The 255,922-nt window shown below is 45.0% G+C and overlaps 1 protein-coding gene and 1 long non-coding RNA gene across 6 annotated transcripts; one reads left to right on the forward strand and one right to left on the reverse strand.

Moving 5' to 3' along the window:
- Positions 1-15,145: 15,145 nt before the first annotated feature.
- On the reverse strand, positions 15,146-26,965 carry LOC117363448. Of its 3 annotated transcripts, XR_004540058.1 has the most exons (5): positions 26,785-26,965; positions 23,253-23,435; positions 20,493-20,604; positions 16,520-16,763; positions 15,172-15,227 (listed from the first exon to the last, which is right to left on the reverse strand). It is a non-coding gene; the product is annotated as an uncharacterized LOC117363448 (long non-coding RNA). The 3 variants fall into 3 exon arrangements; XR_004540057.1 differs by having other exon boundaries at positions 15,146-16,763; positions 26,785-26,961; XR_004540059.1 differs by lacking the exon at positions 20,493-20,604 and having other exon boundaries at positions 15,146-16,763; positions 26,785-26,958.
- Positions 26,608-239,195, forward strand: TTLL12 (tubulin tyrosine ligase like 12). 3 transcript variants are annotated; one of them, XM_033951183.1, is made up of 14 exons: positions 26,608-26,820; positions 69,950-70,116; positions 96,547-96,745; positions 109,555-109,714; positions 111,138-111,271; positions 137,093-137,169; positions 141,307-141,423; positions 161,576-161,770; positions 181,087-181,198; positions 198,426-198,577; positions 198,822-198,903; positions 207,636-207,704; positions 231,661-231,799; positions 237,555-239,195. In XM_033951183.1, exons 1-14 carry the CDS (start codon positions 26,659-26,661, stop codon positions 237,704-237,706), a joined length of 1,917 nt encoding a protein of 638 aa, XP_033807074.1. In that variant the 5' UTR covers positions 26,608-26,658; the 3' UTR covers positions 237,707-239,195. The 3 variants fall into 3 exon arrangements, with proteins under 3 accessions (XP_033807074.1, XP_033807075.1, XP_033807076.1); XM_033951184.1 differs by lacking the exon at positions 26,608-26,820 and adding an exon at positions 26,939-27,037; XM_033951185.1 differs by lacking the exon at positions 26,608-26,820 and adding an exon at positions 27,467-27,717.
- The last annotated feature ends 16,727 nt before the right edge of the window (positions 239,196-255,922 follow it).

The following is a 255,922-nucleotide window of genomic DNA, read 5'->3' on the forward strand; positions in this document are numbered from 1 at the left end:
TTATAAGAGACCAATAAAGATCTTAAAACATTTTATATGTCACCTTGTTCTTATTTTGAAAAGGAATGCCAGAGCCCATTCAGCAGTACCTCCTGAACCCTATCTCCCTTCTACTCTGTCCACTAAACTGAAGATGGCAGAAAGAGAACCACACAGGACACCTATAAACCAATGTAAACCTGATTTTATAAAAATATTAAAAGTTTTTATAAAACTATTTTAAAATAAACTATATACAATTAAACACAAACAGGGAAAGAGAAAGCAGGTGTCCCCCAAGAGCAGCTTGAGCTACCTCAGGAGGTTGGAAAAAGGGCAGTCATGGAGAGAATTCTGGCACGTGGATGGACCATGCCCTTGCTCCCCAGTCTGGAGTCTGAGGGCATGCTCCACCCTATCTAGGCGTTCCCTCCATGACTGCATCTCCTGGCTCAATGTCACCATGACCTCTTCTAGCGCCCTCAACCTCTCCAAAACGCTGTTTCCAGGGGCAGAGGCATCTATCTGCTGCTGAAGTAGCTGCCCCTACCCCTGGATCCCTCTGTGTTGGAGAGGTTGAGGGAAGAGGCCAGCCTCCTCCTGAGGCTGGTCATGCTGCTCTGGGAGGGGACAGAGAGGGAAGGGGGTGGGATGGGGTATGGACCCGGAAGGGTAGGAGGGGTGGAGGAAGGGTTTGTGCGGGCCCCTGGCCCTTGGCCCTCTCCCAGGCCATGTCCTGGGCCTCGGCCATGTCCCAGGCCATGTCCTGGGTCTCTGCCTCGGCCTTCTCCCGGGCCATGTCCTCTGCCCTCTCCCAGGCCTCTGCCCTCTCCCGGGCCATGTCCTGGGGCCTCTGCCTCGGCCGCTGTCTCCTCAGCTTCCATCTCCTCATCCTCCTCATGGCCAGCTCCTGGACCTTAAGGGGGTGCCTGCGCTGCAGCTGCTTCAGCTAGACAAGAAGGAAATGATAGTCAGGTAGGTAAATTACAATTTTAAACATGACATTCTTTACTGCTTTTTTTCCTTCAAATGTTAATAAAAATAAAAAGCATCAAGCTCCTAGAAGGCACATTATTAACATTTGCGTGACGTCAACACACCCTGCTGCTAGCCCTACTTGTGCCAAACCAGTGCCTATTTGTAGGGAATGAAAAAGAATTTAGTCTTGCCAGCTGACGATAGCAAACAGTGCAGCACAAGTTCAAAGTTCTACTAGATTTCCCTATTATTCCTTGTGCACATTTGGCCAGGACAAAACTCACTTTTATCATACAGCAGAGCAGGCTGACAAACAGAGGGTTGGGAGGAGGGGCTGGCCAAGTCCGGTCATCAAGATCTACTGCCATACAAGGTTTTCAGGATATCCACAATGAACATGCATGAGAGAGATTTGCATACCAAGAAGGCAGTGTGAGGAATAAGACAACTCCAAACGATCAGAGGCTGAACCTTTTCACATGATTTCATGATAAAGTTATCTCTACTGTTCTCTCAGAATGGTTTACAAAGCATTTTCCCCTATCTACTCATTACTTACCAGCCTGAGCAGCAAGCTCTTCCCGCACTCCTGCAGGAAGGCCTGCTCCTGTCTTCAGAGAAGCCAGCCACGTTTGCGTAGATCTTCCATCTGAATAATGGAGAAAGAGAGAAAGAAAGTAGAGGGAGGGATAGGATGAGTGTCATATCGCAGTGTGACATAATAATCTTACTTATGTCTTGACCTCTATATCACAGAAAAATGGATTACAAGATACGCTGGCCTCCAATGATAATAGGATAGGGTCAAAGCCCCTTCCCCTCCTGCCGCACGCACCCCCCCCCCATACCAGTGTGATGGTCCTAGGTGCAGGTTGGGTATTGTTGCTTAGGACAGAGAAGGACAGGTGGGTGTGTCCTGGCCACAATGCTGCTGCCTGGGCTGTAGGGATTTGCAGTGGAGAAAAATCCCCCCCATGCATCCAGAACCTACATTAATAAATTAAAGTTTGTAGGCCATTATGCCAACCATTTAAATGAATTTATTCAGGTATTCAGGCAATTTTTCTTGTCCTGGTGGGCTGACAATCTATGTAACACAGCTGTGGCAATTAAATGGGTTGGCCAGGGTGAGGAGCAGTTATGAACTTGCAATCTCAGGGTGCTGAGGATGTAGCTTTCACAACTCTGCCATTATCTCCTTAGACCTGCAGGATGCCAAAGAAAAATTGCAGGGCAAACATTTTTATATTTTACTTTCTTTAGGCAAAGTTGATTTCAATATGTTTCCATTACAAATTACATGTTTGGTGGCACTTGCATGTGGTACAAAGATTAAAAGCAGCACATTGTGAATGAGGATCTATGATGAAGAAATTGAGTTTCTAAGCTCAAATCTCAGTCCTGCTTCTTTGGGAAGGGTTCATAAAATTAATTATTTGATACAGGTTTATGTAAAAAAAAAAATCTTATTACATTATTATTTGTGATAAGCTGACTATGAATACTTACATCCCTAGGAAAGGAGGCCAGCCTGGTGAGGCGGTGCCAGGAGGCTCTTTATTGCAGGTAAGTCCTTTTCCTGCCTGCAATTTTAAAGAAATGGTTTTCCTTCTGCAGGAACAGGCTTGCAAGGAGCCTCGAGTCCTCAGTGCCGAAGTTTGGGTTCTTTCTGGCAGCCATGCTTTCTAAATGAATTGCGTTGTAAAAATCGGCGATTCTATGACGTCACAACGTTAAAACGTGATTACATCATTTCGCACCGCTTGGGCGTGCTTGTGGGTCCGCCATGGTGCTTTTCGAACACCATTATTATATACAAAAAGACGCCTAAACCGAACAGTAATAAAAACATAAATGCTATTATTTAGTAGCTCATTCTATAGCACAACGGTTAGAATGAAGGTTAGCATGTAACCTGATGTGAGGAAGCTGTTAAAATGGGTGAGTGTGGGATTTGAACTGGTGAGCTGAAGAGGCTAGACAAGATGCAAAGAGGTGCTTTAACTTGGTGAGCCATAAATGGCTTCTTTCAGTAAGTGGAGAGGTTTCTTACCATGAGAGCTTAGGATGTCCTAGCCATGGCAAAATCTATATAAATATGCCTGTAAACTACACAATGCTGATGAAAAACAGCAAAATCCACCATATATACTCCTATGAGAGCTAACAGGAAGCTGTTAGGAAGTTGTTAAAATTAGTGAAGGTGAGCGTGGGATTTGAACCTATGAGCTGGAGAGAATAGAGGAGGTACATTAACTGGTGAGCTAGAAATGCTTTCTTTGTGGCGACTGTGATATCATTCCTAAGCAGATGATACATAAGCATATCAGTAGGCTATGATATGACAGGGGAGTTAGAGAAACCTGTGTGGAAGGTGGTGTAGCTCAATGTGTAAAAGCTGTGTGCTGCTCTTGCAGGTGCACCTTGATGATCTCACAATGAGGTCAGCATTTTGGAACTGCACAGCTCCATTTTCAATGAACTAGAAGCTACATTCAGATCTGTTATGTGTTTTATTCTGTTTTTAAGCTTTGCCAAAAGAAGTTATGGGCTTTCTTTGCTTTGAAGAATGAGCTGAATGGAGCAATGTTTAGTGAGACAGGAGGTGTTTCTTGGAGCAAGAAACCTGTGATTTTCATGTGCTGTAATTAGCTTATAACATTGCTTCTTTAGCCAGGAAATGAGAATAAAATCCCTGACCTGTGTTTAGAAGATCACTTTCTAAACTTCCAAAATCTGCCTAAATCCCATTCAGAGAAATGTCTATCTAAAGCTCAACGGATGACCTACAGGGCTGCCTAAATAGCATCTATCCGCCTAACGTCTTTCTGAAGCCCAAACCATGTCTATCTATAGCTCAAAAAATGATCAAACAGCTATTCCTTATAGTGTACCTAATTTTACAATTACTCTGCTGCTTCCTATGTAGTACACAGGTTAAAGTTATATCCTTCTACACTGATATTCCTAGTTCAACTCCCAGTCAGTACCTCTCACTGGAAATAAAATATTATAAATTTCCTTTTAAAGATGGCATACTGTGTTACTTTTTTTGTTTTTATTATGTTAAAGCTTACAATCCTGTAATAATGAAGAAAAAGAATATGACAGGGCAGTGAGATCCACCTTGTGTTTTCTCCTAGCAGAATTAACTACCTATACGGAACAGTATAATAGAACCAGAATTGCTATTATTGTATGGCTGATTGTGTAGCACAGCGGATTAGAATGAAGGTTAGTGTGTAAGCATGTCACATTTTTTCAAGATTCACACTGATGTTCCCAGTTCATCTCCCACTGAAAATAATATATTATAAATATCCTTTAAAAGATGTATACTGTGCTTTTATTATGTTAAAGCTTACAATCTTGAAATAATGGAAAAGAATCAGTAAAAAACACATTTTTTCATATAACTAAATACATTGTAGGGACGTCTATCTGGCATCTACAAGTGGAAAAAAATTGTATTATTGGAGACACGTAGTGGACGCCTAGGGAATACCTAAGTGACGCTCAGCGCGACTTGTGCGGCGAGGACGTCTAAAGCACGCCTAAGCTTAGACACAGTTTGCAGAATCGGGACCTTAGAGTTCAATAATGTCCCAATAAGACAATGGTATCGAGACACCGAGTATCATATTAATTTTCCCCCATATTAATTTCCAAAAATTGAGTATCAATGGACAATAGAATAACAAATGATCCAGTGTCCCTACTTCAAGATGACAATGCCAGCACATATTAGACTTTGAACTATCTAACTTTTGTAAACAAACTGGGGTCCAAAAAATTCTATATAACAAAAGAACCAAGTTTGTCTCATAGATGCTGACACTGTACATTCATCCTCCAAGTTCAAATCCATGGGCATTGTATGGCAGAAATATGCTGCTTTGTTTCTATACTCCAAATATCTTTTAAGCTTGTTTTAGGGTTTTTTTTGCCAAATATTCAGATATTAATTTGTAACATTTAGCGGCCTGATGCCCTTGAAAATCTGTCTGGAAGCATAGACCTGGCAAGCTATACCGAGTTTTTAAGTTGTGCCAATCAGGGAACCCTTTATGAATGGCCTGTTTCAACTGCAACCATTTATACCCTTGAGACTTTGATATGCCAAATGATTGTTGCAATTGTAATAAATTTACCATTTTCCCATTTGAAATCACATCATCTAGAGTATGTATGCCTGCAACCATTGTTTCCAGAGGATTTTAGATTCGCCGATTTTTATCTTGGAGTTTAACCATAGGGATTGACATGTAGATTGTTGTATTGGAATAGGAGTTAAGGTATTTATACATTTTAATGTAGTCCAGGTGGAATGAAGAATAATATTGTCCTTGTATATTCTAGGAAGCTTGATACTAGAGAATGACACGGTGACGGTTTACCCGCGGCCACCGCATTTAAGCCGCGGGTCACCGCCGAAAACGGGGAAGAAAAATAGCAGTCGCTGCGGTGACGGGGACAAGGCCATTCACCGACCGCGGAAACGGTGAACAGGTTTGTCCCCGCGGGCCAATGTACCCCCTTCTAGGAACCGCTATTTCACCGTGCTCCTCATTTGTCATTTCAACCCTTCCTGCCAATCGCAGCAGAAGGGTACCCAACCCCTCCTGCCGGTCCTCCCAATGGCCTCCCCTAAGATTGCCGGCAGGAGGGTACCCAACCCCTCCTGCTGGACCCCCCCCCAACGAACCCTCCCACCCCGGAACCCCCTTAGTCTTACTTTTCAAGTTGGACCGGACAGCTCCTCGCTCGTCTGGCCAGCAGGCCTGCCTCCGTCCAAATGAGGCGGGCCCGCCCCTCCCCTCCCCTCCCCTGCCTCCCAATGGCCTCCCCTAAGATCGCCGGCAGGAGGGTACCCAACCCCTCCTGCTGGACCCCCCCCCAACGAACCCTCCCACCCCGGAACCCCCTTAGTCTTACTTTTCAAGTTGGACCGGACAGCTCCTCGCTCGTCTGGCCAGCAGGCCTGCCTCCGTCCAAATGAGGCGGGCCCGCCCCTCCCCTCCCCTCCCTAACCCACAGGATCCTAGGGCCTGATTGGCCCAAGCACCTAAGGCCCCTCCTATAGCGGGAGTGGCTTTAGGTGCCTAGACCAATCAGGCTCTAGGATCCTGTGGGTTGGGCAGGGTAGGGGCGGGCCCGCCTCATTTGGACGGAGGCAGGCCTGCTGGCCAGACGAGCGAGGAGCTGTCCGGTGCAACTTGAAAAGTAAGACTAAGGGGGTTCCGGGGTGGGAGGGTTCGTTGGGGGGGGGTCCAGCAGGAGGGGTTGGGTACCCTCCTGCCGGCGATCTTAGGGGAGGCCATTGGGAGGCAGGGGAGGGGAGGGGAGGGGAGGGGAGGGGCGGGCCCGCCTCATTTGGACGGAGGCAGGCCTGCTGGCCAGACGAGCGAGGAGCTGTCCGGTCCAACTTGAAAAGTAAGACTAAGGGGGTTCCGGGGTGGGAGGGTTCGTTGGGGGGGGGGTCCAGCAGGAGGGGTTGGGTGCCCTCCTGCCGTGATCGCTGGGGGGAGGGGAGACTTGCAGCCGTAGCCGCGGTCACTATGCTAATCACGGCAGCATTTAAAGTACATGTCGTGTTTGTTTTTGCATTGCTAGCCCCAGGGGTGGTGGAAGATTAGTGATTGAAAAACTGTATGAAAAATAACTATTTTAAATTTAGTGATCAAAATGTGTCAGTTTTGAGAATTTTTATTAATTAATTTTTTCTCTGCGTGTTTTGTTTTTGTATAGTTATTAACTAATATTTAACTAAGTTTTAAAGTTTTAAAGAATGTTTCCTTTATACGTAAATAAAGAAAAGTGAATGGGATTGCAGTGGCGGTGACGGGGCGGTGAATGGGGTGGCAGTGGCGGTGACGGGGCGGTGAAGAGGATGGTGAGACGGGGACGGGGCGGTGACGGGGTTGGTGAGACGGGGACGGGGCGGTGACGGGGATGGTGAGACGGGGACGGGGCGGTGACGGGGACCAATTTTTTCACCGTGTCATTCTCTACTTGATACTCAAAATATGGCTAATATGTAATGGGGCCAAAAGATGACTTTCCAATATCAACCAATCTGGCAGATTCTCCATGAGTTCAGGAAGGATCCAATACATACCCCAATGCAAAATAAAGACTTGATGATGCCTATAAAAATTTGGAAAATTTACCCCTCCTACCAATTGTGATTTTTGCAAAGATACTAAGGCTATTCTCGCAGTTTTACCCAGCCAAAGAAATTTTGTAAGACTCCCATTTAGGGATCCTTTTACAAAGGTGTGCTAGCAGTTTTAGTGCGCGCGCTAGCCGCTACCGCCTCCTTTTAAGCAGGCGGTAATTTTTCAGCTACTGTGTGCTAATCTGGTGCGTGTGCTAAAAACGCTAGCACACCTTTGTAAAAGGAGCCCTTAGTTTTTTTTATAAAAGGAACTCTGAAAATAAACTGGCAACATACTCATTTGGTAACAGACCACAGGCAAGATCATCATTTTGATGGTCTGGACTCTCCCCCACCACGAAACATGTAATGGATTCCAATGCTCACACATTTCTTTGACTTCCAACAATAAAAACTTTTCATTTACTGTCATTGTGTCTTCCAATGTTTTTTGAATTATTATACCCAGATATTTTATTTCCGCTTCCTTCTACAGGAATGGGAATGGATCAAATAAATCTTTTACACAATGTACATTTAATGGAAAAACCTCTGATTTGCTCCAATTTATTTTATAACTAGAGAATTTGCCAAATCGATCAATCAATTCCAGTAAATGAGGAATAGTTAATTCAGGATTCTTCAAATGAAGCAAAATATCATCTGCATAAGCCGAAACTTTATAATCTCGACCTGCATATGGAATTCCCTGTATCTTCTTTGCCTGCTGAATGGCCAACAACAAGGGTTCCAAAACAATATCAAAAAGCAAAGGAGATAAGGGACATCCTTGTCTAACTCCCCTTTTCAAACAAAAGCGCTCTGAGAATGTATTATTAATATATAATCTGGCAGAAGGGGAACTGTACAAGGTTTGAATCATTTGAATAAATTTGGATCCTATTCCAATCCATTGCTTGGTACATAAAAGTTCATTCTACTCGATCAAAGGCCTTCTCTGCATCCAAAGAAACAGAGAAGGCTGGATTGTCTATTGTTTTTGCTAAATTTAGCATATGAAATGCCAATCTGGTGTTATTTGCAGAATGTCTTTTGAGCAACAAAACCTGTTTGGTGCATTCCAATCATATAAGGGAGAGCCTTAGCTAACCTCATAGAAATATAGAAAAATGACGGCAGATAAGGGCCATAGCCCATCAAGTCTGCCCACTCTACTGACCTACCCCCATAGTCTGTTCTACTAGAGATCCTGCTCCTAATGACCCATCCTAACTCTACCCTCTTAGGGACCCCACATGGGCATCCCATTTACTCTTAAAATCTGGCACGCTGTTGGCCTCGATTACCTGTACCAGAAGATCGTAGAGATAATCGAGCCAACAGTTTAGCTAGAATTTTTCCATCCACATTAATTAAAGAAATAGGCCTGTAGTTTGAAACCAACATAGGATCTTTATTTGGCTTTGGCAAAAATATTGTTAAAGCCTCCGCCATAGTACCTGATATATGACCCTTCGTCAATTGTGATTGATATAATTTAAAGAGATGAGGTAACAGTATATTTTGAAAAGATTTGAAAAACTCCACTATATATCCATCACCACCTGGAAAGGATCCAGCTCTAAGAGACTTCAATGCAGTCTAGAGTTCTGTATATGATATAGGCGCCTCAGATTTTTCCTTTATATGCTCTGGAATTTTTAGCCCTTTAATTAAATTTAAAATTCTCTTCCTTTCTTCTCTTTATTTGAATATAGCTTAGAAGAATATAAAGCTTTATAATACTCCAAATATTGATTTAAAACATCTGCAATATGGGTATAAATTTTACCTTTTTCATCTTTAATGGCCGCAATCTTTACTCTTCTCTGCTTTGAGATAATTAGCCAATAATCTTCCCGCTTTATTCGAGTTTCCATAATACACAGCTTGCTGAGAAAACAAATCTTTCCTAGCCAATTGTGAGGAAATCCCATTATATTTATATTTAGCTTTCAACAGGGCAGTCAAAGTATCTTGTTTCCATTTCAAAGCCAATTGCGACTCTAAAGTCAAAATAGTTTGTTCCAAATTGGAAAATTCTAATCCAAGTAATTTCCTAATGTGCGCCGAATATGAAATAATCTGCCCTTTTACAGTAGCCTTAAAAGCATCCCACAGAGTTTCCAAAGAGATTTCTTCTGAGGTTTTGAATTGAAAATATTCATTCATTTTTATTTGAATTTCCTCAAGAACGTTTGAATCTGTAAGGTCTATTAGAATCTTCTTCAGTGAACTGAAATTCTATCCAAATTCCAGCATGATCCGACAAAAGGATCGGATCTATGCTGGCCTTTGTAACCTGTTGAATTAAATGATCTGAAACAAAAAATAATCAGTTCTTGGAAATGATTTGTGAACTTGAGAGCAAAACGTAAATTTTCGAGCATTAAAATGAAAAATCTGCCACATGTATGTATAAGATTATCCAGACCTAATGATTTTAATTATCTACTCGGTTGTTTATCCATAATTGGATCCATGACAGCATTGAAATCTCCAGCTACGATTAAATTAGTCATATCCAGTGACAGAATTGTTTGTTGGAGTTTTTTAAAGAAATCCGCCTGATTAGTGTTAGGTGTGTAAATATTAAGAAGTATCAGGGTATCTTTTCCTGAAGTCATATTAATATAGAGCCATCTACCCATTGGATCAGCCCAAAAGTTATCAAATTTAGCAGAGATTTTCTTATTAATCAGGATTGCCACTCCTGCTTTTTCCCTATTGCCAGAGCAAAAAAATAATGTTTTATCCAACCCCCCTCCAATTTGGCTGCCTCCACTGCTGATAGATGAGTTTATTGTATAAAATAAATATCTGCTTGCTGGCTTTTCAGGAAATTAAGAACCTTTTTCCTTTTGATGGGGTGATTGAATCCATTGACATTTAGTGAAAAGTTTTTTAGAACCATCCTAACTGAAAATGAAATATCTGAAAATTACCACCTTCCATTATGTAATTACAATTATCTATTTAAAAAAATTATACCTTCTACATAAATCCAGGACTCCATCACTCAATATAATTCATGGTTAAACTTGGACACATATCAAGAGATCCATAGTCCTCCCCCCCCCGCCATCCAATGCATCATCTCACTATAATCAAACTCATTAATCAATTATGCCTTGCAAAATATTTATAATTATTGAATTATTATTGCCCCTTTAAATAAGAATAAGTGTATAAGTTAAATATAATATTGATCAAATCCAGTTAAAACCATCCCTAAAGTTTATCAAAATCTTAGGGCTCCTTTTATCAAGGCGTGCTACGGGGATTAGCGCAGACATTTCATCACGCACTAACCCCAGCGGCAGCCTAAAATCATAATGCCTCGTCAATGGAGGCGTTAGGCACTAGCACGGCAGGTGGTATTCCGCGCATTATACCGCTACCGTGCCTTTGTAAAAGGACCCCTTAGTCTAAAAGATTTACTGATATAATCATGTAACCATAAAATGAAATATATTAATTACAAGTTGAAAACAATAACATATTTAAGAAAAGATTAAACCTTCAGAATAAAGTGATCACTAACTTAAAAGTATATGGGAACTACTAAAATTATTCCAAACCCCATAGAAGTATATTAAGCCCCTACTGCTATTAATATAGATATATGGACAATATAACTACCATTGAAAAATAAAGTTAAAATATCAAATGATAAATTATAATCAGCAATCTATTGGTTTATCTATTGTAAACCATATTCAGTCCATATCATATATAACTAAGGGAAAAAAACAGTTTTGGCTCCTTCTACAAAGGTGCATTAGGGCCTTAACACATGGAATAGTGCGCGCTAGCCACTACTGCCTCCTCTTGAGCAGGCGGTAGTTTTTCGGCTAGCATGCACTAATCCGGTGCATGCACTAAAAATGCTAACGCACCTTTGTAAAAGGAGCCTTTAATTTAAGAATCTAATTTCAGAACATAAGAATTGCTGCTGCTGGATCAGACCAGTGGTCCATCGTATCCAGCAGTTCGCTCATGTGGCGGCCCTCTGGTCAAAGACCAGCGCCCTGAAACTAGCCCTACTTGCGTGCATTTTGGTTCAGCAGGAACTTGTCTAACTTTGTCTTGAATCCCTGGAGGGTGTTTTCCCCTATGACAGACTCCGAAAGAGCGTTCCAGTTTTCTACCACTCTCTGGGTGAAGAAGAACTTCCTTACGTTCGTACGGAATCTATCCCCTTTCAATTTTAGAGTGTACTCTCGTTCTCCCTACCTTGGAGAGGGTGAACAAACTGTCCTTATCTACCAAGTCTATTCCCTTCAGTACTTTGAATGTTTCAATCATGTCCCCTCTCAATCTCCTCTGTTTGAGGAAGAAAAGGCCCAGTTTCTCTAATCTTTCACTGAACGGCAACTCCTCCAACCCCTTAACCATTTTAGTCGCTCTTCTCTGGATCCTTTCAAGTAGTACCGTGTCCTTCTTCATGTACGGCGACCAGTGCTGGACACAGTACTCTAGGTGAGGGCGCACCATGGCCTGGTAAAGCGGCATGATAACCTTCTCTGATCTGTTCATGATTCCCTTATCATTACTAGCATTCTGTTCGCCCTTTTCTCCACCGCTGCGCGGACGGCTTCATCGACTTGTCAATCAGAACTCCCAAGTCTCTTTCTTGGGAGGTCTCTCCAAGTACCGCCCCGGACATCCTGTATTCGTGCATGAGATTTTTGTTACCGACATGCATCACTTTATACTTATCCACGTTGAACCTCATTTGCCATGTCAATGCCCATATCTCCAGCTTGATTATGTCACGTTGCAGATCTTTGCAATCCCCCTGTGTCTTCACTACTCTGAATAACTTCGTATCGTCCGCAAATTTAATCACCTCACTCATCGAACCAATGTCCAGATCATTTATAAAGATGTTGAAGAGCACGGGTCCAAGCACCGAGCCCTGCGGCACCCCACTAATGACGCTCTTCCAGTCCGAGTATTGTCCATTTACCCCCCACTCTCTGTTTCCTATGCTCCAGCCAGTTTTTAACCCAAGATTCCTTACTACAAATCAAGACATAACTTTATTGCAAATGATAAATATATAAGAGAATATATCTTCTAGCTTAAGCATAAATCATAGTAATAATAAGATTATCTTAATCTTGAGCACAAAACTAAAAACATTAATTTGCTTTTTGTTCCCTACAAAGAGAACAATACAACTGATATCAATAAAACCACATTAAGTTGAAGACATTAATAGTCAAACCAATATTTTCCTATTCTTATGTCATTATATTTAAATATAGAACTTATTCCAAGAAACCCTATCAATCTCTGAAGCAATCAATACCATATAATAAGTTTTTATTGCTATAAGAATACAACAAACCATCAATAGAACTGAGGACATTAATTTGGTAAATATAGATTCCTCAATTCTGAAACTCAAATAATAAAAAATTAAAAGACATACAACATAATAATCAAAAGTCAATACCATAGATTAACATGTATGTGAATAAAATTTATATTAGCACACCCATTAATAGATTTAAAGTATCATCGAAATAAAATTCATAAAAGACTAATTTAGGGCCTGTTTTACAAAGCCGCGCTAGCGGCTGCAGTGTGGTAATGGCCACGAAGCCCATAGCGCGGCTTTGTAAAACAGGCCCTTAATTTATGTATATTTTTTTAAAACCCATTTAATAGAACACTAAAATTTTATAGTTTGCAGAGAAAAAGAGTCAATGCATCTAGAATTCCATACCATAGCCCTTTATACTTGGCAAAACTTTTCAATTGCTACCTAAAATTAAATCTTAAAAATGAAATAACTTATGTCACTATAATAACGACAAATAACACTAAAACGCTAACTTAATTCATTCTGTCTGGCTTCTATTACCATTTTATACATATATATATATTAAGCATAAAGTGAAAAACTGCTTTAAAAAGAATTTTATTTTTCTGTTTTCCTACGCCTCCTCATCACCAAAATTTTAACATTTCCCTACAATATATTTATTATGTTCATAGTTCAACAGATTTTCTGTCAAAGAAGTCTCTCTTTTCCCAAGGTGATGTTCTATGTATTATGTGTGAAGCTGCTGTCTTTTCTTAGCTGTAATATCACTTATGAATTTACTTCTTTAGCACTTGATGCCTAAGGGCTCCTTTTACAAAGGTGCGCTAGCGTTTTTAGCGCACGAACAAGATTAGCACGTGCTAGCTGAAAATTTACCACCTGCTTAAAAGGAGACGGTATTTTAGCGCATGCTAAAACCACTAGCACACCTTTGTAAAAGGAGCCCTAAGTGACAAGCTGAAGATCCGCTATTAAATATCTACTGATTGCAGACTTAGGCAGAATGATAACTAAATATCAATCCTGCTATTTACTATGTTCCTGTGCTGTTTCCTTAAGAGGCTTTTCACCTGGCTGACTGCAATCTCTGTCACTAGATATCAAGAGATCCATATAACCTCTTCTTAATAATATTTAAAGTAACTCTGATAGGGAACTTCTTTAAAGCTCCCTTTTCCTAGAACATTGTAAGGGAACTTGTAAACTAATAAAATTATAACTTATCTGTTTTGTATAACTTGAATATTTTCCAACTGTCAGAATCCAAGTGCCATCTGTCTTCTGTCAACTGTATGCACCACAGCTTTGTGACTTCAAGACATTGAACTTTGTTGTTGGTTTATGAATTCCTGGAGTAAAGTAGGATCATGGAAATGAGTCATTTTATTATTATAAGTAATTCTCATCATTGCTGGGTACAATAAACCATATTGTGCACCCATATCTCTCACCTGTGCTCGAAGTTGTAAAAACTGTTTCCTTAGCAATGCTGTCTTAGCAAAAACTGGAGGAAATACAATTCTTCCCTCTTGCCATTTCACTGTTTTTGCCGCCTCAATAATTTCCATTGTTTGTTGATCTTAAAACCTAAGAATAAATAAATATAATTGGTCTTGGACCTTGCTGGTTACTGGGGACACGAGAGGGAACTCGATGAGCTCTCAATTTCAAACGGGTACGTGAACTGTAATGAGAGGATTTCTGGAACAAACTTTGTCAAAAAAATCAATAGGATTTTTCCCTTCAACTCCTTCAGGCAATCCTAATAGACGGATATTGCTCCGTCTGCTTCTGTTATTAGCCTCCTCAAGCTCCCTGGCAAGCTGTGCAACAATTTTATGATCAGCTTGACACTGCATTAGAGTCTCTTTAGCCCCAGACACCCGTTGCTCAAGTTGCTCTGTTCAAGAGTTACAGATTGTTAATTGTTGTGTTAAATTAGTAATTTCCGTTTGCACTCCACTGAGTTTTGTAGAATTGTCTTTTAAGATTTCTTTAATTGTCTGCAAGTCCGATATCACTTGATCTAACAGATCGGCCAAATCTTTTGGTAACGGGACTTTTGACGGTGTGGGAGGGTCTAGTTTAGCCCTCTTAGCTGTTCCTGCTACTACAAAAGCAGTATCCAAACAAGTTGTCTTCCTGAAGACATAATTGCTCTTTCAAAGTGATCCATTTTCAAAATTGAAGCAATACAAAATCAAATCAGGCTTTTTAAATAGTATTCAATGCAGGGTTAGGGAGAGCACTGAGACTATGTGGCCATCTCACAACATGGCCAAGCTCTGCCCCCTAATTAAAATAATTCCTTAATAATTGTGTCTTATAGGCACTCAATGTAGTTTTTAATCCAAAACCCCCTAATATAATTTCACCTATCCATGTTTCAGCTACAAAGCCTGCATCAAGAGTCCTTAAAAGAATCAACTTAACAGATGGTCAAAGTGTACAAGGCCGATGTGAAAAGTGTCTGAAGTATAATTTTCAGCTTGAAGGTCTAGTCTTCTCTGCACCTTTATGGAGAGGATGTTGGGTGCATGGAATGCGCTCCCAAGAGAGGTAGTGGAGAGGAAAACGATGACAGAGTTCAAAAAAGCGTGGGATGAACACAGAGGATCTTGAATCAGAAAAAATTAAGGCCAATACTGGGCAGACTTCCACGGTCTATATCCGTATATGGCTGTTTGGTTGAAGATGAGTTGGGGAGGGCTTTGATGGCTAGGATGGTTTAGATGGGCTGGAGTGAGCTTTGATGGACACTTCAGTAGATGGAACCTATGCAGAGAATCAGACACAGCTTTAGGTTCTGGCCCAGCAATAGCTAAGAAGGAAAATTTAAATTAAGTCAGTAATTTAAAGAATGGGTAGGGTTGGACAGACTGGATGGACCATTTGGGTCTTTATCTGCCGTCATCTACTATGTTACTATCTACTATGTCCAACACACACAAGTCTATATGAGACAAAAATTCATAACACAACCACACTCTCAAAACGTTTTGCAGCACAGCAAACACACATACCATGTAAATGCTACGGAATGAATCACAAATAGTCTCCCAAAACACTGAATGGAAACAGCACAGGGATTAGCTAGCAATTGGTGAACAGGCTTAATATTGTGAAAATTATCACTAGGTAGGAAAAAGCCTCATATCCCCTCCTCCAACCCAACAATATGTTAAAATTGCAAATAAACAGGAGGCTTTATAGGGGTAAATGTAATAACTGACATAAAAAACCTCCTCTATAATATTTCACAAACAAAAAGCCTTGTGCAATGCAATCAATCCCTGAGTTGCCCACAATGTACTGGGAGACTTGAAAGAAATTTAACAACTAGTGCTTAAATGTTCTCATTAGGACAGTGCTAGTTGTATCGAGAAGAAATATCCCACTTCGACGATGGCCAGCATTTCGCTTCAAAAAAGCTGCCTCAGGACGTACAGGTAATGAAACTCTTAGTGAAGCTCCGAGTCAAAAAACATGGCGGCTTCTCAGACGTTTTGAGAGTGTGGTTGTGTTGTGAATTTTTGTCTCATATAGACTTGTGTGTGTTGGACTATCTACTATGTAACATAAAGGTTGTGATGAGGGCTCTTTGTGCCACAGCTTGATATGAGGGCCCCAACTTTGGAGCTGTCATTATTATAATATACTGTAAAGGCAAAGATTTTACATTACTACCTTTACCTGAAACAAACTTCTCAAGAGAAGGGTATTTACAAAATTAAAAATATATATTTTTCTCAAACATTAAATATCAAAATTCAAAGGAGAAGCATCTTGCAACAAATAATAGAATATAACGTAGAAAAATATTGTCCAAAAGATTTTAAGTCAGTGCCAACAGAACAAAACAATTGCAACAACTGGAGAGCAATTACAACTAAAACAGCTTCCTCACACTAAACACACTATTTACATATTTACACACTATTTACTTATTTGGGAGGAGAGGGGAATATGGATAGGCAAAGGGTGCTGCCTAGCAGCGATGTCACCACATTGACCAGCTCACAAACTGCCATAAACCTCCCACTGATGGAGGCCTTCAATTCCCACACCTCTGTTACCAGCTTCCTGGCAACGGAACACTGGCCTTGAGGACCACAAGAGGCTGGATGTGGTGACTGCTGGGGTCCCCTTGCCTCTGCTTCAGATTGTGAAGAGGAAGATGATTCAGAGACAGGGGCATCCTTTTCCTCCCTCAGTGGCTGCTGTAGCGGTGGTGGCACTGCTCCTGGTGCCTGGGCCTTGAGCTTGTCTGCCCACCATGCTTCACTGCTGCCTCTTCTCAACCTGCATCCTCTGTGGACAAATCAGAGACAAAAAAGTAAGCTTCTGGATATGACATAGTGCCTTTCTGTGCTGTAAGCAAAGCTGATTAATATTAATTTCTTTTAAACAGGTACCTTCTCTATCCCTACTGTCCTCACAATCTCTTTTGGTGGTGCCAGAGCCAATGCAAGGTTAAGCAACTTAGCCAGGATCACAAGGTTCCACAGAGGGAACTGAACCCTCATGATTCACAGCCCAGTTCACTAACCACTAGTCCACTCCCCAACTCACAAATGCTATGTAGGAACAGTCAGAGCGCGCACATAGGGTTGGGGCCAGTACACAGATCTAGGAAATTGGCAAATACCTATGTCATATACAGTATAAATATATGCAATTTATCCCTACACACATAACACCATTGTCACAATCTTTGCTGCCAATAGCCTGACCCTGAGGGAGAGGAACAGGAGACCCCGGAGCAGGCATTGGGAGGAGCTACTGCCCCAGCTGGAATGCTGGGTCGAAAGATCGCTGAAGGAAAAGGAGGATCAGCAACTACCCCATCCGTGACACTAGAGATACTCCTGGAGGCTATCAAGAAAGTGGATGTGAAGGTGAAGAAAACTGCCTCAGATATGGAGGTATTGGTATAAAAAATGGATACTTCTTCAGATAGTTTGGTTAAAGTTAAGAAAGAATGCATGGATAAAATACAAACTGAGTCAGCCTCCTTGAAAAACTCAATTATCACTATAATTAAAGAACAAAATTTTGCAGCTCGTAAAATAGAAATGATAGAGAACTTTAATAGAAGATTGAACTTGAGAGTGCTAAACTGCCCAAGGATACCGGCAATATCACCAATTGAGATTTTCAAAAAATTTCTTATAGAATGCTTGAATTTTCACAAGACCAGATCCCACCTATAAACAAAGCATATTTTTTACCTGTTTCAAAAAGAAATTCTGATATACCTAGGAGTGAGAACTTGGTCTCTGACAAAGACTTGCAAAATCTTATGGCAATATTAGAGGAGTCATTCATGGATGTTAAAGAAAGAGCAACTTTAATTGTTAACTTTATCTTCGAACAAGATCTTAACTCTGTTATGAAGTTATTCTTTAAAAAGTCTGGAATGCTCTTCTGTGGTCAACGTTTATGGTTATATCACAATGTAACTAGAATAACCCAGGAAAGGCGAAAAATGTTTTTGGGAATGAGAGAACAGACAAGCTAGGTGCTACTTTTTTGTTAGCCTATCTATGCAAATGTGTTATCAAGTTTATGGGTTTAAAATATATGTTTTTCACACCAAACCATCGACGATCCTTTTTAGATCTCAAGGGTTTATCTAGTGGTGGGAGTGTAGCTCAAAGGAATAATGCCGGGTTGTAGCGTTTAGGTCTTTTCTTTGTATTTTACTGCAATCTTACTCCCTATTTCTTTTTTTTTTTTTTTTTTAAACGTATGTTTATTGACAGCGAGAAAAATACACCACTACTCCCTATTTCTTTATTTCTCTCCTCCTCCTAATTGAGGTCTAAGGAAGAGTTAAGTTTCATAATAATTTCTATTTTAAATGTTATAATGCTTTATGATGTTATTCTTGTTGAAACATGATTTTGTATTTCTATATACTTGTAAAGTTTATACTTGTAAAGTATGATAAATTTAATAAAAATAAAAATAAATAAATAAATTGGCCCAGTTGCCTTAGGCCCCTCATGCCCATATTTGAGGGGGTGGGATGGGGTGTCAGGGGGTGCCGTCTTCGGCAGGAGAGATTGGGCATCTCTCCTGCCGGTATTCGCGACACTTCGGGGGGGGGAATCGCGATCGCGGCAGAGGGTGGGCAGGTTGCTGGGGCTGCTGAGCTGATCATGGCAGCTGCGATCAGCTCAGTGGTCCCTATTTGGAACTTATACCTGTTTTGACTTGGTCTAAGTCAAAACGTATAAATTCCGACCAGGCAACCTCGTTAAACTTTTGGCTATACTTGCTTTACAGCTAAGTCTACGTCGGCCCACCTCCCGCCCTTTCCCCTCATTCAAAAACGCCTCTTTTCGCTCTAAACGTTTAGCAGAGGGTAGGAGTGCAGGGCCACTACTCGGATTGGAGAAAGGTTACGAGTGGTGTTCCGCAGGGGTCGGTGCTTGGACCGCTGCTATTCAATGTATTTATAAATGATCTAGAAATGGGGACGAAGAGTGAATTAATAAAATTTGCAGATAACACCAAGCTATTCAATGGGGCTAGGACTAAAGAGGACTGCGAAGATTTACAAAGGGACCTAAACAAACTTGGGGAGTGGGTGACGAGATGGCAGATGAAGTTCAATGTAGAGAAATGCAAAGTCTTACACGTAGGAAACAGAAACTTGAGGTACAACTACACAATGTTATTGAGTGAGAGTTCCCAAGAAAGGGACTTGGGGGTAATAGTAGACATGACAATGAAGCCATCGGAATAATGCGCAGCGGCTGCTAAAAAAGCAAATAGAATGCTAGGAATAATCAAGGGTATTACAAGCAGAACAAAAGAAGTTATCCTGCCGTTGTATCGGGCGATGGTGCGCCCGCATCTGGAGTACTGCGTCCAATATTGGTCGCCGTACCTAAAGAAGGATATGGCGATACTCGAGAGGGTTCAGAAGAGAGCGATGCGTTTGATAAAAGGTATGGAAAACCTTTCATACGCTGAAAGATTAGAGAAACTTGGGCTTTTTTCACTGGAGAAGCAGAGACTTAGAGGGGATATGATAGAGACTTATAAGATCACGAAGGACATAGAGAAAGTGGAGAGGGACAGATTCTTCAAACTTTCAATAACTATAAGAACGAGAGGGCATTATGAAAAATTAAAAGGAGACAGATTCAGAACTAATGCTAGGCAGTTCTTCTTCACCCAACGGGTGGTGGATGCCTGGAACGCACTTCCAGAGGGAGTGATAAGACAGGGTACGGTATTGGAGTTCAAGAAGGGATTGGACAATTTTCTGAAGGAAAAGGGGATAGAAAGATATAGATAGAAGGCTAGTATACAGGTCCGCGTGAGCGGACTGCTGGGCATGATGGACCTCAGGTCTGACCCAGCAGAGGCACGGCTTATTTTCTTATGAGGCAGGGGAAAGGCCCATAGTATGTACAATCTTTAGTTAGCCCATCCTGCCTGTCTGCTCATTGGGTAGAGCAGTACAGTTCACAAACTCTCAAATTCTTCACACCTACTTCCTATCTCTCCACCCCTTATTCTTCAGACCCTGACCATATTTACAGCTGCCCATATTTGGGCACTGTTCCCTCCTTTCACATACCCACCCCTCATGTGAAATGCTAGACCATCTTTTTAAACAATAGTCCTTATGGTTAATTCTGCTGACACCTCTTGATACAATGTTCACTTGACTGTAGGCATTGTATTCAATGTCTCAGGAATGCCCCCCCTCCCACCTTTTGAGTCAGCAATACTTCTTACTGTCATATGCACACAATGTTAGATAAACTCCTTCTGGAATTTTACCATTTAGTTTTTCATTACCACTTTATTAATATATTTTCTATAATATTATGACTCCCTGCCTTATTAGAATTATATGTATTAATAATATCTTTATAGTTTCTCTGTAGTTATTTGACCACACCTGATTAGATGTATTATATGCAAATTTTATACCCTTTAAGTGTTTACCCCCTTTGTATTATTCTGCAACAATTAACACCATTAGAAAATATTAGTATTTTCGTTTCTCACAGTCACCTGCATTCAGGACAAAAGAGGAGGGAAAATGTTAGAAAAGAACACAAATCTGTTGCACGTTGTCCACTTCCACAGGTGTGTCCTGCCTCATCCTCCAATGCTGCTGACGGCCCTGTGGTAAAAGGAAAAAACTGTGGTCAATGATCAAAAGCTTTGTTTGCGATAGTAAGATGGTGTCACCGACCAGCCATCCCCCTCAGATCTCTCCCCTCTGGAGCCAGTCAAAGATGCCCAGGTATGCCAGAATGTAGGCATCATGGCAGGATCCAGGGAAATTCACACACACATCTGTGATTTCCAAGGAGGCATGTTCTTGGAAAGATAGGCACGCCAGTTACGAAATGGCTTCTCCATCTGAACAGGTGGTCTGAGTGTGGACAAGAGGACATGAAATGAAGCTAAGGGGGGGCAAGTTCAGGACTAATATCAGGAAGTTCTGCTTCACACAGAGAGTGGTTGACATCTGGAATACTCTCCCAGGGGAGATTATTGCAGAATCGACAGTCCTAGGCTTCAAGGGCAAACTAGATGCATATCTCCTTGAGAGAGGCATATAGAGATATGGTTGGCTATAGGGTAAGCCATGTGTATACCTGGCAGGGCCTCCGCGTGTGCGGATCGCCGGACTTGATGGACCGAAGGTCTGATCCGGAGATGGCGCTTCTTATGTTCTTACATGTGTGCAGCTGATTGTACCCAGAACAGAGGGGAAGTGGGCCAGCTTATAAAAACCCCACATTGTGTGGTGCTGGTCTGCTTCATTCATGGGGAAATAATCGTACATGGAAATAAGTCTCAGAAATATGTCCAGAAAGTGGCTAATGATACGTAATGCAGATGGCTGGCTAATGCCAGCTGGTGCTCCCATAGTCTTTGGAATGTTTATTTATTCAATTTTCTATACCGTTCTCCCAGGGGAGCTCAGAACAGTTTTACATGCATTTATTCAAGTACTCAAGCATGTTTCCCTGTCTGTCCCGGTGGGCTCACAATCTATCTAATGTACCTAGGGCAATGGGGGGATTAAGTGACTTTCCCAGGGTCACAAGGAGAAACGTGGGTTTAATCCCACAATCTCAGAGTGCTGAGGCTGTAGCTTTAACCACTGTGCCACACTCTCCTCCAGTAGCCAAAAAAGCAAGGGCAGTGATTCCTCGTACATTAACTAGAAGGGTTTATCCCCTGAAAGTGGTGGGCTCCAGCAATTGCTCACACAGATGAACTATGGTCTCCCAATTAAAGCAATCCAGAAAATAATCTGCCAGGGGGCGATGAAACTCGAGCATGTAGCTGTCCTGAAGAACCTCCAGGACCCAATGGTCCAAGGTGATGGCCTGCTATTCTGCCCGAAAAGTAGAGAGCCATCCTCCAACTCATATCGAAGTGGCAAGAGGCCTGGCATCAAGATATCACCACTGGATGGCTCCCCATTGATGGCTAGCGCCGGGAACTACTAAACCTCTGCTTTGTAGACTGGGAGGATCACTGCCCAGAGAAGCCGCCAAAGTACTTCCAAAGTATACTGTATATATTGTAAGTCTGCTTTATGAGGAAGACACTGACCATTTTAATAGCTGTCTTCTGGACTAACCCCCATCCAGCTTATATCCTTTTGAAGATGTGGTCTCCAGAACTGTAAATAGTACTTTAAATGAAGTCTCACCAGATTCTTATACAGAGGTTTATCGTTGGCCCGGGTGGTATTAGCTCCAACACTCATAGAATTCCTATGGGCGTGGGAGATAATATTGCCACAGCTTGGTGATAAAAAAGTCTAACATGGCTTTGTAAAAGGGAGGGACAGTTTAGAAACTCACTTTATTTTGGACTGTCAATAGTAGCAAATTCCCCAAATGAGACACCTGAATAACACACTTAAGAGATTGTTTGCAGTTATTATATCAAGTGGGCAAGATTTAAATTAATGCATTTATAGGATTTGAAGAGCATTTCATTCATCTGTTTAAGGGCTGCAATGGAGGACTTTGGGAGGCACATGAGGTCCTAGTACCGTGCTTTGGAGATCACTGAACTATCACATCCTTTTTCCTGCTGGCCATTTCTCTCCCTTTGCATCCAAACATCCTTCTGGCTTTTGCCATTGCCTTTTCCACCTATTCAGCCACCTTAATATCATTAGATTCGATAATCCCTAAATCCTGTTCTTTTGTGCACAGCAGTATTTCAGCCCTATAATGTATTGTTTTCTTAGGTTTTTACAACCCAAATTGCAGGGCCCTGAATTTTTTAGCATTACATTTTAGCTGCTAAATTTTTGACCATTCTTCAAACTACTCTATATCTTTCCTCGTCTTATTCACATCTTCCAGGATGTTTACCCTCGTGCAGATTTTGGTATCATCTGCAAAGGGGCAAACTCTTCCAAGTAGCCCTTCCATAATATCGCTTATGAAAATATTAAAAATCACAGAATCAGGGACCAACCCCTGTAATTCACCACTGCCAACAGCCCTATATGCAGAATAATCTTCATTTACTACTACTCTGACACCTCCCATTCTCTAACCCAGTCAATTACTTTAGGGCCCATATCATTAGCTTTCAGTTTATGTAAAAAAAAAAAAAAAAAGGTCACCTCTGTGGAACTGTGTCAAAGGCTTTTCTGAAATCTAAGTATATTGCATCCAGTGCTGATCCAACTCTATGGTTACCCTATCAAAGAAACATTAAAGGTATACATTTTCAACAAGATATCTAACAGCAAAAGTAAGTATATGCTTTTCAGCCTGCACAACTAACCTTGCCTACAAGACTCTGAACTCTTGCTCCGTTCATTTTTCAGTGCTGTTTGGTCATCGATGGAAAATTATCAACTGAATCTCCATAGACACGGAACACAACATCCTCTTCATGAGTTGTATAATCAGAATATTATCTTTATGACACCATTAATTCTTTGCTCCTTGTTTTCAGTTGAATAAGCTGCAAAAAATAAAAAATATTTTAATGTGTAAAAGAAATATAGCATGCATGGAGTTGTCCACAAGCTGAGTCTCACATTTCTTGCAGCAGTAACATAGTAAATGACAGCAGACACATACCTACATTATCCATCCAGTCTGCCCAATAAGGTGGCCAAAGCCTTGGGAAAATATATGTTGCAGCTCAGTGCATGAGAATTGTTCTATCCCCTTATCATTTAGGTCACCATTCTTTGTACGTTTTCTAATTCTGTTACGGTATATCTGTTTTGAGATGCTGCAACACAGGCGCTCGGTGACTTGACTGTTTGAGCAGGCTAGTTTACTAAGTTTATTAAATTCAAATTATTCAAATTATTATTAGGTTTATTATTTGATTTGATTGCTTATCAAATTCCTAAACAGGAGGTGCCAAGTCCAATTCTCTCTCTTTCTCCCTCCCCAGGTCCAATTCTCTCTTCCTCACTCCCTAGCCCTAGGTCCAATGGCTGAAACATTAGTTCTACTTGACCAGATGTAGCAAGACCCAGAAAACTGCAACAATTATGTTTCTTGATTTTCTTGCCTCCTCAATATGATCCCCAAAAAGATCATCACTTATACATAGAATGTTGGAGAGGTGATCTTGGACTGAAGTATCCAAATCAGAGATCCAGGGCCAAGTTTGGCTGCACATTGCAATGGACACTGCAGAAATTTGTGAGGCGACATCAAAGGCATCAAAATTTGACCTGATCATATATTTTCTGGTCTCCAGCAGACTTTTAACTAGATGTCGAAAAAGTTTATGCTGGTCTGATAGTAGGTGCTGCTCAAAATTTAGCAATTGTTTTATTAAAGACTTTAAATAGAAGGCCATGTAGAAATTTTAATTCAATATTGTTAGCAAGCATTGATACTTGAAAGACATGCCTGCCAAACTTGTCCAGGATTCTATCTTCTCTGCTCGGTGGTGTGCTGGCATATGTGCAAGAGCTATTAGCATGCTTCAGGGCTGTCTCAACTACTAGAAATTGGTGTTGAAGCTAAGGTTTGTCAAACCCTGAGCAAGTCTAGTCTATAGAGAGAGTATAATCTACGAGGAGCTACTGGGACAGTTAGAGGTGTTTCCCAGTTTTTAAACAAGGCTTCCTTCATGAGCTAATGAAGCGGGACCTTGATGTAGTTTTTAGGTCATTACTCCTAGTCTAAGGCACAGGTGTCAAAGTCAATCCTCAAGGGCCACAATCCAGTCGGGTTTTCAGGATTTCCCCAGTGAATATGCATGAGATCTATTAGCATACAATGAAAGCACTGCATGCAAATAGATCTCATGCACATTCATTGGGGAAATCCTGAAAACCTGACTGGATTGCAGCCCTCGAGGACCGACTTTGACACCCCTGGTCTAAGGCAGTGTATCACAAACTGTGCAGCAGCTCAAAGATGCTGGTGAGAAGAGGCACCGATGCCCGCTGACTGCTTATAGGATGTGCCTCTCGTGGCAAGAGGCACGTCTTTAAGGCAGTCAGCCGGCGCCTTTCCTCCTCCAACGCCCAACCTCTACCAACGTAGTAATAGCAGGTTTTGCACATTGTGCCAAAGCTAGTGCATCTCCTGACTTTCCATGGTTTAAAAGTAATCCTGTGGAAAAGAGGATTAAAGCTCACCAGGAAGGTTTCCCCGGTTCACAGGCAGTCGGGGCAGACTATCCTAATACAGGTCCTGCTAGTTCCAGTCCCTGGCAGGATATATTTGTCCTTTCTAAAGGGAAAGCTAATAAAAACCAAGAAGAAAAAACCCTTTCAACCTTCTCTTAAGAAACAACCCTATTTACCTGGAAGCAAACTGCAGCTTGGCCAAAGGGGGAATTTTTGCCCATGTTGATTCCATGCAGGTTTGGGCAGGACTCCCATCAATGTAAGGCAGAGCTTCAGACAGAAGAGGGAGGTGAATGGAAGCAGAAGGAGCGGTTACTACCCTATAGTACAGGGGTAGGGAATTCCAGTCCTCGAGGGCCATAATCCAGTCAAGTTTTCAGGATTTCCCCAATGAATATGCATGAGATCTATTTGCATGCACTGTTTTCAATGCATATTCATTGGAGAAATCCTGAAAACTTGACTGGATTACTGTCCTCGAGAACCGAAGTTCCCCACCCCTACTATAGTAGGACCCAGCCCAAATTGAAGCCTGATGTGGAGATGTTAGAGCTGGGAGAACCTGATCAGTTAACGCCATCAGAACTGCCAGCCCATGAGGAATACATGGAAGTTTCTGATGACCTACCTTTTGAAGGTAATGAAGTATAAGTTCCCTAGTGTGTATAGTTTGAATCCAGAAAAAGGAGGGCAGTTTGAGACATTGAAAGCAATGGAAGTAAAATCCAGACGTCTCAATCTATCCTCCTTAATGCCAATGCTTTCAATGGAAGTAAAACCTGGATGTCTTAATCTATCCTCCTTTTTCTGGAGGATAACCCTAGGCATATCATTCCAAGTGTGGACTTCGCGGAGCTAAACCCACACGTCCTTAAAAATCTGAGGTCCGTGCCACTTTTAGTCTCAGCATAGGTTATGGCTCTGACGGACCCTAATGCTTTTCCCTCCCTATGTTGAGACTAAAAGTGGCACGGACCTCAGGGCAAAAGGTTTGTCACGTTTAGTCTCAGCATAGGGAGGGGAAAGCATTAGGATTTGTCAGAACTAAATTGTCATAGAGGTCTATCAGAGCCATAATCGATGCTGAGACTAAAACTGGCACGGACCTCAGATTTTAAGGACGTGCGGGTTTAGATGTGCAAGGTCCGCATTTTACCCCTTCCCGTGATCATGTTGCACCTTCTGTTGTAACCCACCCTGGAAGGATTTGGCGGGCTATAAGCCCACAAGCAACATAATATACAGTATGTTCTCCAGCACAAATGTCAACTGATAAGAATCAAAGCCTACAACTAACATACTATTATAGGATATTAAGTTCAGATACCAGAATTAGCCAAAATGTATGCTTCCTGAGCTGATTAAACATGGTAGTTTGAACATTTTGTGTTCTTTGCGCGCACTTTAGCCACTGCGATTAAAACACGGTTGCGCTTCGACTTTTTACTGATAACTCAAAACAAAATGTACATAGGAACTGGGTAAAACCCGGGAAGTAACAGATCCACCATATATAAGTTAGAAACCACACCACCAAGGGACAACAGAGGTGGGGATGCGTCGCCTTTAAGGCAGACTCCCGGCATGCACCAGGAGCGGGCGCCGAGTCTGGACCCATCAGCGAAAAGCATGGCGCAAGAGGAGGAAGCCTTTCTCAAGTTTACGCAGTTGTATTCACCGGCGCTGACCTCTTCGGGGGTCCCTGCTCACCTCTGGAAAAGTCTGCACGAAAAACTAAACAATGAGGTGGGTGTACTAGCGCAGTTTGGTAGGCGGATTGTGCGCCTTCCACTTCTGCAACTCTTCTTCCTCCCTCTCCCCGGTGTAGGTGTTGGTGCTGCAGTTAGAAACCTTGCAAATAAGTTGCGCTTTGCTGATTATGGAGTCGCACGCCCACCTTGCGCATGCGAAGAGGGACCTTTACGTGCACGCGCGGACATCAGATGCCCACCCTGCACGCCAGGTACTGCGCGTGCCGTAGATATTTTGGGACTGGATGGGGGAAGAAAAAGTACTGTACTGTATTCGCTTTCATCGCACAGGCCCCTGTAGAAAAAAAATAGTCTCGTGTACTATATAGGGAGTACAAAAAGCATCACGTACTGATAAAATGAAAGGATTCTCCTCATTTGTAAGGTTGCCAGATTTTTTTTCTTGTAAATCTGAAATGCATGGGCGGAGTCGGGTGGGGTTGGGCAGGGTGGGGCGGGGTTTCCCATTGCAGTTTTCCACCATAAAAATTACAGTATACTGTAATCTTCGCTTCTCTTACACACACCTTCCACTTAAGTTATTTCCATCCCCTTTTTCTTCTGCTCTTACAGTAAACTCTACATCTTTTTCTCACCCCTTTCAATTCATCCATCTCCATTTCCATTTCTTTCTCTTTCCCTTTCTAGTCCAGCTATATCCAACTCGCTCTTCCTGTCCATCTCTCTCTCTCTCTTTTGCCCTGTCCTTCCGGTCCACCTATCTCCACCTTTCCTGCAGCGCATTTGGGAATTTAGATAATTTTTTTTTTTTCCATGGAGCACATGAAAAAGTTTATGGGACGCAGCAAGGAGAACAAGAAGGTGCAACAATACACTGTGATCAGACAGGGGAATTTCAGAAGGAAATAGGACAGATATTGATGCATAGAAGGTGAGTTGGAGTTTGGAATTAAAGCATCTTAAAAGAAGTGGGCTTGGAGTCTGGATTTGAATACTGCCAGAGATGGAGCCTGATGTATTGAGTCAGGCAGTTTGTTCAGCAAGGTAGAAGGAACGGAGTCTAGAATTGGCTGTACAGGAGAAGGGTACAGATAAGAGAGACTTATCTGATGAGTTGAGTGCCTGGGCTGGAGTGTGGGGAGAGATGAAAGATACTGAGAAGCTGTGGAGTGAATACACTTGTAGGTCAGTAAGAGGAATTTGAACGGTATGGAAACAGGGAGCCCATGAAGGAGAGGGATAATGTAGGAATAGCGACATTGAGAGAACATGAGACTTGCAGCAGAGTTCTGAACAGATTGAAGGGGAGAGATGGTTTAGCGCAGGGATGTCCAATCTGTGGCCCCGTGAAGTATTTTGTGTGGCCCTGGTTGAGGGCAATGGAGTTTTTTCTTCTGCTGCCCCCGGGTGTTTACCGTCTTGCCTGCTCCCTCCTCTGTCTTGCTGAAGCATTTACACATTTGTGTGGCCCCAGAAACATTTTTTTCAGCCAATGCGGCCCAGGGAAGCCAAAAGGTGGACACCCCTGGTTTAGCGGAAGGCCATTGAGAAGCAGGTTGCAGTAGTCTAGGTCAGAGTTTCTCAACTTCTTCAAGCCAAGTACCCCCCAAGTCTTAACAAATATCAACTGAGTACCGCTGCTCAGGCTCCACCCAGACCCATCCCCATAATAATAGTACTAATTGTAATGCAGGTTCTTCCATTTTTCATATACACACAATATAATCTTATTAATACATAATGGTAACCACAAAATTAAAAAAAAAAACCAAAGCACACTGTACGTAGAGAAAATGTTATTTATATTGGTGGGGAGGGGGTTTCAAAGAGGTCAAGGCAGATGACTTTAAAATAAGCAATGTCACCTCAGTAACTATAGAAAAATAGACAAATATAGTGCAAAATATAGACAGCAGATATAAATTCTCAAAACTGACACATTTCGATCACTAAATTGAAAATATAATCATTTTTCCTAGTTGCACTTTCTTCTGACTGCATCCAATATTTCTTTCTCTCTGCCTCCTGCATGCTTCCTCTCCTCCAGACTTCATTCCCTTCACCCAACCAACATCTCTCTCTGTTTCTTCCATGAGCCTCTCTCTTCCCCCTCCCTCTCTCTCTCTCTCTCCCATGCTGCAAAGGGAGGGGGGAAAGAGAGAGGGTGCATCTCTCCCATTCCCTCTACTGCAATATCCAAAATTTCTCCCTCACTCATCCCCAGGATCGTGTGCAACATTTTTCACCACTGCCCACCAGCCCCATGCCCATTTCTCTTGATGTAATTTTTGGGAGCATAACTATGAAATGTGTAGAGAAATTTCAACCAAACTTGGTATACATATCACTTACTATCTGGGAAAAAAATACTGTGGAGTGAGAAGGGGGTGACATGTAAAAATTATCGAAAACGACATATATTACTGTCTAACTCATAGTTTTTGGGCTCGCTGAGATGAATACTGACACTCCCAAAGCTATTTAAGTCCAAGTTTAGCCCCATAGAGAAGGCCATTCTTGCTACTAAAAATGAAGATGTCCACGAAATAAACAATCAAATACTTCCCATTTTACCAGGTGTAATCACTGAATACAATCTATGAATACCGGAAGTTTGGGATAAATAAATATTTGGGCAATGCCGAGTGATCAGCTAGTAAAATAATAATAAAATTTTTTTTTTAAAGTTTGGCCTTGTCAAGAGAAAGTCAGTACTTAAGGATGGGAAAAATGTCATTATTAGAATTCAAATGTATCTTTAAAAAGAAAACATTTAAAAGATCCTTTAAATTTATCAATATTTTTTTCCTCTCTTAAGAAAGCTGGTAGTGGAGCTGTTACCGAAAATGATGTATTACGGCGAGTATTAATAATGTTCAATGAGGGGACTGTCAATAAATTTTAAGAGGTTCTAAGAGAACGAGTTAAAGTGTGCAGAATGAGAAGTTTGTCAATGAAACTGGGGGCATTTGTGTTTTGGACTTTGAAAGTTAGTAATGCTATTTTGTATGTAATTCTATGAGCCATAGGAAGCCAGTGAGCTTTTTTCAGAAGAGGGTGATGCGACCGTATTTTCTGGAGTTGGTAATAATCTTAATAACGGCATTCTGTATTATTTGAAGGCTTCATAACTCTTTCAGTGTAATACCCTTGTATAAGGAATTGCAATAGTCCAATTTTCAAATTATAAGGGAGTGAACCAGTATATTTAATGACGTGTGGTCTAGGCAGCTTACGAAGGAGTGGATCATTCTCAGTTTGGAAAAACCAGTTTTTAACTACAGTGTTGATTTGTTCACGATAATTCAAGTTTTGGTCAGTTATGACTCCTAATATTTTCACTTATGGAACCATTGCAAATGCGGAGTTATCAATACAGATTGGAGAACATAGAGAAATACTGGCTTTCTATGGAAAGAGAAGAGTTTTTGTTTTGGGGATGCTCGGTGCCAACATGTTTTTGTTTAACCACTTGCTTATGCTGCCTAATTTCTGATTGATATTTTCAATTTCAAAGTGTTTGTTGGGTCTAGCGGATGAAGAAGCTGAATGTCGTCAGCATAAGAAAATGCGGTAAAGCCTATAGGTTGGCACAGTGTCAATAGATTCCTGGAGGATTCCATGCTTGTTTATAAAAGTTTCAAATGATTAATTGTTAAACTCCACTTTGGAAGTGCAGTTGGAAAAATAAGATCTAAACCAGTTAAGTATCTGATCATTGAAGCTTACAGAAGATAGCCAGTTTAGTAAGAGTTGGTGGTCTATAGCAGTGGTCCCAACCCTTTCCTGGAGGACCACCAGGCCAGTCTGGTTTTTGGGATAGCCCTAATGAATATGCATGAGAGAGTTTTGCATATAATGGAGGTGACAGGCATGCAAATCTGCCTCATGCATATTCATTAGGGCTATCCCAAAAACCCAACTGGCCTGGTGGTCCTCCAGGACAGGGTTGGGGACCACTGGTCTATAATATTGAAAGTGGCTGTTAAGTCGAGAGATATGAGTATGATGGATTGATGAGGATCCAGATAGTATAGGATAGTAGTTGTAAGGCCGAAAAAAGAGTGGGAGGTTGGTTCATTAATACACCTTTGTTGCAAGTTCATGCTAATAATTGTTCTGTTTCATGTGAAACAAGAGGTACATTCTGTGCCCTGGGGGAATTGTGCACATTACAAAATTTGGGCATAATTTCCCCAAGAATAAGAATACTAGGGAAAGTGGTGGTTGTTGGTATCTATTTCATAAACAACCTTTTTGGTCTGGAGAAACACATCAGAAACATATTTATATTTCAGCTTCACATTGTGGTTGTGGAAACATTTCTTTTTAAATGGGCATGGAAGGGATGAACAAACACCCCATGAACTGTAGCCTGAGTACTTCTGTCTCCAGTGCCGTGTTTGCCATGTGCCTGAAATATGTCTCCTGGAGGAAGAACAGCTTTGAATTCAATAAATACACATGCCCTTGTGAATTCTCATTGGTTTATGTTTACTGGATGAAGAGCAGCTTTGCGTTCAAGGCCACTAAATACACATAACTATGTGGTGGTCTCATTGGTTTTTGTTTTGTTTTTGTTCTTTAAGGTTCCCTCTTTCCCTCTGAAAATTGTTAAACTCATGAGTCATTCCCCATCACTTGCAAAGTTGATTCAATTCATAATAGCAGCTGCATTGTCGGTGTTGGACACACCTTTACCCTAAGGCTGTGAGTCGGTATATAATCTCTGGATTTCATCCTGTTATTCAAAATTAGAAGTTGTTAGCTGAACCTCCACCCCTCCAGTTACAGTTTAAAAAGGAGAACCATTTTGACAAAAATATTTATCCCAGGACAAGCAGGCAAGATATTCTCATATGTGGGTGACGTCATCTACGGAGCCCCGATGCGGAAGCATTTTCAAGCAAACTTGATTGAAGATTTAAGTTTGCTCTGCTGCTCCACGCATGCGTGCCTTCCTGCTCCACTAGGGGGTGCATCCCCTCGTGGTCTCCAGTTCAAAATTTTCCGCTGAGCCTAGAAGTCGTGTTTTTCAGGCTCTGCCCCAACTGCCTTCTAGCACCGTGATTTTTTCTTGTTTTTTCACGATTAAGTCGCTGTGCGCAAATTCTTTACCTTTTAACTTGATTCCTGCTTTGTTTTTGAACGACCCGGAGGCTTCCGGGTCCCCGTGGCCGCGTGGCTGATCGAGCCGCGGCTACTTTCGATTTAATGTCCCGGCCTTTGACCGGCTTTAAAAAGTGCACCTGGTGTGAGCGGCTTCTTTCCCTCACAGACCCGCATCGCCGGTGCATTCTCTGCCTGGGGGCGGCTCATCCAACCGACTCCTGCCCCCAGTGCGCTACTTTCCAGAACCGGGCCCTGCGTCGAAGAAAAGCCCGCATGGCGGACCTCTTCACCCCCGGACCAACCCTCCACCTCGGCCTCGAGGTCGGCCCCGGTCTCGGCCCCGGCCTTGACCTCGGCCCCGGATACCTCGGCATCGCCTCGAGACTCGACTCCGAAGTCCTCGGGACAACAGAAAGCCTCGGCCCCGGGTAAGTCCCCTCTTCCCTCTTCAGGTTCCGTAACATCGAAGAAGCCAGCCTCGGGGACAACGTCGACGCATGGCGCAAACCCCATGCTTACAGCCCCAGCTAAGCCCTCCAAGCCTTCGGGCTGTGCCTCCACCACACGGGAATACTCTGATACGAGGTCGCCCCCGGTGGAGTGCACCGAGGCAGGGGACATGCCTTCGATGCTGTCCGTGCCCGTCTTCCAGGACCTACTCCGAGCGATGATCACGTCGGAACTGTCCGCTGCAATGGCCCAGTTTCAATCGGCCTCGACCTCGACCCCGAATGTGCCAGACCAGCCTGAGCCTCGCATCGAGCAACCTCGAGGAAAGGTGCGCAAACTTCGCCGCATCCCATCCTCCTTGGACTCCTCGCCGAGGCGCCCGAGACGTTCTCCCTCCGCAGACCGCCGAGGGGCAAAACGTCGGGCTAAAACGACAGAAACCTCGAACCGCCGTACCTCCAAGAAGGCCCGAGGTTCACCAACTCTACGAGGCCGTTCCCTCACACCTCGTACGGGACCACTAAGGGTGGCTGAGTTATCACTCTCCAACCCTCGCATCCTCCGAACTCCCCCTCGGACCGGGACCCCGACCCGAGGTCGCAGGTATTCTCCGAGGGAGTCCGGATCGAGGTCACCGATTCGACATCGATCGGTACCCCGAACCCCAGCATCGTCTCCGAGGGGCTCCTCGAGACGCCGAAGATCGACAACCCCGGAGCACTCTCACAGTGCTTCCCCGATCTCGGAGCATGGATCGGAGCAGGAACCTCGATACTCGAGGGAAGCCTCCCCATCCTTCTCCACCCGACGAAGGTCTCGTTCACCGACCCCGCACGGGGCCCCGGGAACATCTCGCCCATCCTTCACTCGCTTTGTCCAGGACATGGGCCACGCCTTGGACTTAGACCTCCAGTCTGACTCCAGATACTCTAAGGAGTACCTGGCGGAGCTGGATATGCCATCACTGCCCAGAGAGTCCCTTCGCTTACCACCTAACCCGGTACTCCAACAGGCCTTCTTCAGGAACCTGGAGACCCCCTACATGGTCACAGCCGTACCCTCCAAAATGGAGGCCAAGTACCGCACAGTACCCTACCCGGGATTCGAGCAACCACAGCTCTCCCACCAATCGCTGCTAGTAGAATCCTCCTTGAAAAAGGTTCACCCATCCCGGGTCTCAGCAGCGGTCCCCCCAGGCTGAGAGGGCCGAACCCTAGACAAGTTCGGCAGGAGACTATACCAAAACGCAATGATGGCCTCTAGGGTGCAAAGCTACACTTTCACCTTCACATCCTACCTCAAAAACCTCATTGGACTATTGAGAGCCTTTGAGACTGACCTACCGGCCTCCCGGCAAGGAACGTTCGGCCTGCTTTTAGAGTCCCTCTCCAACCTGCGCCTTCATCTATTCCACGCGGCCTACGATGGCTTCGAACTCTCCTCCAGAGAGGCAGCCTTTGCTATCGCCATGCGCCGACTAGCTTGGCTGCGCCTGGTCGACATGGACCCCAACTTACAGGACCGGTTGGCTAACCTCCCCTGCGTGGGAAAAGAACTGTTCGATGACACTATCGAGGCGGCTACAAAACGCTTCTCCGAACATGAACGCTCGTTTGCCTCCCTTGTCCGACAAAAGCCCAAACCGCCCACGTCCAGGCCGTATAGGGCCCCTCCGCGCCGCTACCCACAAAAGTCCACCCCTGTCTTCTCGCGGCTCCCACCCAGGCGCCCGCAAGCCCACCACTGGGCCATGCCCAAATCCCAACCGCCTGTGACCACCAAACCATCCCCGTCCTTTTGACGGGACACGCGGAAGGGGGCGGGCCCCCTCCGCCATAGTCACAGGCCTCCTTCCCATCGGAGGGCGGCTCAAAGCCTTTTACCCTCACTGGGAGCAAACCACGTCGGACGCATGGGTCCTTGGCGTGATCTCATCAGGGTACTCTCTCAACTTTCGGACCATTCCTCCAGACAACCCCCCAAGGAATTGCCCTCCCAACCGGACTCAGCTATCCCTACTCCTCTCCGAAGCTCGAGACCTGCTTCGCCTGAGAGCAGTGGAGGAGGTTCCCCCCGACCAACGGGGGAAGGACTTCTACTCCCGTTACTTCCTGGTACCGAAAAAAACGGGGGACCTACGCCCAATACTAGACTTGAGACGCCTCAACAAATTTCTGGTACGGGAAAAATTTTGGATGCTCTCCCTACCGACACTCTACCCTCTGATCGACGAGGGCAACTGGCTCTGCTCCCTCGATCTCAAGGAGGCGTACACACATGTCCCAGTGCACCCCGCTCACCGCAAGTTCTTGCGTTTTCAGGTAGGGGACTGGCACCTACAATACCGAGTCCTCCCCTTCGGCCTTGCATCATCACCTCGGGTCTTCACCAAGTGCCTCGTGGTGGTCGCAGCAACCTTACGCTCCCAGGGCCTCCAGGTATTCCCCTACCTAGACGACTGGCTAATCAAAGCCCCGTCCAGGGAAGGGGTTATCTCAGCGACCCCACAAACTATTACCTACCTACAAAGTCTGGGGTTCGAAATAAACTTCCCAAAATCCCAACTACGCCCCTCGCAGTCCCTACAGTTCATCGGGGCCACGCTGGACACGGTTCGCCTCCGTTCCTTCCTCCCCCCTCCGCGCCTAGAGGCGTTAGTAAGTCTGAGTCGAAGGATCTCCCTGCTGACCTCGGTATCAGCTCGACAGATGATGACTCTCCTGGGCCACATGGCCTCCACCGTCCATGTCACACCCTTCGCCCGCCTCCATCTGAGAATCCCTCAATGGACCCTGGCATCTCAATGGCGTCAAGACCGGGACCCAATCGACCATCCCGTGACAGTGACTCCTTCATTGCAACGATCGCTCCGCTGGTGGGCCGACTCTTCAAATCTTTCCAAAGGTTTGCTCTTCCTCACCCCACCCCACAGCAAGGTACTCACCACCGACTTGTCGGAGTACGCTTGGGGAGCCCATCTGGACGGCCTACGCACCCAAGGGATGTGGTCAGCACAAGACCGTCGCTGCCACATCAACGTGCTAGAGCTTCGGGCCATCTATCTCGCAGCCGTAGCCTTTCAACATCTGCTCCACGACCGAGTGGTTCTCATCCGAACCGACAACCAGGTAGCGATGTACTACGTAAACAAACAGGGGGGGGACAGGGTCTTGGTCCCTTTGTCGGGAAGCCCTGCGCCTCTGGAAATGGGCAATCTCCAACAACACCTTCCTTCGAGCGGTGTACATACAAGGAGAACAAAACTGTCTGGCGGACAGACTCAGCCGCCTCCTCCAGCCACACGAGTGGTCACTACACTCTCAGACCCTACGATGGGTGTTCGAACGGTGGGGGACGCCTCAAATAGATCTGTTCGCATCCCCTCACAACCACAAGTTGCCTCTCTTCTGCTCCCGGATATACTCCCCGGACCGGCTCGATGCCGACGCCTTCCTCCTCGACTGGGAGGGAAGGTTCCTGTACTCGTTCCCGCCGTTTCCTCTGATACTGCGGACGCTTGTCCACCTGAAAACAGTACAAGCCATCCTGATCCTGATTGCCCCTCGCTGGCCACGCCAGCCGTGGTTTTCCCTTCTACTTCAACTCAGTGTCAGAGATCCACTGCCTCTGCCTCTGTTTCCCTCTCTACTATCACAGGGTCAGGGTTCACTGTTACATCCCAATCTTCAATCTCTTCATCTGAATGCTTGGTTTCTCTCCCCCTGACTGCTCTCCCCGTGTCTCAATCAGTCAAGGAGATATTGGAGGCCTCTAGAAAAACCTCGACGAGAACCTGCTACTCCCAAAGTGGACCAGATTCTCAACCTGGTGCTCCTCCCACAGCCAGGACCCGGTGTCGGTCCCCGTCCCTCTGGTCCTTGACTATTTACCGTATTTTCGCGGATATAACGCGCACCTGTGTAAAACGCGCACAGGGGTATAGCGCGCAGAAATCACGATGATATGTACCAAAACTTTTCTATACCGCGCTCCGGCATATAACGCGCATGATGCCCGACGCTCCTTTCGCCCGCCCTGACTTTCCGTGCGCTGTCCCGACTCTCCGTTCACCCCCCCTGACTTCCGTGCACTGCCCTGACTTTCCGTGCGCTGTCCTGACTCTCCGTTCACCCCCCCTGACTTCCGTGCACTGCCCTGACTTTCCGTGCGCTGTCCTGACTCTCCGTTCACCCCCCCTGACTTTCCGTGCACTGTCCCCCCTTGAAGTCCTGTCCCCCCTTGAAGGTCTGTCCCCATCCTGAAAGCCTGATGCCCCCCCCCTGACGTCCGATACATCCCCCCCCCCCCCGGCAGGACCACTCGCACCCTCACCCCGAAGGACCGCCGACTCCCCAACAATATCGGGCCAGGAGGGAGCCCAAACCCTCCTGGCCACGGCGACCCCCTAACCCCACCCCGCACTACATTACGGGCAGGAGGGATCCCAGGCCCTCCTGCCCTCGACGCAAACCCCCCCCCCCCAATGACCGCCCCCCCCCCCCCAAGAACCTCCGCCCGTCCCCCAGCCGACCCGCGACCCCCCTGGCCGACCCCCACGACACCCCCACCCGCCTTCCCCGTACCTTTGTGTAGTTGGGCCAGAAGGGAGCCCAAACCCTCCTGGCCACGGCGACCCCCCAACCCCACCCCGCACTACATTACGGGCAGGAGGGATCCCAGGCCCTCCTGCCCTCGACGCAAACCCCCCCCCCCCCCCCAACGACCGCCCCCCCCAAGAACCTCCGCCCGTCCCCCAGCCGACCCGCGACCCCCCTGGCCGACCCCCACGACCCCCTCACCCCCCTTCCCCGTACCTTTGGAAGTTGGCCGGACAGACGGGAGCCAAACCCGCCTGTCCGGCAGGCAGCCAACGAAGGAATGAGGCCGGATTGGCCCATCCGTCCTAAAGCTCCGCCTACTGGTGGGGCCTAAGGCGCGTGGGCCAATCAGAATAGGCCCTGGAGCCTTAGGTCCCACCTGGGGGCGCGGCCTGAGGTACATGGGCCAAACCCGACCATGTGTCTCAGGCCGCGCCCCCAGGTGGGACCTAAGGCTCCAGGGCCTATTCTGATTGGCCCACGCGCCTTAGGCCCCACCACCCCCCTCTCAAACCTCCCCCGGTGGTTTGGGACCTTAACGTGGTTCTGGCTCAACTAATGAAACCTCCATTTGAGCCCCTAGACAAATGCCATCCAAAATTCCTCACTTGGAAGGTAATTTTCCTACTCGCGCTCACGTCCGCCCGGCGGGTTAGTGAGCTACAAGCTCTGGTAGCGGACCCACCCTTCACGGTATTCCATCACGACAAGGTGGTACTCCGCACCCATCCAAAGTTCTTACCTAAAGTAGTGTCTGATTTCCATCTCAATCAGTCCATTGTCTTACCTGTGTTTTTCCCCAAGCCCCACTCTCACCCCGGAGAAGTGGCGCTCCACACTCTTGACTGCAAGAGAGCGTTGGCCTTTTACCTCCAACGCACTCAGTCACACCGGAAAGTCCCACAACTGTTTTTGTCCTTCGACCCAAACCGGTTAGGTCACCCAGTTTCCAAACGCACCTTGTCCAACTGGTTGGCCGATTGCATCTCCTTTTGCTACGCTCAGGCTGGTCTCGCGCTGCATGGTCGAGTAACGGGACACAAAGTCCGAGCGATGGCAGCCTCCGTAGCGTTCCTCAGGTCCACACCTATTGAGGAAATCTGCAAGGCTGCCACGTGGTCTTCGGTTCATACCTTCACCTCCCACTACTGTCTGGACTCATTGTCCAGAAGCGATGGCCGGTTCGGCCAATCGGTACTGCGAAATCTATTTGCTTAAATTGCCAACTTCCCTCCATCCCTTTTCAGTTAGCTTGGAGGTCACCCACATGTGAGAATATCATGCCTGCTTGTCCTGGGATAAAGCACAGTTACTTACCGTAACAGGTGTTATCCAGGGACAGCAGGCATATATTCTCACAACCCACCCACCTCCCCGAGGTTGGCTTCTTGGCTAGTTAAGTGAACTGGAGACCACGAGGGGATGCACCCCCTAGTGGAGCAGGAAGGCACGCATGCGTGGAGCAGCAGAGCAAACTTAAATCTTCAATCAAGTTTGCTTGAAAATGCTTCCGCATCGGGGCTCCGTAGATGACGTCACCCACATGTGAGAATATATGCCTGCTGTCCCTGGATAACACCTGTTACGGTAAGTAACTGTGCTTTTTGAACTGGGGCATATCAAAATATACTTGATACTTCATAACTTTTTCTTCTTGGTTTTAACTTGTATTGGTAGCATGATCCCAGTCAGAGATCTTCATTGTTTGACAAGTTCTATTGACATTGAGCCCTACTACATCAGTGGACCTAAGAAAGCATCTAGGAAACCGTTAATGCTAAAGAAAAAAAAACCTCTGATGGTTTTGTTTCTTGTAAGTGTAGCCTCTCTCTAGCTGCTAAGGGAACCCAGATTAGATCATTTTAATTCTTGGCCTATTGATAAGGCTAGATTTTCTGTTTGGTCTGTTGGTGTATAACTTAGCATATTAGTTCTAAACAGTTCTGGAATGTTTCCATACAAGAATTGATGGCAGATCATTACTGTTTTATATTGTATTCTGAAGGCAACTGGTAGCCAATGCAATTGCTGTAGATATGGCAAAATGTGGTCATATTTAGACAGTCCCATAATCTGTCTTGCCGCTGCATTTTGTATAACCTGCAATGCCCTATTCCTTGCTTTTGTTGTTCCAAGGAACTGGGCATTACAATAATCAAGTCTCGACAGAACCATAGCCTGAACTACAGTACGAAAATCATATGGTGCAAGCATTGGTTTCAATTGATGTAACAAATGCATTTGTGCAAAACATACTTGTACAGTCTTAATTACTTGCAACTTAATTGTGAGGCCGGAATCAAGCCTAACACCTAAGATATTCATAAACTCATGTACAGGAAGAAAATCAGCAATGACTTTCATTTCTTTAGGCCACTGTTGATCCTGTTTTCCTGCAAACATTATTTCGGTTTTATCTACATTTAATTTCAAACCTTGATCTCCCATCCACTCCTCAATTTTGCACATATATTGACTCGGAGATTTTTCAAAATTTTTATCAAATTTACCCACTGGAAAAAAAAATGATATCTGCACATATTTGATATTCAACTCCTAGGGATTCAAAAAGTTTGCCTATAGCGCCGAGCCCTGTGGTTCCTGACGATTGGAGGGTGGCCAATGTTAACGTCGATTTTTAAGAAGAGTTCCAGGGGAGATCTGAGAAATTACAGACCAATAAGCCTGACTTCAGTGCCGGGCAAAATGGTGGAAATAATTATAAAAAATAAAATTGTGGAACACGTAGACAAACATGATTTAATGAGACAGAGTCAGCAATATTTCAGTTGAAGTTGCTTGTGGGTTTTTCTTTACATCTTAAATCCTTATTGAAAAAATGGAGTCACTTAACTTATATCCTTGTATCCTACAGCGACACAACCGTTTCACATTTAAATGCTTCTTTAGGGATAAGTTAATACGAGTTTTATAGAATTGTAAACAATCCTTCTGTGTTGCGTTCTCAATCTTGAAGTTGGCAGCTTAAAATTCACACTGGCGCTCAGAGGTAAGTTAAGTGACTCCATTTTTTTAAAAAATAAGGATTTAAGTATCTGTTAATTGAAAAGTTGCATATTTATTGAGATTATACAAGGTTTTTTTGGACTGATGATAATATTCATACCCTATCAAAGGTACAAACCAGTTAGTAGTATCTGGATGTTTGAAGTCCTTTTTCCGTGTTTTTTAAATGATTAACACACATTGAGGAATCACGCTACACTTTTTCATATCTAATTGCTCTGTTTAAGTGAGCAATTTTTCTCTTTCATACATTTAGGTGTTCTGCTTACCCTTCATTGCCATCTCAACCTGTGTCTGTCAACATGAATGTAAATATTACCAGCCCAAACATTCAAGGGTATGTAAACGTTGATTAGGACAATCTGTTCAGTTATTATAATTACTAAAGGACACACACAATTCTGTGATGATAAATAGCTTCACCAGACCAATATTCCTAAATTAAAGACTGGTGTTTTGCGGGATCACTCGTATTTTCCGGAAATGGTACAAATCTTACAAATTCTGCCAGGGATATGTAAATTTATGAGCACAATTTTATGCCATAGACCAATGGTCTCAAACTCAAACCCTTTGCGGGGCCACATTTTGGATTTGTAGGTACTTGGAGAGCCGCAGAAAAAATAGTTAATGTCTTATTAAAGAAATGACAATTTTGCATGAGGTTAAACTCTTTATAGTTTATAAAACTTTCCTTTAACAGTTAAAAGGAAAGATATATAAACTATAAAGAGTTTTACCTCATGCAAAATTGTCAATTATCCCAGGACAAGCAGGCATGATATTCTCACATGTGGGTGACGTCATCTACAGAGCCCCGATGTGGAAGCATTTTCAAGCAAACTTGATTGAAGATTTAAGTTTGCTCTGCTGCTCCACGCATGCGTGCCTTCTGCTCCACTAGGGGGTGCATCCCCTCGTGGTCTCCAGTTCAAAATTTTCCACTGAACCTAGAAGTCGTGTTTTTTTCAGGCTCTGCCCCAACTGCCTTCGAGCACCGCGATTTTTCTTGTTTTTTCATCGTTTAAGTCGCTGTGCGCGAAAGTTTTTTCTTCTTCAACTTGATTCCTGCTTCATTTGACCGACCCGGAAGCTTCCGGGTCCCCGTGGCAGCGTGGCTACTCGAGCCACGGCCACTTTCGATTCTATGTCCCGGCCTTTGACCGGCTTTAAAAAGTGCACCCGGTGCGAGCGGCTTCTTTCCATCACAGACCCGCATCGCCGGTGCATCCTCTGCCTGGGGGCCGCTCATCCAACCGACTCATGCCCCCAGTGCGCTACTTTCCAGAACCGGGCCCTCCGTCGAAGGAAAGCCCGCATGGCGGATCTCTTCGCCCCAGACCAACCCTCTACCTCGGCCCCGAATACCTCGGCATCGCCTCGAGACTCGACTCCCCAAGTCCTCGGGACAACAGAAAGCCTCGGCTCCGGGTAAGTCCCCTCTTCCCTCTTCAGGTTCTGTACCAACAAAGAAACCAACCTCAGGGACACCGGCGACGCATGGCGGAAGTCCCATGCTTACAGCCCCGACGAAGCCCTCCAAGCCTTCGGGCCGTGCCTCCACCACACGGGAATACTCTGATACGAGGTCGCCCCCGGTGGAGTGCACCGAGGCAGGGGACATGCCTTCGATGCTGTCCGTGCCCGTCTTCCAGGACCTACTCCGAGCGATGATCTCGTCGGAGCTGTCCGCTGCAATGGCCCATCTACAACCGGCCTCTGCCTCGACCCCGCATGTGCCAGACCAGCCTGAGCCTCACGTCGAGCCACCTCGGGGAAAAGTGCGCAAACTTCGCCGCATATCATCCTCCTCGGACTCCTCGCCGAGTCACCCGAGGCGCTCTCCCTCCACAGACCGCCACAGGGCAAAACGTCGGGCTAAACCGACAGAAACCTCGAACCGCCGTACCTCTAAGAAGGCCCGGGGTTCCCCCACTCTACGAGGCCGTTCACCTACACCTCGTACGGGACCGCTGAGGGTGACAGAGTTATCACTCTCCAACCCACACATCCTCCGAACTCCCCCTCGGACCGGGGCTCCGATCCGAGGTCTCGGGCTTTCACCGAGGGAGTCCGGGTCGAGGTCACCGATTCGACATCGATCGGTACCCCGAACCCCGGCATCGTCTCCGAGGGGCTCCTCGAGACGTCGGAGATCCACGACCCCGGAACACTTTCACAGTGCTTCCCTGATCTCGGAGCTTGGATCGGAGCAGGAACCTCGCTACTCGAGAGAAGCCTCCCCTTCCTTCTCCACCTGACGAAGGTCTCGTTCACCGACCCCGCACGGGGCCTCGGGAACATCCCGACCATCCTTCTCACGCTTTGTCCAGGACATGGGCCACGCTTTGAATTTAGACCTCCAGTCCGACTCCAGATACTCTAAAGAGTACCTAGCGGAACTGGATATGCCATCACTGCCCAGAGAGTCCCTTCGCTTACCGCCTAACCCGGTACTCCAACAGGCTCTCTTCAGGAACCTGGAGACCCCCTATATGGTCACAGCCGTGCCCTCCAAAATGGAGGCCAAGTACCGTACAGTACCCTTCCCGGGATTTGAACAACCACAGCTCTCCCACCAGTCGCTGTTAGTAGAATCCTCCTTAAAAAAGGCTCACCCCTCCCGGGTCTCAGCGGCGGTCCCCCCAGGCCGAGAAGGCCGAACCCTAGACAAGTTCGGCAGGAGACTATATCAAAATGCGATGATGGCCTCTAGGGTACAAAGCTACACTTTCACCTTCACATCCTACCTCAAACACCTCATTGGACTACTGAGAGCCTTTGAGACTGACCTACCGGCCTCCCGCCAAGGAGCGTTTAGCCTGCTATTGGAATCCCTCTCCAACCTGCACCTCCATCTATTCCACGCGGCCTACGATGGTTTCGAACTCTCCTCCAGAGAGGCAGCCTTTGCTATCGCCATGCGCCGACTAGCTTGGCTACGCCTGGTCGACATGGACCCCAACTTACAGGACCGGTTGGCTAACCTCCCCTGCGTGGGAAAAGAATTGTTCGATGACAATATCGAGGCAGCTACAAAACGCCTCTCCGAACACGAACGCTCGTTTGCCTCCCTCGTCCGACAAAAACCCAAACCGCCCGCGTCCAGGCCATATAGGGCCCCTCCGCTCCGCTACCCACAAAAATCCACTCCTGCCTTCTCGCGGCCTCCACCCAGGCGTCCGCAAGCCCACCACCGGGCCATGCCCAAGTCCCAACCGCCTGCGATTACCAAACCATCTCCGTCCTTTTGACGGGATACGCGGAAGGGGGCGGGCCCCCTCCGCCATAGTCCCAGGCCTCCTTCCCATCGGGGGTCGCCTAAAAGCCTTTTACCCTCGCTGGGAACAAATCACGTCGGACGCATGGGTCCTTGGCGTGATCTCATCAGGATACTCTCTCAACTTTCGGGCCATTCCTCCGGACAACCCCCCAAGGAATTGCCCTCCGAACCGGACGCAGCTACCCCTACTCCTCTCCGAAGCTCGAGACCTGCTTCGCCTGAGAGCAGTGGAGGAGGTTCCCCCCGACCAACGGGGGAAGGACTTCTACTCCCGTTACTTCCTGGTACCGAAGAAAACGGGAGACCTACGCCCAATACTAGACTTGAGACGCCTCAACAAATTTCTGGTACGGGAAAAATTTCGGATGCTTTCCCTACCTACCCTCTACCCCCTGATCGACGAGGGCGACTGGCTCTGCTCCCTCGATCTGAAGGAGGCGTACACACATGTCCCAGTGCACCCCGCCCACCGCAAGTTCTTGCGTTTTCAGGTAGGGGGCTGGCACCTACAATACCGTGTCCTCCCTTTCGGCCTAGCATCGTCACCTCGGGTCTTCACCAAGTGCCTCGTGGTGGTCGCAGCAACCTTACGCTCCCAGGGCCTCCAGGTATTCCCCTACCTGGACGACTGGCTAATCAAAGCCCCGTCCAGGGAAGGGGTTATCTCAGCGACCCAACAGACTATTACCTACCTACAAAGTCTGGGGTTCGAAATAAACTTCCCAAAATCCCAACTACGCCCCTCCCAGTCCCTACAGTTCATCGGGGCCATGCTGGACACGGTTCGCCTCCGTTCCTTCCTCCCCCCTCCGCGTCTAGAGGCGTTAGTAAGTCTGAGTCGAAGTTTTTCCCTGCTGACCTCGGTATCAGCTCGGCAGATGATGACTCTTCTGGGCCACATGGCCTCCACCGTCCACGTCACACCCTTCGCCCGCCTCCATTTGAGAATTCCTCAATGGACCCTGGCCTCTCAATGGCGTCAAGACCGGGACCCGATCGACCGCACCGTGATAGTGACGCCTTCTTTGCAACGATCGCTCCGCTGGTGGGCCGACTCTTCAAATCTTTCCAAAGGTTTGCTCTTCCTCACCCCACCCCACAGCAAGATACTCACCACGGACTCGACGGAGTACGCTTGGGGAGCCCATCTGGGCGGCCTACGCACTCAAGGGATGTGGTCAGCAGAAGACCGTCGCTGCCACATCAACGTGCTAGAGCTTCGGGCCATCTATCTCGCAGCTGTAGCTTTTCAACATCTGCTCCACGACCGAGTAGTTCTCATCCGAACCGACAACCAGGTAGCAATGTACTACGTAAACAAACAAGGGGGAACAGGGTCTTGGTCCCTTTGCCAGGAAGCCCTGCGCCTCTGGAAATGGGCAATCTCCAACAACACCTTCCTTCGAGCGGTGTACATACAAGGAGAACAAAACTGTCTGGCGGACAGACTCAGCCGCCTCCTCCAGCCACACGAGTGGTCACTGCACTCTCAAATCCTACGACAGGTGTTCGAAAAGTGGGGGACACCTCAAATAGATCTATTCGCATCCCCCCACAACCACAAGCTGCCTCTCTTCTGCTCCTGGATGTACTTCCCGGACCGGCTCGAGGCCGACGCCTTCCTCCTCGACTGGGAGGGAAGGTTCCTGTACGCGTTCCGCCGTTTCCTCTGATACTGCGGACGCTTGTCCACCTGAAAACAGTACAAGTCACCCTGATCCTGATTGCTCCTCGCTGGCCACGCCAGCCTTGGTTTTCCCTTCTACTTCAACTCAGTGTCAGAGATCCACTGCCTCTGCCTCTGTTTCCCTCTCTACTATCACAGGGTCAGGGTTCGCTGTTACATCCCAATCTTCAATCTCTTCATCTGAATGCTTGGTTCCTCTCCCCCTGACTGCTCTCCCCGTGTCTCGATCAGTCAAGGAGATATTGGAGGCCTCTAGAAAGGCCTCGACGAGAACCTGCTACTCCCAAAAGTGGACCAGATTCTCAACCTGGTGCTCCTCCCACAGCCAGGACCCGGTGTCGATCCCCGTCCCTCTGGTTCTTGACTATTTGCTTCAATTATCTCATTCCGGCCTAAAGACCAACTCCATCCGAGTACACCTCAGTGCGATTGCGGCCTTTCATCAGCCCCTGGAAGGGAAAGCCCTCTTGCTCCATCCCTTAGTCTCTCGCTTCATGAAGGGTCTTCTGAATGTCCACCCTCCTTTCAAACCTCCCCCGGTGGTTTGGGACCTTAACGTGATTCTGGCTCAACTAATGAAACCTCCATTTGAGCCCCTAGACAAATGCCATCCAAAATTCCTCACTTGGAAGGTGATTTTCCTGCTCGCGCTCACTTCCGCCCGGCGGGTTAGTGAGTTACAAGCTCTGGTAGCGGACCCACCCTTCACGGTATTCCATCACGACAAGGTGGTACTCTGCACCCATCCAAAGTTCTTGCCTAAAGTAGTGTCTGATTTTCACCTCAATCAGTCCATTGTCTTGCCTGTGTTTTTCCCCAAGCCCCACTCTCACCCCGGAGAAGTGGCGCTCCATACTCTTGACTGTAAGAGAGCGTTGGCCTTTTACCTCCAACGCACTCAGTCACACCAGAAAGTCTCACAATTGTTTTTGTCCTTCGACTCAAACCGGTTAGGTCACCCAGTCTCCAAGCGCACCTTGTCCAACTGGCTGGCCGACTGCATCTCCTTCTGCTACGCTCAGGCTGGTCTCACGGTGCATGGTCGAGTAACGGGACACAAGGTCCGAGCGATGGCAGCCTCCGTAGCGTTCCTCAGGTCCACACCTATTGAGGAAATCTGCAAAGCTGCCACGTGGTCTTCGGTTCATACCTTCACCTCCCACTACTGTCTGGACTCACTGTCCATGAGCGATGGCCGGTTTGGCCATTCGGTTTTGCGAAATCTATTTGCTTAAATTGCCAACTTCCCTCCATCCCTTTTCAGTTAGCTTGGAGGTCACCCACATGTGAGAATATCATGCCTGCTTGTCCTGGGATAAAGCACAGTTACTTACCGTAACAGGTGTTATCCAGGGACAGCAGGCATATATTCTCACAACCCGCCCACCTCCCCGAGGTTGGCTTCTTTGCTAGTTAAGTGAACTGGAGACCACAAGGGGATGCACCCCCTAGTGGAGCAGGAAGGCACGCATGCGTGGAGCAGCAGAGCAAACTTAAATCTTCAATCAAGTTTGCTTGAAAATGCTTCCGCATCGGGGCTCTGTAGATGACTTCACCCACATGTGAGAATATATGCCTGCTGTCCCTGGATAACACCTGTTACGGTAAGTAACTGTGCTTTCTTTAATAAGACATTAACTATTTTTTCTGCGGCCCTTCCAAGTGCTCTATTTTTTCTGCAGCCCTCACATTTAAAGTTTAATATCTTTTCTTTCTCAAAACTGGCACATTTCAATCACTAAATTGAAAATAAAATCATTTTCCTACCTTTGTTTGGTAATTTCATCAGTCTCCGACTATGAATCCAATATTTCTTCTCTTCTTTCAGCCTCCTGTATGCTTCCTCTCCTCCAGACCTCATTCCCTCCCCCACCTTTGTATTTCTTTCTCTATGTCTGTCTTTCTTTGATTCCGTGTCCCATTTTTTGCTTTGTTTCTGGCTCCCTGTCCTCCCCTTCTTTCTTTCTTCCTTCCTTCCTGCTGTCCCCCACGCCACTGCCGCCGGGGAATAGGCTGCTGCCGCCATCGGGAACAGGCCGAGATCTCCCTCTTTCTCTTCTCCATGGGGCCAACCAACTCTCGCCGCCCGACGTCAATTCTAACGTCGGAAAGGATGTTCCCGACAGCCAGGCAGCGATTGGCTAGCCAGAACGTCCTCTCGACGTCAGAATTGACGTTGGGCGGCGAGAGTTGGGCGGCCCCGAAGAGAAGCAGGGAGATCAAATAACACAGTGCCGGCCTGAGAAGGGAAGGGAAGCAGGTTGGGCACCACTGCTCTAGACGAGCCGCACTCTAGGGAGAACAGTGGACCCCCCCCCTTGGTACGCCACTGGAGCAGCAGCGTGTCTGGCTGGCTCTTCTGTGGATAGCGCTAGAAGCCGCCAACCCACGGCTTTGAACGTATCGAGCCGGCCAGACACGCTGCTATTCCAAAAGGAAGATAATGATCCAGTCCAGACCGCGGGCCGCAAATAAAATCTGAAGAGCCACATGTTTGAGACCGCTGCCATAGACTGTCATATCTGCCTTCTCTCACTTTTCTTCCAAAGTATATACAGTATACTGAAATCTCTAAGTCTGACCCCCATGCTTTATGATTAATAATAATAATAATAATAATAATAGTTTATTCTTATATACCGCCATACCCATGCGAGTTCAAGGCGGTTTACATCGAGTTACGTTAGGGTCTGCATAGACAGGCAGATTTACAATTATTTGTCAGAATTACAGATTTGTTATTAGAATTACAGAGTAGCAGAGTTTCATTTATTTATCAGCTTTATTTGAACTAGACAGAGGATGAGGAAGGTGGGGAAAAAAAAGGGGGAAGGCCTCGTACGGGGGGCCAGATTGGGGGAGGGGGGGAGATATTGTCAGGGGGGGGAACAATTCGGGTCTTGTTTGCGGAATAGGTAGGTTTTAAGTGATTTTCTGAACCCGAGGTAAGTGGGGGCCTCTAGTATCATTTGTGCTAGCCATGGGTTCAGCTTGGCTGCTTGGAAGGCGAAAGTTCTGTCAAGGAATCTTTTGAAGTGACAAAGTTTGGGTGAGGGGAAGGCGAACAGCTGAATACGACGGGATTTCTTGTTGGTGCGGTAGAGGTTGAAGTGAGGGTTGATGTAACTTGGTGAGGAACCATTTACCACTGACCATTTTAGTAGCCACCCTCTGGACTGATTCCATGCTGTGAAGGTGTGGTCTTCGGAATTGTATTCAATAATCTAAATGAGGTCTCACTAGAGACTTATACCGAGGTATTATGTTTCCTCTTTCCTATTGGCCTTTCCAGTTCCTAGGCACCCAGCATCCTTCTAGCTTTCACCCATAGGAGCCAACTTTTACAAATTATTGGGGGTGTTAAACCCAATGGAAATAACCACTTCCTGGACACAGTCAATGAGTTTGTTCAATATTGGGGGTGCTCAAGCACCCACAGTACCCACATAGCTGGCTTCTATGCTTTTGCCAATGCCTTTTCTACCTGTTTCTACATGTTAAGACTATCATATATAATTATACCCAAGCCCTGCTTCTCTTTCATACACAAATGTTGTTCACCCCTTAAACTGTACTGTTCCCTTGGATTTTACAGCCTAAGATCTGTATTTTTTAACATTAAATCTTAGCTGCCAAATTCTGGACTATTCTTTAAGCTTTACTTGTTTCCTCCTCATGCTATTGCAGATTTTCATAACATCCACAAAGAGGCAAACCTTAACCGGATAGCTCTTATGCAAGCAATATTGCTAACCAAAAAGTTAAAGAACTGGTCTAAGAACCAAATCTTACAGCACACGACTGGTAATATCTCTTTCATCAGAGTGAGTTCCATTTACCACTACATTCTGCCTTCCTCTGGACCAGTTCCTAACACAGTCAGTCACTTCAATGCCCATACTGAGGTGACTCAGTTTATTTATGAGTCATCTGCGGAACTATCAAAGGCTTTGCTAAAATCCAAGAGAACCACATCTTGTCCTCTCCCTTGATCCAATTTTCTGGTCACCCAGTCAAAGTAATTAATTAAATTTGTCTGACAAGACCGACCTCTAGTGAAAACCATGCTTCCTTGGGTCCTGTAATCTATTTGTGACCATCTTTGGGTAAAGGTGACTAAAGTCACTAGAAACAGGTTTTAGTGAATTCTGGTAGAGGAAACATTTTGTAAAACAACATTCCAAAATCCATCCCATTAATTTGGAAAACAAAAGTTTCTGAAGTTCAAATGTGTAATGTTTTTAGACTGGCCAATTTTTAATGTCCTGGGTCCATAAGCATTCTCAACATTTTGGAAACATTACTTCAGTTACCTTCTGCTAGAGATAGTCAGATTTTAATGGTAATAGTCAGAATTTAATGGAAGTTCATTAGGCAATAACTTAATTCTTTGCATACATGGGACAACAAGGGGAAAAAAGATTTGCAGTATGTTCATCTCAATAAATCTGTTTTCTACTCTGGCATTTTCATTTTTTCCACACTTCCCCTTTGGAACACAGTGCAATTTATATTTCCTTAGCAACAACAGCAGATGAATCCAGAGACCAGTGGGATAGCACACATCTACCAGCAGATGGAGATAGAGAAACTGATTAACAGGTGGTCCTATTGGCTGGCACTTGACCTGTATCCTCAGTATCTTCCAGCAGGTGATGGTCGCTATTCATCTAGCTCCTGTATTTTGGCTGTGACTGGAAAATTAATTTTCTTCTGTTGAGAATTTTTTCTTCAGGTAGACAGGGGTGACTGGCTAGCTAGCGGTGCCAGCACTTTCTAGGCTACAACTACCAGTCTTTACAAATTGTCTTAGCCTTTGAGGTGAGAGAACTTTTCATTTACTGTATTCAGAGTTTTAACAGTTTTCTGGGTTAAGTGAACTTTCTGCCAGTATTTTCTGTCTACCGCGGGTTAGTTTGTTTTATTCAGTTTCTGTAGCTGTCGGTGTTACAGTTTATTAGAATAGTGGCAGAGGTAGTTAAAAGATGTTCACGCTGTGGGAAGCGTAGAACATCATTGGGCCTCTGGACCGCTGGTTGCAAGGACGCTTGTGGGAATGAAGTTTCTCTGGAGACGAGCAGCTCTGTTCTTTCCCGTGCATTCAAAGCGTGGCTCAGCTCTCTTTCACTCGCAGCTGAGTCCGCTGCGCTTTCCTGCATGTCAGAGGCTCAGCAACGTTCAGCGCCAGTCATTGCTTCAGCATCGCTAACGGCTGCAGTTTCTTAGCAGGACAGGGCTCAGCAGTTGCCAGCAGAGGTAATTCAAGGGGCATTTTCACCGGAATTGGTTATGATAATGCATAAAATATTTCTTTTGCATAGCTCTCAGCCAGCACCTCAAAGGGATTTAAATAAGAACATAAGAACATAAGCAGTGCCTCTGCCGGATCAGACCACAGGTCCATCTTGCCCAGCAGTCCGCTCCCGCGGCGGCCAAAAACAGGTCAAGGCCTGTCTGAATCATCAGAAGGGGCTCCCTTGCCACCTTGGTTTCCCATTTAAGTTCTGCCCTCCTATCGAAGTCCTAGCCCTCTGGTCTTGCACATGTATGACCAGGTTGGTTTACTCAGTACCCCACGATCCCTCTATCCCTCAGGAATCCATCCAATCCCTGCTTGAATCCCTGTACCGTACTCTGCCTGATCACTTCCTCCGGTAGCGCATTCCAAGTGTCCACGACCCTTTGGGTGAAAAAAAAACTTCCTTGCATTTGTTTTGAACCTGTCTCCCTTCAGTTTCTCAGAATGCCCCCTCGTATTTGCTGTCCCCTTCAGTCTGAAGAATCTGTCCCTATCCACCCTCTCTATGCCCCTCATGATCTTGAAGGTCTCTATCATATCTCCCCTGAGTCTCCTTTTCTCCAGAGAGAAGAGCCCCAGCCTATCCAGCCTCTCGGCGTATGAGCAGTGTTCCAGCCCTTTTACCATTTTCGTTGCTCTCCTTTGGACTCTCTCAAGTACCGCCATGTCCTTCTTGAGGTGCGGCGACCAATACTGAACGCAGTATTCCAGATGCGGACGCACCATCGCTCGATACAATGGCATGATGACTTCCCGTGTTCTGGTTGTTATGCCCTTCTTTATGATGCCCAGCATCCTGTTGGCTTTTTTCGAGGCTGCTGCGCACTGTGCAGATGGCTTCAGTGATGCATCCACCAGCACACCCAAGTCTCTCTCGAGTCTGCTGTCTCCCAACAATACCCCCCCCAATTTGTAGTTGAACAACGGGTTCTTTTTCCCTATATGCATGACCTTGCATTTGTCCACGTTGAAGCGCATTTGCCATTTGTTTGCCCAGTCTTCCAGCTTGTCCAGGTCCCTTTGTAGGTCCTCACACTCCTCCCTGGTCCTAACTCTGCCGCACAGTTTGGTATCGTCTGCGAATTTTATAACCTCACACTTTGCCTCCTTTTCCAGGTCATTGATGAATATGTTAAAGAGTAAAGGCCCCAGCACTGATCCCTGTGGCACACCGCTTGTGACTCCCCGCCAGTCAGAATATTGGCCCTTTACTCCAACCCTCTGCAGTCTACCCGACAGCCAGTGCTTGATCCATCTGTGCACATCCCCTCCCACCCCGTGGCTCCACAGTTTCTTAAGTAGCCTTTCATGTGGCACCTTGTCGAAAGCCTTTTGAAAGTCGAGGTAAATGATGTCTATGGGCTCCCCATTGTCCATCCGACTGCTTATTCCCTCAAAGAAGTACAGAAGGTTCGTTAGGCACGACCTTCCCTTACAGAATCCGTGCTGGCTTGTTCTCAGTAGGCCATTCCTCTCGATGTGCTCGCAAATGCCGTCCTTGATCATAGCTTCCACCATCTTCCCTATTATTGAAGTCAGGCTCACCGGCCTGTAGTTCCCGGGGTCACCCCTCGATCCCTTCTTGAAGATCGGTGTGACATTTGCCAATTTCCAGTCCTCTGGCACCTCACCAGTTTTCAAGGATAGGTTGCAAACATGTTGGATTGTGCCCGCTATTTCCTGTCTTAGTTCTTTCAGCACCCTTGGGTGGATCCCGTCCGGGCCCGGTGATTTGCCGCATTTTAACCTGTCTATCTGTTTGAGAACATCCTCCCTACTTACCTCTATGTACTCTAATTTTTCAGCCTGTTCCCCACTCATGAGCTCCTCTGAGTCCGGTATATTAGATGTGTCTTCGCTCGTGAAAACTCATAATTTTGCCCTACTTACAGCCAGTAGACCATTAAATAGAGTCTCAGGCAGCAAAAAGGCACAGAGTGGCGCCAACGAATGGAGGAGACCCTCTATCAGATTCCACTTCATCCCTGGCTCTGCCACACGCTATGAAGGAGGGAGCACTGGCAGATTTGCAGTAGAGGAAGCGCTAGCTGGGGAAGTAGATGATCCCACTGCACTTCGTCTATTCCAGAAGAAAGAGCTGTCATCTTTCATTTCTAAGGCACTGTAAGCTCTAAATATCTCTCAGGTTGCTCTGCAGGTAGCAGGGTCGGATAACCCGCTTATGGCGGGCATGAGAAAACCACTTAAAACATTTCCAGTTCATGAAGCAATACAGGAACTTATTTCGGCCCAATGGGACACGCCAGAGGCAGGTCTCAAAGTGGCTAAAGCCATACGCCAGTTGTGCCCATTGGCACAGGAGGAGTTAGACAAGTTTAAGCTCCCGAGGGTGGACACCTTAGTGGCCGCAGTTACTACAAAGACGACACTACCGGTTGAGGGAGATGTAGCGCTGAAAGACTTTCAGGATAGAAAGATTAAATATTCTCTTAAGCTTTCTTTTGAAGTTTCGGCACTTGCATTGCAAGTAGCGGTCTACAGTTCTTAGGCTGCATGCGCATGTCTACAATGGGAATAAAAAATGGTGGATAAATGGGGGAGACGGAACTTTCTGTTCCATCTGAATTTGCAGATATGGAAACAGGACTAGCTTATCTAGTGAACGCCTTATATTGTTTGCGCTTCTGCAAAACAAATCCCTCGGTAGTTTCTCGCAGATCTTTGTGGCTTTGGAATTGGGCGGCGGATGCGGCTTCCAAACTTCGCCTAGTACGCCTTCCTTTTAAGGGTCATCTTTTCTTTGGTGAAGAGTTGGACAAGTTGGTAAAAGATTTAGGGGATTCCAAAATGCAGAGGTTGCCAGAAGATAAACCTAAGACACCTTTGAAGGCGATGTCTACCAGACCTCGCTTCCAAGATGATAGGAAATACAGACCCAGGAAGCAGTCATTTACGCCAGCTTACGGTTCTTCCTATAATTCTAGGTCCAGATTTTCACAAAAGAATTCCTTTTGTCCTACAAAACACCCAACTGCTCAACCAGCCTTACATAATTCCCAATGACGGGGTAGCGGCGCACTCCATCGTGGCTATAGGGGATCGATTGTCTTCCTTTCTGGCGGAATTGGCCAGGGTAATGTCTGATCAATGGGTATTGGATATTATTTGAGAAGGTTACAAATTAGAATTTTCCTCTCCCATCGCAGATTCTTTCTTGGTATCCCCGTGCACAGGGGCGACCAAGAGAGAATCAGTGCAGCTCACCCTTCAAGTTCTTCTGGATCTCGGGGCTGTAGTTCCAGTTCCTCCGGAGCAAAGGGGTCAGGGAAGATATTCCATTTATTTCATAGTGCCCAAGAAGGGGGGTTGTGTCAGACCAGTACTGGATCTCAAGCGGATCAACCAGTTTCTCAATGTCAGACATTTCTGTATGGAAACTGTGCAATCAATCAGTCCATTGCAATGGTTCAACCGGGCGAGTTTCATACGGCACTTGATCTCAAAAAAGTGTACTTGCATATTCCCATATGGTTCCCAAATCAGAAGTATCTTCGCTTTGCCGTCCTCGGACAGCATTGTCAGTTTTGAGCAATGCCGTTTGGCCTAGCCATGGCTCCACGGACATTTTCAAAGGTGATCGTAGTAGTGGTGGCATTTCTTTGCAAAGAGGGGATTTGAGTACATCCTTACTTGGACAAATGGTTGATCCGAGCATCTTCCAGACAGGAAAGTTTATCAGTAACCCAAAGGGTGATCTCCCTTCAATCTTTAGGGTGGGTCATCAACTTTCCAAAGAGCTTTCTTACCCTATCTCAATCATTGGAGCATCTGGGGGTGAAATTTGACATGATGGTGGGGAAGGTGTTTCTACCCAAAGACCAGGGAGAGAAGCTGCAGTCTCAAGTTCACCTACTTCTCCAGTCACCCAGACTGAGAGTGTGGGATTATGTACAAGTTCTAGGATCAATGGTGGCGGCTCTGGAAGCGGTGCCCTGGGCTCGCTTTCATATGAGACCACTGCAGCAGTCACTTCTCTCCCGATGGTCCCCGGTGTCTCAGGATTACAAACGTTGTCTACTGTGGACTCCTCAAGCATCGCTAAGCATGAATTGGTGGCTCAGCGACATCTATCTGTTCAAAGGAATGCCTCTTGCAACACCAGACTGGATCACAGTTATCACGGATGCCAGTCTGATGGGATGGGGGGCTCAGTGCCTTCAGTCATCAGTGCAGGGAGTCTGGTCTCCAGATGAGGCTCAATGGTCGATCAATCTTCTAGAGTTGAGAGCGATCAGACTAACGCTTCAGGCATTATAACCCAAGATTCAGGACCGACGGACAAGGATCTTTTTGGACAGTGTCACGGCAGTGGCATATATCAACAGGAAGGGAGGTACATGAAGTCCTCGGTTAGCCAGCGAGGTAATGGTTATGCTTCAATTGGCAGAAATTCATCTTCCTCTTCTCTCGGCGGCACACATTGTGGGATAAGTAAATGTTCACGCAGACTTCCTCAGCAGAAATCTTCTAGATCCCGGAGAATGTGAACTCTCCTCGCAGATGTTCGACTTAATCCAAGTTTCAAGTTTTATTTTGGTTTGATGAATCGCTTATTTAATTTACTAAGTGAAATACAACTTTAATAAAAAGTATAGGTATGCGATTAAATATACCATTTAATTTTTAAAATAATAGGTTAGACTGACGGACTTACAGACTAATAGAAACATAAGGTAAGAAAGGGCAGAACTACAATTCAATCTTTTAGAAAAAAGAAGAGAACATGAATGGAAAGAACATCAGGGAGGGGAGAGTGAAAACTGAGGAAAAGCTAAAATAAACTTTGAACATAATTAAAGATTGAAAGCATCTTTAAAAAGAAAACTCTAAGTTACTTTTAAAATGACTCAAATCATTTTCCTCTCTTATATGTTGAGGCAAGGTATTCCATAGTTGCAGAGCCATTACTGAGAATATATCATGTCGACGAGTTCCAATAACTTTCAAGGAAGGGACTGCTATAAGTTTTTGATTAGTGGACCGAAGGGAACACGACATATTGTGAGGGATAAGTAATTTATTAATGAATTGAGGTTCATTAGTAGACAAAGTTTTAAATACTAAAAGTAAGATTTTAAAAGTAATGCCAGTGGGATTTGATCAAAAAGGGAGTGACATGATCATATAGTTCAGAGATGGGGTATCCCGGAGTTAGATCTCATGGCCTCGTCTCAAAATGCGAAGCTTCCTTTGTCTTTCAGCAGGCGCAGAGAGCGGGAGTCAGAGGGGGTAAATGCATTGGCTCTTCCTTGACCTTCAGGTTGTCTCCTTTATGTGTTTCCCCCTTGGCCTATGATCAGCCGGTGTTGCATCCCATAGCTCGCTTTCAGGGCATGGTGATCCTAGTAGCTGCGGATGGGCCGCACCAACCGTGCTATGCAGATCTCATGGGTCTTTCGACAGGCAAAATGTTGAGATTTCCACTTCCAGTGACTCAGGATTTACTCACCCAGGGTCCAATCAACATGGAAAATCTGTCCAACTTTGGATTTACGGCCTCGGCCTAGCTCTTGATAGATCGCGATTCAGACAAGGGATATTCCGAGTAAGTTATTTCGACTCTTCGTCAAGCAAAGAAGAGATCTATGTCTGCGTCGTATGCTAGAGTCTGGAGAGTTTTCAAGTCCTGGTGTGCTGCTCAGGGTATTTCCCCCTTTTAGGCTTCTCTATTTCACATTCTTTCTTTTATACTGGAGGGCGTAGCCAAAGGGGTCGGCGTACAATTCTCTTAAAGTTCAAGTGGCGGCATTTGCTTGTTACAGAGATCGCGTGGCTCGCTCTTCCCTTGCTTCTCAACCTGATTTAGTTCAAGTTTCTCAAAGGTGTACAACATATTCGTCCACATTTTAAGAAACTGTCCAGAGTGGAGTCTTAAGGTAGTGAGTTACAAAAGGCCCCATTTGAACCTTTAGCCAATGCGACTCTAAAGGATGTGATGTTGAAAGCAGTATTTCTTGTGGCAATGGCTTCAGTCCGGCGGGTTTCAGAGTTGCAGAGATCCTTTTTTGCGAATTTAGTATCAGGGGTGTCAGTTCGGACCGTACCATCATTTCTTCTAAAGGTGATATAAACTTTTCATGTCAACCAGTCTCTCTTCCTTCCTGCTTTCTGAGAAGAGGATTGGGGAGAGCACTTCTCTTCATTACATTTACTGGATGACACAACAAAGGTATGGCAGCATCTAAAGCTTCCCTCGCTTGATAGGTCTAAGAGACTATTATTTCCACATATTTGATAGCAGGGAAGTGGTTGCCGGAAGAACTTTATGTTCATTCAACCAGAGCGATGGCTACTTCCTGGGCTGAGTCCAGAGGTTTTTCCTTGGAGGAGATTTATCAAGCGGCTACTTGAGGATTGCTTTGCTACATCCCACTGGTTTCTGGATTCATCTGCTGCTGTTGCTAAGGAAGGAAAAATTATGTCCTTACTTGTTAATTTTCTTTCCTTTAGATGCAGCAGATGAATCCAGAGCCCCACCCTTTCTGGATATTGTCTGTCTGTTTATATTATACAAGTTTCAGAAGTTTTGTTATTGTTGGTAGTTGTATTCTGTATTATTACCTTGGACATTTGTTATTGGAAATACATTTTTTACATGCTCAACATATTGATAGTTCCGGATGCTTGGGCAAGGAGCCATACTGAGGATACAGGTCATGTGCCAGCCAATAGGACCATCTGTTAATCAGTTTCTCTATCTCTACCTGCTGGTAGATGTGTGCTATCCCACTGGTCTCTGGATTCATCTGCTGCGCCTAAAGGAAAGAAAATTAACAGGTAAGGACATAATTTTTCCTTGTAGTCTAAATCAGTTTATCACAGGCAAAGCTTAGAGCATGGTGTTTTGGTCTTGCTTATCAGAACAACACACAGAGCAAGCACAGATAGAAGAAGGATGAGTGGAATAACTTACTTGTGGTCTTACCCTTGAGTAGCTGAAGACATTTTTTTAAAATGAGAAAGCAAAATAACTTTACTATACACCTGAAAGAAATAGAATGTAACTTTTATAAATGTTTTCTTACATATCAGAGATCGTCTACTGTAGTTATTGAAAAACTAAGTATTCAGTCCATTCATTGTACTGTTACTAACTTATCAATCATACTTGGTAGGTGAAAGATAGACAGTTCTTAGATGGCCTGTGGCCTTTATATTGTGTAATCCTAACAATCAGTCCTGTGATCAAAGCAAGACTTATTTTTTGTCATTGCTGTTTTGGCATCCCAATTCTTGGGAGTAGGGTCTGTGCTTTTTCACAGCTGTGCAGCTGGGGAGGTTCTCAGGAGCAGCCAGGGGGCCTTGAGCAGAAGAGAAATGTGGGCTGCCTCAGTAGTTATTTTGAGAGAGGACCAAACAGACTTTCGAAAGAATAGTTCTCCTGGCTGGCAAAGGACTGCTTAGCCAACAAAGGTATGGCTCTGGATTCATCTGCTGCATCTAACAGGTAAGGACATAATTTTTCCTTCCTTAGCAACAGCAGCAGCTGAATCCAGAGACCAGTGGGATGTAGCAAGGCAATCCTCAATCTGGGTGGGAAGCAAATGCCGCCTCCACAATGACCGAAGCACCAAAAGCATGCGCTGCCACATCCAAGGGGTAACGCTAGAGAAAGTATTTCTAGAGGACCAAGTAGCCGCTTGACAAATCTCCAAGGAAAAACCTCTGGACTCAGCCTAGGAAGTAGCCATTGCTCTGGTTGAATGAGCATGAAGTTCTTTCGGCAACCACTTCCCTGCTTAGCCAGCTATCCACCAATAGCCGTCCATCTCTCGCTGAATATTTGGATCACCAGCTAGCCCAGTGACATAGTCAGTCACCACCGACATTCATCTGGCCAACTAAGACACGCAGACAAATGGATCCGTCTAAAAAGCAGATCTGTTTTTGGCTGTTTAGACCTTAACTAGCCAGCCAATGAATATCAGTTGGCCAGCTAAGTCTGTGGCTACGAACTTTAAACTGGAAATTGAATGCAGGTGGCTTGATATGGCCCCAACATTGAATTTCCAGGATTGTTGTGCGAGGTAGCCGGGCTGTCTTCCACAGGCTGAATATTGGGGCTACTGTCTTAAGACTTCTTTAATAATTTCTGTCGATAATGAACTTGGACTACAAAATTAAAAAAAAAATTAGTTTGTCACAGTCTAAAAATAATCTCTTTAGTTCTTTAATGGAATAAATCAGCTCTGTTGACCTTTAGCTTAAAATTCCAACAGACAGAGCAATACTGAGTCTGCAAAGCACAGTCACACAGACTCTATATCCGACTTTAAAACCAGTTCCAGCAGAAATAAATGCTTCAGGAGGAACCAAGATGGAATCAGCCAGATATGGTGCGGCTTTGTGTCTTGCTAGTATTATTGATTTTTCTTTAGGTAACTTTACCCTTTTTGATCGTTATAGCTCCAAAGAACAAGGGTTTGCTGAGAAGTTCATGCTCCCCCCACTCTGGGATTGAGAATGGCAGCAGTGCACAATGCAGTGGAGGGGCAGCAATTGGGATGGATGAAGGGAGCCTTGGATGCTCTCTCTTGTACCTCCACTGAAGCTGTTGGCAGTACTGTAGAAATCTTATGAAGGATATGTTCCATCTCAGACATATTTGGGTGACCAGAGGATTTACAGTACCCAGAGGATAAGTAACTAAATCTCTGATAGATGTCCAAGGGAAGGGTTGCATGGTAATCAAGTCCTCCATTATTAACTTTGGATTCTGTTTGGAAGGCTTTAATCCATGGCTAGTAAGTTGGAGATCCAGACAAATCATCAAGAGAACAAGTTTAACTCCCTTGCCTAAAAGGTACTACTACACTATTGCTGCTTATTTCTATAACACCATTACACATATTCAGTACTATACAAAAACACATAAAAGGCCGTCCTTGCTCAGTAGAGCTTACAGATTATTTAAGACAGACAAAACAGAACGAATAATGGAATATGGCATCCCATAAAGCATGGGTTTTGAACAGGGAAATAAGGGGTTAAGAGCTGCCTCTTAAAGGTAGACTTATAGCCTGGAAGGAGCAAGATATCTGGGTCATAGCAAGCTGCTCTGTATACAACCAGTATAGCTGCAGAGGGCACAAGGGGATTGCCAGAATCATAGCCTGTCCATTGCATATTTCTGGCTCAGGATTCTCTTGCATAACATACCAACTTGGAAAGTCTGTTTCGAGCGTACGGCATAGAAAGATGAAGGAACAGAGTAGAATTGGCTGTGGAGAAAGGTACAGATAAATGACTTACAGTTAGATGCACTAAAGTCAGTGATGGTCGCTAAACCTGTTTTCACAGCAAAAGCTTTTTACCTCTGTTATGCTATGTCTATACCAGTGGTCTCAAACCCGCGGCCCGCCAAGTACTATTTTGAGGCCCTCAGTATGTTTATCATAATCACAAAAGTAAAATAAAACAGCTATAAATCACATTATTACATTATTATTAAGACATCCAAAAGGAGAGATTTATAAATTACAAAGAGTTTTACCTTATGTAAAATTTTCATTTCCTTAATAAGACATTAACTATTTTTGCCGAGGCTCTCCAAGAATTTATAAATCCAAAATGTGGTCCTCCAAAGGGTTTAAGTTTGAGACCACTGGTCTATACTGTAAATGCTGCAATTTAAATCACCCTATGTCCGCCAAGTCTGTATTTTCCACTAAAGTTTGTCCTGTTTATACTGTGAATGTACTCTTATAACCCAGTCTGGGCTCCTTTGGAAGGACGGGCTAAATGAATGAATAAATAAATCGCTTTTACTGACCCATTTCACAAAACGACCCACTGTGTATTTTTCCTCTCGATCGCCCATTTTCCAATCTGGCCATGCAAATTAGCTAAAACCCATGCAAAGTAGCCAAGTGATTGATGCACTAACATCGCTTGGATATTCGCTAAAACCAGTTTTTTTATAAATTGGAAAAACCAACAGGTCTGCCTGGGGTTTTTTTGTTTTGTTTTTTTTCCAATGGCACAGAAATTTTGTATGTGTTACACATGTAAAATATCTGTCCCATTAAAAAAAGAAAAAGGCCCCCCACCACCGATGATGACCCTCCCCTAAGACATGTGATAAACGCGGCACGAGAGAAAATGCAGGAGGGATGCCCACTCCCTCATGCCACACAGAACACCTCTTCCCCCCGAACCCTAAAAATGGCAGGAGGGATGTCTACTCCCTCCTACCATTGGATGCCTCCATAAGGCCCCAGAGCCTCCCCCGTACCTTTTTTAAAAAGTTGGAAGCAGGAAGCCTGCTCTGAGGCTCCTGCTTCAGTCCCACCAGTCCTAAATGATGGGCTTTCCGCTCCCCGGTGCATCATGTGATGCATGGGGAGGGGCCAAAGGCCTTGATTGGACAAGCCCCTTGGGAGGGGCCTTAGGCATCTTTAACCAGTCGGGGCTTTAGGTTCCTTCCTCAGTATACTGGATACAGAGTGAGGTACCTAAGGCCTGATTGGTTCAGATGCTTAAGGCCCCTCCGAAGGAGTGGGGCATAGGCGTCTGAGCCAATCAAGGCCTTTGGCCCCTCCCCTTGTATCACATGATACACCGGGGAGGGGAAGGCCTGTCATTTAGGACTGGCAGGCCTGAGGTGGAGCCTCAGAGCGGGCTTCCTGCTTCTGACTTTTTAAAAAGGTACTGGGGAGGTTTGGGAGGGAGGACATCTGGTGGCAGGAGGAAGTGGACATCCCTCCTGCCATTTTTTTTTTCATTCGGGGGGCAGTGGCTCAGGGGTTCCTGGTGCGGGGGGGGGAGCATCCCTCCTGCCTAATTTTGGGGAAGGGGGAGTTCAGTGGCGCGGGGGGGGGGCATGGTGCAGGGGTGTTCTGTGTGCAATTAAAAAAAAAAAAAGAAGCCTTAACAGCAGTAAGGGGAGGCTGCTTCCCCTGTCACTGCCATTAGGGCTCTGCTCATGGTTCAATTGCTCACTGAGCGATTGATCTGTTGGGTTTGCATGCAAATGATTTGCATGCAAATTTGATAGTGCATTGATTGCTCCTGGAGAATCGGCCAGAGAATTGGCCAACAGCAAACCAGTTGGTATCTTTAGTGCATCCAGATCTTACCTGATGTATGGAATTCACAGGGAAGGATTTAGGGAGGAGTCGGTAAGATATGTTTGAACTGTATACAGAAATGAATGGGAAGGGTGTAGGGAGAGCTAAGGGAAGGAATCAGTAAGATATGTTTGAACTGTATACAGAAATGAATGGGAAGGGTGTAGGGAGAGCTAAGGGAAGGAATCGGTAAGAGATGTTTGAACTGTATACACAAACAGATGGGGAGCTAATGAAGTGAAGAGACTTGAGGAGAGGATTATATGAATGTAGTGACAGTGGTGAAAGATAAGTCATGATTTTGAACATATTTAAGGAGAGAAACTTGGTGGGAGACCTGTGTAGATCAGTTGCTGTAATCTAAACAGACAGTGATGAGAATGTGGATAAAGGTTTTGGTAGTGTGTGTGGAAAAGGAGCAAACTTTGGTGGTGATAGAGAGAAAAGGCTGGAAGAGCGTAATCAGTGGGGTGCTGCAGGGCTCAGTGCTTGGACCCGTGCTCTTCAACATCTTTATAAATGATCTGGACATTGGTACGACGAGTGAGGTGATTAAATTTGCGGAAGATACAAAGTTATTCAGAGTAGTGAAGACGCAGGGGGATTGCGAAGATCTGCAACGTGACATAATCAGGCTCGAGGAATGGGCATCAACATGGCAGATGAGGTTCATCGTGGATAAGTGTAAAGTGATGCATGTAGGTAACAAAAATCTCATTCACGAATACAGGATGTCCGGGGCAGTACTTGGAGAGATCTCCTAGGAAATTCTGGGACAAGTCGATGAAGCCATCCGCGCAATGTGCGGCTGTGGCGAAAACGGTGAACAGAATGCTAGGAATTATAAAGAAGGGGATCACGAACAGATTGGAGAAGGCTATCATGCTGCTGTACGGGGCCATGGTGCGCCCTCAACTGGAGTACTACGTCCAGTACTGGTCACCGTACTTGAAGAAGGACACGGTACTACTCGAAAGGGTCCAGAGAACAGCGACTAAGATGGGTAAGAGGCTGGAGGAGTTGCCGTACAGTGAAAGATTAGAGAAACTGGGCCTCTTCTTCCCTCGAACAGAGGAGATTGAGAGGGGACATGATCGAAACATTCAAGGTACTGAAGGGAATAGACTTAGTAGTTAAGGGCAGGTTGTTCACCCTCTCCAAGGTAGGGAGAATGAGAGGGCACCCTCTAAAATTGAAATGGGATAGATTCCATACGAACATAAGGAAGTTCTTCTTCACCCAGAGAGTGGTAGAAAATTGGAACGCTCTTCCGGAGTCTGTCATAGGGGAAAACACCCTCCAGGGATTCAAGACAAAGTTAGACAAGTTTCTGCTGAACCAGAATGTACGCAGGTAGGGCTAGTGTCAGTTAAGGCGCTGTTCTTTGACCAGAGGGCCGCCATATGAGAGGACTTCTGGACACGATGGACCATGGGTCTGACCCAGCAGTGGCAATTCTTATGTTCTTACATTATGTATAGAAAAAGAGGAAATAGCGTGAGCTGAGAAGACGGGGATAATTAAGTGCTATCCACAGTAGTGGAGAATGGGAGAAGAGGAGAGGTAGGTTTAGAGGTAAAGATGATAAGCTCAGTCTTGGCCATTCTCAATTTCATATGATGGAAAATCTAGGCAACATCAGGCAAGCAAATTGAGATTTCTCTGTCATCAGCAGACGAATACAGATGCATGTGTTAAGTTCATCTATCAGTAGGCTGTAAGTAATCATCTTGAATGGCATGCTTCTTACTTCTCCAATATATTCTGTCTCCAGCAGGCGGATAGATGGTTTTATCCATTCTCCTGAATTCATTTAAAAGGCAAGCTGCCATTGTAATGTTCTACCTTGGTTGTAGCCTGGGGAGTTTAGGCTTCTTGGGTGCCATGGGGATATACTTGGGGGAGTCATGTCAATACCCTTTCCCCTCCTTGCTATTTCTACCCCCATCAGCCTATCAGGCTCCCTCCTCACAAAAAAAAGAGAAGACAATGACAAAATACAGAAAACTGTAAACCAAATTACCTGATTTCAGTCTTAAAGGCAGACTGGCATGGACAGGTTTCTGAGATCCTTTTCCTTGCCCTGTTTATACCCTATGCTTTGAAGAGTGGGATTTTTTGTCAGTTTGGAGTTTTTCTGGTTGGTCTCACTCACCATCTTCAGTGTGGTATTATCTTGGGACACACAACTCTCTCTGAATTAGATTCCTGATACTGGCTCAACAGCCTTCTACTAGCCCTAGGACCCATCACTGCCCTCTAATTGGGCCCAGAGTGCCTCTTGTGCATACATGCACTGGTGTGTTCACTTCAATGTTCCATAGTTTAGCACTGTATCCGCCCCTGCCATCAGTAGCACTTTTGTAACCTTGGAGACCCAAACCCAATTGATAATTTTTTATTTCATCTTCTTGCAAACGTTTCTCAAAATGTCAGTGGTCTTACCCAAGCTATGTTCATTGTCTCTAACATTTTGGAAGGGTATCCAGTGGTTTTGTCAAAGACTTTAAACTTCTTACACATGGCAGATCCTACTAAAATTAAGTCCAAATACAACGGAAATTTGATGAGGCTATAGCATTTGAGCCACCAGAGTTGCTGACATCTGTTTAAACTGAGTTAGTGTAAGACATGGTTTCTTAACTTTTTTTTTGGTTCCTGCACTCCTTTCCTAATCCATCAGGCTCATAATCAAAAATCAGATGTCCAAAAAGCATCTTAAATCAGCATTGGACGTCCTAATTACCAGGACATCCAAGTGCTGATAATAATTCAGCCATGCTTCAAGGTTGTTGGCACAAGATTTATAACACACGTGAGGTGCCCAAACCTTGTCTTGATCTCCAGTTTTGCAGCCAAAATAGAGTTCATAGGCTTTCCCTATGAGTAGAGTCATATTTCTCTTATGAGACTTAACTGTATACTACCCACAGTGGTAACAGAAGACGTCAGGGTGGTTCGCACACTTTCTTGTCATTATACTATACATTATACTAACAAAACAACAAAAATGTTTCAAAAGCAACAACTTGCTAACTAAGAAGCAATCAACAATTTGATCTCAACTGATACAAAATCAACAATTTGATCTCAACTGTGCTGATGAAGCTTGAAAATTGCTGATGATGCAATACAGCGCATTGCTGCTGATGCAATAGGCCTACAGAGCACTGCATATTCCAGAAGTAGGGAATTACAGGCCGGTAAGTCTGACTTCTGTGGTAAGCAAATTAATGGAAACACTTTTAAAATAGAGAATGGTCAAGTTTCTGGAATCCTGTGGATTCCAGAACTGGAGGCAGCATGGATTCACTAGAGGTAGGTCTTATCAGACAAATCTAATCAATTTTTTTGACTGGGTGACCAGAGAATTGGATAGAGGATGTGCGCTAGATGTGGTGTATTTAGATTTTAGCAAAGCCTTTGACAGTGTTCCACACAGACGTCTAATAAATAAACTGAGTGCCCTTGGGATGGGTCCCAAGGTGACGGGCTGGGTCAAAAACTGGTTGAGTTGAAGGCGACAGAGAGTAGTGATCAATGGAGATAGCTCTGAGAAAAGAGATGTTACCAGTGGTGTGCCTCAAGGTTCTGTTCTTGGGCCTGTTCTTTTTTTATAACATTTTTATAAATGATATTGCTTAAGGGTTGTCGGGTAAGATTTGCCTCTTTGCAGATGATACAAAAATCTGCAATAGAATAGACACGCCGGATGGAGTAAATAACATGAAGAAAGACCTGGCAAAGCTTGAAGAATGGTTTGACATTTGGCAGCTAAAATTTAATGCTAAGAAATGCAATGTCATGCATTTGGGCTGCAAAAACCTGAGGGAACGGTACAGATTAGGGAGTGAAGAGCTTATGTGCACGACAGAAGAGCGGGACATGGGTGTGATTTTATGTGATGATCTTAAGGTGACCAAACAGGTTGAAAAGGGGACGGCGAAAGTTGAAAGAATGCTAGGTTGCATAGGAGGTATGGCTAATAGGAAAAAGGAGATATTGATGCCCCTGTATAAGGCTTTGGTGAGACCTCTTTTAGAATATTGTGTACAATTCTGGAGGCCGCACTTTCAAAAAAAATATAAAAAGGATGGAGTCGGTCCAGAGGAAGGCTACTGAAATTGTATGTGGTCTTCATCATAAGGCATATGGGGACCGACTTAAAGATCTCAATCTGTATACTTTGGAGGAAAGGCGGGAGAGGGGAGATATGATAGAGACGTTTAAATACCTACGTAATGTAAATGCGCATGAGTCGATTCTCTAATTTGAAAGGAAACTCTGCAATGAGAGGGCATAGGACAAAGTTAAGAGGTGATAGGCTCCAGAGTAATCTAAGGAAATACTTTTTTACAGAAAGGTTGGTGGATGCATAGAACAGTCTCCGAGAAGAGGTGGTGGAGACGGAGACTGTATTTGAATTCAAAAGGGCCTGGGATAGGCTTGTGGGATCTCTTGGAGAGAGAAAGAGATAATGGTTACTGTGAATGGGCAGATTAGATGGGCCATTTGGCCTTTATCTGCTATTATGTTTCTATGCTGGCCCTACCCACATCCAAATGATCAGGTTTAGGACATTTTCAACCTAGATGTTTTTCTGATTGAAATAGGGTGTAAAGTTAGACATTCTAGCGGCCTAGACATCCCAGTAGTCAAAACGTCTAAGTAGATAATTTAAAAAAAAATATATATATATATATATAATTTGGACATCCAGCAGTTTGCCATTCTAAAATGGACATTTTTGTACCTCCAGGTTTGAATGTTCAGTTGGCAACGTCCAAGTTGGATTTAGATGGATTTTTTTATTTTTTAAATGTCCATATGTCCACTAGTGACTTCTGACAGCTACATATATTGCTGTTAGCCCCTAATAGTTCTAACTGCTAACATGTCACTAAAATTACCGTAGTATTACTACTACTACTGCTGCTGCTGCTACTACTACTACTACTACATAAAAAGGGTGGAGGAATAGCGCTGTACGTAAAAGACTCCATACCCTCAACCAGGATGGAAACAACAGTACAGGCGGATGGCTTGGAATCACTATGGGTTAAGCTACAGGGAGGAACTGGGGCAGACATTAAAATGGGTCTGTACTACCGCCCACCAGGACAACCTGAAGAAATCGACCAGGACCTGGAGGCAGAACTGAGGCAGGTATGCAGAAGCGGAAAGGTGATGGTGATGGGGGACTTCAACTATCCAGGGATAGACTGGAGTATTGGGCACTCAAACTGCGCAAGGGAGACCAAATTCCTAGAGGTCATGAGGGACTGCTTCATGGAGCAACTGGTCAAGGAACCAACACGGGGTGACGCCACTCTTGACCTAATCTTCAACGGACTAGAGGGGCCAGCAAAGGAGGTGACAGTATTAGCCCCGCTAGGTAACAGTGATCACAACACGATCCAGTGCAGGCTAGAAATTGGATCATCAAAGGGGAAAAGAACCACAACGACAGCACTCAACTTCAAAAAAGGAAATTATGATGCCATGAGGGAAATGGTGGGAAAAAAACTCAAAGGTAACATAGGGAAGATGGATTCCGTAGAAAAAGCCTGGACCTTACTCAAGGGAACTGTGCACGAAGCGCAAAACCTGTGCATCCCCAAGTTCAGGAAAGGGTGCAAAAAAAATAGAACAAAAAACCCAGTGTGGATAACAAATGCAGTGAAGAAGGCGATAAGCGACAAGAAAGCATCGTTCAGAAAATGGAAAAAAGACAAAACAGAGGAGAACCAAAAAGTGCACAAAGAACACCAGAAGGAGTGTCACCGAGCGGTTAGAAAAGCAAAAAGAGAATATGAAGAGAGACTGGCAGAGGAAGCAACAAACTTCAAGTCGTTCTTCAGATACGTCAAGGGGAAGCAACCGGCAAGAGAAGAAGTGGGACCATTGGATGATGGAGACAGGAAGGGAGTGGTAAAGGAAGAGAAAGAAATAGCTGACAGGTTAAATGAGTTCTTCACGTCAGTTTTCACGAGGGAAGATATAACCAACATCCCAGAACCTGAAGAGAGCGTAAAAGGAGACCAAGATGTAAAACTGGTCAATTTAGAGGTAAGCCAAGAAGATGTACTCAAGCAGATAGACAGACTAAAGAGTGACAAATCTCCAGGTCCGGACGGCATTCACCCAAGGGTACTCAAGGAACTAAAAAACGAAATAGCGGAGCCACTTCGACAAATATACAGCCTATCCTTAAAAACCGGAGAGATCCCGAAGGACTGGAAAATAGCAAATGTCACGCCCATCTTCAAGAAGGGCTCAAGGGGAGACCCAGGAAACTACAGGCCAGTGAGCCTGACCTCAGTCCCAGGAAAGATGATGGAGGCACTGATTAAGGACAGCATCTGTGAACACATCGAAAACAATGAGCAGCTAAAACCGAGTCAGCATGGCTTCTGCAAGGGTAGGTCATGCCTCACAAACTTATTGCACTTCTTCGAGGGGGTAAACAGCCAGGTGGATAAAGGGGAATCTATAGACATCATTTACCTTGACTTCCAAAAAGCCTTCGACAAGGTACCACACGAAAGGCTGCTTAAGAAGATATGGAACCACGGGGTACAAGGGGTGATCCACCGATGGATCAAAAACTGGCTGGCGAACAGGGAACAGAGGGTTGGCGTAAAGGGCCATTACTCAGACTGGAAAGGGGTCATGAGCGGAGTTCCGCAGGGGTCGGTGCTGGGACCGCTCCTGTTCAATATCTACATAAACGACCTAGAGGCGGGAACCAAGTGTGAGGTTATTAAATTTGCAGATGACACCAAACTATACAGCAGGGCTCAAACCAGGGGAGACTGCGAAAATCTCCAAAAGGATCTAACGCAGCTGGAAAAGTGGGCCGAAAAATGGCAAATGAGCTTCAACATAGGGAAATGCAAGGTCATGCACGTGGGGAAAAAGAACCCGATGTTCACATACAGAATGGGGGGAACACCGCTAGGGGTCAGTAACCTGGAGAGAGACCTGGGAGTGATGGTAGACGCAACACTGAAGGCATCAGCGCAGTGCGCTACAGCCTCAAAGAAAGCTAACAGAATGTTGGGTATCATTAAGAAGGGTATTACGACCAGGACGAAGGAAGTCATCATGCCGCTGTATCGTGCAATGGTGCGGCCGCATCTGGAGTACTGTGTCCAGTACTGGTCGCCGTACCTCAAGAAGGACATGGCAGTACTTGAGGGAGTACAGAGAAGAGCAACTAAACTGATAAAGGGAATGGAAAATCTCCCATATACCGACAGGTTGAAGCAGTTGGGACTTTTCTCACTGGAAAAGCGGAGACTTAGAGGAGACATGATAGAAACCTTCAAGATCCTGAAGGGCATAGAAAAAGTAGACAGGGACAGATTTTTCAAATTAAGGACCACCACAAGTACAAGGGGGCACTCGGAGAAATTGAAAGGGGACAGGTTTAGAACAAACGCTAGGAAGTTCTTTTTCACTCAGAGGGTGGTGGATACATGGAACGTGCTTCCAGAGGCTGTTGTAGACAAGAAAACATTAAATGGTTTCAAAGAAAGTTTGGATAGATTCCTAGAAGAAAAAGGGATTGAAGGGTATAGATAGGTATAGACCACTACTCAGGCAATGGGCCTGATGGGCCGCCGCGGGAGCGGACCGCTGGGCAGGATGGACCTATGGTCTGCCTCAGCGGAGGCAACTTCTTATGTTCTTATGTACTATCAATTATTTCTATAGCGCTACCAGATGGGGCAGCAGAATGAACACACTTGTAGGTCAGCAATAAGATCTTGAACTGTATGTGATGGCAAATAGGGAGCCAGTGAAGTAACTTAAGGAGAGGGGGTGACATGAGTGTAGCGAGGTTGGTAGAAGATGAGTCGCACAGCAGAGTTTTGCACAGATTGCAAGGGGGAGAGGCGACACTGAGAGATACCAGTTAGGCGTAGATTGCAGTAATCTAAGCGTGAGGTTACGGGAGCTTGAACAAGGTAGTGAGCTCAGAGAGGAAGGGGCAAATTTTGGTGATATTGAAGAGATAGAAGCGACAGATCTTAGCAGCTTGTTGGATATACGTAGAAAATGAGAGGTCAGAATCGAAGAAGTATTAACTGCATTCACTCTGTCTAAAAAATTTCACAAAATTGCCTTGGATTGTAAAAAGCTTTCTCTATACCCCTTGGATTGGGGGTGTGGGGAGGGGGGAGGTACAGGCACCACTGGTTTAAGAAACCATGGTGTAAGATATAAGGAGAGGGTAGATTAATAACAGATTGATTAGAATTTTCTGCTTAACCATGTACATGCAAATAGTTTTAAAGCTAACTTACTAAACCAGAAGTATAAAATTCTCTACCTTTTCACTTTAAGGCAGTAATTCTTAACTCTCTCCTTGGGGACCCCCAGCCAGTCAGATTTTCAGGATATTCACAACAAATATCTTATGAATTTTTGTCATTTTGAACTGTGAAATCTCATTAGCACATGCTTGGGAACCACTGCTTTTAAGGCACATAACCAACCTATTTATGTGTGTGCCTTGTAGCAAAGCAGCTTACATTATCTTTTAAAATTAGCTGAGTTTTCAGATAGCTCTGGTACTTTTTCAATAAAATATTTCTACCTTTTATCTTAGGTGTTTGATGCTGGTGAAACTTTTGGGATAATGCAAGTAGAGGAGGTAGAAGATGAGGAGACTGAAAATATGCAAGAGGAAACAAAAAAGCCAAATCCTAGCCAGGAGCCCATTTACAAAGTTATTGTGACCCAAGAAAATGGGCTTCAAGCTTCTAATCCTCAAAGGTATGTGATGGTTCAAGAAACTAATGCCAAAGTCAAGCTGGCACTCATTACCAATATTTTGCCAATCTGAAACACATGATTGAGGAAGATGTTTTAAAACAAATTAACCTTAATATTTTTCCCATAAGCTAACTTAATACAGGCAACCAGACTTTTAGCACTGATTCTGTTGTATGTCACAGTTACCTGGTCTGGTTGGTTGATTCTTCTTGATATTAGGTTCTCCTTATGATCCTCTAAGGCAGACATGTCAAACTCTGGCCCGCGGACCAAATCTGGCCCGCGTTGTGCTCAGAATTGGCCTGCAAGACATTTTAAACTTTATAGTAAATCTGGCCCACCGGCATGAATCGCTGCCGCCGCTGCTGCTCTTCATTCGTGTCCGCCTTCACCTGGTCTCCTCTTCAAAGCAGCCTGCTGAGGATCGCCGGCCAGCTATAGCGAACCTCGCAGGCCGCTCTCCACCTCGGTAGCACGTTCCCTCTGACGTGATCCTGTATGTCAGAGGAGGGGTGGGATCACGTTAGAGGGAACGTGCTACCGAGGTGGAGAGCGTCCAGCGATCCTCAGCAGGCTGCTTTGAAGAGGAGACCAGGTGAAGGCAGACGCGAATGAAGAGCAGCAGCGGTTCGTGCCAATGGGCCAGAAGAGACCAGGAATTCGGGATGGAAGGAAGATAGGAATGGTGGGCCTATTCTGAAGATGAAACCGGGAAGAAGAAGGGGGAGAACATACAGGCCTTCAGGACAGGGACGGGCCCTGGTGTAGAAGTACCTGAAGAGTGAGAAGAAGGGGTCCAGATGTGCATATGCCGGACTGAGTAGAGGGTAGGGTAGGGAAGAAATAAAACAGAGGAGAGGGAGAGAGGGAAGGAACAGAAAGAGAAAGAAGTTGGTCAAAAAGGGATGGTGTGGAGGGGGGATAGAGATATTGGATAGGAGGGTAGTTGGGAAGAGAAACGGAGAGATGGTAGACCCTGGAGTGGTGGGGAAGGAGGGAGAGATGTTTGATGAAAAGGTAGTTGAGAAAAGGACAGATGGTGGATCTGGGGATGGTGGGGTCCATTGCTGCAGCAGCGGATATGGACATGAAATAAAGGAAAGATGCCAGACTTCCAGTGGAGGGAAGGGAAACAGAAGGGGAGGATAGAGATGGAAGATGGATGGTTAGCACGGAGAAAGAAGAAAATGACAAATGGGCAGGAGACCCTGGCAAGTGAGTTATCAGAAGACAACCAGAGCCTGGGACCAACAAAATGTAACCACAAAACAGAAAATAAAATTATTTTTTCTACAATATTTATTTTGTTTACACTACAGAGCTGGTGTGAGGTTGGAGATGTTGTAACCCTATACTTCTACTAAGATTAAGCCTTAGTCACTTAGGGGCCCTTTTATTAAGGTGCGCATTTAGCACGTGCTAAATCGGTTAGCGTACCTTAATTAAATGACCCCTAATTATCTAATTATAATTCGGCCCGCGGCTTAGTCTTTTTTTCAGATTTTGGCACCTTATGTTATTGAGTTTGACACCCCTGCTCTAAGGAGACTATCTTGGCTTACCATTGTAGAGGGAAAAATAAAGAGGAAATCTGTTGAACAAGTATTAACATGTTCAAAACAAAAATTGTTGCATACCTCATAGAATTTAATGCTTATGAAGCATCACAAACAGCACAGTAATGTAAAGTTTTGTGTTTTTTTATTTATTTCTACTAAATAAGTGGGGAAAGCATGTGGGTCATGGTTCACAGAATTCTTTACAATCTCTGTGTGGTGTTAGTAGGGAAAGAAGATGGGGTTTGATAAACCACCTTTCTATGGTTACAATCAAAATTGTTTACATATTATATACAGGTAATGGAAGGTTAAGTAACTTGCTCAGGGAGCTTCAGTAAGAATTGAATCCCATTCCCCGGGTTCTCAGGCCACTTCACTACCCATTAGGCTACTCCTCCACTTGGGTGGGTAGGAATATGCGTATGATAGTTTTGAGCCTTTATCATTTCTTTCCAATAGTCCATTGGATTGGAGATGCAAATTTAAAACCAAGTTATGATTTGCCTAGCAATTAGAGTTCCTGTCTGCAGAATTTGCTGCCATTGCCTCCAACATAAAAAATTATTGGGGATCACCTTCTGGACTGGATGTCTGACTCAGTCTCTCCCTGTAATGTGCAATAAATAACTCAATTATCAACCACTATAAGGTACATATTTGTCACTTCCTTGTATATTAAACTTCCACAGCACTCGTGTCTTCCAAATCATCTACATTGGATATCCCTTTTGCAGTGCACTCGGCGTCTAAATATTCAATGCAAACCGCCACACTAGAAAAGGCTATCGTGGCTGTGCTTCCTCCTGAACAAGTGGATAAATAACCCACCCCCACCCTTTTACAAAAGTACAGAAGAAGATTTTAGCGCCAGCCGCCACATTGAATACTCTGTGCTGCTCTGGCGCTCATTGGAACTCTATTACTGGGTGACAGGTCAAAAGCGCGCACCGACAAAGGCGCGCCAAGACAACTGAGCGCAAGGTGGAAGCCCGCGCCGAAGAAAAACAGTGTTTTAAGGGGCTCCGACGGGGGGGGGTGTTGGTGGGGAAACCCCCCCCCCACTTTACTGAATACAGATCGCGCTGGCGTTGTGGGGGGTTTGGGGGGTTGTAACTCCCCACATTATACTGAAAACTTCACTTTTTCCCTAAAAAATAGGGGAAAAGTTAAGTTTCCAGTATAATGAAGGGGGTTACAACCCCCCAAACCCCGTACAACGCCAGTGCGATCTGTATTCAGTAAAGTGGGAGGGTTCCCCACCAACACCCTCCGTCGGAGCCCCTTAAAACACTGTTTTTCTTCGGTGCGGGCTTCCGCCTTGTGCTCAGTTGTCTTGGCGCGCACTTTTGACTATGAACCCTGTGACTGTTGGAGCAGCATGTCGGCTGGTGCTAAAAACCCTTTCTGCGCTTTTGTTAAAGGGGGGGGAGGGATAAAAGCATTAAAAGAACTAATGCAACTCAATCTTAATAATACAGGCAGTAACCTGGTTAAGAATGAGTTAAATTTTTAAAGCTGTTCTTAATTCGGATTTGTATGTACTTGTGGATTTTTAAGATTCTTGCTTCTTACCTCTGCTCCTAGCTGACAAAAGGGCCACCTGTCCCTGTCAGTGTTTCATCTAAGGTACAGCATGCACAACAACACACTGTTCTTAATGTGGCCATGCATCATGCCTGAATCTGCTACAGGACAAATGTAAGACTCTATGTCACTGGAAATACTGCTCAGTGAAATCACAAGAAGCTGAGACTACGTTCTTAAGAACGAGTCATACTTCAGTCGGGCGTCTGTAACTTGGGGACTATCTGTACCACAGAAATTAAAACTATTTCAATCAGGCCTTACAAATTTTACAAATCTATACTGTTCAATGGTACCAAAATTTTGTTTATATCTGACATTTTAAAAAAATACTGCAAAAAAAAAACAAACAAAAAACCCCCGCAAGATTTTTTTGGGAATTATGTCCTAGGATGAAAGCACGTAGAGCACAATATGGGCTTTTGAACCCTGCAAAAATGAGTTACACTCCACAATGTCACAAAAAATATGATGATCCTTTGCTCTTACTGAAATTCATTGAAGGCCATTCAGCTACTGTGTCCTAATTTATGCTGACCTGGTGCTTCTATATAGTTACATGTGATTGATTAAACATAAAAACATTGGGACATTGCTGTGAACAAGGCTGCCCTGGAACTTCATTCAATAAGATAAGTTGCTCTGCATTTCATATTCTGCTCTTTTCACTGGTTTTCAGCATTATATCTGCTTAATTTCTCTTCTCCCTGTTTCTTACTAAAAAAAAATATAAAAAAGCACAAAAAAATAAACCCTTCTCTTTCCTCTGTTAAATCTTGTTTCCTCTTCCTCTTCATAGGAAAAAGGGTAAGACTTTGTTAACTCTAATTAAATCCTGGTGCCTGTGGCTCAGGGTGACTAAAGTAGGGAAAATCCTGTTATAAATCCTGTGTTTTAGGGTAGCACTGATAGAACCTGCATTTTTGTTTAAAATACTGTGTTTTAGGTGGTATAGAGCCTTTATTTCTGTCTTACTAGTATTCAGCCATTGTTTTCTGCTGATTAGGTGGAGAAGGGAGGGGCTCTGTTTTACTTCTAAGGTTAATTGCATTATCTTTGGGACATTGCTGTGAACAAGGCTGCCCTGGAACTTCAATAAGATAAGTTGCTCTGCATTTCATATTCTGCTCTTTTCACTGGTTTTCAGCATTATATCTGCTTAATTTCTCTTCTCATTCCTGTTTCTTACTAAAAAAAAAAAAAAGCACAAAAAAATAAACGCTTCTCTTTCCTCTGTTAAATCTTATTTCCTCTTTTCCTTTCCCTTCATAGGAATAAGGGTAAGACTTATAGTCCCACCAACCCCAGGGACCACTATTCATATATAGAGACCCATATAATCAGGACTTCACAACTAATCAAGATGACCTTTATTCTATGCAATCACTGTGGTGCTTTAATTCCAAGACATACTATTTGGAGGCTTAAGGCTTGCCCCATCTGTCTTCAACTTGCCAGTATTAAGGAGGAGCTCTGCAAACTTAAACAGGAATTGAATACAATTAAAGCAGCTTCCATCACTCCACAAAATCATACCAACTTACCACCTCTACCTCAAAGAATAAAACAGCCAAGGAATAAATGGGTCACAGTAGGCTCATGAAGATTGCGACATGTAACACAGAAACATCCACATTCACTAATATTACCTCTACAGAATTCCTTCGCTCCACTAGTGCACTGCGATACTCAAGAAAACAGAAGGGAGGTGGGACTGGAACCAATGAAGGTAACTCAAGAGAACAAGCACACCCTAAGTACAAATAAAAAAGCCAAAAACAGAAAACTATTACTGTTGGGGGATTCCATCATCAGAGGCATTAACCTTGGAACACAGGGCGAGGAGACCAAAATAGTGAAATGTCTTCCAGGATCCTCAACTACCAGGAGTTCCAGGCAAATACTGACTATAATTAAGGAAGAAACTGGGAACAAATGACCTGGCCAACAACTCCACACTTGCAGCATAGAAAGCTTTTCGGGAGCTTGGTGAGGGCATGAAACCTTTTGTAAAGACTTTAGCTTTTTCTGAAATACTGCCTGCATATGGAAAGGGAGAGCAAAGAACGAAAAACACAGAGGACTTTAATAGATAGCTCAGAGCCTGGTGTCATCAAGAAGGCTTCAGGTACATAGGAGGATGGGGAAATACATGGAAGGACAAGAAGCTATATTGCACTGATGGGCTACATATTACTACAGCAGGAAAAAGAAACCTTGCAGAGAAATTTAGACAATATTTTTCTAGGCATTTAAACTAGAAGGTTGGGGTGGTGTATGTACGAAGGACAATTATAGAGACCACCCCCGGCAAAAGAAAAGATGTGATAGTAGTAAAGGCTGCAACATAAGCAATATCAGCAACTCATTTCTTAGTATTGCAACGGAAAGTGAAACGACACAAAAATCCATACGAAAAAGGAGATTATCGCTGAAAAATAGCTGGAAAGCGATGACCACAAATGCTCGCAGTCTAAGCAACAAAGTTCATGATCTGCAAGCCCTGATGTTAGAGGCAGATCTAGATATTGTTGCTATCACAGAGACATGGTTCAGTGAATCACATGGATGGGATGCAAACATACCGGGATATAATCTTTTTAGGAAGGACAGAGATGGTGATAAAGGTGGAGGAGTATCTCTCTATGTAAAGATCGATATCCAAGCGACCGAAATGCAAGGGACCTGGGGAGAGGAAGATATGGATTGCTCTGAAAAGAGAAGATGGAACTTCTATCTACATGGATGTAGTCTACAGACCTCCGACTCAATCGCAGCAAATTGATAAGGATCTGATTGTGGATATCCAAAAGTTTGGAAGGAAAGAGGAGGTTCTGCTGTTGGGAGATTTCAACCTGCCGGATGCGGACTGGAATGTTCCGTCTGCGAAATCAGAAAGAAGTAGGGAGATTGTGGATGCCTTTCAAGAGGTTCTGCTCAGACAAATGGTGACGGAACCCACAAGGGAAAAAGCGATATTGGATCTGGTCCTCACAAATGGAGAGAGTATCTCTAATGTTCGAGTGGGTGCTCACCTGGGAAGTAACGATCATCAAACGGTTTGGTTTGATATAACGGCTAAAGTGGAGAGCGGCCGCACGATACTTAAAGTCCTAGATTTCAAACGTACGGACTTTAATGCAATGGGAAAGAACCTGAAGAAAGAGCTGTTAGGATGGGAGGACATAAGAGAAGTGGAAAGACAGTGGTCTAAGCTGAAAGGAGCGATAAAAATGGCTACGGACCTTTATGTGAAGAAAATCAATAAAAACAAGAGAAAAAGGAAGCCGATATGGTTCTCCAACCTAGTGGCTGAGAAAATAAAGGCGAAAGAGTTGACGTTCATGAAATATAAAAAAGCTCAAGAAGAGGAGAGCAGAAAGGACTACAGGGTGAAACTGAAAGAAGCCAAGAGAGAGATACGTTTGGCGAAGGCACAGGCGGAAGAACAAATGGCTAAAAATGTAAAAAAGGGAGATACAAATTTTTTCAGATATATTAGTGAAAGGAGGAAGATAAAAAATGGAATTGCTAGGCTAAAAGATGCTGGGAACAAATATGTGGAGAGTGATGAGGAGAAAGCAAATGTGCTAAACAAATACTTCTGTTCTGTGTTCACAGAAGAAAATCCTGGAGAAGGACCGAGATTGTCTGGCAAAGTTACACGAGAAAATGGAGTAGATTCTGCACCGTTCACGGAGGAGGGTGTTTTTGAGCAACTTGAAAAACTGAAGGTGGACAAAGCGATGGGACCAGACGGGATCCATCCCAGGATACTAAGGGAGCTCAGAGAGGTTCTGGCGAGTCCTATTAAAGACTTGTTCAACAAATCTCTGGAGACGGGAGTGATTCCTGGGGATTGGAGGAGAGCGGATGTGGTCCCTATTCATAAAAGTGGTCACAGGGATGAAGCAGGAAACTACAGGCCGGTGAGCCTCACTTCAGTTGTTGGAAAAATAATGGAAGTGTTGCTGAAAGAAAGGATAGTGTACTTCCTTGAATCACAGGATCCGAGGCAACATGGCTTTACAAAAGGTAAATCGTGCCAAACGAACCTGATTGAATTTTTTGATTGGGTGACCAGAGAGCTGGATCGAGGACATATGCTAGATGTAATTTACTTGGATTTCAGCAAAGCCTTTGATACAGTTCCTCATAGGAGGCTGTTGAACAAACTTGAAGGGCTGAAGTTAGGACCCAAAGTGGTGAACTGGTTCAGAAACTGGCTGTCGGACAGACGCCAGAGGGTGGTGGTTAATGGAAGTCGCTCGAAGGAAGGAAAGGTGACTAGTGGAGTCCCTCAGGGTTCGGTGCTGGGGCCAATCCTGTTCAATATGTTTGTGAGTAACATTGCTGAAGGGTTAGAAGGAAAAGTGTGCCTTTTTGCAGATGATACCAAGATTTGTAACAGAGTAGACACCGAAGAGGGAGTGGAAAATATGAAAAAGGATCTGCAAAAGTTAGAGGAATGGTCTAATGCCTGGCAACTAAAATTCAATGCAAAGAAATGCAGAGTAATGCATTTGGGGATTAATAATAGGAAGGAACCATATATGCTGGGAGGAGAGAAGCTGATATGCACGGACGGGGAGAGGGACCTTGGGGTTATAGTGTCCAAAGATCTAAAGGCGAAAAAACAGTGTGACAAGGCAGTGGCTGCTGCCAGAAGGATGCTGGGCTGTATAAAGAGAGGCGTAGTCAGTAGAAGGAAGAAGGTGTTGATGCCCCTGTACAGGTCATTGGTGAGGCCCCACTTGGAGTATTGTGTTCAGTTTTAGAGACCGTATCTGACGAAAGACGTAAGAAGACTTGAGGGGTCCAGAGGAGGGCGACGAAAATGATAGGAGGCTTGCGCCAGAAGACGTATGAGGAGAGACTGGAAGCCCTGAATATGTATACCCTAGAGGAAAGGAGAGACAGGGGAGATATGATTCAGACGTTCAAATACTTGAAGGGTATTAACGTAGAACAAAATCTTTTCCAGAGAAAGGAAAATGGTAAAACCAGAGGACATAATTTGAGGTTGAAGGGTGGTAGATTCAGGGGCAATGTTAGGAAATTCTACTTTACGGAGAGGGTAGTGGATGCCTGGAATGCGCTCCCGAGAGAGGTGGTGGAGAGTAAAACTGTGACTGAGTTCAAAGAAGCGTGGGATGAACACAGAAGATTTAGAATCAGAAAATAATATTAAATATTGAACTAGGCCAGTTACTGGGCAGACTTGCACGGTCTGTGTATGGCCGTTTGGTGGAGGATGGGCAGGGGAGGGCTTCAATGGATGGGAGGGTGTAAATGGGCTGGAGTAAGTCTTAACAGAGATTTTGGCAGTTGGAACCCAAGCACAGTACCGGGTAAAGCTTTGGATTCTTGCCCAGAAATAGCTAAGAAGAAAAAATTAAAAAAAAAAAAATTTAAATTGAATCAGGTTGGGCAGACTGGATGGACTGGATGGAGTTTCAAGGAGGACATATAAACATTGAAAAAAATCGGGGATAGAGGTAAACCCTGGGGGACTCCGCAGAGCGGTTTCCAAGGGGAGGATGAGGTACCATTCATGTTAACGGAGTAGGAGCGGGAACGTAAGAATTTTGAGAACCAATCTAGGACTGTGGAATTTATGCCAATTTCGGAGAGTTGGAGGATGAGTATGTCATGGTGGACAATGTCGAAAGCTGCAGAGAGGTCGAATTGAAGAAGGACAGCGAACTTGTTGCAGGAATGGAGTTGTTGGACCTTTGAGATCAAAGAGGCTAAGAGCGATTCAGTGCTGTAGTTGGGTCTGAATCCATGTTGGTAGGGAAGGAGAATGGAGAATCTCTCAAGATAGGATGAGAGTTGGGTGGCTATGATAGATTCCAGCATTTTGGTCAGGAGAGGAATGTTGGCTATTGGGCGATAACTGGAAGGAGTGGAGGGGTCCAGATCAGCTTTTTTCAAGAGAGGGGATAAGGAGATGCGTCCCATTTCTGTCGAAAATAGGCCTGAGAGAAGGGCGGAGTTTAAGAGTTTGGTGAGAGATGAGATGGCCTGAGCTGGAATGTTCTCGTATAAGTAGGAGGGGAACGGATCTAAGGTGCAGTTGCAAGATTTTAACTTGAGGCAGAGTTTAGAGACTTGGAGTTAGAAACGGGCTCAAAGGCGGTCCAGGATCTATCGGCTGGGATATGGTTGGCCTCGGTTAGATTCGGTGTGGAGGTAGTGAGCACCAGAGAGTTGTAGGCGGGGGTTGGGGGAAAGGAGCATCGTAAGGTAGTCACTTTCTCATTGAAGAATTTTGCAAGATCGTTAGCAGATGGAGAGGAGGGGAGTGAGGAGGAATCGTGTTTAGAGGATATGGAACGCCAAATATTGAACAAAGTGTTACTTTGGTTGTTGGAGCTGCAGATTTTGTTGCCGTAGTAGTTCTTCCTTGATTTTTTTAATTCAGTGTTGTAGAACTTAATGGAAGTCCTCCAGGACTGTCTATCAGTGGGGGATTTGGATTTTTTCCATTTTCGTTCTAGTGTTCGACATTTCTGCTTTAGTTGGCTGTGGAGGGGAAGGTACCAGGGGGCCTTGCGGGTGTAGGAGACCGTTTTGGTGGATAGTGGTGCAAGGGAGTGGTAGGTGGTCTCAGAGAGGGTGATCCAATTGTGCCAGTTGGATTCAGGGTTTGGAGGGTTGTGGATGGTGGGAGTTATTTTTTTCCGGAAGGTGATAGGATTGGGAGAATGAGGGGGGGGGGGTTCGAGGTGGGACATGAAGATGGGGAGGCAGAAAGTCCCTAGGAAGTGGTCGGACCAGGGGACGGGGTCCCAGCGAGTGTCGTCGATCGAAGTTTTGTGTTCGGAGAGGTCGATGAAGCTGATGATGTCTAATGCATGTCCTTTTCATGGGCTGGGGAAGGAGCCGGGGGGGGAAGCCTAAAGAGGTGAGGAAGTTGATGAGATCAGATGCATCCTTGTTGGTAGTATCGTTTAAGTGAAGATTAATATCCCCAATGATTAGTAATCTTTGAAATCTGAGGAAGACGTTTGTAATGGTCTCAAGGATGAGGTCAGAGGATTTGTTCCAGGGGGATGAAGGTGGGCGGTATAAAAGCAGGATACCTAATGGGTGCGGGTGGAGCTCGTCATTGACAGAGGCTAGCATGTATTCTAGGGAAGCCTGGCTACCCTTATCAAGAAGTTGGACGTCGAAGAATGATTTATGGAGGAGTGCAAGACCACCTCCTTTCCGGTTAATTCTGGGGGAGAAGAGGCCTTGGTAACCGTGGGAGCAGAGTTCATTTTGAGAGAAGAAGTCGTCTTTTGCGATCCAAGTTTCGGTGATGAATAAGAAACCGGGATTGAGATCTTCAAGAAGATCCTTCAGAATTTGGGTTTTGTTGCATGCGGATCTGGCGTTACAGTATAGAGATGGGACTGGGGTGAGAGAGTCTGAGGTGGGGTTGGGGGGGTTGGCAGGGTGAATGGGCTTTAGGGAGGCGTGATTGATTCTTCGGACTAGAATGTTCGGTAGAAAACAAGCCAATCATTCTCTTTAACATCTATACACCAAATGGAGATGACCCTGACTTTTTCAACTCTATTAACATATCCAGTTGCAACTCCATTATCATCCCACACTGTATTTGGTGGAGATTTAAACTTCCTGCTAGATCTATTCTAGCTAGATAATCCTACTGCATACCAACTAAACTCATGTCCCAATCCACTTGTGACAGAGTCCAGTCCAGACTTACCCAGAGCACTGCCCACATGCACTCAAAACAGCACACATAAACAACCACTGTAAAAAAGGTAAAACCACAAGAAAGCTTTTAATTTTTTTAGAGACCAGAGTCTGTTTCCTCACAGACTCGGGAGAGGCACAAACAATTGCTTAGTTTTCATAGTCTTAAGTCACTTCCACATTTATTTTCATTATGGGCTTGGTTTCCCCTGCTTCAGTAGAGACCATTTACCCTTGGAGGTTCTTGTACATATCCCAAACCTTTCCAAGGCTCCCTCAGCCTACAGCTAGGAAAGGGGAAATCTCTCCCCGGGACTCCTTCCTTCCTCAGACTTTCTCTCTCATGGGGACCTCTCCCCAGTGATTCTCCTCTGTGTAGATAAACACCTCCTTCCTGAACCCCGCTCCCTGACTCAGCAGGGTTACCTTGTTAAGGTAGCTCAGCACTGAACTGTAAAGCCCAGTGCAGTTTGGGACATGTATTCTGCTCAATCTTTGGGTGGCAGCCCCTGCTGTATGGAGGTTAAATTTGAGCATTAGCGGAAGATAACCCTTAACTCTTTCACACTGCTCTAACATCACTTATGCAATTGAACAGTTGGACAGACTGCTGGTGTCTACTAAATCTAACGACTATACCTTCTATGGTGATGGGACAATCGCGCCGACAATCAAGCGCTGACAATTCGGCGCAAGACACGGGAAAATTTAGTTTTAAAGAGCTCCGACGGGGTGTGTGGGAGGGGTACTATTCGTGCTGCCGTTGGGGGTGTGTGGTGGGTGCAACCCCCCAATTATAGAGAAAACTGAACTTTTCCCCCCAAAAATAGGATAAAGTTCCGTTTTCTCTATAATGGAGGGTTCCAAACCCCCCCCCAACAGCAGCGCGAACACTATGCAGTAAAGTGGGGGGGTTCCCCACTCACACCCCACTTTGGAGCTCTTTAAAACTAAGTTTTCCTGCAGTGCGCTGGTGTCTTGCGCTGAATTGTTTGCCCTCCATTGTTGGCGCGCTGGTGTCTCGCGCGCGACTGACTATGAACCACCTTCTATTCATCAACTCATCACTCTTCTAGATTAGATTTTTCATGACCTCCAAAGACTTAATTCCAATGCTTCAGAGGGCTAAAATTCATGAAATATTAATCTATGATCATACTGCAATCTCCTGTACACTGAACTGGACTGAGGAAGTCATTTTCTAGAATCTGGAGATTAAACACCAACTTACTTCAGGATCCCAGTTTCCTGTTGCATATTACATACGACAGCCTCAGAAGATTTTTTTTCTCTCAAAATACAAACTCCTGCATTTCCTTCTCTACAGTCTGAGAATTTTATAAAACATTGCTCCATGGTGAAGTTATAAGTTTCTTCTCCTTTCAAATAAAAAAATACTTCCAGTACAATAGGTAAGACATTCTAGACCAGGGGTGCCCACATGTTTTTTTGGCTTGCAAGCTACTTTTAAAATGACCAAATCATCTACCAACAATAAAATTTCAAGAAACACAAAGCACACTGTACGCAGAGAAAATGTTAATTATCATTTGTATTTGGGTTTTGTTGTTTGTTTTTTCAGAGGTCAAGGCAGATGACTTTAAAATATGCAATGTCACTTCAGTAACAACTATACAAAAATAGACAAATATACCCCATCCCCTTTTACTAAACCGCAATAGAAGATTTTAGCGCAGGGAGCTGTGCTGAATGCCCCTCACAGCTCCCAACGCTCATAGGCTACCTTCGCTAAAAACCACTATCGCGGTTTAGTAAAAGGGAGTCATAGTGCAAAATATAGAAAGCGGATATAAATTCTCAAAACGGACACATTTTAATCACTAAATTGAAAATAAAATCATTTTTCCTACCTTTTTGTCTGGTGATTTCATAATTCTCTAGTTGCACTTCCTTCTATATATCCAATATTTCTTTCTGTCTCTTTCTTTCTCTCTCCCCCTGCCCCCTCTTTATTTCTGTCTTTCCTTAGCAACAGCAGCAGATGAATCCAGAGACCAATGGGATACTCTGCCTCAAACTAAAAACTTGCAAGTGCACCTTGGATCCTTTCCCTTCCTATCTATTCGAGAATATCTGTACACAGGCCATCGCTTCCCTCACCGAACTTATAAACTCTGCCCTAACATCGGGCCTTTTCTCCTCCGACATGGGACATATTTCATTGACCCCTCTACTGAAAAAGGCCGACCTTGACCCCTCCATACCATCAAATTACCGTCCAATAGCAAATATCCCTCCCCCATCCAAGTTATTAGAATCCATCATATCAACTCAACTCTCATCCTACCTAGAAAGATTCTCTATTCTCCTACCCCACCAATTCGGCTTCAGACACAACTTCAGCACCGAATCCCTTCTGGCCTCACTAATCTCTAAGGTGCAACAACTCCATTCTCGCAACAAATTCGCTGTTCTCCTACAATTCGACCTCTCTGCAGCTTTCGACGTCGTCCACCACGATATCCTAATCTTCCAACTCTCCGAAATAGGCATAAGCTCCACAGTCCTAGATTGGTTCTCGAAATTCCTACGCTTCCGCTCCTACACGGTTAACACAAACGGTACCTCATTCCCCCCCTGGAAGCCGAAATGTGGAGTCCCGCAAGGCTCACCCCTTTCTCCTATCTTCTTCAACATCTACATGTCCTCTCTGAAACTCCTTCATCTATCCCCCCTAGAAACTCTCTACTCCTACGCTGATGACATCCTCATCCTCCTCCAGACCGACTCGAACCTCTCTAACCTTGCTGAGAACATATCCACATGTATAACGAATCTCCAATCCTGGGCCCAATCTGTACAAATGAAACTGAATGAGTCCAAAACAAAACTACTTTGGCTTGGCCCAACATTATATCATTTACCCACCTCCATCCCACTACCTTCCGACCCCACTCTTCAGCTTGAGTTTTCAAGCAAAGTCCTAGGCATCGTCATAGACTCCTCTCTCTCCTTCAATGATCACCTCAACTCCTTGGTAAAAAAATGCTTCTTTAGTCTTCATATATTGAGGAAAGTGAGATCCTGCTTTCATCATTCTCACTTCGCCGTCCTCATTCAATCCACCATCCTCTCTAGACTGGACTACTGCAATTCCATCTATATAAGCCTAACTAAGAAAAACCTCCATAGACTTCAGCTAATTCAGAACGCCGCGGCTAAGCTTATTTTCGCAAAAGGCAAGTTCGATCACGTCTCCCCACTCCTCTCCAAGCTTCACTGGCTCCCAGTATACTCCAGAGTCCTCTTTAAATGTGCCTGCTTAGCCTTCAAGATCCTACATGGCGTCCTTCCTCCCGTTATCCCACTCTTTTGGAATTCCTCAAACCCACACTCCACCAGACCCTCCCAAAAACTGAAACTATCATTCCCCTCTATAAACGGTATATCCCGCGCAGGAAAACTTGGAACATCCCTCCCCTTTAGAACCACAGAACTCTGGAACAACCTCTCATCCCCGCTCAGAAATTCAAGCTCCTTCCAATCCTTCTGCAAACACTTGAAAACTTGGCTCTTTTCAAAAATCTAATCACCTCCCATTCTCTAGTATCCTGTCCCTCTCTATCTTCTCAGTCCCTCTCCTATATCCTTTCATTGTAGTTCCTTTCCTCTTAACTCTGTAAACCATGCCGAGCTCTGCGCTTGCGGAGATGGCGCGGTATACAAACCTAAGGTTTAGTTTAGTTTAGTTTAGCACACATCTACCAGCAGGTGGAGATAGAGAAACTGATTGACAGGTGGTCCTATTGGCTGGCACTCCTCCTATATCTCCAGTATGCTCTATCTCCCAGCAGGTGATGGTCGCTATTCAACTAGCTCCTGGATTCTGGCAGTGACTGGATAACTATTTTCTCCTGTTGAGGTTTTCCTCTTCAGTGAGACAGGGGTGTCTGGCTGAACGGTGCCGGCTTTAGGAGTTACACCTGGACCCACCCAGGTCCCTGCCTCACCCTCCCTCCAGTGATAGAGGGTTTGCCTTGGTCTCTCATTTCTTCTTTCCCTTAAAAAAAGAAAAGTATTTGTTTGATAAATTATTTATACACTGCACATATCCCAAACAGTCCATAATGGTGTACAAAAGACCAAGACCCAAATACAAAACATTCAGGAAAAGCACAGTTAAAAACAAGCATTTAACATAAAAGTCCTTCCCAAAATTAAAAGCTCTTCAAACTTATGGATATAACGAGTCCAAAACAGCAGCAGATTTATTTTACCAGTGTTAAGTTTCAACTTGAACATAGTAGTCCACTACTCCATCTTCATAAAATAGTGAAATCTGTGGAAATTCACCGTCGGATATTAACTCAGTATGGACATAGCACCATGAGTGGGTAAAAAGGTTTAAAGCGGGAAGAACATGCATAACCGACAAGGCCATTCTGGTTGCCCATCAGCATCATGCACACAAGAGCACATTGACAGGCCTGATGCCTTGATTAGAGAAGACCGACGGATAACGGTTCTCTGCAGGAATCCGGAAGCTTGTTGAATGATACAACAAATGCGTTGTCTTGCATGGGTACTATGTGGAAAAGTGATATGTTCAGTTGCTCACAGTTAACCATTAAATATATATTGCCTTTTTGATTTACCCTCTTAGAATATGGAGGTTATTGTCTAAACTGAGCACTGATAAATACATCTAGTGAAGGGGACATCAGAGCACAAATCGGTATCTATAACAAAGAAGCACCCTACTTCAGTCCACATTTACTCTGGTTTCTGTCATTCATATCCAAACAATGCAGCAATGGAAAAAAGTTCAGCAGGGCCCTGTACAAGATACTATATGCAGGGCCGGTTTTAGATATGCTGGGGCCGAGGGCAGAAATTAAGGAGAGGGCCCCTGACCTATCTCCTCTCTGCACCACTTCCCCCTCACCCCCCCTGATATCCCCACCTCCCATTACTACTACACATAAAACAACTTTAAATTACTTCTTTACATACAAAGCACAGACAGACTTTTACCAAAGGATCACAAATAGAAATTGAACTGGGAACCCCAAGAAATTAAACTCAGCAAGTATTACAACACTGGAGAAATAAAACCAGATTTGAACTTCTTTCTGTACAGAACACACAGGGATCCCAGGCCCAGGTCCACCAAAAATTAGCCATTTCCCTTCCTGTGGCTGGTGAGGATCCCCAAACCCTGCCAGTTGAAGACCATCTCCAGTCTGGAGGCAGTAATCTCCAAGCTCTGCAACTAGTGGTAGTGTTTCTGAGCTGCCACCAGCTGCAGAACTTGAAGTGTAAAGAAAAAGAGAACATGTAAGGGAGAAGAACAATAGGAAGGGAAACAGGTATTAAGATTCCTTCTAAATACTGGGTAGTCCTTAAAAGGACAATTAGGAGTCAAACGCGTCGAGAAAGAGAAATGTCTTTAGTTTTGACTTAGTCTGTAAGTATAAGTTTTTTGCATAGGTAGTTTGGAATACTGTTCCAAAGAGAAGGGGCGCTAACAGAAAAGATTGAGGTCCTTAATGTATTTCCCTCTTTCCATTGTGTCTGCCTACAGCTTGTCACTTCTTTCCCTCACCCCTTCCAATATCTAACTCTATCCTCTTACCTCAATCCAGCATGTGCCCTTTTTTCTCTCTCCTCCCCTCATCTGCTCATCACTTCCAACCAGTGTCTGCTCCCCTCTCTCACCCCCCACTTCCTTCCAGTGTCTGCTCCCCTTTCTCACCCCCTACTTCCTTCCAGCGTTTGCTCCCCTCTCTTACTCCCTCCCACTTCCATCCAGCGTCTTCCCCGTTTCTCTCACTCCCTCCCACTTCCTTCCAGCGTTTGCTCCCCTCTCTTACTCCCTCCCACTTCCATCCAGCGTCTTCCCCCGTTTCTCTCACTCCCTCCCACTTCCATCCAGCGTCTTCCCCCGTCTCTCTCACTCCCTCCCACTTCCATCCAGCGTCTTCCCCCGTCTCTCTCACTCCCTCCCACTTCCATCCAGCGTCTTCCCCCGTCTCTTTCTCCCCTCACCACTTCCATTCTGCGTCTGCTCCCCTCTCTTTTCTCCACAAAATAAACCTAAAGCACCACTCAACATCTTCTCTCAGAGGAGGCCTGGTGCAGCAGCCATTCTAACTAGTTGCACGCAGTTGCCCCAAAGCTTCTCCTCTGACACAACTTCCTGTTTCCAATGGATCGCATCAGAGAAGAAGCTTCTGGACAGCTGCGTGCTGCGTCAGGGCCCCTCTGCAAAAGAAGACTGGTTTGGAAAAGCATAGCATAGGTGAGAGGAAGGAAGGGAGATGCCCAGACCACGGGGCCCCCTGGAGTTGTGAGATCTAGGGCAGCTGCCCTTTTTTGCCCTCCCCTAATGCCGGCCCTGACTATATAGAATGCTTATCTGAAATAAGGATCTTCTGTCAATGCCCTGGTCCAGCAAATGTTATTTAAACATCCAAGAAAACATGGACTGATGAATGAAGTAGATACTGTTGCTCTGGTTTCCTTCACTATCCTTATTTCTTAGTACTGGATTGGACAGTAGATGTGCAATATGATAAGAGACATTTAAATACCTCCACAAGAGGAGAGTCTCAACTGAAAGCAAGCTATGGATTAAGGTGAAAGGGGATAGATTCATGAGTAACCTGAGGAAATACTTCTCATGGAAAGAGTTCTGAAGACGAAGCCTCTGCGTTACCTGAATTCAAGAAAGCTTAGGACAACTGCAGAGCATCTCTAAGGGATATGGATGGATAAGATATATGGTCTTAATTTGCACTCACTTTTCTCTTCATTCACATCAATTTCTCATCCTCTCCCTTCTGACAACCTATGATCTCTTTCCCCTTCCCACCCAGGCTTCCCTCTCCTATCCCTACTTACACTTCCCACCCCAGACTCAAAGCTAGCAAGTCAAAAGGCACTTTTCAGGCTCTTCCAAAGAGCAAGAAAAATTCAAGTGCAAGTTCCCACCTGCCTTAAAGATTCCAGTTTGTCTTACAGTCCCCTCAAAACAAACAATGCTTCTCCACCTGGGTTCAAACCTGTGCTAATTCAGTCCAAGAAGGCAGGCATTGAGAGAGTGCATGAGAGCAGTGTTGGATGTATAGAATGATCTCTCAGCAGGAAGTAGAAACTTGTAACATGCACAATCTCAAGCTGTGTGGGAGCTGGGCTGAGAGGTGCAGCACCACAAAAAACTCAATAGTAATTCATTCCACAAGAAAAAAACCACAGAATTTTCATTGGCTGGAGTACCATGGACCAATCACAAACGACCTCAAGAGTCCCTGAGGTCATTTGTGATTGGGCCTGTTGTACTGCAGCAGAACCAATGAAAGAAAATCGGGAAGTTTGTCAGCGCTGCAGTGTAGAGAGGAGAACTGATATACGGGTAGCAAAACCTACCCAAAACTAGCCCAGTTTCACCAAAAAAGAGCCCAGAAAACCCACCACCCACCCAAGCCCTTTATTTTCTGCTATTGGGTTTAAAAATTAACCGCCCAACAGGCAACACTGCTCTCGGTACTTGGATACTGACTGTAGAGGGCGCTAAATTGGTCTGTGAAGTACACTGGAGGCAGAGTGAAAAATCTGGAGTGGATGCCTTCTGCAGCATGCAAGTAAGGGGAAATAACCTTCCTTAGCAAAGCAGCAGATGAATCCAGAGACCAATGGGATAGCTCACATCTACCAGCAGGTGGAGATAGAGAAACTGATTAACAGGTGTACTTATTTGCTGGCACTCCTCCTGTCTCATCAGTATTCTCTATTAGAGAATGACACGGTGGCGGTTTACCCGCGGCCACCGCATTTTAGCCGCGGGTCACCCGCCGAAAACGGGGAAGAAAACTAGCAGTCGCTGCGGCGACGGGGACAAGGCCATTCACCGCCCGCGGGGCGGTGAATGGTCTTGTCTCCGCAGTGAGGTATCAAGGATCGCGCGGTCCCCGCAGCCACCGCCCGCCCGCCCGTAGCATTTAGCCAGTTCCCTCCCTCCACCTCACCTTAAATTTCGAGTTTTCCGGCTTCCTTTTTTCCGAGCCGCACATGTTCAAAAATCCGTGCACGCGCGGCTGCGCGAGTCAATCAATCTTCTCCTCTGACGCAACCGGAAACAGGAAGTTGCAGGAGAGGAGAAGTTTGATTGACTCGCGCAGCCGCGCGTGCACGGATTTTTGAACACGTGCGACTCGGAAAAAAGGAAGCCGGAAAACTCGAAATTTAAGGTGAGGTGGAGGGAGGGAGCTGGCTAAATGCACGGCTTTTTGAACGCGTGCGGCTAGGGAAAAAGGAAGCCGGCAAACTCGGAACGAATATAAGGTGAGGTGGAGGGAGGGTGGGGGCTGCTGGACCATTCTTCATTACTTTGCCATACTAATTCCATTCTATGTTAGGTGCCACGGACTCAGATTCGAGTCCTAGCGATGATGAGTTAAAGATCCCAAAAGAAGCCAACTTCTAAATCCAGTGGTTAGAGCTACACTACACTCCTTGTGACCCTAGGCAAGTCACTTAATCCCTATTGCTTCTGACACAATGGGCAGTTCCAAAGACCAAGACTGGCCAGTGTCAAAGACAGGATGCTGAGCTTGATAGACCCTTAGTCTCCACTGTTTTTAGTGATCAACAAAGTTCTATGTTTCTATAATCACCCTAATTCTGTTATCATTGGACTAGATATTCAAAATGATTTAAATGGCCAGGACAGGCTCCTGGCTGTTCAAATCATCTGTCCAGGGCTAACCAGGCATTTTCAATCTTCATGTTCAGCCCAAATGGTGTCACACAATTCAGCAAAAATACCCAATGTTGTTCCTCATAATTTAAATATTGCTCATAGAAGGAACAACATTGGGTATTTTTGCAAATGGAAGTTGGAGGGTTAATTCCCTTGAAACAGCCAATTGAGTGAAACATGAATTCATGCTGGGACACAAGATAGGTTGAATTTGTTTTGAATTTAAAAAGAAAAATGATCAATGAAGAATACTATAATGGCAAGAAAATATAATGATAAAACAGCAACTAATTTTGCCTATTTTTATATATTAAAAAAGTACTACATAAGGTGAATGTCCATATTGCTGTCTGTTGTTCTGCTGAGCACTGGTATTGAAACAGCGAAATGCATTTATTGCATACTTGTCCTCTGTCGGAAACATTATGGTGGTATATTAGTTGTGTTAATAAAAAATTATAAACAAAGCCCTGCCAACTGTTCTAGTTCAGCAGCAGGAACTTTGATTTATAAGAATGGAATACGCTAAATATTAGAGTACTAAGGCTTATATGGATGCTGCGGGGACGGTGACGGGGCGGTGAATGGGATGGCAGTGGCGGTGACGGGGCGGTGAAAGGGATGGCAGTGACGGTGACGGGGCGGTGAATGGAATGGCGGTGACGGGGCGGTGCAGAGGATGGTGGGCGGTGACGGGGACAGATTTTTTCCCCGTGTCATTCTCTATTCTCTATCTCCAAGCAGGTGGAAGTCGCTATTCAACTAGCTCCTGGATTCTGGCTGTGACTGGAACTTTATTACCTCCTGTTGAGGTTTTCTCTTCAGTGAGACTGCCATTCTGTTTCTCCTGTTGAGATTTTTTCTCTTCAGTGAGACAGGGGTGTCCGGCTAAACAGTGCCAGCTTTAGAGGTTACACTTGGGCCCCCCCTTGTCCCTGCCTCACCCTCCCTCCGATGATAGAGGGTCTGCCTTTGTCCCTAATTTTTCTTCTTTCCCTTAAAAAAATAAAAAATAAAAAGGGACTTCCAGCTAATGTTTTGCCCTGCTAGTACTAAGCATTTGCCAGCACTACTAACAAGGTGGTGAGTATATGTTTATTTCACTTTGTATTGGAACTGCGGGGCTGTTTTGTGCCGGTATGAACGCTGGTGGTTCCCCGTAGAGTATTTCTGCCCTACTAGTGCTGAGCAACTGGCTCTCCTTACAAGGTTGTGAGTATATGTTTAACTCTTCTTGTATTTGACCGGCGAGTGCTGTTTTGTGCTGGGGTGAGCTCGGTTGTTTCACTGTTAAGTGGTTCTTCTGGCTAGTACTTTTCTTTTGTTAGCCGCTGTTTTCTTGTGGGGAAATGTTTGGTTTTCTCCGGAGTGGCTTCGGTGCAGGGCTATGCTTGGTTAAGGGAGCCGGTGCCTTCCCACGTGGTAGAAGCACACGCTTCTTTCTTTCCCTGGCAATAAGAGCTGCAGTGGTTGTGAGTCTCTAGGGCTGTTCCTCCTCAGCGTTACAAGCAGCCAGTGGGGGGGGGGGGGCCATATTTGCACGGCTCCCAGTGTGGCCGCGGGGAGGTGAGATCGGCTCCGGGTGTGTTCTTCGGTCACTGTCCGGGAGCCGGGTCTTTCCTGAGTGCGAACGGCGTATGCTTGTTCTCCAATGCTGTTGAGTTCATGCGCTGGCCTTTGTTTCTTTTCCTCCCCACGGTGTATTTTCAGATATTTCGGCCATGGCTAGGTGTCTGTTTCATATCGGGGCTCCGGGTCTGTGTTGCAGAGCGGTTCTGGGAGCCGACAGATTTTGGCGCGTAGCTTCCCGCGCTTGGGTCTCCTCTGAAAGCAGCGATGCCACTGTGTGTTCGGGGAGCGTTTTTATACTGCTGACTTTTCAGCATGTTCCTGGGCTTATCCGGTTCGGGGTCCGGTCCATTGAGGCTGTTAGGGCAGCTTTGACCCTTGGGGCAGTGCTCAAGTTTTCTGTGTGTTTGTGTGTATTCCACTAGCTTCATTTGCTGATAGGCTGCTAGTTTTCTTGGGCCGGTCCTGGTATGTCTCTAGGGACTTACAGTAGAAGTTTCTGCTGTGTGTGGCCGCCAACACTCAGTTTTTTTTTTTTCTATGTCGTGGGTGATCGGTAGGCACAGTGAAGTGCCCGGAGAGTTCCCATGTTTCTTACAGGGCGTTTCTTGTCTCTCTCAGGGTCCCTGAAGGGTGGAGGAGCTATGTATGTTAGAGGTTTCATTGATCTTTCTTCCTCTGTACAGCGCTGCATCGGTCTGGTAGCGCTATAAAACTCCTTCTTCACCATGTGAGGGGTCTCTCTTGGGGCTGGTTGGCTCTTCCCTTCTTCCTGGGGGTTTGGGTGTCTCTGAGGTCTGTTGGTTGTTAAGGCTTATCACATGGAGGTCGCTTTATACTCCTGGTGCGTACTAGGCAGCCCTCCGATCTCACCGCAAGGTCTATGGGGCTGATGATGGCTAGGGGCCAGCTTCCTCTTCTTCCACATGCTTAGGGTGTCCTACGCTCTATGCCTGTTGCCTCGCCCCTGATTCTGCTCATGACACATGCTAGATGGCACCCCGACCAGACAGGGCTATTCAGCTCATTCTCACCAGGAGCCAGTTGCTGTTGGCATTATCCCGGCAGCTCTCATTAACGATGGGAGCTTTGTCTATACCTGTTACTGTTAGTCTGCTGTTTTCCACGGGACGGTGGATGCAGCATCTTGATTGAGTCTCGTGGGTATTCACTTTGGAGGCCTTACATATTTCGCTCACGTTACGGTGAGTTTGTACTGTGTTCATGATGCCAATATACTCCTCTTTGCATTGCGTCAAACTTGAGTTTTCCTTGAAGAGTTTCTTTCTTCTTCTTCAAGTTCTCATCCGGATGTTCCCTGACCTTCTGCACTGCATTCTGAGGGGCTCTTAGCTTCTTCCTGAGTCTCTTCAGGCTTTTTCTGGAGGGGGATGACACTATAATGTTTGCTCAGGGGGCTGTGGATGTTTGTTTTTCGGGATGCTTGCAACTTTGCATCTTCCTCAGGTTTCCGGTTCGTTCTTGGAGGCTCAATGCTTTGTGTTTCACTATGTGTTACATTTTCCCTGTGTATTGAATTTTCCCTCAGAACTAGGTTGGCTTGCCTCTCTTGGAGCTGTGCTTTTGGTTTTGGCATAGGACATTTCGCCTCCCCCAGGCTTTTCTATCCTTTTTGCAAAGATGGGCAGTGGTACCGTTGTGGCACTGCCAGCACTGCCGGGCGATTCGCTTACTTCCTTTTGGACGGCATGCTTAATTCGGCCGTCTTCCAGTCGGGCCCTTTGACTGGCACAAAACGGGTTGTTTCTGTGCCTCAGTGCTTTGGGCCGTGAATCGTCGAATTTACGCAGCACTCTTTTCTCCGGTGATAATTTTGGGTTTATCAGGAAGTTGTTGGTATTCATATAGGAAAGACATGTGTTTCTTCCCACGGACTAGGGTGATGGGGCCCAGTCTCAGGTTTGTTTTCATCTTCGATATCCGTGACCAAAGGTATGGGTTTCGGTACAGGTTCTGGGAGCCAGGTTACTGACGCCTCTGGAAACTTCGGATTGCTTTCCCGTTATACTGCTCCAGCAGTCGCTTTTATTCCAGTGGTTCCCGGTATCTCGGAGCTCCCGTTATTTGGTATGGTTCTCAAGCATTGCTCAGTGTGATTTTTTCTTTTCATATGCATGCCTCGGTCTTTGCTGGACTGGCTTCTGGTCCCCAGACATTCCGACCTGGCGGGTTTGGGGGGGCTCAGTGTCCGCCATCCTCAGATCCACCAGTCTGGTCTTGAGAGGCGACTCGATACTTGTTTAGTATTCTGCTCTGGAGCATGGTCAGGCTACCTTTCTGGGGCTTCGGCCATTCTTCCGGTATTCCGCTGAAGCTCCTTTTAGTCAGTATTGTGATGGTGGTTTTTCTCGACAGCCTGGGCTGTAGGTGAGATACTCCATAGCGGGTTACGTCAGGGTCCTACTTCCTGGGTGGACCCTCATCTGACTCTTCAGTTGGCAGCTCATTTTCCGGGTCAGGAAATGGGTTTCTTTAGGCTTCTCTCCGTGTAATCTGAGCATGGCTCATGTTTTGTATGTGATGGTGTACTGCACTGTGTACGCTCTAGCAAGTGTACAGGTTAGTCATAGTGAGATCTTCTCCATTCTGGATATTGTGAGTTTTAACTCAGGCGTTCCGGCTATTTGTATGGAAGTGAGTTCTCCTTGACCTAGACCTCATGGCCTCGTCTCTCAATTCTAAGCTTCCTAGCTTCTTCAGCAGGCCCAGGGAGTGGGAGTTAGAGGGGGTGGCTGCATGGCTCCTTTCTCGCCTCTGCCTCCTCTTTTTCAGTGTTTTCCGCTGGCTGATGTTGGCTTGGTTTCGCCATTTCGAGCTCGCTTTCTGGGCACAGTATTTGTAGACTCTCTGGATTGGCGGCACCATCGTTACGATGCGGATTTGATGAGTCTTTCGACAGCTGGACTAGGAAGTTTCCTGGCGTCTCCGGCTTTGCCCGCCTAGGGTCCGATCCACATGGATATTTGTACTACTTTAGTATTACAACCTAGTTTTTTGGTTAAGCTTGGCTGACGTGTACGGGTTATGCGAAGATGGTTGTTTCTTCTCTTATCCAGGTGCTACGGACATCTCCTGTGGCTTCTGCTTCCTGTTGGAGGGTTTTTTCCTTTCTTGGGCGCTTCTTCACGTTTGAACCACTCCAGAGTTCCTTTTTTGACACAAGTGTATTGCCAAGGGCTTAGCGTTCAATTCCCTTCAGCTTCTGGAGCCTTTCTTAGCTTGTTACAAGGACTGGGTAGATTGCTCTTCATTTCCTTCTCAGCTTTATATAGTTCAGTCCCTAAACAGAGTGCGGGATGTTCAGGCACCTCATGGAGAGCACGATTTGGAGTACATTCCTCACGTATTTCTTCGCAGTTTACCGAAGGCTTTATTTCCTCCTTGTCTTTTGGGGATTCCAAAGGGCGGTGCCGTTGAACAGGGTGTTCTTGTGGCCATGGCTTCAGCTCTGCAATCTTCTATGTGGCAGACCTTGTTCAACGGGTATTCCTATTTCTGATTTCCAAAATATGGGGTATCAGTTCGGCTGGTACCACTATTTCTTTCTAGGAGGGTGTCATCCTTTCTTTTCCGTCAGGCTCGCTTTTTCCTTCCTTCTTCCTGGGAGGGGATATTGGGAGCAGTGCTTTTATTCACTGCAATTTTTGATACGTATGTCGAGTTCTCCGCGAGCTCGGTTCTATCAACTGTTAGTTGTTTATATCTCCTTTTGATATTCTTCAAGGGACGCCTCAGGCGTATGGCGGTGTCCGATGCCTACTTCGCTCATTAGGTCCAGGAGGACATTCTTTATGTTTGCCTACTGGCGGGGGAGCGGGTGGCGATTGAACTTCATGACCATTCCGCTGGAGCGATGGCTGCTTCTTGGGCTCGGCCCAGAGGGTTTTTGCCTTGGAGGAGATTTGTCTCACGGCTAACTGGTCTTCCGAGAGTACCTTCTCTCCGCGTCTCTGCATGGATGTGCAGGCACATGCGATAGGGGTTTTTTGATGCTTCGGTCGTTGCGAAGGCGGCGTTTGCTTCCCACCCAGATTAAGGATTGCTTTGCTACATCCCATTGGTCTCTGGATTCATCTGCTGCTTTGCTAAGGAAGGTAAAATTATGTTCTTACCTGTTAATTTTCTTTCCTTTAGAAGCAGCAGATGAATCCAGAGCCCCACCCTTTCTGGTATTTGGTTGTCGGTTTTTTTCGTGTGCGACTTTTAGTGATTGGGTGTTGTTAATGATTGTATTCTGTATCATTGCTGTTCGCGATGTGTTCTGGGAAAGAAGTTTTTTACATGCTATACCTATTGATGGTTAAATGTGCTTGGGCAAGGAGCTATACTGATGAGACAGGAGGAGTGCCAGCAAATAAGTACACCTGTTAATCAGTTTCTCTATCTCCACCTGCTGGTAGATGTGAGCTATCCCATTGGTCTCTGGATTCATCTGCTGCTTCTAAAGGAAAGAAAATTAACAGGTAAGAACATAATTTTACCATATTGTCTAGAATGTTTCACCTATCTACTGGAAAAGAGCTTACCAGGGTAAGTACATTTATATTTCAAGATGGATCAACTAGAGAAGGAAATTAAATCAATGGAATCCCTACTATACTCCAAATTTGATCAGCAGATATTCCAAAAACTACAGAAGCTTAAACTCTAACATAATGACCTTCTCTCTAATGTAGTGTCTGCTATTACTTTTTAAACAAAGTGCAAGATGCTATTCTGAAGTAAACAAGGCTGGTAGATTACTGCCCTGACCACTCCTCCAGATATGCCCCTTTCAGCTCTGGGCGCGCTGCGGCTTTCAGAGGCATAAGAAGTCTCACTACACATCCAGAAAGTTGGTTTGATTATTGGTGCTTGGACATCCTGTCTATTAGAATGTTCAAGTGCCGACTTGGGCAGTTTGTTTTTTTTAAGACATTTTAAGGTTTTGATTATGAGCCCTTAATATCTATACTAGGTTGGTTAAATAAAATACTCCAAGATCCCATGGAATATCACAGACCCATCATTGAATTCTGTTTTGCACACACTTTCAATGGGCCAAAGCTTATACAGAGGCCCACTATAAGCAAGAATTTATATTCTTCCAGTCTGGACTCCCCATCCCCTGCTCTTGGCTGGAATATAAGACGATCAACAGGTTTCTTTTGTTGTTGCATTTTGGTTTGATTTTGTGTATGTTTTAAAATCAATAAAAACAAAGTATTTCTATTGCACAGGCCTTGCTGAATTATATTTCTTTTTTTGTGTTTATTTGTAAAGCATTTTCCTGATTGATCATGCCTGGACATTTCGTGTGGAACATGCTCGGGAGCAGCTACAACAGGTTCCTGGTCTTCTGCACAGAATGGGAAACCTCATGGGAATTGAATTTCATGGGGAGGTTCCAGATGAAGGTGTTGTTGAAGAGGTGTTGAAGGAAATGTGGAAATACTGCCAAACATATCAGCTGGCTCAGGGGGTAATAATATAAAGCAATCTAATATACTAACTGAAGAGTAAATATTCAAACTACATGGTGTGTGATAAACTCCATGCCAAAGTAATCAAAGCAAAACCACATAAGTAGTTTTTTTATTATTATTGCTTAAGGAAAAATGCCCAACATACTTGATTGTGTGCAGGTGTATTCTTTTATTTTTTTCTGTCAATATACATGTATAGTTTTGATGATTGAAAACTATATGCTGTTTCGCTCCTAACTTAAATCCCACCTCTGAAATGTGCAGGGTGGACAATAAAAAATAAGGAAAGGTGGGGGGGGAATAAAACTACATTGTATCCAAAGTAGGGCTTTAATTGCCCTCTGAACAAAAAAAAATATTTCTAGTAATCAACCCATTGGGCATCATATAACAGCACAAGCATGTTCTGCCTCATCAGTAAATTGTAAAATGCATGTGATCATAGTAGGAGAAAGTGTTTATCCTTTGTCCACCAGACCAGTTCAGAACAAATGATGGAAACACATAAGAGTGGTGGTCTGTGCTTGATAAAAGGCAATATGCAGGCACTTGCTCATCAGTATTCTGTGACTCCAGCAGATGGTGAAAGGCATTCCATGTAGCAGAAAGGACTGGGCTGGTGACAGATCTTGGGTTCAGCTGGAGACTTAATCACCCAGTTGAGAATTTGCAGTCTGTAGATTGTTCATGCTCTTCCTAGGGATGGTTGCACTTTTGGGTAAAATCTGGAGGAGTCAGTGTGCCTCTCCAATCCAGGCTGACCTTATAGGGGTTTGATCCTTGGCTTCCTCCCCTCCAGTTGTCTTAAGTGAACGTCATACATTTCTCCTTTTTTTTTTAAGTTTCAAGGTAGAAGGGGATCCTGGGATTCAGCTGTGGCAGTGAGAGATAGCAGCAGGAGAAAGCTCTGTTAGCCACTCACTCTTTGCTTTCCTTGCCTTGGGAGATACAGCATTAGTGGTGATGCTATCAGTGGCCCCTTCAACAAAGAGTTCTACTTTTGGAACAACATTTAAAAGGGGGAGTTTGGTTTTCAGAAGCAGCATGAAGAAGTTCATTCTCCACTCTGTCTTGCTCCCCTCCCTCCAATGCAAATTGTGCCAGAAGTGGTGCAGGAAGGATTGGCTAAGGCAGCTCATGGCACTGGATAAGATGCACGTGAGGAAGGTTTTTCCAAATAGTGGTGGCTCAGCAAGGTACATTATCAGCACTATGAATTCAGAGTTGATAAAAATGTACCAACTCAAACTTCAGCTTTACAATAAAATCTTACAACAGAATATATGGTAAATTTATCATTTAGATAGATAGATATTTGTCATCCATCTACCTGTATCTCAGGTTTGCTGCACCAACTCCACAGCCCTGCACAGTATTATTCCCTGTGGGATGCGGATGGAAGCACCTTCAGAATGCACCAAATGGAGTAGCAAACTACAAGGGAGCTTTGAGATCATTATCTAGCACAGCTCTCATGCCGGACTTCAGAATAATCTTTTGTTAAATGAGGTGGCTGATTCTTCAGGTTCTCAGGGTCCCGGAGTATGAGTAAAGCATAGGAGAGGCAGTCGTTTTGTCACTTCAGAGCCTTAGAGTGACAGCTCTCTACCTCTTCTTCAACTCTGGCTCCAGAGAATGCCTGAGGTGGACACATGTTACCGCCACAGTGATGCAGAGAGGAAGCACTTAACCCAAACTTGTTTTACTGTTACATAAACAATGCAATGAATACCAGCTTCTATATAAATATTCACTATGAACTTAAATTCTTAAAAAGATTTATAAATATTTATAATTATCTAGTAATTATATAAAAAGTCTTATCTCTTGCATGCGAGCCACACTGAGATCCTAACGGGACCATCATAACACTTTTGTGTCCCTTATTTTATATATATATATATATAAATATGAATATGTATATATATACATATACATACTGATCTACTGTTGTATGGCCATCACACTAGTGCTTACAAATTTATCATAAGTTGTTAAAACGATTGAAAAACATAATGCACATATCTTAGAGGATGGTCTGTTCTTGTGGCTCTGCAGGCTGGTTTTTCAAATAATCTGTGAATTTTGCTTGATGTGGTTTTCCTGCCCAGAGGATATTTAACCCCAGAACCAGATTTAGGCTTGTAAGCGAATTGTTAAGGGATCACTTGTGCAGGGGTTACTCACAGAGTTCCTGGTCGCAAGGAACCAGTGCATGGGGAACAGAAAATGTATATGGTGTTTTATCCCAGGACAAGCAGACATGATATTCTCACATGTGGGTGACGTCATCTACGGAGCCCCGATGCGGACAGCTTTTTCAAGCAAACTTGATTGAAGATTTAAGTTTGCTCTGCTGCTCCACGCATGCGTGCCTTCCTGCTCCACTAGAGGGCGCATCCCCTCCTCGTGGTCTCCAGTTCAAATTTTTCCGCTGAGCCTAGAAGTCGTGTTTTTTTAGGCTCTGCCCCAACTGCCTTCTAGCACCGCGATTTTTTCTTGTTTTTCTCGATCAAGTCGCTATGCGCGTTTTTTTCTTGTTAATTACTGTTCCTGCTACGTTTTGATCGACCCGGAGGCTTCCGGGTCCCAGCGGCCGCGTGGCTACTCGAGCAGCGGCCAGTTTCGATTTCTATGTCCCGGCCTTTGACCGGCTTTAAAAAGTGCACCCGGTGCGAGCGGCAAGCTCACCATCGGGTTCCGCCCAAGTCCCAGCCGCCTGCGACTGCCAAACCATCCCCGTTCTTTTGACGGGATATGCGGTTGGGGGCTGGCCCCCTCCGCCACAGTACCGGGCCTCCTACCCATTGGGGGTCACCTCAGAGCCTATTACCCTCGCTGGGAACAAGTCACGTCGGACGCATGGGTCCTTGGCGTGATCTCATCAGGTTACTCTCAACTTTCGGGTACTTCCTCCAGACAGCCCTCCAAAGGTGTGCCCTCCCAACCGAAATCAGCTGCCCCTCCTTCTCTCAGAAGCTCGAGACCTGCTTCGCCTACGGGCAGTGGAGGTGGTTCCCCCCGACCAACAGGGGAAAGGGTTCTACTCCCGTTACTTCCTGGTACCGAAGAAGATGGGAGACCTGCGCCCAATTCTAGACTTGAGACGACTCAACAAATTTCTGGTGCGGGAAAAGTTCCAGATGCTTTCCCTACCGATTCTCTATCCCCTGATCGATGAGGGCGATTGGCTCTGCTCCCTCGATCTGAAGGAAGCCTACACACATGTTCCAGTGCACCCCGCTCACCGCAAGTTCCTGCGCTTTCAGGTGGGGGACCTGCACCTACAATACCGAGTCCTCCCCTTCGGCCTGGCATCATCACCTCCGGTCTTCACAAAGTACCTCGTGGTGGTCGCAGCTGCCTTACGCTCTCAGGGTTTCCAGGTATTCCCCTACCTGGACGACTGGCTGATCAAAGCCCCGTCCAGGGAGGGGGTTATCTCAGCGACCCGACAAACTATTATTTACCTTCAGGGTCTGGGGTTCGAGGTAAACTTCCCAAAATCCCAGCTGCGCCCCTCTCAGTCCTTACAGTTCATCGGGACCGTGCTAGATACGGTTCGCCTCCGCTCCTTCCTCCCCCCCTCCTCGTCAAGAGGCGTTAGTAAGTCTGAGTCGAAGGATTTCGGGGCTGACTTGGGTATCAGCCCGGCAGATGATGACTCTTCTGGGCCACATGGCCTCTACCGTCCACGTCATACCCTTCGCTCGTCTCCACCTGAGGATCCCTCAATGGACCCTGGCCTCTCAATGACGTCAGGACCGGGACCCAATCGACCGTCCCGTGACAGTGACTCCTTCCTTGCAACGATCGCTCCGCTGGTGGGCCGACTCTTCAAATCTTTCCAAAGGTTTGCTTTTTCTCGCCCCTCCACACAGCAAGGTACTCACCACGGACTCGTCAGAGTACGCTTGGGGAGCTCACCTGGATGGCCTACGCACTCAGGGGATGTGGTCAACAGAGGGCCGCCGCTGACACATCAACGTGCTGGAACTTCGGGCCATCTATCTCGCCGCTGTGGCTTTTCAACATCTGCTCCACGACCGGGTGGTTCTCGTCCGAACCGACAATCAGGTGGCAATGTACTACGTAAACAAGCAAGGGGGTACGGGGTCTTGGTCCCTCTGTCGGGAAGCCCTGCGCCTCTGGAAGTGGGCGATCTCCAACAACATCTTCCTTCGAGCGGTGTACATACAAGGAGAACGGAACTGTCTGGCGGACAGACTCAGCTGCCTCCTCCAGCCACACGAGTGATCACTGCACTCTCAAACCTTGCGACAGGTGTTCGAAAAGTGGGGGACTCCGCAGATAGATCTGTTCGCCTCCCCCCTCAATCACAAACTCCCTCACTTCTGCTCCCGGATGAACTCCCCGGACCGCCTCGAGGCCGACGCCTTCCTCCTAGATTGGGAGGGAAGGATTCTGTACGCTTTCACGCCTTTTCCTCTGATTCTTCGGACGCTGGTCCATCTCAAATCGGTACGAGCCATGCTGATCTTGATCGCCCCTCGGTGGCCACGCCAGCCTTGGTTCTCCCTCCTACTTCAACTCAGTACCAGAGATCCGCTGCCTCTGCCTCTGTTTCCCTCTCTGCTATCGCAGAGCCAGGGTTCGTTGTTACATCCCAATCTTCAATCTCTTCATCTGAATGCTTGGTTTCTCTCCCCCTGACTTCTCTCCCTGTGTCGCAATCAGTCAAGGAGATATTGGAAGCCTCAAGGAAGGCCTCGACTAGAACCTGCTATTCCCAAAAGTGGACCAGATTCTCGTCCTGGTGCTCCTCACACAGCCAGGACCCGGTGTCGGTCCCCATCTCTTTGGTCCTGGAGTATTTGCTTCATCTATCTCACTCCGGCCTGAAGACCAACTCCATCCGAGTACATCTTAGTGCGATTGCTGCCTTTCATCAGCCCCTGGAAGGGAAAGCCCTTTCACTCCATCCCTTAGTTTCTCGTTTCATGAAGGGCCTCTTGAATGTCCACCCCCCTCTCAAACCTCCCCCGGTGGTTTGGGACCTTAATGTAGTTCTGGCTCAACTCATGAAACCTCCATTTGAGCCGTTAGACAAATGCCATCTGAAATTTCTAACTTGGAAGGTGATTTTCCTGCTCGCACTCACTTCCACTCGGCGGGTTAGTGAGCTACAGGCTCTGGTGGCGGACCCGCCTTTCACTGTATTCCATCATGACAAGGTGGTCCTCCGCACTCATCCTAAGTTCTTGCCTAAAATGGTCTCTGATTTTCATCTCAACCAGTCCATTGTTTTGCCAGTGTTTTTTCCCAAGCCCCACTCTCACCCCGGATAGGTGGCGCTCCACACGCTTGACTGTAAGAGAGCGTTGGCCTTTTACCTACAACGCACCCAGTCTCATCGGACGGTTCCACAATTGTTTTTGTCCTTCGACCCTAATCGGTTGGGCCACCCAGTTTCCAAGCGCACCTTGTCCAACTGGTTAGCTGCTTGTATTTCTTTTTGCTACGCTCAGGCTCGTCTCGCGCTGCATGGTCGAGTAACGGGACATAAAGTCCGAGCGATGGCAGCCTCCGTAGCCTTCCTCCAGTCCACACCCATTGAGGAAATCTGCAAGGCTGCCACATGGTCTTCGGTTCATACTTTCACCTCCCACTACTGCCTGGATACATTGTCCAGGAGCGATGGCCAGTTCGGCCAATCGGTATTGCGTAATCTATTTGCTTAAATTGCCAACTTCCCTCCACCCCTTTTCAGTTAGCTTGGAGGTCACCCACATGTGAGAATATCATGCCTGCTTGTCCTGGGATAAAGCACAGTTACTTACCGTAACAGGTGTTATCCAGGGACAGCAGGCATATATTCTCACAACCCGCCCGCCTCCCCGAGGTTGGCTTCTTTGCTGGTTAGGTGAACTGGAGACCACGAGGAGGGGATGCAGGAAGGCACGCATGCGTGGAGCAGCAGAGCAAACTTAAATCTTCAATCAAGTTTGCTTGAAAAAGCTGTCCGCATCGGGGCTCCGTAGATGACGTCACCCACATGTGAGAATATATGTCTGCTGTCCCTGGATAACACCTGTTACAGTAAGTAACTGTGCTATATGTAGGACTCTGGACTACGTTCCCCAGATCTAAGTTCTAACTCTGCACAGCCCAGTCCTAATAAGCAATGATCCAGGCTGTGTATTATAAAAATAGAATCTTTTATTTACAATACAGTTTAGTGTAAATACATGAGTGACTCAGAATTATATACAGGATTCTAAAACTTGGGAGAATAAAAGGCACATATTCTTATCTATCAAGTTGTTAGAAGAAAACACACCAGTCCTCGCTAAGCCCAAAGATAGGCAGCAAATACTATCCCTTAGTAATAACAGAGATGGTTTACCTTTTGGTAACGAGATCTCCTGGAGAAGTGGCATACAGCTGGAGGCAGGCAGTTTATGAGATCAAGATCACTGTAGATGACATCCTTCAAGTTTGATGTCACACTAGTTGAAGTCCTAATGTACAGCCTTGCTTTTGTAATATGGGGAAGGCTTTGCCAGTCTCACTATTTTGCAATACAGTGTTCTGGAAGGTTTAGGAAAGTCCCTGATCTTAGCCCCAAAAAGTTTACATCATCTTTGTAGGGCACTGTGTATGACCATTTCTCCAGCAGTTCCGCCACAGTGCCGGAAATGTGATTATTTTTCAAGATTCATGCACGTTGCATCAGCTCGGTAGTTCAGTCATGTAGGTGAAAGTTTGCCTCTATTGCAATTTGCCCTTGATGAATAAAACTTGATGCATCTCTCTCTCCCTCTCTCCTTCCAGCTGCCTGAGATGCAAGCAATCCACAGTATTTCCTGTGTGTTAAGCCGCAGGAGACTAGTAGCCATACTGTTATTTACTGTCCAGAACACACATTCTCACAGGCTTCTGCTTCAAGGCTGGGATTATATGTAGGTTTTCAGTTTCAGGTAGTGACTCTTATTTTGGTCCCATGGGCTCAAGTTTCCTATGTTTCCCCTGCAATTGTCACTACTGAATCATTGGTTAGTGCAGTACCACAGTTAAAAGATGTGCCTTCTCTGGACTTTGAAAACTAAAGCCAGTTATGAGGTGGTGGCTGCAATTTATTGAAGAATGTGTAACTGGAATCTGAGAAATAAAAGAGGCTCTCAGGGAAGACAAGGCCATAGTGGAGAGATTAAATGAATTATTTGCCTTGGTCTTCACCGAAGAAGATGTGGGGAAGTTACCAGTGCCAGAAATGGTATTCAATTCTGATGAATCAGAGAAACTCAAACAAATTTGACCATGTCACTCCTCTGCTAAAATCTGATCACTGGCTACCAATTCCACACCGTATCATTTATAAAATAGCACTTCTCTCCTTTAAATCTCTATACACTAAAGAGCCGGCCTTTATTCATAAACTTCTTATCCCGCATGAACTGACACGAGTCCTAAGGTCCTCCTTGCAGTACCTTCTCCATATACATCATTGAAAATTATTGGCTTACGTCGGGCTACTTCCTTCGCAGTTACAGCTCCTATGATATGGAACTCCTTACCTCTATATATCAGGTCGGAGAAAAACTTAGCCAAATTTAAAGGAAATTTAAAGACTTACCTTTTCCTGGATACATATGACTTCTAAATAGATCTCGAACATAGCCAGAGTTGCTCGATAATCCTGACTGCTTCCTTTCCCTTTTGTGGTTTATCTTTTTTGTTCTCTTTACTTTTAATTTGTAGTTCTCCCAACTTTCCTAATGTTTTTGCCAGTCAAGTGTTGTTAAGTGAATATTTGTCAATTTCATCGCCCTCTTTTTAATATAACTTGTAAAACTCTTAGAAATCTTGATTTGCGTTTAATCAAAATTTTAATAAACTTGAAACTTGATGTAATGGGTCGAGTTTGACAAATTAAACAGTAGCAAATCACCTGAACCGGACGGTATACATCCAAGAGTGCTGATAGAATTGAAAAATGAACTTGTAGGGCTGCTGTTAAGTACTGGAAGACTGGAGGGTGGCCAACATGATGCAGATTTTTAAAGAGGATTCCAGAGGTGATCGGGAAGTTATAGACCGGTGAGTCTGAGGTCAATGCCGGGCAAAATGGTAGAGACTACCATAAAGAACAAAATGACAGAACATATAAGTAAGCATGGATTAATGAGAGAAAGCCAGCATGGAATTAGTAGAGGGAAATCTTGCCTCACCAATCTACTGCATTTCTTTGAATGAATATATGGATAAATATGAATGAATGAATATGTGGATAAAGGTGAGCTGGTTGATATCATGCATTTGGATTCTCAAAAGGCATTTGACAAAGTACCTCATGAGACTTCTGTGATAATTAGAGAGTCATGTGATAGGAAGTAATGTCCTATTATGGATTAAGAACTGGTTGAAAGACAGAAAACAGAGAGTAGGTTTAAATGGTCAATATTCTCAATGGGGTCTATGGTGGAACCGCTGCATTTTTTAAACATATCTATCATTGATCTAGAAATGGAAATAACTAATGAGATAATTAAATTTGATGATGACTCAAACTTGTTCAAAATTGTTAAATCACAAGAGGATTGTGAAAAATTGCAAGAGGACCTTGGGAGACTGGGCTTCAAAATGGCAGATGACTCATTTGGGAAGGAGGAATCCAAGCTATAGCAATGTGATGCAGGGTCCACATTAGGAGTCACTGCCCAGGAAAAAGATCCAAGTGTCATTGTTGAGGATACGTTGAAATCGACAGCTCAGTGTGTGGCGTCAGCTAAGAAAGCAAATAGAATGTAGGAATTATCGGGAAAGATGAAAATGTTATAATGCCTTTGTATCACTCTATGGTACGGTCGAACCTCGTATACTGTGTGAAATTCTGGTTGCCATATCTCAAAAAAAGATATAGCAGAATTAGAAAAGGTACAGAGAAGGGTGACAAAAATGATAAAAGGAATGGGCCAACTTCCCTATGAGGAAAGGCTAAAGTGGCTAGTGCTCTTCAGCTTGGAGAAGAGACAGCTCAGGATAATATGACAGGTTTACAGCTACAAAATACTGAGTGGAGTGAAAAAGGTAGATGTGAACTGCTTGTTTACTCTTTCCATAAATACTAGGACTAGGGGGCATGCAATGAAGCTACTAAATAGTAGATTTAAAACAGATCGGAGAAAATATTTCTTTACACAGCGTGTAATTAAACTCTGTAATTCATTGCCTGAGAATGTGGTAAAATCAGTTAGCTTAGCAAGAAGTCCATAGGCCATTGTTGAGATGGCTTGGGGAAATCCATTGCTTATTCGTAGGTTAAGCAGCATAAAATGTTGTTTTTGGTTTGTTTGTTTTTTTACTACTTGGGATCTGGCTAGGTACTTGGGACCTGAGTTTGATCTGTCCCAGTATGGCAATTCTTGTTTCTAAACTCTCTACCAATTCCTCAAAGGCCCCCTCCCCCCTCCATCACACAGTATACGAGGTTCAACCGTACCATAGAGTGATACAAAGGCATTATAACATTTTCATCTTTCCCGATAATTCCTACATTCTATTTGCTTTCTTAGCTGACGCCACACACTGAGCTGTCGGTTTCAACGTATCCTCAACAAAGGCCTCATCCAAGGCAAGGCAAATGATGGGATGTATCAGTAGAAGCTTCATCAGCCGCAAACCTGAAGTCATAATGCCACTATACAGAACCATGGTGAGACCTCATCTGGAATACTGTGTGCAATTCTGGAGGCCACATTACCATAAAGATGTGCTTAGAGTTGAGTCGGTTTATCGGATGGCCACTAGGATGATCTCCGGGCTTAAGGGTCTCTCGTACGAAGAAAGACTAAACAAATTGCAGCTCTACACTCTAGAGAAATGCAGGGAAAGGGGGGACATGATTGAGACATTTAAATACATCACAGGACGTGTCGAGGACATATTCTTTCCCAAAGGACCCTCGGTCACAAGGGGGCAACTGCTCAAACTCAGAGGAGGGAAATTTAATGGTGACACCAGGAAGTATTTCTTCACAGAAAGGGTAGTAGATCACTGGAACAAGCTTCCAATGCAGGTGATCAAGGCCACCAGCGTGCTTGACTTTAAGAATAAATGGGACATACACGTGGGATTCCTACGAGGGTAGAGTTAAGGAAATAGGTCATTTTAATGGGGTGGGTCAGAAGAGTGGGCAGACTTGATGGGCTATAGCCCTTTTCTGCCGTCATCTTTCTATGTTTCTAATCAGGGTTCCCCCACTCCCCAGAATGCTTCCCTCACCATCTAGATCACATGTGTCAAACACAAGGCCTGCGAGATGAATCCAGCCCGCCTGGCCTTTTTATCTGGCCCGCAGCAATGCTCTCGAACTTCCCCTTCTCAGAGTCCAGCGTGTCCTCCCTCCCGTGCCAATCTGACGTCACTGTCATGCTGGAAAGTCTGCTGGCTTTGACTTTGATTTGGCAATGTTGTTTATGGCTCCCCCTCCTGCCTTTCATCCGCTGCGATCCACCCGGGCAGAAACAGGAAGTTGTGCGTCATTGGAGACAGACCGCGGCAGGCAAAAAGCAGGAGGAGGAGCTATGTACAACATTCCTGAATCACTGAGGCTGGCAGATTCCTCGGTTTGGTGGTGACATCGGACCGACGCCGGAGGGAAAGACACGCCGGGCTGTGAGGAGAGAGGGACCAGCACTGGAGGGAAAGGCATGCTGAGCTGTAAAGAGAGAGGGACCGGCGCTGGAGGGAAAGGCAAGCTGGGCTGTGAGGAGAGTGAGATGAGGGAAGAGAGGTTGGACCTGGGGTAGTGTGGAGGAAGAGGGAAAAAGATACTTGAAAGGAGAACCGTTGGGAAGAGAAAGGGAGAAATGGTGGACCTGGGAGGAGGGAGGGAGGCAGGCAGACATAGGGAGAGATGGGATGGGGGGCACTAGGGAAGAGAAAGGGAGAGAAGTTGAATCTGGAGATGGAAGGGAGGGAAAAATGTTAGGCTTAGGGGTAGAAGGGATAGAGAGATGCAGCATCTCTCTTTCCCCCCCCCCCCTTCCATCTCATTGTTCAGCATCAAGGGGGGGGGGAAGAAGAACAGCAGAAAAGAGAGGGAGCAAAATATTGGACCAAGAGGAGAGAGGAGGAGAGATAGAAGGAAATAGGAGGCTGGGAAGGGACTGAGATGGGAAATGGGAGAGCTACAGAATAAGAGAAGATGGAAAATTGATAGGTAGCTGAAAATTTGAAAAGGATGAGAAAGAGGGCAAGATTTGAGTGGACAGAGGCAGAAATGTAAAAAGGAGAAAAGTTGAAAAGGAAAAAAATCAATATGTTGGAGATGGAGACTGGAGCAAGAGAGGAGGAAAAAAAAGGACAGCAGACACTGGAAAGAGAATTAGAAGATAGACAAAATCAGAAGCAAAATGGCCAGACAACAAAAGGTAGAAAAAATAATTTTATTTTCTATTTTGTGATTACAATATGTCAAATTTGAAATGTGTATCCTGCCAGAGCTGGTATTAGACAGCAAGCGTGAACTTGGACCTAAAAGAGAGGAAAAGTCTTTTTTTTATTTATTTTGTAGCTGGTGTGGGGTTGGAGAGGTTGTATCCCTATACTTCTACTAAGATTAACCCCCTCTTTTGCTGGCGCACAGTGTGGGTTTTGGTGCCAGCGGCAATGATTGATCAGACGCTCACAGAAGTCCTGTTCACGTTAGAGCCACCACCGGCGCTGGGGTCCACACTGTGCGTCAGCAAAGGAGGGGGTAAGTATCTTTAAAAAAATCCGGCCCACGACATAGCATGTGTTTTAGATTTTGGCCTCTTATGTGATTTGAGTTTGACACCCCTGATCTAGATAGACCCCCCTCGGGCCTACCTGATGTCTCTGGTGGTCTGTGAAGGCAGGTGTCAAAGCTATTTGCTCCTACCTCTTATGGCTTCCCTGAAAAAATGGCTACCATCTGTTTGATTACCGCATCCTGTTGCGAGAGGTTGCTGCAAACATTTTTTTTTTTTCAGGGAAGCCACAAGGGGCAGAACAAGTAGCCTTTGCCCCTGCCCTGAAAATCCTCCAGGGACATTATGTAGGCTGGGGGATCTTTTTTATTTTTTTAATGTAAAACAAGTTATATGGATGCAGGCCAATATTCAGTGCCAGCAGCTGCATAACCCCGAGTTCCTGCTAGATGCCACCCTCTGTACCACCCCTGACCTGCCCCTATTTTTTCATTGTGGTGGTCAAAACAGATCAGCCAAAGTGAAGTAACCAAAAATCAGTTTATTGTTCCTGAGAGACAATTCACTTAGAAAGACCCAATATAGGCCTTGTTTCACATATTCAAGGGCTGCATCAGAGGATTAGCAAAACTATAAAATAACAGAATACAATCAATAAAATTGTGATTTCAAACCAGTATAAACGTATAAAATAAGTTTGTTAAAGAGTGGGTAGACTAAAAGGAAACATTTAGAATCTAGATGTTTCCTTTTAGTCTACCCGCTCTTTAAAAATCTTCTTTTATATGATTATATTGGTTTTAGACCATCACCATGGCGGCATAAAGCAGTGTATAAATTATACAACTAAATTATCAATAGAAATCCATGTAAAAAGAAAATGTAATATAAAAAAAACAATAGCATAGAATGTACATATAATGAAATACACTTTGGGTGTATTAAAACAAATCTGTACAAGTCATCAATAGCAAACAATTGACTAACAAAGATAGTTATTTGCATTATACCAGTACCTTATAGTCAATTCTAGATTACACTGTCTGTGCTTGATACCTCTTTCTTCTTTGTATATGTTATTCTAACAGGTTATCTGCTCTTTACTTTAGACTGCAGAGGAAAAAGTTCCAGTGTGGTATATAATGGATGAGTTTGGATCCCGAATTCAACATTCTGATGAACCTACATTTGGAACAGCCCCCTTCTTTTATATGCATCAGGAAATTGCTTACACTCTTCTCTGGCCCCTTCAAAATCTTGAAAATGGAGGTATGCATTCTTCAGGATTTCTTATAAAAAAGTTCATATTTCAGGAATAAAACTGACATATTTTCTCTCCTTTGAGTAGAGCTGTCTAGTATCCTCAGTCATAAATAATTCTCTCTCCATGCCAAATTCACCAGACTAATTTTTCTTTAACTCAATTTTTGTAGGCCATTGACAAATGAAGTAGACAAAAAAGGCAACCAAATATAAGAAACACTAACCTTTTATAATTAATGTAAAGATGTAGACAGCAGTCCAGCAGTGCAGTGGTAGTTTCCTGCTCTTTTGCATCATGTCACATATATGACTTGCTATGGGGGAGAAGGGAAAGATTGTAATTAGCTGGTTTAAAGATATTATCTTAAACTAATACAATTAACTGAATCAATTTGCATCATGATATAGACCAGTGTTCTTCAACAGCTGGTCCATGGACCGGTGCCGGTCTGCAGAAATTTCCTGCCGGCCCACAGGACCGGCACGTGCATCGGGCCCCAGACAGTGCTCTTCAGCCTCTGGTCCGCAGTGCGATCAATGCGGCGTTGTCTTCGGGTCGGCTCTCTCTTCCTCAGTGCTGCAGTGTCCAAATCCGTGGGCAGAGGCTCCTACGTGCGTCCTGCGCCTGAACCGGAAGCCTTCTCTCTGACGTCGCAATGTCAGAGGGAAGGCTTCCAGATGAGGTGTGGGACGCTGCCCACAGCTTTGTGCACTGAGGAAGAGGGAACCGGCCTGAAGATAACACCGGGGGGTAGGCCAGAAGGTAAGGCACAGCATGGAGGGAGGGAGACAATAAGGGTAGGGGGAATTACTTTATTTTTTAATTTAGTGATTGATTTACATCTGCTGTCTGTTCAGGAAGAAATGCATTTGTTTCTTTTCCTCTGGAGTTCTACTGCATGCAGAGTCTTGCATCTTAGGTTTTGTTTGTATATATTAGTACTTTTAGTTTTTGGGCCCATTTTTGCATGGGGTTATTTGTTTTCTGGTAGGAATAAATATTGAGAAGCATACAATGTGCTTTGTGTAGTTTAATTTTGTGGTTATCCATTATGTGTTGTTAATACGATTATATTGTGTGTGTGTGTGTATATGAAAAAAATGGTATTACAATTAGTACTATTATGGGGGCGGGGTCTGGGGCAGATATTGGGTGGAGTTGGGCAGGGTCTGGCCCACAACTTAGCCCAGTGTTCTTCAACTGCCGGTCTGCAGACTGGTGCCGGTCCACAAAATAATTATTTTATTTCTGCCGGTCCATAGGTGTCAAAAGGTTGAAGAACACTGATATAAACAGTATTGAATATCTTAGTTCATAATAGAAAAATTGGGGTGGAAAGCCAGGTGTCCTTTAGCCATTGGTCTTGTGATTCTGAGGTAATATATGTAATCTTTGTAAAAATAAAAAATGGGTTTTCTGTATTGCTAGATGAAGTAACACGTGACTTTACCTATGGAGTATCTGATCCTTTAATCAGAAAGTGTGTGTTGTTACCTTGGAAGCCAGCTGATCTAACCAGCATCATTTGCCATGTGCCTGAGCCATCTGAAAGTCATTACCAGGTACACATTTAATATACTTCTCATTTTTTGTTTTATTTTTTGATCATATTCATAGATCTAAAAGGTGGGATTTGATGTTCTTCATTTAATTAAAAATAATATAAAATGAAAGATCAAATATTTTACCTTATGGGACAACTAGATGGGGAATGCAATTTATTTTTTTTCAATTGTTGGGGTTTAAAAGTAGATAATAGAAGATTTGAAAATAGTATATAAATTGAAGGTAAGACACAGCATATGCAGAGGAAGGAACTACCTGAACATAGCTAAAATTATTTTTTTTTAAATAGTAGCAAAACCATCAGCAATACAGTGTACAATAGGCATAAATTTGGCTATGTTTTGTTGGATGACTGCATTAAGGGCAGTAGAAAAGTCAAATTTATAAATGCAACTCTTAATAGATAGCAAAAAAAAGAGGCAACTAGGGGAAAAATGGAATAAAGAAAATGTTTAGGGACCTTTGCAGTAATAGTGTAATGCAAGATACGCTAAAGCATCCTGTGGAGCTGGCATTTGCATGCAATAAACACGTGGTATTTAATGTAATTTTTTGAGGAGGCTTGTCAGAGGCAAAGAGAATGTGGAAGCAGTATCCAACTAGCGTGTGTACATAGGAGACCGCTAACTGGTTAACACAGAAGGCAGTAAGGGCTCATGCATTAATTTAAAAAAAAAAAAATGGCTACATGCTAATGGTATCAACAAGTAATAAATTAAAAAATCATTGTAAGATATATGTTTAGCTTCCCCAAAACCAGTCCACATCACATCATACCGTCTTGAACTGAATAGGTATGATGGGATATAAATAAAGCTATTATTATTATTATTATTATTACATATGTTAAAAATTTTCTCCAGATTTTATAGGACCATCAGAGGTGAGATTCTCAAAGCAATATCAATGAGAATAATATTTCACCAAAATTCTGCATCAGTCCGTTTCTTCCACTTAAATATCTAGAACTTGTCCTCAACAATTCATATATTCTTATTACTTATATTTCTCAGTATTTCTTAATTGTAGAACTTAAAAGTTCAAATCACTTAACTTAATTAGTATCGGGGGGATTCTAACATGCCGACATGAATTCATGTTTCGCCCAGAAAGTTTTTGTTAGTTTAATTAAAAAGACTCCTATACATGAAAAATCTTTCCACAATCTCACCTTCACTCTTAGCATTTTTAGCACATACTTAATTCAATTCAAATTATGGCCGTGGCGTTTTTCATTCATACTGATGTCATCATGTAATCAATTCAGCCAGTCTCTTATCAGCTTAGACCATCATCTACTCTATCTCTTTATTAAGACCGCATGGTTCCATTGAGTTCATTTTAAAAATCCAGAATTGTTCTCTATAGTAGAGATTGACATGGGGACAAATTTGTCCCCGTCCACAAAGGACCTCAATTTCCCTGTCCCCATGAGTTTCGTCACTGTTCCTATCCTATCCCTGCCCCTGCCCCATTTCTGTAAGCTCTGCCTTAACCGCACAAGCCTCGAACACTTAAGATTTTAAAGTGTTTGAGGCTTGTGCTGATGGATGGCTTTCAGGAAAGGGGAAGGGATAGGAAAAGGATGGGATGGGAAAATGAGTTCCCACAGGGACGGGGAAAAATTTGTCCCTGTGTCATTTTCTACTCTATAATCTAATTTCTTCTGAATATTAAAAAGGTTCAGATCCCAATACTACCTCACACACATACTCTGTCGTCTCTGGTACCGATGTATCGGGGGGGAGGGGGGGGCATCTCATTAGAAAGAAAAGAACACACATGCAGTTGCATGGCCAAAGAAATGTCCCATTTATTCAGAGTATTGCATACATATTTATAGCATTTCACATGGGTCAGTTTTTTCAGCATATGACTGTAGGAAAGACCATATTTGGTAACAGGATACATAAAAGCAACTAGAAAGAGGTAGCAAACATAAGGGGGGAATAGTGGGAAGTTTCTATTATAGCATATAATACTGTCTTGTCTAAGGTCTAGCAATGTTTCTTTTTTAACAAATGTTTTTTATCAAAACAAGTCAACTACAGAACAAAATGGGAACACAGAGCTCAGAACACAAAAAGAAAAGACCTTGTAGTTTCTTGGCAAAATGAAAACTGTTTAAGCAGTTCCTTTTTTTTTTATATGCTACACAAGCAGGAATAGAAAAATTTACAAAGAATATATGTGCCCCTTCAATCCCCTCTTACGTCATGAAAATGACATAAGTGCACAGCATGAGCTTGGAGGGAGAGATATTCTAGATAAGTCCTACGATATATATTTCAATAAGAAGGTGTTTAACCCATCCTTGCATCCAGCTAAAGTATTGGTCCCAAGGATTAAATAACCCAGAATTACGTTTGAGCTCAGCAAAGAGGTCCTCCAATTTAAGGCGGGAGATAACACATGAACAGGTGAAAAACAACATAAGCAATGAGAATACAAATAATGAGAGAAATATAAGTAATCCAAACAACATTGGCTGAAGAAAAGCGATCATATCAGTCCTTATTACCGATCATTGCACTGGTTGCCAGTGGAGGCACGAGTAATGTTTAAATTTCAAAGCAGCTCCTGATTGGATAATGCCTGATTTAGTGCGGGAAGAGGCGGTCGGAGCATACAGCGAGTGATTTCCTGCACTCGCCGGTGCTCCGGCTGCTCTCTCCTGCCTCTCTCGCTGCCCTCTCCTTGTCGGCAGTTTGCGGTCAGAAAATACCGCGAATGACCGGGACCGCGAACCGCTGACTGCGAACGACCGGGGGAACGCTGTACTATTAGAAACTGTTTTTCTTTCTTATGTTCCAAAGCTGTAGTTCAAGTATTTTTATTAATTTTCTAAAACAGATAAACAAAGTGTACAGTTATTAAATAAAACATAAAACAAATCAAATATGCAAATCATACATGTTTTATGTATAAAATATATATAACTGATATATAAGACTAACACACGCATTATCAGTAAATGTTATGTCTGTCTGCATACAAGCATATAAGAGGACTTCCAACAAACATCACTTAATAATTATGTTAAGAGAAGATAATCAGTGTACATAAGAACATAAGAAGCGCCATCTCCGGAACAGACCCTAGGTCCATCAAGTCCGGCGGCGCCATCTCCGGAACAGACCCTAGGTCCATCAAGTCCGGCGATCCGCACACGCGGATGCCCCGCCAGGTGTACCCTGGCATAGTTTTAGTCCCCATATCGCTCTAAGCATCTCGTAAAGAGAAGTGCATCTAGCTTACCCTTACCCATGTCACTTCATACCTCTCATAAGGAGATGTACATCTAACTTACCCTTAAATCCTAGAACAGTGGATTCCGCAATTACCTCTTCTGGGAGAGCATTCCAGGTGTCCACCACTCGTTGCATGAAGCAGAACTTCCTGATATTTGTCTTGAACTTGTCCCCCCTTAGCTTCAGCTCATGTCCTCTTGTCCGTGCCACATTGGACATTGTAAATAACGTTTTTTCCTGCTCTATTTTGTCGATTCCTTTCAGTATTTTGAATGTCTCGATCATATCCCCTCGCAGTCTCCTTTTCTCAAGGGAGAACAACCCCAGTCTCTTAAGTCTTTCTCGTAATCCAGGTTCTCCATACCTTTCACCAGCTTTGTTGCTCGTCTCTGCAACCTCTCTAGCAGTTTGATATCCTTCTTTAGATAAGGAGACCAATGCTGGACGCAGTATTCCAAGTGTGGTCTGACCATCGCTCTATAAAGCGGCATTATGACTTTCTCCAATCTACTCGTGATTCCCTTCTTTATCATGCCTAGCATTCTATTTGCATTCTCGCTGCCGCCGCACATTGCACTGACGGCTTCAGTGTCCTGTCGATTAATACTCCCAGGTCCTTTTCCTGTTCAGATTTTCCCAGAGTTGTACCTGACATACTATACTTGTATTCCTTATTTTTTCTGTCTAAATGCATAACTGCGTTTATCCCAGGACAAGCAGGCATGATATTCTCACATGTGGGTGACGTCATCTACGGAGCCCCAATGCGGACAGCTTTTTCAAGCAAACTTGATTGAAGATTTAAGTTTGCTCTGCTGCTCCACGCATGCGTGCCTTCCTGCTACACTAGAGGGCGCATCCCCTCCTCGTGGTCTCCAGTTCAAATTTTTCCGCTGAGCCTAGAAGTCGTGTTTTTTCAGGCTCTGCCCCAACTGCCTTCTAGCACCGCGATTTTTTCTTGGTTTTCTCGATCAAGTCGCTGTGCGCGTTTTTTTCTTGTTAATTACTGTTCCTGCTTCGTTTTGACCGACCCGGAGGCTTCCGGGTCCCAGCGGCCGCGTGGCTACTCGAGCCACGGCCAGTTTCGATTTCTATGTCCCGGCCTTTGACCGGCTTTAAAAAGTGCACCCGGTGCGAGCGGCTTCTCTCCATCACAGACCCGCATCGCCGGTGCATCCTCTGCCTGGGGGGCCACCCATCCCACCGATTCTTGCCCCCAGACCGCTACTTTTCAGAACCGGGCCCTCCATCGAAGAAAAGCCCGCATGGCGGATCTCTTCCCGCCGACCAACCCTCTATCTCGGCCTCGAGGTTGGCCCCGGCCTTGACCTCGGCCCCGATTACCTCGGCACCGCCTCGAGAATCAACCCCGAAGTCCTCGGGCCAGCAGAAAGCCTCGGCTCCGGGTAAGTCTCCTCTTCCTTCTTCAGGTTCCGCACCAGCGAAGAAGCCAGCCTCTGGGACACCGGCGACGCATGGCGGAAGCCCCATGCTTTCAGCCCCGGCGAAGTCCTCCAAGCCTTCGGGCCGTGCCTCCACCACACGGGAATACTCTGATACGAGGTCGCCCCCGGTGGAGTGCACCGAGGCAGCGGACATGCCTTCGATGCTGTCCGTGCCCGTTTTCCAGGACCTGCTCCGAGTGATGATCTCGTCGGAGCTGTCCGCTGCGCTGGCCCACCTACAACCGGCCCCGACCTCGACCCCGTGTGTGCCGGAGCAGCCTGAGCCTCGCGTCGAGCCCCCTCGGGGGAAAGCGCGCAAGCTTCGCCGCATCCCATCCTTCTCGGATTCCTCGCCGAGGCGTTCTCCCTCCACGGACCGCCGCGGGGCAAAGCGTCGCGCTAAAACGACAGAAACCTCGAACCGCCGTACCTCTAAGAAGGCCCGGAGTTCTCCCGCACTACTAGGCCGTTCACCTACGCCTCGTACAGGACCGCTGAAGGTGGCTGAGTTATCACTCTCCAACCCTCACATCTTCCTAACTCCCCCTCGGACTGGGGCTCCGATCCGAGGTTCCAGGCTTTCGCCGAGGGAGTCCGGGTCGAGGTCACCGATTCGACATCGATCGGTACCCCACACCCCGGCATCGTCTCCGAGGGGCTTCTCGAGACGACGTATGTCCTCGACCCCGGAACGCTTCCACAGTGCTTCCCCGATCTCGGAGCGCGGGTCGGAGCATGAACCTCGATACTCGAGAGAAGCCTCCCCGTCCTTCTCCGCCCGACGGAGGTCCCATTCACCGTCCCCTCACGGGGGCCCGGGAACGTCCCGTCCCTCCTTCACTCGCTTTATCCAGGACATGGGCCACGCTTTGGACTTATACCTCCAGTCCGACTCAAGATACTCTAAAGAGTACCTGGCGGAGCTGGATATGCCGTCACTGCCCAGAGAGTCCCTTCGCTTACCGCCCAACCCGGTACTCCAACAGGCCTTCTTCAGGAATCTGGAGACGCCCTATATGGTTACGGCTGTCCCCTCCAAAATGGAGTCAAGTACCGTACAGTGCCCTACCCGGGGTTTGAACAACTTCAGCTCTCCCACCAGTCGCTGTTGGTAGAATCTTCCTTGAAAAAGGCTCACCCCTCCCGGGTCTCAGCGGCGGTCCCCCCAGGTCGGGAAGGTCGAACCCTTGACAAGTTCGGCAGGAGACTGTATCAGAATTCTATGATGGCCTCTAGGGTACAAAGCTACACTTTCACCTTCACGTCCTACTTGAAACATCTCATTGGACTGATGGGAGCCTTTGCGACTGACCTATCGGCCTCCCGCCAAGGAGCCTTTGGCTGCTCCTGGAGGTTTTCTCCAACCTACGCCTCCATTTGTTCCACGCGGCCTATGATGGCTTTGAACTTTCCTCCAGAGTGGCAGCCTTCGCTATCGCCACGTGCCGCCTAACTTGGCTACGCCTCGTTGACATGGACCCCAATTTACAGGACCGGTTGGCTAACCTCCCCTGTGTGGGCAAAGAACTTTTTGATGACACTATCGAGGCAGCTACGAAACGCCTTTCGGAACACGAACGCTCGTTTGCCTCCCTCGTCCGGCAAAAGCCTAAACTGCCAGCTTCCAGGCCGTTCAGGGCCCCTCCTCGCCGCTACACTTAAAAATCTACCCCTGCTATATCGCGGCCTCCACCACGACGTCCGAAAGCTCACAATCGGGCTCCGCCCAAGTCCCAGCCGCCTGCGACTGCCAAACCATCCCCGTCCTTTTGACGGGATATGTGGTTGGGGGCTGGCCCCCTCCGCCACAGTACCGGGCCTCCTACCCATCGGGGGTCGCCTCAGAGCCTATTACCCTCGCTGGGAACAAGTCACGTCGGACGCATGGGTCCTTGGTGTGATCTCATCAGGTTACTCTCTCAACTTTCGGGTACTTCCTCCAGACAGCCCTCCAAAGGTGTGCCCTCCCAACCGAAATCAGCTGCCCCTCCTTCTCTCAGAAGCTAGAGACCTGCTTCGCCTACGGGCAGTGGAGGTGGTTCCCCCCGACCAACAGGGGAAAGGGTTCTACTCCCGTTACTTCCTGGTACCGAAGAAGATGGGAGACCTGCGCCCAATTGTAGACTTGAGACGACTCAACAAATTTCTGGTGCGGGAAAAGTTTCAGATGCTTTCCCTACCGATTCTCTATCCCCTGATCGATGAGGGCGATTGGCTCTGCTCCCTCGATCTGAAGGAAGCCTACACACATGTTCCAGTGCACCCCGCTCACCGCAAGTTCCTGCGCTTTCAGGTGCGGGACCTGCACCTACAATACCGAGTCCTCCCTTTCGGCCTGGCATCATCACCTCGGGTCTTCACAAAGTGCCTCGTGGTGATCGCAGCTGCCTTACGCTCTCAGGGTTTCCAGGTATTCCCCTACCTGGACGACTGGCTGATCAAAGCCCCGTCCAGGGAGGGGGTTATCTCAGCGACCCGACAAACTATTATTTACCTTCAGGGTCTGGGGTTCGAGGTAAACTTCCCAAAATCCCAGCTGCGCCCCTCTCAGTCCTTACAGTTCATCGGGGCCGTGCTGGATACGGTTCGCCTCCGCTCCTTCCTCCCCCCTCCTCGTCAAGAGGCGTTAGTAAGTCTGAGTCGAAACATTTTGGGGCTGACTTCGGTATCAACCCGGCAGATGATGACTCTTCTGGGCCACATGGCCTCTACCGTCCACGTCATACCCTTCGCCCGTCTCCACCTGAGGATCCCTCAATGGACCCTGGCCTCTCAATGACGTCAGGACCGGGACCCAATCGACCATCCCGTGACAGTGACTCCTTCCTTGCAACGATCGCTCCGCTGGTGGGCTGACTCTTCAAATCTTTCCAAAGGTTTGCTTTTTCTCGCCCCTCCACGCAGCAAGGTACTCACCACGGACTCGTCGGAGTATGCTTGGGGAGCTCACTTGGATGGCCTATGCACTCAGGGGATGTGGTCAACAGAGAACCGCCACTGCCACATCAACGTGCTGGAACTTCGGGCCATCTATCTCGCCGCTGTGGCTTTTCAACATCTGCTCCACGACCGGGTGGTTCTCGTCCGAACCGACAATCAGGTGGCAATGTACTACGTAAACAAGCAAGGGGGGACGGGGTCTTGGTCCCTCTGTCGGGAAGCCCTACGTCTCTGGAAGTGGGCGATCTCCAACAACATCTTCCTTCGAGCGGTGTACATACAAGGAGAACGGAACTGTCTGGCGGACAGACTCAGCCGCCTCCTCCAGCCACACGAGTGGTCACTGCACTCTCAAACCTTGCGACAGGTGTTCGAAAAGTGGGGGACTCCGCAGATAGATCTGTTCGCCTCCCCCCTCAATCACAAACTCCCTCACTTCTGCTCCCGGATGTACTCCCCGGACCGCCTCGAGGCCGACGCCTTCCTCCTAGATTGGGAGGGAAGGTTTCTGTACGCGTTTCCGCCTTTTCCTCTGATTCTTCGGACGCTGGTCCATCTCAAATCGGTACGAGCCACGCTGATCTTGATCGCCCCTCGGTGGCCACGCCAGCCTTGGTTCTCCCTCCTACTTCAACTCAGTACCAGAGATCCGCTGCCTCTGCCTCTGTTTCCCTCTCTGCTATCGCAGAGCCAGGGTTCGCTGTTGCATCCCAATCTTCAATCTCTTCATCTGAATGCTTGGTTTCTCTCCCCCTGACTTCTCTCCCTGTGTCGCAATCAGTCAAGGAGATTTTGGAAGCCTCAAGGAGGGCCTCGACTAGAACCTGCTATTCCCAAAAGTGGACCAGATTCTCGTCCTGGTGCTCCTCACACAGCCAGGACCTGTTGTCGGTCCCCGTCTCTTTGGTCCTGGAGTATTTGCTTCATCTATCTCACTCCGGCCTGAAGACCAACTCCATCCGAGTACATCTTAGTGCGATTGCTGCCTTTCATCAGCCCCTGGAAGGGAAAGCCCTTTCACTCCATCCCTTAGTTTCTCATTTCATGAAGGGCCTCTTGAATGTCCACCCCCCTCTCAAACCTCCCCCGGTGGTTTGGGACCTTAATGTAGTTCTGGCTCAACTCATGAAACCTCCATTTGAGCCGTTAGACAAATGCCATCTGAAATTTCTCACTTGGAAGGTGATTTTCCTGCTCGCACTTACTTCCGCTCGGCGGGTTAGTGAGCTACAGGCTCTGGTGGCAGACTCGCCTTTCACTGTATTCCATCATGACAAGGTGGTCCTCCGCACTCATCCTAAGTTCTTGCCTAAAATGGTCTCTGATTTTCATCTCAACCAGTCCATTGTTTTGCCAGTGTTTTTTCTCAAGCCCCACTCTCACCCCGGAGAGGTGGCGCTCCACACGCTTGACTGTAAGAGAGCGTTGGCTTTTTACCTCCAACGTACCCAGTCTCATCGGACAGTTCCACAATTGTTTTTGTCCTTCGACCCTAATCGGTTGGGCCGCCCAGTTTCCAAGCGCACCTTGTCCAACTGGTTAGCTGCTTGTATTTCTTTTTGCTACGCTCAGGCTGGTCTCGCGCTGCATGGTCGAGTAACGGGACATAAAGTCCGAGCGATGGTAGCCTCCGTAGCTTTCCTCCGGTCCACACATATTGAGGAAATCTGCAAGGCTGCCACGTGGTCCTCGGTTCATACTTTCACCTCACACTACTGCCTGGATACATTGTCCAGGAGCGATGGCCGGTTTGGCCAATCGGTACTGCGTAATCTGTTCTCTTAAATTGCCAACTTCCCTCCACCCCTTTTCAGTTAGCTTGGAGGTCACCCACATGTGAGAATATCATGCCTGCTTGTCCTGGGATAAAGCACAGTTACTTACCGTAACAGGTGTTATCCAGGGACAGCAGGCATATATTCTCACAACCCGCCCGCCTCCCCAAGGTTAGCTACATTACTGGTTAGGTGAACTGGAGACCACGAGGAGGGGATGCGCCCTCTAGTGGAGCAGGAAGGCACGCATGCGTGGAGCAGCAGAGCAAACTTAAATCTTCAATCAAGTTTGCTTGAAAAAGCTGTCCGCATCCGTAGATGACGTCACCCACATGTGAGAATATATGCCTGCTGTCCCTGGATAACACCTGTTATGGTAAGTAACTGTGCTTTTTCCACATTAGACTTCATCTGCCATTTATCTGCCCAATTCTCCAATCGGCTCAAGTCACTCTGGAATTCCTCACTGTCCTTCTGCGATTTGATGACCCGGCATAGCTTTGTGTCATCTGCAAACTTGATGATCTCACTGGATTATCCATCCTCTAGGTCAGTGTTTTTCAACCTTTTTACACCTATGGACCGGCAGAAATAAAAGAATTATTCTGTGGACCGGCATCGGTCCGTGGACCGGCGGTTGAAGAACACGGGGCTAAGTTGTGGGCCAGACCCCACCCATCTCTACCCAATCTCCACCCCAGACCCTGTCCCCATAATAGTACCTATTGCACCTTGCACGTCCCGTGCCTCATCTGGAAGCCTTCCCTCTGACGTTGCAACGTCAGAGAGAAGGCTTCCAGTTCAGGCGCAGGATGCCGGTAGGAGCCACTGCCCGTGGCTTTGTGCACTGAATCAGTTAGAAAGAGGGAGCTGGCTCGAAGATAACGCCACATCGATCACACCGTGGACCGGCGATTGAAGAACACTGTTTTAGGCCTGATGCACATGGTGGCCCTGTGGACCGGCAGGAAATTTCTGTGGACCGGCACTGGTCCATGGATCGGTGGTTGAAGAACACTGCTCTAGGTCATTGATGAAGATATTAAATAAGATGGGCCCAAGTACTGAGCCCTGGGGCACACCACTAGTCACATTTTCCCAGTCCGAGAACTTCCCATTTATGCCCACTCTCTGCCTTCTGTTCTCCAGCCATTTGCCTATCTATCTTAGTATATCTCCTTCTATTCCATGGCCCTGCAGTTTTCTGAGGAGTCTTGCATGTGGAACTTTGTCGAACGCTTTCTAAAAATCCAAGTATATAATATCCACCGGTTCTCCATTATCAATTTGTCTGTTCACTGTCTCAAAAAATTGAAGTAGGTTCGTCAAGCATGACTTCCCTTTCCTGAATCCATGTTGGCTGGCTTTCATCAGGTCATGTGTGTCTAGGTACTGGGTTATGCTATCCTTGATCAGCGCCTCAACCATCTTCCCAGGGACCGACATGAGACTCACAGGTCTATAGTTGTCCGGTACTCCTCTTGATCCTTTTTTGAATATCGGCGCGACATTCGCTATCTTCCAGTCGTCTGGTATCTACCCTGTTTTGATTGATAGGTTGGCAAGTTTTTGGAATAGTTCTCCGATTTCCACTTTTAGCTCTTTCAAGCTCTTGGATGAATTCCATCCAGTCCAGGGGATTTGTCGCTTTTGAGTTTGTCGATCTGGCGGTAGATCTGGTTCAAGTCCACGTCTACTGTGGTAAGGCTGTCCTCTGTTACTCCTTTGAACACTTTCACTGCTTCTGGAATTGTTGCAGTGTACCTGAAGAAGGGCTTGAAGTTTTTGGCCTCCTGCGCTATTTTCTCCTCATAGTCCTTTTTGGCATCCCTCACTGCTCTGTAACACTTCTTCTGATCGCCCTTGTGTTTGTTCCAAGTTTCGATTGTTTTCGTGCGTTTCCATGCTTTGAAGGAGTCCTTCTTTTCTTTTATGGCTTCCTTCACCTCTTTAGAAAGCCACGCCGGCTCTCTTTTGCCTTTGGTTTTCTTTGCTTTGGATATCCGCGGAATGTAGAGGATTTGTACTTCCGTGATAGTATTTTTCAGAAGAGACCATGCCTGTTCTACCGTTTTGACTTTGCCCATTTTTTTCTTGATCCGTTGTTTCACCATGGCTCTCATGCTATCCCCTTTTGAAGTTTAAAGTTGTAGTTGAGGTTTTGGTAATTCTCCCCTTCCCGACATCGAGTTTGAAGTTGATCATGTTGTGATCGCTCGTCCCCAGCGGGACCATGACTTCTACTTCCTTTGCTGGCCCCGTAATTCCGTTTAAGACCAAGTCCAAGGTGACGTTTCCTCTTGTCGGCTCTCCCACCAATTGTTCCAGGAAGCAGTCCCCTAGCACTTCCAGGAACATTGCCTCCTTGCCACAATTTGAATTTCACAGGTTCCAGTCTATTCCTGGAAAATTGAAATCCCCCAAGATTATGACATTACCTGTCTTACATTCGTGTTTAATTTCCTCTATCATTTCCACTTGTCCTGGCGGTCGATAGTAAAAGCCAATCTATGTGTCAGCACCGTTGTGTCTGGGAATCTTTATCCAGAGGGATTCCAGCTTCTCTTTCTTTTCTGTCATAGTCTCTCTCACAGATTCTATTTCTTCACGAACATATAGGGCAATACCTCCACCTTTCTGCCCCACTCTATCTCTTCTGTACAGTTTGTATCCCTGAAGTACTGTATCCCATACTATATGATCTAAAATACTGATTGTCAGTAGTCTAAATTACAATAAGATTGGACCGGACTCCAAATTTTAAGGAATGATCTAGTGCAGGAGGAGACAATTCCGGTCCTCGAGAGCCATAGGCAGGTCAGGTTTTCAGGATATCCACAATGAATATGTATGAGATGGATTTGCATGCACTGCCTCCTTGAGATGCAAATCTCTCTCATGCATATTTATTGTGGAGATCCTGAAAACCAGACCTGCCTTTGGCTCTCGAGGACCAGAATTGCTTACCCCTGATCTAGTGGAATGATGTTTTTCTGCTATTACACTTTCAGTAATATAAACTGTATTCCACCATACTATAAATTCTACCTTAGACATATTCTTCCAGCAGTGCAAGATGTTTTGGATAGCCAGAAACAGTAGAATATTAAACAAGCGAGTGTTGGGCTCCATTAAGGATTTTGAGACCTTGTTGTCCAGCAAAATAATTTTGAAATTTAACGGTTCATGGATCTTCAGTATGGAGGAAATGGTGCTCCAAACTCTCTGCCAGTATATTGTAAGCAGAGAGCATTGTTAAATCATGTGGGGTAGTGTACCCACTGATTTCTCACAGAACCAACATAGATTAGAGGCTTTATGTGAAAATTTAGCAATCTTCCCCGGTGTCTAGTGAGCCCGATGCAAGAAAAACTATATTGACTGAAGGATTGAAGGCTTTCCTTTTTAATGGTTGAGAAAATATGTATCGGATATGTTTACCTTTTCTTTAACTAGCAAAACAAAAACAGCTGGCTTACAACCACTGAAGAAACAATGATAGAAAAATATTATTGGTTAGGGGGGCAATCATTAACCACAATTACAAAAAAACTCAACGAACACCAAACCAACACAAGGTTGCTACAGCAGTTCTCTTATGGAGTTCAGCCCCACTAACCAGTAATATTTTTCTATCATTATTACCGGTATTTCAGTGGTTTTAAGCCTGCTGTTTTTGTTTTGCTAGTGAACTGCTTCATTGAAGCTGGTCCCTGATATTTTAGTTGCCCTTTTTCTTTAAAACATCTGTATCCTGTTTGTCACTCAAAGATCCTCTCCTTTTTATGTTTACTGATTTTCCTTGAATAGAACTGATTAATTACCTCATCTGTAGTTTCAGAGCTACAAATGTAATCATTTGTACTACCAGATTTGGGGAGATTTTGAAGCAGTTAGATGCCTCTGCTAGTCTCCCACATTCTTTAGATATCATTATGTGACTCTAAAACAAAAAAAATACAACACACAAAAAAGGGAATCCAAATACACAGCAAAAAACAATAACACCCACAAAGAAGTGTAACGCCTGCAGAACTAGGACAAATACGTCTTTATTTCAAATGAAAGACCCGACACGGCCAGTGTTTCAGCTCTTGGCCTGGCTCAGGGGTCTTTTTAATTATCGTGCAATTTTCTTTTACAGAATCGCTCATCCCAATTGCATGATAATTAAAAAGACCCAAGAGCTGAAACACTGGCCATGTCGGGTCTTTCATTTGAAATAAAGAAGTATTTGTCCCAGTTCTGCAGGCATTTACACTTTTTTGTGGGTCTAAAACAACAAGACCATCTTCATTGACCACTTGTAGACTGTATTTTGTTTTCCAGAATCAACTTTAATCAAATGATTCCCAGATACCAGACTTGGAACTCCTTTCAAAACCTAATTCTTAGATCCCAAACCCCTCTTCTGCTACATCCCTTCCGGATTCTATATGCTAGGTGTTCAATCCCTTCCCACAATCCAGGAGTTGCAGAGGATCAAACACTTTTTCTGAGCATGTGCTCCTCCTATCTTAGAAAGTGAGTTAGAGCCCCCCTACAGTTTCAATTTCTTCAAGCAATCTCTGCAGAAGTCTTTTGAATTGCTCTTCTTTTTTGCTTAAAGTTCATCTTTTTTGATGGAGAAAAGGATGCAGTCCCACGAGTCCGGACTGCTGCTTCATGGAGAAACTTTGCTGGATCTGTGGAGCCAGCCTGCCATGTGCCACCATTCTTTGACTCGGGGTCCATTCCCCTTAGAATTTGCTTGTCTACTGACCTTGTCAGGGGTTTAAACGCAGGCTGTATGCATCCTGAGCGAAAATACCCCAGGTTTCATGGCGCAGGCTGCATTTCTCGCCCCCGGTCGCATGGAGAGGATCCATGGGTGCAGAGGTTACAGTCGGTATCCAGCCAACTGGCAGTCCGAAGATCTTCCCGTCTGGTCAATTTTGAGCATAAAATTATTTTCTTCATTCAGCTGCTGTGTGAAAATGCTGACAGGCAAGGCAATTCAGTGACTGAGTAAACCTCCATTATTTCCTATGGGAACTTCAGGGGTGGTTTGTAAAACATGTTTAAACTCAGTTTTCACAGTTTTGAAGGGTAGGATTCAGGTCCCCCACCTCCCCAGACCTCAAATCACTACTGTATTTTTTATTTTTAGTATTTTGTTTATTTTTGCCATTTTTGGTGCGAATTTGCTGACTGTGGCAAATTTTTATCAATCCTTTTTTTTTTTTTTTTAAATCAAAGTTTTCTTTCTGCCTCAAAACCCCCCTCGATTTGATTAAATATCATTTTGGGATGGACTCCCCAGTCCCTAATCTGTCAAATGTGTGCCTTGATGGTGCCTGATCTGCGAGTGTATACTGCGTGCCACAGTACGCTGGGGGAGAGGACGGGAGCTTCAGGCTTCACCTCTTTCAGGTCCTACAGGGCTGGGGAGCCGGCCTCGGTCTGTGATTTCGGGGAAATATCTCACCCAGAGGCCGTTCTGGAGTCTGGGGACTCTTTTGGCGCAGTGTAAATGCCTCAGCAGGGCCCTGCAGGGCACATGGTGTGAATTATCACCAAACTTTTTTTCGGCTCCTCTGGAAGGTGTATTCTTTGAACCCAGCTCATTGGACGCAGCCGGCGGACATGTCAGTTTCTTCTAAACCAGTTTTGCCAGTGGCAGAGGTCCCTTTTTAGGCACCCTCTCGTCCGGCTATGGCTGAGCTTGATTGCATTGTGCCATACAGATATGATATGCTGTTTTTGTCTCCTGACACTGCTTTTATTTTGGATCCAGCTGATACCTTTGCTGGGACTGGTCAACACGGTTGACCTGAGAGTTTGGATTTGGATGAAGACCCCTCTATCAGCAGGCCTTTTCAGCATGGCTTTGTCTACCATTTTATTGCTGGGGGTCTGCAAGAGAAAAAAAAACCCAACTTTTTTTTCATCCCATCCAGGTTACAGGAAAATAGGATGCCCAGGCTGCTTTTTCCAGCTCTCTCAAGATATATCTAAACTTTCTCCGCTGGCTCCTGCTTTCAGCAGTTTTGAGCATCCTAAGGTGGATTCCACTATGGTGCAGGATACCCGGCACATGGACCACCCTAGTGTTGGAGGAATAGTGTTTAAGGACTCCCAGGATTGCACAGTGGTGGTTTTATTTATTTATTTTTTTAAACCCACGTTTTTGAAGTGGCTTCTTCAGGTTTCCAGGCTGCGGCATCCTCCTTTGTGGTGCATGCCTGTCATGCAAGATTGTGCAGGGTGCCCTCTGCGGAAATGGAGGTCTGTCCCTAGCTAGTGCTAGATGATGTGAATTACGTGCCGGAAGCCCTTTCTGATCTCATTCGAATTATTACCGCTTATGCAGTGTTTGCGTGCCAGCCTCTTTGGTTCTGTCCTTGGGCTGGCGATGCTGCCTCCAAGGCAGACTTCCTTTCAAAGGTCAGCTTCTTTTTGGAGCAAGATTTTTGGGGAGGGGACAGTAGTAATTTTCGCCCCTCACACTGTTTTTGTCAGAGATCCTTGGGCTTTTCCTTCCAGAAATATTCCTAGGGATATAGTCCCTATGACAATTCTTCCATTCCTGCCATCCGGATCTCGGGCAACTACTGCTCCAAAAACAGCCCTACAGAGGGCCTCCTTGCTCAGTTTTACTAGAAGTGGATTTGCTTGTCCTTGGATAAATGGGTGCTGGACAGCATTTGGTGAGGAGCACAAGATTGATTTGTTTTGCCTGCCTCTGGCTTTTTTTTGGTAGGTCAGCCAGACAAGGAGTCAAGGTTCTGCATTACTTTGCAACATCTTTCAGACATCCGAGCACTAGAACCCATTACTGAACACAAATCGGTCTTTGGCAGATGCTCTTTATACATCATCATGCCAAAGTACGGCTCAGAAGCCTGGAGGCCTGTTCTGGATCTCAAGTTGGTCACGCGCTTCCTTTGGATTCCTTATTTCTCAATGGAAACTGTGCTGCTGTCTTTTCTGGAGAGTTCTAGCGTTGTTGGATATTCTAATATTTCCAGAGTCCATGATGTTCTGCAACAGCTTTTCCAGTCCACGGCTCTTCACTTTGGGCTTGCAACAGCTCCCCACACTTTCATCAAAGTGATGGTTCTTGTAACAGTTTTTCTTCGCAGGCAGGGTGTCCAGGTCCATCCTTTCTTGGACGACTAGTTGATCTGGGTTCCATCTTGACACAAGTGCGCTCATACGGTGGAGACGGTGCTCTCTCTGCTACAGAGCTTGGTGTTGGATTGTCAACTTCAAACAGAGCCACTTGATGCCATCTCAGACCTTTGAGTAACTGGGCCTTCTCTTCAACACCAAGGAGAGAATGGAAAACATGAAAAAGGATCTGAAAAAGTTAGAGGCATGGTGTAATATCTGGCAACTAAAATTCAATGCAAAGAAATGCAGAGTAATGCATTTGGGGATTAGTAATCAGAAGGAGCCATATGTGCTGGGAGGTGAGAGGCTGATATGCACGGATGGGGAGAGGGACCTTAGGGTGATAGTGTCCAAAGATTTAAAGGCAAAGAAACAGTGTGACAAGGCGGTGGCTGTTGCCAGAAGGATGCTAGGTTGTATAAAGAGAGGTGTGACCAGTAGAAGAAAGAAGATGTTGATGCTCCTTTACAGGGCATTGGTGTATTGGAGACCGTATCTGGCAAAGGACATAAGAAGGCTTGAAGCGGTCCAGAGGAGGATGACTAAAATGGTAGGAGGTTTGTGCCAAAAGATGTATGAGGAGAGACTGGAAGCCCTGAATATGTATACCCTAGAGAAAATGAGGGACACGGAAGATATGATTGACATTCAAATACTTGAAAGGTATTAATGTAGAACAAAATCTTTTCCCGAGAAAGGAAAATGGTAAAACCAGAGGACATGATTTGAAGTTGAGTGGTGGTAGACTCAAGAGTAATGTAAGAAAATTCTTCTTTATGGAGAGGGTAGTTGATGCCTGGCATGTGCTCATGAGGGAGGTGGTGGAGAGGAAGAGAGTGACAGATTTCACAAAGCATGGGATGAACACAGAGGATCTCGAATCAGAAAATAATGGTATATATTGAAGAACTAAGGCCAGTACTGGGCAGAATTGCAAGATCTGTGTCCATATATGGCTGTTTGGATGATGCTGGGCTGGGGAAGGCTTTGACAGCTGAGATGGTGTAGATGGGCTAGAATGAGCTTTGATGGAGAATTCAATAGATGGAACCTAAGCACAGTACCAAGCAGAGCTTTGGGTCCTGGACCCGAGAGAATGGTCCCTCTTGCAGAAAGCATTTTCATATGATCGTACAGCGCTGGGGTTGGCCCCAGATGGACTTGATGGTGTCAGTAGATAACTTGAGGGTCAGGTGCTTCTTCAGTCATCGAACAGAGCATGGAAACTTAGGTCTGGACACCTTCATTCATCCCTGGCTACCTCATGAGTTCCTTTATGTCCCCTCCGTGGCCTCCGGTTGGGTCATCCACCGGATAGCGATGTATCCCAGCTTTATGATTCGAGTTGCTCCGGACTGGCCTAGTTGTCTATGGTTTGTAAATCTCGCCAGTCTTCAGCGGAACAGGAAGCTCAACCCCCTCTCCTTGGCAACCTTCTTGGTTACGGTCTGGTACCCATGGAGAATCTACAGCACTTTGGTATTCCAGTATGGCTCTTGAACTCTCCGCTTTGCTGAAGTGCGGTTCTTCAGATTTAGTCCTCTTGACGCTTTTGCAGTCGCTGAAACCCTCTACTATGGCTTCTTATGTCGAAGACTTTCCATTAGTGGTGTGCTAAGCACTATTAAATCCATTAAATAGGGAGCCTGAGAGGGCTCACATTTCGGTAGCCCTGGCTTTTCTTCCGGTGGGCCTAGAGAAGGGTTTAACAGTGGCTTCTCTTAAAGTTTAGGTTGCAAGCCTTTCATGCTACAGAGCATACAGAAGCTCTAATTCGCTTACTGCTCTTCCAGATGTGACCAAATTTATGAGAGGGGCACTTTGTGGCCTTCCTTTCCCTTCATGGAATCTTACCATACTCCGATAAACTTTTAAATGAATACTTCTGCTCAGTCTTCACCTGCGAGGCGCCGGGATCCGGCCCTCAGCTGCAGACAAGGGATAGTTCGGTAGACCCGTTTCATAATTTCAAGTTTACTCCCAGCAGTGTCTACTGTGAGCTATCAAAACTCAAGGTTAACAAAGCGATGGGGCCAGACAACCTACACCCCAGGGTACTCAGGGAGTTAAGTGACGTCTTGGCAGAACCGCTATCCGCGCTCTTCAATCTCTCCCTTAGTACAGGAAGAGTCCCGTTGGACTGGAAAACGGCTAACGTCATTCCACTCCACAAAAAAGGATGCAAGACGGAGGCTGCGAACTACAGACCGGTAAACCCCACATCAATAGTGAGCAAACTAATGGAAACTCTAATCAAACGCCAATTGGATACGATCCTGAATGAGGAGAATCTACGAGATCCCCGTCAACATGGATTTACAAAGGGGAGGTCCTGCCAATCCAACCTGATCAGCTTCTTTGACTGGGTGACGGGGAAGCTAGATATTGGAGAGTCCCTGGACATCGTGTACTTGGACTTCAGCAAAGCATTCGATAGCGTACCACACCGCAGGTTGTTGAGCAAGATGAGTTCTATGGGATTGGGTGACACATTGACTGCATGGGTTAGGGACTGGCTTGGAGGTAGACTTCAGAGGGTGGTGGTAAATGGCACCCCCTCCGAAACGACGGAGGTGATCAGCGGAGTGCCACAAGGTTCGGTCTTGGGCCCAATCCTTTTCAACATCTTCATAAGGGACTTGGCAGAGGGGCTTCAAGGTAAAATTCCGTTATTCGCCAATGACGCAAAACTATGCAATTTAGTAGACAAGAGCACAACAGACAAAGACACAGTGCCTGACAAAAACTCAATGCCCGACAGTATGACGCATGACCTACTGGAGCATTGGTCCAGGACCTGGCAACTAAGTTTCAATGCCAAAAAATGCAAGGTCATGCACCTTGGCAGCAAAAATCCATGCAAGACTTACACCCTTAATGGTGAGACCCTAGCGAGGACTGAAGCAGAACATGACTTAGGAGTGATCATCAGTGAAGACATGAAGACTGCCAATCAAGTGGAGAAAGCTTCATCTAAGGCTAGACAAATCATAGGTTGTATCTGTAGGAGTTTCGTCAGCCGTAAGCCCGAAGTCATAATGCCATTGTATAGATCCAGGTGAGACCCCATCTGGAATACTGTGTACAATTCTGGAGACCACATTACCGCAAAGATGTGCTGAGACTTGAGTCAGTTCAGCGAATGGCCACCCGGATGGTCTCAGGACTCAGAGATCTCCCGTATGAGGAACGGCTGGATAAATTGTAGCTATACTCACTCGAGGAACGCAGAGAGAGGGGAGACATGATTGAGACGTTCAAATATGTCACGGGCCATATCGAGGTGGAAGAAGATATCTTTTTCAAGGGTCCCACGGCAACAAGAGGACATCCGTGGAAACTCAGGGGCGGGAAATTGCATGGTGACACCAGGAAATATTTCTTCACCGAAAGGGTGGTTGATCGCTGGAATAGTCTTCCACTACAGGTAATTGAGGCCAACAGCATGCCTGATTTTAAGACAAAATGGGATCGTCACGTGGGATCTCTTCACAGAGGAAGGTAGGGGAGGGTCATCGGTGTGGGCAGACTGGATGGGCCGTGGCCCTTTTCTGCCGGCAGTTTCTATGTTTGGGGAAGCCCTATTCAAGCCACTGAAGAATGCTACTCTTCTGGATCTGATAATCAAGACTGTCTTTCTGGTTACCATCGTCTTGATACAGCATATTTGGAACTTCTGGCTCTTTCCTGCAGGGAACCCTTTCTCCATATTACGGACACAGGCGGCATTCTCTAGTCTGTACTTTCCTTTCTACCGAAGGTGATTTCCGCCTTCCGTGTCAACCAGGAGGTTCATTTGCCTGCGTTTCATTCCACAGGATTGAAGCACAAGGATCAGATCTTGCATAAGTTGGATGTCAGGAGAGTTTTGCTCCACTATTTGGAAAGGACTAATGATTTCCAGATGCCTAATCACCTCTTTGTCCTGATTGCTGCGCCTCACCGTGGTTGGCTGGCATCCAAGTCCTCAAACACTCGATGGATTCACCTGGCCTTTTCTGTGACTTTCATCGCACACAGAAAGCAGCCGCTGGTTTCTCTTAAGGCTCATTCAACTAGAAGTCTTGTTGTGTTTTGGGCAGAGTCTTGTGCGATTCATCCAGATGAACTTTGCAAGGCAGCTACTTGGTCCTCTCTTCATACCTTTACCCAGTTGTACCGAGTGGATGTTGTGGCTCGCTCTGATGCCATTTTTGCGACCTCAGTGTTGAGGGCAGGCTCTTCTGTCCCTAAGTATTTATTTATTATTTATTTAGATTTTTATCCCGTCCTCTCAGTAGCTTAGAACGGTCTACAAGCAAACATTCACAATGGAGTACAATTGGACAATACAAAGACTATACAGTAGTTTAAATACAAGGACTATTCAGTAATTTAAGTACAGGTTAAGAATGGACTGTACAGCAATTTAAGTAGAAGTTTTGAATGGAAAAGAGAGGTTAGAGGGGAGGGGGGTTTAAGGGGGTGAAGCGTAGACTGTGGTTGAATTTTAGTTGAAGAGGAGGGTCTTTACTGCTTTCCAGAAGGTCATCAATGCAGTCTGATTTGTGGGGGCAGTTGGTTCCAGAGTTGGTGGATGAAGTGGCTGTAGGAGCGTTTGCGGGCGGTTTCTGACAAGAGGGACCTTCCTGGGGGGGTGCATAGGCGTTTCTCCATTTCTGAGCGGAGGGGGCGGGTGGGGGTGTACAGGGTTAGCTTGGATTTTATGTAGGTAGGGGTGGGGGTGTAAATTCTTTTATGCGCTATTACTAGGGCCTTAAATACACAGCATTGGTTAATTGGAAGCCAGTGTTCAGCGTGGAGGCTGTGTAGGAGGCGGATTGCTGCATTTTGTACCCGCTGGAGGCGCTTGAGGTCTTTTTTGGCTAATCCATTAAATAGGGAGTTGCAGTAATACATCCTGGAGAGGACATAGGCATAGAGGAGTTGGGCTAGGTTGGATGTGGAAATGTAGGATTTGATCCTACTCAGTTGGCGGAGGTAGAGACTACTTGAGATATGTGGGTGGACAGGGACAGGTGGCCGTCTAATGTTACTCCTAGGCTGCATACTTGATCTGCTGCAGTTAGTAAGATGGAGTCCTAAGATAGTGTTGGACGTGTGTATTTGGTACTCTTTTTCCTGATCCATAAAAGTTCGGTCTTGGAGGCGTTCAGCTGTAGTTTGTTGTTTGTCATCCAAGTTTTCATGTCAGAGAGGCAGTGTTGGAGGTTAGTGATTTGGGATGATCGGTTTTCGCCTAGTAGGAGGAGTAGCTGGATGTCATTGGCGTAGGCATGGATTTTAACATTGTACTTCTGGGCTATATCAATGACAGGTCTGATGTAGAGGTTAAATAGGAGGGGGGATAGAAGGGCGCCTTGGGGAATGCCGTATTTGATAGGCTTGGGGTTAGATTTGTGCGTCCCTAGTAGGACTGTTTAGGTTCTTTGGTGAAGGAAGGAGGTGAACCACTGGACCAAGGTCATAGAGTCTAGAAATGAGGAGGTGGTGGTCAACAGTGTCAAAGGCAGCGCTGAGGTCAAATAGGACTAGTAGGGTGTCGCTGCCTTTGTCGAGTATCGACCAGCTGTCATCGATGATATCCAGGAGTACTGACTCTGTGCTGGGGCCTTTTCGGAAGGCGGATTGAGCAGGGGACAGGGCAGCTTGTTCTTCAATGAAAGAGTGTAATCGGCGGAGCACTATTCGTTCTAGGAGTTTGAAGACTAATGGGAGGTTGGAGACTGGGCAGTAGTTGCCAGGTTCGTTAGGGTTGAGGGTGGGTTTTTTGAGAGTGGGTTTCATATTAGCCGACTTCCAGCTGAGAGGTACTGTCCCTGTGGAGAGGGAGGAGTTAATGATTCTGCCATGGCGTCTTCTGTGGACAGTAGGAGGCTGGATGGACAGGGGTCAAGGATGGTGCTGGAGGGCTTGAGTTCTCTCAGGATTTCAAGAACCTCAGCATGGGTGGCCATATGGAGTTGGGGGAGAGTGGTAGAGGATGGGGTACTTGGGTTAAGCTGGGGGTGTACTGGAGTGGGGTTGGTGTTGGTGTCAAGATTATTGCAGATGGTTTGTACTTTGGACTGGAAGAAGTCCGAGAGAGTCTCACTATCAAGTTCTGTTGGGTTGTTGTGGCTTTTTCCTTGGGCGTTGGTGAAAAGTTGGTTTGTGAGGGCGAACAGTTGTTTGGATCTGGCTGGGGCTATCTGTAGAATGCGAGAGTAGTAGGCTTTCTTCGCTTCTAGGATGGCAGCTTTGTAGGTGACAGATGTGTTTTCCCAGTGGGCTTTGGTTTCTGAATTTGGGTGTTTGATCCAGTTTCTTTCTGCTTTCCTCAGTGATCTTTTTATGGATCGGAGGTCGCTGGTGTACCAGGGAGCAAGTGTTTTGTTGGTGGTTATTCGTGTTATTTTTGTCTGAGTGAGGCTGTTATAGAGGGATTGGATATTGGAGTGCCATGTGGAGGCTGCTAGGTCAATGGAGTGAGGAATTTGGGTGCAGGTTTTGTTTAGATTGCAAATGCCTGCAGCCATAACTGAAGGGTTGACTGAATTAGGGAGTTGGTGGCAGGTGGGTGGGATAGGGTCTTTTCGCGGAGCTGGGGTAGTTTCGAATGGGAGTTGGAATTCAATGAAGTGGTGGTCTGACCATGGGACAGGTGTAGTGGTGTAGATTATTTGTTGAGGCTCTGCAGTCGGATCTCTAAGGGTAAAGATTAAGTCTAGGATGTTGCCTGCTGAGTGAGTAGGGATGATTACAGCTTGGTGAAATCCCAGGTCGGTGAAGGAGGAGAGGAAGCTGTCACTTTGTCCTGAGGTATTGGGGTAGTCTGGGAAGTTGAATTCTCCCAGGATGGTCACATGTTTGTAAGAGATGGATCGTTCGGTGATGAATTCGAGGAGGGACTCTAGAGTTTCTGCTGGGGAGTTCGCTATAAAGTAGTATGAGGGTGATTTTGTGTTTGTGGCCTATGGTGAAAGCAAGAGCTTCTAGGGTGGGAACGTTGATAGAGCTTATCAGTTTTGGTGTGGTGGAGTCACTCCACCTCCTTTCACAGAGGTACGTGAGCAGGTTAAGTCCTGGTAGCCTGGAGGACACAATTCGCCTAGTGCTATCCCATCGTTGTCTTGGAGCCAGGTTTCAGTGATCATGAGGGCGTCCCAAATGTTGTCACAGATGATTGGGGGAAGAGGAAGGTCTTGTTGTTAACTGATCTTGCATTGATGAGTGCAAATTTGAGAGTATTGCTAGTGGGGAGGGTAGGATGGGGATGAGGTTGGCAGGGTTTCTGGTATGGTTGTTTTTGTGTTGGGAGGCGAGCTCACCATGTCTGCCTTGGCCTGTAATGATGGGGATGGTGAAGTATAGTGTTGTAAGGAGGGTTGGGGATGTGGTGGGAGGGGGGGAAGGGGGTGGCCTGGAAAGTTGAAGACATGATATGAGTGGAGGAGGTTTGTGAGGGTAGAGATGGTGCTGTTCTTTGGGAGGAAGAGTCTTAGTTGGCTTTTTGGTTCACACTAGTAGCCCTTCGGCCGTGCTGATGGTGAAGAGGCTTATCTAGCAGTGGGGTAGTCTTGTGGAGGAGTCTTTGAAAGGTAGCGCCACAAGGTCACTTGTGGGCGGAGTTGGTCTCCCACGCCTGTCCTGCTGAAAGGAGCTGTTTTTGTTTTTGTTTTTTTAGTTCAAAGGTGGGGTGGCTCAGCAAGGGCTGTTGGGGGTGGAGTTGGTCTCCCAAACCTGGCCAACTCTTTCCCTTGCGGCTGGAGCCAATTGAAGAGTTGGGGTAGCGCCCGATAGCAGAGGAGCTACCCTGCTGAAAAATGAGGAGAGCAGAACACACACAGCTGCAGAAGGAAAAGTAGCTGCTTTGGTACGTCACCTAGAATATGGAATCCGGAAGAGACATAACAGAATGGAAGATTTTTTACCTTCGATAATCTTCTCTCTGTTAGTCCCTGTAGGATTTCATTCAATCTGCCCTCTCTGTGTATGCTCAGTTGTTTTTGAATAGCCACCTGCTTCTTCCTGCCTCAGTTATTCTCCTTGTAGGCTTGAAGACTTTCCAGCCAGTTGATTGATCCTGTGGGGAGTTTTCCTCTTCTATGAGTATGCTTAATTGAAGGATGTCTCATGTGGGTGCTCATTGCACACAACAGGTTAGTTCTACATTGTTCCTCAATGTTTTTTCTGTATTGCATTTTGCCTGTTTGTTACTTGTTTTTATATTTTGAAGAGCTGCTCTCAACAGAAATTGTTTGTTGCGAGGGAGGTTCCTCCGTGTCCCCTTATTTGTCCTGGATTGGTTATGGTATGGTTGCTTGGCTTTGGGACTGAACTGTAGGGGGCTGTAACTCACTTTCTAAAGTAGGAGGAGCACATGCTCAGAAAAGTGTTTGGATTTCAGCAACTCCCGGATTACGGGAAGGGATTAAGCACATAGCGTATGGAATCCTTCAGGGACTAACCGAAAGAAGATTATCAAAGGTAAAAACCTAATCTTCTACTCCCCTACTTGTAACAGATTGTCACTGTGATGACTGAGACAGTAGACTGGGAGCAAGATACAAAATAGAGACGAGTCCTGTAGTTGAGAATAGAGGTATGTGGTGGTATAGCTATAGAGAGACTAGTTCTAAACAAGCTGAAAGCTTTAGATAGGGCTTCACAAACTCAGGATTTGTGACAGAAATAAGTGTTCATAAAGATGTCATTGGCCCAGTTTGTAAGGCAGAAGAGGACACCAGCAGTGAGGTGCCTTAGGCTTCATTGCCTTTCTCTGCAGCTAGGTGTAATGTGTCATGCTTTGAACCATGCAACACTAGCGTCCTGCATGGTTCAAAGCACAAAAGTAGCCCTGGACCACAGAGGAGGAGGCTGTCCCTCCGAAGGTGCTGCACTGTTAACTGTTGACATCTTTCTAAAAAGGAAGATAGGAGCCTGAAGGAAGATGGATAAGATGGGTTGAAAGGATATGTGTGAGCCAAGCTAGCAGGCAAATAAATTGATGGAGTAGAGCAAGGAGTGAGTTTTTGACATACCAGTAAGCTACGGTACTTGAATCTTGCCTTGATGAACAACATTAATCTCGTATCTCAAAACTGGAAAAAAAAATGGACTGAGTTTTAGAAGAGTGCTCTTCAGTTGTTCATGCATATTTTGTACCTGTGGGTATGTTCAGAGTGAAAATGCATATTTTCCCTTCTGAAAATTCAGTTTGAAAATTTTCCCATGGAAATTTTAAAAAGAATCTTTCTTTTTTTTTTAAGGCCATTTTAGCTGAAAACAAAGAAACTCTTCCTATTTCTATAAAACCCCAGGCATATCACAAGAATAAAGTTTTCAGGTATGTATTTACAAACTTAAATACAGCACAGTATAGTTCTAAGAAATTTCACAAATATAAACAGATCTGCATTTTTCAGCCTACTGTATGATGTATCAGTAAGCAAATGAGTTTTAAGTGATGACAAAAAGCAGAAAGTTGAAATACATCTTTAATGCCGGACTTAAGCAGTTAATGTAAATTCTAGTGCAATGTGTCTAGTGGTCCTGAACGCTAGGGTTGTGAATCTTAATTTGGAAATTGCTTGCAGAAAACTATCGATTATCTTTTCAACTCCACCTCCTTCACAGGGAGCTGCTCCTGCCCCCTCGTGTTTTCTGCAAGCAAGTTGCTTAGAAGTGTTTCTGCTCTGCTATGTGTTTTTATTATTTTCAGGTATTTTTCTAAGTATTCGATTGGAGGCTTCGTGCCCAGAGGTTACCACTTGTTGTGACCTCTGCCTGGGAGAAGACGCAGTCGCAGACTTCGGCTGTGGAAGTCTGCTGCTAGCAGGATCAGCATTCAGCTTTTGTATTTTTTTTGAAGCTCAGGTGTTGTCCCCAGCTTAGCTGCTGCGCGGTTCTCCCCTCCTTCGCCATGAAGTTTTCTGGGGATTGAGGCTGTCTGACCTCAGTCCATCTGGCAATCCGAAGACCAGGTTCATCCAGAAAACCTGTGAGGCAGAGTTCTTCTCCCATTTGTTCCTGCTGAATTCCTCTGCTGAAGCAGGCAGGCACCACATGGCACAGTGAGTAAGGTCTATGGGGAAATCAGGGGGTGGGTTGTCTTCAGAAGTTGAATTTGAAGATTTCTGAAGCCAGAGCCTATGTCCCCCTTCTCTAAAATCCCTTTCCCTGCGTTTTTTTTTTTTTTTATGTCCTTCTGGGAAGTTTCCATGGGACATTTTTTGGTGTGAATTTGCTGGCGTTGGCGGCAATCTTGGATTTTAAACAATCTTTTTTTTCTGAAGCCTCCATCTGCCTCAGAATCCCTCAATTTTTCTTAAAATAGACAGGGATGAACCCCCTCAGACCTTTCTAGATGTGTATCATGCCATGTTTATGCTGGATGGATGGCCAAGGAGTGCTCATGTCTCATATGTGGTGGAGCACGCAGTGCAGAGGCCTTGTGCTCAGCCTCCTCTGAGACCTCCAGGGCTGGGGATCCACAGGAGGTGTGTTCCCAGAGGAAGAGACCCTTTCCAGAGCCCTCCAAAGGTGCAAGGCAGATATGTGGGGACCATGGAGCCCAAAAGGACTGGCATGGTTCCATGCTGATGTCCTCGAGACCCCACCACAAGACCTCACCCTGGAATTTGTGACCCTCATGTGGAACGCCCATTTGTACTGCCAATGGTCCTCGTTGTCTGCTTGCAGCACACCAGAGGAAGCGGTGCAAAGGAGTCCCCTTAGCATCAGCCCCGGCCAGTGAAAGACACAGGCTTTGGACCAGGACATAGCCTGACAGAATGGAAAATCCAATTCCATGCTACTGTTGTCCCAGGATGAAGTTTCGCTGGTAGAGTCTGATTCTTTACATGAGAACATTGGTCAAGTAGCAGTAGTGGCCCTGGATCCGTGGGAAGACTGCAGTGCACCGACTTTTCAAAGCCAGTGTGCTCTTGGGCATTATTTCCACCTTACTGAGAGAATTGAATCTGGAGGTTCCCCCAGCTTCCTCATCTCAGTGCTCAGTTATGAACAGCTCTATTTCTCCAACCGCTTGTTTTCCCTCGCATCCGAGCATCACATAGCTGGGCACGGATCACTGGGAATCACCAGAGAGTCACTGCAGGTCACTAAGACTATGGCTATGCTTTACCTGATGGCTCCAGATTTCCAGCAGCTGTTTATTCAGCCGAAGGTGGATTTGCTAGTGGCACAAGTCACCAAACGAACCGCCTTGCATAGTGAAGGCAGTGTGATGTTTAGGTTAATCAGGACTGGACAGTGAACGTGATCCTCAAAAGGCAATTTGAAGCTTTGGCTCTAGGGATCAAAGACAGCATCAGCGGCTTTATTTGTGGCATGTGCTTGCCTCTCCCAGACTCAGACAGCGAGGATTCCCAAATGCTCCTCTCTGGGGTGAATTATGTAGCGGATGCTCTGTATGATATCATGAGAGTTATGAGCAAAGTGCCAACCTAAGCTGTCTCCGCCTGGCAGATGCTCTCATTCAGACAGTGGGCAGGAGATTCAACCTCTAAAGCTACACTGAGCAGGCTTCCCTATCAGAGGCAGATAACTCTTTGGCAAAGATCCGGATGACCTGATGGCCTTGCCTGATAGTAGTCCCCGGCTGGCTCGGGGCCTAGGACTTGGCAATTTTCAAGGTTCTCAAAGATTCCATACTTATGCTGGAAGCCAGGCAATGCAGAATTCCTTTCAGGGGTCTTGGAAGAGGTTCAGCAGGGGCAGGAGACAACAAGCCTCTGGCTCTTGTCCCTTCTCAGCCTCCAATGATGCCAAGTCAGAGGCCAAGCCCCCCCCCCCCCCACATAGGGGTAGGCTGTCAGCTTTTGGTCACTCTTGGCTCAGATTGGGGCAGACCATTGGGTCCTAGAGGTTGTTTGAGAAGGCTACAAAATTGAGTTCTGTGTCTTTCATTACAGTGCTATTTGATTGCTTTTGTACAAACTGAAGGGGCAGGAGCAACTCCCTGGGAAGGAGGTGGAATTGAAAAGATGATTGACAGTTTTCTGCAAGCAATTTGCAAGTTCAGATGCACAACCCTAGCGTTCAAGACCACTAGCCACATCTACAAGAAAGAAGATTATCAAGGTAAGAACCTAATCTTTCTCAAAAGACCACTAATTTTACTTGAAACTGATTATTTCTTGGTCTATAAAGGTTTCTTATCTGGATTAAGATAGTGTAGTGATAACTGTGGTTCAATAAACTAGCAGGAAATGCTGATCGGGAATTATACAGCCAAAAGAGTACTTGCGTGTGGTTAATTTCATTTGTTTTATAGACTCGGACCTATTATTTTAAAAATTTTTATACTATCTATATCTAGACGGTTTCCATATAAAACATACATAACATAAATTCAACATTACAAAAAGTGGAGTCTTCATAACATTTCTTGCCCATTTCCATCTATTACCTGTACAAATATTAGAGTGTTGTGTGAAACAAGCATCCTATTAGAATGTTCAGCGTGAAAACAGATTTAAAAATTGCCATTATGACATTACCCAGAATTAGTCAAATATGATTATTTTGGCAAATAATAACTTTTGTTTTTCAGTGACTGTGGCTCTGTGTGTTTGTGGTGGGTTGTTGTTTTTCTTAACTAGCTACTAGTGTTCAGATTCTAGTCATACAGTTTGTTTGTTTTTTTCCCCCTCTATTAAAATACTTGTGCCCTTCAGGCATTCTTTACAACTAAGTACTGTAAGTGCCTTATATTTCTGATCAATTGTCCTTCTGTTAGTATGAGAATATATGAAAACCCCTGTGTATGAGTTGTCCCCAGACTAAATAATATGTAAGTTAGAGCACCATTAGAAATTGTGTACTCAATTGAGTATGCTCTTTCAGTCTTGTTGAACTTGAGAACTAGGTCCCCTTTCTCAATTTGACCTAATAAATAGTAATACTCTGAGATATGTTAAAGAATTATCTTCTGACTTCTATAATTGCCTCTGCTAGATAATTGAGTTTTTGCAAGTACAGGCATTCCTGTTTTATGAACATCCGATTTACGTCGGACTCGTATTTACGAACAGGGGTCCTGCTCTACCTTCAGTGTCCCAACGTGCCCCTCTCCCTCCCTCCCGAGTTCCAAATAAAATAAGTTGATGTGAGATTTTGTTAGGCTGTTGCTGTTTCATTAGTTATGAAGGGGAAACAGTTTCTGTGATGTTTACTAAAGTTGTACATGAAGATTAAGCCATTTCCTGCTACTCTGTCTTCTGGAGGCTTGTTACTATGAAATTGAACCCATGTGGTCTCTGAAGACAAGATGATGTGCCAGCCTTGCCGATAGGGTGATGTCATATTCACTTGATACTGATTGTATACCAATTGTACCTTTTTCCTGGTACTTCCAAGAAGTTCTTAGAATTGACATTCTTATCTTCCACCACTATATTAAAGTTTTAAGCAAAGATTTTACATTGAGATCATATTTGCATTTTTTTTCTCTTCATAGAGTATACACCGATGTGCAGCAAGTGCTTGATAATTTGAACCATCCACGATTTACATTTACAGCAGATGAAACGGAAGCAGACATCCTCTACAACTTTTCCCACATCAAAGATTACAGGTTTCTTGTAGATATGTATTATCAGTAGTGGTGTAGCAAGGAAAGTTTGCACCCAGGGCGGAGGCACCCAGCACTGCTGTGCTGTGTGTTCCCCACTGAAGTAGGCCGCTGTCTAGGCCTACCTCGTAATGGAGACTCCACACACTATATACTGGTTTCAATAGGTATACATTTATTAGCAAATCAGTAACAGCTTACAATTTCAAATGATTCAGAATATAATGGAACAGATGTGATCCTCAGGCCTGAGGGTCCTCTGATGTCTGTTCAGCTTACTTCTGCTTATAGGCCTGTTTTTATACATTTTTTGGTGGTCAATACCACGTTAGCCTAAATCACATGATACATCTTTATTGGTTGTTTTTCTTATACGTCAATACATACGTAGATTCATTTATTGGCTTATCTATTTGTGTCATCTTATACGTCTGTTCAGTTTGCCGTAAGGCCTAACCCTTTCCTGCAAATGCCCTTTTCCCTTTACCATATATGCAATTTATCCCAGGACAAGCAGGCATGATATTCTCACATGTGGGTGACGTCATCTACGGAGCCCCGGCGCGGACAGCTTTTCAAGCAAACTTGATTGAAGTTTCAAGTTTGCACACTGCACCACGCATGTGCGTGCCTTCTCGCCCACTAGAGGGCGCATCCCACCTCGTGGTCCTCAGTTCAAATTTTTCCGCGGAGCAAGAAAGCCCTGTGGATCTGAGCTCCAGTGTTTTTGCCTTCTAGCTGCCGCGTTTAGTTTGTTTTCCCTTCGAATTAGTTCGCGGTGCTGTTTTTCTTTTCGATTCCTTTTGAAAAAAAAAAAAAAAAAAAAGTCTTTCGTTTTTCCTCGGACTCCGGGGGCTCCCGGAATCCGTGGCCGCGGGACGTCGGTACGTTCCCGGCCTTCTTCTTTTTCTTCGTGGATGTCCCGTCCTGTTACGGGATTCAAAAAATGCAGCCGGTGTGAAAGGTTGCTTTCCATCACCGACCCTCACCGGTGGTGCATTGTCTGTCTTGGGCCCGAACATCCGACAGACTCGTGTGATCGCTGTGCTACCTTCCAAAACAGGGCCCTCCGTCGCCGTAAGGCAAGAATGGCCGAATTGTTCGCCGTCGACGCACCTAAGGCCTCGACGTCGGCCTCGGCTTCGGCCCCGGCCTTGACCTCGGCCTCGACGTCCTTGGGGGCCTCGGCCTCGCCTCGGCCCTCTTCCTCGAAGGCGTCGTCAGTGAAGCAAGCTTCGGGTAAGTCCTCTGTTCTATCCCCTTCAGCAAAGAAGCCATCCTCGAGTCAGGCCAAGGCGGGTGGGTCGACCCCGGCCCCGCATCGGACCTCGACTCCGCACACCCCGAGGGAATACTCGAGACCGAGGTCGCCCTCCAGGGAGTGTGCCCCGGACTCGGAACTCCCCACCTTCGTGGGGATTCCGGCCTTCCAGGATCTCCTCCGAGCTCTGATCTCATCGGAGCTGTCGGGAGCCCTGGAAGTGTTGCAGCGTGCTGCGGTTCCGGCGGCCTCGACCTCGGCCGGGGCGCCTTCGGTCTCGGAGGCCCCGGCCTCGGCTCCCTCGGGAGCCCCGACCTCGGCGACCTCGGTCTCGGGTACGGTGGCCCCGTTCACCTCGGCCTCGGCCCCGCCCCGGACCTCGACCTCGGGGGAACCCCCTGAGCGGAGTGTAAGGCCCAAGGAAAAGTTGCGCAGAGTGCGCCGTCTTTCCTCCTCTTCCTCCGGGTCTTCCAGACACGCCTCGCCCTCGACGCGACCTCGGACGGGGCGTCGATCGAGGAAGTCTAAGCGACCCCGAGGCTCGCCTCGGTGCGACCGCTCCTCGTCGTTCGGGGGGCGAGGCGCTGCAGGTGTCGGAGTTGCGCCTCGACAACCCGAGGCTCCTCCGCTCACCTCATGGGAAATCTTCCCGGGCCGCCTCGCCGAGGAAACGGGAGAGTGTCCCACGAACCCCTGGGTCCTCACCCAAGGGCTCTGCGAGGAGGATAACTTCCCCTTCCCCCTCGAGGGCCCTCGAGAGGGGATCCTGGGATTCGGGATCGGTTAGGGATCCTCATTATTCCCATGAGGCCTCCCCCCTCTCCTCGGTGGGGCGGTCGAGAACCCCGTCTCCCCAGGCTAGGCCGTCCTCATTTTCATCCTTCGTTCAGGACATGGCCCAAGCCCTGGGGATTGACCTGATGGTAGGCTCTCGGTATTCCAAAGAATTTTTGGAGGAACAGGACCTCCCCACTCTTCCTAGGGAGGTGCCTAGACTCCCTCTCAACAGTGTCCTTCTGCAAACCTGGCTGAATAACTTGTCAAACCCTCTTACAGTCACGTCTGTGCCTTCAAAAATGGAATCGAAGTATAGGACGATTCCCCCTAAAGGGTTCGATAAGGCGCAGCTCTCACACCAGTCTCTTCTGGTGGAGTCTGCTCTTAAAAAAATCACAGCCCTCACGGGTTTCTGCGGCGGTTCCACCAGGCAGGGAGGGGCGGACCCTGGACAAGTTTGGCCGTCGCCTCTATTCAAATTCCCTGATGGCCACCAGGGTTCTAAATTACGCCTTCACCTTTTCCTCCTATTTGCGTGGTATGGTGAAGGACCTTCCTCAATATCGAAACTCGTTACCGGACTCCCAAAGAGCAGGATTCGATAAGTTTATGTCCAACCTGTCTCAATTGCGGTTGTACCTATTCCACGCAGTGTACGACGCCTTTGAGCTGGTTTCGAGGGTGTCGGCCCTCGCGGTGGCCATGCGCCGCTTGGCCTGGCTTCGCACCCTCGACATGGACCCAAACCTGCAGGAACGCCTGGCAGACTTGCCCTGTGTGGGGTCCGAGTTATTCGACGAGTCATTGGATGCGGCGACCAAACGCTTGTCGGAACAGGAGCGCTCTCTAGCATCCCTGGTCCGCCCCAAACCTAGACCCCCGCCGCAGAAATCCTTTCGGCCTCCGCCGCGCCGATACCCTCAGAAGTCGACTCCGGCTTTCTCGAGACCGCCTCCAAGACGTCCGTCTCAGCGAGGCAGAGGGGGACAAACCCAAGCCCAGGCGCAGGGCCCTTCTAAGCCCGCGCCTTCCTTTTGACGGGCTGAGCGGACGGGGCGGGTTCCCCTCCGCACTTTCTCAGGAACCCCTTCCTATCGGGGGCCGTCTTCGGTCCTTCCGGGAGGCATGGACCGGGATTACCTCAGACGCTTGGGTGCTCCGGATCGTCTCCGAGGGCTACTCGCTCAACTTTGTGTCCTCGCCGCCGGACAGTCCCCCAAGTTTAGTCCCCTGCAACCGTTCGCAGCTACCGACCCTTATAACCGAAGCCAAAGCCCTCTTGAAGCTTCGGGCGGTCGAGCCGGTCCCCAAGGACCAGTGGGGTACGGGGTTTTACTCCCGCTACTTTTTGGTCCCAAAAAAGACCGGGGACCTGCGCCCCATACTGGACCTCAGGAAGCTCAACAAATTCCTGGCCCGGGAGAAGTTTCGAATGCTATCTCTCCCGGTTTTGTACCCCCTCTTGGGGGAAGGGGACTGGATGTGCTCCCTCGACCTGAAGGAAGCATACACCCATGTTCCGGTGCACCCCGCCTGTCGAAGATTCTTACGATTCCAGGTGGGGGACCTCCACCTCCAGTACAGGGTACTGCCCTTCGGCCTGGCCGCGTCCCCACGAGTATTCACGAAGTGCATGGTGGTGGTTGCAGCAGCCCTCAGGTCACGTGGACTCCATGTGTTCCCTTACCTGGACGATTGGCTCATCAAAGCCCCGACCAGGGAGGGGGTTATCTCAGCGACCCGACAGTCTATTGCCTTCCTGCAAACTCTCGGGTTCGAGATAAACTTTCCAAAGTCTCAGTTGAGACCGTCGCAGTCTCTTCAATTCATAGGTGCGGTGCTGGACACGGTGCGCCTACGCTCCTACCTGCCGACCCAGCGGTTGGAAGCCTTGGTACGGATGAGCCGCCAGGTCTCCCAACTATCGAGGGTGTCGGCCAAGCGCATGATGATGCTGCTGGGCCATATGGCCTCGACGGTACATGTCACGCCGTTTGCGAGGCTACACCTGAGGATCCCTCAGTGGACCCTCGCGTCCCAGTGGCGTCAGGAGTGCGACCCGGTGTCTCGCCTCATTTCGGTAACTCCGCCCTTGCGGAAATCGCTGCGTTGGTGGACAGACTCTTCAAATCTGTCCATGGGGCTATTGTTTCGCACTCCGCCTTTTCGCAAGGTCCTGACCACGGACTCCTCGGAGTACGCGTGGGGAGCCCATCTCGACGGTCTTCGCACGCAGGGCCTGTGGTCGTCAGAAGACCGTCAGTGTCATATCAACGTGCTAGAGCTGCGAGCCATCTTCCTAGCACTTCGAGCCTTCGTTCACATATTGCAGGACCAGGTGGTCCTCGTCCGCACGGACAATCAGGTGGCAATGTATTATGTGAACAAGCAGGGAGGAACGGGGTCATGGCCCCTCTGCTCCGAAGCTCTTCGCCTCTGGGAGTGGGCGGCCTCCCGGAACATCTTCCTCCGGGCGGTCTACATCCAAGGAGAACGGAATTGCCTGGCGGACAAACTGAGTCGACTTCTGCAACCGCACGAGTGGACTCTACACTCAGCAGTTCTACGCGAGGTCTTCGCTCGCTGGGGAACGCCACAGGTGGATCTGTTTGCCTCTCCGGAGACACACAAACTACCACTATATTGTTCTCGGATGTACTCGCAGGACCGTCTGGAAGCGGATGCCTTCCTACTCGACTGGGAAGGGAGGTTCCTGTATGCATTCCCTCCGTTCCCTCTGATCATGCGAACGTTGGTACACCTAAAATCGTCCACGGCCACGATGATTCTCATAGCACCTCGGTGGCCGCGTCAGCACTGGTTCTCCCTGCTGCTCCAGCTCAGTGCCAGAGAGCCTCTTCCCCTGCCTGTCTCTCCTTCTCTGCTGTCTCAGAGTCAAGGATCCATGTTACATCCCAATCTGCAGTCATTGCACCTGACAGCCTGGTTTCTTGTTCCCTGACTCCTCCGGACCTGTCTCAATCGGTGAAGGAGGTGTTGGAAGCCTCCCGCAAGATCTCGACGAGGCTTTGCTATGCGCAGAAATGGACCAGGTTTTCCACCTGGTGCTCGTCTTTTCACCTGGATCCGGTATCAGTTCCGGTATCCTCGGTTTTAGAATACTTGTTTCATTTGTCGCGCTCCGGCTTGAAAACCACTTCGGTGCGGGTTCATCTCAGTGCGATTTCTGCTTTCCACCAACCTCTGGAGGGACGCCCTCTGTCACTCCATCCCTTGGTGACACGCTTCATGAAAGGGTTACTCAGGGTTTGTCCCCCTCTTAAGCCTCCTTCTGTCGTGTGGAATTTGAATGTGGTTTTAGCTCAACTGATGAAACCCCCTTTTGAGCCACTCAACAAGTCCCTCTTGAAATTTCTGACTTGGAAGGTGGTGTTTCTAATTGCCCTCACCTCCGCTAGGCGGATTGGGGAGTTGCAAGCCTTGGTTGCGGACCCTCCTTTCACTGTCTTCCATCATGACAAGGTGGTTCTCCGCACCCATCCTAAGTTTGTACCTAAAGTTGTTTCTGATTTCCACCTCAATCAGTCCATTGTCCTTCCTGTGTTCTTCCCGAAGCCCCACTCCCATCCTGGCGAGACGGCGCTTCACACGCTTGACTGTAAGAGGGCGTTGGCATTTTATCTTCAACGCACCAGGCCTCATCGGAAAGTTCCTCAATTGTTTTTGTCCTTCGATCCCAATCGATTAGGGCACCCAGTTTCCAAGCGCACTCTGTCTAACTGGTTGGCCGCTTGCATTTCCTTTTGCTACGCTCAGGCTGGCCTTCCTCCCCCGGGTCGAGTCACGGGGCACAAGGTCCGAGCGATGGCAGCTTCGATAGCTTTCCTCCGATCCACTCCGATGGAGGACATATGTAAGGCTGCCACTTGGTCTTCGGTTCATACATTCACCTCTCATTACTGTCTGGACACTTTATCCAGGAGTGACGGCCGGTTTGGCCAGTCAGTTTTGCAAAATCTGTTTTCCTAATTGCCATCCTCCCACCTGCCCTTTTTTGGTTAGCTTGGAGGTCACCCACATGTGAGAATATCATGCCTGCTTGTCCTGGGATAAAGCACAGTTACTTACCGTAACAGGTGTTATCCAGGGACAGCAGGCATATATTCTCACAACCCGCCCGCCTCCCCGGGGATGGCTTCCTTGCTAGTTATGGAACTGAGGACCACGAGGTGGGATGCGCCCTCTAGTGGGCGAGAAGGCACGCACATGCGTGGTGCAGTGTGCAAACTTGAAACTTCAATCAAGTTTGCTTGAAAAGCTGTCCGCGCCGGGGCTCCGTAGATGACGTCACCCACATGTGAGAATATATGCCTGCTGTCCCTGGATAACACCTGTTACGGTAAGTAACTGTGCTTTCGAGTCCAAAATTCCTTCTCTGCTGTGGTAACACATGATATATCTTGCTAAATAATGTTCTTGAGTACTCTGTTTTTCTGACCATGAGCTGTGTTCCTCTTTGCATAATATCCGGCCAGGTGCCATGCATCGGAATTTAAGTCTTGTTTCTTACAAGTTTTTGCTTACCATAGCTAACTCAGAAACAGAACATTTCTCAATCACTATAGGCCAGCTGGCAAGTGGGTTATGAAATATCTTTTACAGTTCATATACTGATTTATTAGAGCAAGAGGGAGGGGAGGGGGTTTTTCTCTTATGAGGTCTGGTTACTTCACCTTTATCCAAAGGACTTGTTTTGCTTCACCTGTATCACACCAGGTCTTCTTCTTCTTCATCTCATCCTCTTTTCCCTCTCATCCCCTCTTCAAAGCCTCTTCAGGTGGCTTTGACATTCGGATATTCGGTCAGAAGGTAGATTGTGTCAGTGATCATACAGCACAGGCATAGGGCCACGTACTTGAAATTGTATATGGTAAAAATGAAAAGGACAAGTGCCCACCCATACTATACTAACCCGGAACAGAGCAGCATAACATGTCACAATAAAATTATTAATGCAATGTGATAATATGCAATCAATAATTAGGATAATATGCAACGGAAAAGTCAGGTAGGCATGACTGCAGAGCTTATACTAGTGTGTTAGAAACATTAGAATAAAGTACTGACGTGGTGGTGGCTCTTAGGAGGGGAAATCAGCTATTGGTGTTTCATAGGGAGGTACATCAAAATCAGCCAAGTCAAGATTATCAAAAATGTTGTGTATGGGTCTCTATTTCAACATTTGGGATAGTTCAAGCAACTAGGCATCTGCAGGGGTTCATAATTTAATCTGATACGTTTTAATATATTCTCATTTTATGGCTTCATCCTGTTATGAGCATACTACATCCAAAAGGGATGGAGGGATAAATTAACAAGTTAGATTATTTCCATGCTCTTCCAAAATAGCTGGGATCAGTGCAGACTCGGCTGGGTCCAGACGCCAGGGGTGAAAGTCCAGGTAACCACATCAAATCTTACGTCATCATCCTTCAGCTGGGCTCATCACTTCTTCTTCACTGCAGTTCTCCTCAGTTTAGCAGCAAGAAAGGGGATGGAAAGAATCTGACTGGAAGGGAAAATAACTAGGGAGCTATTGTGGGAGTCAAAACAGGATGAAAATGCATAAAGTCACAATCAAGAAAAACACCCAAATCTTGCAATAGGGCTGTTAGAAATAATTATCAACACATGAAAAAATATATATACTAATACTGCATGAGTCCATAAAAGAGTTAAAGTGCAAATTAATAAGTCCATAATTAAAGCTGTAGAAGTTCAAGGTCATAAAGGTCATCCTGTCTTTGGTAGCAACAGTCAGGAAGTCTTTGCTGGTAAGTCTAGGCGCTTTCTCTGGTAGCACGATCCTTCCTTTGGAGCTCATCCGTCATCAGGGTTTCATACGACTGAAAATTTTTCATCGATGATATTTCAAATAGCATTAGTCCATAATTATGTAAATAAGTCCTTAATAGACATTAAAAGGATGTAAACACGGATTCTCATGTAGCATACAGCTTCCTCTGATAGGCAATTGTCTTTGTGAAGTGATCCATAATTAATAAGGCAAAAATATCTGTACTGTATATATCATTTAACTTGTTTCCAACAATACCTGAGCAATATTACTAACAGGATAGGTACAGCGTTAAAAGATGACATACAAAAGAAAACAAAAACTCATCTGCTTTAATTCAAATAGACTAAGGTCTAATATATGTAATGGCTGAATTATATTTGTCAGCCTAAGGGAATTATAGTTACAATGGCATATGATGTTCAAAGGACAGGAGTCATATGCTAAACATAAATATGAATTAGCAAGGAGTCAAACCCAAGCAAAAGGATGGCTAAGCTATAGCCTTAGACATATTAACACATAGGTTATATTGAAACATACTAAAACAAAGATGATAAACCCTAAAAATTAAAATAAAATAGGATTTATGGGAGAAATGTCCTTCCCATGGGATTCTATCAAATCATGGGTTCAATTTTGTTTGACTCACTAATATTGACTTTCACTAATATTCAATCAGCAAAAAGACCTAAACTACAATATTTTTGAATTCCAATCAATAGGACTGGACATTTCCTTCAGCAACTTATTAGAAAAGTTCTTAAGCAACAGTTAGAACCATTTTTTTAAATAAAGCCAAACGCTGATTGTATTGTATTAAACCAGAAAGTATTCCTGCGTGTATCAGAGAATATATAAGAAAAAGAGGAAGTAACATTTCTTTTACAAGTTCCAAGAAAAGGCAGAGAGAGAAAGACTGCTAGAAGTTTTTCAAAACTGTTATGATAAGTAAAGGAACAATAGTTTTTTCTTTTATATTGCTAATTATATTGAGTACTCATAAATAGAAATCTAGCAAAGTCATAGTTGTTTAGCTCATAATATATTTCATTAAGGGAAAAAACCAAACAGAACAATACACATTGCTTAAAGCTAGACAAATAATTTTTCTAACAAGAAGTGAACAACTTTTAATGGGTTAACATTATAGAATATGTTTCTTTGTTGGAACACTCAAAAACTTGGCTTGGGGCTTAAGAAATAAAAAGCAGAAGTTATTCTCACTTCGGTATGTTAGCACAACATTAATTAATATTACCATTTGGGATAGGAGTGGATCATAAGAACCCTATGCAATATGTTCCAGTTATTGTAGAGACATGAATAATGAAAAAAACAACAAGAAAATAGCTGCTGATAATTTCAAATTAAAGAAATAGAGCACTACATTTCCCAGTGTCCCTAAACACAGACACATCAACCAGGAAGTAACTATGTATGTTTGTGTAACGGAAAAAGAAGAAGAGGAAGCATAACTCATTTCTTAAACTTTGATCACAGACAAAGAATAAGGTTTGAAATCGTTGTGGTGAGTAGTGAAAAAATAAATCTTCTTTCTTTATATTGGTAATTACAGTGAGCGCTCATAAATGGAAATCCACTCGCATTTCCAAAAACACTGAAGTTGACATATGACATAATACAACAAATAATAACTCATGTACTGGAAAACGGACCGACATTAATTGCTAGCATGTATTAAGGTAGCACCCCTCTTGTATAAATTTTTATTTATTTATTTATTTTTTTAATTTAGAGTACTCATAGAAATCATTCGGTGTTCTCTTCAAATGCACTGTAGTTTTCCCTAACTGTAGAAACCAAATGATCGTTAGTAATGGGAAAAAGTGAGTTGATGGGAAATGCCCATAATAAAAATCCAAGACCTAGAAAGACAAAGGGTACGTTTATTTTTACATTGCCAGTTATCATACTTAATGCCTGTCAGTTATTTGGTTAGACATAATCACCTGTCACGAACCCTTCCTATCTACGTACACAAATCCTTCCTATAAACTTCAATAATCTGCTTATATATTCCCTTCATTGCCAATCTAACATAACACTTTCTATTGACTTCCAGTATTTGTCTCTTATCCCTTCTTTCCAATACTGTTTGTCTTTATATATAAAAACAATAGTGATCTCAAATCTTTTCTGTAATTTTGTTCTTCTCTTTCTCAAAAACAATCCTTTATAATCCAGCAAACTTATATAAATAATTGTTTTAATGAAAGCTTATGGTAACATTGAAACACAGTTAAAATATATACTTCCTCTTTCAGTCTCATTCAATCTCATCCCCCTCACTCCCCGTTTTTTTTTTTTTTTTTTTTTTTTCTGGTTCGTGACCACAAAAGAACAGGAAACAAGAACCACGAGAGCAATGCTTTCGCTTTCCCATAAAGTGCCATATATTACACAGGCCAGTACACAAGCGACAGCTAAAATGTAAAGCAAACAGCATAAACGGAAGAAAAAAGGAAGCCATCAGACAGCATGACAAGCTGAAAATATTACAGTAAAACGCAGACTCAGAGCTGTACTAAGGCTAGAAGACCCTCTCTTGTCAGTAGCAAAAAAAAAAAATGAACCCATAAAAGCAGAACTAATAAGCCAAAACCCATACAAAATAGTGACCACACATGATAATACCACTTACACTAATAAAATCCAGGAAGACAACATATCAAGCGTAAATAAAGAAAGCTTGGCAAGGCAAGATGGTATGTCAGGGAAAGCAACGTCATAAGCAAGCAGTATGGTGACATCATAAGGGGCTAGGTAACACAAAGCACAATGCAGAGAAGAGGTGTATACTTTCGTCTCAACAATGGTAGGAAATATGGGGGCAGAAGGAGGAACAGAATTGTCTAAGCAACGGCTTAACAGAAGATCGGTGAAAAACCAACGGCAGATGGAATCACGAGGGAACAGGCAAGAGAAAGAAAAACTAGGGCTAGAGGCACAAGACAAATAATCATGGCTAGCACTGGCAGCCAGAGAAGAATAAAACAGGGGGATTCCTAATGTCAGCAAGAGTAGTGGGAGAAATCAGACATAATGGGCATGCCTGTTTAAGATGTGGTTTCCCGAGACAGGAACACTGCAGTTTTCCCTGACTCTAGGAAACAAAATAGGCATTAGTAAAAAGAAAGAAACGTAGGTGGCAATATTAAAATCCTGGACCTGTTTTTGTTTTTATTTTTTTTTTTCCTTGCATTGTCACCTTGTCTATTAATTGGACATATATGTATTTCTTGTGCAAATACATTTTCTGTTTTCTTCGTGCATTATCTTTCTCTGATCTCCAGTAATCTGTTTATAGTGTATGCGAAATCTATCTATGATCAAAAAACAAAAATAATTTCACCTTTATTCACCCCCCCTCTTCACAGCTGTTGAAATGGAGCTCAACAGTTGTGAAATAACCTAAGAGATAGCAAATGGTGTGGCTAGTTTGGCAAGCCCCCACAGTCCACCTCTCTGGGCAGCCCACCCCTCTGGGTGGTCAATAACATACAAATCTACAGGGAGAGATTGTGATGGTAACAGGAACGGAGGAGCTTGTTTGTAGGTCAGACTAATAATGTATGTGTAAGAGGGGTTTATAGCCATGGGGCGCTTCCCCTCTGGATTCCCTTTAGAGGAGGCTTATTAGACTACAGGAGTAGATAAGAAATTAGGATGTGGAGCAGATCACCAGTGAGACGCTGACACAGAAAGTTAGTGTATGAGTCAGTGTCTTGTCGTGATCACAGACGAACAACGATGTGTGTCCCTGAACCCCTGTAGGTCATGTGCAATGACCCGGGGAAAAGATACCAGGACTCTCATGGAGAAGAGAGGCTGAGAAAGATAGATTGGAAGACATATATTTCATGGGCGTTCAGTAGAGATAACTGGCATAAAGACCGCCCTCAAAAATATGCCTGAACACCAAGTATGCACCAGCCGGTACTAGGAGGAAAATTGAGGAAGAACGAGATAAAAGAAGTCAGGCATCAGTTCCCCAACACTTATGATAATGAAGGTTCACAAAGATGCATGCTGACAGAAAATGGATATATATAGATAACAGTAATAGGTCAGATTTAGAGATTATTTACCACAGAGATATATATAGGGGACTGATTGCACATGGCACCAACGATGCGGATGCAGAGAAACATCAAAATGTAAGACAGTGGATTCATAGAAGCATCAAAATACAATGTCACTATACAATGTAATATTACAAAATGGTTAACCTGTGGACAGAAAAATGGAAGGCCAGGCGTTATCCGAGCAGAGGAAAGAATTCAACCAGCAATTGAATCAGTGTCTGTACCAAGGAAAGAGTTTGGAGAAGAAGTAAACATAAGATTTACACAGAGATAAAGTAATAACGGCCGTAAATATTGCTCCACTATATATGCTATCTTAGCTTCGTGTCCCACTAATCATTATATTATGCTGGTTACTCTAACACCAGTCCCTTATGCTATGTTTGCTACCCCAGCGCCAGTCCCTATATTACGCTGGCTACTTTAATGCCAGTCCTTATACTATGCTGACTACTCTTACGCCAGTCCTTATACTATGCTGACTACTCTAATGCCAGTCCTTATACTATGCTGACTATCCTAACGCCAGTCCTTATACTATGCTGACTATCCTAACGCCAGTCCATATACTATGCTGACTATCCTAACGCCAGTCCATATACTATGCTGACTATCCTAACGCCAGTCCATATACTATGCTGACTATCCTAACGCCAGTCCATATACTACGCTATGCTGCGTTACCCCCTGGTTCCTGTTTGTATTAACTGAGTGCGCAGGACCAATAGGACAATTGAGGATGGGAACCCGGTCCCGGGCAAGGCAATGCAGAAAAACCGCTCCAGGGTCCGGGACCATCCAAATTTGACACCAGTGAGTCCTACGTAAAAACAAAAAGGAAAAAAAAAAATTAGTGCTGAAAAAGAAAATAGTGTATAAGGCAGAACACATTCAATTGCTGGTGTAAAAAGGAAATGAAGGAGAAGTGCGGTATAAAAAGGGGAACAAGATAAAGCAGGCAACACAGCAACTCTGTAAAATAAGGAAGTTCATTGAAGACAATGCATAAGTACAGAAATAAAACCCAGAATCAAACTTTTGGCCAAAAGTAATGGAGAGGCAATCTGACAAGCAGATTTCATGCCTGCAATCCAGTGAGGTCGTTTAAGGCTCGTGTCCTACGCAGTCGTGGGTCACCATTGAAGTAGGCCGCTGTCTAGGCCTACCTCGTAATGGAGACTCCACACACTATATACTGGTTTCAATAGGTATACATTTATTAGCAAATCAGTAACAGCTTACAATTTCAAATGATTCAGAATATAATGGAACAGATGTGATCCTCAGGCCTGAGGGTCCTCTGATGTCTGTTCAGCTTACTTCTGCTTATAGGCCTGTTTTTATACATTTTTTGGTGGTCAATACCACGTTAGCCTAAATCACATGATACATCTTTATTGGTTGTTTTTCTTATACGTCAATACATACGTAGATTCATTTATTGGCTTATCTATTTGTGTCATCTTATACGTCTGTTCAGTTTGCCGTAAGGCCTAACCCTTTCCTGCAAATGCCCTTTTCCCTTTACCATATATGCAATTTATCCCAGGACAAGCAGGCATGATATTCTCACATGTGGGTGACATCATCTACGGAGCCCCGGCGCGGACAGCTTTTCAAGCAAACTTGATTGAAGTTTCAAGTTTGCACACTGCACCACGCATGTGCGTGCCTTCTCGCCCACTAGAGGGCGCATCCCACCTCGTGGTCCTCAGTTCAAATTTTTTCCGCGGAGCAAGAAAGCCCTGTGGATCTGAGCTCCAGTGTTTTTGCCTTCTAGCTGCCGCGTTTAGTTTGTTTTCCCTTCGAATTAGTTCGCGGTGCTGTTTTTCTTTTCGATTCCTTTTGAAAAAAAAAAAAAAAAAAAAAGTCTTTCGTTTTTCCTCGGACTCCGGGGGCTCCCGGAATCCGTGGCCGCGGGACGTCGGTACGTTCCCGGCCTTCTTCTTTTTCTTCGTGGATGTCCCGTCCTGTTACGGGATTCAAAAAATGCAGCCGGTGTGAAAGGTTGCTTTCCATCACCGACCCTCACCGGTGGTGCATTGTCTGTCTTGGGCCCGAACATCCGACAGACTCGTGTGATCGCTGTGCTACCTTCCAAAACAGGGCCCTCCGTCGCCGTAAGGCAAGAATGGCCGAATTGTTCGCCGTCGACGCACCTAAGGCCTCGACGTCGGCCTCGGCTTCGGCCCCGGCCTTGACCTCGGCCTCGACGTCCTTGGGGGCCTCGGCCTCGCCTCGGCCCTCTTCCTCGAAGGCGTCGTCAGTGAAGCAAGCTTCGGGTAAGTCCTCTGTTCTATCCCCTTCAGCAAAGAAGCCATCCTCGAGTCAGGCCAAGGCGGGTGGGTCGACCCCGGCCCCGCATCGGACCTCGACTCCGCACACCCCGAGGGAATACTCGAGACCGAGGTCGCCCTCCAGGGAGTGTGCCCCGGACTCGGAACTCCCCACCTTCGTGGGGATTCCGGCCTTCCAGGATCTCCTCCGAGCTCTGATCTCATCGGAGCTGTCGGGAGCCCTGGAAGTGTTGCAGCGTGCTGCGGTTCCGGCGGCCTCGACCTCGGCCGGGGCGCCTTCGGTCTCGGAGGCCCCGGCCTCGGCTCCCTCGGGAGCCCCGACCTCGGCGACCTCGGTCTCGGGTACGGTGGCCCCGTTCACCTCGGCCTCGGCCCCGCCCCGGACCTCGACCTCGGGGGAACCCCCTGAGCGGAGTGTAAGGCCCAAGGAAAAGTTGCGCAGAGTGCGCCGTCTTTCCTCCTCTTCCTCCGGGTCTTCCAGACACGCCTCGCCCTCGACGCGACCTCGGACGGGGCGTCGATCGAGGAAGTCTAAGCGACCCCGAGGCTCGCCTCGGTGCGACCGCTCCTCGTCGTTCGGGGGCGAGGCGCTGCAGGTGTCGGAGTTGCGCCTCGACAACCCGAGGCTCCTCCGCTCACCTCATGGGAAATCTTCCCGGGCCGCCTCGCCGAGGAAACGGGAGAGTGTCCCACGAACCCCTGGGTCCTCACCCAAGGGCTCTGCGAGGAGGATAACTTCCCCTTCCCCCTCGAGGGCCCTCGAGAGGGGATCCTGGGATTCGGGATCGGTTAGGGATCCTCATTATTCCCATGAGGCCTCCCCCCTCTCCTCGGTGGGGCGGTCGAGAACCCCGTCTCCCCAGGCTAGGCCGTCCTCATTTTCATCCTTCGTTCAGGACATGGCCCAAGCCCTGGGGATTGACCTGATGGTAGGCTCTCGGTATTCCAAAGAATTTTTGGAGGAACAGGACCTCCCCACTCTTCCTAGGGAGGTGCCTAGACTCCCTCTCAACAGTGTCCTTCTGCAAACCTGGCTGAATAACTTGTCAAACCCTCTTACAGTCACGTCTGTGCCTTCAAAAATGGAATCGAAGTATAGGACGATTCCCCCTAAAGGGTTCGATAAGGCGCAGCTCTCACACCAGTCTCTTCTGGTGGAGTCTGCTCTTAAAAAAATCACAGCCCTCACGGGTTTCTGCGGCGGTTCCACCAGGCAGGGAGGGGCGGACCCTGGACAAGTTTGGCCGTCGCCTCTATTCAAATTCCCTGATGGCCACCAGGGTTCTAAATTACGCCTTCACCTTTTCCTCCTATTTGCGTGGTATGGTGAAGGACCTTCCTCAATATCGAAACTCGTTACCGGACTCCCAAAGAGCAGGATTCGATAAGTTTATGTCCAACCTGTCTCAATTGCGGTTGTACCTATTCCACGCAGTGTACGACGCCTTTGAGCTGGTTTCGAGGGTGTCGGCCCTCGCGGTGGCCATGCGCCGCTTGGCCTGGCTTCGCACCCTCGACATGGACCCAAACCTGCAGGAACGCCTGGCAGACTTGCCCTGTGTGGGGTCCGAGTTATTCGACGAGTCATTGGATGCGGCGACCAAACGCTTGTCGGAACAGGAGCGCTCTCTAGCATCCCTGGTCCGCCCCAAACCTAGACCCCCGCCGCAGAAATCCTTTCGGCCTCCGCCGCGCCGATACCCTCAGAAGTCGACTCCGGCTTTCTCGAGACCGCCTCCAAGACGTCCGTCTCAGCGAGGCAGAGGGGGACAAACCCAAGCCCAGGCGCAGGGCCCTTCTAAGCCCGCGCCTTCCTTTTGACGGGCTGAGCGGACGGGGCGGGTTCCCCTCCGCACTTTCTCAGGAACCCCTTCCTATCGGGGGCCGTCTTCGGTCCTTCCGGGAGGCATGGACCGGGATTACCTCAGACGCTTGGGTGCTCCGGATCGTCTCCGAGGGCTACTCGCTCAACTTTGTGTCCTCGCCGCCGGACAGTCCCCCAAGTTTAGTCCCCTGCAACCGTTCGCAGCTACCGACCCTTATAACCGAAGCCAAAGCCCTCTTGAAGCTTCGGGCGGTCGAGCCGGTCCCCAAGGACCAGTGGGGTACGGGGTTTTACTCCCGCTACTTTTTGGTCCCAAAAAAGACCGGGGACCTGCGCCCCATACTGGACCTCAGGAAGCTCAACAAATTCCTGGCCCGGGAGAAGTTTCGAATGCTATCTCTCCCGGTTTTGTACCCCCTCTTGGGGGAAGGGGACTGGATGTGCTCCCTCGACCTGAAGGAAGCATACACCCATGTTCCGGTGCACCCCGCCTGTCGAAGATTCTTACGATTCCAGGTGGGGGACCTCCACCTCCAGTACAGGGTACTGCCCTTCGGCCTGGCCGCGTCCCCACGAGTATTCACGAAGTGCATGGTGGTGGTTGCAGCAGCCCTCAGGTCACGTGGACTCCATGTGTTCCCTTACCTGGACGATTGGCTCATCAAAGCCCCGACCAGGGAGGGGGTTATCTCAGCGACCCGACAGTCTATTGCCTTCCTGCAAACTCTCGGGTTCGAGATAAACTTTCCAAAGTCTCAGTTGAGACCGTCGCAGTCTCTTCAATTCATAGGTGCGGTGCTGGACACGGTGCGCCTACGCTCCTACCTGCCGACCCAGCGGTTGGAAGCCTTGGTACGGATGAGCCGCCAGGTCTCCCAACTATCGAGGGTGTCGGCCAAGCGCATGATGATGCTGCTGGGCCATATGGCCTCGACGGTACATGTCACGCCGTTTGCGAGGCTACACCTGAGGATCCCTCAGTGGACCCTCGCGTCCCAGTGGCGTCAGGAGTGCGACCCGGTGTCTCGCCTCATTTCGGTAACTCCGCCCTTGCGGAAATCGCTGCGTTGGTGGACAGACTCTTCAAATCTGTCCATGGGGCTATTGTTTCGCACTCCGCCTTTTCGCAAGGTCCTGACCACGGACTCCTCGGAGTACGCGTGGGGAGCCCATCTCGACGGTCTTCGCACGCAGGGCCTGTGGTCGTCAGAAGACCGTCAGTGTCATATCAACGTGCTAGAGCTGCGAGCCATCTTCCTAGCACTTCGAGCCTTCGTTCACATATTGCAGGACCAGGTGGTCCTCGTCCGCACGGACAATCAGGTGGCAATGTATTATGTGAACAAGCAGGGAGGAACGGGGTCATGGCCCCTCTGCTCCGAAGCTCTTCGCCTCTGGGAGTGGGCGGCCTCCCGGAACATCTTCCTCCGGGCGGTCTACATCCAAGGAGAACGGAATTGCCTGGCGGACAAACTGAGTCGACTTCTGCAACCGCACGAGTGGACTCTACACTCAGCAGTTCTACGCGAGGTCTTCGCTCGCTGGGGAACGCCACAGGTGGATCTGTTTGCCTCTCCGGAGACACACAAACTACCACTATATTGTTCTCGGATGTACTCGCAGGACCGTCTGGAAGCGGATGCCTTCCTACTCGACTGGGAAGGGAGGTTCCTGTATGCATTCCCTCCGTTCCCTCTGATCATGCGAACGTTGGTACACCTAAAATCGTCCACGGCCACGATGATTCTCATAGCACCTCGGTGGCCGCGTCAGCACTGGTTCTCCCTGCTGCTCCAGCTCAGTGCCAGAGAGCCTCTTCCCCTGCCTGTCTCTCCTTCTCTGCTGTCTCAGAGTCAAGGATCCATGTTACATCCCAATCTGCAGTCATTGCACCTGACAGCCTGGTTTCTTGTTCCCTGACTCCTCCGGACCTGTCTCAATCGGTGAAGGAGGTGTTGGAAGCCTCCCGCAAGATCTCGACGAGGCTTTGCTATGCGCAGAAATGGACCAGGTTTTCCACCTGGTGCTCGTCTTTTCACCTGGATCCGGTATCAGTTCCGGTATCCTCGGTTTTAGAATACTTGTTTCATTTGTCGCGCTCCGGCTTGAAAACCACTTCGGTGCGGGTTCATCTCAGTGCGATTTCTGCTTTCCACCAACCTCTGGAGGGACGCCCTCTGTCACTCCATCCCTTGGTGACACGCTTCATGAAAGGGTTACTCAGGGTTTGTCCCCCTCTTAAGCCTCCTTCTGTCGTGTGGAATTTGAATGTGGTTTTAGCTCAACTGATGAAACCCCCTTTTGAGCCACTCAACAAGTCCCTCTTGAAATTTCTGACTTGGAAGGTGGTGTTTCTAATTGCCCTCACCTCCGCTAGGCGGATTGGGGAGTTGCAAGCCTTGGTTGCGGACCCTCCTTTCACTGTCTTCCATCATGACAAGGTGGTTCTCCGCACCCATCCTAAGTTTGTACCTAAAGTTGTTTCTGATTTCCACCTCAATCAGTCCATTGTCCTTCCTGTGTTCTTCCCGAAGCCCCACTCCCATCCTGGCGAGACGGCGCTTCACACGCTTGACTGTAAGAGGGCGTTGGCATTTTATCTTCAACGCACCAGGCCTCATCGGAAAGTTCCTCAATTGTTTTTGTCCTTCGATCCCAATCGATTAGGGCACCCAGTTTCCAAGCGCACTCTGTCTAACTGGTTGGCCGCTTGCATTTCCTTTTGCTACGCTCAGGCTGGCCTTCCTCCCCCGGGTCGAGTCACGGGGCACAAGGTCCGAGCGATGGCAGCTTCGATAGCTTTCCTCCGATCCACTCCGATGGAGGACATATGTAAGGCTGCCACTTGGTCTTCGGTTCATACATTCACCTCTCATTACTGTCTGGACACTTTATCCAGGAGTGACGGCCGGTTTGGCCAGTCAGTTTTGCAAAATCTGTTTTCCTAATTGCCATCCTCCCACCTGCCCTTTTTTGGTTAGCTTGGAGGTCACCCACATGTGAGAATATCATGCCTGCTTGTCCTGGGATAAAGCACAGTTACTTACCGTAACAGGTGTTATCCAGGGACAGCAGGCATATATTCTCACAACCCGCCCGCCTCCCCGGGGATGGCTTCCTTGCTAGTTATGGAACTGAGGACCACGAGGTGGGATGCGCCCTCTAGTGGGCGAGAAGGCACGCACATGCGTGGTGCAGTGTGCAAACTTGAAACTTCAATCAAGTTTGCTTGAAAAGCTGTCCGCGCCGGGGCTCCGTAGATGACGTCACCCACATGTGAGAATATATGCCTGCTGTCCCTGGATAACACCTGTTACGGTAAGTAACTGTGCTTTCGAGTCCAAAATTCCTTCTCTGCTGTGGTAACACATGATATATCTTGCTAAATAATGTTCTTGAGTACTCTGTTTTTCTGACCATGAGCTGTGTTCCTCTTTGCATAATATCCGGCCAGGTGCCATGCATCGGAATTTAAGTCTTGTTTCTTACAAGTTTTTGCTTACCATAGCTAACTCAGAAACAGAACATTTCTCAATCACTATAGGCCAGCTGGCAAGTGGGTTATGAAATATCTTTTACAGTTCATATACTGATTTATTAGAGCAAGAGGGAGGGGAGGGGGTTTTTCTCTTATGAGGTCTGGTTACTTCACCTTTATCCAAAGGACTTGTTTTGCTTCACCTGTATCACACCAGGTCTTCTTCTTCTTCATCTCATCCTCTTTTCCCTCTCACCACACACCTTTCCCCCCCCCATATCTCTTCAAATCTTCACCAACCACGATCAGCATCTCCTATCAGCCTCATCGTTCCCTCAGATGTCACTTCTTGGTTCCTATGAACAGGAAGTGGTATCAAGAGAGGGAAAGATTGGCACGAGCAGTGGGTAAGAGATGCTGCTTGCGGCTAGCAAAGATTTGAAGAGGTAGGGGGAGAGGTGCTGGCGCTTCCACCAAGGTGGTCTGCCTCTGCCCCCCTTACTACACCAGTGATTGTCAGCAAGCACAGATATTCTGGTACACATGGAAGAATGCTGACTGATGTGTCATGTTTTCTTATTTATTAACAGAAAACTGAGTGGAGAGAGACCTCATGTGTTACTGAATCAGTTTCCTTGCGAGAACCTTCTTACAGTCAAAGACTGTTTGGCTGCTATAGCAAGGCGAGTTGGAGACTCTGATGGACCAAAATGGCTGCCATGTACTTTTAACCTTCATACAGAATTGCCCCAGTTCATAAGTTATTTTCAGCAGCGTGAATGGAGGTAATTCTTTCTGTTTGAGTTGGTTAGGTGAGGTTTAGCCTCCCCATATGTAAACAGGGAGATGCATTATGTTAGCCAACTAGTATTCTTTTGGCTACCATTCCCTTTTTTTATTGGAATCAAATGAAGCAAATAGCTGGATAGACTGTATATGAAGCTGTGTTGTGTGCTGTTTATGTATGAGGATTAAATGAAAAGTAGTGCCTCCACATCCATAACTTTTAAATGAAGATATTGTATGGAATAAAAATAATAAAATGCTTGAAACTTGTTCTTTTATTACATATTTACTTCACTTTTCCTACATAGTCGCCACACATTTCTGCCAGCAATGGGAAAGATTTTGAAAGCCATTGTGAAAGAACTGCACATCTTGTCTATTCAACCAGTTGCTGTCAGTCCTTTCCACTATTTCATTCAAGTTGAGCAAATGCTGCTGAAGGTATTCTTTAAATTTTGGAAAAAGAGAGAAATTGCATTGCACTCAGCCAGGTCTTACCCCATCCAGCATAAAGCCCAATCTTCGCAATTGCCTCTGGTTCTTTTGTGGCAGGCCAGTTTCTCCAAATGTTTGTTTGTGCATCACACAGAAGACAGTGAGTAAAAGACTCCACCATATGCACAACTTTCTGAAAGTTTTAGGTGGAGTTTTTATGCCTATGATAGAAATAGAGACAGCTTTTTGAATGTATGGTGCTATCGAGTGAAGCTTGAGGCTTTTTCTCCACCTTGATGTTGTGACTTACCAAGTCTCTGATTAGCCCTCCATTCGACACAATATAACAAAAATTTTCTAGTGAATGTAGTTTTGTGCATACCATAACAGGAATGAACCTCTTTCCTAAGCCAGGGTATGTGGCGTATGATCTTAGCCTCTCTCAGATTTATTTCTAACGCTCAATGTAGAACTTGTATTGTGCCAAAGAGAGCTTCTTTATGGAGTTCATGTGATAGCATATCCAGGTGTGCTTTTAAGCTTGCTTTTTTTTTTTTTTTTAAATCAAGCCTTGTGCTATGTGAATCATAACGTTATGTTGCAACAAAATTTCCTCCTTGTGCTTCCAACTCTTCTCAATCCATTCTTTCAAAGTTTTCAGGGTTTGAGTGCTCCTCCAATTGAGTTTGTTAGTATTTCTCATGCGAGACTCATCTGTTGCTGTCACAGGTCATCAATTCATTTTTTGATCACACTAATCAGCCTTTCCTGGTCCACTGATGCACCATACTTGCATCAACAATCTGCATGTGGTGGTGAATTTCAGTTGGAGTCAAATTCTATCATGTCACATTGCTTAAATTGCACTGCCAAATGCCAAATGTATCCTTTCATTTCACAAGCAATAGCGAAACAGCCTCGTCACACAAATACTTCTCACAAACTGAGGGGAAAGATTTCAAAGAATAGGTGAATATTGTGTATCACATTGGTGATGTCATCTGCTGATAAATTATGGAGGTTGCAGCATTACTTTTCATTTAACCCTCATAGTTGTAGCGTTTGCTCACATCTCTGCACATGAGGCTTCAGGATGAATGTAAGATGCCATATAGGTTACGGTTGACATCAGGTAATTTAAGAAGAAACCTCAGGGGAGTATGGAGGACAGTCCTATTGTAGTGGAATCATAGACCTTGTGAATAAGAGTAGCACCAGTAACTCACAGTTCTCTTAAAAATGTTCAACACAGTTCTTGTGCTTGGTGGGACATTGTTGTTTGGTTGTTACTTTTCAGGAGATTGGGATCCTTGTGTTTTTCTTGTTTCCTATCTGTGTTTAAATAAAGAATGATTAAAAAAAACACAAAAACATCAACGGGCTAAGGAACTGGGAGTTACAGACACCAGCAGCAGTAGTTGTTCAGGAGAAGGCAGAGAGGGCTGGGGGCAGTAGTGAAGGAGACAGAATGAAGGGAAAGATAGAGGAGAGCATGAGACATAAGATGGAAGAATGGAGGAAGTGAAGGAAAGAGAGGCAGAGGTGAGGGAGGTAATAGAAAGGGAGAATTGGGTGTCTGAGAGAGGGAAAGAGATGGTGCAATTGGGGAGAGAGAAGGGGAAAAACACTGGGCCGAGGAAGCCTCCTCAAATTTTTTTTAAGTACAGAGTGGTATTAAAAGAAGTGCTAGATTGGATGTGGGGAGAGAGCTTATAGGGCCAGAAACAGATAACAGAGAGATGATGGCCAGAAACAGGGCAGAGAGATGGTGGGCAATAGTCTGAAGGGAGAAAAGTTGGACCTGGGGTGGTGTGGAGGAAGAGGGAAAGAGATACTTGAAGGGAGAACTGTTGGGAAGAGAAAGGGAGAATGGTGGATCTGGGGAAGGCAGGCAGGCAGGCAGGGGGAGAGATGGGATGGGGGAAGTTGGAAAGAGAAAGGGAGAGAAGTTGATTTGGGGATGGGAGGGAGGGAGAAATATTAGGCCTGTGGATGGAAGGCAGAGAGATGCAGCATTTCTCTTTTTTTTCCCCTCCATTTCATTGTTCAGCATCAAGGTGGGGGAGGAAAGAAGAAAAACAGAAAAGAGAGGGAGCAAAATGTTGGACCATGGGGATAAAGGAGCAGAGATGGACCCATAGGACGGCAGGAAGGAAGAGAGCTGGGATAAGATGCTAGGAGATAGAAAGAAAAGGACAGGGAGTTATAGCCTGACCAGAGGAGAGATGGGGATTCTTAAATTGGTGAGCCATGTGGATGAGGTCAAAATGGAGAAGACAAGATGAGTGAGAGAGCAGTGAGTACAGTGGTAGAAATGTGGTAATAGGGAGTAGATAGAAGGGAACAGGAGGTTGGGAAAAGAGTGAGATGGGAAATGGGAGAGCTAGGGATTGAGAGAAGATGGAGAATTGAGAGGTAGCTGAACATTTAAAAAGAAGAAGGGTGAGAAAGGAAGGCAAGATTTGAGTGGACAGAGGCAAAAAAGAAAAGAAAAAGTTAAAGCTGAAAAGGAAAAATCTATACATTGGAGACAGGCATAGGAAAGAAATGGAACGAGAGAAGAGGAGAAAAAAATGGACAGCAGACACTGGAAAGAGAATTAGTTGAAGATAGAGAAAAAAAAGAAAGAGAAACTGGGACCAAGATGATGGAATAACAAAACATCCAGTCAACAAGGTAGAAAAAATTGTTTTATTTTGAACTTATTAACTAGAATATGTTAGCTTTGGGATATGTGCATCACAATTATTTTTGTATTCAGTGGCTTAGTCATATACAGCTAATTTGGGAGAGGGACGAGCCCAAAATTAGTGGATGGACACCAAAGTTTCTCCCTGCCTGAGTGCAATTTATAAATACTTGAGCTAGTGGGGATTCCCAAGCCCTGCCAACTGAAGAGATCTTCCTCAAATCTAGCAACTGAAAATATCCAAGCTTTGCAGCCAATGACAATATCCTCAAGCTGCCCCTGCTTTCATGCATGCAACAGGGGAGATGTTCATTTTGAGGGAGCCTAAGCTCAAAGTGGGAGACCCAAAAAAGCAGTAATATTTACCCTGATTAAATGATCCTCCACGTGCGCTCCTGACAGGTGATTCAGCATCCCCGCTCTTATGAGGTTCACCTGAAGAGGCTCACCGTAGCTATAATAGAAGTGAATGGGAGAACCAGGAGCGCACATCCTGCTCATCAGAGTGGGGATGCGGAAGCCTGTGGCTGCTCCCACTGTCAGCGGTGCACGTGGAGGATCACTCAGCCAGGGTAAGTATTACTGCCTTTTTGGGTTCCTTTCCACAGTGTCCCTTTAATGAAGGTTTATTATTAGATATGTACATCTTCTATATTAGTGATTGCAAATTTGGGACCTGCTCAACCTTTTTTTTTGCTCATCGGCCAATGCGGCCCAGGGAAGCCAAAAGGTTGGACACCCCTGGTCTAAAGAGTAATGACAGCTTCCACAGCTCCCCTTGGCTCTACATCTTAGATATCTAGAAAGTTACATACATTTGCATATGTCACTGTTATTTAGCTACTGACTCATGAAAGGGATGGTAAGTTATAAAACCTGCAAATTGTGTAAGCTTCCTGTAAAGTAGTCTGTTTTTGTAGATTGTTCTCATTTGGTAGTGGAAAAGGAACTTGTGCCTTTACTTAGCTTGGGAGTCAGCATACATGAAACTAACTTAGTTTGCTTGGCTATGGATAAAGTGGAGTTGCTTACCTGAACTTCTGTTCTCTGTGATCAGATAAGTCAGTTAAAGGTTCACACCTCTCCATAAGAGTTCAAAACATTTTCTACTTTAACCATAGAAGACCATTTTAGGAGGCCAGCCCCATGGTATCCATTTCTGTGTGATATATTAACCATGCGTATGGAACAAGGCTTTCTAATATATTCCAGCTAAAGCTAGACACGTTCCATTGTCAGTTGCTGTTGATGTCAGATAATGTCTTCCAGAGCCCCCCTCCCAATATATAAATATATGGTTTAGCCTGCTGTTAATGGAGAACAGCAGTTACAAGTTACCAACTGTACTTTTGCTGGTTTGGTCATTGATCATTTTGGTTAGTGCTGTTTTTTGACAAAAATATTTCTGGAAATTATTAGGCATTAATAACGTTAATAATTGCTGTGATCCAGACACTCCATCTCTGATAAACCCCTTGAGGTCCAGAAAGGATCTTAGCTGATCGGGTGCATAAAAATATATATTTCAAACCCATATATTTAATAATTCACTTGCAGGGGTAGGTTAACATAAAGATAACATCCAATTTCTTTGTCTCATCTCTCATTGCATCTCTCATTGCACCTTTCTTGGGTTAATTTTGTTACATCATGATATAGTCAAATTTTTTTACCACAAAATTGTGAAACAGAGCATTTGAAAAATAATCTCATTGTAGAATTAAGATCCTGCTCAAATATAAAATTAACAATCGAGCTTTCCAAAACTCCCGTTAAGTTCTGTAAATCAGTATCGACAGGTAAACTGTCTGATGCAGGTAATTAATTTGTCTCAAAGTTTTTCCTTGCTTGTACTTAGATTTATTTTCATGTTGGATTATGGCTCTGCATTTCCTTAAACAAGTTGTTATACTTGTGAAAAAGTTATAATTAATAAAAATAACTGCTGTGATGTATCCCGGGTTTTGTCCTATTACCTGGTCAATAAGAATTTTTAACAAGGTCGTCAACGGAAAATCAGTAGGTGCTGATAGTGTTCAGAAGGGCATAGTTTATTATTCTACAAAGATGGAAACTCTTGCTCCACAGAAATAGTGGCTAAATACGAATCATGTTTCGGTCTAAAAGCATGCCTCAGGATTCCTAAGATTGCCAAAAACTATGGTCACAAAGGATATCAATAAGCGACATGACACAGACAAGATTCTTTTATAAAGAATGCCAATACCATTCAAAAAGGTCATGCCACTAATGTAAATGATTTCTTCACTGTGACCATTTTGGATAGTATTGGCATAGGTCCTTATAAAAGACTCTCGTGATCTGGTGTAGAGAACCTCGTTTACATTTATTCTCTACTCTGCCTCCCCTCCCTCACTCACTGTACTGTATCTCCTCAGTTTTTCTCTGCACACGAGATGGTAGAAACTTGTCTGTTCTACTCATATTTATTTTCCCTTTTTTGGGGTTTTAATCTGTTTGTGAGGCTTTTCAGTGCTTCAGAGGACCCCAGTTCTCTGGGGCAGCTCTGACTGTAATAAGACACAGACTCTCAGGGCAGATGCCTGTAGCTAGTTGGCAGCCTGCTCTGCATGGCAGCTGCCTAGCCAGCCTGCACTAACAGTTTGGGAGCTCAAGGACTGTTCACTTGGCAGCAAGGCTCACTCCAGGTTTTGTCCACAGAGAGCTTGAGCTTAGGCTGAGTGGTCTGTGGCAATTTTTATACCTGGATCTAGTGCTGAGTGCGTTTCCTCCCCCCAACTTCGTGTTCGGTCTGGTGGGTGGTCCTACTCCTACGTGAGGACTGAGAGGCGGTCTGAAGAAACAAGCTTACATGCATTTTCAGGCTCGTCTGAGGCAGAAGTCCTCTTATTTCTCTTGCTGCAGTTTCGGCTCTAACAGTTTCCAGCACCCGCATGGCACAGTGAGTACAGTATATGATAGTCTATGGGAGACATCGGGTGGGGGGGAAGGGATCTTTAAAAGTCCCTTTTGAAGGTTTCTGAAGCTAGGGACAGGGTCCCCTACCTTCTAAAAATCCATTTCCCCCAAATTGTTTTATTTGTTAGCTCCCACGGACCATTTTTGGCACCAGTTGCTGCCACTGTGGTCATTTTTGAATCTCCTGATTTTGAATTAAAAGTCTCTTTCTGCCTCAGAACACCTCGATTAGCCTCAAAAATCAGTGTAGACAGACTCCTCAGACCAAGATACCCTGGATTCATGCCAAAGTTGCACTAGCTGGCCAAAGATTGTCCTTGTCCCATGTCATAGGGCTGGCCTTGTCTCCTTGTCCCATGTACCATGCTGCACAAGAGGGGGATGGGAGCCACAGGCTTAGTCCTCCTACTCCTGGAGTGATGGGGACTCAGCTGACTCATTTTCCAAGGCAACAATCCTAGTTACATCTGGGAAATAGGAAGAGTGGGAGGTTGTTGGCGTATTGAGAGGCTTGGGCACAGATCACCTCAGACCGCTGGGTACTGGAAATAATTTGGGAGGGGCACAAGCTCAAGTTCTTTCGTCCCCTGAAAACAATGGTCAGGGTCCAGACGACAGTAAAAAGGCTCATGGCTCTAAAAGCAATAGAAACCATCCCAGACAAAGAATTGGGCTTAGGCAGATACTCAATTTACTTTATCATACCCAAAATAAACTTTCTTGACCAATTCTGGGTCTGAAATTGGTCAATGCAGCCCTCAAGATACCCCACTTTCGCATGGAGGTCATTGTCTTGGTGGCACCGAGGGAATTTCTCATCTCTCTAGATTTGACAGAGGCCTATCTGCATATCCCCATTTTTCAAGATCATATGACATTTTTGAGGATCTATGTACTTGGAGCAGCACTTTCGGTTCTCAGCCCTTCCATTTGGTCTAGCAATGACACCACAAATCTTCACCAAGGTGATGATCATTGTAGCATTGCACCTGCGCAGGACAGGGATATAGGTGCATCCATACTTAGACAATTGGTTGATAAGAGTTCCATCCAATCTGACTGAAGGACGGTAATAGACTGTGTAATCCAGCTCCTGCAAAGCCTGGGTTGGGTTATAAACTTCCAGAATAGTCACTTGAGCTAACACAGTCCCTGGAGTATCTGGGAATCCGTTTCGACACAGAGGAGAACAGAGTGTTTCTCCTGGAGAGCCAAAGAGCACTTCACATGTCAAATTATGCAGATTCAGGAGGACCCAGCCCCTACCGCATGGCGTTACTTGCAGGTTCTAGGGTCTTTGTTGGCAACGATAGACGTTATTCCCCGGGCTAGATCACATTTACACCCCCTCCAGGATGCCTTCTTATCCCATTGCTTTCTGCAGATGGATTCACTGCAGAAGCCTCTAATTTGAACAAGGGAAGTGCGGTTCAACCTAAACTGGTGATTAGAGCCACAGTCTCTAGCCCGGGGAGTGCTGCTACGCATTTCCACCTGGATGATACTGACGATGGATGCTAGCCTTTACAGAGGGACTCTTTGCAAGGGGCATCCAGTGCAGGGACGTTGGTTCCCCTCACAGAGAAAGTGGTCAATAAATCAATTGGAGCTGAGCAATTCAATTGGCGCTACAGTTGCTGGAGGACAAAGAGAGATGAGTTTTCTCAGACAATGCAACGGGGGCACCAAGAGTGTGCCTTTGCAATTGGAGATTCAGATTTTTCAGTGAGCGGAGACCCATCTGTTGGCTCTCTTGGCAGCACATGTAGTGGGAGTGGACAATGTACAGGTAGACTTTCTCAGCCGTCAGACTCTAGATCCTGGAGAAAGGCCCTATCCTGGAAAACATTCAACAGCATTGTAAAATGCTGGGGGCAACTGACATTCGATTTGATGGTGACAGCCGCCAACAAGAAAGCTGCTTGGTTTTTCAGCCACAGTTCTGAGTCAGGAAGTGCCAGCTTGGATGCCGTGGTATAGCAGTGACCATAAGCAGGGCTTCTGTATGTGTTCCCTCTATGGCCAATGATTGGCAGAGTTCTTCGACGAGTAATGACACATCAGGGGCTGGTAGTTCTTGTCACCCTGGATTGGCCAAGGTGGTCATGGTAAACCAGTTTGGTACATCTTAAAAAGGGACTAGGGTCTCAATTTACCCTGACATTCGGGGATGCTCTTGCAGGATCTGATTGCCTTGGAGGATCTGGAACACTTTGGTTATTGCCACTTTCCAAAGATCTAAGAAAGATAAACTTTGACAGCCTATTTGAAGGCCTGGAAGTGTTTTCAGAGCTGGTGTACTCATAAGAATGAGGAACCGGGCATAATTCTGATTTTCGTGGTTCTCGCTTTCCTTCGGGAGGAGCTCAAAAAGGGCCTAGCAGGGTCTTTCTTGCTTCAGAGCTCAGACTAGTAAAAGGATATTGGCTTCTCATCCAGATGTGTTTAGATTCTTGAAGGGAGCATTGCATCTCACCCTCCGATATGTCCTCCGTTTCTGCTGTGAAATCTTTGGAGAAGGCATCTTCCGAATCTGACAGTTAACAGTGTTTTTAGTAGCAGTACCTCAGCACAACGAGTTTCTAAGGACAGTTCCTTCTTTTTATTTCCAGAGGTAGTCTCTAGTTTTCACATCAACCAGAGCGTAAGTTATTTATTTATTTATTTCGATTTCTATCCCATTCTCCCAGAAGCTCAGAACGGGTAACAAGTAGACATTCACAATCGTTTGAAAACAGACTAGTCATGACAACAAATAGGTTACAATAGACAATAACAATAACTGGTCATAGCAAAGAGTACTAGGAGAAGTATATTGAGGAGGCAGTTTTTAATGGCCCGATTGGCAGAAGAGGAAGGTATTTACTGCTCTGCGGAAGGTCATTAGTGAGTCTAGCGACCTGATCTGTCTGAGTAGTTGGTTCCATAGCTGAGGTAGGAAATGGCTGTAGGATCTTTTGTACGCTGTACTCATTCGGAGAGATCTCCCTGTGGGAATGCTGAGTCTTTGTTCTGCTTTGGAGCGGAAGTTTACCTGCTTTCACATTTACAGAACCAAAAAAGTGACAAGGTTCAGAGATTGATAGATGTTTGAAGAGTGCTGCTGCATTACCTGGAAGTGACAAATGAATTTCAGATGTTGGATCATCTCTTTGTACTTAAACACTAGCTGCCAGGGAAGACTGGCTTCAAAAGCATTCATTTCTAAATGGATTCCAATGGCCATCTCTTCAGCTTATATTGCTAGTGGAAAGCAATCCCCCATCTCATTGAAAGCACATTTAAATAGGAGTATAGTATCGTTCTGGGTGCATTCTAGAGCAGTGTATCCTGAAGAAATTTGTAGGGTGGCCATATGATCCTCCCTTCATACTTTCACAGAGTTTTTCAGGGTGGATGTAGCAGCCAAATTGGATGCTATGTTTGGATCTTTAGTACTGTCAGCAGGCTCATCTGTCTTGCCCTAGATGCTTGGGAACGTCCCACAGGTTCAAGACTGATGTTCCTATTGCACTAGAAGAACATCAGTATTTAAGCCCACCCTATCAGATGTATGTCGCCTGCTTTTTGTCTCAGACAAATCTGTATTATCCCAGGACAAGCAGGCAGGTATTCTCACTAGTGGGTGATGTCATCCGACAGAGCCCCGATACGGACATCTTGCAAGCATGTCTTGCTTGAAGAAACTCAGAAGTTTCGAGATGCCCGCACTGCGCATGCGCCAGTGCCTTCCCGCCCGATGCTCCGGGCGTGTCTCCTCAGTTCTTTTTCTTCCGCGGAGCTGAGAAGTCTATCTTCAATTTGCGCCCATTGAATCTCTTTTTTTTGCCTTCTTTTTTGCCGCGGGTTGAGTTCTTTTGGCTCTCCTGTGCATTTATTTATTTCTTTGATTTCTTTTTCAAAAAAAAAAAAAATTTTCCTTCCGATACCGGGTCGGCCGCGTGGCTGGGGTCCCGCGCCTTCGACCTTGCGGCGGAGCTTTTCCGGCCTATATCCCGGCCGATCACCGGTTTTAAAAAGTGTAGCAAGTGCCAGCGTGGGATTTCGCTCACGGACCCTCATCGATTCTGCTTACAGTGTCTGGGACCGGATCACTTCCCGAAATCGTGCCGGCCTTGCTCCACTCTGACGGCGAGAGCGTTCAAGAGTCGCTGTCTGATGTGGGAGTCCATGTTTAAGATGGAAGCTTCATCGGATCCTGCAGCTTCGACATCGACAGGTGCTTCGACTCCTTCTGCGAAGCCCTGTGCCTCCCCGGCTGCTTCGGGCCTCCTGAAACCGGCGTCATTCACACCGGTTTTGGCCCCGGCTTCGGCGCCGGTGCCTTCATCCGTCTCCTCGGAGCAGGTATCGACCCCGACAGTTCCTCCGGTGGTGCTCAAGGTGCAGAAGACTGGCAAGCAGAAGCACGTAGCACCCAAAGAGCGCGGAGACCGTGCGGAAGGGCCCCCTTTTGGTGCGGATCCCTCCATATCGGCTTCGTTGCGGTCCATCCTGGAGGCTCAGTTCATGGAGCTCATGCAGACCATGGGGCCTCGACTGATTGCCACCATCCAGGGTGACCTTCCAGCTTCGGCTTCGAGGGGCGGTCCGCCCCCTCCTCCTCCTCGCCGCACTACCTCGTTACTCGGCGAGGAGGAGCGGCGAGCGGTGTCCGGGTCCTCCGTTAGCGCTGTACCTCCTTTGGAACCGATTTCCTTGAGGAGGGCCTCCCTTAGTGATATGCCTCCCTTGGAGCCCATCCCCTCGAGGAAAGCCTCGTTTAGTGACCTGCCTCCCTTGGAACCGATTACTCCGCCCCATGACTCAGTGTGGCGTCCACCTTCGGGGCCACCCAGTCCTGGGCATAGCAGGAAGCAGGACGAGTTCTTCCGAACCCCCTATCAAACCTGAGCGGCGTCGGGGGAGCCTCCGACTCTGCCGCCTCTGCGATCGACGGCATCGAGTCCAATCTGCTCCTTGGAGGCGTCTGAGTCAGTTTCTCACAGACGGGCTCGATCCCCTTCCAGGCATCGGGAAGGGCATCGATCCAGACATTCTTCGAAGCATTCCTCTCGACACTCGACCGTCTCGCCTCAGAAGAAATTGCCTCGGTTGGGGTATGCTGCTTCGACTGGGTCTCCTCCTCCGGGCCCGGAGTTCGAGGACCCCGAGGTTTTCTACTCGTCCTGTTGCTCGCAGGCCTCTCTGGAGCCTGAAGCCTCTTCTTCTTCTAGTCCATCTCGAAGACCGGCGACGGCAGACCAACTGTCCTTTTCATCGTTCCTCAGGCAGATGGCGGATGACATGGACATTACTCTCGATGCTGGGTCTCGATATTCCAAAGAGTACCTCGATACCATGCACTTGCCTCGTCCTCCGGCAGAGTCCTTGCGGCTTCCCCTGCACAAGCTCCTCGACCAGACCTTCATGCGATGCTTCGAGTCTCCTTACTCTATCCCTGCGGTCCCTGGCAAATTGGATGCGCGGTACCGCACGGTGCATCATAAAGGCTTTGAGGGTCCTCAGCTTTCTCACCAGTCCCTCCTGGTCGAATCCTCGCTCAAGCGGTCTCATCCTGGCCAGGTCTATGCTTCAGTGCCTCCGGGCCGCGAGGGCAGAACCATGGATAAGTTTGGTCGACGCATCTATCAGAATTCGATGATGGCGTCTCGAGTCCTGAATTACAATTTCCACTTTGCAGCCTACTTGGAATTTTTTCTACCTGTGCTTCGGAAGTTCACACCATACATCGAATCCCAGGCTAGGTTTGAGTTTGAGGAAGTGGTTGCTTCGCTGTCCCAACTTCGGCTTCAGTTAATGCAATCTGCCTATGATGCGTTCGAGCTCTCCGCCCGAGCTGCGGCCTGCTCGGTGGCGATGCGCCGGTTGGCCTGGTTGCGGACCATTGATATAGACCCGAATCTTCAGGACCCCCTGGCGAACGTCCCGTGTGCTGGGGCGGATTTTTTTGACGAATCCATCGAGACTGTCACGAAGAAGTTGTCTGACCACGAAAAGTCCTTCCAATCTATCCTTCGGCCGAAGCCTAAGCCTCAGCAGTCTCGACCTTCTCGTCCGCCGTTGATTTATCAGAGGCGTTATCAGCCGAGGCAAACTCCTCCTGCGAGGCAACCGGCGAAGCGTCAGCCTCCCCAGAAGGGTCAGCCTAAGTCTCAGTCGCCTGCTGTCCCTAAGACCAGTCAGCCTTTTTGACTGTCTCGTCGAGGGCATAACCAACCTCGTTCTGCCTCCCTCTGTTTTTCCCATCGGAGGGCGCCTCCATCATTTTTATCATCGCTGGGAGGCCATAACAACCGACCTCTGGGTCCTTACTATCATCAAGGATGGATACTCTCTTCATTTCCATCGGGTCCCTCCGGACCACCCTCCAAGAGAGTATCCTTCCAACTTGACTCAGACCGCCCTTCTTCTCCAGGAAGCTCAGGCTTTGCTCCGGCTTCGTGCCGTGGAGCCGGTCCCGACGGACCAACTGAACCAGGTACTTCCTTGTTCCGAAGAAGATGGGCGACCTGCGGCCCTCAACAAATTCCTAGTCAGAGAGAGGTTTCGCATGCTGACACTTGCTTCTCTCTACCCTCTCCTCGAGCAGAACGACTGGTTATGCTCTCTGGATCTCAAGGAGGCCTACACTCACATTCCCATTCATCCGGCCTCCCGCAAGTTCCTCAGATTTTGGGTGGGACATCTACATCTGCAGTATCGAGTGCTTCCATTCGGCCTGTCCTCGTCTCCCAGAGTCTTCACGAAGTGTCTGGTGGTGGTGGCCGCTGCACTCCGGAACAGGGGTCTTCAGGTATTTCCATACCTCGACGACTGGCTCATCAAGGCCCCGTCAGCTCCAAAGGTCATTTCGGCGACCTTGACAACGATCTGCTTCCTGCAGAGCCTGGGCTTCGAGATCAATTTTCCCAAATCTCATCTGCAGCCTACCCGGTCCCTTCCCTTCATCGGGGCGGTACTGGACACCATTCAGCTTCGAGCATCCCTTCCTCCTCAGCGCATGGAGGCTCTTCTTTGTCTCTGCCAGTCTGTGTCTTCTCGCCAGTCCATCTCAGCGAGACACATGATGGTCCTCCTGGGCCACATGGCCTCTACAGTTCATGTGACACCCTTTGCCAGGCTCCATCTCAGAATTCCTCAGTGGACCCTAGCTTCTCAATGGACTCAAGTGTCAGACCCGTTGACTCGACACATCATAGTCACTCCTGCTCTTCGGCAGTCTCTACTTTGGTGGATGACCTCTTCGAATCTATCCAGAGGTTTGCTGTTTCACACTCCTCCTCATCAGAAGGTTCTCACAACCGATTCCTCGACCTATGCCTGGGGGGCTCATCTGGATGGGCTTCGCACTCAGGGATTCTGGACCAGTGCGGACCGCCTCCATCAGATCAATCTTCTGGAGCTCAGAGCCATCTTCTATGCTCTTCAAGCTTTTCAACATCTGCTTCACGACATGGTGGTCCTCATCCGTACAGACAACCAGGTCGCCATGTATTATGTGAACAAGCAGGGAGGCACGGGATCGGCCTCCCTCTGCCAGGAAGCTCTCAGAGTCTGGGATTGGGCAGTTCGCCACAATGCCTTCCTCAAGGCTGTCTACATTCAGGGGAAGGACAATGTCTTGGCAGACAACTTCAGTCTTCTCCTCCAGCCTCACGAATGGACTCTCCATTCCAACCCCCTTCATCAGATATTTGCACATTGGGGGACGCCTCAAATAGACCTCTTTGCGGCTCCCCACAACTTCAAGCTGCCTCAGTTTTGCTCCAGGATCTACACTCCTCATCGACTCGAGGCAGATGCCTTTCTGCTGGATTGGGGGAATCGATTTCTGTATACGTTTCCTCCATTTCCTCTCATTCAGAAGACTCTGGTCAAGTTGAAATCAGACCAAGCCACCATGATTCTAATAGCTCCTCGGTGGCCCAGGCAACCTTGGTTCTCCCTTCTACTTCAACTCAGCAGCAGGGAGCCATTCCTTCTTCCAGTGTTCCCTTCACTGCTTACTCAGCATCAGGGATCTCTACTTCATCCCAACCTGCAGTCTCTCCACCTGACAGCTTGGTTCCTCTCAACATAACTCCCCACCAGTTTTCCCAGGCGGTGAGGGATGTCTTGGAGGCTTCCAGGAAGCCTGCTACTCGTCAATGCTACTCCCAAAAATGGACTAGATTTTCTTCATGGTGTATTTCCAATTCTAAGGAGCCTCAGCGAGCCTCCCTATCCTCTGTGTTGGATTATCTTCTACACCTGTCTCAGTCCGATCTCAAGTCGACATCTATACGAGTCCACCTGAGTGCTATTGCGGCTTTCCATCAGCCTCTACAAGGGAAACCTCTCTCTTCTCATCCTGTGGTTTCCAGATTTATGAAAGGACTTTTTCATGTCAATCCTCCTCTCAAACCGCCTCCAGTGGTTTGGGATCTAAATGTTGTCCTTTCTCAGCTTATGAAACCTCCTTTTGAGCCTCTGAGCAAGGCTCCACTAAAGTTTCTCACTTGGAAAGTGGTTTTTCTGGTGGCCCTCACATCTGCTCGCAGGGTCAGTGAGCTTCAGGCCTTGGTGGCGGACCCACCTTTCACTGTTTTCCATCATGACAAGGTGGTCCTCCGCACTCATCCGAAATTCCTACCTAAGGTGGTCTCTGAATTTCATCGTGCTTCCAGTGTTTTTTCCAAAGCCTCATTCTCATCCTGGAGAATCAGCTCTGCACACTCTGGACTGTAAATGTGCTTTGGCTTTCTACTTGGATCGCACCAAACCACACAGAACGGCTCCTCAACTTTTCGTCTCCTTTGATCCAAACAAGTTGGGACGACCTGTATCGAAGCGCACCATCTCCAACTGGATGGTGGCTTGTATCTCTTTCTGCTATGCCCAGGCTGGATTACCCCTTCCCTGTAAGGTCACAGCCCATAAGGTCAGAGCAATGGCAGCCTCTGTAGCCTTCCTCAGATCGACACCGATTGAGGAGATTTGTAAGGCTGCCACTTGGTCCTCGGTTCATTCATTCACCTCTCATTATTGTCTGGATACTTTCTCCAGAAGGGATGGACAGTTTGGCCAAACAGTGTTACAAAATTTGTTCTTCTAAGTTGCCAACTCTCCCACCATCCCATTGAGGTTAGCTTGGAGGTCACCCACTAGTGAGAATACCTGCCTGCTTGTCCTGGGATAAAGCAATGTTACTTACCGTAACAGTTGTTATCCAGGGACAGCAGGCAGCTATTTTCACGTCCCACCCATCTCCCTGGGTTGGCTTCTCTGCTAGCTACCTGAACTGAGGAGACACGCCCGGAGCATCGGGTGGGAAGGCACTGGCGCATGCGCGGTGCGGGCTTCTCGAAACTTCTGAGTTTCTTCAAGCAAGACATGCTTGCAAGATGTCCGTATCGGGGCTCTGTCGGATGACATCACCCACTAGTGAGAATAGCTGCCTGCTGTCCCTGGATAACAACTGTTACGGTAAGTAACATTGCTTTGCAAGATATCTTGTTTCTTTCCTGTCTAGCAAGTCCAAGGATAGTAGAGATAATTTTATTCAGAAGTGACATATGTTCATTTTTTGTTTTTGAGAACTACAAGATGGTGCAGGTTGCACTCAGGTAGGTGGCTTGTTTGTTCAACTCGTTATATATTACAAATAGTTAATAATTGTTTGCGTTATATGTTGTTTTATAAGCAGAACAGACTTGATTATCAGAGAGAGTCCCCATGCCCCTCCCTTTTATGTTTATTCATAGGGCTGACCATCTGTTTTGATACGAACTGAGGAGATACAGTACAACCCAGAGTGAGGGGAGGCTGAGCAGAGAAAAAAATGTAAATAAGACGCTCTACACCAGATCTCGCAATCAAAGATACACAACCCACAGATTCAGGATAGATGTTCTTATCTACTTGAAAGAAGATTATCAAGGTAATTACCTAATCTTTCCTTCTGCTGCTCAGACTTCCCTACCTGCCATGGTCACATGTTTTATTATTTGTGTGTGTTTGCTGTGTGACTTTCATAAATTTTAGACCCTGCTCTACACTGGTACTTTGTAAAATGCCATAATTTTATTTTATTTTTTTCATAAAACCCTCACTAGATCCCTCATACCCCTCTCCTTTGCGATGCTCATTGGTTACCCATAATGCACCGCATCACCTTTAAAATACTTCTCCTTACCTACAAAACCAAACAATCACACATACCTGCATTCATCGATAAACATTTGATTCATTATACTCCCATCAGAAAACTACGATCCAATAACCAGAATCTATTAGTAATTCCCTCTGTCTGCAAACTATTCTATAATACCACCTGTAAGTCCATCTTCTTGGTTACCTTTCCCTCGCTCTGGAATGCATTACCGCTAGACATCAAGCTAGAACCTTCTCTTGCAAATTTCTGATCCAAAGTCAAAACTTTTCTTTTCAAGGACGTGTATAGCAGCCGAGATCTCTCCTTCGCCTTTTGCTCTTGAGATCTCTTCTCTTCTTTGAACATGGACTGATCCACTAGTGGAGAATAACAAACAAACGCTTCATATGAAGTGTTCCCCTCCCTCTCTTGTTTTCCCATCCCCTCTTTTATCCCTTTGGGGTCCTTTTATCAAGCTGCGGTAGGGATTTAATGCGTGTAATACCGTGCGTTAAACCGCCTGCCACGCTAGCTGCTAATGCCTGCATTGAGCGGGCGTTGCTTTTTTAGCCGGCCGCAGGGGTTAGCGCTAACCCCGCTAGCGTAGCTTGATAAAAGGACCCCTTTGTTTTATTTGTATCTCGATGTATTTTTAGCCCCTAGTGTTCTTTCCCTCAGACCATGATTATCCTTATCAGTTTTCAAACCCCCAATTTATTTTTGATCATATATTATTGTTTTTAAGTTATCTTATCTTTTATGTTTTACTTAATTCTTTTTTATAAATTTTATTGTAAACCATCTAGGTAACTCCTGATAGACGGTATATCAAATGATAAATAAACTTAGAAACTATCTAAGCTACTTAAAAGTGCTGTTCACTGCCATTGCCTGGACTACTTTCATCTCAAGCTATTCTTGACCCACTTCAATTAGGCTTTCGCCCACTGCATTCCATAGAAACTGCCCTTGTTAAAGTCTCTAATGACCTGGCCAGATCCAAAGGTCTCTGCTTTATCCGTATCTTTCTCAGTCTCTGCTGCTTTTAACATTGTTGATCACCATCTATTCCTCGATATGCTGTCCTTACTGGATTCCAGGGTTCTAATCTAATCTGAATTTCTGGATTGCACTTATCCAATACAGGTTCAAGTTGATTTACAAGTTAAGAGGCCCAGAGGTAGGATGGGCAGTATTAATTGTATCTCATCATTAAGAGAAGGTAATGCCTCTCCTGGTTTTCTTCCTCTCTATCCCATCGCACTTTCAGTATATGCAATGGTGGAATCTCTTCCACTGTTATCCCAATATCAGTTGGTGTACCCCAAGGTTCGATCTTAGAACCTTTCCTTTTCTCCATCTATACCAATTCCCTCGGTACACTGATCTCCTTCCATGGTTTTCAATATCACATCTAAACTAAACCTTATAGACTGGGTCATCCCCAAGAATAAACTCGACTCGGTTAACACTCATAAATTTGATTAAAATAATGATTGATTAAAGCAGTGCTCTTCAACCTTTTGACACCTATGGACTGGCGGAAATAAAATAATTATTTTGTGGACTGGCACCAGTCCGCAGACCAGCAGTTGAAGAGCACTGGGCTAAGTCGTGGGCCAGACCCTACTCATCTCCATCCAATCTCCACCCCAGACCCCGCCCCCATAATAGTACTAATTGTAATACCATTTTTTTCATTCATTTTTCATATACACACACACACACAATATAATCATATTAACAACACATAATGGTTAACAAGAAAATTAAACTACACAAAGCACACTGTATGCTTCTCAATATTCATTCCTATCGGAACACAGATAACCCCATGCAAATACGGGACCAAAAACTAAAAGTACTAATATATACAAACAAATACTAAGATGCAAGACTGCATGCAGTACAACCCCAGAGGAAAAGAAACAAATGCATTTCTTCCTGAACAGACAACAGATGTAAATCAATCACTAAATTAAAAAATAAAATCATTCCCACTACCGTTGTCTCCCTCCCTCCATGCTGTGCCTTGACTTCTGGCCTGCCCCCCGGTGTTATCTTCGGGCCGGCTCCCTCTTCCTCAGTGCTGCAGTGCACAAAGCCGTGGACAGTGGCTCCTCGCGCCTCATCTGGAAGCCTTCCCTCTGACGTTGCAATGTCAGAGAGAAGGCTTCCAGTTCAGGTGCAGGACGCACGTAGGAGCCTCTGCCCATGGCATTGTGCACTGAGGAAGAGGGAGCCGGCCTGAAGATAACGTAGCATCATTCGCACCATGGACCGGCGGTAAGTTTCTCCTATCCATACTCTTCTCCTCCACTGCCAACTCCAGACTCCATCCCTTCTATCATGCTGAACCATATGCCTGGAACAGACTTCCTGAGTTATTACGTCAGGCTCCATCTTGAGCAGGATTCAAATCCAAGCTAAAAGCCCACTTTTTCGAGGCTGTTTTCAACTCCTAGCTCCCATATCCATCATGTTGTTCTCTCTGCAAGACTCCCCAACTCCTATAAGTCCTGTCTGTCCAAATTAGATTGTAAGCTCTTCTAAGCATGTTAAATGTACAACACGGTGTATGTCTTTCAGCGCTATAGAAATTATATAGGGTAGTAGAACAGATGTTTAAATAAAATTATGTGTCTTAGCTGGGGTGGGGGTATGCAGCCTCAGATCTGGACTATCATGGTACAGGTATAAACTAATGAATCATGGTAGAAAATGTTTGCCTCGTATTTTGGATTAACTTTTTCCCAATGATCCTTAACAAGGGGACTTGTGATAGCAATTTTTCATTGTTATTAGCTTTCAGGAGATCATAGGGTAACCAAAATGTACTCTAAAGAGGTCTTGAAATACAGAAAGAACTAATTTCAAGCTGTTTCAATCTTCTGGGATTATATAGTGCTATAAATGCTAGTTTTTTTGGGGGGTGTATTCCTATTTAGCGGAAATTAAAACCATGCAAATGAAAATACTTTTTGTAAATAATTTGGTCGCTTAGGAAGTGAAATTTAAGAAGCGTGCTTGGTTCAAACAAAAGCTTTCCCATAAATGATGCATTTATTATGTGTAAGCATGCAATCGCTTGTTGTTTTGAATTAAATCACTTCTAGGGATGAAGACAATCATTGGATCTGTAAACCATGGAATTTGGCTAGGAGTCTGGATACTCATATCACCAACCACCTTGGATATATTATTAGACAAAGAGAAAGTATACCTAAAGTAAGTAGAAGTTCATGTAAATGCTGTGTAATGATAAGTTTAGCAGACCTTTGTATTTTTAAAAGTAGTTAACTTTTTTTTTCTAAAAATCTTTCATGTTCTACTAGAAGTGCGGTGTGTGTCTCTCTGTCTTTCCATTGGGATTTCGCTCTTTAAGTTATTTCCAGACACAGTGGTTCCAAATACAACGCGGATTTTAGTCCACTTGCATTGCACAAGGCTTCTGTCTTTATTGAAAAATTACCGAGGAGGTTTTTTACGCCAGTGATTTCACTTTACCCCGGTAAATCTCCACCTGTCTATAACTGAGAAGTGCTGGTTGTGGGCTATCCGGTCTTTGTTTTGGAACCCTGTGTCTGTAATAACACGAAGACTTCTCGTCATAGATTCCATTGGTTTTTCATGATTAGTTATATTGTGCTGAAAACCAGGTCGAAAGTGTGGTTGTACTACTAGAAGTGTGTCATGTGACAAGTAGATAAACATATTGAAATGTTACTACAGTAAAACCTTGGATTGCAGGTAACTTGGTATGCAAGAGTTTTGCAAGATATTTTATTAAATTTTAACTTGATATACAAACAAGGTCTTGCAATACAAGTACATACAGTATACATGCGTCACATCATCACAACTGAGCTGATGGTTCTTCTCTCTCTGACACTGCGGGAGTGTAGTGACTGTTCTAAACAAGCGAGGTCTTGGGGGGCGTCGCATGCGCGCGACCAAGATGGCTGCTTAGCTCTCACGCTCCGCTGCAGCACCGCCGGTTTCGCGCCATTACAGCCCTGCAGAGCACGATTTTAAGGCAGCGATCGCTACCAACACATGCCGGAATGGCTTCTAAAAACAGTAAGTCGGACCCCGCGCCCGCCACAGCCTCCGTCTCCTCACACCCCGCATCTAAACGCTCCAAGCACGAGCCTCCGTCTCCCGCCAAGGCCCCACCCGCCGGAGCCGTCGATCACGGCGCTTCTGCTTCTATTTCGGGCGACCTACAAATCTTGCGTGAACTCATGCAAGAAAACCTTGCTGCCACCGCCGATATAAAAAATGAAATGAGTACCATCATGCTGCAGCTCAAACAGCACAACGCTCGCATAGACCTCGTGGAAGAGAGGTTAGCAGCTCATGACACCCAATACCTATCGGTGCAACGTGACCTCTCAAAAATCTCCTCCTTTCAAATTGAACTTGAGGATATTTCCAACCGTATGCGCCGGAGCAATGTGCGCCTAATTGGTCTTCCAGAATCTTCGGAGGGGTCAGACATGATGTCATTTCTGCACTCTTTTATCCCCAAAGTTCTGAATACACAATTTTCTCCTCTGCTGGAGATAGAACGAGCGCACAGGGTCCCTTCGGGCCCTCCCTCACCATCCAAACCTCCAAGACCTGTTGTAATGAAACTTCTACGCTACCCACAGGCTATTCAAATCCTGCAATCTGCAAAATCCATCTCTGATCTAAATATGGATGGCAAGCGCATCATGTTTGTCCCTGACGTCTCCAAAGCCACGGCACAAAAAAGAAAGGCCTTTTTGTCCATGCGCCCTCAACTCAAGAGCATTGGTGCGAAATACGGGCTCTTTTATCCTGCCCGGATGAGGGTGACCTACCATAATGTTACCAAAAACTTTGACTCTCCAACTGATTTACAAAAATACTTGGATGAATCAGTGGGTGCAATGCAATGACCTGCATCACCAGCCTTGAAACTCCATTCTCATCACACCGAAGGGCTGTATTTTATCAGTTTCCTGACTCAACATGTGGCGGGCTGTGGCGTGGCTAGCTGAGCTCCTCTAGTCATCATGCGACCCCATCTTTTGAGCTTCGTTTGTTATATTATTCCAGTTTCCAATAAGCATGAAGCTGCTGTTTTTCCTTCCTTTTTCTTTTTTAATTTATTTTTGTACAGTGGTCTACCGTCTCTTTTTTCTTGCCTGTCTCAGCTAACTGCCGCCAGTTACACTTGGACTCCATCAATCTTCGCCATACCTTATGGTTAAAATCCACCTTGTATCTCTTAATGTTAAAGGGATAAACAACCCAATCAAGAGAAAAAAGATCTTACATTACTTCAAACATTTGGATGCGGACATTTGTCTCCTTCAAGAAACCCACCTATCTCTTGAGGAAGCACAGAAGCTTTCCGGAGGTTGGGTCCAACACTGCTTTGCTGCACCTGCCCAGGGCAAAAAATATGGTGTCATTACTCTAATGAAAAAATCCCTCAATTTCCAACTTAACTCTCACAAATTTGACTCTAACGGCCGATGGTCTCTGGTAGAAGGCTCTATTGCAGGACATCCTATCAACATCTTCAACATCTATGCACCAAATACTGATGATCCTTCCTTTTTTCTCACCTTCCAGACCGTGAGTACAACTCCACTAACGTCTCACACAATCTTCGCTGGGGACTTCAACTTTCCCATTGATCCTTTCATTGACAGATCCTCCACCTGTCGTCCAGCTAAACTGGGTGCTCGAAATACAGTTCTCAAATTAATGGATCATTTCGGGTGGTCTGACATCTGGAGAATCTTTCACCCATCCACGAAGGATTACACCTTCTACTCTGCTCCACACCAGTCCCACTCAAGGATCGATTATATTTTGGGATCCAAGGATGTTTTGAACCTTGTTTCATCGTCTCAAATCCATGATATTACAATTTCAGATCATGCAGCTGTTTCCTGTACGTTTCAGTGGTCAGCGACCTCCTCCTCTCGTCAATGGAGACTAAACAATTTTCTTCTTCATGATTCTGACTTCATCTCACATGTCAATAAAGAATCTCAATCCTTCTTTGACACAAACATTAACTCAGTTTCGGATTTCTCCATTGTCTGGGAGTCTTACAAGGCCTGGCTCAGAGGGGAAATAATCAGCTATTCTGCTTTTCAGCTTAAAAAGCGCAAATCCACTCTATCCCAACTTGAGACTGACATTCACTCTTATGAAACCTCGCTATATCAACGCCATGACTCCTCCACATATAAAAAACTACAACTTCTTAAATTCCAATATAATGAAATATTCAGTTCTCTTGCCTCAGCTTCAATCTTTCGACGTTCAGCTACATACTACTCTTCAGCTAATAAAGCGGGCCGCTTGTTGGCTACATACCTTAAAGGAAAACATTCCAAGCAAAGAATCACCCACATCAAAACCTCCAATGGTCTTCTTCACACTTCCACTAAGGATATTCTGAATGATTTCCACGCATTCTACGAAGACCTATATACGTCTGAAACCTCTTCAATTAGCAACTCAATTCCTGACTTCTTTCGTTCTCTGGACTTATCTACTCTCACTGACCCTCAACGTCAATTTCTACAACAATCACTTTCTTCAGAAGAAATTCAGCGTGCCATTGCCTCCTTACCTTCTGCCAAGGCTCCGGGCCCAGATGGATTGACCTCAGAATTCTTCAAGTCATTCTCCACCCTCCTGACTCCGCACTTACTCTCTTACTTCCAAGGCCTAATCTCGAACCCTCAGGGTCTTCATCGTTTCCTTGAGGCGAACATCATTGTTCTTCCAAAACCTAACAGAGACCCTCAACTTGTGAAAAACTACCGACCTATCTCACTGTTGAATTTGGACTATAAAATTTTTGCTAAAATTTTAGTGTTTCGTTTAGAAAAAGTTCTGCCTTGTCTGATTCACAGAGACCAAGTAGGATTCATGAAGGGTCGCTTTGGAGCAGACAATACAAGATTATTGTGTCATATACTCCACTCCACCATATCGGACCCTGACCCTAAAGCTCTTGTTTCATTGGATGCTGAAAAGGCGTTCGATAGGGTGGAGTGGCATTATCTTTTTGCTGTTCTCTCTAAATTTGGTCTGCCTCCCTCCTTCATTCATATGATCTCCCTTCTCTATCATGACCCCACAGCTAGACTAATTGTAAATGATGAAGCCTCTTCCCCTTTCACTTTACACAGAGGGACCCGTCAAGGATGCCCCATATCCCCCCTTCTGTTTAACCTAGCCTTGGAGCCCCTCCTCGTAGCTATCAGATCAACATCATCCATTAAGGGCATCTCAATAGCGGGCATTGAATTTAAAATTTCAGCTTATGCAGACGACATTTTATTATACCTCTCTGATCCAGAGTCATCACTGTCCTCTTTAATGCAACTTATATCTTCTTTTTCCCTAATCTCAGGCTATAAAATCAACTGGGATAAAACCGAAATTATGCCACTGACTGAGTCATGCACTCCTTTCACCATCTCCAGTCAACCTCTTACCTGGGTCACTGAAGGGATCAAATATTTGAGTCTTACATTTGGCAGAGACATCCGCTCATCCATACATTTAATCACCTCTAAGATTCTTACCCAACTTTCGCATACTCTCTCCTCCTGGTCACCTTTACATCTCTCATGGTGGGGTAGATTAGATACCATAAAAATGATGGTGGTCCCTAAGATCACCTATATCTTCAATATGTTTCCTCTCCTTTTCCCGGCCTCGATATACAAACAACTCGAATCGAAAATGTCTAGATTCCTATGGAATGATAAGCCTCACAGAATCTCTCTCTGCAAACTAAAGGCCCCCACTTGTCAGGGTGGTGTTAATTTTCCAGATCTTCTATGTTACCACAGAGCTTTCATATTGAAACAAGGGGCGATGTGGCTCTCCTCTCCTACCTTGCAGGATACGCCCAATTGGCTTCACTTGGAGTCGTCCTTTGCTAACCCACTCCCCCTTCTTCGCTTTATGGGCGCTTCGGGCTCCCCCAATCTTCTCAATAACCCCATCATATCGTCCACCCATAGGGCTCTTACAATGATTGACTCCCACCTTGATGTTCCATGGAGTCAATCATCTCTATGCCCTTTATGGTATAATAAAAAGATTTCCATTGATAAAAAACCCATATTCTGGCCTCATTGGTCTTCCCATCATATTTGGGACATAGGTTCTGTGTGCCACCCTGATGGCACCTTTCTCACATTCAATGAGCTCATGGAAGCTTTCTCCATTGATGCATCACATTTTTATAAATGGCTTCAATTAAGATCCTCCCTTAAAAAATCTGGTCTCCTTCCTGTTGCTTCTATGTCCGCTCCATCTTTATACACGTTTTCTCGTCAATTCTTAGCTTTAGGCCATTCCGCTTCTCATTTTTATAAACTTCTCAAATCCCTATTATGCGTACCATCACCCCCACCTTCACACCTCCTGGGAGTCAGACCTTGAGATCTCCATTTCTGATGACGCATGGTCCCACATATTTCATTCCACCTTCCATACTTCTCGCTCTGCATCGATCCTCCAACCTATGGTCTTTTTGCTACATAGAGCGATATGGACCCCGATTAGATCACATAAAATTAACGCTTCCTTCTCCAACAAATGTTGGACCTGTCAATCAGAAATAGGCTCCTTAAAACACCTTCTTTTCTCCTGTCCTTCAATTTCCTCATACTGGTCCTCCACATGGGATACCATTTGCTCTGTCTTCAGCATTAACGTCCCTCTAACATACCAAATGCTTTTGTTGAAATCCTTCCAGGTTTCCCCACTGATATCTGAGCCAGATCATTTTCTGTTTGACATACTACTTTCCTTGGCTTTAAAAATCCTACTCACACATTGGAAAGATTTATCCAAGGCCTCTCACTGCCAATGGTGGAATTTAGTATGCCTTACTTACAGAACGGAAGCTTACCTGGCAAAGTCCTCCAACAGATATATTTCCTTTCAAAAGAAATGGTTACGACTAAAAACCTACCTGCACTCTGTTTCTTCTCCCTGAGTAGACCGCTCCCTACCCTCCGCTTTTCACTTCCTTCTTAATTACTTTTTCTTTTCTCTACAGATTTCACATTTTTGCATATTTTCCTTATGTTCATTTATTCATCGTTATTTTCATGCTTATGATTGTAACTCGGATGTTCTCTACTTTTATAGGAGACATACTTTGCTCTCACTACTGTTACTTATTTGAGCTGTTGTTGGTTTTAAGCATGATAGCATTAACGTTCTACAAGCATACATGTCTCTTATTGACAGTTTTTCATGTCTGTTTTACTCCATGCTTTGTATTTAAAACTTTAATAAACAAACCTTGACTAAAAAAAAAACAAGCGAGGTCTTGCGATAACAAGTACATACAGTATTTTGTGTTAAAGTTTTTGGTTTATGGAACAAATTGTCTTGAGTTTCCATTATTTCTTATGGGGAAATTTGCTTTGATATGAGTGTTTTGGATTACAAGCATGTTTTCAGAACGAATTATGCTCGCAAACCAAGGTTTTACTGTACTTAAAACAGAGATTCTCAAACTGTGATTGTGAATCTTGGAGTCATGACCTTGGCACCATCTGGGGGCTATAGCATCGTTAAGATTGATGAAGGCTTACATAAAGCATATCTACGCTGCTGATAAAACTTTTGGACCTGAATCCTTAAGGCAGCGCTTCACAGACATTTATGTAGTATGACACTATTTTATCACTTATAATTCATGTGACACCATGATGACAAAATAGCAATTAGAGAATGACATGGTGGTAGTTAACCCGCAGCTAGCCGTGGGTAACCTGCCGAAACGGGGTGGGGGGGGGAAGTGCTCACTTCGGGCACAGGGACAAGGCCATCCACTGCCCCGTGGAGTAGTGACTGGCCTCCCCGCAGTTAAGGGAGGGAAGGCACGCGGTCACCGATCGAGCGCAACCCTCTCCCTAACTCCAGCCAAATCTATCTCCCTCCTTCCCCCTTACCTTCGCAGCGCCTAAAGCCGGCGAAGCCTGCTTGTGCCGTCCTGCAGTCGCGTGTGTGTGGGCGGAAGCTTCTCCTCTGATGCAACTTCCAAAGCTTATGCCCACACACGCGCGACTGCAGGGCGGCACAGGCAGGCAGGCTTCGCCGGCATCAGTTTATTTTCTAAAGCGCCACGAAGGTAAGGGGGAAGAAGATAGATTTGGAGGGAGGAAGGGAAGGGGCTGCACGCACAATCAGTGACCACGCGCCTACCCTCCCTTAAGTTTCTTTACGCTGCGAAGGTAAGGGGGAGGGAGGAAGATTCTCGGGCCACTGAAGGGCGGTGAGGTGGCGAGAGGGAAGGGTGGATGTTGTGGGGACGGGGCAGTGAAGAGGACGGCGGGGGCGGTGAAGGGGTCGGTGGGGCAGTGACGGGGACAGATTTTTTTCCCTGTGTCATTCTCTCATTGCAATCTTCCCTTCCCTCCCTTCTCTCATCTACTTTCTGCTTTTCTCATTTATTCAAAGTTTGAAGAAAGCAGCAGCAGCACTAGTGGTGACAAATCACCTATAGCCAGCATAGAATCCTGTGTTTGTGTGAGCTCATACTCTTGTACCAGTCTAACAGGAAGCCTCTAGAGCAACCTTGTGTGAGACACCCCCTGTCTCCTCCACTGATGTGGAGAGCCACCTTCTATTAGGTTCACACAACTCCAAGATTCTATGTGGTGTTTGAGTGTCTGTTGTCCCTTTTGATTCAGTAGGTCAGAAATTAGGGATCTGCCTTCATTAGTGTACATTTGGTTCATGTTGAAATTTTTGTGTGCGTACACAAATTGCAAATATGTATATACAGGGTGGGCCAAAAGTAGGTATAGAGCAGTGGTCTCAAACTCACGGCCCACCAGGTACTATTTTGAGGCCCTTGGTATGTTACCATTGTTCTGGAACGTTGCCCGCCTGTAACTTCACGCAAGCACTTTCCTGCATCTAGATAGGTTCACTTTCTGCATGTTGCACTGCTTTCAGCTGTGTATAGCTGAAATTATCAGAAGCAAATAAGGAAAGATTTATAAACATAACAAGTTTTACCTCATGCAAAGTTGCATTACATTAGAGATTTCTATTCCGCCATTACCTTGCGGTTCAAGGCAGATTGTCATTTCTTTAATAAGACATTAACTATTTTTTCTGCGGCCTTCCAAGTACCTACAAATTCAAAATGTGGCCCTGCAAAGGGTTTGAGTTTGAGACCACTGGTATAGAATATTCATAATTTTTTTTTATTTTACAGGTGTCACGGTTAACATTCGTGTGAAGTTTTTGTATCAGTTACATTGTTTTGCTTTTACTTGATTTTTCATTCTTTATAGGATGTTCTTTTGGCTCTAATAGCCACGTCACCTTTTAACAATGCCAGCTCTCGTTTTGCATTTCTTTCCACCTTTGTTAATATGCGGAATACATCTGGTCTGGGCTTCCACGATGGTATTTTAAAATAACGTCCATGCTTGATTTAAAGTCTTAACCAATCCTTTTAGCTTCTTTTTAACCAATTTCCTCATTTTATTGTAGTTGCCCTTTTGAAAATTAAATGCTGCTACAGTAGATTCTTTAGCCATGTCACTCCAGATATCAGCTCAAATTTAATCATATTGTGATCACTGTTTCCTAGCAGGCCCGACACCGTTACCTTTCATACTTTGCTCTACATTCCAATAAGGACTAAATGTAAAATAGCTCACCCTCTTGTCAGTTCCTAAACCACTTGCTTCAAGAAGCAGCCATTTATTACATCTAGAAATATTACATCTAGCACTCCCTGATATTGCCTTTATCCAGTCAATATTGTGGTAATTTAAATCATACTTCACAAAAAAAGGAGAGAGCACATATATGGTAGTACCCACAATGTCTTGAAAATGCAATGGAAATCACCCATTATTATACTGTTGCCTATTTTGTCAGCTTCCCTAATTACTTTACATTACTTTAGAGATTTCTATTCTGCCATTACCCTTCTCTGTAAACATTTCTTCATCTGTCTGCTCATTCTGTCCCAGGGGACAGTAGTACAGCCCTACCTGTATATTCCTTCCCTTCACACAAGGAATATCTATCCATATGGATTACATGCTGCTATTTATGTCATGCAGAATGTTTATTTTGTTTGCTTCAATTCCCTCTTTAACATATTACGCAATCCTCCCCCTATTTGATCTATGCTATCATTGCAATATAATTGTACCCTGGTAGCACAGTGTCCCATTGGTTATCTTCCTTCCACCAGGTCTTAGAGATGCCTATTATATCTGTATCTTTAAATATCCTTTCACTTAGTGCGATATATTCTCTTTCCCAACTTGTTTCTTAGGCTTCTGATATTTGCATATAGATATTTTAAACAGTGTTTGTCATTCCTATTTACAACTTGCTCAATAATTGACATGGATAATTTGCAATGTTTAAAATCTGGCTGCTCTGTATTTAAGGACACCTGGTCAACTATGGTCTCTAAGGTCATCCTATTAGCGAGGTTACAAATCTTTTCTGTTTTGATGATATCTTTTACAGATAGAACCATGCACTTTGGAGTGACTGTCGGTCTTCCCCCAGTTTCAGTTTAGAAGCTGCTTTGTCTCCTTTTTAAATGTTTATGCCAGCAGCCTGGTTCCACCCTTGTTAAGGTGAAGCCCATCCTGGCAGAATAGGCCCCACTTTCCCCAAAATGTCACCCAGTTCCTGACAAATCTAAATCCCTCCTCCCTGTATCATTGCCTCATTTCGCGCATTGAGGCTCCTGAGCTCTGCCTGTCTCTTGGATCTTGCACATGGATGGAGAGCACTTCAGAAAATGCTATCCTGGAGGTTCTGGATTTTAGCTTCTCTCTCCTAAGAGCCTAAATTTGACTTCCAGAATCTTTCTACCACATTTCCCTATGTCATTGGTTCTTAGACAGCAGGCTCTTCCCCAGCACTATCTAAAATCTTATCTAGGTAATGCGTGAGGTCTACCACCTTTGCACCAGGCAGTCAAGTAACCAAGTGATTCTCATGGCTACCAGCCACCCAGCTATCTACCTGCCTAATGATCGAATTTCTCACTACAGTGGCTGCCCTAACCCTTCCCTCTTAGGCAGAAGCCCGTGGAGACACATCTTGGTACGAGAGAATATTGGGTGGGCAGGTCCTGGCTATAGGTTCATTTGCTAATTCACCAGGGTGATGCTCTCAAATAATACTTTTCTGTACTTGGATAAAATTTTGATTCTTTGGAGTTTTTTTCATTTCAAACACGAATGATACCAGAAGTGTTGTACAAGTGTCCACTACATCTTGAGATGTTTTCAGAAGTTCTAATACATTTAAACTGTCGGATGGTACCACTTTTAAGTTGGCATGGAGGTCGATGCCAAATGCACTAATAGGCTGCCTCTGTTTAAAAGGCAGGTAGTAGATTTTATTTATTGGTGGCAAAGTCTCACTGGATAACTTGCACAATAACGCACAATAAATGACATCAGAAAAAGACCAGTAAAAAAATAGGATCACTGAGATATCTAAGCCCAAAGATCTGCAAAAGTATCTAAAAAAAAATCCAAAACACGTCTTCCACAAGTCTTTATTTATAAGAACCCAACAAGGATCCAAGTTTCAGCAATATAGATGCCTTCATCAGGGGTAAAACAATCTACAATGGAACAAAGAATAAAACAAAAAATAAATAAACAAGCAAATAGTATGTGCACAATCTAAGAGTTAACAAAATGTAAAAACAACAGATAAAACATATAATATATTGAAAGAAAAGCAGAACTTGTTGGTGCACACAATATTTAAATCAAATGAAAACATGAAAAATCACAAAATGATAAGACATAACCTAACAGCAAATAATTAAAATCAAGCTGGTGCAAGAGGATGTTAAAATAGTATCCAGGGCGCTAAACCTAAAAATAGCATATTCTAAAAAGCAGCAAATATGCGAGGATAACAATAAACCCATGAAGTGAGGAGAGCAAAGTGCAAAAAATGTCCATGAAAAAGGATACTAATAGAGGAGCCCATTTCCTGAAGCATAGAATATCACAAAAAATGAAAAAGACAACAAAGATATCGTCAACATAATCGATGAGAGCACTTGGTGAACAGTAAGAGTGACTCGAGAAGTAGGTAGTTCCCTGCCTAGGAGCCTTAGCAAATTAGTACCTCAAGCAGTTGAGGGTGATTTGCCCAGGCTCACAAAGTACATCAGTAGGAGAAGTAGTACTTGAACACTAGCTTTTTTCATTCTTGGTAGGTTTCTCTAACCAGTAAGTTACTCCCTCATAAGAACATAAGAATTGCCGCTGCTGGGTCAGACCAGTGGTCCATCGTGCCCAGTAGTTCGCTCACGCGGTGGCCCTCTTGTCAAAGACCAGCGCCCTAACTGAGACTACGTTCTGAATATGTTCTGGTTCAGCAGGAACTTGTCTAACTTTGTCTTGAGTCCATGGAGGGTGTTTTCCCCTATGACAGACTCTGGAAGAGCATTCCACTTTTCTACCACTCTCTGGGTGAAGGAAATAAATCTGTAGAATCTTAATAATGTTTGCAGCCTAGCAGCAATCCTTTGGACAGGAAAGCACAAAACATTGATTTGGGGGGCAATTTTTCAAGACTTTAGTCACATACCTTTTAGGAGTTAAGTCTAAATAAGCCTATCTGAGCAGGGCAGGGCTGAGTTTCTAAATTTAAATGGCCAAAATATGAGCTAGGCAGGGATTAGACTAGATCAGGGAAAGCAAGCTAGGCACTTGGAGGAGGATAATTTATATGTAAAGCATTTTTCACAAGAGCATACATGGTCCATATGTAGAAGCTCTCAGTGGTGGCATTTGAGTTGGAGCTCAAGCAGAGTTGTGTGGTATGTATGTACAGACATAACACTATGCGCAAACATGGCAACACCTGCCTCAGAGTAGTTATAAATTTTTACCAGAGCATTTGTGCACATCTTGGAATAGTTCTAGGCAGTGGCGTACCTAGGGTATGTGGCACCCGGGGCCCATCATTTTTTGACCCCCCCCCCCCCCCCCCCTCCATGTAAAAAAAATTTTTTTTTTTTTTTTTTTTGCAATAACCATGAAATGGAATAAATGGTCAGAATAGAAACAGGCAGTGAAAATTTTCTTTTATTGAACCTCATATATGTAACCATTATTCCAAACATAACATAACATAAATTATGTCTAAATTGTCATGACATTAGAAGTACATATGGAGTAGTTGCAGGTGATGCTTGGGACAGTTCTGATTGTGTTAGTTCGGTTTTATGTGTTTTTTGAATAGAAGGGTTTTTATTTCTTTTTGAAGGTTTTGCAGTCTGTGGTTGATATCAATTGGTTGTAGAGTTGGGGGTCGAGTGTTGCAGCTCGAATGGCTAGGAGGTTGTCGAACAGTTTTTTTCTTTTGACGTTTTTGGTTGGAGGGTGTGTGAATGGTGCACAAGTTCTCCTATGTCTGTTTGAAGTGGATTGAATTATTTAGCTGAAGAAATTAGTTACCCCCCATTCCACACACATTAATTCTCTTCCATTTTTGTTCCCATTATAAAGAACACTGATAAGTTCCCAGAAAAAAAATACATTAAAATAAGAAGTGAAAACAAAGGCCCCTACAGATGAGAACATAACATAAGAATAGCCTAACTGGGTCAGACCAATCCATCATGCCCAGTAGCCCATTCTCATGGTAGCCAATCCAGGACACTAATACCTGGTCAAAACCCAAAGAGTAGCAACATTACATGCTACCGATCCAGGGCAAGCAGACACTTCCCCCATGTCTTAATAACAGATTATGGACTTTTCCTCCAGGAATTTGTCCAAATCTTTCTTAAAACCAGCTACACTATCTGCTTTTACCATAACTTCTGGCCACTTCATTTTTAAGTTTAGATCTTTCCTTTCAAACAGAGACCTTGCTAGATGTCAAATACAGCACAAGGTAACTTCACATGGACTTAGCTGTGCAGGAAATGTGAATCTCCTCATACACCCACCATATAGTGCAAAAATGTGCAAAGGTCTGTTTTTTTCTTTCGATCACTACATAGCCTAATGCCACACAAGCAGCGCTGTTACAAACATATTCTGTAGGTCAATGCTAAGGATAACAAAGTTTCCTTCCTTGGACCAGAAGGAGATAAACCACTGGAAGAGATCCCAACACAACACCCAAAGACCCACTCAGTGTGTGAATCAGTTGAGTGGAGTGGACTAACTGGGGGGTGGAAATGGGCCCGGAGTTTGCTCAGCAGAATTTCCCAGACCACCTCTTCCTCTCAACACATTGACACGCTGCCACCATCACCACTAGGAACACCTCACTGGGTAGGCCAGCTATGCTATAAACTTTATAAAACACATTATTATATTTTCTTATAAAGCACATATTTTAACTGACCTCTCTGACATCCTCAGCCTTTCCATTCACAAAAATAGAAGGAAGAAAAGTTCCCATTTCCTGCTGTCTCATGTCCCCGGCCTATACAATATTTTTTTTCTGCAGACCCTTCAAAAGTCTGACCAAATCCTCGTTTCACTTGCATTATAAAGTACTGAGGATGCCATCTCTCCCCAATCCCAGGTCCTAAAGTCTAAGACAGTAGCGCAAACTAATGCTGCCAGATACAGGAAAAAAAAATTTTGATTCGATTCAGCCCTATTGAATTGGTTTTTCAATTCGATTTTCCTGCCCAGTTGGGTGATTTTTTTCAAAACTCCTGGTGGGTTTTATAGCTTTTTCACCCCCTTTGGCTTCTCCTAACCACACTGGCGCTGTGGTGTAAATAAAATAAAGAAACAAAAAGGACTTTTCCTCTTTCTGTTAAATCCTAGCTCACGTTTGCAGTCCAACACCAGCTCTGGCAGGATACACATTTCAAATCTGACATGTTATAATCACAAAACAGAAAATAAAATAAATTTTTCTACCTTTTGTTGTCTGGTTATATTTCAAATCTTGTTGGTCCAAGGCTCTGGTTTTCTTCTGATAACTTGCTTGCCAGGGTCTCCTTCTTTCTGCATGCTAACCATCCATCTGCCAACTCTGTCCTCCCTTTCCATTTCCCTTCCCTTCCCAGGAAGTCTGGTATCTTTCCTTTTTTTCATCTCCCTCCACAGATCCACCTTTTCTTAAATACCCTTTCATCCGGCATCTCTCCCTCCTTCCCCACCATCCCAGAGTCCACCATCTCTCCGTTTCTTTTCCTAATTACCCTCCTATCCAGTATCTCTATCCCTCCTCCACACCATCCCTTGTGTCCAATTTCTCTCCCTTTCTGTTCCTTCCCTCCCTAAATCCCATGGTCCATCTATTTTCAGACCCATTATTTCTTCCCCCCCCCCAAAGTTTGGCATATGCATGTCTCTTTGAACACCCCCTTCCCTCCGTGTACTTCTAAATCATGGTCCCCCCCCAAAGGCCTGTCCCCCCTTAAAGGTCTGCCTGTCCCAACTTGAAGGCCTGCACCCCCCTTGAAGGCCTGTCCCTTCCCCTTGTAGGCCTGTCCCCCCCCTTGAAGGCCTGCCTGCCTGTCCCCCCCTTGAAGGTCTGCACCCCCCGAAGGCCTGCACCCCCCCGAAGGCCTGTCCCCCACTTGAAGGCCTGTCCCACCCCCTTGTAGCTTCTCCCCCCCCCTTGTAGGCCTGTCCCCCCTTGAAGGCCTGCCTGCCTGCCTTTCCCCCCTTGAAGGCCTGTCCCCCCTTGAAGGCCTGCACCCCCTTGAAGGCCTGCACCACCCCCCTCGAAGGCCTGCACTCCCTTGAAGGTCTGCACCCCCCCCCCCCGAAGGCCTGTCCCCCACTTGAAGGCTTGTACCACCCCCTTGTAGCTTCTCCCCCCCTTGTAGGCCTGACCCCCTTGAAGGCCTGCCTGCCTGCCTTTCCCCCCCCTGAAGGACTGCACCCCCCCCGAAGGCCTGCACTCCCTTGAAGGCCTGTCCCCCCCTTGAAGGCCTGTCCCCCCCTTGAAGGCCTGTCCCACCCCCTTGTAGGCCTGTCCCACCCCCTTGTAGGCCTGTCCCCCCCCTTGTAGGCCTGTCCCCCCTTTAAGGCCTGCCTGCCTGCCTTTCCCCCCCTTGAAGGCCTGCACCCCCCTTGAAGGCCTGCACCCCCCTTGAAGGCCTGCACCCCCCCCTTGAAGGCCTGTCCCCCCCCCTTGTAGGCCTGTCCCCCCCTTGTAGGCCTGTCCCCCCCCCTTGTAGGCCTGTCCCCCCCCCTTGTAGGCCTGTCCCCCCCCCCTTGTAGGCCTGTCCCCCCCTTGAAGGCCTGCCTGCCTTTCCCCCCTTGAAGGCCTGTTCCCCCCCTTGAAGGCCTGCACCCCCCCAAAGGCCTACACCCCCCCGAAGGCCTGCCTGCCCCCCTTGAAGGCCTGCACCCCCCCCCCGAAGGCCTGTCCCCCCCTTGAAGGCCTGCCTGCCTGCCTGTCACCCCCTCCCCCTTGAAAGCCTGCTTGCCTGCCCGCCCGCCCCACCCTGAAGGCCTGATGCCCCGACCCACCCCGAAGGACCGCTCGCCCCCCTGTCCTCCCCGCACCACCTATGAACAGCCGCAGCAGGATCGCGAAGTCAGCGTCAGCGATCCCTGCGCTGCTTCCTGCGCCACGGTCCCGCCCCTCCTCTGATGTCAGAGGAGGGGCGGGATCGCGGCGCAGGAAGCAGCGCAGGGATGCTGACGCTGACTTCGCGATCCTGCTGCGGGCTGCTTCACAGGTGGTGCAGGAAGGTCAGTGGGGCGAGCGGTCCTTCGGGGGTGGCGGGGGACTGAACGGCAAGGCCGGGAACACCCCCTTAGGGCTGGTACCCGGGGCGGCCCGACCCCCCCCTAGGTACGCCACTGGTTCTAGGAGCTCATTTTATAAAGATATGTAGGCACTCATGAATCCATAAATGTCTTCCCTTTTTATCTGCACTCAGTGCCACAAGCATGCTAAGTTCTGCCATAAGCTAAGGACCTGCACCTCAAGGTCAATTCCGACTCTTGAACTCAACTGCTGCTTGAATATTTGATTAGCATTGAATTTTGGACCCCATTATATTGAAAATGTAGCTTTTTGAAACTTTCAACCATAAAAGGGAATGCTGCATACCTGTTAGCTATGCATTCTTTCAAACTCGCTTTCTTCCTTTATGATTTGAATTTGTGGATTACTTATGTTTTATGCCTTAATTAATGTGTTATGTGCTGTTGTGTTAATTCTTGCATTTCCAGACTTCAAGATTGGACTTCCTCCGTACGTATGAAGTTAAACACCACTAAAACTAAACTCCTATGGTTTGGCCCTACTGTATGTAACTTACCTTCTATACCAGGGGTAGTCAATTCCGGTCCTCGAGAGCCGGAGTCAGGTCAGGTTTTCAGGATATCCACAATGAATATGTATGAAATGGCTTTGCATTCACTGCCTCCTTGGAGATGCAAATCTATCTCATGCATATTTATTGTGGATATCCTGAAAACCTGACCTGGCTCCGGCTCTCGAGGACCGGAATTGCCTACCCCTTTTCTATATGATTAATTTCTGGTGATAATCTGAAGATTGAATTTTCATCTAGAATTCTTGGATTCATTCTGGACTCTTATCTCTAACTAATCAAATTAATATTGTATCGAAAAAATGTTTTTTTCAGTTTACGGATGTTGAGGAGGGTACGTTGTTTTTTCCAACAACATCATTTTGCTGTGCTAGTGCAGGCTATTATATTAGCTCATCTGGATTATGCAAATTCTCTTTACATCAGTTTAAGTAAGGGCAATTTAAGGAGATTTCAGCTTATTCAGAATACAGCTGCCAAATTAATTTTGTGATCATGTCACTCCATTGCTGAGGGCGTTACACTGGCTTCCGGTGTATTGGAGGGTCCAGTTCAAGTGTGGTATTTAAAAATCTATATGGGATTTTTTTCCCCATTACTTACACTTTCCTTCAATTCGCAATACCCCTTCTCTACTAGAGGAATACATAAATTTAAATTAGCATTTCTGTCTATTAAGGATATTCGAACTTTAGGAAGGTTCTCCCACTCTCTGGCATATGCCTTGGTAAAAATCTGGAATGACCTTCCTCCAGAAATTAGATCCCTTTCCTCTTTGACTTGTTTCAGAAAAACTTTGAAGACACATTTGTTCAAGAAATTCTTAACTGATGAATAAAGGGTTGTAATAGTTGTACTCCTGTTTAATTATTGTTTTCTTCTACCATTTTGGGCTAATTTTGTGAACCGGATTGAGTCCCCTTCAGGGAAAGACTAAGGATTGGATTGGAATAATGTTAACATTTGACCTCTTAATTACTGATAGCCCAAGTTGCTGAGAAAGAATATGCAATAGTTCCTGACTTTCATTTATACAATAGACTCTCTCTCTCTTAACTCTTGTTTAAACAAGGATCCAATGTATGCAGCTTGAACAACTAAAACCCCTGGGGGGGTGTTATTTTTTTCTTTTTTTAGGTAGTGTCCAAGTATATTGAAGATCCTGTACTGTTTCATCGTGATGATGTGGGAATGGTGAAATTTGACATACGTTACATTGTACTTCTGCGATCAGTAAAACCACTAAAGCTGTTTGTTTATGATGTATTTTGGCTTCGATTCTCAAATAGGTAATATCCCTTCACTAGTGCTATATTCTTTAGGATATATCATATATATATTTTTTTTCAATTTTCTATACTGTTCTCCCAGGGGAGCTCAGAACAGTTTACATGAATTTATTCAGGTACTCAAGCATTTTTCCCTATCTGTCCCAGCGGGCTCACAAACTGTCTGATGTACCTGGGGCAATGGGGGGATTAGATTGATATCAGTATGGTAGTCAAATGTAATATTTTTTTTTTATATGCCTAGACCGTTTGCGCTGGATAAATTGGATGACTATGAAAAACACTTTACAGTTATGAACTATGCTCAGAATGTGGAGCTAAAACAGGTGAGAAACTTGACACCCAGATGCATTTCTGAAAAATAATTTGGTTTATTACTGTCTGGAACTAAAACCTAAACTGTAAGCATGGAACAAAGTATTGACAAAAGTTGTTTGTGATATCTACTGTATCTTGCATCTTCACTGATATGCCTCAGTTCTCTTGGTGTGAACCACCCGGAACTTCTGGTTGGGTGATATATAAGAAATAAAATTATTATTATTATTTTGTGTGTATTAAAGCTATTTAAACTGGCCTTAGGCCAGATTAACGAAAAATTTAGTACAGTGTGTTATTGGTGACAGCTAAAGCAGATAAGCCAAAGGGAATTTTTATTCTTGTGGAGGGGACATAACCTAAAGCCTGGCACTGGCTATGTTTTGACCATGCAAGGGCTATATCAGGAGCTCCAGGAAACCTGAGGGTGTGTAAAAAATGCACCACCAACAGGTATAAACCATACAGTTCATAAGATGGCAGTGTCCCAGTCAATGCTGCTGAGTTTGATTCATTGTGGGACAGTAGCATATGGATTTTATGGTTTTTACTTATTTGTGATGCAATTTTTTTACACCCTCAGGTTTACTTGAGTCCCTGATGCAGCCCCTGCATGGGCAAAACGCAACCTGTGTTGGGCTTTTTTATGTTGTGTGTCCTCTACAAGAATACAAGTTCTTCTGAATATTTCCCCTTGGCTTATCTGCTTTTGTTGTCACCATCTTGGAGTTTGCAGACTGCCCACCCTGTTGCTTTCTGAGACCAGTATGTTACTGGGCCTTGCTGTATCAAGCCATTGAGGGAGGAGTTTGCTATAGATTAGTTACATTTGTAGTATTTTGTACAAATTCTATTGAATGTGTAATAGCTTCAAAAAGGGAACAAAATACAGGATATTCCACAGAATATCACAAATTGCAGAACCTCCCTGAAAGGAGTTTTCCTATATTGAATCCTGGTACATATATATTGCCTGTATAGAATTATTACATAATGTTGTTCACTGAAAATATGCACTCTAGTCAGTAGCCTTTTACATCATACCCCAGGTTTTATTTGAGGTGAATAAAAAATTAAAGGGAATTGTTAAATTACACAATAACCGGAACAGATCTAGCAAAGTACAACATATGTACTCGTACATTGCATGTTGAATAGTTCTTCCATGCACAATGCAGCACTTAGCCTTTAGTCATGTGGCGGCCATGAGGTCGGAAAAATGGACGCTCCATTGCAAGATTACACCATTGAAGAACAACGTGTGGTAGTGCGCTTTCTTTAGATAGAGGGAGTGAAACGTGGAAATTCACCATGAATCAATGAAAGTGAATAAAAAGGTATAAAACGGGAATAGCAGGTATAACCAACGAAGATCGTTCTGGTCACCCATCAACATCGCGCACACAAGAGCACATGGACAGGGCAGATGCCTTGATTAGAGAAGACCAACGGATAACAGTGTCTCAATTGGCTGCGCATTTGGATATCAGCTATGGATCTGCATATGCCATAATGCACGATGACTTAGGATGCAGGAAAGTCTGCGCATGATGGGTTTCCAAAGAGCTTACTGATCTGTACAAACAGTGTGTGGAGGTTACGAGCCAATTCCTGAGACGGTATGAAGACGTTCAGAGTATTCTGGAGAGAATTGTCACCGCTGATGAGACAGGGGGCCTCACTGCAACCAGGAGAGCAAAGACTAAGCATGATGAAGTAAAGGAAGCAGTGCTCACCCGGCTTTTCTGCAGGAATGCAGAAGCTAGTTGAACGATACAACAAATGTGTCATCTTGGATGGGGACTATGTAGAAAAGTGATATGTTCAGTTGCTCACAGTTACTTCTATTAAATCTGTTAAATGTATTTCCCTTTACTTTATGATTTACCTTTGTATTTGATCCCCAAATTTGTTCACACTGCAGAGATGTGTGCACAAATTAACTGGTTATAAAGCTCTTAACCACTAATAATTGGGGGCTAATCTAATCTAATCCTTAGGTTTGTATACCGCACCAATTATTGATAACTGGTACTCATTAAAATCTGTTCATGCATCCAGCTGCACTATTCTATAAGGCAGGGTTCCTAACTCCAATTTAACCTGTATTCCAAAAGGGAGGGGCATGGGCATGTCGGAGTATTCCATAAAATTATGCGCATAGATTACCAGGTAAGCACACCTAACGTTGACACCAACATTTATACCAGATTTCGGCAGGCATAAATCTGGCAAGTTAGGTGCAGGAATTGGTGTTATTTGGTTTTCTATAAAGGGCATACTCATTTTTTTTTTCATTTTTTTTTTTATTTTTATTCTTTATCATATTATTCACAAGTAATACAACTTGTTAAAGTAATACAGAGTCATAATCTATCATGTAAAAAAAAAATCACATTCCTAGCAGAAGCAAAACAAATTCTTAATGGGTATAACTCCTTCCTAGACCTCAATTTAGAGGAACGATCTGAATTGCAGGGAGATAAATCAAAATAAAATTACAAAATATAAGAAAAAGAAAAGGCTTAATACATCTGCCTCCCCCACCCTCAGATTTTAATTTTTAGAGCTAGATTCTCTACCTCTGATTAGCCCCTTAAGGTCCAAAAAGGATCTTAGATGGTCAGGTGCATAAAAAACATATTTTAAACCCATATACAATGGTACCTTGGATTACGAGCATAATCCGTTCCAGGAGCATGCTCGTAATCCAAAATGCTCGTTTATCAAAGAGAGTTTCCCATAGGAAATAATGGAAACTCGCTTTGATACGTTCCCCCACCCCCCGAGGCCAGGGCGCTGCTCCCCCCCCCCACGTGATCCGGCACCCCTGTGAGAATAGGCATCTGCGCATGCTCAAGCCCTTCTAATTCTCCCTCTCGCCAAGATTCTCTGCGAGAGGGAGAATTAGAAGGGCTTGAGCATGTGCAAATGCATGCTCAAAGCCGGCAGAGACTGGGAAGAAGAAGATCTTCAAGCGGCACCGGCACTTGTGGGCTGCGTGCCGGTGCCAAAGGGGGGGTGAGTTAAAGTTGGTCGGGCGGGGGGGAGGGGTGCCAATTCGAGCGGGAGGGGGCCCTTTGCGAGCGAGGGGGAACGATGCCGGTTATCGGGGGGTGCTTGCAAATCGAGTCAACACTCAGTTTGCGAGGCACGTTTTGCGAGAATGTTTTGCTCGTCTTGCAAAACACTCACAAACCGGGTTACTCGCAAACCGAGGTTTGACTGTACTTAATTATGCACTTACAAGGATAAGCTAAAGTAAAAGTAGCCCCCCACTTCTTTATATCTTCTCACATTGCTAGAAATAGCTTACACCTTTCTCGTGTTTGTTTTGTAACATCATAGTGTAGCCATATATGTTGACCACAGAAAGGCGTACCTATTTTCTTAAAGAATAACCTCATAATTGAATTGAGATCTTGTTCAAATGTACAATTAACATCGCTCTGTCCTTTACATCCATTAAAGAATTTTTCAAAACTACTGTTACATTTTGAAAGTCAATATCAACTGATACACAGTACTGCGGTATATAAGCTGTTATTATTATTATTATTAGATTTTCAGAAACAAGTAATTCTTCTGAGCCACTATTTATTTTTGATGTTGGTAGATAATAAGCCTTATTTATAGCTGGTAATTGATCTAGTGGAAAAGACAAATTCTCCACCAGAAATTTTTTGAAGACGTCAATCGGCAACATAGAAAAAATTTTTAGGACTGTTCAATACTCTCAAGTTGAGACGACAATTATAATTTTCAATCATTTCTATCTTGCGTAACAGAGTGGTTTGGTATCTAATTATAGTAGTAATGGAGTTTTTCAAAGGAATAGTCTCAGATCTAACTTCTCTAAACATTCTTGTTTCACTTTTTCAATGTTTGAAGTAAAGGAGTCTACTTTAGTTACCAGTGCTTGAACATCTAAAGCAGTTTACCCCACCTTCTCTTCCATTCACCTTATGGCCTCCAGAAGGATATCCAGGGTGTTAGCAGGAGTTTTTGCTGAGGTTTCAGCTCCCTCAGAGTTCTTCCTCCCCTGCTCTCCAGCCAAGAGTGTAGCTCCGCCCACTACCTGCTCCGGGACAACTCCCTCCTTGCCTCCGGAGAACAAGTCGCTGTTCTGCCCGCCCACTAGATAGAGTGGTGCAGAGACCGTAGGCAGTGACAAAGATGTCTCCAGTTCCAATGGCTCGAGTGCTCCCTCACTTGGAGCCGACGCAGAAGTCAGTCGCCACTGGGAAGTCCGAGGGTCAGCGGCGTTCCATTGCTCAAAGAAATGCTGAAGCGTCTGTTGTGTCAGTGAGGCGGTAAGGGCCATGGGTTGAGATACTCTCATGACCCCTTTCCTCTTAGTATGTTAGTAAGGTCTTTAGGAAGCAAAAGGCAATATATTTTTGAAGTAAAAAGAGCAGCCGGGACGCCACCGCTACACATCCGCCATATTGGATCATCCCGTTACCAGCATACTCATTTTTGAGCACTTTTATAGAATTCTTTACTGTGAGCCTAACCTAACCAGAATTTGAAGCTTATTTGTGTCTTGTGACCCCTCTCAAACTTGAATTAAGATAGATTAGCTAAAGGAAGACTAATATTAATGCAAAAGGGGCTCTTTATTAAAAAGTGTTTGATCATTGTGGGTCATTATTCATGTCATTTATATCTGCTTACATGCCCCTACTGCCAACTAGTTTTTCTAAATTTCAGACCACTAGACAGTTCTATAACTAAGTGCTTGCAGTTGTATGTGCCTTGCATGCACAAGCATGCAGAAAAGTGGCACTTCTGCACAGTGGCGTACCAAGGGGGGGGCGGGGGGGGCGGTCCGCCCCGGGTACCAAGCCCTGAGGGGGTGCTCCCGGTCCGGTCCAGTTACCCCCCCCCTGCGCCGGGTGTCGCGTCTGGAAAAAGCCTGCAGCAAGATCGCGATGCCAGAGATCTTTGCCTGCTTCGACTGTTTCCTCCGCCACGGTCCTGCCCCTCCTCTGATGTCAGAGGAGGGGCGGGACCGCGGCGGAGGAAACAGCCGAAGCAGGCAAAGATCTCTGGCATCGCGCAATCTTGTTGCAGGCTGTTTCCCCAGGGCAGTAGCGTACCAAGGGGGGCGAGGGGGAGGTCCATCCCGGGTGCCGCCTTAGGGGGGGGTGCACAGCTGGCCCGGTCCCTATCGCGCTCCTACCCTCCCAGCGAAAGCAGCATCGGCGCCATTATCGAAAAAGGTAATGGCGCCAGGCCTTGGAGCACCAAGGCAGACCGCTTCTCCCCCCTCCCAGCCGAAACCCCGCTGACCATCCTATCTCTCTCCCCCCCCCAAGTGAACCTTTCTGACCCTCCCAGCGAAAGCAGCAAACCTCCCTCCAGTAGCGTCGGCTTTATCCTCCCTCTGCCGCATCACTGATGACGTCATCAGTAACGCAGCAGAGGGAGGAGAAAGCCGCGAAGGAGGTTTGCTGCTCTCGCTGGGAAGGTCGGAAAGGTTCACGGGGGGGGGGAGATAGGAGGGTCAGCGGGGGTTCGGCTGGGAGGGGGGAGAAGCGGACTGCCTCGGTGCTCCATTACCTTCTTCGGGCAGCAGCAGCGTTTACAATTCGCTGCTGTTGCCGGCTTCAGGCCTTGTTCTCTGCCGGGTCCTGCCTACTTCCAGTTTTCATGAAGACAGGACCCGACAGAGAGGAAGGCCTGAAGCGGGCAACATCAGTGAATTGTGAATGCTGCTGCTGCCCGATGAAGTTCAGGACATCAGGACATTGGGGAAGGAGCAGGGAGAAATCGGCTGCTGGCTTGGGGGTGAGGGTAGGGAAAGAATCGTGGAAGTGGAGAAATCGGCACGATGGCTTTGTGCAGGCTAGGGGGAGAGAGAAAGAAAGGAAAAAATAAAGAGGGGGGGCCAGGGGGAGAGAGAAAGAAAGGCAGAAAGAAAGAGGGGGACCAAGGGGAGAGAAAGAAAGGCAGAAATAAAGAGGGGGACCAAGGGGAGAGAAAGAAAGGCAGAAATAAAGAGGGGGTCAAGGGGGAGAGAAAGAAAGGCAGAAAGAAAGAGGAGGGCCAGGGGGAGAGAGAAAGAAAGGCAGAAAGAAAGAGGGGGACCAAGGGGAGAGAAAGAAAGGCAGAAATAAAGAGGGGGGTCAAGGGGGAGAGAAAGAAAGGCAGAAAGAAAGAGGGGGGCCAGGAGGAGAGAGAAAGAAAGGCAGAAATAAAGAGGGGAGCCAGGGGGAGAGAGAAAGAAGAAGGATCAGAAGAAGGACCAGAGACTCATGAAATCACCAGACAAAAAAGTAGGAAAAATGATTTTATTTTCAACTTAGTGATCAAAATGTGTCCGTTTTGAAAATTTATATCTGCTGTCTATATTTTGCACTATGGCCCCCTTTTACTAAACCGCAATAGAGTTTTTTAGCGCAGGGAGCCTATGAGCGTCGAGAGCAGCGTGGGGCATTCAGCGCAGCTCCCTACGCTAAAAACCGCTATCGCAGTTTAGTAAAAAGGGAGGGGGAATATTTGTCTATTTTTGTATAGTTGTTACTGAGGTGACATTGCATAAAGTCATCTGCCTTGACCTCTTTGAAAACCCGCGGAATATAAATGATAATTAACATTTTCTCTGCGTACAGCGTGCTTTGTGTTTTTAAAATTTTATTGTTGGTAGATCATTTTGACTTGGCCACAAAGGTAAGGGGGAGGGAGGGAGGGGAACTGGTGAAAGACATCTAATAATCCTTGCAGGCTTGACTGCAGGGAATTATTTTTGTAAAATCATGTTTTGTTATGTGACTGGCATTATCTAGACTTTAATTTCTATGAATGAATAGAATGAAAATGATATAAAATTACTTGCTTGTTTTTATGTGCGTGCGCTGAAGGAAAGTGGAGAGAGAGTGGGCTGAGGATGCTGAAGGGAAATGGGGAAGAGAGTGGGGAGAAGACGCTGATTTATAAATTGACAATTGTACAGAATATTGTTTCTTTTTATACTTTAATATAAACAATTCAAGGCTTGTGTGGATGGAATCAGGTGGTTTGCGGGGATGGGGACCGAGCTTACGGGGATTAGTCCAATAAAATTGTATTTTTTTATATCTCATTATTTGTTTTATTTTTATTTGTTAATTTATAAAGTGGTGATTGTTATGTATCAGTTTTTTCAAATTTACATCTACTGTCTTTATATTTTGCACTGTATTAGAGGACATGTGTTACTGTTTTTTGTGGTGTTGCATTGTATCCAGGGTCTGGTTTCTTGGCGGATCAGTTTAACTTTTGTCTACATATTTCTATTTTTAGTTTGTGATTATTCCATTTTGGGCGAGGGTGTATCTCTGTTCTGTGTGTATGAAAAAGACATAGTTTTCAGTTGGCATTGACTACAGGACCAATTGACTGTGCGGGATCTGGCTTGTTTAGTTTTACAATGTATGTGTTGGTGTTCTAGTGCTCACTGCAGTGTTTAAGATGCAGCCTTTTCCTAGGTACACTCTTGTGGTGCGATATGTAGATTGGTACTAAAAATCATATTTTTCATATAGATGGGGGGGTGTCAAAAAATGATGGGCCCTGGGTGCCACATACCCTAAGTACGCCACTGCCTGCAACTACTCCATATGTACTTCTAATGTCATGACAATTTAGACATAATTTATGTTTTGTTATGTTTGGAATAATGGTTTCATATATGAGGTTCAATAAAAGAAAATTTTCAATGCCTGTTTCTATTCTGACCATTTATTCCATTTCATGGTTAATGCAAAAAAAAAAAAAAAAAATTTTTTTTTCCTTGGGGGGGGGGGGGGGTGTCAAAAAATGATGGGCCCCGGGTGCCACATACCCTAGGTACGCCACTGCTTCTGCATGTAAGTGCTATAACATATAACTGCAAGGGGTGGAGTATACACATGGGCATGGGAGAGGCATGGGCATATCTCCAACTTGACACAAAACTATAAATTACTCATTGCATTGACTATTTATGCCATTGACCTGCTCTAAATAGGCATGCCTAAATTTAGGTGTGCGCCAGTGCAGGTTTACGCTAGTATTCTTTAACAGCATTAGGGCACCCAGAAATCATCATGAAATACACACTCCCCACAGCATTGGTGCACCTAATTGGAAGTGCCCTGTTATAGAATTGTCCTTCTAGTGAAATTATATACTTAGCTGTGTACTACTTTGATATTTTTTTCACAACCATTTCTGGGTCCTTACAACCTGAAAATGATTTAAGTCTTCTTTTACTAAATTGCACTAATGGATTTAGCGCATGCTATATGCTAAGCAGGCCAAAGGAATAAAATAAGCTTCTTAGCATTTAGTGTGTGCTAAATCCATTAGCACACCTTAATAAAAGGGACCCTAAATCAACTTCTTTATTATGGGAGAAGGCCCCTTAAGTGGAAATGTACCGTAGGTATTCAGATTTTCTTTCATATGCTACTCTTATGCTTACCTGCAGGACAAATACATTTTCTAAAGCTGTTGCTTTCAGATATAGTGGTGTCGTTCTCAGCATGTGCTAACATTATTATGTGTGTTTACCACTTAACTCATGCTGTTTTAGCAAAAGTCCCATTTTATGAAATAAGATCTAGCTATTAATAACTGGGGTTAATGGTAAAATAACACATTTTAACAGTAGCCCAAGTTGAAAATGTTTCCATAAATGGAATGAAGTGCCTCATTGCAATACAGAAACAGATGATCTTCTGCTACTGACTTTTGATTTTAAAATTAATTTCAGATTAATTGTGATGAATTTATTCCTTTGTTTGAGAAGCAGTACCCAGAATGTCCCTGGAAAGATATACAGGTACAATTTAATTTTTTTAGTATTCCCTCCTTCGAGATCACTGAATGGAAAAACTAATGTGGGGAAATAATGATAATAAAAAAAAGAAGAAATAGACTGACCTCATATGGAGAACCAGCAGGACAATGAGACAAGTGATAGCAGTTGTTGCTTTGCTTTGTGCCATATCAGATTCTAGGTGTGCTGCAAGGCGCCGGCTGACTGTTTACAGGACGTGCCTCTCGCAGCAAGAGGTACATCCTGTAGGCTGTCAGCTGTCACCGACGACTTTCCTCCTCGCCATCGCCTCTCCTCTCCCCCCACCGGCGAAGGGACAGGTTAAGGGTCATGGGCGGAGGGCCTCCGCGCATGCGTGGATGTAGACATCCGTACACTTCTTGTCACACTGTCTTGCGGCCGCGTGCCCCAATGCAGAAAAGTTTGCGGAACACTGCTGTAGGAAATCATTTGCTGCCTTTGTATTTAACCAAGAGAAATTGTCGAGCCTAAGGCGCATTCCTTTTCTACATGTGTAAAGATAATTATCCCAGGACAAGCAGGCAGCATATTCTTGACTGATGGGTGACGGCACCGACAGAGCCCCGGTACGGACAATTTTAGAGTGATTGCACTCTAAGAACTTGGAAAGTTCTAGCAGGCTGCACCGCGCACGCGCGAGTGCCTTCCCGCCTGACGGAGGCGCGCGGTCCCCAGTTTCTTAGTTTCCACGGAGCTAAGAAGACGCGTTCTTTTCAACAGCCGTTGAAAAGCCCTTTTTTTCGCCTTCCCGCTCGTGAAAATCTTGTGAGGAAGTAAATCTTCCTTCTTTTATTATTATTTCATTGTTTTCTCTTTTTTTTTTTTTTTTTAGTTCAAAAGATTTTTATTGAATTTTCATATAAAATAACGAAACATAAGTAAAGTAAAATAGATCAGTACGATTCTGTTTCATATACATCAACCTGGTACATATGAACAAATAACAATATAATGGTATATATGAACTGACAATTCAAACCAAATACAATAAAGATGTATATGACAGACTGAATATCAGAAAAAGGGAAAATTTGAAAAGAAGAAGAAGATGGAAGAGGTAAATCAAAAATAGAGATACTTAAGTGGTCTATGAAGTAGAATGTATAAAGGAATCTAGGAATCGCCAAGGAGAGGTAGGATTTGAGGTACCTGAAGATACTTTAGATATGCATCGTTTTTCAAAAGCATATTGTTCATATTTTTGATATAAGCAAAGCGAATTCCACCAAAAGGTATAGTCCAGCAGGTCGGCCGATTTCCAATTCTTAAGTATGTGCATAATGGCAATGGAGATCATCGCATCTATCAGTCTTGTCGGGCAAAGCGACAGGGCAAAGCAAGGATGTTGTGATCGTAGAATGACAATGTCAAAAGAAATGTCCACTGAGCAAGAAGTTATTTCTTGAATAGTTGACCAGACACGAGTCCAGAAAGGTCTAATGAACCGGCAAGAAAACAACATATGATCCAAGGATCCTTCAATTTCAGAGCAGTGCCAACAGTTCGCATCAGATTTCAACTTGGCTTTACACATGCGTAAGGGAGTCCAAATTGCATGCCACATGAGGAAGTAGAGAGATTGAGATATTCGGGAGGACATGAAAGGACGATTAGTCCTGGACCAGAGAAGATCCCAGCGAACCCCAGAGGTAGGGATGGTCAACAAGGTATCCCAATGATGCATGGAATGAGGTGAGAAGGCGTAGCGTCCATCTCTCATAATGTGATAAAAGGTAGCAATCGCTTTTCCTGAAAGAGCAACTGAAGAGGTCCAATGAATCACAGAGGATTTTGAAAGTTCATCAGTCGGGACAAGAGTTACTGTGGCAATAGTCTCAGTGAGGATGAGCCATTGTGGATACAAAGCTGGAGATAGAGAGTACTTGATGCAGAGTTGAGAGAAGGGAATCACTTGACCATCACAAAAGAGTTGAGAGACAGACCAAATACCAGCCTTTTGCCATTTCTTCCAAGATAATGATTTTCCATTATGTTTGAGAGTATGATTATCCCAAAGTGACATATGAGGACTATTATATACAGAAACATCAGCGAAGGAATCAAGAGTATGAAGGGCCTGCTGTGTTGCACTCAGGAGCGAATACATCCTCAGGCTTTTAGGAATATTCATAGTACACCAAATATATAGAGGATATGGAGAACTTATAGAGGATTCGAACTCCAACCAAGAAGGCATGTGTTGAGGAGGAGGTAAATGAATCCAATTAACGCCATATTTGACAAGGGCGGCTGTTTGATATAAAGAAAAATCAGGAAGATTCATTCCACCATTCAATTTAGAGGCCATCAATTTAGATAAAGCTATACGAGGCTTTTTATTGTTCCAAATAAAAGTAGACAATTTCCTATTAATCCATAGAAATAGAGACTTCTTGCAACGAAAAGGTAACAAGGATAGAATATATAAAATTTGTGGAGCAAGAGTCATCTTGATCGATGCTATTCTGCCCCACCAAGATAAGAACAAAGGTGACCATTTGGAAGTAGTATCAGTGACAATTTGTTTGATTCTATTAACATTGAGTTCCATTGTGTGGTAAGGATCTTTATGAATCAAGATACCCAAATATTTAATGGCATAAGAAGACCATTTAAATGGAAAGGAGGACAGGTCCGAGAGTGTGACAATATCATTGAGTGGGAAAATTTCCGATTTCTCCCAGTTAACAAGATACCCCGAAAAAGGGGAGTATTGATCAACTAATCGAATGAGAGCGGGAAGGGAGGTGAGTGGATTTTTGATGAAGAGAAGAACATCGTCAGCATATGCAGCGAGTTTAATGTGTCTAGAATAAGAGGGTATACCAGAGATTAGATCAGAATCACGAATGGATGCAAGAAGGGGTTCGAGCGCAAGGTTAAATAAAAGCGGTGAAAGGGGGCACCCCTGTCTAGTTCCCCTGTGAAGAGAGAAACTATTAGATAGGGTATTATTAATGAGGATACGGGAAGTAGGTTGCTTATAAAGAGTTTTAATCCAATCAATGAAGTAATCACCAAAATTAAATTTATGTAAGACCCGTAGGAGGAAAGACCACTCTACGCGATCAAATGCCTTCTCCGCGTCTATACTAATGCCCACAACAGGATCAGATAGGAGTTTAACATGAGCGTTAATATGATGAAAGAGACGCAAATTATCTCCAATATAGCGAGATTTGATGAAACCAGTTTGATCTTTATGAATAAGAGAGGAGATTACTTTATTGAGACGGAGCGAGAGGATTTTGGCCAGAATTTTATAATCTAGATTAAGAAGGGAAATAGGTCTAAAGTTTTTGACAAGGGTGGGATCTCTATTAGGTTTTGGAAAAACTACTACAGTGGCTTCAGCAAATTTAAGTTGTTTGTCGGGAGAGCTGTGAATAAAGTTATAATAGTCTAAAAGATGAGGGGATAGTAAGTCACTAAATTTTTTGAAAAACTCATTTGTATAACCATCAGGACCAGGTGCCTTATTTTTTGCTAGAGATGATATAGCAAGGTGAATTTCAGAAGTAGAAATAGGAGATTCCAGATCTGATTTGGTCAAATCATTTAAAAGAGGAAGGTCAATGTGTGCTAGAAATGCATCAATATCAGAATCAGAAGATGTAGATTCAGATTTGTAAAGATTGGAATAAAAGAGTTCGAATTGGGAAGCAATGTCAGTAGTGGAGAGTACAGTATGGCCAGAGGAGGTTTGTATGGAAGTAATGTGTTGTTTCTTTGATCTAGTGTTAAGATATTTAGCTAAAGATTTCCCCATTAAATTATCTCCTAAATAGTGACCAGAGGAGTGCAGAAAAAGATCCTGTCTAGCTTTATAAGATAAAAGAGAATTGTATTCATACTTTAGTTTCAAGAGATGCTGGTAGGTAAGAGGATCAGAACTGTGATCAAGAATATGTTGAGATTCAATTTGTTTGATGTTCATTTCCAATTCATTTTCTCTCTTCAGCAATTGTTTTTTCTTCCAAGAAGAGAGCTTAATTAGTTCCCCACGAAGGGTGACTTTGTAAGCCTCCCAAATAATAGAGGGACTGATTTCTGTACTGACAGTATTGAAGGTAAAGAATTCAGCAGTGAAAGCACGAACTTTATTAACAATATCTTCATCCAGGAGAAGATGATTGTTAAGTCTCCAAGAAGAAGATTGTGTTCTGGTTGAGGAAAGCGTGAAGAAGAGAGAAATGGAAGCATGGTCAGTGAGGGTAATCGGATGAATAATGACATTGGTCACAGAATGGGTGAGATGAGGAGAGAGAAGAAAATAGTCAATTCTGGTGTATGTGTTATGTGGGGGAGAGTAATGAGAATATTCTTTGCCTTTAGGATTAAGAAGTCTCCATGGATCAGTTAAGGAGAAATTATCAATAAGGTTATGGAGTTCTACATACGATCTGGATTTGGTAATTTTGCAGGAAGACGTTCTATCCAGAATCAAATCCTGAATTTGATTAAAGTCACCTCCAATAATAAGGGAACAAGAGTCAAAATCCATAAGAATGTGCTGGAGAGTTCTGAAAAAATCAGGATCATCTATGACAGGAGCGTAAATGTTTAAGAAGACATATTCAACTGAGTGCAACACAGCATGTACCAGACACCATCTGCCCTCTGCATCAGTCTTGTGATTTTTGATGACAATCTGCAATTTGTTGTTAAAGAAAATGGAGACTCCATTTTTTTTCCTAATTGTAGCTGGCGAAAAGAAATGGGAGGTAAATCCTTTTATAAGCAATTTAGAGGCAGCTGCAGAGGGAAGATGGGTTTCCTGTAAAAAGATAACATCAGGACGTTTTGTAGAGATATAATGAGAAATTTTTTGGCGTTTGATGGGGTGATTAAGCCCATTGACATTATGAGATATGATATGCATATCAGCCATTATCTATAATATTAGGCATAATAAAACCTGAGTCATTGTTTTCTCTTTTAAAAAAAAAACCCTTTATTTTTTCTTTCGGGTTCGCCCCGGCGGGGCCTGTTGCCATCATCGAGGCCTCGGCCTTCGAATTGGCAGAAGCCGTTTTTACAATCATGCCCCCTCAGCCAGGGTTCAAGAAGTGCCAACGGTGTGCACGGCCCATTTCTCTGACCGACCCACACAACTGGTGTTTACAGTGCCTGGGTCCCGATCATAGGGCTTCAATCTGCACCCGTTGTGCCACATTGAAAAAGAGAACGTTGAAAAACCGTCAAATTCAACAGAAATTACTTTTCGGTGCCGAGATGGCTGACTCTGCGGCATCGACACCGGCATCGGCTCCTTCGCAATCGGCACCCACTTCTTCGACGCCGCACAACACCGCACCGGTGTAGCTCCAATCAGGTAAGCCGGCTAAGAAGCCTTCCCTGCTGGAGCGCCCTCCGGTCTCTGTGGCAGCGAGTCCAGTCCTGCCAACCACGAGGCGCCCGCGAAAACGCTCCGCCTCCATAGAGGTGAGTCCCTCGTCCTCGGGTTCCTCATCCTCTGGGCGTCGAGCGGCACCACAGGTACCGCAGAAAAAGAAAGCGGTACCGGTGCCTTCACTGGATGAGCGAATTGCAGCCGTCCTTCAGGTGCAACTTAAAGAGCAGTTGCAGCAGCTCCTTCCTGCTCTATTGGCACCGAACCTTCCAGTCCCGGTCCAGTCTGAGCCACCGGTACCGATAGTGGAGCAGCCTCTATTGTCCGCTTCCACTCTATCGGTACCGATCCATTCAGCTTCCTCGGTCTCCAATGCCGGTTCTGGCACCGGAACCAAGAGCGCTGCATCAGGCTGTTCAAACTTCGGCACCGATACAGCCTTTAACTTCTCCCGGTACCGCTTCTTTGAGGTCGGGTAAGTCGGTACGTAAAACCCGACACCTTGAACCCTCCACACCGGAGTCTCGGGATCGCAGTTCCCAAATTAGGGATCCTGATCTGTGGGGTGATACTGAAGAGCCTCTTCTTTCTGAGGGTGAGTGTTCATCGGGTGAAGAGGATCCTTCTGTTCAAGATCCATCCTCTAAACCAGATACTGCCTCTTTCACCTCTTTCTTGAAAGAGATGTGTGAGTCTCTCTCTATTCCCTTGGAGGCTGAGTCCAAGAAATCCAAGGCGTTCCTTGATGCACTGGACTTTGACCAGCCTCCAAGGGAATTTCTCAAATTACCCCTCCATGATATTTTAAGGGAGACTTTATAAAAACCTTGAGACTCCCTTGACTATTCCAGGAGCTCCTCGTAAATTAGACTCCTTATACAAGGTCATCCCCATACCTGGCTTTGATAAACCGCAGCTTCCACACGAGTCTCTATTGGTGGAATCTACTGTAAAAAAGTCTGCGGGAACTAGTGTGTACGCCTCAGTCCCTCCTGGCAGAGAAGGGAAGGCCATGGACAAATTTGGTAAGAGGTTATACCAAAATGCTATGTTGGCTAACCGGTCAGGGAATTATGCTTTTCATTTCTCTTTTTATCTGAAGCATCTCATTCAGAATTTGGCTTCTTTTGAGAAGCCAAATTCTGAATGAGACCGCAAGAGATCTGCTTTTCGCCAATGTTCGTCCTCTCTTCTCCAGCTTCGGAAGTTCATGGTCCGTTCGATATATGATACATTCGAACTTACCTCCAGAGCCACGGCCATGTCTGTTGCCAAGCGTCGTCTAGCTTGGCTGCGAGTCTCAGAGCTTGATGTCAGCCATCAAGATCGCCTGGCTAATGCCTCATGCCTAGGGGATGAGCTTTTCGGTGACTCCATGGACTCCACCACACAAAAGTTATCCGCACATGAGACTCGCTGGGACACTCTTCTTAAGACCAAGAAGAAGACTCCACCTGTCCGGCCTTTTCGGCAGCAATCAGCTTACCAACGCCGTTATGTGGCCCGATCCTTACCACAGGTTCCTCAGCAGCCCAGACGGCAGCGTCAACAACAAAGGCAACCTCCTCGCATGCAACAGCAGCAGCAGGTGAAACCTCCTTCTCAGCAAAAGTCCACGCAACCCTTTTGACTTCGTTCTCCAGGGCATAGCCAGTGTTTTACCATCCGCCCATCTTCCTCAACCCATCGGAGGACATCTTTCTCTGTTCATCAGCCATTGGGAGATCATCACCTCGGACCAGTGGGTCCTCAACATCATCCGCCACGGCTACTCTCTCAACTTTCAGACTCTTCCTATCCTAAGTCTGCCAAAAGAGTCTGCTTTGAACACTCCTCAGTCCTCCCTTCTTCTCCAAGAAGTTCAATCCCTCCTTCTTCTGAACGCCATAGAAGAAGTTCCTCTCGATCAGAAGGGGCAGGAATTCTACTCCCGTTATTTTCTGGTCCCCAAAAAAACAGGAGATCTCAGACCCATTTTAGATCTTCGCGATCTCAACAAATGCTTGGTCAAAGAAAAATTCAGAATGCTTTCTCTGGCCACTCTTTACCCTCTTCTCAATCAAGGCGACTGGCTATGCTCCCTCGATCTCAAAGAGGCATACACTCACATACCGGTCAATCTGGCCTCCAGACAGTACCTCCACTTCATGATCAATCACTGTCATTACCAGTACAAGGTGTTACCCTTCGGCCTTGCCTCCTCTCCCAGAGTGTTCACCAAATGTCTCATTGTGGTGGCTGCTTTTCTACGCTCTCATCATCTTCAGGTCTTCCCTTACCTGGACGACTGGTTAATCAAAGCCACTTCCTCTTAGGAAGTGCTCCTTGCCATCCTTTTTCTACAACTTCTGGGGTTCGAGATCAATCTACCCAAATCTCATCTCATCCCTACTCAGAGACTTCAGTTCATAGGAGCGGTCCTGGACACAGTCCTCATGAGAGCATTCCTGCCGTCCAACCGTCTTCAGACTCTTCAATCTCTATGCCAGCAGGTGCTTCCACAACGCTCCATCTCTGCCAAGCAAATGATGATACTCTTGGGTCACATGACCTCGACAGTTCATGTCACCCCCTTCGCATGTCTTCACCTGCGCACTCCTCAATGGACCCTAGCTACCCAGTGGTCCCAAGCAACAGATCCTTGCTCACGACACATATTTGTGACATCATCTCTTCGTCAATCTCTACAATGGTGGTTGATATCTTCAAATCTCTCGAGAGGTCTTCTGTTCCATCTACCTCCTCATCAACTGATAATCACCACAGACGCTTCCCCTTATGCCTGGGGGCTCACTTGAATGAGTTTCAAACTCAGGGCCTTTGGACGGCTCAGGAGAAGAAACATCACATCAATTTCCTGGAACTCCGGGCGATGTTTTATGCCCTCAAGGCTTTCCAACATCTTCTCTTTCCTCAAGTTCTTCTACTTTACACAGACAATCAAGTTGCAATGTACTACATCAACAAACAGGGTGGGACAGGCTCTCGTCTTTTGTGTCACGAAGCCCAAAAGATTTGGTCTTGGGCGACAACTCACCAATTATTCCTGAAAGCTGTCTACATTCAGGGAGAGCAGAATTCCTTAGCGGACAATCTCAGCAGAATTCTCCAGCCCCACGAATGGACTCTCGACCCTTTGACTCTCCAGTCCATTTTCGCTCAATGGGGCACTCCTCAGATAGACCTCTTTGCAGCTCCTCACAATCATCAGCTGCCCCACTTCTGCTCCAGACTCTACTCTCCTCACCGTCTGGCAGCGGATGCATTTCTTCTGGATTGGTCCCATCTGTTCCTGTATGCTTTCCCTCCTCTGCCTCTCATGTTACGAACCTTGTTCAAGCTTAAGAGGGAACAAGCCACCATGATTCTCATTGCTCCACGGTGGCCCAGGCAACATTGGTTCTCTCTTCTACTTCAACTCAGTTCCAGGGAGCCTATCCTTCTTCCACTGTTTCCTTCTCTGCTTACACAGCATCAGGAGACCCTTCTGCATCCCAACCTCCAGTCTCTGCACTTGACAGCTTGGTATCTCTCAGGCTGACTTCAACTGATCCTCTTCTGTCTCAGCCCGTTCGTTTTATTCTGGATGCTTCCAGGAAACCGGCCACTCTGCAATGTTACCATCAGAAGTGGACACGGTTTTCTTCTTGGTGTCTTCTTCATCATCATGATCCCACTTCCCTTGCAGTGAAGACCTTGTTAGATTATCTTCTTTCTTTGTCTGACTCTGGTCTCAAGTCTACTTCCATCAGAGTCCACCTCAGTGCTATTTCTGCTTTTCATGAGCCAGTTCATGGGAAACTTCTCTCAGCTCATCCTTTGGTTTCCAGATTCATGCGGGGTCTTTTCAATGTGAAACCACCTCTTAAGCCCCCTCCTGTAGTCTGGGATCTCAAAATAGTTCTTTCCGCCTTAATGAAGCCTCCGTTTGAACCTTTGGCTACAGCTCCTTTCAAGTTTCTCACTTGGAAAGTGGTCTTCCTTATTGCTCTTACCTCTGCCAGGAGGGTCAGTGAGCTGCATGCACTAGTTGCTGATCCACCTTTTACAGTCTTTCATCATGACAAGGTGGTTCTGCGTACACATCCAAAGTTTCTCCCTAAGGTTGTCTCTGAATTTCATCTCAACCAATCGATTGTTCTGCCTGTATTCTTTCCGAAACCTCATTCTCACTCTGGAGAACAGGCTTTACATACTTTGGACTGTAAACGGGCTTTAGCTTTCTATTTAGACCGTACTAAGCCCCACAGATCAACTCCTCAACTCTTTCTGTCCTTTGATCCGAATAAATTGGGACGCCCCGTTTCTAAACGTACGTTGTCCAATTGGCTTGCAGCGTGCATTTCATTTTGTTATGCTCAGTCCGGACTGACACTGGAAGGTTCTGTCACGGCCCATAGAGTTCGAGCTATGGCAGCATCTGTAGCTTTCCTCCATTCAACTCCTATTGAGGAAATCTGCAAGGCTGCTACTTGGTCCTCAGTTCATACTTTTACATCTCATTATTGTCTGGATGCTTTTTCCAGACGGGATGGACACTTTGGCCAATCTGTTTTGCAAAATTTGTTTTCCTAATGGCCAACTTTCCCTCCATCCCTCTTTTTGTTAGCTTGGAGGTCACCCATCAGTCAAGAATATGCTGCCTGCTTGTCCTGGTAAAGCACAGTTACTTACCGTAACAGGTGTTATCCAGGGACAGCAGGCAGATATTCTTGCGTCCCACTCACCTCCCCGGGTTGGCTTCTTAGCTGGCTTATCCTAACTGGAGACCGCGCGCCTCCGTCGGGCGGGAAGGCACTCGTGCGTGCGCGGTGCGGCCTGCTAGAACTTTCCAAGTTCTTAGAGTACAATCACTCTAAAATTGTCCGTACCGGGGCTCCGTCGGTGCCGTCACCCATCAGTCAAGAATATCCGCCTGCTGTCCCTGGATAACATCTGTTACGGTAAGTAACTGTGCTTTACCCTCATCAGAAGGAAAGGGATTATTTTGTATGTCTTTGCTCTTGCATAGTGAATCTTCCCTGCTGGAAGATATGGGTCTCATACTGAGAGAGTACGCAGAACGCAGTGGGGGCTTTCGACAAGGGGAAGATTCCATTGTACGTCAGCTATTCAAGCCTTTGGCACTATTAGAGAGGCATAGAGAGGGTGGATAGGGACAGATTCTTCAGGCTGAAGGGGACAACAGGTACGAGGGGGCATTCGGAGAAACTGAAGGGAGATAGGTTCAAAACAAATGCAAGGAAGTTTTTTTTCACGCAAAGGGTCGTGGACACTTGGAATACGCTACCGGAGGAAGTGATCAGGCAAAGTACGGTACAGGGATTCAAACAGGAATTGGACGGATTCCTGAGGGATAAAGGGATCGTGGGATACTGAGGGAGGAGCTGGGATGTAACACAAGTATAGAAAGCTAACCAGGTAATAAGTATAGAAACTCAACCAGGTCGTGCATGCGCAAGACCAGAGGGTTAGGAATTCGATGGGAAGATAGGACTTCAATGAAAAACCAAGGTGGCAAGGGAGCCCCTTCTGGTGATTCAGACAGGTCGTGACCTGTTTGGGCCGCCGCGGGAGCGGACTGCCGGGCAGGATGGACCTATGGTCTGACCCGGCGGAGGCACTGCTTATGTTCTTATGTTCTTATGAGGTTTCTATTATTGCACCACTGTTTATGTTAGGCAACAGCTCAAAACATGTAATAACAAAACTTATCTTTTTTGGCTTTATCAGGTTTGTATAGGACCCAGAGTCTATACAAACCTGATAAAGCCAAAAAAGATAAGTTTTGTTATTACATGTTTTGAGCTGTTACCTAACATACAGTGGAGAAACTTTACATGCCAGCTTTTAAAACAACCAGCTTGTTCCGGGAGTTTCAGTCTGAATAAGTACCAGTTTCTGAGCACTGGCATTTCAGAATTTTGTTTGACTCTTAAAGGTAGCCAAAACAATGTCTAGGCTGTATCCTATAGGACAGGGGTGTCAACAGATATTCGCTCAGCCTAAGTTGGATTCTTTGGGGGCTCAGGTATCCAAGTGCACGTACCTGCCAAGTGAGGGAGATGTAGGATTAAAGGATACACTGGATCACAGAGTAGGTGTGGTCCAAAAAAGGCAGTTCAAAGCTTTATCTTTAGGATTCATAGCAGCTGCAGCAGCCTTGTTTGTGGCACCACTTGTCATTACAATATGTATAGGCTTACCCTGGTAGAGGGGAAGCCATTGCCCCAGCTTATGCTAGCTGGGGAGGAGTATGTGGCTGATGCTCTCTTCAACATCATCAAAGTCATGAGCAAAGTCTCAGCTTATTCCATTTCAGCCTGCAGAATGATCTGGATCAGGCAATGGGCAGGAGCTTCTGCCTCCAAGGCTAACCTCAGCAGACTCCCTTTCAAAGGACTGATGTTGTTCGGAAAGGGTTTGGACAAACCTGATGGCCAGAATGGCAGATTGCCAGCTCTAGTCTCTATTTGACAGCAGACCACAAGACTCGAGGTTCTGGGTAGACTAATGTAGATCATGATATTTTACTACAAACACTGGAGGCAATAGGAATCACAAGCAGAGTCTACAACTAGTTTGAAAGATTCCTCTGCTCAAGGAAATACAGAGTCAAAACAAATAAAGAACAATCTAGAACCTGGAACAACCCCTGCAGAATCCCCCCAAGGCTCGCCACTATCCTCAACACTATTCAACCTCTACATAGCCACACTCAGCACATTCCTAGACAAATTAGACATAACCTCATACAGCTACACAGATAATTTCACCATCATCTTGCCTTTCGACCAATCCACCAATGACACAACAATCGAAATACATTCAACACTAGAATCAATATCACAATGGATGAGAGACCACAAACTAAAGTTGAACTAAGACAAAACCAAATTCCTACTTCTAGAAAAAAACAAAACACCCTCCATAACAAACCTAGAATTAAACTCCATCTTATACCCCCTACAACCCAACCTAAGACTGCTGGGAATAATAATAGACAAGGGCTGCACCATGCAACTTCAAATCTGCAAATAGTCCAGAAGGCATTCACAATCATGTACAACCTAAGAAAAATCAGAAAATACTTCAACAAAGAGCAATTCAGTCTCATGGTCCAAGCACTAATCCTGGGCCTCCTGGACAAGTGTAACAGCCTATACCTGTCATGCCCCACCTTTACCTTAAAACAATTACAAACGGTGCAAAACACAGCTCTTAGATTGATATATACATTGAAAAATTTTTATCACATTACTACTGCTTACCAAGACTCACACTGGCTCCCAATACAAGCACACATACAATATAAATTCCTTTGCACCCTCTTCAGAGCCCTAAATGGATCTGGTCCCAGCTACCTAAACAAACACCTGATCAGAAATAACACCTCAAGATCAAGGAGAACACAGGCTCTCTTCATTCATCCCCCCAGCAAAAGGTATACAAAACAAAAAACTATATGACGAACTACTAGCCACCAGAGCAGCGAAAATAGACTGCCACCTCTCCAAGCTACTGACCAAGACGACCAACTACAAAACATTCAGGAAAGAACTGAAAACTATACTTTTCAAAAAATTTGTCAAATGAGCTAATCAAAAACCTTATAAACCCTCCCCCAAAACCCATTGCTCATGCTAGTCTTCAGTTCGTGTAAGCTCACTCTATCTATCAGCTCTGTAAGCTCCCAGGGAATGCCCAGACTAACTCTTTTTGTAAACCGCCTTGAACTGGGGGATAGAAAACACTAATGTAATGTAATGTTCGTAATTCCAGGTGCTTTCGACAGTACTCAGGAAACCCAGCTCGGAAATTCTATCAGGGATCATCAGAGATTCACAGGACCTACACAAATCCAAGCCTCTGGTTCTCATCTCACTTCACTCTCAAAATAAGCACAATGACACCATGGCCAAAGCCTTCCTCCTGAGGATAGATGGAAGGCTTTCTGCGTATGTGGAGGTCTGGGCACAGATCTCATTAGACCGCTGAGTGCTGGAGATCATTCGGGGGAGGATACAAGCTCAAGTTTGCCCATCCCTTAACAGATTGGTTTGTGGACTCCCCCAGAGTCTTGGTAACAGTACAGAGACTTGTAGAAATTCAGGCCATAGAATCAATGCTGCCAGAACATAAGAATTGCTGCTACTGGGTCAGACCATGTGGTCCATCACGCCCAGCAGTCCACTCCCGCAGCGGCCCCCAGGTCAAAGACCAGTGCCCTAACTGAGACCAGCCCTACCTGCGTATGCTCCGGTTCAGCAGGAACTTCTCTAACTTGTCTTGAATCCCTGGAGGGTGTTTTCCCGTATAACAGCCTCCGGAAGAGCGTTCCAGTTTTCCACCACTCTCTGGGTGAAGAACTTCCTTATGTTTGTACGGAATCTATCCCCTTTTAACTTTATAGAGTGCCCTCTCATTCTCCCTACCTTGGAGAGGGTGAACAACCTGTCCTTATCTACTAAGTCTATTCCCTTCAGTATCTTAAATGTTTCTATCATGTCCCCTCTCAGTCTCCTCTTTTCAAGGGAGAAAAGGCCCAGTTTCTCTAATCTCTCACTGTACAGTAACTCCTCCAGCCCTTTTACCATTTTAGTCGCTCTTCTCTGGACCCTTTCGAGTAGTACCGTGTCCTTCTTCATGTACGGCGACCAGTGCTGGGCGCAGTATTTCAGGTGAGGACGTACAGTGGCATGATAACCTTCTCCGATCTGTTCGTGATCCCCTTCTTTATCATTCCTGGCATTCTGTTCGCCCTTTTTGCTGCCGCCGCGCATTGTGCAGACGGCTTCATCAACTTGTCGACCAGTACTCCCAAGTCTCTCCTGGGGGATCTCTCCAAGTACCGCCCCAGACATCCTGTATTCGTGCATAAGATTTTTGTTACTAACATGCATCACCTTACACTTATCCATGTTGAATCTTATTTGCCATGTCGCCGCCCATTTCTCGAGCGTGTTTATGTCACGTTGCAGATCTTCACAGTCCTCCTGCTTCTTCACTACTCTGGATAACTTTGTATCATCTGCAAATTTAATCACCTCACTCGTTGTACCAATTTCCAGATCATTTATAAATATGTTGAAAAGCACGGGTCCAAGCACCGAACCCTGCGGCACTCCACTGGTGACGCTTTTCCAGTACGAGTATTGTCCATTTACCCCCCACTCTCTGTTTCCTATCCGCCAGCCAGTTTTTAATCCAGGCAGATTCTCCAAGACAAGACAGACTCGGAAGATTGGAGACCCAGCTTAGATCTCACACACGTTGGTGAATCCCTGAAGATTCCATGCTTCCACATGGAGACAGTGCAGCAGTAGCTCTAGGGGAATTTCTAGCTTATCTAAACTTGATAGAAACCTACCTGCACATTCTTATGTTTTAGGAGGTTCCTGAGAGTCCAGGTATTGGAGAGTCATTATCAGTCATTATTTTCATGTTCCCTATTGGTCTGGCAACAGCACTCCGCACGTTCACCAAGATGATGGTGGTGGTATCTGCGCATCTCCAAAGGGCAGGATTGTAAGTGCATCCATACTTGGAAGACTGGTTGATCAAAGCTCCATCATTCTCTGAAGGAGAACAGGCAGTGACTCAAATAGTTCAGGTGTTTCACAGCCTGGGCTGGATTGTAAATTGTTAAGAGCCAACTGGTTCCGTTCCAATCGCTGGGATACTTGTGAGTTCTATTCAATATGGTGGAAGGTCATGTCTGTCTTCCAGAGGCATGCAAACAAAGTTTTGTATTCAAATTTCAGACATGGTCAAGCCAGCTCTATTGGCGTAGCACTACCTCCAAGTGCTAGGCTCCATGGCAGCCACAATAGATGTGATTCTGTAGGCAAAGGCTCACATGCGGCCTTTCCAGAGTGCACTGTTGTCTTAGTGGTCCCCACAATCTAACTTCTTTCAAATGACACTCCTTTGGTTTCCAGATTCCTACAGCAGTATGAGTTGGTGGCTTCGTCCACAGTCATTATTGGGCATGCTCCTAAAATAGCGTCGTGGGTGATTCTCACAATGGATGCCAGCCTGTACAGCCGGGGAGGACACCACAATGGTCACCCAGTCCAGGAGAACTGGTTGGCTTCCCAAAACAAGTGGTCTATCAACTGATACGAGCTTTGAGCCATTTGGTTCTGGAAGAATCTGTCCGAGTGTTACAGTGGTGGCATATGTCGATCACCAAAGAGCCTGAAGTTTCACTTATTGTTCTGTTGGGCAGAGTTACACCTCCACGGCACATGTAACAGGAGTGACAGTGTCCATGTCAATTGCCTCAGCAAGCAGATCTTAGACCTGGGAGAATGGGCGTTATCTACAAAAGTGTTCCAGTTCATCGTTCTTTGATGAGATTATCCAACTTTTGATTTGAGGGTACAGTGAGTAACAAGAAGGCAAACCATTTCTTCGGTCGAAGATCCGAGCCCAGAAATGGAGGCCTGGACACTATAGTCCAGCCGTGTTTCCTCCGTGGCCCACAATAGGACAAATTCTCCACAGAATAGCAAACCACCTAGGGAGAGTAGTCCTCGTGGCTCCGGATTGGCCGCACAGGCCATATTATGAGGACTTAGTTCGTCTTCAGAGGGATGAAGGTCCCAGATTGCAGGTTCAGCCCAGCCTTCTTTCCCAGAGTCCAGTAGCATAGTAAATGACAGCAGATAAAGACAAGTCTGCCCATTTGTTATTCTAATTAAAAAAATACATGATTAAATTAACTTGTCTCTTCTTTGATATTTCTGGGCCATAGACTAAAGTCCACCTGATATTGTCCTAGGTTCCAACTGCTGAGGTTGCCATCTAAGCTCAGGGTTAACTCTCAAAAGACAGCAGTGTTGCTTTTCTCTTCAAAGAATTTACTTGAAAATGCTTCACATTTCACTATGAAAGGAGTCTCCTTACAATTCTCATCCAAAACCAAAATTCTGGGTGTAACACATTTCTAAGTTGGTTTCCTCATCTTTCTTTGCTCTCTGCCAAATTCGATCCATTTGTTTATTTCTTCAACAAAGTTCACCCTGTATTCTAATACATTCTTTTGTTTTGAGCAAACTTGATTATTGCAATTCTGTTTTCATTGAACTCCCGAAATACCAATTACATCGTCTACAATTAGTCCAGAATACTGCAGTGAGATTACTTCATAACTGTTCTAAGTTCAATTACATCTCACCGCTTCTAAGATCAGAACACATGCTTCTGGTGTCATATCGCATCCCCTTTAAATATAATATCCTTTCCCACCAGATTCTCTTGAGTGGTCTTTCCTCGTTTTTACGGGGAACCACAAGCACAAGGGGGCACTCGGAGAAATTGAAAGGGGAAAGGTTTAGAACAAACGCCAGGAAGTTCTTTTTCACTCAGAGGGTGGTGGATACATGGAACGCGCTACCGGAGGATGTGATAAGCAGAAGCACACTACAGGGCTTCAAAGAGGGTCTGGACAGGTACCTGGAGGACAAAGGGATTGAGGGGTACAGATAGGAGTAGAGGTAGGTAATAGGGATAGAATTAGAGGATTAGAGGCAGTTACAAAATTAGTCATGGACACTGTTCAGGCAATTAGGCCTGATGGGCCACCGCGGGAGCGGACCGCTGGGCAGGATGGACCTCTGGTCTGACTCAGCGGAGGCAACTTCTTATGTTCTTATATAGTCTTCTGGTTCCATATTCGCCTCAAAGAACCTCACGTTTTTCACAACAGCAGTTATTAGTCATTCCATCATTTAGACAACTTTTTCTGGATTTCCATAGGAATTCTTCATTCTGTGTTATGGCTTCTACTCTCTGGAATTCTTTGCCTTTTTACCTCCGTTGAGAGAAATCATTTGTAACCTTCAAGGCAAAATTAAAGGCATACTATTTCTCTTTAGCCTTTAGCTCTTTAACTTCCTCCTGATGGCTACTTTTCTTCTGTGTGGGCAGATTTAAATTCCCTCCCTTATCACATTGTTCATCCCTTTCCCCAACATTTTTATTGTAATCCCTGATTTCCTCTTTCCCCATGTTCTCAATTGTTTACCTTTACATTTTGTCTTTTTTCTGTTTTGGTTTTAAGTTTTTTTTAAATAATAAACCGCTTAGATTTGTCTTCTGGTTTTATATTTGTGGTATATTAAATAAATTGAACTTGAATTTAAGCTCACTCCAGCCTATCCAACCATCCCGTTGTTTTCAGGATATTTACTGTAAAGTCTGGCCAGTAACGTTCTCATGTTCGAAGTTAGTGGAGTTCCCGTTTGATGCCTCCCTAGCCCATCCTACATTACATAACATAAAACTAATAAAATTAATACTGAAAAAAAAACCTTTTATTCAAATAAAATTAAATCGGCTAAAAACTCCTCAACATTATTCTCGATTGTGAAATCTTTCTCTCATGATTCACAAAAGGACACAAAAAAAACAACTCTCTCAGCTCAAGATCTAGCTGATGCTTTTTGTGATAAAATTTTAAAAATACGTGAGCAATTTGATACCAACAAAGACATCGATTATCCTGATTCACCTAGCAAATTTATACTTCCCTGTGCCAAATGCTCAAATTTTAACATACCAACATTGACAGATATTAAACTCATTCTCCTAAAAACAAATTTAAAAAGTTCAGTATCGGAGATTATCTCTCCAGCAATATTAAAGAAATATTTCACCTGCTTTGGACCCTTTATACTTTCATTTGTCAAAAAGAGTCTCCTCACTGGGACCTTACCCAAGGCATGGAAATCAGCAGTAATTCTCCCCATTATAAAGGATCGTAAAATTAGTCTTGATGACCCTACTAATTACCGACCTATCACCAACATTCCGTTTTTAGCAAAATTACTGAAAGGGTGGTATTCAATCAATTATCGGATTTTGTTGAGTCTACAAACGTTTTGCACCCTAATCAAACTGGTTTTAGAAAAAACCACAACACTGAATATTCTTTAATAGGTCTGACCACAAAAATTATTTATCATCTTGACCACCATGATTCCGTTATTCTTTTTTCCCTTGATCTCTCAGCTGCTTTCGACACTATCGACCACTTGCTTTTATTGGACCGATTACAAAGTATAGGTGTCTGTAATACTTCATTACAATGGTTCACTTCCTTTTTAGCCGATCGTTCTTCAACAGTAAATTTCAATAATGCAAATTCTAAACTATTCTCTCATAATTATGGAATCCCACAGGGCTCCATTCTTTCTCCACTATTATTCAATGTTTTTCTTTCACCCTTACTTAGTTTGAGCCAATCTATCGGTTTCACTATTTATACGTATGCCGACGACATTCAGCTTGTTCATTCATTTAATCCTGAAAACACCAATGAAATACTTGCTATTAATCAAAAACTTGAAAAAATAAAAAACTGGCTCTCACAAAACAAATTAGCATTAAATATTACCAAAACCAAAGCATTATTTTTTCCAATGAAGCAAGGATTAATACTATCAGCGCCTTTTTTAATAAGCAACATACCAATTAAAATAGTTTCATCACTAAAATTACTAGGAGTCACTATTGATGACAAATTCTCATACCATGAACATATCAGCAATGTGGTAAAATGCTGTTTTTTTCGCTTGCGCCTAATCCGTTCGATGTCTAAATTTCTGGAACCTAAATCATTGAATATTTTAATACACTCTTTGGTCATGTCCAAATTAGACTATTGTAATTCACTCTTATTAAACATTACACAAAAAGAAAAAAAACGTCTACAAATAATACAAAATACTGCAGTTAAAATCATTCATAACGGCAAAAAATACGATCATGTAACACCCTTTTTAATAGACTCACATTGGCTCCCGATTAATCAACGAATAACCTATAAAATATCACTTCTAACTTTCAAAACTCTACTCAATAATGAACCTTTATTTATAGATCAACTATTAATTCCATATAGCTCATCCCAAGCATTAAGATCAACTGCTTTAGGAACACTTTCTGTACCCTCTCTAAAGATCATCGGAACCAGACGTCACGACATATTCTCAGTCATGGCACCCCTTACTTGGAATGCCCTTCCTTTATACATTAGAGAAACTAAAGACCTGAACTTATTTAAAACTAATCTAAAAACTTTCTTTTTAAAACTTCTTTTAATATTTAAAACCTTCTCACTTACTATTATTTTTTAATTTATTTATTTAATTTATTTTTTTTTTTTAATCAGCAATTTTAAATAATTCCTATTTCTTTTTTTTCTCAACTTCTCTCAATATGACTTTCTAAACCCCCAACCCTAATGTTTTTTCCTCTTTCACATTTTCCATTTCTTCTCCTCTGAGAAACGCAATATGTAACTTTAACCCACTTTATCCCTTCCCATTGTTTCTCAAGTTTGTCAGTATTGTCTGTCCGAAGTTTTTATGTACCTCTTTTAAAACTATGTATAGCATTTCTTTTTAATTGTTGCTCGCTTAGTACAAAATAGGCGATTTATCAAAATCAATAAAACTTGAAACTTGAATTCTAGCAGTTGGAAATCCATCCATTATCAAAGAAAACATCTAAACAGAAAATGCCTCTCAAATATAGGGATCCAATACAATTAGAGATTTAAAAGAGGAGACTGAGAGGGGACATGATTGAGACATTCAAGATAATGAAGGGAATAGACTTTGTAGATAAGGACAGGTTGTTTACCCTCTCCAAGGTGGGGAGAATGAGAGGGCACTCTCTAAAGTTAAAAGGGGATAGATTCCGTACAAAAGTAAGGAAATTCTTCTTCACCCAGAGAGTGGCGGAGAACTGGAATGCTCTTCCGTAGTCTGTTATAGGGGAAAACACCCTCCAGGGATTCAAGACAAGGCTAGACAAGTTTCTGCTGAACAGGAATGTATGCTGATAAGGCTGGTCTCGGTTAGGGCACTGGTCTTTGACCTGGGGGCTGCTGTGTGAGCGGACTGTTGGGCGCGATGGACCATTGGTCTGACCCAGCAGCGGCAATTCTTATGTTCTTTTGTTCTTAAATCAAATAAGGAAAAAAGGCATGAAAAGCTAGCATATGAGCAGTGCAGAAATCAAACATCTAAGAATTGCCATACTGGGACAAACTGAAGGTCCATCAAGTCCAGTATCATTTCTTCAAAAAAACCCTTGGTTCAATTCACACTTCTTAAACGTCAATTACGCTCCTTAGAATGTAAATGGTGAGCAAATACCACTCTATCCAATCATGATAAATATAAGGAACATTCAGAATTCTATAAACAATCAATTAATCTGGAAAATAAAAAATATTACAAAAAATGTATTTCAAAAGCAAAGAACTCCTCGGCCCTATTCTCCATTCTAAAAAATCTGACACATATCAAAAGTGATTCCTCCCCCATAGCCCAAAGCCTAGCAAACTTTTTCCATGCAAAAATCCAAACCATAAGGAATTCAATAAAAAATGAATCTCAATACATTCAAAATACGGATGATAATACCACAAACCACTTATGTGCAACATGCTCTCACTTCAATCTTCCTTCTCTAAATGGCATTCAGCACATTATGCAATCTCTAAACCCCAAAGGTTCAAATTCTGATTCCATCCCACCGTTTATCTTAAAACATCATTTTTCTATCTTTGGCCCATTTATACTTAAATTAATTACCAAAAGCCTTACCACAACAACAATACCATCAGCCTAGAAACATTCTTTAATCTGTCCTACACTTAAAAACAGTAAAGAAAGCACTTCAGACTGCGCCAACTACAGGCCTATTTCAAATCTTCCATTTCTTTCAAAATTAACAGAGAAAATAATATTCAATCAGATATCCGATTTCTTCGACCATGCTTTACATCCCAATCAAACCAGTTTTCACAAAAATCATTAAATGAAACATGCTTTACTAGATCTGACCACTTCCATACAATATTATCTAGACCTCTCAGCTGCTTTTGATACGATAGACCATTCATTACTTCTCCAAAGACTTGCTGCCATTGGAATTTCTGAACAAATCCTTGATTGGTTCTCTTCTTATTTTTCAAATTGTACCTCTATAGGTACAATAACACATCATCAACTGTATTTAAAAATAACTTCGGCATTCCTCAGGAATCTATACTTCCCCCTCTTCTTTTCAATATTTATCTGGCCCCTTTGCTTACTTTATGCCAATCCATCGGTCTTATCGTGTACACTTACGCGGACGATATTCAGATCATCGATCCCATTGACGCATCTAATCCTAATGACATCAATCTCGTCAATTTAAAACTCGATGAGATCAGCCAATGGCTATGTGATAATATGCTTTCGCTAAATATCACCAAAACCAATTGTCTGCTTTTTCCATGGAAAGAAAATATTCACTTAACATCCCCGATTAACATCAATGACACACCAATAAACTTCGTTAGTTCAATCAAAATTCTCGATGTAATGATTGACAATAAACTGTCCTAGCGCCTTCAGATTAGCACAGTTGATATTTATACTTATATATTTTGACTTTATCCGAACTTTGGATTGACAACATAGATGCCTTAGTCCCCGTTGCATCTATGATTTGATTGTAAGGAACATTGTAATTGTATAATATCCTTGTTTTTGATTTATTTGTGATTGTAAGTGATACCTTTAACTGTAAAATATCCTTGATTTGTTTTATTTATACATTTATTGTGTTAAAATTCAATAAAAATATTTTAAAAATGAGATTAGAGCAGTTGTCAAGAATTGTTTTTGGAAACTCAGAATGGTCAGATCCTTAGCCAACATTCTTGATCCTCAGTCTCTTAACATTTTAATTCACTCCCTCATAATTTCCGAACTCAATTATTGTAATTCCTTATTCAAAGGTGTCTTGTCAAAAAGACATCTGACGCTTACAATTAATATAAAACACTGCCAAAAAAATTATAACGAACAAGAAAAAATTTGATCACGTCACTCCTTTGCTAAAAAGTGCACATTAGTTACCAATCCACCATCGTATTGCTTATAAAATTGCTTTAATCACCTTTAAAACTATGAACTCCAAGGAACCTGCTTTTATTCATAAGTTCCTTATTCCTCATGATCCTTCGAGAACTTTAAGATCTGCCTCTCAGCACCTTCTTCATGTCCCATCCTTAAAAATCATTAGTGCACATAGGGCTACTTTATTCGCAACTATAGCCCCTACAATATGGAATTCATTACCATCACATTTAAGATCTGAGAAAAATTTAGATAAATTTAAGGGCAACCTTAAAAACTTCTTATTTAAAGATACTTATGATTGCTAAATGATCTCTGGGTCCTTCCTTGCCAAATTCTGTTTTACTTATATTCAACACTGATATGATTCCTCCCATTTCCCTCTTGTTTTTAACCTTAATTGTACTCTCTTCCTTTAAAATTGTCTTCTCCCTACCATCCTGTTGTTTTCATGTAAGTAATGTCGTGTTACTAATACGTTTGTTAATTGTTCCCCATTTTAATTTTTTTTAATTGTCAAACGCTTAGAATGTTTGATTAACATTTTATCAATTTTAATAAAACTTGAAAACTTGGCCAACCCAGGTCCCAAGTACCTAGCTAGATCTCAAGTAGTAAGCAGTCCTTGGTATGGCAGCACTAGGCAGAGACTTCTGGCATCAGTGCCAGCAAAGAAAAGAAAATTCAGTTCAATATAACTACAGTTCTCCCTCCATATTCGCGGTGATTGGGGATGAACTGACCAGCGAATAACTTTCTCATATGTTGTTTGCGGTTTTCTGTTAAAAACCCTGGAGAATATGATAAAACCGCAAATAACATATGAGAGAGCCTCTGGAACCCATGCAACAGTATTCGAGTTTGCACTTATATGCACAGAAATTGGCCATGGATGATGTAATTTGGGGGGAAGGAGCCAGCAAGCTATAAAACGCGAATAATCGAAACCGCGATTGCTGAAACCATGAATACAGAGAGAGAAGTGTAATTTTTATTATTCAATTTCACAATATTTATAACCCGCACTAATCTCAAACTAGATCCTAGGTGGATAACAATACGTGTAAAATACGCTTAACATTCTTCAAATCATAAACAGAAAACTATAACAATTAAAAATAAGTCTTCAAGATTTTATGAAAAACATAAAATAAATTTTTTCTTTAGCTCTTTAGGAAGATCATTCCATAAATAACATCCAAATGATTAATCAATTAGAGACTTCAAATGATTATGTTTAAATGATTAATAACCAAGTTTCAAAGAGCACTAAAATGAGAGTTAATCCAATTAATTGCAAAGGACCAGTAACTCATCAAAACTTCTGGTCCCATACCATGCAATAATTTGAAGATCAAAAATTACCATCTTAAAATTAGCTCCTCTAATCATCAACCAGTGTAGTTGTTGCAAAAATGGAGTAGCCTGATCATATTTCTTTGCTTTAAAAATTAGGTGAGTCACTGTATTCTGTAACAACTGCAATCTATTTTTTAAATTTGACATTATACCGCAGTATAAAGAACAATCCAACTGAGGCAAAACAATTAACCGCAGTTCAAAAACTATCAGGGGACAGAACAGGGTGAATTATCAAGAGGAATATGTTTTATGGTGTTTCTGTAATCTACAAGTTATTCTCTTTTTCTCTTTCCAGGCAGAAATTTTTAAGGCATTTGTACAGTTATTTGAAGTAGCTACAGCAAAACCAGCTCCATTGGGTATCTGTGATTATCCATCATCTCGAGCACTGTATGCTATTGACTTGATGCTAAAGTGGGATAAAAATAGCGATGGTAAGCTTCTACACTTTCCTTGAATTATGCTTATGTGTATTTTCCTTAACTTACCTTCATGGAGGATTTTTGTAATGATTGAATTCCAATAAATTTGTAAAAATTGCATACACAGGACCAAGTATTCCAATGATATTTTGAATGGCAGTAAATAGAAGATCCTTCTTTTAATAATGTTTTTTATTGGTTAAAAGCTTGATACAAGCAGAATATAAAAGTGAATCGCAATCAAATATATATAATGAAATACAATGACTGTGTGACTTTCCATGTCTGCAACATAACCCTTCTCACAATACAAGCTGAATATCTTCAAAATTAATTACCACACAAATAATATTCATATATTCTTAATATCAGAAATCCTGTGCTTCAATTTTTCAATTCAAAAAAAGCGGAAGAGACCTCAGTGTTTCTCAGGAAAATTCATGTGAAACCTTCTCTGGCAACAAAAATATTGTCATAGAGAAAGACATCCTTGGTCTCGTATAACACCGCTTCAATTTTCACTATTTTCACCATTCTTAATTTATCCCACTTAGGTGAAGTCAAAAATAAGCACTTATCTTAGTAATTTCTTGGTGTAAGGAGATTGAATTGCTTTTTCCAACCGTAGTTGATTGGTACCGCGCTGGACCTTTAACTGCACGACTGCGGTGATTTTTGCAAATATCAGAAGAAATTACTAAGATAAGTGCTTATTTTTGACTTCACCTAAGTGGGATAAAGAATGGTGAAAATAGTGAAAATTGAAGCGGTGTTATATGGGACCAAGGATGTCTTTCTCTATGACAATATTTTTGTTGCCATAGAAGGTTTCACAGGAATTTTCCTGAGAAACACTGAGGTCTCTTCCGCTTTTTTGAATTGAAAAATTGAAGGATTTCTGATATTAAGAATATATGAATATTATTTATGTGGTGATTAATGCAACATAACCCACCATATTAATAACCACCTCCCCATTAAACATTAATTTAGCAAATGCCTCTAGATAGAAAAACATTGAGAGTGTTTCATAAATTACTTTTATGTCATTTGTGTCAAAATGATAGTTAATTCCATACCAAGTTTCAAGTTTATTAGGATTTTATATACCGCCTATCAAGGTTATCTAAGCGGTTTTACAATCAGGTACTCAAGCATTTTCCCTCTCTGTCCCGGTGGGCTCACAATCTAGCTAATGTACCTGGGGCTACACAGGCCCTGCAGAAGAAAAGGTGCACCTCCCTTACCCGCTCCCCCCCCCAGGTACTTCTTTTAAATCTTTGACAGCTCAAGTAACTACTCTGGTCTGCTGCTCACGCCGACCTGGCTCCCTCTGAAATCACTTCCGGGTCATGGGACTTCAAAGAGATAGCCATCACCATCTTGAGCAGTCCTGAGAAACTGCTCGTGCTGGCAAAAATTTAAAGAGGTATGGAGGTGGAAAGGGAGGGTACAGGGGGGGCACCGCCCCAAATGCCTCCTACCCTTGCTATGCCAATTCCTAGGTTTTCTTCTTCCTTCCCCCATCCCTGCAAGGTATAATCTCCATTTTGGCTCAGAGTATGCACTAAGATTTTAGGATGGTGGTACCTCATGTGGCTAGGGTATGTTGGGAGTCTATGTAAGAGTGGGTTTTTTGTTTGTTTTTTTCCTTAGCGCTAAATATATGGAATGGAATCCTAAAATACAGTATGTATAAGAAGGGGCAAATTTTAATGCTTATGCCTTTAACTTATCCACAATTTTTTAATGATTTGTGTCTTCCCTTTCCCAATGTTTTTTTTACCTTAATTGTTTCTTTTACAACCTAATTGTATTTCTTCTTTAACTCTCCTTATGTTTGACTTTGTATGCATATGCTGAATTTTAATATGTTTAGTAGAATTAGTTTTTGTTAGTTATGTCTATTTCCCCCAACTCTGTAATTTTTTATTAATTGTACATCGTTTAGAATTTTGAATAGGTGATAAATCAAATTTCATAATAAACTTGGAAACTTATTTAAGTTACAGAATCTGGCATTTGGGGCCAGATTCTGTAAACGGTTTCTACATCTGTCAGAGGCTACAAAAATGGTGCCATTTTCAATCATGCGTACAGATAAGAGGGACTTACCCGATGAACAGAGTTTGCGGGGGTAGCATAGGGGGAGATAAGTGAGGCGAGATATAGAGTGAATGCACTTGTAAATCAGTAAGAGGAGTTTGAACTATTAAGGAACAGATGTAGAGCCAATGAAGTGACTTGAGAGAGGTAATGTGAGTGTGGCTACTCTTGCGGAATATGAGTCATGCAGCAGCATTTTGAACAGATTGGAGGGGAGAGACGTTCGAGTGGAAGACCTGAGAGAAGTACATTGCATTAGTCTAAGCAAGAAGTGATGAGAGCGCGGATAAGGGTTTTGGTAGTGTGCTTGGAGAGGAGAGGTCAGATTTTGGTAATAATATAGAGGGGGAAGTGACAGGTTTTAGCAGCTTGTTGGATATGAGCGGAGAAATAGAGAGAGGAGTCAAAGATTACCCAGTGGTTGCAAGCTGACAAAACAGGGAGGATAAGTATATTATCCACAGAGATGGAGAATGGTAGGAAGGGGGGAGGTGGGTTTAGGCGGAAAGAGAAGGAGTTTAGATTTAGACATATTTAGTTTTAGATGGCGGTGAGAAATCCAAGAGGCAATGTCGAACAGGCAGGCTGAGACTCGGGCCTGAATTCCTGTAAAGAAATCTGGCGTGGAGAGGTAGATTTGGGAATCATCAGCATAGAGGTGATAATGAAAACTATGGGAAGAGACCAGTGTACCGAGAGAGTGGGTAAATATGGAGAGTAGGAGAGGGCCCAAGAAAGAGCCTTGAGATACACCTATAGACAGTGGGATAGCAGCAGAGGAGAACATAAGAATAGCCTTACTGGGTCCATGATGCCCAGTAGCCCATTCTCACAGTGGCCAATCCAAGTTCCTAGTACCTAGCCAAAACCCAAGGAGTAGCAACATTGCATGCTTCCAATCCAGGGCAAGCAGTGGCTTCCCCCATGTCTGTCTCAATAACAGACTATGGACCTTTCCTCCAGGAAATTGTTCAAACTTTTCTTAAAAACAGCTATGCTATCCACTCTTACCACAACCTCTGGCAATGCTTTCCAGAGCTTAACCATTCTGAGTCGAAAAAATATTTCCTCCTATTGGTTTTAAAAGTATTTCCCTGTAACTTCATTGAGTGTCCCCTAGTGTTTGTAATTTTTGACGGAGTGAAAAATCGATCCACTTGTACCTGTTCTACTCAGGATTTTGTAGACTTCAGTTATATCTCCCCTCAGTCGTCTCTTTCCCAAGCTGAAGAGCCCTAACCTCTTTAGTCTTTCCTCATACGAGAGGAATTCCATCCCCTTTATCATCTTTATCAACTGCTACTACATACATTGATGGGATAGGAAGAAAACCAAGAGAGAACAGAACCCTGGAATCTCAGCAAGGACAATATATTGAGGAGTAGGTGGTGATCAACAATATCAAAGGCAGCAGACAGATGGAGAAGGATAGAGTAGAGGCCATTGGATCTGTCCAGGAACAGGTCATTAGAGACTTTAGCAAGGGCAGTTTCCGTAGAATGGAGAGGGCAAAAGCCGATTGAAGTACCAGGGATGTGCACACAATGGCTGTGCAAACAATCTCTAGAATAATAATGTCCCCAGAAGTAAGCATATACAAATTACAGAAGCATATTAATCAGAGCAGAAAGGAAAAAGGGTATATAGAGTAGTGAGAAAGGTAACTGAAAACAGTAAAAACAATAAAATAAACTACTAATCTAATATAATAAAATGCTAAGCGTGTTCCCTGATCTGTATGTCCGTGGAGGAAGGAGTGCACATGTGCGCCTACAACTGCCCCACACTCGCGGCCCTCCAATGCATCGGAGCCAGAGGGAAGGGATGTGGGAGGCAAGAAGTTCAGCAGCAGAGACGCCATCCCTTCTTTGTTTGCAGTTCCCAGCCGCTGAGGACTCTCTCGAAGGCCCTGGCGGAGGGCTGGTCGCTGCCCCTGCGTGGGACTGGCGAGCTGAAGGTGTTCCGGGCGGTGGCCACCAGCGGCTCGAACCTGCGCAGACAAAAATCCCTCTCCTGCCTCACCGACACCAAAAAGAAGCCCTGCCGCACGTCCGTGGCACCCACCCCTGCCCCGCTGTCGCGCTCCCTCTCGCGAAAAGTTCGCAAAAGGGTTCTGGAGAATGCGGGAGCAGGAGAGGGAGGAGGAGGAAAGGAAGAGAAGAGAGCCACACACTCATCTTCCTCCTCTTCTGCACTGCCCCAGTGCAGCAATACCTGCTGCCTCACTGGGGGACCCGACCTCGGTGGTCAGGTAACCTACTGTCACTGAAGCCTACACCCTAGGCCCACGGCAGTTGCATTCTGCGTGAGGCGGTTTCCAAGCCTCAACAGGATGGCTTGCGCCGAGCCCCTTCTCAAATAAGCCTGTTTGGGGAAGGGAAATATTTGGATTTAACTTGGGTGGTGTGTGTGCTGGGGAATCAGTGAATGATCTTACATTACTTTAGGTAAAGGGGGGGGGGTGTTGGGAAGGGAACAATCTTACTTCTATTTGGGGAGAGGGGTGTGATTTGTTGGGGACAGGAAACGATCTTGCTTTGATTTGGGGGGAGAGTTTTAATTGGTTGAGAACAATAAACTATCTTGGTTTTATTTGGGGGAGGGCTGTGATTGGGAGAAAGGCTACTGCTGGACAGGGGACATGGGAGGTAAAAGGAAGGGAGAAGATACAGAAAGAAAGAAAGAAAGACTGACAGACAGCCAGGGAGAGAGACAGTAAGACGGTAAAAATAACAATAGAAATAAAACCAAGAACATAAAAGCCTAATTGATTTAAACAGCCCAAGAAAATAAAAGGTTCCTTTTACAAAGCAGCACTACTGATTTGCAGTGTGCTGAATGCAAAGAAACCCCCCTCAGTTTCTATGGGCTTTCTCGCATGCATCAATGCATCACTAATCAGTAGCACTGCTTTGTTAAAAGAGCCCTAGAAGGCAGGATTCCCACAATTATTCTAAATACTTGGGGCTAAAAAACAAAAAAAACACTTGTAAATCTAATTCTGTTTCATTTCAGAACGAGTTGTTCTTAGCCCATGGTAAATCTGTATATTAAAGTACTTTCTTTCACCCCCACAGATGATGGTCTGAAAGTTATTTTTACTATCTAAAATTGGTGGGATGGGAAGGTCCATCTTGCTAAGAGGCTTTACTCAGTAGTCTAGCTATTACATTATATATTTATTTTTGCATGTTTGCTTTTTTAGATTCCATTATTTTTACCATTTTTGCTGTGACCCTGTAAATCGGGGGCTCTCAACCCAGTCCTTGGGACACACTTGCAGGACATCATGAATATGCATGAAAGAGATTTGCATTCAGTGGAGGGTGTGCATGCTTGAATCCCTGCTCTAAACCAATGCATATATCCCCTCCTTTACTAACGCAAAAGTGTGGTTTTTAGCGCCGGCAGCAGCAGTAACTGCTCCAATGCTTATAAAATTTCTGTGAGCATCGGAGCAGTTACTGCCGCTGCTGGCGCTAAAACCCGCACTACGCGTTAATAAAGGAGGGGGATAATTTGTGATGTAGAAATCTTGACGTATGAGGAATCATTATAGACATTTTTGCACACAAGAGTGGAAAGTAAAGAATATACTGCTGATTTTGGAATTATTGTATAATCTATAACATTTATATATTTATCTTTTTACTTTATGTAGGGAAACAAACAATGCAGCCTCAGATCCTGGAAGTGAACTTCAATCCAGACTGTGCTAGAGCCTGCCAATATCACCCAACATTTTTTAATGACATCTTCAGCGTCTTGTTTCTGGATAAACCCAACAACTGTAACGTGACATGCATTGTATAGGACAGGGTGGCATATGTCTCTAAATGTTCAGTAGCAATGGTATTCTTCATGGTGCTGTGTTTATTAGATGTAGTGATATGCAAGTATTGGCAACTTCACTCTTTACAGATCTCTTATGCTAAATGTGGGGGGGAAAAGGAAAATGTTGATACTTGGAAAAACAATTGGATCAAATGACTGGAACTGCTCAGGTTCTCTAATACCCATATCTCAATTGGGTTAGTGTTGTACAAACTTCCCTATTAAGTGTATCATTCATAAGTGCATCATGTGATGTCATCAGCTATACAATTTTTTCATAAAGACTGTATTGAACACTAAAATGCTCATTTTATATTCCAGTTATTATGGAATGCTATGTTGAATTTGCTTACCAGAAGCTAGTTACATGATCTAATTATACTAAGTTCACATTTAACAAACTTTTTTATATTTTTAAATTCTGCAAGGGAATTTGTGAATTATACAAATTGACAATCATGTTAAACTGGAATTAAAATTACTGGCTCATAGATTGTGGCTCCACTATGTAGGGCCTGTTATAATAAGCAAGAGAGAGGATAGGCACTGTTATTTAATGGCTACATTGAAAATGGAGAATTCTGCCTTGATTTAGAGCAGTGTGTCACAAACTTTTTAAGGTGCAGCACACTAATCTCACACTGGAAATGCGCAGACATCGACATGATGACATCACACGCATGCATGCATAACGTCCGCACATACGCGGATGTTCTCCAGCCGTTGCCCTGAGCCTCCTATTACTGCCGGGGGGGGGGAGAGGGAGGTGCTGCAAAAGGGAAGGTGAAGAGAAAGAGGAGAGGCTTTTTCCCCATGAGAGGCACATCCTGTAAGCAGTCAGCCAGCGCCTCTCCTCCTCGCTGGCATCTTGCAGCACACAGTTTGCAATACACTGATTTAGAGTGTGATATAACTCAGCTTTTTCACACAGTGTTACCTGTAAAATTCCTCCCCACTCTGAAATAAAGTATTTAACCATATACAAATCAAGTAACACTTGGTTTAGTTGAAGGGGGATGTGAATGAGAAATTGTCATACATACCACTGCAGACTAGATGGGCCATTTGGCCTTTATCTGCCATCATGTTTCTATATCAATTTAGTCTCAAATCCATATATACATTTCAGTTGAGTTCATAAAAGCATAGGTAGGCTGGGAAGAGGCTCTAAATGGTGAGGAATGGGTATTAATCCATAAATTGTTGTTGATGGTGTTTGCTTGTTTATTGGGTGTTTTGACTAGGTCATATTGAAGGACTCTTGTAATAGGCAGAGTTCTTTCAAGATTTTCTCTGATGTACTAGTTTCAGGGCTGTATTGTTGGTTTAAATAGTAAGTTTTTTTTTAAAAAGGTATAGGTTGAAGAAACTGTCTCAAAGTAGTACTGCATATCTCTACATATATTGTTAATATAATTTCTGAAAAAAAATTTGATTTTTATTAAAAGTAAATATTCTCTAAGCAGAAGTGGGCAATTTTATAAGCAAGTTATTTGAGCATGTAAAATGCTGCTCTTCATTCTTAAGATGCCTACAAAATACTTCCAATCCAATGGGTCCCAAGCCTGGTCCTGGAGGCATCCCAGCCAGTCAGAGTTTTCAGGATATTCACAATGAATGAGAGGCTAGCATGTAGTGCCTCCTGATATGCAAATTATCTCATGCATATTTATTGTGGTTATCCTAAAAATCCTGACTGGCTGGGGTACCTCCAGAACCAGGTGTAGGAACTTCTAATCTCTTGTATCTCCTCCTCTGACAAAAAGTTGTAGAGCTTAATTGTGTAGTGGGTGAAAAGTATTATCTTAGTAAGAATGTAACATCATATAACTATGGTTTAGATCAGGGGTGTCCAACCTGCGGCCCGAGGACCACATGCAGCCCCTTGAAGTATTTTGTGCGGCACCGGTCAAGGGCGATGCAGTGTTTTCCTCTGCTGCCCCCGGGTGTTTACCGTCTTACTGGCTCCCTCCTCTGTCTTGCTGCAGCGTTTGTGCGGCCCCAGAAAACATTTTTTCCGGCCAATGCGGCCCAGGGAAGCCAAAAGGTTGGACACCCCTGGTTTAGATCGTTTAATTTTTTTCCTCTTTGTCATTTTGCATTTATCCACATTAAGGAGAGCTGGTATTGAGATGCATTACAGCGTTTGTTGTCCCTTAATATTAGGTACCTCAGGATACATAGTAATGAGATGCAAATGCATGCAAAACAGCTCATTACCATGTAAACAGCTATTCTGGGAAAATATTGCCAGCAAAAAAGCTGGTGGTATTTATCCATCTTGGGAGCATGGGCCACAGATTGGCTGCCCAGTGCTCCTGAACCACTTCTTTAAAATGGCTAAGCGTAAGTAATCCCCTTACTTCCAGCCCCCTTCCCCCATAGGCCCTCTTGGACATACCTGGCAAATCTCTGGGGATCTAGTGGTGGTGGGAGTGGCACTCAGTTGCTCCGCCTTTTATATGGCAGGGTTCAAAATGATGATGTTGATCCCTAGCAGTAGTTTAGTGATAGTACTGCCATGGGTCAAGCTGCCATACCCTTATATGGCAATGACCACTATGAGACTACCGCTAGCGGCCAATAATGCTATTTTGAATCTGGCACCAGAAGAGGCAGGAGCAACTGAAATATGCACCTCTCAACTCCACTGGTCCATTAGACCCTCAGTGGTTTTTCAGGCAGACATGGGAGAGTTTAAGGAACTGGGTTGTATTTTTTTTTGTTTTGTTTTGTTTTTTAGGTGGGTGAGGGGGGGGTTGAGAGAGGGCTAGCAAATTGTGTAGCTTTAGGAGGGAACACTTTAGCCTGGACCGTTTCAGAATCAGCCCAGGAGTATCAGACTCTGTGGCTTTAGGGTCCAATGTCCCCAAAGAGGAAGAATAATACTTGTGAAGTTCATTGCATGAGGAAGTGTTCTTGTACTGTGTGAGTGACTAATCTGCAGTATTGAGTTGCCATTCTTGCAGGAAGTTAAGATATACGGTAAAAGGCTGATTTGTTACACATCTTAATTACTGCCCTAAATTTCATATGCCCTTTGGATGATCAGTTTCACAAGGTCCTATTGCAATAACTCTCCGCTTGTAATTTAGCAATTTCAAATAACTTTGGGGTCCTTTTACAAAGATGTGCTGCCAAACCGCCCATTCTGTTCCTATGGAGGGCTCAGCATTTAGCATGTGCTGCTGAGCAGCACACATTTCTAAAAGCCAGTCTTTTTCAGCAAACTTAGTCACCTTATTCAGTGTACCATTTTCAGATCATTTATTACATTACATTAGTATTTATGGATCGCTGATATGCCCCAGAAGAAGTTCAATGCGATTTACAATTTAGAAGAGCCTGGTCACATCCAGGGATTACATTTCATTAGGATTTATGATACAGATAACTTGGTTTCCAGTGCAATAGGTGTGTCATTCTAGACAAGCGGTTTATCTCTCCATGGCCGCAAGCCATATGCAGAAGGAATCTACTCTGGATTTTTTTCTGCTCTACTGCCACCTGCAGTTTTTCCCTTCTGAATGCGAGCCAGAAGGAGTGTTTGTTTTGCTCTCCCCTTATTTTATTTGGTGTTTTTCCAATGGTTTTGGTATCTTCAGTGCTTGGAGCTTTTATCCTTGGCATACCTCTGCCTGTGTAGAGATGAAGCAGACTGCGGTCTATAGCTAACAGGACAATTCCTGTTGGTACCTGTTAGCCAGCTTTCTTTATAGTTTTTGGGGCCCGGGGCCATCCTCACTTACTTTCCTCACCTACTGCTCTGCAATAGTTTGAGCATAGGCTGTCGGGCATCTGTAGGAAGCTCAGTAGTGTCTCGCAAGGTGATGGCTGCATTTTTGCCTATTAAGTATATCATTCATAAGTGCATCATGTGAAGTCATCGGCTATAAGAGAAGGGGGCTGGAAGCGAGGGGAAGCACATCTGTCAGTCCGTGAAGGTAAGGGAGCGGTAAGATGTCGTGTCTGACCAACAGCCTGAAGATCATGGTGAAAGAGGCATATCCAGCATGATGCAGTGATTCTTCTCCATTCCAGCTTCTTTGAGAGAGCTTGGGCAGGCTACAGCACATTGCAGCATAGATCACAGTGAGTAAGGCTGTTACAGCCTCTGAGGTGAATTGGGGGGGTGTCTGAAATTCAGGTTTTTGAGGGTCCCTGCATGTGCCCCCCTCCTGAAAAGTCCAAAAATCGTCATTGTTTTTAACTTTGGGACGTTAGTTTAATTAGCAATTTTAGGCGCAAAAAATCATGATGGAGGCCATCTTGGATTTTTAGCAATCTTTTTATTCAAAGGATCCCTGCACTTTCGAAACTGCAGTTCTTGCTTCAAAACATGTTGGGATGAAGTTCTTGGGCTCTTCTACCCCAAATTCATGGCAGGATAGTGCAAATTTTGTGCTTCAGGAGTATTCTTGCACCACATGCTGCTTGGCGCAGACCAGAGAGGCGAGAGTAGCCAGCTTAACTCTCCTCTGCATACTAAGATGCCAAGAAGGGCAGCCAGCCTGTTGGGGTGGCCACTTTTATTTTGGGGGCTTGGAAATAGGACTGGTCTGCGTGTGAGGATGCGGACACTCCACAGCCCAAGAAACACAAAGTAGAGTCATCACAGGGTGACTCAACGTTCCTTAGTCTGGGTGCCTGCTCTGACTTTTGAAATTATTGTTGAAAGCCTTGCACAAGAGCCATACTTCTGCACAGTCCCACTGCACCTCAGACTTGTCTTCTCATGGCATAGACTCACAAGACACATCTTCTACTGACACTGTTCAGGGCTTGGGAGGCCTTTTTCTAGGAGATATGGAAGATATTGCTAAGTTTGCTGATCCCCTAATTCAGGGAAGGCTCGGGAATAGTTACTGGCTCTTTAGATCATACTTTGGCTTTAGAACCAGAGGACGTTCCCACGGTTCTGCGTTTATTTAAGTCTTCTGCTTTGCCAGATCTTCTTTCAGAATCTAGGAAAGATTGGGAATATCTATGGGCCATGGTATGGTTTTTCTATCCTTAATGTTAATAATTCTTTCCTTACTTTATTCTTCCTTATTGTATTCTTAATGTTAACAATTCCTTCCTTATTGTATTCTTTGTATGCCACCTAGAACTGAAAGGCACTGCGCAGTATATAAATAAAGAATTATGTTATGTTATGTTGGATTTAGTCACTCAGCAGGCTCCTTCTAATTCCTCCTCCCTTATGTGTGGAGAGAGGATTCGCTTTTCAGCGTTTCCTGGGCATCCTGATGTTCTCTTGATTTTGGAGCAGTGGAATTCTCCAGAGGGAGGTCTCAAAGAAGCGAGAACCATGTCCCAGTTGTATCCTAAGGCACAGGTGTGTCAGTGGCTTTTTAGTCAACCTAGGGTGAATTCCTTGGTTTCCCAGGTCAATAAGTGCACCTCCTTCCGAGTGAAGGCGGAGTGGTGCTCAAGGACATGTAGGACCACCAAGTGGCTGTAGTTCTTGGGAGAATTTTTGAGGCCATGGCTTTGGGATTCAAAGCTGCCTAGGCAGCATCATTTGTCACAAGCACTTGTCTGTCCAGGTTGCGCACTTTTGAGAGGGAGATGAAACTCCTTTTCAACCTTTTATATCTGGTGTAGAACGTGTGGCTGACACCCTGTAATGACATTATACGTTTCCTGGGTACAGCGTCTGCTTACTTATTTTCTGTTCATAGATTACTGTGATTCAGACAGTGGGCCAGTGATTCCACTTCTACAGTTACTCTTGCCAGATTCCCTTTTAAGGGTCGCCTGTTCCTTGGCAAAGGCCTGGATGATCTCTTGTTTTGTGTGGTGGACCGTTGCCCCGAGACCTTGCCTGCTAGTAGACCCAGAATCTCTAGAGCAGGGCTGCCCAAGTCCGGTCCTTGAGATCTACTAGCAGGCCAGGTTTTCTGGATATCCGCAATGAATATGCATGAGAGAGATTTGCCTACACTGCCTTCTTGGTATGCAAATCTCTCTCATGTTCATTGTGGATATCCAGAAAACCTGGCCTGCCAGTAGATCTCGAGGTTTGGACTTGGGCAGTCCTGCTCTAGAGGCTCAGGGCGCTCTTCTTTTCCTAGCTCCAGACAATTTCGACACTATTCCAGTTCCATGTCACAGAGATTCTTCCAGAGTTACAGGCAGAGGTTCTCTTGATGCAGATATAACCAATCCTCCGCTTCCCGTGCTGCTCCTTCTGCTAAGACATTGCAGTCCAAAGGAGGCCCCTCTATATATAGGGGGCAGGCTGTCAGCGTTTCTGCTGGCCTGAGTCCATAGTTCATCTGGCCATTGGGCTCCGGCCTTTATTCGTTCCGGCTACTAGCTAGAATTTGTCCAGGCTCTGACAGATTGGTTTGTGGTCTCTCCCATAGGGCATCCGAAAAAGGCAGACAGGGTCCCAGCCACTGTGAGAAGGTTACCCAACATTCAGGCCATAGAGCCGGTGCCACCCAAACTCTCGGGCTCAGATTCTCCATATCCATTATCGTATCAAAGTTTGCAAAGTGACCCCTAGAAGCTTGCAGAGCCACAACATATTGGAGCTAAATGCTATCTGATTTTTTTCCTGGTATTTAAGATTAGCCTATGATAATAAAAGGGGACTTCATATTGCGAGTGAATGCAGCTATGTGCAGCTTTCCTGAAGAGCTTTGCGGCTGTTTTGTTAACACTGTGTTGATTATTTTTTTTGCCCTTTGCAGTTATTTTCAACTTCACTTATTAGCAAACATACTCCCTCCCCACCCTTTTTTTACTAAGCCACAGTAGAATTCCTATGAGTATCAAAGCATTTAATTCTCTGGGCTGCAGTAGAAACCTCTGCTGCAGCTTAGTAAATGGGGAGAGGGATAATTTATAATTTTCTAGTTGTCTGTTGCTACCTGACACATTAATTCCTATTGGAAACATTAATTCCTATTAATTCCTATTGGAAACATTAGCACTTGACTATTACTACAAAAACTGGAAAATTGGCCATTATACTGCTGTGGTAAAAATGGTCTTGGCACATGGGAAAATACTGAGCAAGGATTTCTTAGCCCACTTTTTACTATAGTTTAGTAAAAGGACCCCTGTGTCATATTTTACAATTTAGGTTTTGTGTCATTTCAATTTCTTCCATAACTGTTGCTTCTCATGTCACTTCTTTTACCTGTGACGAAAAACTTGAAAAGGAATGTCACGTTAGTGAGCAGGCCCAGGAGAATAAATCTACATAGACATAATATCACAAAAAAGGGCAAGACGGTACCTCCCTGGGAAGGATTTTCAGGTTCTGCTTACTGTCCCGTTGACTTTATAACCAAGATAATAAAGTGGAAATTCAGAACCACCTAAGAATTAAGACATTTGAAATTAAAATGAGCAGCTTGACCTGGCCTGGTAGTACTACCATACTAAAGGGCTTTGGTTCCTGAATTAAGATGTTCACTTCCTCAGACGCCTAGGGGCAAGTGTGTAACAAAGCCAGTGTTCACAGTGCTTGGAACCTGGGAAGAAGTCATGGTTATTAGCCACCTACAGCCATATTCTATAAACGGCACACTAATTACATTTGCCTAGTGATGCCTAAGTTTGGGATCTGTGCCAAACTTGATTTTTTAATTGGCTTTTAATACTGCACCAGTTCTTAGCTAAATAAAAATTAAGCAATTTAAGAGCAGCATCAAACTCTTAGGATGCCTAAGTGGAGGTACCATCCAACACCATGGGATGTCTGTGTAAAAAAAAGTAGATGTGGTTATAGGTGAAGAATAGGCATAGTTGGCAAGCATCATTAAGTATCCAACATAGGTGCCACCAAATTAGGCAAGTAAAACTCCAGCCTTCATTCATAAATTGATTCCCTACACCTCAACAAGATTACTGAGGTCAAACAACCAACTTCTATTAATTGTTCCCTCACTCAAAAACATTTAGGGCTCCTTTTACGAAGGTGCGCTAGAGCCGTAACACGCTAAATTGCCACGTGCGCTAGCCGCTACTGCCTCCTTTTGAGCAGGCGGTAGATTTTTGGCTAATGTGCGCTAATCCGGCGCGTGCGATAAAACTGCTAGAACACCTTCATAAAAGGAGCCCTAACACACTGTGGCAATTCATCTTTTCTGTCACAGCCCCTCAAACATGGAATTCCCTCCCTGCTTGTTTAAGGGAAGAACGTAATCTAGACAGATTCAAAAGCAAATTAAAAAGCTTTCTTTTTAAAGATGCATTGGATACCTAGAAAACTTGATTAGGAGCCTCAATTGAATCCTATGTCCCATCTAGGTGTCTTATTTATTATTAACAATTTGTATTTCTCTCCCCATCTTTTCCTTTTGTTTATTATGTTTTGTAAGGTTAGTTCTATTCGTTTGTTCTGTTACCCCCAGAAATTTGTAATTTTATTGTCCTGTACATCGCTTAGAATTTTGAATAAGCGATTAATCAAATCTATAATAAACTTGAAACGTAATGGAACAACATCTATGTCTGGGATGCCTAGCAACTCCTAAGTCTGCTTAGGTCTTGCTAGGTGTGATTCTATAAATGGCACCAGTTTTTCTGATTGAGAACTGTGCCAAGCAGCGCCTATAGAATAGATGCTGTTCAAAGAATCTGGCCCCTCATGCCTAGATTTAGAGCACATCACACAGGGTTTTGGAGGGAGCTTTGGTGTTTGGTGCCTAGCATCATTACCACAGATGCACTGCCCAGACTAGGAACACCAGAAGGAGAGGTAAATAAGTAAAACACTCCTGGCTAGTCATGAATGAAGACTTGCCAGAATCCAAGCCCTGGTTCCTGAAATTCCTTGTTCCTGGAAGCTGAAATTAAAAAAAAAAAAAAAGCTTAATGTTTTGTTTAACTATGTCTTCTTTTTTTTTTTTTAATCTCCCCCCTCCAATTAGAGTTTTAGAGAGACAAGCTTCATAACTTTCAAGTGTAGGCCCTCAATTGTAGGCCTTGATGTTCCTTTTTCATGAAAAGGACTTCATTAACACACAAATGTTGGCGCCTTTGCACTATTTAATGAACAAAGTCCCTGGATTTCACAAAAGAGCATTTCTGAAATGAGACTTTGGGCAAAACTTTGTGAATTGCACATATGAGTTAAAATGATGCTTATGCATATTAATTGTAATTTTTTTTAATGAGCATGCAAATAAGGATTAGTGGGCTTATTTTTGCAACAAAAAATAACTATGCCTCAGTGAGGTAATTTATTTTTCTAGTGAACCACAGCAGCTTTAGAGAGATTATTTACCCAGATTCTAAGATGAATCCCCCTCTCCAGTTATCAATTGGAGGGTGGGGGATGTGGAATATGGGAGGAGTTAGGGGTCCCAAAGCCCCTTCCCCCATCTTGTTCATCTAGTTCTATAGCTCTAAGTTTGAATGAAGGCACCTGAAGCCCCATCTCTTTTTTTTTTTTTTTTTTTTAATCCAAAGATAAAAACTAAGTTCCCTTGTACCAAGGTGCCCATGCCTCAGATGTCATTAATCAAAATGGCTACAGCAGGGCAGGAGTAAGTGGAAATTGCTCCCATCTTATACTGTAAGACAACTTTTTTAGTGAGAGGGATGGGTTTGAACATAGGATTCTGCATTTTTTTAAGATGTGGGGTTATGGGTCCATTTTTGAGTGAAGAGGAGGCAGGTTGTTGGGTTTTTTCTTAAGAATTTAGGTGCAGAGTTGTGAAGAAGGGGTGGATCATTAGTCCACAAAGGAGTCAGAACCCCCTAGAAGGGTGACCTTGGAATTGAAGTCAAGACATCTCTAAAGTGCTGCTAGGTTTTTTGTTGTTGTTGTTTTGTTTTTTTACTTGCACTCCCCAAGTTGTGAATACAAGTGTGGTTGACTATGGAATTTAAGTAAGCCTGAAGCTCCATCCCTTAGCTAAATATAGCAAAATTAGCCCTTAAACTGAGAAATATTTTGCAGTTTAGGACATCAGGTTTATCAAGATAACAGAATTGTATCACCACTTTATTACTCACATATGATCTCCCTTCATTCTTCCTATCTGGTTGACTATAGAAAGTGAATTACAATCTACCTTTGCCTTAACCTGAAGGTTATTAATCTGACAAAAAGCTAGCAATGAAATTTAATGTAACACAGTTATACTGTGACAAAATAGCATGTTTCCTCTTACTCCATTTGTAAACTCATGTATGTGTCTTCCTGGACTGGCTGTGGAAAAACATGGTAGTGTCTCATAGAATGACAGGGCTACATGAGGCCTATGTCTGCGTCTTTGACTGTGGAGCCTCCCCAATATGCAATGTTGCTTCAACAAAAGATGGCTAATAAAAAAGTACCAACTTATATTTTTCTTTGACCTTTATTTCTGTTTCAATTTTTTCTGTATATTGTTTAAATCAGGGGTGCCCACACTTTTTGGGCTTGTGAGCTACTTTTAAAATGACCAAGTCAAAATGATCTACCAACAATAAAATTTTAAAAAAAAAACAAAGCACACTGTACGCAGAGAAAATGTTAATTATCATTTATATTCCGGGGTTTTTTCCAGAGAGGTCAAGGCAGATGACTCTATGCACTGTCACTTCAGTAGCAATCATACAAAAATAGACAAATATACCCCCCTCCATTTTTACTAAACTGCGATAGCAGTTTTTAGCGCAGGGAGCTGCGCTGAATGCCCTGCGCTACTCTCAACGCTCAAAGGCTCCCTGCGCTTTAAACCGCTATTGCGGTTTAGTAAAAGGGGGCCATAGTGCAAAATATAGACAGCAGATAAAAATTCTCAAAACACATTATGATCACTAAATTGAAAATAAAATCATTTTTCCTACCTTTATTATCTGGTGATTTCATGAGTATCTGGTTGCACTTTCTTCTTCTGACTGTGCATCCAATCTTTCTTCCCTTCTTTCAGCCTGTATGCTTTCAGCCAGTATGCTTCCTCTCCTCCAGACCTCATTCCCTTCCCCAACTTTTTCTTCCTCTCTTCCTGCCTCTCTTTCTTTTTTTCTCTTTTCATGCCCCCTTTCTTTCTTTCTTTCTGTTTCCCTGCCCCCTTTCTTTCTTCCTGCCGCTGCCATTGGGGGACAGGCCTTCAAGCCACTACCATCGGGGAACAGGCCCTAAAGCCACCACCGCCCCAAGCTCTCTCCATGCTTCCCTGCGTCAGGCTGTCTAGCATTCCTCTCCCCGACGTCAATTCTGCCATCGGAGAAAGTTCTGGGCCAGCCAGGCAGCGATTGGCTGGCCTGGAACTTCCTCTTCGATGGCAGAATTGACGTCGGGGAGAGGAAGGCTGATCGGCCCGGTAGAATGTGAAGGCAAAGCGAGTCTATCACAGAGCCTGGGATGGGCTCCGCGATCGACTCACTTTGTCTTCGTGATCTACCGGTCGATCGTGATCGACATATTGGGCATCCCTGGTTTAAATGTTTCAAGCAAAATATAGAGAAACCAATCATTTTAGCTCATATGCAAAAATATAGGGGTTCTATTACTAAGGCGTGCTAGCCGTTTTAGCGCATGCTTTTGCGTCCATGCGCTAAATCGGCTAGCGTGCCTTAATAAAAGAGGGGGATAGTGGATTGTGTACCAAGCTGTCTAAATGTGGAAACCAAGTCACCAAAGAATACAAATATTGTTTATAAAATATCTAGTCTAATCACTCATAGATCGAAACCTTAAGATGTAAGCCAGTGGTTCTTAACCTAGTTCTTGGCATACAGGCATCTAGTTTTTGAGATATCCACAATGAATTTGCATGAGAGAGATTTATATAAGCATCCTCACTATGGGTATTCTGGAAACCAGACTAGCTGGATGTGTCTAAAGATTGGGATGAGGATCCTTGGTCTAAAACCAAACCAACTCTTACTTCATTAACATATTAAAAATGGATTCCCAGAAGCATAGCCTCCAGAGGTAGATTCTGTGGTAAGGGTTAAACATTTCTGCAATTCATGTGACATATGCTTAAATTTTAATTATTTTTCCATGATAATATAAATGTATTTTGCTTAATGAAAATAAAGTAGCTTTCCAAACCTTCCCTTGATCTAAATTTATTTTGGTTTTTAGGGAGTGTTTCTTTGTTGGGGAATAAGTTATAGGTGTGGAAGCTAGGGCCCCAAGCCATAGACTCCTAAAGTGATCTTGAAAAAATATGTCTTCACATTAGCCTGTAATGTCCTAAAGCAGAGGTGCCCACACTTTTTTGGCTTGTGAGCTACTTTTAAAATGACCAAGTCAAAATGATCTACCAACAGTAAAATTTTAAAAAACACAAAGCGCACTGTACACACAGAGAATGTTAATTATCTTTGTATTCGGGGTTTTTTTTCAGAGGTCAAGGCAGATGACTTTAAAATATGCAATATCACCTCAGTAACAACTGTACAAAAATAGACAACGATAGCGGTTTTTAGCACAGGAAGCTGCACTGAATGCCCTGCACTGCTCTCAATGCTCATAGGCTCCCTGCGCTAAAAAACGTTATTGCGGTTTTGTAAAAGGGGGCCATAGTGCAAAATATAGACATTAGATATAAATTCTCATCACTAAATTGAAAATAAAATCATTTCTCCTACCTTTTTGTCTGGTGATTTCATGAGTCTCTGGTTGCACTTTCTTCTTCTGTAAAGCCAATATTTCTTTCTTTCTCCCCCCTCTTTATTTCTGCCTTTCTTTCTCTCTCCCCTGCCACCCACCCCCAAGCCACCATTCCGATTTCTCCCTGCTGCTTCCCCGAGCCAGGCCTGGCGTGTACAAGCACCGGGCCTACAAGACTTCACCTCCGATGTCAATTCTAACGTTGGGGAGGAAGTTCCAGGCCAGCCAGGCAGTGATATGACATGAGAATTGACATCGGAGGTGAAGTCTTGTGAATCCGGCGCTTGTACACGCCAGGCCTGGCTTGGGGAAGCAGCAGGGAGAAAAAGATCGCAAAGGCAACGCGATCGACTCGCGTTGCCTTTGCGATATACTGGTCAATTGCGATTGACCATTTGGGCCCCCCTGTCCTAAAGGATAGTTTGGCACAAAAGCAGAGAGGAAGAGTATTCAAAAGAGCCTGAGAAATGAAGAAAAAAAGTGCTGTACCAGTTAGACTCCAGACATTCATGCACAGGAGGAACCAAACACTGATCATGAGTTGACCCAAGCAAATATGGAGACAAATAAGGAATTGTAGGGAATGCAAGTTAGAGTGGGTTACCATGATGCACTATGTGTAAGAGGATTCTGAATTTAATTCCAAATTAAACAGGAATCCAATGTTGATGGACTAGAATTGATGTGATGTGTTAATCTTAGGGGTTTGGCAAACAAATTGAAAAGCTATATACTGAAGAGACAAGCCTTTCCAAATTAAATTCCCATGCTAGCGGTTGCCACACAGCCAAAGCCCTTTAAATCCCTATGGGCTTCAGAGCAATTACCGCAGCAGCCTGCACTTTCAGGCTTTGTAGAAGAAGGGGGTAATTTAGATAGTACCCAAACTACATAAATTGAGTTGGGAAATCTATAGGGCCTGAAGGACATAAGATGCATGAGAAGAGCCTGGACAGGGCTGGTGCAATGGTTTATCCCAGGACAAGCAGGCAGCATATTCTTGACTGATGGGTGACGGCACCGACGGAGCCCCGGTACGGACAATTTTAGAGTGATTGCACTCTAAGAACTTAGAAAGTTCTAGCTAGGCCGCACCGCGCGTCTGCGAGTGCCTTCCCGCCTGACGGAGGCGCGCGGTCCCCAGTTTCTTAGTTTCCGCGGAGCTAAGAAGATGCGTGTTTTCCAACGGCTGTTGGAAAATCCCTTTTTTTCGCCTTCCCGCTTGCGAATTTCTTTCTTTGTGACATTTTTCACATTCTTTTTCTTTTCTTTCTTTTTAATTTTTTTTTTTTTTTAAAAGTCCATTTTTTAAGACTTTTTTCGGTCGGCCCCGGCAGGGCCTGTTGGCACCATTGAAGCCTCGAGCTTCGATTTTGCTACTGCCGTTTTTCCCTTCATGCCCCCTTCACCGGGTTTTAAAAAGTGTCAGCGGTGTGCACGTCCTATTTCTTTATCTGACCCACACAAGTGGTGCCTTCGGTGCTTGGGTCCGGACCATAGGGCTGCGACGTACACCCTCTGTGCTTCTCTTCAAAAGAGAACTTTGAAGAATCGCCAGATTCAGCAGCAGCTTCTTTTTGGTACCGCTATGGAAGTTCCACCGGCATCGGCAACTTCCTCCAAATCGGCCCCGGCGATCTCGACATCGCAAGATACATCTTCGGTGTCGCACCCCTCAGGTAAGCCGGCTAAGAAGCCATCCCCTACAGTTCTCGACCCGCCAGTCGAACATGCAGTGAGCCAAGTCCTGCAGACTGCGCGCCGGCCCCGTAAACGCTCCGCTCCGATAGAAGTCACTGCCTCTTCATCGGCATCGACTTCGCCTGAGCATCGAGCTGCACCGCAGGTACCGAGCAAGAAAAAAGCGGTACCGGTGCCATCGGGACCATCCCTGGATGAGCGCATAGCATCCATTCTCCAGGTCCAGCTTAAGGAGCAGTTACAACACCTCCTCCCGGCTCTTCTAACTCCGAACCTTCCAGTGTCGGTACCCACTGAGCCTACGATACCGATCGTCGACCAGCCTATTTTGTCGGGATCGACGCTATCGGCACCGCTTAAATCTGCCTCTTCCATGTCCATGCCTGTTTTGTCGGCAGAACCAAAGTCTCTACGTCGAGCTGTTCAATCAGTCTCCGATCCGGTACCGCTTTCTGACACCCGTACCGCTTTACATTCACCAGGTACGGTGTCGATGCGTTCTGGCAAATCGGTATGTAAAACCAGACATACCGAATCCTCTACTCCTCTATCTCAGGGCCGCCTTCCATCGGTATGTGACCCTGATTTATGGGACGATTCCGAGGACCCCTCGGTACCGATGATGACTTTTCATCGGATGAGGCTGATCCATCTGTGCAGGATCCTGCTAGTAAGCCGGAGCAAACTTCCTTCACTAAATTTCTTAAGGAAATGTCAGACACCCTTTCAATACCATTAGAGTCTGATTCTAAAAAGTCAAAAGCATTCCTTGATGCTTTGGATTTTGACCAACCTCCTAAAGAATTTTTGAAATTACCCCTTCACGATATCTTAAGGGAAACTTTCTATAAAAATCTGGAGCCTCCTCTCACCATCCCAGGAGCTCCAAGAAAACTGGAATCGCTTTATAAAGTTATTCTCATTCCAGGGTTTGACAAACCTCAGCTGCCACATGAATCTTTGCTGGTGGAGTCAACCCTGAAGAAATCTGCAGGCTCCAGTGTGTATGCTTCTGTCCCTCCTGGCAGAGAAGGCAAGGCTATGGACAAATTCGGTAAACGACTTTACCAGAATGCTATGTTGGCCAACCGTTCAGGTAACTATGCATTTCACTTCTCGTTTTACCTGAAACATCTTATCCAGCAGATGGCCACTTTTCAGAAATATATTCCAGACCGCAAACTTTCTGCTTTTCAGCAATGTATTGCCAGTCTATTGCAGCTCAGGAAATTCATGGTCCGTTCCATCTATGACACATTTGAACTGACATCCCGAGCTACTGCAATGTCTGTGGCTATGAGACGATTAGCATGGCTTCGCGTCTCAGAACTTAATGTTAACCACCAGGACCGCCTTGCCAATGCTCCTTGCCTGGGTGATGAGCTGTTTGGAGAATCTCTGGATACCACTACCCAGAAGCTTTCGGCTCATGAGATGAGGTGGGATACCTTATTGAAAAACAAAAAGAAGCCCCCTCCTGCTCGTCCTTTTAGGCAGCAGACGTTGTATCAGCGCCGTTTCTCCGCTTGGCCAATTCAACCTCATCCTCCTCAGCCTCGGAGACAGCGCCAGCAACAGCACCAACAGGCTCGCCAACAACAGCCGCCTGCAACAAAACCTATTGCTCAGCCTAAACCAACTCAGCCCTTTTGACTCTCTTCTCCAGGGCATAGCCAGTCTTCCTCCCTCATGTCCTCTTCTACAACCTATCGAAGGTCGCCTCCAATTTTTTCTGGCCCGATGGGAGGTAATTACCACCAACCAATGGGTGCTCTCTATCATCGCCCACAGCTACTCCCTCAATTTTCAGACTCCTCCTCAGTTAGGCCTGCCAAAAGAGTCTGCTTCCAACAGGTCTCAATCCCTCCTTCTCACTCAAGCGGTTCAATCCCTCCTTCTTCTCAATGCCATCGAAGAAGTTCCTCCAGATCAGCGAGGTCAGGGATTTTACTCCCGGTACTTTCTAGTTCCCAAAAAGACCGGAGACCTCAGACCTATATTAGATCTCAGAGATCTCAACAAATGCTTGGTCAAGGAGAAGTTCAAAATGCTCTCTCTTGCCACACTCTACCCTCTTCTCACTCAGGGTGACTGGCTATGCTCCCTCGATCTCAAAGAGGCCTACACACATATTCCGATTCATCCCGCATCCAGACAATATCTACGCTTTCTCATCAATCACACTCATTACCAGTACAAGGTGCTACCCTTCGGTCTGGCCTCCTCTCCCAGGGTATTCACCAAGTGTCTGATTGTGGTAGCAGCCTATTTCCGCTCTCACAATTTTCAAGTCTTCCCTTATCTGGACGATTGGCTGATCAAGGCTCATTCCCCTCAGGCGGTTCTTCTTGTCACCAACCAGACCATTCGATTTCTTCAACTGTTGGGGTTCGAAATCAATCTTCCCAAGTCGCACCTCATCCCAACCCAGCGACTTCAATTCATTGGCACCATTCTGGACACTTCTCATGAGGGCGTTTCTTCCATCCAACCGCCTTCAGACCATCCTTCATCTCTGTCTGCAGGTGTCTCAACAGATTACCATCTTGGCAAAGCACATGATGGTGCTCTTGGGGCATATGGCATCGACGGTGCATGTCACCCCCTTCGCACGTCTTCACCTGCACACTCCTCAATGGACCCTAGCAACCCAGTGGTCCCAAGCGACAGATCCTTGCTCACAACACATATCTGTGACATCGTCTCTTCGACAGTCACTATGCTGGTGGTTGACATCTTCAAATCTATCCAGAGGTCTACTGTTCCATCTACCTCCTCATCATCTAGTCATCACCACAGATGCATCCCCCTATGCCTGGGGAGCTCACTTGAACGAATTCCAAACTCAGGGTCTTTGGACTGCCCAGGAAAAGAAACATCACATCAATTTCCTGGAGCTCCGAGCGATGTTTTACGCCCTCAAGGCATTCCAACATCTCCTCTTTCCTCAAGTACTACTCCTTTGCACAGGCATTAAAGTTGCCATGTACTACATCAACAAACAGGGTGGGACGGGCTCTCGCCTGTTGTGTCAGGAAGCCCAACGGATTTGGTCTTGGGCGACAGCTCATCATTTATTCCAGAAAGCTGTCTACATTCAAGGGGAGCAGAATTCCTTAGCAGACAATCTCAGCAGAATTCTCCAACCTCACGAATGGACTCTCAATCCCATGACTCTCCAGTCCATTTTCGCTCAATGGGGCACTCCTCAGGTGGACCTTTTTGCAGCTCCTCACAATCATCAACTGCACCTGTTTTGCTCCAGACTCTACTCCCCTCACCGTCTGGCACCCGATGCATTCCTCCTGGATTGGACCAATCTCTTCCTCTATGCATTTCCTCCTCTACCTCTCATGCTGAGGACATTGTTCAAACTCAGGAGGGAACAAGCTACCATGATTTTCATCGTTCCACGGTGGCCCAGGCAACACTGGTTTTCCCTTCTACTTCAACTCAGTTCCAGGGAGCCCATACTTCTTCCACTGTCTCCTTCTCTGCTTACTCAGCATCAGCAGTCCCTCCTGCATCCAAACTTACAGTCTCTGCACCTGACAGCTTGGAATCTCTCGGGCTAACTTCGGCTCACTCTCATCTCTCTCAGCCTGTCCGTTCTATCATTGATGCTTCCAGGAAACCGACCACCCTTCATTGTTATCAGCAGAAGTGGACTCGGTTTTCTTCCTGGTGCCTCTTGCATCACCATAATCCCACGTCTCTAGCAGTGGGGCTGGTGTTGGACTATCTTCTTTCCTTATCTGACTCTGGTCTCAAATCTACCTCGATCAGAGTTCATCTTAGTGCCATTGCTGCTTTTCATGAGCCAATTCATGGAAAACCTCTCTCTGCTCATCCTTTGGTTTCTAGATTCATGCGGGGCCTTTTCAGCGTTAAACCACCTCTCAAGCCCCCTCCTGTGG

Source organism: Geotrypetes seraphini, chromosome 7, assembly GCF_902459505.1.
Source record: "Geotrypetes seraphini chromosome 7, aGeoSer1.1, whole genome shotgun sequence".
NCBI lineage: Eukaryota > Metazoa > Chordata > Amphibia > Gymnophiona > Dermophiidae > Geotrypetes > Geotrypetes seraphini.

What these genes read in the sequence shown, in the direction of transcription:
- TTLL12 (XM_033951183.1), top strand. Translation starts at nt 26,659, where the DNA reads ATGCACCAGGAGCGGGCGCCGAGTCTGGACCCATCAGCGAAAAGCATG. An exon ending in CAAGCTTCTAATCCTCAAAG is followed by an intron (nt 70,117 to 96,546) that starts GTATGTGATGGT and finishes TTATTTGTAAAG; the next exon opens with CATTTTCCTGATTGATCATG. An exon ending in AGAATGTGGAGCTAAAACAG is followed by an intron (nt 198,904 to 207,635) that starts GTGAGAAACTTG and finishes AATTAATTTCAG; the next exon opens with ATTAATTGTGATGAATTTAT.